The sequence below is a fragment of the Erinaceus europaeus genome, chromosome 10 (genome assembly GCF_950295315.1).
Source record: "Erinaceus europaeus chromosome 10, mEriEur2.1, whole genome shotgun sequence".
Taxonomy (NCBI): Eukaryota; Metazoa; Chordata; class Mammalia; order Eulipotyphla; family Erinaceidae; genus Erinaceus; species Erinaceus europaeus.
The window spans coordinates 116,242,696-116,497,776 of NC_080171.1; the positions used below are offsets into that span (position 1 = coordinate 116,242,696).

Here is a 255,081-nt window from a genome sequence, read left to right on the forward strand (position 1 = left end):
ATTCTCACTAGGTTGAGAGACTCAGAGTGGATGTGACTTCTTCCTTTACTGTGTTTACAAGTCTTTGCCACAAAACGTTGCTCTGCAGGTTATTTATGACCAGCTCAGGTCCCTGGCTCCCACCATAGAATTCATCATGGCGGGCGAGACCCTGGAGCTCAGTGGGAACCCACCGGCTGGGCTATGTTTTCCAGGGTAAGTTGTTTGAGGTGCAAAATCTTGGCTCCTAATTTACTCCCGATTAGTATAATTTCTTTCTTTCTTTTTTAAAAAGAATTAAAAAAATATTTATTTATTCCCTTTTGTTGCTTTTGTTGTTTTATTGTTGTAGTTTTTATTGTTGTTGCCGTTGTTGGATAGGACAGAGAGAAATGGAGAGAGGAGAGGAAGACAGAGGGGGAGAGAAAGACAGACACCACTTGTGAAGCAACATCTCTGCAGGTGGGTAGCTGGGGGCTTGAACCGGGATCCTTAGGCCTATGCTTGCACTTTGCGCCATGTGCACTTAACCCGCTGCGCTACCGCCCAACCCCCTCAACATCCTTATATAATATAATTTAAAATGTTTACTTACTAACAAAGAAAGAAAAAGGAGAGAGAGAGAGAACCAGAGTATCATTCTGGCATAAGCAATGTCTGGGACTGAACTCAAGACCTCATGCTTTCAAGTTCCAAGCTCTAGTCATTACACCACTTGCCAGGCTGCTTTTATATAACTTATATCAACAACATGTCCATACAAGCATCACAGTTGGGCAATGCTGGGGCTTGACAAGGCCATACACTAGGTACCTTATTTTTATTTCTCTGATGTTGATACTATTTTCCTATCCTATAAATGAAACAAGTGATAGTTAGGTAATGATTCAAGATGCCATCACATATGGTTCTGAAGGAGCCTCCTAGGTGACTTAGGTAATTCCTGTGACCTCTGGAAAGTCATTTATCTCTCTTGAGATGCAGTGTTCTGGTCTAATACTAAAAGTAATTTAACAGACTTGGCCAGATTTCAGGATAAGTGGAACTGTTAAGAATATAAACTTTGGAGAGTCAAGCAGTAGTGCAGCGGGTTAAGCGCAGGTGACGCAAAGCACAAGGACCGGCATAAGCATCCCTGTTGGAGCCCCCGGCTCCCCACCTGCAGGGGAGTCGCTTCACAAGCAGTGACACTGGTCTGCAGGTGTCTTTCTCTCCCTCTCTGTTTTCCCCATCTCTCTCTATTTCTCTCTGTCCTGTCTAACAACGATGACATCAATAACAACAACAATAATAACTACAACAACAATAAAAAAAAAAAAACAAGGGCAACAAAAGGGAAAATAAATTTAAGAAAAGAATATAAGCTCCGGGGGCCAGGCTGTAGCACAGTGGCGTAAGTGCACATGGCGCGAAGCACAAAGACCTGAGCAAGGATGCTGGTTCGAGGCCCCGGTTAGTATCATTTCTACGCATGCGTTCGTCCTTTTCTTATTCCCACACTGGAGTCTTGCTTCCTCATGATTCCGCTGTGCCTGGTTTATTTGAAAAGAGAACTTTGTTGTCTTTTCAGTTCAGTTTCAGGTAGGGAAAAAAAAAAGTATAGAAAGAGAGACAGGGAGAAGAGATACCACAGCACAGCTCCATTGTTCACGGCCCTTCTCCTTGGTGTGTGCACAGTGCTTCCAGGTGGTTCTCCATGGTCCTTCTGCCTGGGTAAATTGTTTTCCTCTTTATTTTTCTTTCTTTCTCATGATAAAAACAGAGAAAAGTGGAAAGGGAGGAAAGAGAGTGGAGGAGAGAGAAACAGAGACACCTGGGAGCAGGGATAGACAGCATATGGTTATGCAAAGAGACTCTGATGCCCAAGGCTCCGAAGTTCCAGGTTCAACCCCCTGTATTACTGTAAGCCAGAGATGACCAATGCTCTGTTAAAAAAAAATGGGGGGAGTCAGGCAGTAGTGCAGCGGGTTAAGCGCAGGTGGCACAAAGCAAAAGGACAGGTCTAAGGATCGCAGTACGAACCCCCGGCTCCCCACCTGCAGGGAAGTCGCTTCACAGGCGGTGAAGCAGGTCTGCAGGTGTCTGTCTTTCTCTCCTCTTCTCTGTCTTCCCCTCCTCTCTCCATTTCTCTCTGTCCTATCCAACAACGATGGCATCAATAACAACAACAATAATAACTACAACAATAAAACAACAAGGGCAACAAAAGGGAATAAATAAAATAAAAATTTTTAAAAAATGGGGGGAGTCGGGCTGTAGCACAGCAGGTTAAGCGCAGGTGGTGCAAAGCACAAGGACCGGCATAAGGATCCCGGTTAGAGCCCCGGCTCCCCACCTGCAGGGGAGTCACTTCACAGGTGGTGAAGCAGGTCTGCAGGTGTCTGTCTTTCTCTCCCCCTCTCTGTCTTCCCCTCCTCTCTCCATTTCTCTCTGTCCTATCCAACAACGACAACAATAATAACTACAACAAGAAAACAACAAGGGCAACAAAGGGAATAAATAAAATAAATATTAAAAAATAAATAAATAAAATTACAAAAAAAGAAAATACATAATAAAAAGTGGGGCCAGGTGGTGGTGCAGCTGGTAGAGTACACGTGTTACAGCGCTCAAGGGCCCGGGTTTGAGCCCCTGGTCCCCAACTGCAGGGGGAAAGTTTTACGAGTGGTGGAACAGTGTGACAGATGTCTGTCTGTCTCCCTCCCTATCTTCTCCTTTCCTCTCGATTCCTGGCTGTCTCTATCAGATAAATAAAGATAATAACATATTTTAAAAAGTAAAAGACAGGGTGGGTGAGATAGCATAATGGTTATGCAAACAGATTCTCATGTCTGAGGCTCCAAAGTCCCAGGTTCAATCCCCCGCACCACCATAAGCCAGAGTTGAGCAATGCTCTGTTGTTTCTCTCTATCTCTCTCTCCGTCTCTTTCAAAAGTAAAAGAAATAAAATATTTAAAAATATATATTGTCAAAAAAAAAGTAAAAAAAGGGAGAGAGAGAGAGAGACCTGCATTATTACTCCAGTTTCTACAGCTTCCCCCCTGCTGCTGAGGCCTTGGACTTGAACCCAGGTAATGCATGTGCTGTACCTGTACCGGGTACATCCCCCCACCTTTTACCTCCTTTACCTTCTGAATCTTATGAAAATTAATCTAGGCCCAGGAACTGTGATAACTCTAAATGCTAATCTAGACTTTTCCAAAGTATCGGGGTTGTTTGAGAAACCGTTAGAGATTTGACTGGGTTCAGTGCAGCTGTCACTGGTCTGGAAAAACAAAACGCTCTTAAGATTGTTAGTGGGGGTTGAAGTGTGCGGACACCTGCCCTGGAGGAGATGTGAAACTGTACCCCTGTGACCATAACAGTCTCACATGTCCTCAATTAAAAAAAAAAAAAGGTTTTACACAGTGTTAATGAAGCCACAGGGACAGCCGGGCACACAGAGCTAACAGATGTCACTTTTTCACCCCACCCTCTCAGCTCTCTCAGGCGTCAACCACAAAGCTTCCCATGTGCCTGTCCCCTCCCTCCTCAGCTGCCAGCATCAGATGGCTTCTTCCTCCATATGCGGAGCACTTGAACTGCTCTGGTTCCTCCTGCGATCACAAGTGTGGAGAAATACACAGATATTTGGACGATAAGCCCTCAGAAAGCCAAATAGACCCCACTCATTGTGACTCCTCACTGAGCTCTCCCAGACAGAAATCCCTGCATGTCTAATTGTTTCTTTTCTTTTAAAAAAATTATTTTTGTTATTTATTTTCCCTTTTATTGCCCTTGTTGTTTTATTGTTGTTATTGGATAGAACAGAGAGAAATGGAGAGAGGAGGGGAAGACAGAGAGGGGGAGAGAAAGATAGACACCTGCAGACCTGCTTCACCGCCTGGGAAGCGACTCCCCTGCAGGTGGGGAGCCGGGGGCTCGAACCGGGATCCTTATGCTGGTCCTTGTGCTTTGCGCCACGTGCACTCAACCCGCCGCGCTACCGCCCGACTCTCAAAATAGTTTCTTTACTGAACACATTTAAGAAACACAGTCTTGGTGTGAGATGCCAGGATGCAAAGAGTGGGGCCCTCCTCAACCAGCCCTCGGTGCTCCCTGCCCGGAGCCTCTCTGTGCTCGGCCTTTTCCAGGCAGGCCCCTCTCCTCCACTCTAGTTGTAGGACTCGCTTCCGGTCTGCTTTTCCTCAGGCCACCCATAGCCCTGTTCCTATATTGCAGTGTGCATATTTTTATCTGCCACAGAGGACTGAAAATAATTCCATTAGAGGGAGGGCGGGGGGAGAAAGCTCAGATTTAGAACATGCTATTTTGGTAGGACTCTGCAGTTCAAAAACTCGTTTTCTTCTGATGTAGCTCCTGAGAAGACATACAAATGAACATTGTCCTAAGCACAGAACAGTCATGTTATTGTTGCCTATTAGATGTGACCTGGACAGGCTCTGAAATTGCGTAGGGCCGGCCGGCTGCCTGCTCACACAGGCCGCCATGTGTATACCTTTCTTTTCTTTTTCTTTCTTTTATGTGGGATATATAGTTTCACATGAGAGGGAAAGAGATAGAAACCAGAGCATCTGGAGTCGGGCGGTAGTGCAGCGGGTTAAGTGCACGTGGCGCAAATCGCCAGGACCGGCATAAGGATCCCAGTTCGAGCCCCCGGCTCCCCACCTGCAGGGGAGTCGCTTCACAAGTGGTGAAGCAGGTCTGCAGGTGTCTGTCTTTCTCTCCTTCTCTCTGTCTTCCCCTCCTCTCTCCATTTCTCTCTGTCCTACCCAACAACAACGACATTAATAACCACAACAAGGGCAACAAAAAGAAAATAAATAAATAAATAAAACTTAATTAAAAAAAAAAAGAAACCAGTGCATCACTCTGATCTATGTGGCACTGGGGATCAAACGGGGAGCCTCAGGCACGCAAGTCCTGGGCTCTAGCACTGGGAACTGGATTCAAATCTGGGTTACTTGTATGGCAAAGCCAGCACCTTCCCAGATGAATTAACACATAGATTCTGACTTTTAAAAAATATATATTTTTTAATATTTATTTCCTTTTGTTGCCCTTTTTTGTTTGTTTTGTTTTGTTATTATTGTTGTCGTTGTTGGATAGGACAGAGAGAAATGGAGAGAGGAGGGGAAGACAGAGATGGGGAGAGAAAGATAGACACCTACAGACCTGCTTCACCACCCGCAGGGGAGTTGCTTCACAAGTGGTGAAGCAGGTCTGCAGGTGTCTGTCTTTCTTTCCCCCTCTGTCTTCCCCTCCTCTCTCCATTTCTCTCTGTCCTATCCAGCAACGACGACAGCAATAACAACAATAATAACTACAACAATAAAAAACAATAAGGGCAACAAAAGGAAATACATATTTCAAAAAAAAAAAGCTGTGTATTCTGGATCAGAGATATAGATCACTCAGTGGGGTGAGTGCCTTGCCATGGGCACAGCCAGGCTGGAGCCACAGCACCATAGGGAAATGCCACAGCAGGGGAGAGATTGGGTTCCATGGCCTCTTTCTTTTAAAAAATATTTATTTACTCCCTTTTGTTGCCCTTGTTGTTTTTTGTAGCTATTGTTGTCGTCGTTGTTGGATAGGACAGAGAGAAATGGGGAGTCGGGCAGTAGTACAGCTGGTTAAGCACACGTGGCGCAAAGCGCAAGGACCATCGTAAGGACCCAGGTTCGAACCCCTGGCTCCCCAACTGCAGGGGAGTCGCTTCACAGGCAGTGATTGTGAAGCAGGTCTGCAGGTGTCTGTCTTTCTCTTCTCTGTCTTCCCCTCCTCTCTCCATTTCTCTCTGTCCTATCCAACAACAACAGCAACAGCTATGACAACAATAACAGCTACAACAAGCACAACAACAAGGGCAACAAAATGGGAAAAATGGCCTCCATGAGCAGTGGATTCATAGTGCAGGCACCGAGCCCCAGCAATAACCCTGGAGGCAAAATAAATAAGATTAAAAAAAAAAAAGGACAGAGAGAAATGGGGAGAGGAGGGGAAGACAGAGAGGGGGAGAGAAAGACAGACACCTGCAGACCTGCTTCACCGCCTGTGAAGTGACTCCCCTGCAGGTGGGGAGTCAGTCTTTGCGCTTTGCTCCACCTGTGCTTAACCCGCCGCACTACTGCCTGACTCCATGGCCTGCCTCTCTCTCTATATATATACATATATATAAATCTATTTACTAATTATTGGGTAGAGACAGAGAGAAATTAAAAGGGGAGAGGGAGATAAAGGAGACACTATGTCCCAGTCGTAAGTCACATCTCTGTAGATATGTAAAGATTCCTTGTAGTTTGCAACCCTACCATGTAGATCAAACACATAAAATAGCTTGTTCTTGGGAGTCGGGCTGTAGCGCAGCGGGTTAAGCGCAGGTGGCGCAAAGCACAAGGACTGGCATAAGGATCCCGGTTTGAACCCCGGCTCCCCGCCTGCAGGGGAGTCACTTCACAGGTGGTGAAGCAGGTCTGCAGGTGTCTATCTTTCTCTCCTCCTCTCTGTCTTCCCCTCCTCTCTCCATTTCTCTCTGTCCTATCCAACAACGACAACAACAATAATAGCTACAACAATAGAACAAGGGCAACAAAAGGGAATAAAATAAATATAAAAAAAAGAGAGGAAAAAATAGCTTGTTCTTATATAAGTAATTTAAGTGTAGCAAAATCTGCCTCAGAAGATCTGAGTATAATTTAATGATAAAAATTGGATCAGTTTTATACATGTCATTATCTTTTTTTTTTTTTTTTTTGTCTCCAGGGTTATTGCTGGGGCTTGGTGCCTGCACCATGAATCCACTGCTCCCGGAGGCCATTTTTCACCCCTTTTGTTGCCCTTGTTGTTGTAGATTTGTTGTGGTTATTGTTGTTGTTGTCGTTCGTTCTTGGATAGGACAGAGAGAAATGGAGAGGAGGGAAGACAGAGATGGGGAGAGAAAGACAGACATCTGCAGACCTGCTTCACTGCCTGTGAAGTGACTCCCCTGCAGGTGGGGAGCCGGGGGCTGGAACCATGTCATTATTTCTTAAATGAACATACTGAAATGGAATAGTCTTTAATAGTCAAAAAGAGTTGAAGAATCTGTAGCTTTACTTCTTGAATGTGGGTTTCACCATTTCAGAAGCTAAATGATTTGAAACACTGGTAAATATTGGCATATCTTTTACTACATTGGTAGCAATCTATTCAACCATAGGGAACGATGCCACTAAACCAACATATTCTTTTATAGGTATTTAATGACTTCTTGTATGAGCTCCACAGTCATTCTGCTTGTTCCACCTTACTTTTGTTGTTGCTTTGTCACTCTGGAGCCTAGCAAATCTCACTTTTCTCATCTATGGAATGAAGTTTACTTGATCTGGTGGTTTTGCACGTTGGAAATCATGTTTAGTGGGCTGGAAATGCATTAGCACAGCACCTAAGTTTGTAAGCTGACATCCATGGGGCCTTACGTGAATGTCGAGTGGTAACACTGTGAGGGTCTGACTGAAAAAAAAGAAAAAAGAGGAGGGGCTGGGTAGTGGCACACCTGGCTGAATGCACATGGTACAATATGCAAGGACCTGGGTTCAATCCCCTGGTCCCCACCTGTTGGGGAAGTTTCACGAGTGGTGAAGCAGTGCCACAGGTGTCTTTCCCTCTCTCCTCCTCCCTCTAAATTTTTATCTATCTCTATCCAATAAGTAAATATATATAGACACCCTTGTTCTCTTTTGGTCACCATTAAAATTATGTTCTCATTATTTGATCTGTCAGAGAGGAACGGAGAGAGAAGGAAAGCTGGAGGGGAGAGCGAGGGGACTGGGCAGTAGTGCACTGGGTGAAGTGCACATAGTACCGGGCACAAAGACCCCGGTTTGAGTCCCTGGCTCCCCACCTGCAGGGGTGGGGATCACTTCACAAGTGAAGCAGATCTGCAGGTATCTTTCTCTCCCCCTTCTGTTTCTCTGTCCTATTCTATTTTTAAAAAGAGGAAAAAAATGGCCTCCAGGAATGGATTTGTAGTATCTGTAGTTAACCAAGCCCGCGTTAACCCTGGTGGCAATAAAAATAAGTTTGCGGGAGTTGGGCGGTGGCGCAGTGGGTTAAGCGCACGTGGCGCGAAGTGCAAGGACCCGCGGAAGGATCCCGGTTCGAGCCCCCGGCTCCCCACCTGCAGGGGAGTCGCCTCACAGGCGGTGAAGCAGGTCTGCAGGTGTCTGTCTTTCTCTCCCCCCCTCTGTCTTCCCCTCCTCTCTCCATTTCTCTGTCCTATTTAATAATGATGACATCAATAACAACAATAGCTACAACAATAAAAAAACAAAGGCAACAAAAGGGAAAATAAATATAATCCCCCAATAAAGAAAAAAAAGTTAATATACTTAAAAAAAAAATAATAAAATTGCTTTTTATATACTATATATGACAAAATAATTAGGGGGAGGGCTAGATAGCATAATGGTTATACAAAGAGATCCTCATGCCTGAGGCTCCTAAGTCCCAGGTTCAACTCCCTGCACCACCATAAACCAGAGCTGAGCAGTGCAGTGCTCTGGTAAAAAAAAAACAGTAACTTCTGGACTAGTATGAACAAAGTATGGATGACAAGAACACAAAAGGAGGATGCCCAACAGCATGTGTAAAGATGGCCGACATGCTGTAGGTACTCAAGAGGAAGACCCCTTTTTACTGCTTCGTTTATATGAAATTACTGTGCTGGGCGCCATGTAAGCAGAAGATGCATATACATGGGAGAGAGATTTCAAGATGCTGTTCTGCTGGCTTGAAGGTCTAGGAACAGGTTGTGTGTCAAAGACTGGCCATTTCTAGAAGCTGAAAAAGGACAAAGACCTGATCTCCTGCCCCCAAGAGACCCCAGAGGAAACACAGCCCTGTCAAACCTTTGGCTTTTCACCTGGTGCCGTCTATTTTTGGCTTTTGGTCTTCTAAAACTGTAGGATAGTAAGTATGTGGAAATATTTTATTATAGAGATTTTACATTTGCTACATGTTATGAAAAAGCATGGCAAAAGCCACTCATTTTCCACTAACAAAGCCCATTTTGCTAATCTGTTTTTCTTTTGAGATTTTCTAGGAAAAATGAAAGACTGACTTTCTTCCCTTCACCTGTCAACCAGGGCCATAAATTTGCTCAGGTCCAATTAACAGCTACAGGGCATTTTTTTTTCTTGTCTTTCTTTTAAAATGTTTATTTATCCATTTATTAATGAAAAAAAGAGAGGCAGAGAGCTAACCAGAGCGTTACTCTGGCCTTTGCAATATGGGGGGTGTGAACTCGGGCTCTTGGGCTTGAAGAGCCCGGCGCCCCGTCTGCCTGTGTCACCTATTGGCACGCTCCAGGACATGTGTTCATTCACACAGAGGCGGCAAGCATTGCAGTTTCCTTTGGTACTACATAAGCTCCCAGATGGTGCTGGGGTTCCAACCTAGACCCGAGATTTTTTCCTTAACACATTCTCAGATAATACAACATTTTAGACAGAAAGTTTTATAGTTGTGTTGTTGGTTGCAGACAAAATGGGTCAAAACAGTGCAGGTGGGAGACCGCTGCCGAAGAGTAATTTCCAAGAACTTGGCATTTTCCAGGGCAAGGCAGATGTGGTGGGGTCGGCGCTCTGTAAAGGAAAAACAAAATACTTTAACTTTTTAATTTCATAATTAAGTTATTTTATTAGTGGTTTGCAGTCAACAGTAAAAACTAGTGTCTTTTTTCTTTGCCTCCAGGGTTATTGCTCGGAGCCTGCACTACGAATCCACTGCTCCTGGAGGCCATTTTCCCCATTTTTGTTGCCCTTGTTGCTATTATTATTGTTATTATTGTTGGATAGGACAGAGAAATTGAGAGGAGGGGAAGACAGAGAGGAGGAGAGAAAGACAGACACCTGCAGACCTGCCTCACTGCCTGTGAAGTGACCCCCCTGCAGGTGGGGAGCTAGGGAGCTCGAACCGGGATTCTTACTTTGGTCCTTGTGCTTCAAGCCATGTGTGCATGAAGTCCTGAGTTTAATCCCTGACACCTCATATGCCAGAGTGATGCTCTGGTCGTCTTTCCCTTGTAAATGAATAAAATCTTAATTGCTTTCTTAGAAAATCCTGAATTCCAAAGAAAACTTGTTTACTTTTCTAAGAAACTGACAGATACAATTAATATTGGTTTGTTGGGAAAGTTATGACAGGGGTGGGCAGGCACACCGGGCTAAGTGTACATAGTATGAAGTGCCAGGATCCTGGTTCAAGCCCCCTGCTCCCCACCTGTAGGGGGGACACTTCACAAGTGGTGAAGAAGGTCTGTAGGTTTCTCTCCCTCTCCCCCACCCCTCTCAATTTCTTTCTGTCCTATCCAATAAAATAAGGGGGAAAATGGCTACCAGGAGCAGTGGATTCATAGTGCAGGCACTGAGCCCCAGTGATAACCCTGGAGGCAAGGAAGGAAGGAAGGAAGGAAGGTCATGACACATTTTTCTATGCAAAACAAACAAGCATCATGATTTTCCCGGCAACCCAATATAACAAAGACAAGGAGTCGAGAACTGGAGAGGCTCCTTCCCTTTTTTAAAGACCAGTCTTGGAGCCAGGTGCTGGCACACCTGATATAGTGTACATGCTGCAATGTGGAAGGCCCCAGGTCCAGCCCCCTGGTCCCCATCTGCAGGTGGAATGCTTCATGAGTGGTGAAGCAGTGCTGCAAATGTCTTCCTATCCACCCCTTTCCTCTCAGTCTCTAAAATAAGTAAATAAAATGAATGTGATCAAACAAATGTAGACAATAAGTTGGTCAATTGCTCTCTTTTCTTTTCAGGAGTTCAGCTGAGCCTTAAACAATGATCTGTGCAGTGGCTGGGGAGGTGGCTCAGTTGTTGAGCTGACATGTGTGAAGCCCGGGATATGATTCCTGGTAAAACAGGAAAAAACAAATAGAGCTTCATGTATGGTGGAACACCGTCATGGTCTGCTTCTCTTGATAACATCTTTTTTTTTTTTTTTTTTTTTTAATTAGGCTTAGTGCTGGCCAAGGCACTATCTATGACATTATATTAAAAATAAAGTTACATCTGTATTTAGCAGAGGCTTTAGTTATTTGGACTATCCGTACAGTATGTAAAAGGCAAGCTGATGACACCGGCAGAGACACTCGCAGCTTAAGCTGCAGTAAAACTTACACGTGGCTGGATGATGTGGAGCCATTCATTCAGATACTCAACGAGACCTAGTGCATCTGGGATATTGTCTCCTTCGGAAACAAATTTCAGCAGCACTGCCATTGGAATTTCTCTAGAACAGCTACAACAAGTAAGAAAATAATTTAGTATTTTCCTAACTCAGATAAAACGATAATGCCTTTTTTTTTTAAATTTTAAATCTTTATTTATTGGATAGAGACAGCCAGAAATCAAGAGGAAGGGGGGGTGACAGAGAGGGAGAGAGACAGAGAGACACCTGCAGCACTGCTTCACCATTTGCAAAGCTTTCCCCCTGCAGGTGGGGCCCGGCGGCTCAAACCCGGGTCCTTGCACATTGTAACATGTGCGCTCAACCAGGTGCGGCACCACCCGGCCCCTCCTTTTCTTATAGTTAAGGTCATCTGCCAGGTTTTAAGCAAGAAGATGCTACATCACAAGCAGACTTAATTTACCTTTATTTTGCCCAAGTATGTTCTATCTGTAGGGATAGGACTAGGGGCTGTTGTGCCAAGCTAGGAATGGAGTTTAATTTTTTTTAAGATTTTATGTATTGATAAAAAAGATAGGAGGAGAGAGAGAAAGAACCAGAACCAGACATCACTCTGGTACATGTGCTGCTGGGGCTTGAACTCAGGACCTCATGCTTGAGAGTCAAGTGCTTTATCCACTGCACCACCTCCTGGACCACAGATCAGTTTTTTTTGTTTTTGCCTTATACCAAAGCCGCATGAAACCAACCCTTTGTGGTTGGGGTGGTTACTTAGCAGGTAGAATACAGGGCCTGGGCGTGTAGTGTGTGTCCCCGCCCCCCCATGAGGTAAGTCAAACTGAAATAACTTCCCTTGGGGGGTGGGGAGAAGACAGCTTATCTAGCAGAGCACACACTTTAGCAAGCACAAGGTTTGAACCCCTGCCCGCCACAGCAGAGCACCATGCAGAACGGAAGCTTCCTAAGTGGTGGGTGGTGCTGTGGTATCTTTTCTTTCTCTCTCTCCCTCTCTCTCTATATATATATATAAAAGCTGGCTCTTCGAAAAAAAAAATTGACAACTATTCAGCAAGACAAAGAATAAAAGAAGATTTAAATGACTAAAATCAGAAGAGTGAGGACATTGCTACTGAGTTTACAGAAATAAAATGTGAGTTTTACTTGATAAGTAGATTTTCTATTTAGAATGATAACTTCTGGAAGTAGGAGATGGTGATAGGCCCACAATACTGTGACTGTATTTACAGCTACTTAATTGTACATTTTAAAAAGTCTACGCTGAACATAATACTACGCACCATTTTTAAAAAGACTCATTTAAAGGCCGCACATCATAGAGATAAGATCCCTAATGTGCTGTACATAGCAAGGCATAAAACCTGCCTTTACAGGAACCAGTCCCCTTCAGTCAAATCCTAGTCCTCCTCCTGAATGTAAGAACTCTAATTTAGCAGCTACTGTATAACTCTATTTTGTGAGGCCCGGCAAGTGATCTAACACATCGCCCTGTCTTCAGTTAGTTTTGCTATAAGGCGGGGTCGAGTAGGAAAGTCCGCTCACCTTTCTTCATACAGTGTTTTTGTGATGCCTCCCCCAGGGATACGGATGCAAGTGTCGGAATCGTTGATTTCAGGAATACGTGGGCTTTTCTCCATTTCTTCCCAGTTAAGATTCATTAGTTGATTTTGAACAGTGTTTTGCAAGGAAGGTGTGACTAGGTACCTGAAGGGAGTACTAAGAACAATCACATAAAATTAACTTTCTAAAACCACATAAATGACAGCATTAATTAAAATACTAGTTCTTTTAACAAAAAGATCTTTTAGGGAGTCAGGTGATAGCCCAGTGGGTTAAGCACAGGTGGCGCAAAGCAAGGACCAGCTCTAGGATCCCGGTTCAAGCCCCCGGCTCCCCACCTGCAGGGGAGTCGCTTCACAGGCGGTGAAGCAGGTCTGCAGGTGTCTGTCTTTCTCCCCCTCTCTGTCTTCCCTTCCTCTCTCCATTTCTCTCTGTCCTATCCAACAACAATGACATCAGCAATAATTACAACAATAAAACAAGGGCAACAAAAGGGAATAAATAAATAAATAAAAATTATCTTTTAAAATTTTATTTATTTTTGGTGAAGGAGAGATACAGGAGAGGAGGAAGGAGAGAGACACCAAGCTTAGCTCTGGCTTATGGTGGTGCTGGGGAATTGAACCTGGGACCTTAGTGACTTAGGCATGGAAGTCTTTTGCATAACCATTATGCTAACTCTCCATCCCCCTTGATAAAATTATCTTATTCGCCGTATTTCTCTTACAAAAGACAAAACACAAGTGTCTTTATTCTACTGGAAGAGTGACACACACACACACACACACACACACACACCGCTCTGGATCAGCAACTATGGAACTAGCAAAAGCAGCACTAAGAAGGACATTTGTAGCAATATAGACTCACATCAGGGAACAGGAAAGTGTTCAACTATTCTGACTTCACATTTGAATAGAAATAATCGTTTCTATTAAGTCAGTGCCACTGTGACACCAAAAGTTAGCAGAGACATTACAAAAAAAGAAAACTACAGGCTGATACCCCTAATGAACAGAGATACTAAGATCCTAAACAAAATCTTGGCAAATTGGAGTAAACATGACTTTAAAAAGACTGTCTATCAGGAAAACCAAGTGAGACTTACCCCAGTGATGCAAGAACACTTCAACGTATATAAGTCAACTTAATTAATGCAACTACACGTTAACAACAGGAGAATGGAAAAAAAATCAATGATTATTTCAATAGATGCAGAGAGAGCTTTTGACAGGATCCGGCATCCTGTGAAGTGTCCCCCCGCCCCCCGAATTGGGCTCACTTATACCCGGTTGTTGTGCATGGCAATGAATGTGTTTAATTAAATGTACCACTGCCCAGATCCATGATTTTATTTTATTTTTTACCAGAGCACTGCTCAGTTCTAGCTTAGGGTGATGCTGACGATTGAGAGTCTTTTTGCATCACTATTTTGCTATGGCCTCTGCCCTTCATTATGATTTCATAGGTGCATAAATGATAATGTAATCCAATTGTTTCTATTTATTCCCTTTTGTTGCCCTTTTTTAATTGTTGTAGTTATTATTGTTGTTGTTACTGATGTCGTGGTTGTTGGATAGGACAGAGAGAAATGAACAGGATAGAGGAGGGGAAGACAGAGGGGGAGAGAAAGATGGACACCTGCAGACCTGCTTCACCGCCTGTGAAGCGACTCCCCTGCAGGTGGGGAGCCGGGGCCTCGAACCGGTATTCTTACCTGGTCCTTGCGCTTTGTGCCACGTGTGCTTAACCTGCTGCACTACCGCCTGACTCCCCCAATTGTTTCTATTTCTAACTCTTGGATACTTTTTTTTTGCATATTAAATAACTCAGTATGGGCAGGAAGGTGTCTTACCCAGTAGAGCATATGCCTTGACAAGAGCAAATTCCCAGGTTTGGGCCCTTGCAGTGCCTGAGAACATGGCGGCACCAGGGATAAAGCTTCACAGATGGTGGGGCAGCGGATGCTACTTCCTCTCCTCTCTCTGTCTCTATCTACTTGAAATAAAAAAATAAAAAAGAAAAACAAAATAAAATAAAATAAAGAAATAATTCACTTTAACATCCTTCTGAACTACATGTAAACGCAACTGGTTGAACACAAGAAATCAGTCCAGTCTCTCAAAAACCAAAGACTTCCCGTGTTCCAACTTACATACCCCCAGGAACTAGAGGAACTGAACTAGCTTAAGTTACCCTTTCCTATCTCCTAACGTTCTTTCCAAATCCCAGTAATGAGGAGAAGGGACAAGACTGAATTAAGAAAAACAAAACAAAAAATCTAAACAGGAATGCTGTGCTCTTATAAGTCAATTTACCTACTTCAAATATATTTGTCACTTACAAGCATCTCGGAAATAGATTTGTCAGATTACTGAGCATTAGTAGTGCCTTTTCTATGGAATTCAGTTTTTTGTTTTTTAAATATTTTAAAAAATATTTATTTCCTTTTGTTGCCCTTGTTTTATTGTTGTAGTTATTATTGCTGTTTTTAAATAATATTTATTTTTATTGTTGTAGTTATTATTGTTGTTCTTGATGTCGTTCTTGTTGAATAGGACAGACAGAAATGGAGAGAGGAGGGGAGACAAAGAGGGGGAGAGAAAGACAGACACTTGCCGACCTGCTTCACCGCCTGTGAAGCGACTCCCCTGCAGGTGGGGAGCTGGGGGCTTGAACTGGGATCCTTAAGGCGGTCCTTGTGTATTGTTGCTATTGATATTGTTGTTGAATAGGACAGAGAAAAATGGAGAGGAGGGGAAGACAGAGGGGGGAGAGAAAGACAGACACCTGCTTCACCAACTGTGAAGCCAGGATCCTTAGTCCAGTCCTTGCGCTTTGCACCACCTGCGCTTAACCTGTTGCGCTACCGCCTGACTCCCTGAATTCAGTTTTATGGTGTAAATCTGTGTAACACACACACACACACACTTCTGTGGAAGGAAGTTTTAACTTTTTAAAGACTATCTTACATATTTAAGAAGACAATAAAATTACGTTTTCCAGTGGTTAGTAAAAAAAAAAAAATTAAAAAAAACCCACTTTTTAGTAGAGATAAAACTTTTTCCCTCTGGATGCACATACCTGCGAAGCTGCAGATCGTTGCGGTGATACGAATGACTGCTTGAAAGGACGATCACTTTGGCACAGTTACTACTTTTCACCCAGGAAAGCAACTTTTCACAGAATGACTTTGATTTATACTGTGCACAATGTTGAAAGAGAAAAACAAAAATCTAAAAGTTACTCTTTGTGTTTTCAAAGCATTTTATTTAGTGCTTTGCTAACTTTAGATGATATATGTAATGTACTTAGGTTAAAATTATTTATCTTTACCATTAAGAAAAAAAAAATTGGGGGAGTCAGGCGGTGGCGCAGTGGGTTAAGCGCACGTGGCGCAAAGCGCAGGGACCTGTGTAAGGATCCCGGTTCGAGCCCCCGGCTCCCCACCTGCAGGGGAGTCGCTTCACAGGCGGTGAAGCAGGTCTGCAGGTGTCTGTCTTTCTCTCCCCCTCTCTCTCCTCCCCTCCTCTCTCCATTTCTCTCTGTCCTATCCAACAACAACAACATCAATAACAACAGCAATAATAACTACAACAATAAAACAAGAGCAACAAAAGGAAAAAAAAAAAAGAAAAAATTGGGGCCAGCTGGTGGCGCACCTGGTTGAGCTCACACATTACAGTGCACAAGGACCCAGGTTCAAGCCCCCTGGTTTACCTGCAGAGCGGAAGCTTTACAAGTAGTGAAATAGGCCTGCAGGTGTCTCTCTGTGTCTTTCCCTCTCTACCTCCAACTCCCTGCTCGATTTCTGTCTCTATCCAAAGTAAATAAATAAATGTTATTTTAAAAAAATAAAAACATTGTGAGGAATCTAGATTAAAAAAAAAATCCTATTCTAACAAAGGAAAACTTCCCACCCCCCTCTTAACCAATCTATTGTTAACTTAAAAACCACCCCAAGGTCACTTATGAAATGTTCTTGCCAGAAATTTCTGACCTGAATCTGGTCATGAGGAAACAGGGGAATTCAGAATAGAAGCACTTGGCCTCAATTCCTCAGGAGAGTCAATAATGAGAAGAACACAAAGGGGAGGAAAGCCAGTTCCACACTAAAGGATACCAACTAAAACGATCTTCTAACCAAATACTTCTCAATTTTGACTGGATTCAGAATTGAAGGACATTGTGGGAACGAGGGAAATTCTTTTGTGTTGGATGCTATTATGGAATAATCTGTTAAAGGCTGATTTTTTGTTTTTTACTTTTTTGGTGGCAGTATGGCAAAGGTATTCTGGTTGTAAAGGGGAATGTCCTTGTCTTGAAAGATGTGTGCTAGAGTTTTTTTTTTTTATTAAAGATTTTTAAATTTATTTATTGATGAGAAAGATAGGAGAGAGAGAAAGAACCAGACATCACTCTGGTACATGTGCTGCTGGGGATTGAACTCAGGACCTCATGCTTGAGAGTCTAGTGCCTTAACCACTGCACCACCTCCCGGACCACAAAGTATTTTTTTAATTAAAAAAATTATATTTTTTATTGCCATCAGGATTACTGCTAGGGCCCAGTGCTGGTAGGTACTATGAACCCACACCTCCCAGAGGCCATCCCCACCTTTTTCTTTTTGCCTCCAGGGTTCTTGCTGGGGCTCAGTACCTGCACTAGGAATCCACTGCTCCTGGAGACCTTTTTTCCATTGTTGTTGCTGTTATCATCATTGCTGGCTCTACCTGCTTGTATCAGGCAAACTTCAAAGTTTTCTGTGTTTCAGCTTTATGATTTGTACCGTAAGAATGTTAGTGACTGACTCATAGGATTGCTATGAGAATTAAGTGGAACAAGGGGCCAGGTGGTGGTGCACCTGGCTGAGTGCACGTTATAGTGCACAAGGACCCGGGTTCAAGTCCCTGGTCCCCTCCCTCTGCAGGGAGAAAGCTTTGTGAGTGGTGAAGCAGTGCTGCAGGAGTCTGCCTGTCTCTCTTCCTGTATTTCTCCTCTCCTCCTCTCAATTTCTGGCTGTCTCTATCCAATAATAAAAACATTTAAAAAAAAAGAATTGAGTGGACGTTACTTAGGATGGTACTAGTGCAGAGTCAGTGTTCAATGAAAGCTTCTTATCTGTGGCCTAGAAGGTGGTATAACGCTAGAGCACTGGACGTGGGAGCATGATGACCTGGATTTGATCCCAGGTATCACATGTGCCAGAGTGATAATCTGCTTCTCTCTCCCTCTTGTGCTAATACACTAACACATCTAAAAAGCTTGCTATTTAAAACAGGGTTTTTGTTTTACTAGCAAGGCAGACAATGAGACATCGGAGTACTGCTGTGCTCAAGCATGTGCGGTACTGGGGGGATTATAAGACTGTATATATATTTTTTAACTTTGTATTTTTTTTTCCTCTAGTGGTTAATGCTCGGGCTTGGTGTTTGCATGAAAACTCACCTGTTCTAATATATATACCTGACTGAGAAAGAGAGAAATGAGAGAGGTAGAGAGACAGGAGAGAGAACCTGTTGAATCAAGGGTGTGAGAGATGATAGTGGTTTGGATTTGAGTGGTAGAAGAGAGGGGGAAAGCTGGACCCTGAGTATATTTTCACATACAGATAATTTGTCTTGTTTTGACCAGAGCACGGCTCTGCTTTGACATGTGATGGTGCTGGGGATTGAATCTGGGAACTTTGGTGCCTCAGATGTAAAAGGCTCTGTGCATAGCCTTAGGCTGTCTGCCCCATGCCAAGGTGCAGATATCAGTGGTTGAAATTCAACCAAATGGAGTGAAAACACTTGTAAGCTTATTTTTTTCACCAATTTCTCCTGCATTGGAAGTAAATAAAACCAAACTGTTATGTTCCAATTTCTTTCAGTTGAATAACTAAATAATGGCATTATATTTAAAACATTTTCCATATAGAATGGGCCCTGAGCTGTACACATAGTAGAAAAGGAACAGAAATGGCTTCTGAATTTTAATTCTTTTTTTAAAAAAGATTTTTATTTATTTCCCCTTTTGTTGCCCTTCAATGTTCATTCTTACTGATACTTAGCAGTCTACATTATACATTGTTAAATGTGAAAGAAAAAGAAAAACAAACATACTGACCTTAATGAAAATGGACCGTAATTGAAGAGCCACTAGCTTCTTTGAAGGCAGTGAATATACTACAAAGATTTAAAAAAATCAGTCAATCGTATGATAGTAAAATGAAGGAGGTATACAAGTGAGGTCATTAATGATAAAAATAGTTAAACTGAATTATAAGAAAATGTTTCTAAATGTCCTTAATAGTTAAGATATTTAATAGAAGATATAGAACATTATCACTTGGTTCAAAGTACATTTTAGTGTGATCTTACAATGCATTTATAAGCCTTGCTCTATGAAAAGTCTTAATTCATTTCTGTCTGAGAAGGTAAATGTAAGGAAACAGGAAAAACTGGGCCTGCTAGACAGCTCAGTTGGATAGGTTGCTGTTTTGCCATGTGCGTGACCCAAATGTGAGCCTGGTTCTCACCACACTGAATGAAGCTTTGGTGCTGTGTTCTCTCTCTGCTTCTCTCTCTCTTAAAAGGAAGGAAAAGAAAACATCAAAAATCACCTGGGCTTGACCTTAGCTGTAAAACCAGAGAAGTACTGCCCTGGGAATTTCTGCTACTATGACAAATAAGATCACTAAAAATTTTTTTAGGGAGTCGGGCGGTGGCGAAGTGGGTTAAGCGCACGTGGCGCAAAGCGCAGGGACCGGCTTAAGGATCCCGGTTCGAGCCCCGGCTCCCCACCTGCAGGGGAGTCGCTTCACGGGCGGTGAAGCAGGTCTGCAGGTGTCTATCTTTCTCTCCCCTCTCTCCCTGTCTTCCCCTCCTCTCTCCATTTCTCTCTGTCCTATCCAACAACAAAGCAATGTCAACAATGGCAATAATAACCGCAACGAGGCTGCAACAACTAGGGCAACAAAAAGGGGGGAAAAATGGCCTCCAGGAGCGGTGGATTCATGGTGCAGGTACCGAGCCCAGCAATAACCCTGGAGGAAAAAAAAATTTTTAAAAAAAATATTTATTTATTCCCTTTTGTTGCCCTTGTTGTTTTATTGTTGTAGCTATTGTTGTTGGATAGGACAGAGAAAAATGGAGAGAGGACGGGAAGACAGAGAGGGGGAGAGAAAGACAGACACCTGCAGACCTGCTTCAGCGCTTGTGATGTGACTCCCCTGCAGGTAGAGAGCTGGGGGCTCGAACTGGGATCCTTACACTGGTCCTTAGGCTTTGCGCCACGTGTGCTTAACCCACTGTGCTACTGCCTGACTCCCATTAAGATAATTTTTTTAAAGACCATTTTTTTTTTCCAGAGTTTAAAAAATATTTATTTATTCTCTTTTGTTGCCCTTGTTATTTTATTGTTGTAGTTATCATTGTTGTTATTGATGTTGTTGTTGTTGGATAGGACAGAGAGAAATGGGAGAGAGGAGGGGAAGACAAAGAAGGGGAGAGAAAGACAGGTGGGGAGCCGGGGGCTCAAACTGGGATCCTTTGCCAGTCCTTGTGCCACCTGCGCTTAACCCGCTGAGCTACTGCCTGACTCCCTATCTCTATCATCTTATCAGTATCATATAATTATAAGGTTTGTAATGTGAATGGGTGACTTACATTAAACACATGGAACTGAGTCCAGTGAAATTATTTTTTCCACTTTCCCTAGTCTTAGTGATGCATATCTATGCTGGTAGGAACAGAATATACAACTGGCTACAAAGGGAAAAAATATTCATGTTAAAAATGCAAATGTTAAATTCTATACAAAGATAAGTACAACAGACAAGTTAAGAAATCTTAACATGGGAGTCGGGCGGTAGCGCAGTAGGTTAAGTGCACGTGGCGTGAAGCACAAGGACCAGCGTAAGGATCCCGGTTTGAGCCCCTGGCTCCCACCTGCAGAGGAGTCCCTTCATAGGTGGTGAAGCAGGTCTGAAGGTGTCTTTCTCTCCCCCTCTGTCTTCCCCTCCTCTCTCCATTTCTCTCTGTCCTATTCTAACAAAAACAACAATTACAACAATAAAAAAACAAGGGCAACAAAAGGGAAAGTAAATTAAAAAAAAAAGTAATCCTAACATTGGGGGGTGGTGGTAGCGTGGTGGGTTAAGCACACATAGCTTGAAGCACAAGGACAGGTGCAAGGATCCCAGTTCCAGCCCCAGGAGGGGGGTGGCTTCACTTCTTGTGAAACAGGTCTGCAGATGTCTGTCTTTCTCTCCCCCTCCTCTCTCGATTTCTCTCTGTCCTATCCAACAACAGCACTAACAACAATAATAACAACAAGGGCAACAAAAATGGAAAATAGCCTCCAAGAGCAATGGATTATGGATTTGTAGTGCAGGCACCATGCCCTAGTGATAACCCTGGAGGCAAAAAAGAAAGAGAGAAAAAGGAAGGAAGGAAGGAAGGAAGGGAGGGAGGGAGGGAGGGAGGGAGGAGTCCTAACATCAAGATGCCAGAAACTTGGACAATGACTGCATCATAGCTGGGGCACAAAGCTGGTGCTAAGTCAGTCAGTCAGTGCCATGAACTAGTGCTATAGAGCCAAGTTTTGAACAATTCTGCCCTGTGCTGGGGAGGTAGCTTGGCCTATCATGGCACAGAACTTGCACACCTGAGGTCTCAGGTCAGAGGTTCAATCAGCAGTACTCTTGTCTCATGAGAACCAAACCAAAACAAAAACAAGCAACACAGGTTCAAGCCCCTGGTCCCCATCTGCAGAGAGGAAGCTTCACAAGTGGTAAAGCAGGGCTGCAGATGTCTCTTTCTCCCTCTCTATCCCCCCCTCAATTTCTCACTGTCTCTATCCAATAATAAATTAAAAAAAGAAAAAGGAAAACAAACAAACCCCATGTCTTTGCAACACAGGTTGCAAAGGGGTAGACAGCAGAATGGTTATGCAGAGACGCTCATGCCTGAGGCTCCTCCCCCGCACCACCATAAGCCAGAGCTGAGCAGTGCTCTGGGAAAATAAATGACTAAATAACACACGGGCTGAAGCCCTGCATACCTTCAGTATTGATACTGAGTTCCGTTGAGTTTTCTTCTGCAGTTGCATAAGGATTGTTTCCGACCACTGGCACAAGACAATCAGTATAGAAATAACCAATCTTGCTCATGTTCAGTGTAGAAATAATCAAGTCTATTGCAAGCTGGCCAACATTCCCAACAGATACTGCTGGCTGGAATCATAAGTAAATAAAGTCCAACATATCATTAAATTAGCAGCACTTTGGGGGCTGGAAGGAGACTGCTCACCGCTCACCTGGGCTCCAGCCCCAGCACCACACGGAAGTATCATTCACGTGGGGACCTCTGGTGTTGCAGTGTCGCTTCCTCTGTCTCGCAACTTACTTCCATTTATTTATTTTTTTAAGACTTTACTAATGGGGGAGCGGACACTCCACACTCTGCCAGGAACCTCATGCTTGAGAGTCCAACACTTTATCCACTGAGCCACCTCCCAGAACCTCACTGAAGAGGGCATGAGGTTCTGTGTTTGATACCCAGCATCATATATGCCAGAGCGCTGCTCTGGTTCTTCCTCGATCGTTAACAAATGCACTTTAAAAAAAAAAAAATTATTTATTTTCCCTTTTGTTGCCCTTGTTGTCTTTTTATGGTTGTTGTAGTTACTACTGTTGTTGTTATTGATGTCATCGTTAGGAAAGAGAGAAATGTAGAGAGGAGGGGAAGACAGAGGGGGAGAGAAAGACAGACACCTGCAGACCTGCTTCACCGCCTGTGAAGCGACTCCCCTGCAGGTGGGGAGCCAGGATCCTTATGCCGGTCCTTGGCGCTTTGCGCCACGTGTGCTTAACCCGCTGCGCTACCACCCGACTCCCAACATACACACTTTTAAAGAAGAATGAAACTTTAGCTGGGAGATAGCAATTACAGCAGCATCTTTCCTTAGATGCAACCAAGGTGTCAGAGGGGCCTCTTCATTTCTGAGCCTATTATTACCATTATTATTATTTGACTTTTTCAAACAGACAGAAACAGTGTGCAAGAGGGCAAGAAGGAAAGACAGCAGGAAAGCACAGCTCCCTCTGGCTTGTCTTTACGTTTTGTATTTCATTAAAAAAAAAAAAAAAAAAAACAGATACTCACCTAAACCAGAAAATATCTTTTCCCCTCACCAACCGCATCTAACGCGTGACTGACTTTTCATTTATTCTATCTCCAGTGTCTCTCTCCCTTTGCACTGCCGTGGCTGTTACTTTTTTGGCCTTCATCAGATTTCTGTCAGTATCATTCTACACTTCTTGCTTTCATCTCCTAAGCTCCTAGTTATCGTCTATACTTCTCTTTCTCTAGCTCACAGTTTCACTACTTTAGTTCAGTCTTCCCTCTCCCATATCATTCATTTCTCCCCCTTGCTATTCGATTCTTCCAAACAGCATCTACACGCGTGCTCCATGACTGCTCACCGGTCCCACCTGCTCTCTTAGCTAAGACCTCACTTTAGCTGGCTGCTGAAAACGCAATCACCTGAGTTACTGCGTGAATATGCACACATATACACACTCCTCCCATTGCTCAGTCTGCTGTGATGTGGCTTCCCTCTCATCCCACTCTAACTGTCAAGTTATAACTGATAATCCACATGCTGCTAAGTCATGTCTGGACTTTAAACGTTTATTCAATCTCCTTGGTCACAGGGGGTTACGTTAAGAAACAAATAAACAAACGAACACACCGGTGAGGGCTTTTACAATCTTTAATTTTAAAATACACACACTATTTATTGCAAGCAGTCATCATCATGATGTTTATTCCAGCCCCGCATTTACACTCACTAGGTCTATACTTTTTGACCACCTACGGCCATTTCGACCACTTTCCCCCTCATCTCCACCTTCTAGGTTTTTAGATTCCATCTATGAAATTTAGATCTTGGGTTCAAACATCTCCCCAAACATTTTAGGGTGTCTTCCTATCATTTTCAAATCTTTCTTGCCTTACTGACTAAAATGGTTCCCAAATAGACTTTAAACTCCTAAGGGCAAGGACTTAGGCCTTTTCTAGTATTTTCACATTCTAGAATGCTTATTGGAGCAATGAACATAGTTGACTTTATTGTAAGAGCATAAACCGCGTGTTATCCGCGGGTGAAAAGTGGCTTTTTAATATCCTATCAGGAACTTTCTGACTAGTGAACGGAATGGCTTTCCAGCTCATCACTGACTCTGTGCTTCTCAAGCGCCCCTCTCTCCAATACACACACTTTAGGCGGAAAACTGGAATCAGAAACATGTGCTCTCGCGGGGCCAGGTCGTGGAGACCCGAGAAAGCGGGGACTCGAACCTGGGTCCTCTGCACTGTAACGTGTGCTCAAGTAGGTGCGCCGCCACCCGGCCTCTCTCATCTGGTTATTAATCACACTGACATCAGTCCAGACAGGCAAAGGCTTCATGATAATCCTACCTTACTCACGTGTTGACTGAGGCTCAGGGGGCCAGGTGGTGGCGCACCCGGTTGAGCTCAGGTGTTACAATGTGCAAGGACTCGGGTTCAAGCCCCCAGTCCCCACCTGCGGGGGGGTGGGGGGAAGCTTTGTGAGCGGTGCAGCAGAGCTGCAGGTGTCTCTCTGTTCCTCTCCCTAGCTCCCCAATTCCCTCTCAATTTCGGACACTGTCTCAATCCAATAAATAAATAAAGATAATAAAAAGAAATTCAGGTTTGGGGAGGTTAATCTAGGAGCTTGAAGAATCAGGGAAGAAGAAGACAGAAAGTGGAACTACAAGGGTGGACAAGGGACTCTTACCCCTCGCCCTCTCCAAGGGAGGAAGAGAATGAGCAAGGAAGGTATGACAGTAGAGGGGCCGGGCGGCGGCGCTCACATCACAGTGCGCCAAGGACCCGAGTTCGCGCCCCGTCCCCACCTGCAGGGCAGAAGTTCTGTGAGTGGTGAAGCAGGACTGCAGGCGTCCGTCTCTCTCCCTCCACACTCTCAATTTCTCTCTGTCTCTGCATTAAAAAACAAAGGGAGGGGGCGGGTGGTGCCGCGCTTGGCTAAGCGCTCACATCACGGTGCGCAAGGACCTGGGTTCAAGCCCCCGGTCCCCACCTGCAGGGGGAAAGCTTCATGAGGGGTGAAGCAGGGCTGCAGGTGTCTCTCTCCCTAGCTCCCCCTTCTCTTTCAATTTCTAGCGGTCTCTATCCAATAAATAAAGATAAATTTTTAAAAGTTTTTTTTTTTTACAAAAAGGTATGGAAATAGCATCAGCACCCCAAGGGATGGGGTGATCTTTTTTTTTTTTTTTTACACCTGCACAGACCTGCTTCACCGCTTGTGAAGCGACTCCCCTGCAGGTGGGGAGCCGGGGGCTCGAACCGGGATCCTTATGCCGGTCCTTGTGCTTCCCGCCACGTGCGCTTAACCCGCTGCGCCACCGCCCGACTCCCCGGGGTGATAAATGTGAAGCTTTCAGCAGAACGGGGGTACCTAGCCCGGGGCAGCAGTGACAGAGACAATTGTAAGACTCACCATCAGGAGGGTGTAACCCGAGAGGTCTGGGCCCGACTCTCCGCAGGGAACAAACATGGTCTCCGAGGGCGAGCAGGAGCGCCAGGCTCAGCGTCGGACGAACGGGGGCGGCCGGCGGGCAGAAGCCACGCGCCGGGCGCCCAGGGGCTCAGCCCGAGTCCCTAGAGCCGCACGCGACGCAGGTGGAACAAGCCCAGGCGGGCGGGGTCCTTCGAGTCCCTCGGCGCGGGGTCCTGAGGCGTCTGTCCAGCCACCTGCCTGTGGGGCGGCGCGTGAAGAGACAGGGGCAGCGATGGAAGGCCAGGTTGCCAGGCTGGAGATTCTGGCCAGACAAAGACTGGGTGTGCCGAAGTAGCGGGGTGCGGACCCTGACAGGAGACCCGTAGGTGGCGCTGGGCATCAGGCAGGACGAAGGACAGCCCTGCGGTCTCGCGAGCCGCCGCCGTTTGAAAACAACAGTTGGGGCGCCGCCGCCACCGCCGCCGCCGCCACTCTGCCCGGGCGCCCGCCCTGCTCTCGTCCTGACGCGGCGTGGCGCCTCCGGGGAGCAGCGCGAGGCTGGCGGACGCGCCGGCTCAGAGCGACTAGCGATCCTCGGCCAGCTGGGGCGTCTGGAGTCGGGGCCAGCGCCAGCATGTCGCTGCCTCCGGAGAAAGCGTCCGAGCTGAAGCAGCTCATCCACCAGCAGCTGAGTAAGGTGAGAGGGGACGCGGGCCGGGCCGGGCCGGAGGCTGGGGCACCGGGAGGCTCCTGTCGGCGCTCTGCTGCACGTTGCGAGAGACCTCGAGGAAGGAGCCATAGGAAACAGCCCCGCTGCAGGAGTGGTTCTGCTGCGCGTTACCATGGGGAAGGACCCGGGTTCGAGCCCCCCCCGGTCTCCACTGGCAGGGGGCAGAGGGCAAGCTTCACCAGCGGCCAAGCAGGGCTGCAGGCGTCGTCGCTCTGTCTGTCCCCACCTCCCTCTCCCCGTTCCATTTCTGCCTTATCAAGTTAGTGTGTGTGTGTACCTGCACATGGGTGTGTGTACCCGGACATGGGTGTGTGTACCCGCACATGGGTGTGTGTACCCGCACATGGGTGTGTGGACCCGCACATGGGTGTGTGTACCTGCACATTGGTGTGTGTACCCGCACATGGGTGTGTGTACCCGGACATGGGTGTGTGTACCCGCACATGGGTGTGTGTACCCGGACATGGGTGTGTGTACCCGCACATGGGTGTGTGTACCCGCACATGGGTGTGTGTACCCGGACATGGGTGTGTGTACCCGCACATGGGTGTGTGTACCCGCACACACACACGCACACACACACGCACACACACGCGCACACACACACACACACGCGCACACACACACGCACACACACAGTTGAGGTTGAACCCAGACAGCCATTCCCAAGTCACTGAAGGGTTTGTCATGAGAATGTTTGGGAGACCAGAAGAAGACGGTCTTTAGGGCTCCTCCGAGGGGCTCAAGTGGACGCAAGAAGCGGAAGTGATGAGAAGCCGGGGTCGGTCGCTGTGCACTTGTCGCCGGGCCTTTATCTGCGGCTCTCGGAGGCCCCGAGAGGGGACTCCATAAACTTTAACTTAGTGCAAGTTTCCAGGTAAATCACCCCAAAGCTGAAATGCATCCTTTTTGCCAAAGGGTCGATGACAAGTGAAAAAATATTTCGACAGTTTGCACTTTTTATGAAAGATAATAGTCTTCTTCTTCTTTTTTATTTTAAAGATTCTTTTTATTAATGAGAAAGATAATAGGAGAGAGATAGAACCAGACATCACTCTGGCACATGTGCTTCCGGGGATTGAACTCGGGACCTCATGTTTGAGAGTCCAAAGCTTTATCACTGCGCCACCTCCAGGACCACAGATGACAGTCTTCTTAAAACTCATCTTTTTTCTAGTTGAGTTCTGGTAGTGATTTTATAATCAGCTTGAGAAAACTAAAACGTCCTGAAGTTTAGTCTATTAACTTACTTTTTTTTTTTTTAAATCTGTATCTGAGAAAGGAAGGAGCTAGTTGGCAATCTTTGCGGGTTCTGTGATGTTGTGACTTGTGACGCGAGTTTCCCTCCCTAGATGGATGTCCACGGCAGAATAAGAGAAATCCTGGCCGACACCATACGGGAAGAGTTGGCGCCTGACCAGCAGCAGTTATCAACAGAAGATTTGATCAAAGCCCTCAGACGTCGGGGGATCATCGATGACGTGATGAAGGAACTTAACTTCGTTACTGTGAGTAAATACTTTTTACTTTATTTTAACGCTGCCAATGAGATCCATAGTCGGTGCCTCTCCTTTTAGTAAAGCCACTTGAAGACTGTTGCATCTAGTGATCTCCTTTCAGGAACGCAGGAGCTCGACCTTTGAATGTAGCCACTAGGGGGATGTATCAGTGACAGAGTTTTCCTCTTGTTATTTTCTAGGCCTTTGACTTTGTCCATGTTTTAATTAGATTAATTAGTTTGTACTGCTTTATAGTTTTTTTTTTTAAACTAGACTGGTTTTGAAGATGATTTGGGACAATTTTTCCATGATTAACAAATGATCAGTTTCTTTAAGAAAATAGTTGTGTGTCAACTATTTTGAAACTTTGAACATCAACTTTTATCCAAGTGGGTCAGTAGTGGGATGGTAGCCTTGTAGCGCACAAATTAGGAAGTAGGCCTTTGAAAGTGAGGCAATAATAAGAAACTGTGACCTCAATACACGGGTAATGTCATGTGGAAATTGGATGGACTTCATAATACACCAGGGGATAAGTGCAACGTCCTTTTATGGTGTTTGAAGTTTAGAAGCCTATTTGTTCTGAAAACTGACCCACTAACAGCTTCTGCTGTGAATGTCATTTCCTTATTAAAATTGGTATATGAATGAACTATAAACTCAGGGCTCCATGAGATTTGGGGAAAGTTTAATCTCATTGAAGGTACTATGGACTTGATGTTAGCATTCAGTGTCATGTTTGAAGACTATAATTCCTCGGGATTTAGAAATGACTAGTAGCATCACCTTTTACGTAGACTTGTTTTCATTCTATTTCAGTGCTTTGTCTAATTTTTGGTATGATTCTGACTGACTCATTTTTGCTTTCTAATTGATTTTGCTTTTCTTTTCCCTTTTTAGGACAATGTTGATCAAGAACTCCCTCCCTCCCCGAAACAACCTGTCTGTTTTACTGACAAACAATCAACGTTGTTAAGAAAAAGTATGTGTACACTTTTTAAAACATTAGTTGTGGATACTGCATATTGATGTGCTGTAGTTTTCGGTATTTTATGTAGAAAACTTCTCTTTTTATGTAAGAATGAAATACTTAGATGTCTGTGGTTAATCAGCCTGGAAACTTAGAATCTGTCTTGTGTTATATGTATCAGAAGATTTAATGTAGAGTAGAAACAAAAATAGGACCATGTGTTTCCTACATTTTCATAATATATTTTACAACAGCTGTACATACATCCTGGCTTTTTAAATGATACTTAATTATCAAGTATACTGGTTGACATATTTGTGGGTTTGTGGAGGAGAAGTAATGTTGAATAAGCTACTAAAAAGCAAAGTATCCTAAAACTTGACTCTTGTCTCCTCCGACCTGGGAGAAAGTAGTCAGTTGCTAATTTTCTTTTTTAAGCCTTTATTTTATTCCTGTCAATATTTCCTGTTGTCTTGATCACATTCCTTCAGTTAATTGGCAGTCTCCTTATATATGTTGCTACACTTTGCAGCTAATATTGATCCAACACGGAGGTATCTTTACCTTCAGGTTTTGGGTGGAAAAGCTTTCTTGGAACATCTGCAAGAACCTGAGCCCTTGCCTGGACAAGTCTGTTCAACTTTTACTTTATGTTTACACTTTCGAAACCAACGTTTTCGTTCTAAACCCGTTCCATGTGCCTGTGAACCAGATTTTCATGATGGCTTTTTACTTGAAGTCCACAGAGAAAGTTTAGGTAAGAAATAACAATGCATTCTCACTTAATTGAGCAAATCTCTGCTAGTTTTTATCCTGTAACAGCACTTTGCTGTAAGAGGCTTGTAGCACACGCATTCTCCTTAGTCTTTCGTTTTATTTTTCCCCCACCGCTCCTTTCTCTGTAAACTACCCCTACCCGCCTTCTGGCTTTATTGGCTCCAAATTCCCCTGAGCATTGTGTTTAAACTTGTAATGATTGTTTTTTGGCAGTAAATATTTAAATACCTCTAGATAAGTGCTGGGGATATGGTCGGGAAAAGACATTCATGATACATGATGAAGATCTGTATAATGTTATATAACTTTTAAAGCAAAAATAATCCAGATACGTATTGTGTGATTCCACTTTTTTAAGCTGCTAGAATAGTCCAACTCATGGAAACAATAAAATGGTAGCTACCTAGGCTTTGGCTGGGGAAGGGTAGAGATGTATTGGCACGTGGTTACAAGATTTTACTTTGGAGTGAAGTTCTGCAGATGAATAGTGGTGATGACTTCACGACAGTGTGGATTTCTTTACTGCCACTGACGATGGCACTTGAAAGTGGCTAAACTATAACTTTTATAAGTAAAATATTTCAAGATTAAAAATGTAAAAGGTTTACTATTTAAATTTTTTTTTTTAATTATTGGGGAATTAATGTTTTACACTCAACAGTAAGTACAACAGTTTGTACATGCATAACATTCCCCAGTTTCCCATATAACAATACAATCCCCACTAGGTCCTTTGAATCCTTCTTGGACCTGTAATCTCCCCCCCCCCCCACCCCAGAGTCTTTTACTTGGGTGTGGTAGGTTTACTATTTATTTATTACTTGTTTGGATAACTGGGTCCTAAGATGCGTGATTTTGCCTCCAGGGTTATCGCTAGGGATCTACAAATCCACTGCTCCTAGAGGCCATTTTTGTCCTTTAAAACATTTTTTTTTAGATTCTTAATTTTTTATTAAAGAAGACAGAGAGAAATTGAGAGAGGAGGGGAATATAGAGAGAGGGAGAGACAGACACCTGTAACCTGCTTCACTGCTTATGAAGTGACACCCCCCCCCCCAGGTGAAGAACTGGGGGTTCGAACTGGGATCCTTGCATGAGTCTTTGTGCTTTATAGTACCTACGCTTAACCTGGTGCCTTATCACCTGGTTGATAGGCCATTTTTTTTCACAGTCTCTTTCTCTGTCTCTCTCTCCCTCCCTCTCTCCCTCTCTCTCTGAGAAAACACAACCACTGCTGTTGTACTTCCTGTGTGGTGCTTGGGCTCATACGTGGGCCTCCTGTAGGGCCATATAGACACCTTACTATCTCTCTGGCTCTAGAAATCTCTATATGACAGGGTTATAGGATTCTGTCTTTAGAACATTATTATGGGGGAGTCGGGCATTAGCAAAGCAGGTTAAGCGCATGTGGCGTGAAGCACAAGGACCAGTAAGGATCCTGGTTCGAGCCCCGGGCTCCACACCTGTAGGGGAGTCACTTCACAGGCAGTGAAGCAGGTCTGCAGGTGTCTCTCCTCCTATATTTCTCATTAGTAAGTAATAAAAAATAAAAGAAGTTCATTATTTAGTATAATTTTTAATAAAAGTATTCCTTTATGTTGGCCTAAAGATGTATGTAATTTTTTGGTTTGTTTTGTTATGTTGCTAGGTGATGGAACTAGGATGGCTGATTCAACAACAATGTTATCAATAAGTGACCCAATTCATATGGTATTAATCAAGACAGATATATTTGGCGAGACCACTTTAGTAGCATCATATTTCCTCGAATGGCGGTCAGTTTTGGGTTCAGAAAACGGAGTAACCAATCTTACAGTGGAACTTATGGGTGTAGGTATGATGACTCATATCACTTATCTTTTTATAACCACAGGCTGTTTACAAATGTGTTTTATACATTTTGAGTACCACTATATATCAAGAGAATTTTATTAACATATAAAGAATTGCAACTATCTGTTATGGCTATCACTGGTTTGTTTTGTAAGATAGGGACAGAGAAACAGAAGACAGAGAGTCAGAAAGAGGGAGAGAGAGGCCACAGCATCAGAGCTTTCTTCGGTTGGGTGTGGGTGTGCTGGAGGCGTAGGCTACATTGTGGGTTGTGCAGGTGGCAAAGTAGCACACCCTTCAGGGAGCCATTTCACTGACCCAGGCAGTATCTTCACAAATAGTAGGAGTTTCAGACTTTTTGGTCAGTCTCACTTTGTCTTCAGGGAAATCAACCCCTACCCCACTGCCCCCCTCCAGGAAATGAACAGATAAATTGTTAATGAATTTTATTTTTCCTTTTAGCAGCCTGTGAGAAGACACAGTAAATAAGGCATTGGACTCTGAGACATGAGGTCCACTATATATGTCAAAGTGATGCTATAGTCCCCCATCTCTCTCTCTTCCCCTCCCCCCTCTCTATATATTCACCTTTTTTTTTTTTTTTTTTTTTTAACCAGAGCACTGCTCATCTCTGTCTTATGATGGTGTGGGGGATTGAACATGGGACTTTGGAACCTCAGGCACAAGAGTCCCTTTGCATAACCATTAAGCTATTTACCCTCTCCCACACACAGCAACACAGATTTAATGTGTCCCCTTCTGCAGTGACTTCCAGAAATAGTAGTACTTGTACACTGGAATATGTGTACTTCTAGCTCTTTTTACATGTAGAAAATTGGGGCTCAGGTGCTGATCTGTTCATATTTGTACCAGTGAATAGTATTCCTTGAGGATAGAGATGGTGCCTACATTTATTTATTTATTTATGTATTTATTTTTTGTGGGAGAGAGAGAATGATCAGAGCAAAACCCTGGCATGTTCAGTGCTGGGGAACAAATCTTCAACTTGATATATAAATCCTGCACTGTTTTCACTGAGTCATTTCTCTGACCACTATGATACCTAACTTTTGTTTTTTTACTTAGTAATTTAATGGTGGTTTACAAAATTACAAGATTCCAGGGGTAAAGTTTTACATTCATACATGTAAGTCATCAGACCAACCCAAAATTGTGTGTGTGTGTGTGTGTGTGTATCTCTCCCCAGCACTCTAAACCACTATGGTTCTCCTATGGACAATCTGGTTACTTTTTTTTTTTCGTTGCAAGTTTGTTTGCTTTAGTTATTTACTCTCTGAATGAGCACAATTTAGCTGTGGTCTTTCACCTTTTATTTTATTTAGCATTGATCCCTTCTGGTCCCATCTCTTTGGCCCCAAACAATACTATCTTTTTAAATCACAGATATTCCGTTGAGCACATTTCCCATCATTTTTTCCCCCAAGAATTTATTTATTTATTCATGAGAAAGATAGGCTGAGAGAGAACCAGACATCACTGATACAGTGCTGCCAGGGATTGAACTCGGGACCTCATGGTTGAGAATCCAGCGCTTTATCCACTGTGCCACCTCCCAGAGCACTCCCATCACTTCTTTATCCACTGGTCTCTGGATGAATGGCACTTGTTTTATTTACTGTTGTCTCTTTGGAGTCTTATATATTAGCGAGTAGGCAAAATATATTCGCTGATACATTTAAGAATTCTGTCAGTGCTTTATGTGAAACATAGAATTGCCTTGGTATTAAAAATGAATTACAGTCATGTTTCCCCAGTAGACTCTATAGACTGGGTACTTTGGATTTTGGTAACTCAAGCCTTGAATGTCTTTTTTTCGCCACTAAACAGCAGAATAGCTGGGGAGGTGTCTCAACAGGCAGAGCATTCCCGAGGCCCCTGGTTTAATTCCTGGCACAGCATATGCCAGAGTCAGTGTACTGCTCCATGTACATCTTAAACAATAAGTGAACAACTTTGAAAAATGTTTTATGTAGGAGATTTATTATGAAAAAAGATGCCTGATATTTGCCTTAGATAATTCTAATGTGAAATATACTTACTGTCCAAGTTTTTTAATCCAGTCATGGGTTGGAAATTTGTATTTAAAAAAAAAAATTAAGAGCCCAGTGGTGACACACCTGATTGAGTGCACATGTGACAGTGCACTAGGACCTGGGTTCGAATCTCTGGGCCCCACCTGCAGGGGGAAAACTTCATGAGTGGTGAAGCAGGGCTGCAGGTGTCTCTCCGCCTCTATCACCCTCTTCCCTCTCAATTTCTGGCTCTATCTAATACATAAAGATAATACCAAAAGTTATTTTATTATTGTCTATGTATTGGATAGAGACAGAAACTGAGAGGGTAGGGGAGATAGAGAGGGAGAGAGAGAGAGACAGATACCTGCAGCACTGCCTCACCACTCACAAAGCTTTCCCCCTGCAGGTAGAGACCAGGGGCTCAAACCTGGATCCTTGTGCACTCAACCAGGTGCGCCACTGCACCAGCCCATGCAAATTTGTGTATTTGATGTGACAAATGAGACTAGATAGGAATTACTACACATGGTAAAAGGGTATCCATACTTTCTATGATAGACATGCTAACAGTTGCTTTTAGGTAAGCCTGGTTGGTATCACACATTTAATGAAAATCAAGATTAAGATATACTTTAAGTCCCTTAAAATGTGATTAGGAGGGTCTGCGTGCTGGTGCTCCTGGTTGAGTGCACATGTTACAGTGCACAAGGACCCAGGTTCAAGCCCCTGGTCCCCCCACCTGCAGGGGGAAAGCTTTGTGAGTGGTGAAGCAGGGCTGCAGGTGTCTGTCTGTCTCTCTCCCTCTCTATCTCCCCATCTCCTCTCAATTTCTGGCTCTCTTTATCCAATAAATAAATGAAGATAATAAACTAAGTGACTAGGAATCCAAGAAGGTAGATTATCTCCTTAAAGTTAAATAAAGGCCTTTATACAAATAAAAAACTTTTTTTAAAAAATGGTGATTACTGGGGTATTAAAAATGATATTGAATGTTGCCTTTATGTAGTGGGGGATACATAAAATTCTCCAATTATTTTGGTTAGACTTTGGTTAAACAAATCTATTAAAACATCTGAATCTCTAAACCTTTATACTTATAGGTACAGAATCCAAAGTTTCTGTGGGAATTTTAAATATAAAACTTGAGATGTATCCAACACTCACTCAAACATTATCTCAGGAAGTAGTGAACACACAGGTGAGAAATTCTGGAGTTTCTTTGCGTTGTATATTTTCTTCATAGTAGTTTATTTGATTGCTGATAACGTATACCTTTTTATAGAAAATGATCATTTACTAGCTAATTTTTATTAGTTTGGGTAGCTAATGCTTTAGTGTGATTATAAGTAATGTACAATAAGTTCTAGCCCCAGCAGCTCAATAAGCATTCTTACAAAAATTAGGAATGAGACACACTCACCATCCCCACTGTATCATTTCATGTATGGTAGCAGCCTCATTTATTAGTTTTAGGTAAGATAATTACAATGTAATTTATTTACTGAATTGTGCCAGGAAATTACAGAGAGAGGGAAGTTAAAACCTTACAGACAAAAGATGGTGATGACTTAGGTTGGGGTGGGAGAGATGGAAAGAGGTACATGGAGTTCAGTAGTTGGAATTACTAAGGAGAATGTATGGACATTGGAATTACTTTATTTTATTTTTTTATTTCAAGCTTGCTTTGGAGCGACAGAAAACTGCAGAGAAAGAGCGATTATTTCTTGTTTATGCCAAGCAGTGGTGGAGAGAATATTTGCAGATTCGACCATCACACAACTCACGTCTGGTTAAGATTTTTGCACAGGTTTGTTAATTGTAATAGAAAAGTGTCGTGTCTGTATTTGGAATTTGATGTTTTATATTATATGTGTGTTTCTTTTAAGCTAAACTTGTAAAGAGTACTTACTTTAGATAAAATAGAATGTTGATTTAGTAAAATCTTTTAGTAAAAGATTTAGTTTAGTTTTAGTTTAGTTGATTTAGTAATCCTCTTTCTGAAAAGGTAAGGAATAACACATGCAATCTTTGTTTTACTTTTCAATTTTTTTTAAAAAAAATTTTATTTATTTATTTTTGCCCTTGTTTTATTGTTGTAGTCATTATTGTTGTTGTTATTGATGCCTTCGTTGTTGGATAGGACAGAGAGAAATGGAGAGAGGAGGGGGAGACGGGGAGAGAGAAAGATAGACACCTGCAGACCTGCTTCACCGCTTGTGAAGTGACTCCCCTGCAGGTGGGAAGCCAGGGGCTTGAACCGAGACCCTTATGCCGGTCCTTGTGCTTTGCGCCACCTGTGCTTATTACTTTTCCATTTTAATAAATTCCTTCTAGACTATATTTGATTTCAAATAGATGAAAATCAGGACTGGGTGATGGTGCACCTGGTTGAGTGTACATCTTATAGTGCACAAGGACCCAGGTTTGAGCTCCCAGTCCCCACCTGCGGGGGGAAAGCTTTGCAAATGGTGAAGCAGGTCTGCAGATGTCTGTCTGTCTCTATCTCCCCCTTTCCTCTCAATTTCTGGCTGTCTCTATCCAATAAATAAAGACTTTTAAAAAATTAAAAAAAAATAGATGGAAATCCATCTTGATTAAGTTACGAGTGTATCCTTGGCTGGTATTTAGTACTGGTAATTAACTGGTAGGAACCTGTATTTTCTTTTTTTTCAGCTCTTCTACTGCTTTTTTTAAGCAAATGTTGACTTAACAGGATTTTTGGTATCACAAGGGTACATTTCCACATTCCCCCATGGATCCTGTAATTTATATATAAACTCAGTTATTGTATGCAGAACAGGAACAGTTTTTGTAGTTTAGGTTTCGTAGTGTAGGCACCAAGCCCCAGCAATAAAAAGCAAAAAAAAAAAAAGAAGTCCTACTTCTGCATATATCAGGGGAAACCTATATTCAAAGCAAAGGTGTTAAAATGGGGAAATACCAATGTGTCATTACAGATAATATTTTTATATTATCCCCCCCCCTCTTTCCTCTAGGATGAAAATGGAGTGAATCGACCAGTCTGTTCCTATGTTAAACCACTTCGGGCTGGGCGACTTCTGGATACTCCAAGGCAAGCGGCAAGATTTGTTAATGTCCTTGGTTATGAAAGAGCCCCTGTTATTGGAGGAGGAGGTAAACAGGAGCAGTGGTGCACTCTGCTGGCCTTTCTCTGTAGAAACAAGGTATCCTACACACATAGTAGAATTCAGTAGCAGTACAGCATAGTATCTATCTATGGTACATTGGTTAAAAAATAAGTTAATCAGAGAAAATGTACATGTTATCACTTTGAACAGTTAGAGTCTTGTTCTCACCATTTTCCCTAACATCTAAATGTCAGTGCTACAGTACTTTATTTTTTCAGGTGATAGACTATTTAGCTTAATGTAACTTTTGTAAGGTAGGAACCAATATGTACTGTGCTGTCAGAAACAAAGATATAGGGAGTCAGGCGGTAGAGCAGCGGGTTAAGCACAGGTGGCGCAAAACTCAAGGACCAGTGTAAGGACCAGCACAAGGATCCCAGTTTGAGCCCCCAGCTCCCCACCTGCAGGAGCATCACTTCACAGGCAGTGAAGCAGGTCTGCAGGTGTCTGTCTTTCTCTCCCCCTCTGTCTTCCCCTCCTCTTTCCATTTCTCTTTGTCCTATCCAACAACAAGAACAACAAGGGCAACAAAAGGGGAAATAAATAAATATATATAAAAAAATTATAAAAAAAAAGAAACCAAGATATAGTGGTAAGTTAATAAGCAAATTAGAGATAGGTTCAGGATCACAACCATGTCTTTCTAGTATTTTGTTTATTATGTGCACAGGTAATTTTTTTTTTTTTGAAAGAGCAAATAGTATAAAATATATTGGAAGTGCTGTATCTCTCTGTCTCTCTCCTTCTGCCTCACCAGGAATAGTGAGCCGTAGTGATAACTCGGGTAACCAAAAAATAAATTATGTAGTATTTTCAAATCCTTCAATTGTAAACTTGTGTAATAGATGTATGTATAGAAGACTACATTATAGTATGCTTGTGAATTTGTGTACATTTATTATTTAGACTTAAATGAATTGATTTTCATAAACTCATTTTACAGATTACAAGAAAATTTTCTAATCTTGCTTCCAAAATGTTGGTAGTGTCATAAAAAACATGTAAGATTATATTTAACATTTCAGCCCTGTTGAAACAACAATTGCAGTGCATTATTCTGAAATGATTTTATTGAGTCTAAGGTTGTAAAATTGTGTGGGTATTCACATGGCAAAACATAAAATTGAAAACCACATAGATTAATAAAGCCAGATTTGTGTTTTCTAGGGTGATTGTGAAGATCATGCTAACCTTCTGTGCAGTCTTCTGCTTGGATATGGATTAGAAGCCTTTGTCTGTGTTGGGACTAAGGCAAAAGGAGTACCTCATGCCTGGGTTATGACTTGTGGAACTGATGGAACCATTACTTTTTGGGAGAGCTTAACAGGACACAGGTTAGTCAATTAAGTTTTTTTTTTTTTCAACTAAGTTTTTAAGGCTATTCGAATGAAGCTGTAGGGGCCAGACAATGATGCACCTGGTTGACTGCTCTTGTTACTATGCACAAGGACCCCAGTTCAAATCCCTAGTCCCCACCTGCGGGAAAGAAGCTTCACAAATGGTGAAGCTGGGCTGCAAGTGCCTGTCTGTCTGTCTGTCTGCCTCTCACCTTAATTTCTGTCCTGTCAAATAAATTAAAAAAAAAAAAAAGGCCACTGGGAGAGGCAGAGTCATCACGCAGGCACCAAGTCCCAGCAAGTAACACCTGTGTCAAAGTATAAAAGAAAAAATGAGTGAAGTGAATATATTAAATTAGGTGGGGAGCTAAATTACTTTATTGGTTTTGAAGTTAATGGCATACATAGCATATATTCTTATGTTAAAGGAATGAAGTTGGTATCTTTTTTTTTTTTTTGAAGTTGGTTTCTTTATTGTAGGATATATCATAACCATAAAGAGAAATCGAATAGTGGAAACAGAACTAGCGAGACAGCTCACTTGAGTAGTGTGCTTATGTTGTCACCCACACGACCCAGCTTCAAGGATGTACCCCACTGCACTATAAATTAAATTACAGCTCCGGTGCTGTGCTGTCTTTCCCTCTGTTTCTCTGTCTCTGTGTTTATCTGAAAAGGTGGTGGGCCTGGGATCGCAAAGCCCAGTGATGATAAATAAACAAAAACGTGGAAGCAAAAGAGGGAAAACCAATCCACCAATCCTGGGAATTAGGTTGGCTCTGTTAGAGTAGTACTTTCCTCAGTAAGAGGCTGCCAGTTTCAGGTTTACATTCTTACAATGACAGTTTGTGATTTATTTTCTTGTAGGTATATCCACAAACCTGTCAATCCTGCTGAGTCTCCAGTTGCTGAGCAGCCCAAACCATTGTACCCATATCGAACGATTGGTTGTGTTTTCAATCATCAGATGTTCTTGGGGAATTGTCAGCCCTCTGACTCAGTAGAAATTTGTGTATTTGACCTGAATGATGAATCCAAATGGAAGCCCATGAGTGAAGAAGCAATCAAATCTGTGTGCGCTCCGGGAGCCACAACATCTCTCCCTCCCTTCCCGCCACTGTGTGCGTCCACGATTGACGCTTCTGTGACAAGTAATGAAATAGAAATGCAGCTAAGACTACTAGTATCAGAGCACAGGAAGGTAATTAGTGCCGACACGTGTAATGTCTTGTGCTTGTGTATATATTTAACTTTGTTTTTCCTTTTTGCTTGCACTCTATTCTAATCCTGAAAAAGAAGCACGTGTAGTTCCTTTATATAGGAACTTGCTGTTATAAAAATGAGGGGAGTTGGGGTTTGGTGGTAGCGTAGCGGGTTAAGCATATATGGTGCAAAGCACACTGACCGGCATAAGGATACTGGTTCAGGCCCCCGACGTCCCACCTGCAGGGGAGTCACTTCACAGGCAGTGAAGCAGATCTGCAGGTGTCTGTCTTTCTCTCCCCCTCTCTGTCTTCCTCTCCTCTCTCCATTTCTCTCTGTCCTATCCAACTACAACAGCAACACTGACAACAAGAATGATAATGACAACAAGGATAACAACAAGGGCAACAAAAAGGAAAAAAACAGCCTCTAGGAGCAGTGGATTTGTATTGCAGGCACGGAGCCTCAGAAATAACCCTGGAGACAAAATATATATATATATATATATATAACTATAAATATATAATATAATGTATAATATAATATATAATATAATATTAATAATATATTAATAATTAATAATATAATATATAAATATATTTATATATTTAACTAGAACAAAATTTAACTATATATAGTTAAATTTTGTTATAGTTAAATTTTATATATATATAGTTAAATATATATATATATAGTTAAATTTTGAGATTTAAAAGTCTCCAAATTTGTATACTTTAAAAATTTTTTACTTTTTACTAATAGTCGAGAATTGTGGCTTAGGTTAGACTTTGACTAAAAATACCACTATACGAATTCCCTCTTATTTAGATCTTTCCCAGTAGGGCTGAGAGATAGCTCACATGAGTGTGTCTTAACTGGCATGCGCCCTGGTCCCCACCTGCAGAAGCTTCTTGACTAACAAAACTGGGCTGCCAGGGTCCCTCTTTCTATCTCCTCCTCCCCTCTCAGGTTCTCTTTGTCCTATCAAATAAAAAGAAGGGGAAAAAAGCCAGAAATAAAGATACTTAAAGAAAAAAAAATTAGAGCATTATGAACATTAGTATAATGAATATATTTTACTATTTCTCTAATTCCATTCTAACTACTGTGCATACTTAAAGTAATAGGGAGTTTTTTAAAAATATATTTTTATGTCTATTTTCCCTTTGGTTGCCCTTTCTTTATTCTTGTTGTAGTTATTATTGCTGTTGTTATTGATGTTGTCGTTGGATAGGACAGAGAGAAATGGAGAGGGGAGGGGAAGACAGAGGAGGAGAGAAAGACAGACACCTGCAGACCTGCTGCACCGCCTGTGAAGCGACTCCCCTGCAGGTGGGGAGCCGGGGGCTTGAACCAGGATCCTTACGCCGGTCCTTGTGCTTTGCACCATGTGCACTTAACCTGCTGCACTACCACCCCACTCCTCCCCCCCCCCTTTTTTTTTTACGAATTTATTTATTTATTCATGAGAAAGATAGGGAGAGAGAGAAAGAACCTGACATCACTCTGGTACGTGTGCTGCCAGGGATTGAACTCAGGACCCCATGCTTGAGAGTCCAATGCTCTTATCTACTACGCCGCCTCCTGGACCACAATAGGGAGTTTTGCTGCTTTTTTTTTTTTTTTGCCTCCAGTGTTATTGCTGGGGCTTGGTGCCTGCACCACAAATCCACTGCTCCTGGAAGCCATTTCCCCCCCCTTTTTGTTTATCGTGGCTATTACTATTGTTGTTATTGATGTCATTGTTGTTGGATAGGACAGAGAGAAATGGATAGAGGAGGGGAAGACAGAGAGGAGGAGAGAAAGACACCTGCAGACCTGCTTCACCGCCTGTGAAGCGACTCCCCTTACAGGTGGGGAGCTCGAACCAGGATCCTTATGTGGGTCCTTGTGCTTTGCGCCATGTGTGCTTAACCCACTGTGCTACCGCCCGATCCCCTCCCCCCCATTTTAATGAGATGCTGGGGACTAAACTCAGATCCTTGAGCATATATGATACCGCTAAACCACCTCTCCAGCCCCCAAATTTTAATATATATGTGTATGTGTATATATGTACACATACACATATTTTTTTTGAATTTTGTTTGGTATTATCTTCTTTTATTTATTGCATAAACAGCCAGAAATTGAGAGGGGAGGAGGTGATAGAGAGGGAGAGAGACAGACACACCTGCAACACTGCTTCACCACTTGCAAAGCTTTTTACCTGCAGGTGGGAACCAGGGGCTCGAACCCAGGTCCTTGCACATTGTAAGTTGTGCTCAACCACGTGTGCCATCACTCGGCCTCTTATTTTATATTTTGAAAGAGAAAGTACTGCTGTGCTGTGTCATCAGTGAAGTACTACCTGTTTTTGTCTTTGGTGCTCTCATGTGGCACAAAGAATTGAACCTTAAGCTTGATGTTAAAAAACTGACAGGGGTTAGGGAGTCGGGCGGTAGTGCAGTGGGTTAAGCACACGTGGCGCAAAGCGCAAGGACCGGCAGAAGGATCCAGGTTCGAGCCCCCGGCTCCCCACCTGCAGGGGAGTCGCTTCACAGGCGGTGCAGCAGGTCTGCAGGTGTCTGTCTTTCTCTCCCCCTCTGTCTTCCCCTCCTCTCTCCATTTCTCTCTGTCCTATCCAACAACAACATAGTCAACAACAACAATAATAACTACAACAACAATAAAAGGCAACAAAGGCAACAAAAGGAAAAATAAATACTAAAAAATTTTAAAAAATTAAAAAAAAACTGACGGGTTAAGTGCACTTGGCGCAAAGTGCAAGGACCGGCTCAAAGATCCTGGTTCGAGCCTCCGGCTGGAGCCCCCAGCTCCCCACCTGCAGGGAGTCGCTTCACAAGCGGTGAAGCAGGTCTGCAGGTGTCTGTCTTTCTCTCCCCCTCTGTCTTCCCCTCCTTTCTCCATTTCTCTCTGTCCTGTCTAACAATGACATAAATAACAACAATAATAACCACAACAACAACAACAAACCAACAAAGGCAACAAAAGGGAAAATAAATTTTAAAAAAAGCTGACGGGGTGGTGGTGCACCGGATTAAGCGCACATAGTAAAAAGTGCAAGAACCTGAGCAAGGATCCCAGTTCAGACTCCCGGCTCCCCACCTGCAGGGGGTCGCTTCACAAGTGGTGAAGCAGGTCTGCAGGTATCTGTCTTTCTCTCCTCCTCTCTCCCCTCTCCTCTCAGTTTCTCCCTTTCCTGTCCTCTAACAACAACAACAACAACAAAACAAAAAAAAAGGAAAAAAATGGCTGCCAAGAGCAATGAATTTGTAGTGCAGGCACCCAGCCCCTGAGATACACACACACTACAGACATTTAAAATATTTCTTTGACACATTAAAATAATATTTTTTATTATTGCTTTATAAAATATTGTATAGTCAACCTTTGAACCACATGACTGAACTGCATGGGTCCATGTTATGTAGATTTTCTTATTAACAGACAGTAAACTTTTATGCATTTATAAGTATAATACTTTTTAAAGATTTAATATATTACATTTGAGTTGTAGAGTTTCTCTCTTTTTTTCAAGATTTTTTATTTATTAATGAGAAAGATAGGATGAGAGGAAGAACCAGACATCACTCTGGTACATGTGCTGCCAGGGATTGAACTCAGGACCTCACACTTGAGAGTCCAACACTTCCATCCACTGTGTCACCTCCCAAACCAGGAGAGGTAGAGTTTCACATGAGGGGCCAGGGAGGGGAGAACGGGTGAGAGAAAGAGAGAAGCCGGAGCACTACTGTGCTAGACGTGATGCTGGGGGATGAACCGGGAACCTCAGGTACAACCCAGTGCTCTGCTAAGCTGTCCTCTTCTGTTATAGTGCGGTTCTGTGACTGTATTTATCTCATGATTTTAGTCTGATGGAGATGCTGGGAGTTGAGTCTGGGACCTCCAATGCCTCGGGTACAAAAGTTTGTTGGACTACCAATGATTATCTCCTTGGCTCCTTTTATGATTTTTTAATTTTCTAATTATAAGCATATAATGTAACATAGAAAATGAATGTTTGTAGGCAGTTGTGTTACAAGGCGTCAGAAAACAGCAGACTTAATGGAGTCAAGAGTAATACTCAAGTATCTTACTTCCCAGATTAGCACCTCTCATTAAGGTACATGTACTTACTTCATTTTTTCTTTTCTTTACTTTTTTCTCCAGGATCTTGGCCTCACTACAGTTTGGGAAGACCAGCTTTCCTATCTTTTGTCACCGGCTTTGGCTTCTTATGAATTTGAGCGAACCACAAGTATATCTGCAGGCAATGAAGAATTCCAAGATGCCATAAGAAGAGCTGTACCTGACGGCCACACATTTAAAGGATTTCCAATCCACTTTGTGTATAGAAATGCAAGACGAGCATTTGCCACATGTCTTAGGTAAGGCTACATTTTGAATTCATAAATAATTTTGACTTACTGCATCTTAGGAATCAGTCAGGTAGTTACTTAGGATACATTTCACAATTGCAAAGGAAGCTTTTATAAATTTGCCTTCTGGGAGCGAGAGGTAGTGCAGAGGGTTAAGTGCACATGGCACAAAGCACATGGATCTGTGTAAGGATCCAGGTTTGAGCCCGCACCCCCTACCTGCAAGGGGCTCACCTCACAGGCGGTGAAGCAGTTCTGCAGGTGTCTTTCTCTCCCCCCTCTGTCTTTCCCTCCTCTCTCGATTTCTCTCTGTCCTATCAAACAATAATAACAACAATGATAATAGCAACAAAAGGGAAAAATAGCCTCCAGGAACAGTGGATTCGTAGTGTCCAGCGGTAACCCTGGAGGCAAAAAAAAAAAGCCCTCTGCCACCAGCTTTTTATTTCATTAGGTCTGAAATGTAGATTTGAGTATTTTTTTAAAAAATTATGCACTGCTCAACTGGTTTATGGAGGATTGAATCTGAGACCTTTCATGCCTCAGGCTAAAAAACTTTTTTTTTTTTTTTTGCAAAACCACTGTGCCATCTTCCAGCCCTGGGATAATATATATTTTTTAAAATTTATTTATTTATTCATGAGAAAGATAGGAGGAGAGAAAGAACCAGACATTACTCTGGTACATGTGCTGCCAGGGATCGAACTCGGGACCTCATGGTTGAGAATCCAATGCTTTATCCACTGTGCCACCTACCGGACCACTCTGGGATAATTTTTATAGGATTTTGATGCAATTGCAGTCAAGCATTTTCAGTCATGTCCAGTGTAACTTTATAGGCTGTGAAATAATTTGTAATTTGAAGAGCTTCAAATTACAGCCATTAGCAGACAAGATTTTAAAACATATTTTAAATACTGATTTACTTGGAAGTAAGTAAATTATAAGTAAATCAGTATTTGTTTGCATCTAAATTGAATAAAATTTCTCTTTGCTAGGTCTCCATTCTGTGAAGAAATAATCTGTTGCCGTGGAGACCAAGTGCGACTGGCAGTTCGCGTCCGAGTGTTTACTTACCCCGAATCTGCATGTGCTGTTTGGATCATGTTTGCTTGTAAATATCGCTCGGTATTGTAAGGCTAATATTTTTCTAAGAAAGTAGCCTGGGTTTTGTTGGAATTTTACACATTGTACATTACTGACTGTTTTGAGGTTCCTTATTTTAAAGTCACAATCTAGTTGTCATAGTTCAGTGTTGTATATATCTGTAGTATTTGGAAATAATCATGAAGTGTGCATTTAAAAATTAAGGATGAAAAATATGTATAGATTTAAGCGGCATTTAGTATAAATTAAGTATATATTCTATTTTAATAAATGCTAATTTGCTTACAGGTACTCAGTAGTTTGAATAAGTAGTTTTCTTTGCAATAACCAGTGAAATACTTATTTAGGGGTTTAAATCATATTATGATCATTATTTTTCATGGATTAATGGGGCTATTTTGTACAAATTAAGAGAAATAAACCTTTCTGCAAACTTAATCATCACACAGATAAGAATGTGCTTTTATTGTTTATCTGTGCCATAGGGATATTTTAGGCTTTCTAGAGACATATGGAAAAGTTTGACACAAGAGTAGGAAAAACTAATAGCAGAAAAGCATAAATATTAATCTTATAAAAAGTAATTTATAAATATTTGTTCTGTTTGTTGAAAATGACTTGCATATTTCGGAAGAAGTCATCATACCCTTCTGTTAGGAAGCTGATAAATTGTTCTCTGTGATCAATATTGATAACAAACTTTTTTCTTTTTGAGCTCAGCTCTGGTTTATGGTGCCCAGGATTGCACCTGGGCCCTAGAGCCCTCAGGCATGAAGGTCTTTTCTGTAGCCACTGTGCTCTCTCCTGACTGCTAATTCAGTTTGAAAGTCTGCTGCTGGCTTTCTGTTGTCAGGGGAATTCATACACTGATATCTCTTTGTTGATTCCTTGTTCTGAAGCCAAATGTTTTCTGTCTTTTGATCGCGGTAAAAACATCAGTGTATTGTGACTAATATGTGTTAAATCAAAATCATTGCCAGAGACCACTGAAAACAAACCTACGTGTTTCCATGCTGATCTTTGTTTTAAAACTGAGTTGGCTTTGAAAGTGGTCATTGAAAAGATCACAGCGGTTTGATTTTGTGGGTAACTTCTGAATATAAGTGATCGGCTGAGGAACACTGACTGTTGATCAGCTGCTTCATCCTTTGTCTTGCTGAGAAGGTGACTGTGTTCCAGATGGCTGTGCAGGTTCTGTTCATCACATAATTCCACTATTGCAGAGAAATGATTTAAATGGCTTTACAAAATTAAAATGTAAACTCACTCTATTATTTACTTTGTTTATTTTTATCTATGACAAATATTTATTATTTAACTTATTCAAAAGTTCTGAGATTACTTGACTGTTTTTTTTGAAAGCTGTAATCAGATGTTTCTTGTGAAACTTATATAACGTTAGAGGATTTGCAAAATAAGAAAATGATTTGATTCTGTTGCCGTTATTCCTAAAGAGAAAATGACTCATATAATTTTCAGCTTTTGGAACTATTTAAGTGCCACATATTAAGCAAATTCAGTAAGATCAAGACTGTATTTTTGAGGCTGGGCTTTCTGCCCTACTGTATCTGAATGACATAGGTACAGGCATTAGCATAAATTCTAAAATAAATCTGCTTTTTATGCACTTTGAGTCTGGCATGAATTGATGTTTTTATCTAAGGATAATTTACTTCCAAGTATGATTTTAGTGCACTTTTCAAAATAATTTTTGCAAGTCATTTCTTTTTAAAATTTAAATTTACTGTGTGTATTTAGCTGCCATAAGTGTTTTCTATTAAAAACAGTATTTTAATATAGTGCCTCTAATGTGTCCTTTTTGGCAATACATGCATTAATATAGTCTTCTGCATATACATGCATAACTATATTTTATAAATATATAGTAACTTCTATTCATGCATGCACTTACATAGTGGAGGACTATCAGAAACTACTACTCAAGAATGAGCTTGTGAGTAAAAGTTAGTAAGTTAAGTTCCAACTGGACACCCCAATGCCTTTATTATTATTTTAGGTTTCTTCTTTTTCTTTGCCTCCAAGGTTATCACTGGGGCTTGGTGCCTGCATATGAATCCACTGGTCCTGGAGGCCATTTTTCCCATTTTGTTGCCCTTGTGCTTGTTGTAGTTGTTAATTGCTGTCTTTGTTATTGTTGTCATAGTTATTGTTGTTGTTGGTTAGGACAGAAAGAAATCGAGAGAGGAGGGGAAGACAGAGAGGAGGAGAGAAAGACACCTGCAGACCTGCTTCACCGCTTGCGAAGTGACCCCCTGCAGGTGGGGAGCCGGGGGGGGGGTCTCAAACAGGGATCCTTTGGCCGGCCCCTGTGCTTTGCGCCATGTGTGCTTAACCTGCTGCACTACCGCCCAGCTCCCTTTGTTTAGTATTAAGATGTATGTTTTATAATATGATTTGCAGTAGCACCTTTACAGCATGGTGATTTTTGAAAAGTACCCATGTTTGAAAGCTATATTTAAGTAAAATGTAGGCTTTCAACTGGAGAATGTTTCCCATAAAATTGTAATATGATTTGCAGTAGCACCTTTACAGCATGGTGATTTTTGAAAAGTACCCATGTTTGAAAGCTATATTTAAGTAAAAATGTAGGCTTTCAACTGGAGAAGAATTCTGCCCATAAAATTGTATTCTGTGTCAGAGGAAGGCATTGCTTATGAGCCATCGATTACTTCTTTTTGCCTCCAGGGTTATATCTGGAGCTCGGTGTCTGCATTATCAATCCACCACTCCTGGCGGCCTTCCCCTCTCCCCCTCTGTTTCATTCGATAAGGCAGAGAAATGGAGAGACGAGGGGGAGATACAGAAGGGGAGAAAGATAGACACCTGCAGACCTGCATTACCACTCATGAAGTGTCCCTGCCGCAGGTGGGGAGCTGCAGCGCGAATCGGGGTCCTTAAGGAGGTGCTTCTGCTCAACGGGGTGCGCCACCACCCGGCCACCCCCGTGAGCCAGGGGCTACTTAACATAACTTACTCATGTTTTTTATTTCGTGTTCCACTAAACAAGATTATAGCTTAGATCAGATTGCAGCTTGCAATTTCATAATGTTTTTATGATTCTTAGCTAACAATTTCATATTTCTTCTTAGGTAAATAAGCACAGGAGTTCGGCTATCTGTTTTTAGCATGCATATAACCATTCTACCAGTGAAAGCCGCATTACATTTTAGCTGTTGATAATTGAGAAATAATTTAAGTGGGGCCAGGTGGTGGCACACCTGGTTAAGCATTCACATTACAGGTTAAAGCCCCTGATCCCCATCTGCAGGGGAAACATTTCAGGAGTGGTGAAGCAGGACTGCAGATGTCTCTGTCTCTCTCTCTCTCTCTCCCCTCTCAGTTTGTCTCTATCCAATAATGAATACATTTAAAAAAGATAAAGTAAGCTTAGTCAAAGCCTATGTTAAACCTCATAAAAATAGTTTTTAGGGAGTTGATTAAATGGGTAAAGTATATTCCTTACATGCATGGGGCCCCAGGTATGATCTCTGGCATTGCATATAACAAAGTCACGCTCTGATCTCTCTTTTTCTCTGTCTCTAAAATAACAGACGAGTCAGATACAGCTAGAAGCATACAATTTGAAAGATTTTTAACATTTTCTTATAGCACAATCTTTATGTGCAGTTTACTTAAGATCATTTACACATTAGAATGTGGATATTAAGTATTTTTCCTCCGTTAAGATTTGGTTGGTGTAGTCATTGTAATTAAATTTAACATAGTTTTAGTTTGTGAGTTAAATAAATACTTGACATCAGTATTGACTCAGCCATGGATACTCGATGGAAAGAAGTTATTAGCTGGGTGTGTCTATAAGAGAAAAAGTATTTTTCTCTACTGGATTTATAATTGCATTAATTAAAAATTAAAAAAATTATTTTCCCTTTTGTTGCCCTTGTCTTTTTATTTTTGTTGTTATTGATGTTGTCGTTGTTGGATAGATCGTTGTTGGATAGGACAGAGAGAAATGGAGAGAGGAGGGGAAGACAGAGGGGGAGAGAAAGACAGACACCTGCAGACCTGCTTCACCACCTGTGAATTGATGTCCCTGCAGGTGGGGAGCCAGGGGCTTGAACCAGGATCCTTACGCCAGTCCTTGTGCTTTGCTTCACCTGTGATTAATCCGCTGCGCTACTGCCCATCTAATTTAGACTGCCAGAAATTGAGAGGGAAGGGGGTGATAGAGAGGGAGAGAGACCTGCAGCCCTGCTTCACCACTTGGGAAGCTCTCCCCTTGTGGGTGTGGACTGGGGACTTGAATGTGCACTCAACCAGGTGCCCCACCACCTGGCCCCATAATTGCATTGATTATAACATGATATAGGCTTTATTTTCTATTTGTTTGCACCTGTCTCAGGTGCTTATAACCAGCAGTAAGAGCCCTCTGGGGTCTTAAACTGCCCCTCACCCACTTGCCTCATTTGGTTACTGAAGAAAAAAAATCTTAAAAGCTAATGTTAGTGGCATTTTTTTTTTTTTGTATACGCTTAACAATTTAAGACATTTTTTTTTTGTGTGTGTGTGTATGTTTACAATTTAAGGCATTTGAAGGTAGTTAGCTTTTCTGGGTTTATATATTTTACATCTAATCGAACTAGAGTTTTTGGATTTTGCTCTTTAATGTTATTTTATGAGAGAGACCTGTGTACTCATGAGCTTACCCTAATACCTCAGAGATGTCGGAAATGCACTCTACCCACGGTGCTGTCAACCTTGGCTGCTGAACTACCTTCAGTTTTTACTAATGATTTAATAGTGGTCTACAAATTATAAGACAATAGAGGTATAATTCTGTACCTTTCCTACCACGACTTTTTTTTTTTTTAATTCTTAACTTATTAAAAGGAAACACTGACACAGACCGTAGGATAAGAGGGGTACAACTCCACACAGTTCCCACCACCAGATCTCCGTATCCCACCCCCTCCCCTGACAGCTTTCCTATTCTTTATCCCTCTGGGAGCATGGACCCAGGGTCACTATGGGATGCAGAAGGTGGAAGGTCTGGCTTCTGTAATTGCTTCCCCACTGAACATGGGTGTTGACAGGTCGATCCATACTCCCAGCCTGTCTCTCTCTTTCCCTAGTGGGGTGGGGTGGGGATCTGGGCAAGTGAGCTCACCATGACTTCTCTGTCCCCATCCCCCCCCAACAGAAACTTCAATAGTTCTTCCAACTACTTTTGTATTTACGTTATTTTTACATGTGACATAATTCACGGCCTGGAATTTTTGGATTCTTAGATTTGACAGCAGTCTAGTTCTTCTGGTTCACTTACAAATAATAAAATGGAGGTCCAGAAATAATTGCTTATAATACATTAATTCTAGGACTCAAAAGTCTCACTTTGAGATAACTTTTTGTGTTTCTTGGCTTACAAGTCTGGTTTTTTTGTTGTTGTTGTTGGTTTTTTCCTTCAGTCTGTGGGAATAGCATTATGGGGGCATGACCAAAGTAACCATTCAACAAAGTACGGACATATTTTTTGATGCTGACATAGCTACCATCTGTTCTCTTAACAACAACAACAAAAAAATGGTGCTGGCCCAGGGAGATAGTAACAGTGGTAGCACGATAGACTTTCATCTCTGGTGCACAAGTGGCCCCCGGCACAATCACAAGTACCACCATAAACCAGAGCTAGGCGGTGCTCGGATTAAAAATCTAGTAAAGGCGCTGCTTGCCCACTTCTCAAGCCACCATGGCAATTTGTTACTTCCCATTTTAGTGGTGCTGCCAGTGATAGGGATTCAGACAGATGTCTGTCTCATCTGACTCTCCCTATAGCCTCTTAAAATCATAATACTAAGGAGCCGGCGGTAGCGCAGCGGGTTAAGCACACGTGACGCAAAGTACAAGAACCAGCATAAGGATCCCGGTTCGAGCTTCCAGCTCCCCACCTGCAGGGGAGTCTCTTCACAAGCGGTGAAGCAGGTCTGCAGGTGTCTATCTTTCTCTCCCCCTCTCTGTCTCCTCTCTCCATTTCTCTCTGTCCTGTCCAACAACGACGACATCAATAACATCAACAAGAAAACAACAAGGGCAACAAAAGGGAATAAATAAATATTTTTTTAAAAATCATAATACTAGGGACTGGGAGGTTGCTCACTTGGTAGGGTACACACATTACCATCTGTGAGGACCTAAGTTTGAGCCCACACCCGCTACATGGTGGTGCCTACAGGGGGAAGCTTCAGTAGCAGTCAGGTGGTACTGCAGCCTCTCTCTCTCTCTCTCTCTCTCTCTTTTTGCCTCCAGGATATCTCTGGGACTCAGTGCCTGCACTATGAATCCGCTCCTGTGCCCATTTTCTCACGTTTTTTTTTTTTTTTTAATAGAAGTTGAGAAGGGGGGGAAGATAGAGAAGGAGAGAGACAGAGATACATGCAGACCTGCTTCATCACTTGTGAGGTGTCCTCCCTGCATGTGGGGAGCTGGGGGCTCAAACCAGGATCCTTGTGCCTGGTCCTTGAGCTTCGTGCCATGTGCGCTTAACCCGGTGCGCCACCGCCCGTCCCTCCACCCCATGCAGTGTCTCTCTATCCCTCCCTCACTCTTTCTGTCTTATCCTCTAAAAAAGAAAAGAAAAAATTGACAACCAGAATTGGTGGGGTCATGTAGAGCCCAAGTCTCAGCAAAAACCCTGATGGAAAAATTTCTGTATTCAATAATAAATACAAACAACAGAAAAAAATTAACAACAACCAAAAATACTTTAAAACATTTATTATAAATTCTTCATTTTCAAGAAGATATCAAATACCAGTTATTTCAGCTTATATCATATTCTGTTTTTTTAAAAAATTATTGGGTGGTCCAAGAGGTGGCACAGTGGACAAAGAAAGCACTGGTCTGTTGAGCATGAGGTCCTGAGTTCAGTCCCCAGCAGCACAGGTACCAGAGTGATGCCTGGTTTTTTTCTCTCTTTCTCCTCTTATCTCATTAATAAATAAGTAAATAATGTATTTTTAAAAATTATCGGGAGTCAGGTGGTGGCACAGTGGGTTAAGCACAGGTGATACAAAGTGCAAGGTACTGTGTAAGGATCCAGGTTCAAGATCCGGCTCCCCACCTGCAGGGGAATCGCTTCACAAGCAGTGAAGCAGGTCTGCAGGTGTCTGTCTTCCTTTCCCCCTCTGTCTTCCCCTCCTCTCCATTTCTCTCTGTCCTATGCAACAACGACAAAAATCCATAACAACAATAATAACTACAACAAAAAAAAAACATGAATATTGTTTGACCTAGTACTTTTCCAGAGTACCTTGTGCATATAATGATCAGTTCATGTGTTTTACATTCTCTACTCATTTTATCAGTGGGTATACGACTTTATTCCATCAAACGAGGATAAGATATTTAGATCAGTACGGAATGAAAATATCATAGAAAATACTGGTTTAGGATATAACTTAGTAAAAAGATGTTAATGAATACTTTCTAAATGTTTTCCAGTAAATATGTATCTTTGCCATTGGAAGGAAGAGGTTAATTCCTTACAAGTTTATTGACCAGAGGAAACCATTTTTATTGTGTTCTTATCTTGCCTGTATAATTTTACTTCTGTGTATAAGATCATATGCAAATATTCATGATTTTAAAGATCTTTGGTTAATATTCAGTCTGACTAGTAAAATAACTAGAGACGTTTCAAATTATGACTGCCAATAGAACTAACCTCTTTAGGAAGTGATAATTTATAGTCCTTTGATGGAATATGTAGTCATATAGGTCACTTTGAAGATAATTACTATAGGGAGATGATCACTATGATGAAATTTAAATGCCAACAGATTCTCAAGGATCAATCAAGGGAAATGAATCATTAAATAATTCCTTTAAGGAAGTATAAATTAATGAAAATTTAATGGATATGTTTTATATTAGTATGTAGGAAGCACCTACTTTTAATGTGCTCATGCTTGTTGAACTAAAGGACAAAGTATGGAACTTCTGTCAGTTTAGAGAGCTACTGTATCGTGGCAGCAAGAGCTGACTTTGTGAGAAGACCTCAATTTCAGCCCCTCCTCTTTCACCTGACTAGTCTTGCATTTTGTCACCTGTATGAAAGGGCTAATATTGGACCCTTCAGTTTTGTGTAGCTGAAGAGAACATTTTGGAAGTCTAAAATATTGCTTTAGAATTATACTGTATTCTAATTGTGTGGGCAATGAAAATTTAGGTTATGACACAGAAAAAAAAATATGCTGTTCTATTTCTTTTTTTCCTTCTTGGTGCACTTTTCTAGGTGAATGTGCCTCTTAGGAGCAATTGTCTGGGAGTGTCTGGGATAAGCTTGGGTCGCACAGACAGATTGTGCTCCCTGAAGGCCATGCTCCTGAAAGATGCAGAGCGGCTCAGCCAGCACAGCAGAGTATGAAGCATGAAGTACAATTATTCTACAGAAATGATAAGTAAATATAAGGAAAAAAATGCCAGAATTTCATTTTTAATAAACACGACAAGAAAATCAATGAAAACTAAGATCAGAGTTACACATGCTATCATTCCCCCCACCCCCCACACAAGTTCTCACAGCATTTTGAAAAAGACATTTTAACTGTTGATCTCAACTGTTCAGACATTTATCTATATAGAAGAAAAATATTTAAGTGTTTGAAGGCACACTGATAAAATCAGTGACAGAAATTTGAAAAGAATACATTGCATGCTGAAGTATTTGATCTTTGAGTTTCAAATAAAAATGGGAAGGTGTGAAGTTACTCTACAATTTAGCTTGAGCTCCTGAAAATATATCGAACACTTTGAGTCTTTTATCACTTGTCACTCAGAGTCTTGTGTTGATCAAAACTAGTAGAAGATAATTAGGGTTTAAGAAATTTCTGGGAGTCGGGCTGTAGCGCAGCAGGTTAAGCGCAGGTGGCGCAAAGCACAAGGACCGGTATAAGGATCCCGGTTCAAGCCCCCAGCTCCCCACCTGCAGGGGAGTCGCTTCACAAGCGGTGAAGCAGGTCTGCAGGTGTCTGTCTTTCTCTCCCCGTCTCCATTGTCTTCCCCTCCTCTCTCCATTTCTCTCTGTCCTATCCAACAACAATGACATCAATGGTGACTACAATAATAAAACAGCAAGGGCAACAAAAGGGAATAAAAAAAAAAAAGGACTTTGTTAAAAAAAAAAAAGAAATTTCTTTTATATTTTCCTGCATAGAGGAGGAACATTCTTGCTTTAACTTAATTCTTACAAGTTTACAAAAGCAAAAGATTTGCTTTAAATACCGTATGTCAGGAATGTGTATTTGAGCAGCCAAAATAGCTCAGTTGGGAGAGCGTTAGACTGAAGAATGTGTATTTGGTAAAATAAAGCCTTCTATTGAATAGAAGCTTCTGGTGATTTGGTGCAATGTCTTTTCTCTCAAAATGAGTATTAAAGGATTAGAAAAGGAAAAAAATCCATTTGTTGTGAATTTTTTATAAAGAACACATTTTTTTAGAAAAGATTTTATTTATTGGGAGTCGGGCTGTAGCGCAGCGGGTTAAGCGCAGGTGGCGCTAAGCACAAGGACCCGCATAAGGATCCTGGTTCAAGCCCTGGCTCCCCACCTGCAGGTGTGTCGCTTCACAAGTGGTGAAACAGGTCTGCAGGTGTCTATCTTTCTCTCCCTCTCTCTGTCTTCCCCCTCCCCTCTCCATTTCTCTCTGTCCTATCCAACAACAATGACAACAATAATAACTACAACAATAAAACAACAAGGGCAACAAAAGGGAATAAATAAATAAAAATAAATATTAAAAAAAAAAAGATTTTATTTATTTATGAGAAATGAGAGAGAGAGAGAGAAAGAGAAAGAACCAGACATCACTCTGGTACATGTGCGGCTGGGGATCGAACTTGGGACCTCACGCTTAAGAGTCCAATGCCCTATCCAGTGCACCACCTCCCGGACCACAAGAACATATTTTTTAAAAGAGACCTTTTAAAGATAAACTTTGAGATAACATTTTAACTTCTTGGAAATTTATTTGCTACTGTATACCAACAGTAGTCAGTGAGGAGGGGTTCATAGACTTACCATGAGTAAGCAGTTTGGGGCTGGCTGTATTCAGTGTTGTCTAACTGCAGTATAGGAGCAATACCCTATAAGACCAGCAGATGGTGGTGCTGTCTATAAAAGTAGACCATCTTTGCTGGTTTCCTGCATTTTTTTAAACCCCCTTCATATTTTCAGAATCCACACAGCAGATTTTGGGAATGTTCTTTTTAATTAAAAGGTTTTATGAAATATGTTTATATATTTTCATATATATATTCTCCATCCTCTACCAAATAAGGAAATGAAGGGCTTGGTACACAGTGCTTTTTCCCCCTTTTCTTTCTTTTTTTTCCTAAATAAGTGGGACTATGAACTTCCTTAATTAAGTGATTTTACTTTAAGCTGCTGTTTTTGTGTTTCTCAGGAGTGATATAACAATGTGCTCAGAGAGAAGCTTTATTCTCTTTATTAGTTTCTTACTTTTTACATGTTTGTTTCTCACTTATAGTCGAAGCCAAAGCATTAATGAACTAGAGATTTTTACAGCAAGAAGCAATTGTTGAGAGTGCAACATCTAAACACAGCACATAAAACTTGCCGAAAAGGAAGATCCCAGTAAACCTGTGGTTGATGTTTTCCACTCTATTAAAATTCACTCACTCACAGTGGAAAAGCTTCAGAGGGGAATGTCACAAATGAAAGTCATCGAGGGGAATGTCACAAATGAAACTCATCAATCAGGGAATGTTTTTAATCTAAGAATCATTTTTCTTGCATGTTTAATGAATTCTTCCAGGACTTGCATTTGCTTTATTCTGTGGCTAGCAGCGCTCACTTTCAATTTTGCCAACATAATAGCAAGTCCACATGTGATGAGCCAGCAGGGTTCAGGTGGGTTCTAAGATTAGTGTGGTCTTTAAAGACATTATTGTAAGGAGGGGCTGGATGTTACAAAGAGTCTGAAACACCCTGATCCACGCACCTGGGAGTAGTCGGTGAGCAAAACCCACATAGATCCCAGTCCTCATGGAACTTACATTGCGCTTGACAATGGAAAGGAAGGTATTCAATAAACAAGACATGAGCTGTAAATAAATTGCATGGTATTTTGATGTTCGGGTAATAGCAACTCTCCATCAAAAGATGAACAGGCTGGAGTGGGGTTGGAGATGGAAGTGTTGAGGCTTGTGCGGCTGATGTCCGCGGGTTAGTATAAGAAACTGCTACTAGAATGGGCGGGTGGTGGGGGCACACGTGGTTAGGTGCACGCACTGCAGTGCACAAGGACCCAGGTTCGAGCTCCCGCTTCCCACTTGCAGGGGGAAAGCTTCACAAGTGGTGAAACAGTACTGCAGGTGCCTCTCCCTCTCAATTTCTCTGTTCTAGCCAATAAAATAAAAGAGGGAGTCGGGCGGAAGCACAGCAGGTTAAGTGCACGTGGCGCAAAGCACAAGGAAGATCCCGGTTCGAGCCCCCGGCTCCCCACCTGCAGGGACGTCGCTTCACAGGTGGTGAAGCAGGTCTGCAGGTGTCTTTCTCTCCTCTGTCTTCCCCTCCTCTTTCCATTTCTCTCTGTCCTATTCAACAACAATAACTACAATTATAAAATGACAAGGGCAACCAAAGGGAATAAATATAAAATAATTTTTAAAAAAAAAAAAAAGAAAAGAAAAACCGCTATTAGGCGCAGAGGAGGGGGCGGACGGCGACCCGAGGGAGGCCGACTGTCCCGAGACCGGAGCGGTTCTGCAACCTCGATTTATTATTATTATTATTATTTTTCCCCTTGGGATTTCACGCTAGGCCGGGCTGGAGATCCTCAGCAGGCTTCGGGGAAACGAGTTCGCGGCGGGCATCGCCCCCCACCCCCGCCCGCCCTCCGCCCTCCGCCCTCCGCCCTCCGCCCTCCGCAACCGAGTGTCCCGGGCGGCCGAGCGCCGCGCCGCGCCGCGCCGCAGCCCCTCGACCTCGCGGCCCCGCGTGGAGCGCGCGCCGGGCGCTGGGCGGGGCCGGCGGACGCCATCGCGCAGCTACGGGCCGGCGGCGGCCTGCCTGGCGGGGGCTCGTCGCGGGCCGCCGCGTCCTGCTCGCTCTCCGGCCGCCTCTCGCCCGCGGCGGCCCGGGTCGGCGCCTCCTCCCGGGTCTGATCCCCCCGCGGCGGCGCGCGCGGCCGGGCCGGGCCGGGCCGGGCCGGGCGGGGCGGGGCGGGGCGGTCCCGGGGATGAGGAGGCGGCGGCGGCGCGCCGGGATGCTGGGGAGCTGACGAGCCGCCGCCACACGGCGCCCACCCGCGGGATGGCTCAGCCGGCGGGCCCGGCGGGCGGCGCGGAGCCGGCCGAGGAGCGGGGCCCGCGGGACGCGCTGAGCCTGGAGCAGATCCTGCGGCTCTACAACCAGCCCATCAACGAGGAGCAGGCGTGGGCCGTGTGCTACCAGTGCTGCGGCTCCCTGCGCGCCGCCGCCGGCCGCCGCGTGCGCTCCGCCGCGCAGATCCGCGTCTGGAGGGACGGCGCCGTCACCCTGGTCCCCGCCGCCGGCGACGCGGGAGGGCCGCCCCCCAGCGCGGGTGAGACCGCCGCCCCTGCCCGTGCTGCGGGTGGGAGCCCGGCTGAGGGCTGGGGGCGGGCGGCGGGCGGCGGGCGGCGGCACAAAGACGCGGCAGCCCGCCCGGGGACGTGGGGGCGCCGCCGAGGCTGCGGGGACGACCGGGCGGCCGCTCCCGGCTGCTCCCGGCTGCTCCCGGCTGCTCCCGGCCGGCGCGCGCGGGGAGAGAGAAGCCGGGGCGGCGCGGGCGCTGCGGGTCTGCGGCGAGAGGACGGGAAGTGGGTGTCAGGAAAATGACACCTTTGGGAAGTGTGGGCAGCACACACATATATATATAATACATATGCACCTATATTATAGCAAGACTATATATGTAACTAAACGTATGTGGTTATACGTGTATATGGTTAATATGTGCGGTTACACATACGTGGTTATATATGGATATGTAGTTATATGTGCATTTATAATACATCTCAAGACAAAAACTTGACAACGATATTCCATCACTTTGGAAATACAAAAGAAAACACCCGTGGGGGAAAGACTTTTTAGCTCCTGTGAGTTATAAAGTACTACTTACCTACATATTATTATTTTTTAAAAGATTTTTTATTATTATTTATGAGAAAAATAGGAGGAGAGAGAAAGAACCAGACATCACTCTGGCACATGTGCTTCCAGGGATCGAACTTCGGACCTCATGCTTGAGAGTCCAAAGCTTTACCACTGCGCCACCTCCGGACCACATTATTATTTTTTATATTTATTTATTTATTTATTTCCTTTTTATCGCCCTTGTTTTTACTGTCGTAGTTATTGTTGTTCTTGATGTCGTTCGTTGTTGGATGGGACAGAGAGAAATGGAGAGAGATGGGGAAGTCAGATGGGGGAGAGAAAGACAGACACCTGCAGACCTGCTTCACCGCCTGTGAAGCGACGCCCCTGCAGGTGGGGAGCCGGGGCTGGAACCGGGATCCTTCCTCCTGTCCTTGCGCTTGGTGCCACGTGCGCTTAACCCACTGCGCTACCGCCCGACTCCCCCTACATATTATTTTTTAAACATATACTTTACCAATTTTAATGAGAAAGAGATACAAAGAAAGACATCAGCCCTGGCTGATGGTGGGGCTGGAGATTGAACCCGAGATCTCAGAGCGTCAGGTGTGAGAGTCTTTTGCAGAACCATCACTCTGTCTCCGGAGCTCCTGCGTTATGAGAGAGAGTGAGTGAGTGAGTGAGTGAGTGGAATGAGTGAGGGAGAGAGAGGGAGAGAGAGAATGTGTGTGTGTGTGATGGAAGAAACAGGCATATAGGTAATGAAACTCAGAAAGTCGACCGGCTGTCAGATAAAGAGACAGTGTATTGGTTGTCGTTGTCTAGTGTAAATTCATGATTATCACCTGTGTATCAGCATGTCACCGGGGTTTTCTCGCATAGTTCCCGATGACTGTGAGCTTGATAATAGACTCCTTTCAGCACTCTTTCTAATTCAGTCTTCTGAGAGGCAAGTTTACTAAAAACATAGAAAAGTAATCCTCAAAGAAAGCTGATGGAAGTGTCAAAACGGTTCAGGTGGAAGACCGTAATTTAGAATTAGTCAGGAAAATGACGTTTAATGAATATGATTAGATAAATGGATTAAAGAACATTCAGTGTTCTTTGATTCAGAGGTACACCAGGATGTTTGTTTGTGTGTGTGTCTGATACAAAATTCTAAATATTTAAGAATTTATTTAAAACAGTATGGTTCTTTTGAAATTATTGTTAGAATAGTATTTAGCGTGTGTGCCTGTGTTTGTAGATTTTAAACTCGGACTTACTATTAGTGGAAAATGCTTGCGATCATATTTTTATTTATTGTGTATTGTGATAGTAAAAGATATGTCTATAAAATATTACAATAAAGTCATGCCTTGGGTTCTAGCGTTTCAGTGAGAGAATGATTGTATGTGACCTGCTTCCAAGAAACAGCATTGATAGTGGTGATTGCTAGGAGGAATTTACAAATCCCTGCATATTTTGCCTCTTTTTTTTTATATATATATATATTTTGTCTCTTGAACTTAATCCCAGAAGAATGTAGTTTCAGTTATGTTCATGGACGTACTAGTAGTTTACTTCAAAGACTAGATGATTCTGGTGTTAGCTGTTTTTAAACTAGAGCCTTATGCCGAAAGGAATTGTTGAGTTTTTTTTTTTTTTCATCATTAGTTTGATAACATGTTGATGTCGATGTATCACGCTCTCTCGATGGAGCTTTCTTTCCTGCAGCTATGAAGGATTTGTAGTTTCTCCCTTGCCTCCTTAGTTCTCTTCGCGAACTTTACTACTAGTTGTGAAGAAAACCCTGTCAAAGTTGTTTGTAGTCTTGAACATTTCAGGGCTGCATTGATTAAAAATCTTTCACAGCTCATAAAGTTTTTGTTTATATTAGATAGTTTACTTTCTACTAAGATTAGAGACCAGTTGCATGGCAGTGGAAGGCACTGTGCCTTCTGATCATTTAATCTGGAAAATGCTGTATGATTTAGTACTCTGCACATGTGTGTAAATCCTTTTTAAAGAAAATGGTGATTGTGACACTGTCACTGCACCAGGCAATTTCTTTTTTAACCACTGATTGATTTTATGCCACTGGTGATCAGCATTTTTATTTTCACTCATTATCCATTGACTTATTTTCCACATGAAAAATATTTTATGAAATACACTACTCCTCTTAATAGTCCAATTAATAATTTAATCATTTTTACTCTTAAGACATCATCTACAGATTTTTTTTTCTTTGTCTTCTTTAGTCTTATACTGCTTTCATGGTCTCCTTATATGGCTCTGTCCTATCCGAATGCTCATAAAACTACTCTCTTCATTGTTTTCCTCTGATACTGATCTTGGTTCCAAGCCGCCCACACCTTTCATTCTTCCTCTTTTTCTCTTATTATTTCTACTTCTAAATATTGTCTCTAAAGTTATTTCTGTGATGACAGGAGGGAAAGTTGCTTAGGATATTAAGAAATTCTTCTTCAACTAATGCAGTTTCCAATGAAGGGAATGGGGACACAGAACTCTGGTGGTAGGAAAGGTGTGGGACTATCCCCCCTGTTAGCTTAGAATGCTGTAAATCAATATTAAATCACTGATAAAAATTTTAAAAATGATGTTCTTCTTAGATGGCTTACTTATGATTTAAGATCTCCCCCATGTTTGTCATCGGTGGTCACAATCAGATATTGTTGCTGGTAAAAATCTACTATATCTATTGAGGTTTTCACTTTTACACCATTAATAAGTTCAAACACTTGGGCTTTGTATGTACAGCCTGCTGTTTATCACTTGTGTGCCCACCTGGGGCACATGTTTTTTTTAGAACATGCTTTGCCATACATGTTCTTTAGGATTTTATGCAATTTGGGAAATACGCCAGATTTTCACTGATTGAATGGAACACTAGAGGGAAATGAACGCCACACAAAGTTGCTAATTGCCACACAAAGTTGCTAATTGTAATGCTAGACCAGACCTGAGATGCATGTATGCTTTCAGAAGTGTCTTAGACCTTAAATGTCCACCTGGAAAAACAAAAACAAAACTTATTTTGGACTTTTGTTGTGAAAATTTCAGTGTACCCCTAGTTTTTTATTTACTTATTTGGGTGAGAAAGAGTAGAACACCACTCAACTCTGGATTATTGTGCTGGGGATTGAACCTTTGACCTTCTGAGCCATAAGTATGCAAGTTCAGAGCTATCTTCCTAGCTCTCTCGCTATCTTTAGGTTTTACATTCCTTGATAGTGACTTGATTTGAGATACTCTTAAGCTTGGCAGTACCTTTTCCTGGGAGGAAAAATGTTTGCATTTATGAGTTTTGTAAAGGCATCTCTTAGTATGGACAACATTTGAACTTTGGGGATTGAAAAAAGGGAAAAAAGATCAATCGGGCTTCTTTATTTTTTTAAAAAAATTTAGATTTATTTATTGGATAGAGATAGACAGAAATATGCTTCACCACTGTCAAAGCTTTCCCCCTGCAAGTGGGGACTGGGGGCGCAAACCTAGGTCCTTATGAATTGCAACATGTGCGCTCAACCAGGTATGCCACCACCCAGCCCCTCAGTCAGGATTCTTGTCAAGGTTATGGTAATTTGATAGAGGAGGTGGTCTTGGAATAGCAATCCTGTTTGATTTTGAAGAGAGGCAAAATATTTGTGGAGAATACTGAAGTAGTGAAAACATGTTTAAAGTTAATTTTTGTCTAGTCTTGGTGCCTGCCTTTCCCTCCCTCTCTCCCTCCTCCATCTTCTCTCCCTCTCCCTCCCCCCGTTTTCTCTCTCTAGTCATCTCTTGGACTTTACCACTCTGGGCTGATTTTTTTTTTTCAGACAGAGAGGGAAAGAAACCGTAGCCCCAAAGCTTTCATCAGTGTGGTGAGGGCTGGCGCACTATTCAAGTGGAATATCTTCCTGACCTATTGGTATGTTTCTCTCTGCCACTCCCCCCCTTCTCCTTTTACACACAGAGGCAGAGGCAGAGTGAAAGAGACCACAGCACCGAAGCTTCCTTTAATGCTGTGAGGGCAGGGCTTGAACCTGGGTTATGCATGTGACAAAGCAAAGCATGCTAGTCCACTGTCTTTACCAGCCTGGGGTATTTCTGGAGAGTTCACTTAGTGATCATTAAGTGAAAAGAATGTGTGTGTGTGTGTGTGTGTGTGTGTGTGTGTGTGTGGTGTCCAAGATAGAAGTTGGAGGGGAAGGATAACACTAGGGGGAAGAAAAAAGGAAAATGCCTCAGCACTCACAGCACTATATAAGGTTCCCTGTGTGTGTGTGAGCTGGGGCGGTGGCTCACCTGGGAGGGGGCTGAACTTGGACGCTTGAAACTCCTAGGTCACTTCCCACTGCTGCTGCATCTGCTGCAGTGGTCCCTGGCTTTTCTTTTCCTTCCTCCTGCCCCTGACATGAATCAATTCTAAAAGGAATTACTGAATTTAAAACAATCTTATGTTCAAACATGGGGGTTAATTTCATTTTTAAAAAATGTAGAGTTTCTACTATATGCAAGCAGTGTTTCATAGTCTGTGGGGGATGCAAGTGTAGATAGTTCCAGTCATTCAAGAAGAGGAAACAAAACATAAACACAGGGAGTCAGGCGGTAGTGCAGTGGGTTAAGCGCAAAGCGCAAGGACCCGCGTAAGGATCCCAGTTCGAGCCCCGGCTCCCCACCTGCAGGGGAGTCGCTTCACAGGCAGTGAAGCAGGTCTGCAGGTGTCTGTCTTTCTCTCCCCCTCTCTGTTTCCCTCCTCTCTTCATTTCTCTCTGACCTATCCTGTTGGATAGTATGCCAGCTCCCGGCATACTACCCAACACTATCCAATGACAATGACATCAATAACAACAGCAATAATAACTACAACAATGAAAAACAAGGGCAACAAAAGGGAAAATAAATAAATATAAAAATAATTTTAAAAAAGGTAAAAAAATATAAATACAGTCTAAATTTATCATGAAACGAACAGACCTTCAACTTCAAGCCTCACTTACACAGGTTCGTGTTAGGTCTCCAAGAGGAGCTTCCATGATACCTATGGTCTTTGGTAAAATAAGACGTTTTGGTCATAATCACCTGAGATGCTATCACTTGATTCCAGTTTATCCTCTGCCTCGGACTTAGAGCTTTGTGATAGTGGCCATTGACATTTCAGGGAGATCTTTGGGTGACATAGATGATGCATTTGTGGGTCTGTCTCCTTATTCTTGCCATCTATAAAAGACAACAGTGGAAGGAATATGCTCATTATACATAATCACGTTCGTTGGACTCTGTTAGCTGCACTAAGAGTCTTGACCCAATGATGGAAGAAGAAAATCAGTGGTCTGCCAAATACTGTATGTTGATAACTGTTTGCTACATGCATTACCCTTACTATACAAAGAAAATTCCCAACATCTCCCGGACCACGTCTATTGTGTATTTCTGAGAGGTAAAGATATAGTTGATGGCTTGTGGCAGAATACCACAAATGGTTACCATGGCTGTCTTCCTGAATTTTAGTAAACATACCATGTCTGAGGATTTCCCTATTACCTCATGCCCTCAATATTTGAGTGCCTTCTTGTACACTGTGCGAGGTCTTGAAGGTACAAAGAGGAGTGCAGTACACGAGTTTATTCAAGGAGTACATAAATGAATATGGTATAGTCCAGTAACCCCAAAACACAAGTGCAGAATACTGGGGAATCACAAGAGAATGACTGGTGACTTTTTAAAAAATATATATTATTGTCATTGTAGTTGTTGTTATAGATGTCATCATTGTTGGATAGGACAGAAAGAAATGGAGAGAGGAGGGGAAGACACGGGGAGAGAAAGACAGACACCTACAGACCTGCTTCACCACCTGTGAAGCGACTCCCCTGCAGGTGGGGAGCCTTAAGCCGGTCCTTGTGCTTTGCCCAACTCCGGAGACCTATTTTCTGGAACTCTTGAAGCCTGAGCAGTGGGATAAAGAAAGAATACGTTAGGTAGAAGCAAGATTAAGTACAACAGTATAGAAGTATGGAAGAGCTACTCCGAGAACAGCGGTGCATAGACTGTAGGTGTGGTATTTGTGCTGACACCCTCTCCCCCTTCTTCTTCTAGCGTTTGCCCTTCTTCCGTAGCCAGTCAACAGGTGAGGTTGAAAGCTGTCAGGAGCTGCTTGTTGCTGGCTTTGAAAGTGACTGGGGTCCATGTGGATTCAGTCGGCTAGGAAGGATCGTCAGTTTCCCCAATGAATGGGTACTCACGGGATGCACCAATGCATCCCACCCTCTCCCCCATACCAAAAGCAGATACCGCTTAGGTGGCTATTTGGCTGTTGCACTTTTTGCTGCTCCATTTATAAGCATCTTCAGAGTTCGCAACATTGTGCTTTAGGCAATCACTAGCAATTATTTTGGGGGTTGGCACGTGAAGTTGAACCTGTTTGTCTTCTCAGCGCTGTGTGTCCACTGCCTGGAGCATAGGATATGTGTGGGAGTGGTGGAGGGTGAGACTGGCTAGCCAGGTATGTTGGCTGGGATCAGGTTATGAAGGGCTTTCTGCGTCCCACTATCAAGTCTGCCTTTCTAGTGTGTGTGTGCGTGTGTATAGGCATTGGGGAGCTGAAGAAAGATTTGAAGCAGGAAATGATGTAAGCATATCACTCTTTTGGGAAAGACAGCTATGGGGACTTTGTTGAAGATGGATTGACTTGGGTAAAACTGAGGGCAAGATATTAGTAGATATTTCACAGTATCATTAGATCTTAGTAGCCTTTAATGTTGTCAAACCAGTTGAGGCTATTATTTCTGTTCAGACAGGAGAGGTAGGCGGTAGGAATGGGGAGAAAGAGTCAGTGGTTTAGGAAATGGAACAGGACTTGGCACTTCAGTTTTCAGTGTGGGGGTGAGAAAGAGGAAGGAATCTTGGAAGGTTCTCAGACTTTCTGTCTGGGTTCTTGGATGGTCATGGAAGTTAGGAGGGGCAGGATAGGGTAGGAAGATGATGACTTAAACTTTTTGAAAATAAAACTGACCTGGAAAAAGATTTTCCCCTTGAAATCACGTTGATTTCTACCAAGTTTCTTTGCTTTTCCAGAAGGTTGTAAATCAACCGTTTAATGTCACATGGTAGCATGGAAAGAACATAATAAGAGTTGGCTGGAGAAATAGTTTGTTGGCTTTGCCACTTATTGTCGCTTAGCTATAACTTCAGGCAGACCTCTATGGCTTTACATGTAAAGTAATATATGTCTAGTCCTTTTTTATAAAATCATGAAAATCAAATGAGGAAATTTATGTGAGGAGGTCATCTTCTTAGCTTATATATGCCATACAAATGCATATATTTTAAAGATATAGTTACATATTAATGAGAGAGCAAGGAAGAAATAACAAAAACAGAGCAGGACTCTCACACATGCATCATTGGGGATTGAACTCAGGACCTTACTTTTGAGGGTTTGACACGTTATCCACTGTGCCACCTCCTGGACTGCTATATAAACATATTGTTACTGAACCATTTCTTTTAAAAAGGCATTTTAATATTATTAAGTTCACAATTGATATTCCTAAAATAATACTTGATGAATATATTTGAAAGTCCACACATATTATGGTTTTTGAGGTTGTAAGTACCTGAGGTATAGGCATTTATACTGTTACTAAAACTTGGTCAGCTTAAGTCCAAACTAGGCTTTTAAAATATAGAAAGAAATGGAGAGAGGAGGAGAAGACAGAGAGGGGGAGAGAAAGACAGACACCTGCAGACCTGCTTCACCACTTGTGAAGCGACTCCCCTGTAGGTGGGGAGCTGGGGGCTCGAACTGTGATGCTTATACCGGTCCTTGTGCTTTGTGCCACCTGCACTTAACACCTGCAGACCTGCTTCACCGCCTGTGAAGTGACTTCCCCTGCAGGTGGGGAGCTGGGGCTCAAGCCGGGATCCTTATGCGGGTCATTGTGCTTTGTGCCACCTGCGCTTAACCCGCTGCGCTACCGCCCGACTCCCGTACTACTTCTTCTTTTTTTAAAATACTGTGCTAGGGAATGAACCAAGGGCCTTGTACATGTGGCCTGACTGGATTTTGTCTTTCCTTCTTTTCTCTTCTTTCCTTTTCTTCTTTCTTTCTGAAGTAATGAGCTTGCATTTTTCTCCCAGCTGTTAAAAGAATTGAGTGTCGTTTGTTGTATCAAAGTTGGTCTGTGGGGTCTGGCCCCAAGTTGGGGCCTCTAGGATTTTGGTAGGGTGTAAGTTTCTGACTGGATTTTCTCTTCTCTTCTTCGTCTTCTTCTTCTTCTTCTTCTTCTTCTTCTTCTTCTTCTTCTCCTTCTCCTTCTCCTTCTCCTTCTCCTTCTCCTTCTCCTCCTCCTCCTCCTTCTTTTTCTTCTTCTCCTCCTCCTCCTTCTTTTTTAAGATTATATTTATTAATGAGGAAGATAGGAGGAGAGAGAAAGAACCAGACATCACTCTGGCACATGTGCTGCCGGAGATTGAACTCAGGACTTCATACTTGAGTGTACAACGCTTTATCCACTGCACCACCTCCCGGACCACCTCTTCCTTTATTCTTTGAGAGAAAGAGAGAGGAGGGACACCACATTACCACCCCACCATCCTTTGAGCCCCCCTGGTTTCATCTGTAGTAGCTCCGTGTGGTGCCAGCTGGAAACCTGGGGCCTGGTGGTAAGGTGTGCGCTCTGCTGGGTGAGATACCTCCTGGCCCCTCTGATGCCTTTTGGCATCACTCTACCAGTTCTTTGGGCTATCCTGTACTTTCTGGAGCCCTATCCTCTTATTACAAAATTTTTTTCCTTAAAAATAGCCTTTTTTTTTTAAATTTAAAAAGTATATTTCAGTCACTCAGAAATATATAATTGTACATGTTCCTTGACATGGGTGTTGGCAGATGGATCCCTACCCCCACCCTGTTTCTGTTCTATCTTTTCCTAGTGGTGCAGGGCTCTGGAGAGGTGGAGTTCCAGGAAACATTGGTGAGATTATCTGCCCAGACAAGTCAGGATGGGATAATGAAAACTGAAATCTCTATGTGGATCTTTTATAATATTTGGTGACTTTAGCATCTTTTATTTGCACATATTTACATAGATACAAAGTAAAGCCGTGGGCGGTACAACAGTAGGACTTGCATTCGAGAGGTCCTAGGCTCAATGTCCAGAGTCACCAGTCAGTAGTCAGACCTGAGCTGTACTTTGGTTAAAAAAAAAAAAAAAAAAAAAGCTGAAGTTCTTTGAAAGTAATTTTTTGCATTTTTATTACAGGTAAACTGGGATACTCACATTGTACAGAAACAGAGGTAAGAGAAATGCTCAGATATTTCTTTGTAAAGAAGCCTTGCAGTTCTATCTAGGCTAACTTGCATACTAAACTACCTTATTCTTGGCTCTTGGCCTTCTGCTAAGAATATATTGAAGCAGATCTTTTATTTAGGGAGAGTAAAATGTGACAAAAAAATCAGTTTTCATGTCTATGTTTTTAAAATGTCATGATGTGTTATAAAGATCAGCTTTATCGTAGCCTGCATTTCCCCCTATGTTATAACTTATGAAATTAAGGTAGCTAAAGTTAAGAGTTCATGAAAAGGAATAGTTAAATTCAGGTTTTCATAATTCAATCCAGTGTGTCAGAATAAGGAAATAATTTACCATGTAGGACTCACTTTGGTGTAGAAAAAAAAAAATGGTGCTTGGAAACCGAGTTACTAATGAATTAAGTGCTTTGTTACTTGGATAAGAAACCTTGCTTTGTAGTCATTTAAAATCCTGGTTGTAAAATGTAATGAATTTTTTACATAGTATCACGTGTTCCTCTTAAGAATTCCAAGGGTAACAATGTTCATGAATCGTGTGCTTGTGGTGGTTTTCAGAAGTTACTGCATCATTCTTATTAAGCACCTTACCTCTTGTTAAGTTAGTTACAATTGTATGTTACTCATAGGTGTCACTTGAGAAACAAAAGAAGGGAAGACATGGGAGCTGGGCGGTGCTGCACCCTAGCGCTAGAGTTCACATGTTACAAGGCACAGCACCTGGGTTCAAGCCCCCACTTCCCACCTGGATGGGAAAGCTTCACAAGCTGTGAAGCAATATTTCAGGGATATCCCTTTCTGCGTTTCCATCTCCCCTCTTTCCTCTCAATTTCTCTCTGACCTGTCAAATGAATAAATAAATAAAAACTCATAAAAAAAAAGAAAAAAGAAAAACCCAGGGTGAAATTTAGACTAGGTGTGGTCTGTTTCAGCAAAACCAAGTACTGGAAAGGGGGTGTGAGAGAAGGTTGGAAGGATGTTGGGGGATCCTGCAAATGGTGTGGGGGGGATGGTATGCAAGTATCTGTCACTTGGAGATAAGAAATTGTACTCCTGGGGGCCAGGCAGTGGCACACACATCACAGTGCACAAGGACCCAGGTTCAAGCCCCTGTTTCCCACCTGCAGAGGGAAAACTTCACAACTGGTGAAGCAGGGCTGCAGGTGTCTCTGTTCCTCTCTATCCCCCCCCTATTTCTCTCTGTGTCTATCCAATAATAAATTTAAAAAGAACTACAAAAAAAGAAATTGTACTCATGTGACAACAGATTTTATTTTGATTTATTAGTAATATTTTATTTGTCTTAATGAGAGACATATAGAGAAAAATACAGAGACTTAGAACACTGTTCAGCTCTGGCTTATGGTGTTATGGAGAACTGAACATGGGACCTTGGAGCCTCAAGCATGAGAGTCTTTTTATGTAAGCATTATGCTATCTCTTCAACAGCTCACCCAACAGCCGTCTTTTAGATTATTACTTCCCAAAATAAAGTAATTTGGAAAAGAAGAAAAAGATGGGGGCCAGGCGGTGGCTCACCTGGTTAAGCACACACATTGCAGTGCACAAGAACCCGGGTTCAAGCCGCTGGTCCCATCCTGCAGGGGTAAAGCTTCACAAGTGGTGAAGCAGGGCTGCAGATGTCTCTCTGTCTCTTTCCCTCTCTATCTTCCCTCCCCTCTCAATTTCTCTCTATCTCTACCCAATAATAAATAAGTATAAATAAAATAATTTTAAAAAGAAAAAGATTAGTGGATCTACATGTTGATGTAGATTTTAGTAAAGTTAAAGTATAATGCTTGTTTCTTAAAAAGCAAGATTTTATATAATAAAGAGCAAAAGCTGTGCTTTTGAAATTGTACAGTTCTTTTTTTTTTTGTATTTTCTATTCGAAGTTGGAATTAGAAGTGTTTTTTTTTTTCTCTAAAATATCGTTTAAAAAAAGGCAAGAACTTAACTATTTTTATAGTGAGAATGTTTGATGCACCATCCAATATGGTATAGAGAAGTGGGTGTTAAGAGTCTAAAGATGTGAGTTCTCCTAACTATACACTTTGGAGCAAGTGACAGAATTGAAATCACTCGGTGCTCATTGCCTGTTGACAGCAAGGCCACTACCATCATTGGTGTACAGTGACAGAGGGTTATTTACATATGTTGGACAGCATGGGAAAGGAGGCCTTTTCCTCAAGTCATCCAGCCCTCAGTGGGCTCAGAGCTAGTGTTAAAAGCTCCAAACTGAAAGACAGGAATGCCGATCAGATGCTTATCTTCAGGTCCCTTAACTCCTGACTCTGTTCTGATCTTCCTCAGAGGGATGTGGGCATTCCCAAGTGATAGGTACCTTAACTTTTGGCAGCTTTTCCCTAGGACTTTTTAATCTCTTTGTACTCAGTTTGAATATTTATCTCATAACTGTCTTTCTAGCTATAAAATGATGATTCCTATTAACCTCCTACATTGCGCAATTTTAGAGGCTAATATATGTGGAAATGTTTTTTATATGACACTTAAGTATATAAGGATGATACAAATGCAGCGTGTATTTATTTGTATTTAGGTAATGAGATGTGAGGATTCCATGTTCAAGGGATAAGTTGTTTCATTTTATGTCTTTTATGAAATTGTATTGTCCTGAGATCAACATGGTTGTAACATTGCTTAGTACACATTTTACTAATTGGTAACCTTTCTCCTTTTGATCCTTAGCTTACTTAGTTTAGAAAGTAGGTTTGGAGTATTTTTTCTGAGTAACAGTACTTGCTAGCTTTGAGAAGAGGTTGGGGTTGTGATTTGTCGGTATAGTTTGGAAGTTTTTCTTTTCTTTCTTTCTTTTTTTTTTTTTAATATTTATTTATTCTCTTTTGTTGCCCTTGTTTTCTTTCTTTTCTTTCTTTTTTTTTTTTGGTGAGAATATGTAGTGGTTAATTTGGTAATTAAGATTAAAAGTAAAAAAAAAAACAATTAAAAGTAGATTAGAGAAATTGGAGACTACTTTATCAAGAAATTTCTTGACTTGAAGGGAAGAGGATACAGCTTTTTACATTTTTATTTGAAAATGTTGACAAGACTATAGGATAAGAGGGGTACAATTCTTTTTTAAAAAATTTAGTTATGTATTTATTTTACCAGAGTACTGCTCAGCTACGGTTTGTGGTGGTGCAGGGGAACTTTGGAGCCTCAGGAATGAAAGTCTCTTTGCATAACCATTATGCTATCTACCCCATCCAGGTGTACAACTCCACACATAGCCCACCCTCAGAGCTCCATATCCCATCCCCTCTGCTGAAAGCTTCCCTAATCTTTATCCCTCCGGGATTATGGAGCCAGGGTCATTATGGGGTGTAGAAGGTGGGAGGTCTGGCTTCTGTAATTGCTTCCCCGCTGAACATGGGTGTTGGCAGGTCGATCCATACTCCCAGCCTGTCTCTCTCTTTCCCTAGTGGGGCGGGGCTCTGGGGAGGTGGAGCTCCAGGACAGATTGGTGGGGTTGTCTGCCTTGGGAAGTCTGTTGGCATTATGGTAGCACCTGGAACCTGGTGGCTGAAAAAAGAGTTAAGTTTATAAGGCTGAACAAATTGTTGACTAATCATGAACCTAAAGGCAAGAATATTGCAGATGAAGATTTGGGGTCTCTATTTTGGAAAAAGCTAGTAGGTCTATTTTAGGTATATTCCAAGGGGCCCATGACTTTACTAGTTTTTGCCTGAGTCTGAGAGCTAACATGCAGGTGGACCCAAGGTATTAACCAGAACACTGCTTAGCTCTGGTTTATGGTGGTGAGGGTGATTGAACCTGGGACTTTGGAGCCTCAGGCACAGAAGTCTCTTTACATAACCACTATGCTATCTAACCCAAGGATATAACTTAAGTAGGATGTTTGGTCAAGCTAGGCAAGATAGCACATTTGGTGGTGGTAAAGGAACCAAGGGAATTGAGACTGGAGTCCACATTTGGAGATAGCGTTGAAACCAGAGCTAGACTCTGTGGGAGAAGAGGGCTTGACTGGAAGAGTGTTTCTCCAAGGGTGGTGGGAGGGCTCTGGGGAGTTCCTGAGACCTTTTAAAGGTCAAACTACTTTCCTAGCATTATTTGCTCTTGACTTTAACTCTCTTAAAAGTATAGAGTTTTCAGAGGCTATACAGACTGTAGCACTGACTGGTTATACTAGTCTAGCTATGGAAGCAGACGATGTGATCTAAGTTTAAGCTTGACTTTCAAGAATTTTGCAAAAATGCAAAACATTATCATCTTAGAACTAAGTGATGCATAGTTTGCTCTATCATGAACAAATAATTTTTTAAATACATACATATATATATATATATATATATATATATATATATCATGCATTCAGTTGGACAGTCAGGTTCTAGCACTTCCAACTTTCCTCAGTACCCTTTGCCCCTAGGCCCTGACCATCCTTACGTATTTTGTTTTCTACATTTTAAAAGGATGTATAATTCAAAAGCGAGCTATCTGCACTGTGTAAGTGGCTCATAGCTGAAACTGGCCACTTAGGAGCTTTGAAAGACTGACCTGTATTTGTGGGTACTTGCCTTTCAGGGAATCAAACCTTTCCTACCTGTATGTAGAGGGAGCTCTTATCTTGTCACCAAGTTCTTTCTTACTGCCATTACTTCAGTATTTTGTGGGTTACACTCTTATATTTGAAGAAAATTGCTAAGCATTTAAAATGCTAAAAACCTAAAGGATTTGAATTTTCACTATTTTAATTGGGGCTTTTCCCTGTTCTTTTTAGCGTTCCAAATTTCATCACATTTCTATCTTCAATTAACCACTTCTAATTATGGAACACTCAAAAGCCTTTTCTCATTAGCAGGAAAGAAGGGTAAATGAATAACTAGACCAATTCTCTCGTTCCTCTTGGCAGGTTAGCTATATTTTAAGTGGAATAGGTTAAAGTATCATAAAGTGAAAGTAGCTCTCGCCAGTACCTTAATCTTGATAGAGCTCATATTCAAAATATACTGTAGCAGAAACATTTTCTGAGGAAAACTATTTAAATGGTTCATGTTCACATTTGAGAAGTAAAGCGCCATTATACTGTGTAAAAATATTTGTTTTCATTCCTACATGCATTTAAAAGTACTTCAGAGCTCATGACAATTTAAGTATAATTACTAATCTCCCTAACAAATTCATGAAGCGAATATGATTACTGTTGGTATTTCAGCAATGAGAGAAGTATGGAGAAGTTAAGTATATAGTCAGATGCTGCTGAACCACTTTGCCTCACCTTTCACATGTTTGTCTTTATCCAGCCTTTATTTGTCTGCAAAGTAAAGCATCTGTGTAATGCTGATAATTAATTGTCTTATTTGGGACAGTGAAATGCTTGACTATATCTTTATTCTGTATAAGCCTTTTTTTAAAAAAGTTTTTATTTATAAAATGGAAACACTGACAAGACCATAGGATAAGAGGGGTACAATCTCACACAGTTCCCACCTCTGGAACTCCATATCCCCTTTCCTATTCTTTATCCCTCTGGGAGTATGGACCCAGGGTCACTGGGTCCATGGGATGCAGAAGGTGGAAGGTCTGGCTTCTGTAATTGCTTCCCTGCTGAACATGAGCATTGACAGGTTGATCCATACTCTCAGCCTGTCTCTCTCCTTCCCTAGTGGGATCTGGGGAGGCAGAGTTCCAGGACACATTGGTGGGGTTGTCTGCCCTGTAAAGTCTGATTGGCATCATGGTAGCATCCGGAACCTGGTGGCTGAAAAAAAAAGTTAAGATAGAAAGCAGAGCAAATTGTTGACTAAGCCTTCTATCTGTAGCTTTTTCAGTTGTTAGCATTACGTAAGCTAGGGAATGTGTTTCTACTACATGGCTGAAGAAGTAAGTGTGGTCCATGAATCATGAACCTATTTGCTTTATAGGCTAGATTAACACAGGGTTCTGTAAAACTAAAATAAATAAATAAATAAATAAGTAAATAAAACCAAACCAAACAGGGTTCTATAAAAAACTATATAATTTATGAAGTGTCTGATTTTAAATGATTTCTTTTATATTTTATTAGTGATTTGCCAAAACTTTATAAAATCATACTATCTTAGAGGGTGTAATTCCACACCCACACAAGGTGTGTACAGGTGATCTTGCCTCTACCAGTGTTCTGTGCCTCCTCCCCTCCACCCCGTGCCAGTCTTTACCAAGTCTTAGAGACAGCCTGGTTACCACTGTTGAGCGAATGAGTTAGTTATCTATGTTCCCCATCTGATAGTTGTCTGCCATAACTTCTTTATCCAGTTAACTGTGTATGGGCTCTTAGGTTGATAAAATGTTTTGGCTATTGTAAAAAATGCTGCTGTGAGTGCAGGTGTGCAGGTATCCTTTTGAATTAGTATTTTTTTAATTTGAAAATATCTTTTTAAATTATTGATTGATTGGAGAGAGACAGAAATTGAGAGGGAAGGGACATAGAGCAAGAGAGAGAAAGAAACATTTGTAGCAGTGCTTCACCACAAGTGAAACTTTTCCCCTGCAGGTGAGACTAGGGGTTTGAACCTAGGTCCTTGCTCATGGTTACATGTGTGCTCAGTCAGGTACCCCACCCCCTGGCCCCTTGAATTAGTGCTTTTATAGCCTTTGATAAATGCCTAGGAGCAGTATTGCTGGATCATATGTTATTTTCACTTTTAGTTTTTTAAGGGACCTTCATGCTATTTTCCATAGAGGATGCATCAGTTTATATTCCCGCCAACAGTGTACAAAATGTACAGAAATTTTTCTTGCATTTTATTGATTGAATTAACCCCCCCCCCATTTTACTGGGTATAAATGGTTTATAGTATAGTTACTGACACATGAGAAAAGCTTTTATTTTGTTTTATTTTTTTTTTTTATAAAATGGAAACACTGACAAGACCATAGGGTAAGAGGGGTACAATTCCCACCACCAGAACTCCATATCCCACCCCCTCCCCTGATAGCTTCCCTATTCTTTAACCCTCATGGAGTGCAGAAGGTGGAAGGTCTGGCTTCTGTAATAGCTTCCCCGCTGAACATGGGTGTTGACTGGTCGATCCATAATCCCAGCCTGCCTCTCTCTTTCCCTAGTGGGGCAGGGCTCTGGGGAGGTGGGGCTCCAAGACATATTGGTGGGTTTATCTGCCCAGGGAAGTCTGGTTGGCATTATGGTAGCATCTGGAACCTGGTAGCTGAAAAGAGAGTTAAGATATAAACCAGAGCAGTAGCGCAGCGAGTTAAGCGCACATGATGCCAAGTGCAAGGACCTGCAGAAGGGTCCCGCAGAAGGGTCCCAGTTCGAGCCTCCGGCTCCCCACCTGCAGGAGGTCGCTTCACAAGCAGGTCTGCAGGTGTCTTATCTTTCTCTTCCCCTCCTCTCCATTTCTTTTTGTCCTATCCAACAACAACGACATTAATAATCACTACAACTATAAAACAACAAGGGCATCAAAAGGGAATAAATATTTAAAAAACAAAAACAAAGATATAAAGCAGAACAAATTGTCGACTAATCATGAACCTAAAGGCAAGAATATTGCAGATGAAGAAAACAGAGAACAGCTTCTTATCTGTAGGCATCTTGTAGGACATTCTCTGGCAAACGCTAGAAGAAGAAGGACATTCTCTCCACCCAGTTTAGGATCTTTCCCATCATCAGACATCAAGACCCCAAGGCCGCCCTCACCACCTCCCCAACCCTCCTGCCCAGAGGCTTTTGCTCTGATGCAGTGCACTCAATCTGACTTTCACTTTGTGTTTTCCCTTCCTGTCCCTGTTCTTTAAGTTCTACCTAATAAGTAAGTTCATCTGTTATTTGTCCTTGTAAGAGTTCCTTTTTTTCTACACCCTATCAACACTTATCTCCAGACTTCTAGGTGTAAACCATTCTCAGGTTTTAGTGTAGTGTAGTGTAGTGTAGTGTAGTGTAGTGTAGTGATGTTGAATAATTTGTTTTTAATTTTTTTCTTGATGTTGTCTCACTTGTTTATCTTGCTTTTCCCCCTTGCCATTGGAGTGGAACTTCCAAGTACATCTCTGACATCAGAGTCCAGATATGTATTAACTATGTTGGTTAGGGTGTTGTTTCCTTAATTTACTGTTCAGATTTTAGATTGCAAATATATTTTTTAAAATATTTATTTATTTATTTATTTATTCCCTTTGTTGCCCTTTTTTTTTTTTTATTGTTGTAGTTATTGTTGTTATTGATGTTGCTGTTGTTGGATAGGACAGAGAGAAATGGAGAGAGGAAGGGAATACAGAGAAGGGGAGAGAAAGATAGACACCTGCAGACCTGCTTCACCACCTATGAAGCGACTCCCCTACAGGTGGGGGGCTGGGGGCACGAACTGGAATCCTTATGCCGGTCCTTGCACTTTGCACCAGATTGCAAATATTTAGGAGTACAGTTGATTGTTGTATACTCATTTTTGTATCCCGCAGTCTTGCTGAACTCACTTGAGCTTTTTAAAATATATATATTTATTTATCTAATTTTTACCTTAGCACTGCTCCGCTCAGGCTTATGGTGATGTGGGGGATTGAACCTGAGACTTCAGAGCCTCAGGCATAAAAGTCTCTTTGCATAACCATTATGCTATCTACCCTCCAAAATACGTTTATTGATATATTTATTGCGTAGAGTCAGAGGAACTGAAAAGGAAGGGCAAGACAGAGATCCCTGCAGCTCTGCTGCACCACAAGTGAAGCTACACCCCCCCCCTCAGATGGAGAGGGGAGGCTTGACTCTGCACTTTCACATATTGTAACATATGCACTCTACCAAGCATGCCACCACCCTCATTCGAGTTTTAATAGTGCTGTTTTTTTTTTTTTTTTAGTAGATATTCTAGGATTTTCTGTCTAAAATATTATGCCTCTGTGATTAGAGATAGCTTCACTTTCACATTTTCAGTTTTGATGCCTTTTGTTTAAGTTTTTTGCTGCTTCTGTTTGCTTGGCCATAGCATAAGCACATTAAAAAAATTTTTTTTTAATTTAAATTTTTAAAAATTTACCCAAAGTCCTGCTCAGCTCTGGTTTATGGTGGTGCTTAATTCTCCCTCTTAGAATCTTTTTATACATAGACTACCATCTTTATTGTTAGATTTTTTTTTTTCTAGGACTATACTTTCCAGGGATCATTTCTACAGTTATTGTAAGAACACTTTCTAGAGTATAAAGTCAGAAGGTATAGGTGACTTTCAGACTAGGAGAGATTGTACTTTTCAAATTTCCATAGAGGATCACTCAGCTTTCATAGCGCTTTTATCTGATATAACAGCTGGTATTTTTAGCAGCATAATGTTCATGTGGCAGTTCTATAGATTAAGGTCTTTATATTTGTGCATAACTAATAAGTACCTTGCCTTGGCGATTTGAGTTTACTATCTGGGCAAAATTCTCATGAACAACTAGAAAGAGATCTTAGGAGAACTAAGAGTTATGCAAAGCAGAGAGAGTTCTGGGTAAAATGTAAATTTTGTCTTAATTCATTTGTAATTTTTTTTTTTTGTCACTTGTCACAGACTGCTAGGCATGGGAAATATTATTGCTATCAGAGAGTTTTCATTTTCTCTAAGTTATCATCTTTATTAAAATGAATAAGAGGAGTCGGGCGGTAGGTAGCGTAACAGGTTAAGCGCACATGGAGCAAAGCGCAAGGACCGGCGGAAGGATCCTGGTTCCAGCCCTGGCTCCCCACCTGCAGGGCAGTCGCTTCACAAACGGTGAAGCAGGTCTGCAGTGTCTCTCTTTCTCTCACCTCTCTGTATTCCCCTCCTCTCTCCATTTCTCTCTGTCCATCCAACAAGAATGACATCGATAACAAGAAGATTTGTTGGATTATTTTAGACAGAGAAAGAGAAATTGAGATGGAAGAGGGAGGTTGTTGGGGAGAGACCCCTGCAGCACTATTTCACCACTCATGAAGCAGGTGTGCACTGTACCAGGTGTGCCACCACCCTGCTCCTGTTGGACAGATTTTACTGTGTAGCCTTGAAGAAAAGACGGGAGAAAATTACCTTTCTTCATACGACATAAAACAGAACAAGAGACTGTGGTTATTGGCACTGCTGTGGTGTATGCTTTGAACACAAAAATTCCCTCTTTATTCAGTACAGTGCCTATTTCTTCTTCTTTTTACTATTATTTATTATTTTATAGATGGATAGACAGAGATAGATTATGCCTATTTCTTTAAACTGATTTGTGTAAGTTTTGTCTAATTAAACTTGAAATTATATGTTTCCTCCTACCTAATTAATAAAATCAGGTAGTTAATAATAAAGGAATAAAAAGGGGCCAAGGCAGTCATTATTTGTATTATTTGATAATTGTTATTTTCAAACACATTATTCTATCACCATTATACAATTTAGACAAAAAAGAAACTTAGTAACTAAATTGAAACTAATCCAGCAGACACCTATCAAGGCAAGATGGGCAGTCACACTTGAGTGCTAACAACTGTACTGTAAATCATCTGCACCAATTAAAAATAAAATAAATAAAAATAATTCAGCCACCTGGAATTGTCAGGATCTATCTCATGGTAGGGCCAGCAGATACGACCTTTAAGAATGATCATTACGGGTTTTGTTAATTAATCCTTTCTTTAATAAAAAAAAAAAAAAAGAATGATCATTACGTACATGAGACCACGGTTGTGTCACAGAGGTCATAGTTTCTAGAAAGAATTTTACCTTGAGTGGGTACAGGGAAAGAGTCAGTAGAAGCACTGATGGTGGTTGTGAAGCCTACTGAAAATAGCCATTCAAATAGCTTGTTAAGTTTTCTGTTTTAAATGTCTTTGTTCTGGAAGGGACACAGGCTCTTTTAAGAATGGAGATTGGGAAAATTCTGTAACTCATGACAAGCCGTAAAAGGTTGCTAAGGAGATTCCTGTGAGAAGGAGTAGTATTCAAAGGATCTGTTACTGAATGAACTCTGACTCCTAAAGGCAGGAAGTGAAAGGAGAAGGATACTTTTATTTCACTCTTTTATTGTTTTAGGACGCAAACAAAAAGCAAGAGTCCTTTCCCTTTAAACACAGACCATTTCATTTGGATAAAAAATAATTTATATGATGTTAACACTTGTATTTTAAAATATTTCATTGAAATAAAGGACATTGAGAATGCTTGATGAAGTTTAAAGGGAATGTTCTATTTTTATGTTCCATACATGTATGCATACATATATGTATTTGCACACAAATATGTGGAAAATACTACCTTAAAATAGTTTATTACATATGCAGATCACAGTGGTAATTCCAAAAGCATTGCATAGATTTTATTCAGTTTCTATTTTTAGATTTCATATTGCGTTCATACATTTTATCACATATAGTTATTAAAACAAAAACTAGGGAAGAATTAAAAAATTTTTTTTTCCCTCCAGGGTTATTGCAGGGGCTCAGTGCTGGCACTATGAATCCACTGCTCCTGGTGGCCATTTTTTCTATTTTATTGGATTGGACAGAGAAATTTAAAGGGGAGGGGAAGATAGAGAGGGAGAGACAGACAGACACTCGCAAACTTGCTTCAGCGCCTGTGAAGGACTCCCCTGCTGGTGGGGAGCCGGGGACTTGAACCTGGATCCTTACGCCAGTCCTTGCGCTTTGTGCCACTATGTGTGCCACTACCCAGTCCCCAAAGGATTTTTTCTATAAGGAGCTAGTTGAGATCAGCACTATTCAGTAGAACTATTTGAGGAACTAGAGAAGTAATTTAAAATGCCATAGTAAAAAATAATAATAATAATAATAAAAATTAAAAAATAAAATGCCATGGTAGTCACATTAAAAAGTAAAGCGAAACAAGAGAAATTGATTTTTATTATGTTTTCATCTATCCCAGTATAACTAAAGCATTATCATTTCAGTATGTTATCAGTATGAAAATTGAATTGTATATGTATATTGTTTTTAAGAATATATTTTTTATTTATTGTTTTTTTAAGGATATATTTATTCCCTTTTGTGGCCCTTGTTTTTTTTTAATTGTTGTAGTTACTGTTGTTATTGATGTCATTGTTGTTGGATAGGACAGAGAGAAATAGAGAGAGGAGGGGGAGGGAAAGGTAGGCACCTGCAGACCTGCTTCACCGTTTGTGAAGCGACTCCCCTGCAGGTGGGGAGCCAGGGGCTAGAACCAGGATCCTTATGCTGGTCCTTGCGCTTGGTGCCACACTACCACCAACCTGCTGCGCTACCACCAACTCCCATGTATATTGTTTTATATGAAGTGAAATCTGGTGTGTATTTTATATTTCAGTACTTCTCAGTTCAAGTTGACCACTCTAGTCACATGTGCTAAAAGGGGTAGGAAGAAGAAGGAATAGAGATACTTTAGAGATTTGAAGTCACTAGAAGAACTTTAGTTCTAAATTACCTTTAAAAAAATCACAAGACTCATTGAGGAGGCAGAGATAGCACGTTGAGGGGCTTGGTTAGAGGCTAGTAATGGGTATATGCAGGTTACGTGTCCCGAGTTTTTCTAGGTAGGTCAGAGGGAGGGAGGTTTCAGGCATGAATAACTCTGTTAATGAAGGAAATGATTTCAGTAGCACATGAGTCAGAGACTTGACTATGGAGTCCTTGAAGAAGCCGTTGAAGACACAAAGGTTGAGATGACTGTTGAGATGAGTGCTTGTGTTGCATATCTGAGGCCCCGGAGCCGTGGGTTCGATTTCTGTCACCATTAAAAAAAAAAAATTATTTATTTATTCCCTTTTGTTGCCCTTGTTTTATTGTTGTTATTGATGTCATTGTTGTTAGATAGGACAGAGATAAATGGAGAGAGGAGGGGAATACAAAGGGAGAGAGAAATAAGGGCAGAAGAATAAGCAGACCTGCTTCACCGCCTGTGAAGCGACTCCCCTGCAGGTGGGGAGCTGGGGGCTTGAACTGCGATCCTTATGCTGGTCCTTGCGCTTGGCGCCACGTGCGCTTAACCTAATGGGCTACCACCAGACTCCCTCTGTCGCCAGTCTATGCCAGGGCTGAGTAGTGCTCTGGCCTCTTTGTCTCATCTTCATAATAAATAAATCTTTTAAAAATAATAAAAAGAAAAGGAACAACAAGCATTTATTGAGGCTGCACTGTAATCCTGGCGTTCCCATAAGATTTGAAATATACCAGTGAAGAAATCAGACAACAGTCTTGGTGCTGAAATGTTTGTATTATAGCAGGAGTAGATGTCCTATTAAAAGGTGATAAGTGTTACGGACAAAGTAAAAGGTGAAACTGTGATGGTGCATGAGGTGATAGTGGTGTTGGGTTTGCCATTTTTAATAAAATGATCCAAGTAATAAATGTTACAGAATGGCAAATAAAGTCTTACAAAGGTAGCAGAGCAGGTATAGTAAGTCCTTATTTAAAAAAATAGATCTTTAGAAACTGTAACTTTAAGGAAAACAAAGTTTATACAAAGGCAATTTTCCCATAAGCTAACTGGTAGAAACAAGTGTTAAATTCCTACAGCATATTCTGGTCATAAAAGATAGCAGTAAAATTCTAAAGAAAGCCCCCAAACACTTGTAGTATTCGGCAGTAATTCATATTTATTCCCTTTCCAACTCACTTATTCAGAGTCAAGAATGCAGGTGACCTGAACTTATACTAGCATTGCAGGAAACAGGGCAGGAACCTAGCCTGGACAGGATTCCATTCCATTGCAGGGTGCATCGCACACCTGCACGGCTGCACTCATCCAGACTAGGGTAACTGGGATGTGCCAGTCGACCTCACATGCACACATTTGGGATCTAGGAGGAGACCCAGGCACACATGGGGATGATGGACGAATCCACACAAACAGCTCTGAATGGAACATCATAGTGAAATAACTTAGAATGAATTTTAAAAAATATTTATTTATTTATTCCCTTTTGTTGCCCTTATTGTTTATCGTTGTTGTTATTGCTGTCATCGTTGTTGGATAGGACAGAGAGAAATGGAGAGAGGAGAGGAAGACAGAGAAGGGGAGAGAAAGACAGACACCTGTAGACCTGCTTCACAGCCTGTGAAGCGATTCCCCTGCAGGTGGGGGCTTGAACCGGGATCCTTATGCCAGTCCTTGAGCTTTGCACTATGTGCGCTTAAGCTGCTGTACTACCGCCCGACTCCCTAGAATGAATTATTATTTGAGGACCTCTCATATGTGAATGTTGGGGGAATGTGTGTAGGACAGAGGGAATACTACTGAACTGTCCTTAGGAGAGGGTGAACCTGCCATTTTCTGTAATGACAACTGCGTTGTGATAAAGAGAGAAATGGGATGGTAGATCTCAAATGTAGTGTTTTTCAAACTTCCACATGTGTAAAACCATCTTGGGGCCGGGTGGTGGCACACCTGGCTAAGTGCTTATGTAAAAAGACTTATAGCAGCAATGGTTTGTAGGTCCTGGTGGGGACCAGAAGAATATTAAAGGGAATAAGCTAAAAATCTCAGAGGAGGTTGTGAGAGAGAGAGAGAGAAAGAGAGAGAGAGAGAGAGAGGCCATTTACACTGAGGTGATAGAACGCTGCAGTTACTGGTAACAGGAGGACACTGTAGTGAGCGTTGTGGGTAAGTGAAACAGAGGATCACTCCACTTCGCTAGAGACTTCATAGCAATGAGAGCCCCGGAGTGTTGAAAGGGCCTAATTAACATCGCCAAGAATGAAGGGAGCGTGACATAGACCAGCAGCTGAAGTCCTTGAGCTTTCAAAGAGGATAACTGGAGATCTCAAAGAATAACGCGGGGGTGGGGTGAGGGGGAGCATGTGTGGATGGTTAGAGAACTTTGTGGAAGAGGGAAGGAAGCTGGTGAGGAAGCATCAGCAAGACGGACATCCTCCCCGATTTCAGGCCCAGTGATTTAGAAATGATTATAGAAAGAGCAGGGGGGAAGCTCACAGATTTGGGTTAGAACAAGAAGGTGGAAGGGGAGCATTCAGTCAAATTGGAATTACAGGGAATCGTGGGCATGATGGAAGATTTTCCCATTTGGAGTGGGCAGCAGGCCTACAAGAGGGAACACCAGTTGAACACCAGTTGAGCTATTGGGGCTGGGGCTTCTTTCCCATTGATGTCAGTGGGAATATAAGGCAAAATGATGTTAGTGCTTGGCTTCCCCTCCCCTGCAAGCCCTAGGCTGTGGTGTGGGGTAAGGACGAGGGAAGGGGAGTTTCCTGAAATGCTTGTAGATGGTAGGAGTTGCAGTTAGAGCAGACCTTAGCTTCTCTTGCCCAGTGGGCTGTCAGCTGTTTGGGATCAGACTTAACTAAGTCCCTAAATCAGGTACTTAATGATGCAGTTATCATAACAATATGCAGAAGATGAATATGGCCAGCTACTAATAGTGATTACCATTTGAGATTTTTAAATTATACTTATAGGGAGAATTTAATGAAAGTAATATGTTCGTTTTGATTGCTCATGCCTCCTGAAATTTTTAATAAATGTATTTTGTTTTACAATTCTTCTTCTTCTAGCGTTTGCCCTTCTTCCGTAGCCAGTCAACAGCGTCAGAATGAGCCTGATGTAAAGTTTCGAGACCTCCTTTGAATCTGGAGAGGTGGCAGTCGTTGATTATGTGGGTCCTAGTCTGTCTGGAGCCGCAGGGGCAGTTCGGGTCGTCTCTGGCTCCCCAGCGATGGAACATAGCGGCGCACCGGCCATGGCCTGTTCGATAGCGATTGAGGAGGGCCCAATCATAACGTGCTAGGTCAAAGCCGGGTTGACGCTTGCAGGGGTGTGTGATGAGGTGTTTGTTCTTGACCTCAGCTGACTGCCAGCTCTGTTTCCAAGAGTCTGGAACAGAGAAGTTCAGTGTAGGCATAGGGGACCAGATTGGGTGATGAGACGTCAAGCGTTGGACAGGGTGGGCGAAGATATCCGCGTATATTGGCAGGTCCGGTCGAGCGTAGACGTGGGAAATGAACTTAGATGATGCCGCATCCCGACGAATATCTGGCGGGGCGATGTTGCTAAGAACTGGCAGCCATGGAACTGGGGTGGAACAGATGGTTCCAGAAATGATCCTCATGGAGGAATATAATTTGGAATCGACCAAGTGGACATGGGGGCTACGGAACCATACTGGGGCACAGTATTCTGCAGTGGAATAGCATAATGCCAGAGATGATGATCGTAGTGTGGAAGCGCTCGCGTCCCATGAGGAGCTGGCCAGTCTTGCAATGATGTGATTCCTCGCGCCCACCTTTGCTGCAGTTTTTATGAGATGTTTGTGAAATGACAGAGTGCGATCGAGAGTAACGCCAAGATAGACTGGCTGGGCTTCATGCCGGATTCTCGTATCGCCAAGCTGCACATTAAGCTCACTCGAGGCCGAGGCATGGTGTAGATGGAAAACAGATGATACCGTTTTTGCAATGCTAGGAATTAGTCGCCATTTTTTACAGTAATCAGATATCAGAGACATGTCTTTCGTGAGTGTTTCCTCGAGGATGTCGAGCTTGGATGCCTGAGTTGCACAGCAGATGTCATCGGCGTAGATGAACTTCCTTGAAGAAGTTTCTGGGAGGTCATTGATGTAAATATTAAATAGTGTAGGAGCCAGAACAGAGCCCTGGGGGAGGCCACTTGAGACAAGTCTCCATCTGCTAGACTTGTCACCCAAATGTACCCGGAATCTTCTGTTTTGGAGAAGAAACGATCTAGTGTTGGCCACCCATGGAGGCAGGCATCTTGAGATCTTGACCAGGAGACCACGGTGCCAGACCATGTCATAGGCTGCTGTGAGATCAACAAAGACAGCACCCGTCTTTAAATTCTTCTGGAATCCATTTTCAATGTAAGTTGAGAGGGCCAGGGCTTGTTCGCAGGTAGATCTTCCTGGGCGGAAACCAGCTTGGGCGGGTGATAGGAATTTCTCTGTAAGATGAGAAATACGTGACAGAAGCAGCCTCTCAAGGAGTTTGTAACACACGGAGAGGAGAGAAATTGGTCTATAGCTGGCGGCCAGTGTTGGGTCTTTCTTTGGTTTCAAAACCGCTATTATCTTCGCACGACGCCAAACTTTGGGCATAGACTCAGATTTCAAGATGTGGGACAGGAATGAAGCGAGCCACTTCTTTGCCGCGGGACCCAGGTTAAGAATGAGTTCTGGGGTGATGTTATCATAGCCAGCAGCTGCTCCCGGTTTAACCCTCTTCAGAGTGTCTTCCAGTTCAGACAGTGTAAAGGGAGAGATTTTTGGAGATGGACAAGATAACCGGAAGTGGGATGACCACTCATGGGAAATTTCTCTTTTCCAGACTGGGTCGATCTTAGCACGTCCAACTTGAGTTAGGTGACTGGCCACTGAGTTTGGAGATACGGGAGGATGGGAGACGGGAGGGGGTTGGCTACCGGCACCCAGTCTGTGAAGAAGCTTCCAGGCCTTCCTACTTGAGTGGGTGAAGTTCAGACTTTCCGTGAGTTGTTGCCAGCGGGCTTGGTGTGCTGCATCCAGGGAGGCAATGAGATGGTCAGCCACATCTGGGTTGCCCGACTCATACTGCTTTAGTAGTTGCTCGCATTCAGCATCAAGACAAGGCGTATAGTTAGCACGTCTCCCACGAGGAATGGCTTGGGAAGCTGCTTTGAAGATGGCTTGGCGGAAGCGCCTGTTTTACAATAAGAAACTGGTAAAAGTTACCTAATATGTGTGAGGTGGGAGGATGCTGTATTGTCAAAAAAACAAAAAGTGGGGCCGGTGACCATTGAGGGAGCTGAGGACGGAGCTCAAGATTGGCATGCAGGAAGCCGCAGGACTGACCTTTGGTCCTGCAGAGGCCAGAGTGGTGCTCTGGTCTCTCTGTCCCCATCAGTAAGTAAATAGGCAAACAGGGAAAATCTTAAAGTCAAGGTGGAAACATGCATTTCCCTTCCTTGTCAGTCGTGAAGCTCTAGTTGTCTACTCCATTCTGTGCCTAAGCCCAAGTCAAGCCCCATGACTAAGCTGGACGAGGAGTGCAGAAAAGTACCATGCTTGTTGCTCTAGCGGCCTGGTTGAAATGAAAGAGTTTAGTTTAGCTGCTTCCCATAAGATCCCGTCCCTCTGGAGACCTTGATGACAGAAAAATCTAAATATTTTAGTTGATGTGGGAAGCACCTATCAAAGGCAACTAAAAAAGAAGCCAGGTGTCAGGATACGGTTAGCAGCTAAAGGCCATTCTAAAAAGATGAACTCCTATTTCTTTTCAGTCCTTTCCTTAAATATTGTTGAATTAGCATAATCCTTTTTTTTTTTAAACCAGGGCCATGTGATTGTCACAAGTTCAGCTGAAGCCATTAGAAACCAGGAAATCTGCTCTTGTGTAAAACAGTCCATGAGTCACAGTTAAACAAGCAAAGGAACAAAGCTGTCAGATGCAGTGCTGCCCCTGGATTCTCAGCTAACCAGACTGTTCTCTGAGATTCGTTCACCTGGAGCTATGGAAAGAGCAAGTCGCATGTCCTACCAGAACCATCTTTTTTTCTATCTCAACAGCAGTTCTTGGGATTAATTCAGCTTTTAATTTATCTGTGTAGTAATATACATATAAGTGAATATTATCATTGCTATTTGGAAAAAAAACAGACAATTAAAATAATTATTTTAAAAAGTGATTAGGCATGACAGCAAGCCAGACCCACAGGGACACAGACACACATTCTCACTGTGTCTTTCTTTGCTCTTGTTTTTGGTTTTCCCTCTTTCTACAGAGGGTGTGCCTGTGGCAGGCTCTTCTGGATGTTGGGACTGTAACAGTGGTATTACAAACGGCTTGTATGGAGTTTACATTCTGCTGTTTACAGACAATATACAAATGAATGTGTATAAACATTGTATGGTGCTCAGTAACATGAGTAAAAATAAATGAGGTCAAGCAGTGGAACATAAGTGGGCAGAAGTTAAATTGGACAGAGAAGAATTATTTTAAACAGGAAGCTCTTTCTGTTACTTTAGCAGAGACCTGGAGGATGTGAGGGAATAAACTAGACTAGTGTAAAGGAGGTAAGGAGTATGGATGGAGGAAGAAACAGGAAATATTGACTCTTCATAAGTTGCCTGTGTGATCCACGGAGTGAGGGAGACTTTTGTTCAAAAATCAAATGTAGTTTTGGGAGATGAGGTCACATTGGCTCCTAAGCTAATTATGGGCCCCAGATCACATCAAATCGATGGGGTTTACAGTCAACAATATTTATACCCCTTTTCCAGATTTCTAGTCTTTTTTCTAGCCGTGACATCATCTCCCTAGACAATAACTTGGATCTACTGGCATATCAGATTTCAGGCTCAGGGGTAAAAAGAAAACAGAAAAAAAAAAAAAAAACCCAAAAACTAATGTAGCTATAGGCCTTTAGAATTTAACTAAAATATGCCTCTACAAAATAGAGGACCCTCCCAACTCTTCATCTGCACTATTACAGCCCTTAGGTCCATGATTGGTCAACAGTTTGTTTGGCTTTGTATGTTAACTGTCTTTTCAACCACCAGGCTCCAGATGCCAGCATGATGCCGACCAGACTTCCCTGGACAGACAACCCCACCAATGTGTCCTGGAGCTCCACCTCCCCAGATCCCTTCCCCACTAGGGAAAGAGAGAGACAGGCTGGGAGTATGGATAAACCTGTCAACACCCATGTTCAGCGGGGAAACAATTCCAGAAGCCAGACCTCCCACCTTCTGCATCCCACAATGACCTTGGGTCCATACTCCCAGAGGGATAAAGAATAGGGAAGCTATTGGGGAGGGGAGGGGATACGGAGTTCTCGTGGTGGGAATTGTGTGAAATTGTACCCCTTAAAATTGCTTCTCTGTTGGACATGGGCATTGGCAGGGGGATCCATACCCCTAGTCTTTTTCTGTCTTTCCCTAGTGGGGCAGGGCTCTAGGGAGGTGGGGTTCCAGGACACATTGGTGAGGTCGTCTGCCTAGGGACGTCAGGTTGGTATCATGGTAGCAACTGCAACTTGGTGGCAGAGTAATGAGGCTGGAGGATTGACATTCCACGCCTGGCATCTCTGGACACAGACCAAAGTGAAACATGTCAAGGTGGCACTGGTTGCACTGACTTGGTTGAGATCAGCAGATGCAGCATCGAATGGTCTGGATTAAGAGGAAAATGAGCCAGGCCCCACAGGTTCCAGGACTGGCAGAAAAATGGGTTTTATAGAGAATAAGGAAGGTTCCTTGCTTTCTTAGAGTTTAAGAAGGCAATAGATAATTATTATAACCAGGTTATTTGATAATTTGCTTTACTTTGGAAATCCCATGGTTAGGATTTACTGTACTACACAAGACCTCACCATGATTTATGCCATTAAATGCTATTTCCAAATAACTATCTTATATACTGACAAGACCAGTCACTTCCAATATCCATGGTTTAAGATTATAGGTGATTCAATATTTTAAAAAAAGGTTTTTATTAGAAATGCATTAACAGTTTAAGCCCAGTGTAAAATTCAATCAGGTTACTAATTTGAAAGCTTAAGTGCTTAGGTTGAAGGAATATATACTCAGAACTGAGGACTTCTATAGTAGGACATTCATTGACTATTCTTGACTTAAACTGGTGGCTAGGAATGCTCATCCTACAGTGATGTTGAAGAGATCATAGATTCATTTCCTTCGAGGGCAGTGTCCCTAAATGCAAGCTGGTAATTGCACTCTGCAGTTTCCATTCTCATCCACTTCCTTTTGTGGCAGGACACATGTCTCCAAGCCTTTCACAACAGACTTGATTCCAAGTCTCACACTGTGTCTTACTCCTGGCTGCTTCCGGACACAGAAATCAGAAAAACAGGCACACAGCAATAAAGTTGCTGTGTGCTTTGTTTTTTAATTTTCTATCTATGGAGATGATAATCGTTTTTGGAGCATGCTAGTATATAAAAACAAGAAACCTGTCATTTTCTTGGGATGCACTTGGTGTAGAACAACAATCTCAAAGGTGAACTCAGGTGCCATAGGACTGAAGTTCTTTACTGGTTATCACAAACCTAGTGTAGTAATTGTTTGAGGGGCGGTATCTTGCCTCAACTGGAACGTTTTTTTTAAAAAATCATTTTTTAAATTTAGTTTTTATTAATGTTTTACATTCGACAGTAAATACAATAGTTTGTACATGTATAACATTTTTCAGTTTCCATATAACAATACAACCTCCACTAGGTCCTCTGTCATCCTTCTTGGACCTGTATTCGTCCCCCGACCCCCACCCCAGAGTCTTTTACTTCGGTGCAATATGCCAATTCCAGTTCAGGTTCTACTTGTGTTTTCTCTTCTGATCTTGTTTTTCAACTTCTGCCCGAGAGTGAAATCATCCCATATTCATCCTCTGTTTCTGACTTATTTCACTTAACATGAATTTTTCAAGGTCCATCCAAGATCGGCTGGAAATGGTGAAATCACCATTTTTTATAGCTGAGTAGTATTCCATTGTGTATATATACCACAACTTGCTCAGCCACTCATCTGTTGTTGGACCTCTGGGTTACTTCCAGATTTTGGCTATTACACATTGTGCTGCTAAGAACATATGTGTACACAGATCTTTTGGGATGGGTGTGCTGGGTTCCTTAGGCTATATCCCCAGGAGAGGAATTGCAGGATCATAGGGTAGGTCCACTTCTAGCTTTCTGAGAGTTCTCTAGACTGTTCTCCACAGAGGTTGGACCAATTTCCATTCCTACCAGCAGTGCAGGAGGGTTTCAACTGGAACAGTTTTATGGGGAGCAGGGAAGTGGTGTAGTGTCGGAGCTTTGGACTTGCTAACATGAGACCCTGAGTTTGACCCTCAGCACCACATATGCCAGTGTGGTGTTCTGGCACCTGCCTTCCCCACTCCCCAGTAAAATGTACAAAATAAAATCATTGAAATATTTTTATTTACTTATTATTGGATAGAGATAGAGAATTGAGAGGGGGGAAGATAGAGGGAGAGAGAACGAGAGACACCTGCAGCCTTGCTTCACCACCTGTAAAGCTTTCCCCCAGCAGGTGGGGACCAGGTGCCTGAACCTAGTCCTTGTGCACTGTGATGTGTGCACTTAACCAGGTGCGCCAACACCTGGCCCCCAAAATAAAACTTTCAAAATAGTTTTCTATCAGGGCCAGGAGAATGGCTCTCCCGGTAATGTACACAGTTTGCTGTAATAGAGTACCAGTTTTTGAGCCCTATCTACTACTTGGGAGCACCATGCAAAGAACAAATTTCATGAGTGGTGGGGGCAGCCTTTGGTGTCTTTCTCTAGGGAGAAAAGATAATATGAATATGTATGTATATATAGAGAGGGAGAGGGAGAGGGAGAGGGAGAGGGACTGACGGGTGAAGTGGAAAGTCCCATGTGCATGAAGTACCAGTGGGAGGAAAACCTGACAAGAAGAAGCAGTTAAGTCAATAGCAAACATTTGCTTTCATTGTCATCTTTTACCAAAACCTCTGGGTACATATTTCAGTTATGAAGTGAGACTGAAAGTCTAATCTGATCACCATACCACACTGAATGCTCCTGATCTTGTCTGTTCTTTCTTGCTGTTTCCTTCCTAATTGGAGGAAAGAAGGGATTTTTTTTTTTAAATCTCATTCTGATGTCGCTATCTGTGTGAGTTAGAAATCTTGCAATCAAGCTAAATTTTCAGGCAGTGGCTACAGTTTTTATTAGCTCCTGTCCTCAATAAATGGCAAGATGGTGGTCCGGGAGGTGGCGCAGTGGCTAAGGCACTAGACTCTCAAGCATGAGGTCCTGAGTTCGATCCCCGGCAACACATGTACCAGAGTGATGGCTAGTTCTTTCTCTTCTCCTATCTCATGAATAAATAAAATTCTTTAAAAAAAAAAAAAAAGAAATCTTGCAATCGCTGAACCAAGTGATAGTGTAGTCACTGAGTGCACACACTACAGTGCACAGGGACCCAAGTTCAAACCCCCAGTCCTTGAATGTGGAAGCAGGGCTGCAGGTGTCTCTCTGTCTCTCCCTCACTACCTCCCCCCTTTCTCAATTTCTCCTTGCTCTATCACATAAGAAGAAGAAAAAACAAATAGGGAAAAATGGCCTCTGGGAGTGGTAGATTCACAGTGCAGGCACAGAGCCCTCACTCATAACCCTGCTGACAAAGACAAACAAATAAAAAAGATCTTTCAGCAACAAGCAACAAAAAGTAGCCCAACTCTTCATCTCTATCTTTCTCTTCCACCCTCCCCCCTTTCTGTGTGTGTGTGTGTGTGTGTGTGTGAGTTTATAGAAGCATTTTGACACATGCTTCTGTTGTGAAGAAATCTGGAAGCAGAAGCATGTGTCAAAGAAGCCTGTGACACCCGGACACCCAGACACCCACATCTTGGTTTCTAGATTAGCTCAGAATAACCAAGGGAGACTTTCCTAGGCCAAATCTGAGACTATTTTGGACACCAGATTGAATCTATTATTGGATTAAATAGTCCATCAATCTACTTTATATTCTTATTATTTGTTATAGAGGTTTCATCTGATTCATCTGCTGGGATTTTTAGCAGCATAATGCTCATGTGGCAGCTTTATAGATTATGGTCTTGATATCTGCGGCGGGATCTTCGGGATCAGCAGTGATCAGTCTGTAGGGTAGGAGCTGTGGTAGCACCAAGCTTTGGCTCCACATGGGGGTGCATAGCATGGTCTCTGTGTCTGTTTCTTTCTGTGAAATGAAAATGGAAGCCGGTCAGCCCTGGAGCTGTGAAACAACAACCATCAAAAACAAAGCACCGTAGATATTTGGGGAGTGTCTTTGAAAGATTTATTGCTGCCGACACCATTTGAATGGAATTTTAGGTCTGCGATATTTTATAATGATTGCACAGCCCTCACTTGTAGTGTACTTTCATAATCATCATAATCAGAGGAGTATGAGGGAAATGAGTCAACGATGTCATTATCACTCGGATTTCTTGTTTTGGGCCGTATATTTCAACCCTTTGAAATGTCAAAGATGATGTACCCTTGAGTGCTGGCGATTCAAACTAGTCTGTTGTGTAGCAGTGCAAAGTGTGTGGAATCTGCTGGCTCTGCACAGGCAGCACAGGCGAGTACAGCACCGGCCGGCTCCTCGTCCTGCCTCAGACCCAGACTGGGTGTGCATGAGTAGGGGGCAGGGAGGGGCCTGCACACACAGCTATGCAGCCACGTGCTCATCTGTGCCCTTTGAGTCTACTCTGCCTCCTCCGGTCTGCATATTTCATCTCACACTCCCAGCAAGTGGAACAAAGAAGTTACCCAGCCGCTTCAGGTAGGTGGGCAGCTCTTCTTCTTCTTCTAGCGTTTGCCGTGGGCAGCTCTGAGAAAATGTATCTCATATCTACTTTCGCTCTGCTTGTTGAATACTCTTAGTGTCCGAGGAGCCCTCCGTTGAGTTTGTGACTGCCTGACCCTCAGCTGAAGCATTACTGTGCATAGTTCCCTTCTCTTCATGCCAAACACTCCTCTCAACAGTTGACCTCTTTTGGAGGTCCTGAGGTGAAAGCAGTCATTTGGGAGATGTTCAGAAGGGGCCAGGCACAGGGAGACAACAGTAAGTCGTCTTTAGGTTTTGAGACCAGTTTGACATAGGAGAGCTACTCTGGTTTACACCTGTTTGGTGTGAATCTTCGAAGACCATCCATAGAGTTTTTAACACAGTAACTGATCAGCCCCTCAGCCATCACAGAGGTCTCTTATTTGTGGGATGTCAGACCTGTCAGGTATTTCATGGTCCTTCAGGCCTTCTCTACTGCACAGGCTCTGAGAGGAGGGAGTAACCACTGTAGGTAGGTTCCCTTTCAACTTAGAGAAGTACTTTGATTAGGTAAAGGAGCAAAGGTAGCAGCAAGACCAGAAGCTATTTGTTGAGAGCTGTGACTGACTAGAATGTAAAGAATGGGGTGGTGATGACTGAAGCATACTTCTGACTGACACTTGGTTTTACAGGTGGATGAAGAAGCAAAGTAAAAGGGTTCACAGAGCAACACACTGCTGCAATTGTGGGTCATGTCCTCATCTGACTTGATCTCCTTAAGGACATGTAATGGATTGTTACAAAGTCAGTGACAAAAGGCACTACTCAGCTGTATATTTTACATTGTAGGATTAATAATGTCTTTGCAAATTAGGCCACATGCCACAATCTTTATACTAAATGGATTTCATATGAGCTACTGATTTCTCCTGTGAATTTTCACAGTGGATATATGACATGGATAAAAGTCAAATTAAAATTACTTGTATTATACCACAGGGATATTTCGTATTTCTCTTTTAATTTTGTAGAAAAAAAATGTCTTTCCTGTCTTATTGTATAATACCATTTAAATATTCCATAATCAAATTGATACTTTATACTTGGTAACATACTTCTTGAAAAGAAAATAGGGAGTAGGATGGTAAAAGGGAAAAATGAGATGTCTGAGAAGCATAACTAAGGGAAAAAAGCATAGACAATTTAAGAAACTAAAGAGTTGGTGATGAGTTTTAAAGAAGAAAGCAGAGGGAACTACTGTTTTGGTTTATTTGGCAGTTGAAACAGGAGTAGACCTTAGTCTTATCTGGCCACCCCCCCCTTTTCTTTCCATAACGATGGATAATCTAGGGTGGGGGTAGATAGCATAATGGTTATGAAAAACGACTCATGCCTGAGGCTCTGAATTCCCAGGTTCAATCCTCAAAACCACCATAAGCCAGAGCTGCGCAGTGCTCTGATTAAAAAAAAAAAAAAAAAAAAGGTTGGTAGAAAAAAAAAAAAAGAGTAATATGGGGTCTCTTCTAGTTATTTGACTTTCCTTGAAAACTCCATGTTCATACATAGCCAAACTTAACTGCCTATCTGCCCTTGACAACCCAGAGTGCTGAAGAAAAGAACATCTGATACAGCTTTTCTTAGGTGGTCATTGTGGGGTTGTTACAATCAGTTCCTTGTAAAGCAGTTTTCATGTATCAACACTGCTCTGTGAGTCCAGTCTGTATAATTGGTGTAGTGTCTCTCCTAACCTCTCCCTCCCCTTTTGCGGCAAATAGGTCCAGGTGAATGGGAGAAATATGACTAACTGGAGGATAGGAGTCGGATACTGAAGGGCAGCTCCCCCGATGGCCCAAAGCAATAAAATGTTCTAGCCACACACTGGTAAAAATCTCACACAAGGCTCTGCTGTTAGTACTTCCAGTGCATTCTGAAATGTTTATCTGGAAGTTCTCTTTGCCATGGCCAACCTTCTCATTACATTGTTTGTTTACTCCACTGGACTCCGCCAGGTCCAGGACTGTGCTCAGTTTATCTTCATATCACTTTTCTCCTTGCTGGATACACAGCTGGTACCTCATAAAGATTAGTCACCTGATCATTTAAAGACATAGACACTACTAGAGATGTCTGTCTGTGCCACTCCCCGTTGTGACCGCATCACATGTACAGCCTTCTTTTAATAACACTCGGTCCTATGGAAAAGGTTTGCACAGACACTAGGTTGCTCATATTAACTTGAGTAATCGGAGAAGTTAGAAAATAAGCAAAAGAAAAAAATAAGTGGATCACCGATAACCACACTCCCCAGCAACAGTAGTTGTTAGAATTTTACCCCCCCCATGAACATATAGGAATGCTTTTCGTAAGATATGACAAGAAGATAATGGTTTGAAACATTTTTTTTTAAGTGACAACATTCATGTTTTTATTGTTGTGGGACATTTTTAAAAATATATTTTTTAGATATTTATTCCCTTTTGTTGTCCTTGTTTTATTGTTGTAGTTATTGTTGTTGTTGTTGTTGGATAGGACAGAGAGAACTAGAGAGAGGAGGGTAAGACAGAGGGGGAGAGAAAGACAGACACCTGCAGACCTGCTTCACCACCTGTGAAACGACTCCCCTGCAGGTGGGGAGCCAGGGGCTGGAACCGGGATCCTTATGCCAGTACTTGCGCTTTGTACCACCTGTGCTTAACCCACTGTGCTACCGTCTGACTCCCTAAAACTTAATTTTTTTTAAAGGCGATTACTTTATGAGTGAGATGAGAGTACAGCCCGGCTCAGGTATACACATGTGATGCTGGAGATTGAATCCAGGTCCCATACAAGCAAGGCTTGAGCTCTACCCATTGAACAACCTTTCTGGTTGGCCTCTGTCAACTTTTTTTTTTTTTTTTTTAAAAAGCCTAACAGCGTAGTGTGATAATAAATGTTCAGTATGTATCTATTTATTTTCCAGAGCACTGTTTGGCTTATAGGTGGGGTCAAGGAGGGGGTTGAACCTGGGGACCTCAGATCTCAGATATGAGTCATTTTGTATAACCACTATGCTATGTCTTCCTCCTCACTGTGTATTTAGTTTAATGAATATGTTTTTGTGCCTCCAGGCCTTCCCTGGGGCTTCTTGTCTGTACAATTCCACTTCTCCTGGTGGACTTTTTTTTTTTTTCTTCTTTCCCTTCCATACAGAGAGTGAGAAATAGAGAGGGAGAGAAAGGAAGAGACACCGCGGCACCTCCCTGCTGCGGAAGAAGCCTCCCTGTCCAGTGCTCCTGTGTGATGGTGGGGCCTCCAGCCCAGGTCCTCACACTTGGAGAAGTAGATGCTCTGCTGGTTGAACTCTCTCCCAGCCACCTAGTGAACATTTTTCATGTTATCAAGTGTGCTTTGTAATCGTTTTAATTTTTTTTGTTTGATTAGTGTCGCTGTAAAACACTATAGGTTGCAGTTATGCGCTCCTGAACATAAACATGAACATCTTTTTTGTCCTGGTCTATACACAGTAACACACACAAACCAGTCACCACTTCATCTTTTGCCTTCTCTACTGCTTACCTATAGGTTTTCTTACAGACCCAAAGTTTACTATTGTTTTATTTAGTTCACTTTTCTTCCCCCAGATGTATCACATTTGAAACAAATTGTGAACTTTTTGACAGATTTCACTCCCAGATTAAAGGATTTAAACTATGGGAAAATGGATTCGAGTATGTGTGTGTACACACGCACACACACACACACACACACACACAGAGAAAGGGTGTATTTTAAGACTAACAATTAAAAAGACTTGATGGTGGCGCAAAGCACAAGGACCGGCATAAGAATCCCGGTTTGAACCCCGGCTCCCCACCTGCAGGGGAGTCGCTTCACAGGCGGTGAAGCAGGTCTGCAGGTGTCTATCTTTCTCTCCTCCTCTCTGCCCTCCTCTCTCCATTTCTCTCTGTCCTATCCAACAAGGACAACAACAATAAAACAACAAGGGCAACAAAAGGGAATAAATAAATAAAATAAAAATTAAAAAAAAAAGACTTGATGGGGAGTTGGGCTCTGGTGTACCTTGTTATGTGCACAGGCTCCTGACCTTCAGGGGGTAAGCTTCAGGAGATGTGAGGCAGGCCTGCAGGCATTTGTCTTTCCCTTACCCTGTCTCCTCTCCCCTCTCAATTTTTCTATGTCTAATCAAGTATAAAAGAAAGAAAGGAGAAGAAGAAGAAGGAAAAAAAGGCACTGAGAGTTGTGGGTCTATAGTACCAGCACCAAACCCCAGTGATAACCATCTGAAAAAGTCCATAACAAAATCAAAAGTCAACTGAGAAAATAGGACATAAAGTAGGGTATAAAATTTGATCCCTTACCACATTAGGGATCTTGCATTAGTAAGAAAGCAAACTTGGGTGGAGGTAGATAGCATAATGGCTATGCAAAGAGACTGGCATGCCTGAGCCTCCAAAATCCCAGGTTCAATCCCCCACACCCACCATAAACCAGAGCTGAACAGTGCTCTGGTAAAATACATACATATATACATACATACTAAGGAAATAAGAAAGCAAATTTGAAAAAAAAATGGAAAAAATGCAAGAAAATATACATGTGTTTAAACCCTACTCCAAAACGAAGAGGGGACATGGACAGAGTCTTTCCTAAAGAAGAGATGCAGAGTGCCAACAGACATGAAAAAAAATGCTCAAAATCACTGATGATCAGATTACTGAAAAAAAAAATCTAAGATACCATTTCACACTTGTGAAAATCAGAAGAGACAAACAAGTGCTGTAAGGATAGGGGTTCACAGGTAGGAATAGTTTGACACTGCTAGTGGAAATGTAGTGTAAATGGGTTCAACCCCTGTAAAGACTGTCTAGAGTTAAATCAGAACATTATAAATGAACCTTCCATATAACCCAGCAATCCCTCTCCTAGGGATCTAGTCAAAGAAAACATAAACACCTATCTAGAGAGATCTGTGCACACCCATTTTCACAGCAGCACTCCATCCCTGTTCTATTTTTTCAAACTACTTTATGCATTTAATAAAGTTTTTTCTAGCTTAAAAAAAAAAGACCGAATTATGTGCAAGGTTCAAGACCCCCCCAAGCCCACCTGTGGCAGTGATGCAGGTGTCTCTCTTTCTCTCTCCCATTCACTCACCCCATCTGTCTCTATTTCTGTTTTTATCAGATAAAAATGTCAAACTGTGGGAGTTGTCGGTAGCTCAGCGGGTTAAGTGCATGTGGCGCAAAGCCAAGGACCGGCATAAGGATTCTAGTTTGAGCCCCCAGCTCCCCACCTGCAGGGGAGTCGCTTCACAGGCAGTGAAGCAGGTCTGCAGGTGTCTGTGTTTCTCTTCCCCTCTCTGTCTTCCCCTCCTCTCTCCATTTCTCTCTGTCCTATCCAACAACGATGACATCAACAACAATAACTGCAACAATAAAACAAGGGCAACAAAAGGGAATAAAAAAATGTAAAACTGCAATAGAAATTTAAAAAATCCGTGATTAAAATTACAAAAATAAAAAATAGAGAATTCTGAAAACAACCAGAGTCAAAGTCACATTTATAAGGAACTGCCCATGTTACTGTCAACAGATATTTCAACTGAAAGTCTTTAGAGTAGAAGGAACTGACAATATACAAGTACTGAGACTTTCAATTCAGAATACTTTGCCCAACAAAATTAACATGTGAATCTAAGGAGAAAGTTTCTCAGACAAATAACAGTTAAAGGAATTCATCGCCACCAAATTGGCCCTGCAAGAAATACAAAGAGGGGAGTCGGGCGGTAGTGCAGCAGGTTAAGCGCAGGTGGCACAAGGCACAAAGACTTCTGTAAGGATCCCGGTTGAGTCCCTGGCTCCCCACCTGCAGGTATCTCTCTGTATCCCTGCAGATCTGAGCTCACATTTCTGTGGTCACAAGTAGGAACATTCCAAGCTGCCTCAATTTCAGGACCCATCTTCCTCAGGTGGAACACAGAGTATGTTGTCCAGCCTCCCTTTGGAGGATGGAACATTCTCTACCATGGTTGATCCACATTTAGAGCAAGGTCTTAATGGGGGCCCACAAAGGGTTCTCTTGTGTTGTTCCTGATAGAGATGACCAGTAACAGTGGAGAGAGGGGTTTATTCACAGTCTAGGCCCATCATGTCTGTTTGGGAATCTCAGGACTCCTTGACTAGGGCCCCAACTGATGGGGTTAATTCAGTCTTATTTTATTTGAACTTCATTGAGCTTCCTGGGTTCAAATCTGGGTTTCTGGATCCTCCTTAATTTAAAAAAGTTCTCAGCTATATTTCTCCAATAAAGGCTCTGCCCTCTCCTCCCCCCCCCCTTCTGGAATCTATATAATGTGACTCTTGTTCTTCTTAATATTCTCTCACAAAACTCTTCGGCTTCTCTTCTATCTCAATTCTTTTTTTGTTGTTTGTGTTCTTTTTTTGTTGATTGTCTCTGTTTTATCCCCAAATGCACTGGTTTCACCTGTGACTTCTGCCTTTCATTGTATTTTATTTATTTATTTATTTTCAGTTCACCCACTTGTGTAGCTTTTGATATCTGTTTGGACATTTCTCACACTTTCTCTGGCCTTGACTTTGTTGATCTCATTTTAGTAAGCATCATTAGAATTGTTGCTTTGAGTAATTGCATGTTTTCTTAAAAGTAGATTATAGGGGGCCTGGCGGTAGCCCACCATGGTGCGAAGCACAAGGATCCACATAAGGATCCTGGTTCAAAACCCCTCCCCACCTGCGGGGGGGGGGGGGCTGCTTCACAAGCAGTGAAGCAGGTCTGTCTTCCTCTCCTCTCTAAACTTCTCTCTGTATTAGCCCCCCCCCCCAAAAAAAAAAAATCCAAAAAATGGCCACCAGGAGCAGTGGATTCGTAGTAGCACCAAGCCCCAGCTACAACCCTGGAGGCAAAAAAAAAAAAAAAATAGAGTATAAACTCCTTCAGGAAAGGAACTTTGTATTTAATTAAATGGTGATTTTAAATGATCTTATATTTCCATTTATTTTAAACATACTGAATAATAATCTTTGTAAATTTGTAAAGTGCCTTACAGTAAACAAAATATCTCTAAAGCTTATTTCACATAGTTCAACTTTAATGTTTATCATTATACTTTAAATGAATTGATCTATTGTTTAAAAATTAAGACAGTATTCTTTATGAATAGGTAAGTGATAATGTTCACGACTTTCAAATCCAAAGGTCTTAATGGGATAGGTAACTTATTTCCTAATCAAATCTTTGTCACTTGATTATAGTTCATAAAGTACATTTTACATCTAATGTAACAGGCACTACTAACACTGATGAGGTTTTTTGGGCCGTTTTTGAATATGTGATTAATAGTGGTTTACAAGACTGTACGGTCACGGGGTCTAGGTGTCTACCACGCCTATCACCAGAGTCCTGTGCCACCACCACACTACTCACAAAATCTTAGAGACAGTTTGTTTACTTCTGGGTTTGTCTGTCTCTGTGTGTCTATGTGTGTGCGCTTTTTCCACAAGTTCAGATGTTTTAGTTCTCTAGATTCCACATGTGTCAAACCCTCTAGTGGTTGCCTTGCGTCTCTTTATATGTATTTTATATGTATTTTAATTAATGCAGTCACCTATTAATTCCACCCATTATGTTCCAAATGATATAATATTATCTTTTTTGACTGCAGAGTAGTATTCCATGGAGCAAATATCCTGAAACTTCTTTACCTAGTCATCTGTCAAAGGGGCATTTAGGCTGATTCCGTGGTGACTGTTGTGAATAATGCAGTTATGAACACAGGGATGCACCTACACCTTGGAACTGACACTGATGAAAAGTTTATAATTATGGTTTTTATTGAGTTAAAAATATAGTATCTGCCTGAAACCTCTTCCTTTTTTTTTTTCTTCCCCTAACTAATGAATGACTCATAATAATTGGGGTTGATCAGACAGCAAATATTTGGACAGGGGTCAAAGGACCTAATAGTAACTTTAAAGCTAAAACTATTGTATTAGACTTGAAGGCAGTAGAAGAGAGTCCGCCACAGTTCTGTTGTTATTAAGTGCCAGTCCCATTTCTTTGCTTAACCCGTCATCATGACTCCTTGGGACAGGTGTGGAACACGCTGAGGAAGAGGGCGGCTATGTGGAATCCTCTGAGGGATATTCTGACTGCGTCTCAGTCTTTCTCATAGGGGCGTCATCAGCTGTTGAGAGTAGACAGAGGCTGAAAATCACAGCGTTGAAGACTAATTGGAATTTCCTCATCCAAAAAAAAAAAAATTGTGATCATGAAAAGGAAGGGATACTGGGTTTGGAGTCACAGACCAGCGTTGTTACCTGATACGGATGAGTTGTATAAATTTAGTCAGTTAACTATCACTTTGCCATCTTCTCCTTTCTGTAGTCAAGGGGATTGGATCAGGTTACTTGATTTGGAGATGATCTAATTTTTCTAATCATTAAACAAGCAGACAATCTTGCTCTGAAAAGAAGAAAGACATGAGTGAAAGTGGGATACAGGGCCAGGAAAAAAACTCACCTACTAGAGGACTTGCCTGCCCTACCATGGTCAAGGCCCTGGATTTGGGCCCTGGGTTTGAGCCCCGGCACCACAGGGGAGCACCCTGTATAACACTTGGGGAAGCTCCACAGCTGGTGCAGTAGTGCTGTGCTCTGTCTCCCACCCTGTCTCGCTCTATCTAAATAAGAAGCATGAAAAAAGAGGCCGTCCTCATGATGACATTGTTTAAAAATAAAGAGAATGTGACCAGGGAGGTAGCACAGTAGAGAAAAATAAATAAAACATTGATAATTATGTTGGACTAACATATCAGTAGTTTCTATATTAGTTTAGAAGTTCTTCAAATGAATCTTCAGTAAGCAAAATGCTGATAGTTCTTTATCTCAGAAAATGGAAAATTCTTGTCAGTCCTGTTCTTTGCACTCAACCTTCTGAATCTAGGGCAGGCTGTGATCTCATCTGGCCTCATTGTTTTAAATATCATCTCTCTGCTGATGACCATCAGCTTGATATCTGCCACCCACATTGCTTCTCTGAACTTGCCTGCCTGTTTACTAGCTCTCTGCAGAAGCAAGTGGGCGTCTCGAACATGAGCTGCTGAAAAATGAAATTTTTGTGTCTTCCCCCCCCAAAAAAAAAAATCTACTCTTAATCTTACTCTCTTTTTCTACTTATAAAAGTAAAGATGATCATAAGTGGTTGCAGATTATTTGTGGCAGTTATTTTGACTAAGGACTTTTTTTATATTAAGGCAGAAGAAGTCCTGTAAGTTATATAACCCACTTCACAAATGACAAGCAGGCAGTCACATACACACAGAGGAGCAGGTCCTGGGCTGGGAAAAGGCCCTGTGCTGACTGGTGTAAGCCAGGCGCTGAGGAGCCCTGCCTGCCCTCTCGTGTTTAGAGTGGCTCCCTCAGGGGCTGCTTGCTGTTGCTTTTTGCAGCTGACTCTTGAAGCCTCCACAGCATTGCTGCTGCCTTTTTCCCACTTAAAAAAATTCAGTTCTGAACCCAAATGTTTGTACTGTACTTTGAATTATATTGTACTTTGGAATATTCACTTTTGGCCCAATAGTAGAACAATTTATAACTTTTTTCCTATGGGAAAAATGAATTTCTAGCTTTTACCTGCCATTGGAATGCAACTGGCTCATAGCCTATTCAAAGTTAGGAGTTGCCTTTTAGAATGATATTTTAGTTGCAGCAGAGAAGAGCTCACTGAAATGAGACAAGATTCAAATATCTGAGCGAGTCCTGAGTGTTATATATGTAATAATATACATTGTTATTCATGTAAGTCTTTTAAAAATTACAAGTATTTTTTATCAATATAAATCCATGCTTTGAAGATGTTTATGTATATTCACAGCCAATGCAAAAGTAACTTATGATAACCTAAAATTGTACTACACCCTTGATAAGACAAAAGGTAATTTGATCCTTTAAATAAATGGTGCCCTAAAGTCCTGATTGCCTTTGACAACATAAAAGTGAGACTTGTGGAAGAGGCTGTGACTGGATTAGACCCAGAAGGAACTGGCCATTGCTTGCTAGTGCGGTCTTTGTCCGACCTCTCCTCAGGGCGAGTGCTCTTCCTTCCTCATGCACTTTTCTTGCCCTTGACTTTGTGTGGCTGGCTAGGTTCATGGACTTTAAGGTGGATTTGGCTTTGAATTCCGTCTCTATTTAGTAACTAATCATTTTACTTCATCTTACTTTCTCCATCTCTAGAATTGCGAGGGAGATAAAATTCACAATAACTATTTATTAGAAAATAATGCATGACACTGCTTAACACAGGTCCTTACAACATAAATAAACTTAATAGATGTTAGCTATTACTATAAAAATATTCCTTGATTTACCTGTTTGTTTATACTTACAATAAGACTGCGAATGTTATTTGAATAACTATCCATTCTCTCTGTTGAGGTACTTAAAATATAATAGTGACCAAAACAGATGTGGCCCTGACCACACTGAACCCAGTGGCAAAGTTTGTGCTCTGGCACTGTCAGTTACTAGGAGAAAACCTTCCACCTGATCTAACACAGGGAAAGATCTTTATATTGAATCAGGAATTAAGATTTAAGCTGAAAACATAAGTATTATAAAGTTAAAAAAAGAAAAGGACTTTAGAAAATCAGTTTCATTTTCCAGAGTTTTGAGTAGAAGTGGTTCCAGAAGCTGACAGATTGCTTGTAAGGACAATTAGTAGGTCAGCTCTAGACAAATAAGAAAGGGAGTAGAAAGGAATAAGGCCTCTGAAGTGTACTGGAGCAAGTCCGTGGAGGTTAAAAAAAAAAAAAAAAGTGAAACAGGAGAGTAGTTGTGCACTGGGAAGTGAAATCAGTAATTTTCCAGCTCAGAAGCCGTAACCTTTGGTGGCAGAGTCAGGATTATTAATACCTGATTTTGAAAGAATTCGGTTTAGAAATAGAAAGGTCCACTGTTGAATGTGTAGTATACTCATATTTCTGTAGCCTGTTTTAATACCAGTAAGTGATATTCAAAGGTATGTCATTATGTGTGAGTACATTCTCAAAATCGCAGTCAGGTTGGTGCACGAAACTTTTTAAGGAGTACAGTTTCTGCTTCATGCCCTGCCACACTCACTACCAAAGAGCCAGCATCCCTCCCACAGGTTTTTTTTTTTTTTTTTTCCCTCCAGGGTTATTGCTGGGGCTCAGTGCCTGCACTACAATCCACTGCTCCTGGAGGACATTTTCCCCACTTTGTTGCACTTGTTAACTTTGTTGTTTGTCATCATTATTATTGCTGGATAGGCCATTGCTGGATAGAACAGAGAGAAATCGGGAGAGGAAGGGAGGCAGAGAGGGGGAGAGAAAGACAAACACTTGCAGACCTGCTTCACTACCTGTGAAGTAACCTCCCCCCGTGGGTGGGGGTGGGGGTGGCCTCAAACCGGGATCCTTAAGCCAGTCCTTGCACTTTGCGCCACCTGTGCTTAACCCGCTATGCTACTGCCCGCCCCCCTTCCCTCCCACAGTCTTACAGGCCTGCTCCTCCCTTCTAGCTCCTAACCCTTTGATAAACCTTAGTTCTACAGTTAGGATTTAAGAGGTTTTTTTCTGTTTGGCTTTGTCATTGCCCTTGTACCAGATGATCTCATTCATATCTGGAATATAAAGAAACTTTTAAAAAAGATTCTACTAGGATTTGCTGTTGTAAACAGATTGTGTTGACAAAATTGCCCGGAAAAATCTTAATGCAAAATGTGTTTTTTTGTTTTTTTTTTAATTTTATTTTAAATTTTTTATTTAAGAAAGGATTAGTGAACAAAAGCATAAGGTAGGAGGGGTACAACTCCACACAATTCCCACCACCCAATCCCCATAACCCACCCCCTCCCATGGTAGCTTTCCCATTCTCTATCCCTCTGGGAGCATGGACCCAGGGTCGTTGAGGGTTGCAGAAGGTAGCAGGTCTGGCTTCTGTAATTGCTTCCCCGCTGAACATGGGCGTTGACTGGTCGGTCCATACCCCCAGTCTGCCTCTCTCTTTCCCTAGTAGGGTGTGTCTCTGGGGAAGCTGAGCTCCAGGACACATTGGTGGGGTCTTCAATCCAGGGAAGCCTAGCCAGCATCCTGGTGGCATCTGGAACCTGGTGATTGAAAAGAGAGTTAATATATGAAGCCAAACAATTTGTTGAGCAATCATGGATCCCAAGCTTGGAATAGTGGAGAGGAAGTGTTAGGGAGGTACTCACTGCAAACTCTAGTGTAATCCTGCTTTCAGGTATATATTTTTCAGTAGTTTATGGATACGTGTGCACATAAGCTCTCTCTCACAGAAACTGGTGTATATCTAGGTTATGGGACTTTGTTAGAAAGTGAACTACCTGAGATGAAATTAGAGTGTACTATTAAAGGAAAGGTCTCACCCGAGTAATGAAGCTGAAGGGTTGTCATTCCACACGTGAAGTCTCTGGATACAGTCTGAGGTGAAGCATGTTGAGGTGACAATCGTTGCTTTGGTTAGGTTGTGATCGGCGGATGCAATATTATTTGGTTTGGATTGGGAGATGCATACGGGAAAGTGGGCCCTATCCAAGGGTTCCAGGACTGGGGGAAGTAGGGGCTCTATAGTGGAGATGTGAGGTTCCTGCTGTCTTAGGGTTCAAAAAGACAATCGATAGTTAATGTTATCATCACATTATTTGTTAATTGGGTTAACTTTGAAAAGTCTTTTTGTTATGGTTTGCTGTACAGTATCCAGTATCTTGTATATAGCTGTGCTATTGGATGCTTCTAATCTACTTGGTCTAGGCTTTTGAGAGAGTCCGCATATCAAATACACAGCCTATATATTAAAAGGATTCAGTTTGTGTTTTGAGAAACTTTGAGACATACAATTGATTTTCCCCCTCTCATATTAATTAACTACTGATTTATATGACTACATTTTGCTAGGAGTGTACATAAACACCATTCCCACCACCAAAGGACCGTGACCCATCCCTCCCGCCCACTCCCACCCCCCACTGGTCCAGGAAGCTGCATGTCTACCCCTCACCACTGGGTTTTTACTTTGGTGCCCTACGCAAAATGTGTTTTTAAAGTGTGGTGCCAGGGCATGAACCCAAGGCCTTGCATTTGTAATGCTGCTGAGTAACCTCCCTGGCTCAATTTTTATTTTTTTTATAAAATTGGGGTGTGAGGGGAGGGGAGGGAAGGAGACAGAAAGAGAAGGAGAGCGAAAGGGGCCCCCAGACTGCTCCGCCACCCACAGTGTTGTCCACGTTGCTCTCATGTGGCGCTGGGGGTCAAGCCCAGGCCTCATGAATATTAAGGCATGCACGGGACCTGCTGAGTCAGTCCAGGTACCTGGCCTCTTAGTGCAGTGTGTTCTTTTTTCTTCTTCTTCTTCTTTTCTTCCAGGGTTATTGCTGGGGCTCGGTGCCTGCACCATGAATCCACTGCTCCTGGAGGCCATTTCCTCCCCTTTGTTGCCCTTGTTGTAGCTTTGTTATGGTTATTATTGTTGTTGTTGATATCGTTCATTGTTGGATAGGACAGAGAGAAATGGAGAGAGGAGGGGAAGACAGAGAGGGGGAGAGAAAGACAGACACCTGCAGACCTGCTTCACCGCCTGTGAAGCGACTCCCCTGCAGGTGGGGAGCCGGGGGCTCGAACCGGGATTCTTACTCCAGTCCGGTCCTTGTGCTTTACGCCACCTGTGCTTAACCCGCTGCGCTACCGCCCGACCCCCAGTGCAGTATGTTCTCACCTACTCTCCTTTTCCTGTTTTAAAGTTAGTTTCTGAAACAACTAAAAATACTCAGCTGATGGATGGATCAGTAAAATGAGATACCTCCATACAATGTAATGTAATTTGGCAATAAGGATAACACATACAACATTTATTTACCAGAGCACTGCTCAGCTCTGGTTTATGGTGGTGCAGGGAAGTGAACCTGGGACTTCAGAGCCTCAGGCATGAGAATCTCTTTGTATCATCACTATGCTATTTACCCCTGCCTATAATATTTCTTTTGAAAAAAAATTTCTCTTGTATGGAATGTCTAGGAGAGTTATAACAACGTAAAGAAGTTAGCTTTTTTGTATATGATGAAATCTGGTGGTCCAGCTTCATTCCTCTGCATGTTTCAACTCAATTTTTCCAATACCATTTGTTGAATAGGCTCTTCTTTCTCCCTTGGATGTTTTATATATATATCTATACACACACACACACACACACACACACACACATATTAGAACATCAAGAATATCAACCATGGACACATTCAGCTAAAGGAGGTTCATGCATGGAGTGAGTTGATTCTTTCTATTGACACTTACCATGGTTTGGTCTATGAGACTGACAGGGATGCATAGAGCTTGATTTTGGTTAAGGCTTACTATCCTATACTCAAGATGTTTTGTTTGAGTTGAGTCATCTGTGCAGTTAGGGTATTCATTTGCCTTCAGGGAGCAAACTTCATGGGAATGTAAACCTTTGGGGTTGCAGATAGTTGCTAGTGAGACCTGTGATTGAAGAAGTTGCTCATCAAGTTCCTTGTTTATATTGTGAAGTTCAGCTAAGCTAGAATGTTAGTCTCTTGAATTTTTACTCAGTAAATATAGTTAAGGGAAACTGTTAGTGGGGAATGGTTAATCAAAATAAATAAAGTACAGATTTAAAAACACTTTTCAGAAAGTTTTAATTTTATTTATATTTCATTCCCTTGGTGTTCCTGTTTTCAAGATGGAGATTATACTTTGTACAACTTGAGACCTTAATTAATGGCTACTAATCAAGTGCTCTAAGAACTTAGATGAAAGTTGCTTTGGTTCAAAATACTCTAGTAGTAGTATTTTAAGTAGTACTTTGAGAACTTTCTGTGGAAATGACTAACACAGGATCACTGACCTAAACATCGTACTACCCTTTTGGTCATAGGGGCCATGCTCCCCTTTTTCCAAGATTTCAGGTCTCACCTGTGAATTATTTTTGTCCTTTCTCTCATTTCTTGACTTGAAAGTTCAGTCAGACCTTTGCACTATGAATCCACTGTGAATTTTTTCTCCCAGTAGTGATTTGTTTTCTCGCTGAACAATGCTTTTCATTTTTTAAATTACAGTGAAGTCTAACATATTTTTTTCATGGACTGTCTTTAAGAGGTGTATTATAAGTAAAAGCACCAAACTCAGTATCACCTAGATTTTCTTCTTTATTTCTCACATTTACTTATATACTTAATAGGGCAGAAAGAAATTGAGAGGGGAAGGGGAAATAGGAAGAGAGAGACAGACATCTGTGGCACTGCTTCACCTCTTGTGAAGCTCCTGCCTGTAGATGGGAGGGAACCGGGGGCTTGAACTTGGGTCCTTGAGCATGGTAGTGTGTGTGTCCAGCCAGGCATTCCACTGCCCAGCTCCTATTTTCTTCTGTATACACCCTTTAAAAATTTTTAAAATTTGTGTTGGGAATCTAATGCATTATAATCAATGCAGTTGTTGGTACATGTGTAAAATTTCTCAGTTTTTTGCAAAATACTCTCACCCCCAGCCTAGGACCTCCTTCATCATTATGCACCAGGACCTGAACACACCAACCCCCCAAAGGTTCTTTACTTTGGTGCAGTACACCAAACCCAGGCCAGTTCTACTTTGTCTTTCCTCTTTCTGTGTTTATGTTATGTTATTTTATTTTATTTATAAAAAGGAAACACTGACAAAAACCATAGGATAAGAGGGGCACAACTCCACACAATTCCCACCACCAGAACTCTGTATCCCATCCCCTCCCCTGATAGCTTTCCTATTCTTTAGCCCTCTGGGAGTATGGACCCAACGTCACTGTGGGATGCAGAAGGTGGAAAGGTCTGACTTCTGGAATTGATTCCCAGCTGAACATGTGTGTTGACAGGTAGATCCACACTCCTAGCCTGCCTCTCTCTTTCCCTAGTAGGGAGGGGCTCTGGGGAAGTGGGGCTCCAGGACACATTGATGGGGTTATCTGTCCAGGGAAGTCTGGTTGGCATCATGCTAACATGGAACCTGGTGGCTGAAAAGAGAGTTAACATACAATATACCAAACAAATTGTTGACCAGTCATGAACCTAAAGGCTGGAATAGTGCAGATGAAGAGTTGGGGGGTGGGGTGGGTTTTATCTGTTTTGTAGATAGCTAATAGGCATGTTTTAGTTATATTCCAAAAGGGCCTGTGGCTATACTAGTTTTTTTTTTTTTTAATGTGTGCTCAACCAGCTGTGCCACCACCTGGCCCCTAAATTTTATTGTCTTAATGAGGGAGTCCCTGAACTCCAAGTGAGATTCGGACTCCCTGATGAGATGGTGGCTCCAGTTGCAGCCGCTATACCAGATGTGGCTTTGTAGATTGGACTAATTACCATATCCACTGGCTACCAGCTGTTGGACTGACAAATGCTTTTTTTTTTTTTCTTATACCTGCCAATAAGCTCAGTTTATTTTCATCTAATAAGCCAGCAGCGCACCTTCATCATGGTTGTAGTAACTCTGGTTGTGTTACAGCTTTTTTTACAGGGATCTTAATTGCTTTTCTCTCCTACAGAATGTCACATGGGATTGTTGCCCTGATGACGTGCTGACTAGTCTTAGGGTGAGACAGGTATCTGGTAAGATGCATACCATAAGGTAGGAAGTAATTCTGACAAAAAAAAATTTTTTTTGCCTCCAGGGTTATTGCTGGGGCTCGGTGCCTACACTACAAATCCACTGTTCCTGGAGGCCATTTGATTTGTTACCATTTTTGTTGCCCTTATTACCCTTGTTGTTGTTGTTATTGTTATTGTTGTCGGATAGGACAGAGAGAAATCGAGAGAAGGGAAGGCAGATGGGGAGAGAAAGAAGGCACCTGCGACCTGCTGACCTGCTTCTGAGGCGACCCCTCTGCAGGTGGGGAGCCGGGGGCTCAAACAGGGATCCCTACGCAGGTCCCTACACCGGTCCTTGTGCTTTGAGTCATGTGCGCTTATCCCCCTGCACTACCAACCACCTCCCCACCCCCGGCAAAATTTCATGGGCATTTCTACCTCGGTGAAATTTCTAGAGGTACATACCAAGATAACCCTTGTAGGTGCTGGGAGAAAACTCACCTGGTAGGGAGTGTGTGTTGGAATACTTGAAGCCCCATGTTTGAGTCCTGGCACTGCAGAGGAACTCCTTGGGAAAGTTAACAGATGGTAGAGAGGGGTCAAGTTGTGGTGCATCTGGTAGATTGTATATGTTACAATGCACAAGGATTGGGGTTCAAGCCCTGGACCTCTGTCTACAAAGGGAAAGCTTCATGAAAGGTGAAGCCGTGTTGCGGATCTCTCACTCTGTGTCTCTCCCCCTTCCCTCTCAGTTTCCGTCTGTATCCAAAGGGGGGAAAGATAGTAAGCAGCACTGCCATGGTGTCTCTGTGTGTGTCTGTCTCTACCATTTTCTCTGCCTTTCTGTCCCTTTGTCTTTCTCTGCTACCTAAAATAAAAAGAATGAAGAAATGTATGAGATTTCTTTTCTTTTTTCAATAAAATATTTTATTTATTTATTAATGAGAATGTTAGGAGAGTGAAAGAACCAGACATCACACTGGTACATGTGCTGCCGGGGGTTGAACTCTGAACCTCATGCTTGAAAGTTCAGTCCTTTATTCATTGTGCCACCTCCTGGATCACATCTATGAGATTTCTTTTTTTTTTTTTAATTTTTTTATATTTAAATATTTATTTTCCCTTTTGTTGCCCTTGTTGTTTTATTGTTGTTGTAGTTATTGATGTCGTCGTTGTTGGATAGGACAGAGAGAAATGGAGAGAAGAGGGAAGACAGAGAGGGGGAGAGAAAGACAGACACCTGCAGACCTCCTTCATCGCCTGTGAAGCGACTCCCCTGCAGGTGGGGAGCCGGGGGCTCAAACCGGGATCCTTTCGCCGGTCCTTGCGCTTCGCGCCACGTGCGCTTAACCTGCTGCGCTACTGCCCGACTTCCATCTATGAGATTTCTATGAGAAGTTAAATCACTCATGTACTAGGCACAGAACACACGCACATGCACACATGCACACACACACACACACATACACACGCACACACGCATGCACGCACACAGGATATCGCACACACACAGGATATCCCTTCTAAGGTGTAGCCAAAAAAAGAGGTGCAATGCCTAATGACTTCTTTGTACTTGGGAAGCAATATATTCCTCCAGATAGTTTGTATGATTTTAACCAGTTTATTGAGTATACCCCAAAAGTTTAAAAAAGTTGCTAGCCATGAGTGGAGCCCCCCAAAAGAGAAGGTTGTTATGTAACAAGTCCAGGTACAAGATGCTCTACTACCTGGGCCACAGTGGTACTTAAACGCTCAGTATCTGATAAAGATGTTGTTTGTAGCCTTTGGCAGGTCCTTATAGGTAGCAAGTGTCCATAGAATCTTAAAGTCCTGCCATCCATCCTTTGTGGATAACTGTTCTACTTGTGAGAAAGAGCTCTCATCTTGCTACTGGACTGCAGTAGAGTAAGAACTTCCCCCTTGGACCACCAAATTGCCATTTGACTTGAACTGCCTTGAAGACATAGTGCAGATGCCCACAGGCCATACGTATACTCAACTACTATATACTTTCAGAACTCTCTTCCACACTATGATACATAATGCTTTTTAAGGAAATGCTAGTCAGTTGACCAGAGAAAGTATGACTCAGGCCTAGATTACTGATGGTTCAGTACTATATGCAGGAGCTTCCTGAGAGTGGACACTGGTAGTATGACTAACCCTTTTCTGGACAGCCCTAGAGGACACTGCTGAAGGGAACTCTTCCCCATGGGCAGAACTTTGAGCACAGCACCTGGCTATACACTTTGCTCAGATGCACCAATATTACACATTTAGTGACAAGAGAATTTGAGTAAGAGGTGTGTTCTGGGTCTCTCTAAGTTGGAGGTGGGGTGGGGAGATGAAGATAGTTGTGTCACGTGAATGATCATCAGAGGATAATTAATGTCAGCAGAGGAGGATTTTAATATTCAAGTGCACAGGATGACCTGTTCTGTGGTCACCAGTTATGACCCTTTTCCAGTCATTCTGTCATGACCTCTGGAGCAGAGATGGAGATCATGTTTGCGCTCATCAATGTGGACTCCAGCTTAGCAAGGTTGACCTTGCTTCAGCTACCATAACTGCCCAGTTTGCCAGCATTTGAGACCAGCACTGAGTCTCAGTTTTTGTCACCATTCCTTGGGGTGTTCAGTCAGCTTACAGTGGACTACTTCCAATATGGAAAGAGCAATATTTTGTTCTTTCTATATTTGCCTTTCCTCATATTTGTCAAAACTACCATCCACAGACTTGAATGTTTTGCTTACTGTTCTGGTATTTCACACAGCATTGCTTTTGATCAAGGAACAAACTTCACCAAAAAGTAATAAATAAGTAAAATAAGTGTAGCAGTGGGTCATTGGTTTTACTGTGTCCATCACCATCCTGAACAGCTGTCTTGAAGATCCAGTTACAGTTACAAAGAGAGTTGGGGCAAGAATATGCTCTGAATTGGTGTCCAGTATATGGTCTGGTTTTTCCCATAAGAAAGAGTCACAGGGGAAGTCAGGCAGTAGCGCAGCGGGTTAAGCGCATGTGGTGTGAAGTGCAAGTTCCGGCTATGGATCCTGGTTCCAGCCCCCGGCTCCCCACCTGCAGGGGAGGTCGCTTCACAGGCGGTGAAGCAGGTCTGCAGGTGTCTGTCTTTCTCTCCCCCTCTCAGTCTTCCCCTCCTCTCTCCATTTCTCTCTGTCCTGTCCAACAATGACGACATCAATAACAACAGTAACTACAACAACAATAAAAAAAAACAAGGGCAACAAAAGGGAAAATAAATAAATAAATATAAAAAAAGAAGAGTCACAGGGGCTGGAGAGATAGCTCACTGGGTAGAGTATTTGCATTACTAGCGTCACATGGGAGATGCTCTAGCAATGGAGTAAGCTTAGGTACTGTGCTGTCTCTCTTGTCTCTGTCTCTTCTCATTTTCTCTAAATGAAAAAGTAGTCCAGGCCTACTTTCCAGAAATCAAGAAGTGAAAATGAGAGTGGCAGTATCCATTATTACCTCTACTGTCCCACAAGAGACAGTTTAATCATGTTTGCTGGTCTAGAGTTTCTTTCAAAGGATGGGATGCATCCATTCAAAGCCATTAAAATGCTTCCGTTGAGTTATATCTGACCACTTTGGGATCTTCATGCTTGTGAATCAGTAGGCAAAGAAGGGAATTTCGAGAAAATTAGACTGTTGTGCAGTGGAACTAAGACAGTCTAAGTCTGGAATACAGGAAATTCCTTAGGATGTCTCTCAGTATTACCATACTTTGTGGTAAATGTCAGAGAAAAACCACAATGCAGTATATCAGTAGAAAAGACTAATACGGTCTAGATTCTTTGGAAGTGGAGGTTTGGGTCATCCTACCAAATAGGGAACTGCAGCCAGCTGAGGTGCTCACAAAAGGAAAAGAGCATGTGGAAGGGTAAAGGTGGGCATATTGCGCCAAAGGAGAAGGCTGTGCGCTGGAGGCGGGGGAGTGCTCAGGTCCTGGCCTAGTGGAGGTTGAATTGTTCTGTGGAAAACCAGGAAATGTTACACATGTGCAATCTACTGCATTTTTTGTTTGTTTGTTTGTTTGTTTGTTTGTTTTTTACCAGAGCACTGATCAGCTCTGGTTTATGGTGGTGCAGGGGATTGAACCTGGGACTTCGAAGCCTCAGGCATGACAGTCTATTTGCATAACCATTATGCTAGCTACCCCTGCCCTACAGTGTACTGTAGTTTACTATAAACTATAAACCACTAATCCTCCAATAAAGAAATTAAAAAAATCAAAAAAGGGGCAAAGGATAGTAGAAGAAAATAGTTACTAAGTAGTAGAAATGACCACATGACCAGTTACAAAAACTAAAATGACTCATGAGTATTTCCTCATTTTTATTATTTGTATGTGTATCTTTTAAAAATATGATCTATTAATGAAAGAGGGGGAGAGAAAATAGAATACCGCTCAAGCATACATGATGCTGAGGACTGAACGTGGGACCTCATGCTAGAGAGTCCGATATCTTACCCATTGTGCCAATTCCCAGGTCAGCTGCATGTATATTTATCTTTTATTTCTTTTTTATTTATTTTGAATACAAACAAATTGAGAGGGACAGTGAGATAGAAAGGGAGAGGAAAAGAGAGATACCTGCCGCACTGCTTCACCACTTGTCCTCTCTACAGGTGAGGACTGGGGCTTGAACCTGGGTCTTTGTGTGTTGTAGTGTGTGCATTCTACCAAGTAAGCCACCACCTGGCCTTGCATATGTGTTTATCTTAAGTATCTGCTTTTCTCCCTCTACAACTTTATCATGGAACATAAGATGAGTTGACTTTATATCATAATATTTACCCAATAGTAGTTACTATTATTTGATGTTACATAGTAAGCAATGTTACCTTTCTGTATAAGTGAAGCATGTGTGTGAATATCAAGTTGACAAAGGGGTAGACCGTTTATCAACTTTATCAACTTGACAGAGACTGGAGCTGTCAGATACTTAATTAAGCATTACTTTGAATGTTTCTTGAGCATGTTTTTGAATGAGATTAACGTTTAATTTGGCAGGCTGAACAAAACAGATTGCCTTCCTTAATGTGCTTGGACTTGCGATCGGCGAGGGCCTGGACTGAACCAACATAAATGCTGTCATGTCAGGAAGAGCTCAGTTCTTCTTGATGTTTATAGTCAGATTCGTAGGTGCTGGGTAGCAGTATCTGGGAATATGAGGTGTTAGGACTGCCTGCCTGTGGTACCTTGAAGGCTCAGAGTCTCAAAAGTCGTTCATGTTTGCATCATTTGGGAGATAAATGTTTGCAATAATTGGAACTCAGTGAGCAATGTGTAGATGGATATAAGGAGACTTTCTGAAGTTGTCTTTTAAACTTAAACTTGCTGCTAGCAATATCTGTGTTTTCAGATCCTTAGCATGACTGAAATTCCCAACTACTTAATCATTTCTGAGAGTGGGCGGGGGGGGGGGGGGGGAGGTGACTCAGTGGATAGATAGTGCGCATCTTGCCCATCTGAGACCCCAGCTGGACAGAACAGTGCTGTGCTTGTTCTCGCTCTTTCATGTTAATTAATTAGTTAAAGATGGTCTTAGAAAGAATAGTTAATAGAGTTACAATTCTATCTGTTCACAGAAATGTAGTTAATAGAGTTACAATTCTGTCGGTTCACAGAAATGTATTTTGAAATTTGGAAAATCAACTTAGTTAATATTTTATGTGAATGAAGAATATAGATTTTACCATACAGTATAAGGGAATATAGAGTTTGTATAGACGCTTTGTACAGGTTTGAAGAAATCACACAAAAATTACAATAAGAGGCTCTCAATTAATTGACTAATTCTTATTAGTGGTTCAGTAATGACTTATAGGATTATAAGATCACAGGCTTTAGTTCGCCACTGTACCCACAAAGCTCTGTGTCTGCCCCTGGATAATCTCCATAGTTCTCACAGAGCCTTACGGTCTGACTACTTTTTCCCTACAAGTTCATGTATTCCATATGGGTTTTTCAATATTTATGTTTTATGTATTACATATGAGAGAGTTTTGCAGGAGTGTGGGGGGGAGACAGAGAGGGGAAAGAGAGAAGCTTCAGCACCACTGTGGTACATGTACTAGGGTCTGAAAGAGGATGTTACACATGAAAGTCTGATGCTCTACCCATTGAGATGTTTCTTCAGCTCATCTGAGTTTTTTTGTTTTTTAAACTGGAGCACTATTCAGCTCTGGCTTATGGTGGTGTGGGGGACTAAACCTGGGACTTGGGAGCCTCAGGCATGAGAGTCTGTTTGCATAACCATTATGCTATCTACCCTCTGCCCTCATCTGAGATGTTTTAAGTGAAGCTTAAATATCTCTTCATGGTCAGGGAATAGCACAGCTGGTAGAATGTGGGTTAGTGTGCCTGTCTCTCCCGGTTGGATCCTGGTTGCCACATGCATCTGTGTGGTACTCTGGCTTCTCTTGCTCGCTCTCTCTCTCTCTCTCTCTACTCTGTCTCATGTGGAATTAATAAAGTAAATCTTTTCAAAAATACCTCTTCAGGGGCCGGGTGATAGTGCAGCATGTTAAGTGCACGTGATGCAAAGTGCAAGGACGCATAAGTATCCCAGTTCGAGGCCTGGCTCTCCACCTGCAGGGAGGTCACTTCACAGGCGGTGAAGCAGGTCTGCAGGTGTCTGTCTTTCTCTTCCCCTCTCTTTCCCTCCTCTCTCGAATTCTCTCTGTCCTCTCCAACAACAATGATAGCAATAGCAACAACAATAAATAACAACAAAAATAAACAAGGGCAACAAATGGGAAAAAATAGCCTCTAGGAGCAGTGGATTCATAGTGTAGGCAAACAGACAAAAAAACCTTCTTCAAACCTGTGATGTTTCTGAAATTGAATGGAGTAGCCCTATCTTAAATATACTAAACGCTCTATACCGTAGCATTAGTTCTTTTAAACTGTTTAATCATCTTTATTAACAGCCTTCTCAAATCGTCCTAGGTGATCGAATCCTTGGGGATTATCATTTATAAAGCACTGGACTACGGGCTGAGGGAGAATGAAGAAAGGGAATTAAGCCCTCCCCTGGAGCGGCTCATCGATCTCATGGCCAACACAGTAGAGGCTGATGGCAGCACCGATGAGGGTTATGAAGCTGCAGGCGAAGGCCTGGAAGAGGAAGAGGAAAAGAGAAAAGTCTCAGCCATTCGGTCCTATCGAGATGTTATGAAGGTAAAAGAGCAGTTTGGAAAGTTTTGGAAAGCTTGTTTCTTCTGAGAGCGGGCTATTAAAATCTGAATGGTGACTCAGACACCATAAAGGAGACAATTCAGGTTTACATTTTACTTATGTTTTTTAAATATAGATTTCTGTTAGTGACTTAATAGTGATTTGCAGGATAAGAAAATAATCGAATAATTGCATACCACTCCCACTACCGAAGTCCCCCATCCCCCTCCAATAGTAACTACCATTGCTTTCCCAAGGTCACTGATATGGGTTGATTACATATATATATATATATTTAAGTTCATATGTTCCAATTCTCTATATTTCACAAATGAGTGAAACCATCCAGTAGTTGTCCTTCACTTCCTTCCTTACTTCACTAGTTATAATCATTGTCAGTCTAAACCAATTAGTCCCAAAAGACATTATAGTCTTTTTTTTTTTTTTTAAATATTTATTTTATTTATTTATTCCCTTTTGTTGCCCTTGTTGTTTTACTGTTGTAGTTATTATTGTTGTTGTCGTTGTTGGATAGGACAGAGAGAAATGGAGAGAGGAGGGGAAGACAGAGAGGAGGAGAGAAAGACAGACACCTGCAGACCTGCTTCACCGCTTGTGAAGCGACTCCCCTGCAGGTGGGGAGCCGGGGTTCGAACCGGGATCCTTATGCCGGTCCTTGTGCTTTGCGCCACCTGCGCTTAACCCGCTGCGCTACAGCCCGACTCCCGACATTATAGTCTTATATTTAACTGCTGAATAGTACTCCATTGAGTATTGCCCCATGAAGACTCAAATTAGTGATTTTGATTTCATTGTTAAAGGCTTTTCCCCCTTCCTAACTCTATCTGAATATTCCTCATAGCTTTCCTCCCCCCCCCCAGCCCCCAATATTTTAAGCTTTTAATCAGAAAAATGAAAAGGCACACACCAAAGCAACACATGGGGCATTTGGGCAAAGATGACTGACCCCACGCAGAAGCCGTTGCCCATTTTTTATTCACTTCTAAAGCCCTGTCTTCACTTCCCTTCTAAGTCATACCAATACCCCTCCTTTTTCCTCTTCCTTCTCAGATAAGGGAAACAGTGCCTACCTTCCTCAGGTGTTCTCCACATTCTCTTCCCTCTCAGTGATGAAAAAAATACGTTTCTGTTCACATAAGTTCTGAGTCCATGTAGAACTAAGGTTCATCTTCCTGGAACATTTCCCCTTCTGGGAGTATGGGCCAAAATTCTTTTGGGGTACAAAAGAAAGAAGTTCTGGTTTCTGTAATTGCTTCTCTGCTAGACATGGTCAATCCACATACCCAGCCTGTCTTTATCTTTCCCTAGTAAGGTAAGGCTCTGGACAGGTGAGGTTCTAGGACATGATGGTAAAGCTGTCTGCCCAGGGAGGTCAGGATGGGATTGTAGTAGCACCTGAATGAAAGGCGACTGAAAGGCAGTTAGATAAAATGCAGGACAGAATGCTTAATAAACAGGGACCAAAGACTATAAATAGAGCTATTGAGAATAGGCATCCTAGGGTAGAAAGAAGATGGGAAGTCTATTTTATTTATATTCCTAGGAGCCCAGGGCTTTTAAATCTTTGCTTGAGCTAGATTGTTAACATAAAGGTGGACCAGAAATGTTTTCTGGTAGGAACTGTCCATCAGAGTGGAGAATAGAACTTGATAGCTTGGATAAGGCAAAAAGTGGTTCGCAAACTTGAAAAAAAAATTAACTGCTACCATATCGATCTGACCTAGGGCCCATGTATATTCATCTTTAGTGAAGGAGCTTGTAGGAAAAAAAAAAAATTAACTGCTACCATATTGATCTGACCTAGGGCCCATGTATATTCATCTTTAGTGAAGGAGCTTGTAGAGCCTTTGGGCCTCTATCAATCTGAGCTCTCAGTCCATGATCACAACTGGGAACATTCCAGGCTGCACTCATTATAGGGCCAGTCCTGGAGCGGCAAAATAGGATCACCCAGCCTCCCTTCAGAGACTGGATTAGCCCTTCCCATTGCTAGCTAGTCTATAGAGAGGGTAAGGTCCTGAGAGGCCCACAGAGAGGACATTCTTGATGGAAGTGACCAGTGATGGCAAAGAGAGGGATCTGTTAGAGGTCTGGAACCAGAGTATCTACAGGGGAGTCCAAGGATTTTCAGGGTTCTATTTAAAAGTAAGTGATGGGGGCTGGGTGGTGGCATACCTGGTTGAGTGCATATGTTACATTGCACAAGGCCCGGGGTTCAAGTCCCCGGTCCCCACCTGCAGGGGGAAAGTTTCACAAGTGGTGAGGCAGTGTGCAGATGTCTCTCTGTCTCTCTCCGGAGTTCTCTATTCCCCCTTTTCTCTTTTCTGGCTGTCTCTTTCCAATAAATCAATAGAGATAATTTAAAAAGTAAGTGATGTTATGCTGTGTACATGGCATATTGTCAAATATAGTTTTTTAAATTTTTTATATTTATTTATTTTCCCTTTTGTTGCCTGTGTATTTTATTGTTGTAGTTATTGTTGTTATCACCGATGTCGTCATTGTTAGATAGGAAAGAGAGAAATGGATCTAGGAGGGGAAGACAGAGAGGGGGAGGGAAAGACAGACACCTGCAGACCTGCTTCACCGCCAGTGGAGGGACTCCCCTACAGGTGGGGAGCCGGGGGCTGGAACCGGAATCCTTATGCTGATCCTTGTGCTTCGTGCCACGTGCGCTTAACCCACTGCGCTACCGCCCGACTCCCAAATATAGTTCTTTGCATGATAAATGGTCAGTAATAGTAGCTGTTGAGACCCCAGAGTTATAATAAGTGCCCAACACATGATAGTTCTTTTTCTGCTCCTCCCCAGACATACACATATATCCTGACATCTTCAAGTAAGCCACCTCATTCTGCTAAGCCCATCTCTGCTGTTGGGTATTGTTAGTAGACCCTTTTCTACCATATGACTGAGTGTTTAGACTGTGCAGATGGCCTGTGATGCACGCAGCTTTGTATAATGGAAATTAACCTTTTTGTCTGATATGAAAATAACAGATATATTGGGTATATCTGCTTTGAAGGTGTCTTTAAAAGAAACATTCATAATGCTCGTGCAACGCTACCGTTGTTCTTTTTGTAGTTATGTGCTGCTCATCTCCCAGCTGAATCAGAGGCACCAAATCACTACCAGGCAGTATGCCGGGCACTGTTTGCTGAGACAATGGAGCTGCACACATTTCTGACTAAAATAAAGAGTGCAAAGGAGGTAAGCACTAATTTCCCACCCTCACACCCCAGCACTAATGTTTTTATAGCTATTGGAACTGTAAAAACTAAACCTGGATTTTCAGCATTGTTCATTGTATTATTGGGGATATTTGTTACCGTTCTCATGGTGAGTGATAAAACTGTTTAAGAAAGAAATAACCTAATCTATTTTATGATGTACCTATGTGAGCCTGTTTCATAAAACAAAAAATTTTCGTCCAGCTCAGTTATAAGTGGGAAGTACTATAAAAATTAGATGGCTTGTGGTCTGGGAGGTGGTACAGTGGCTAAGGCACTAGACTCTCAAGCATGAGGTCCTGAGTTCGATCCCCGGCAGCACATGTACCAGAGTGATGTCTGTTTCTTTCTTTCTCTCTCTCTCTCCTATATTTCTCATTAATAAATAAATTAAATTAAAAAAAAGATTAGATGGCGGCTTGCTTTTCACTCTTTCCTGCTATTCTTTTGTCCATTTAAAAATATTTCAGGGAGTCGGGCTGTAGCGCAGCGGGTTAAGCGCAGGTGGCGCAAAGCACAAGGACCAGCATAAGGATCCCGGTTCGAACCCCAGCTCCCCACCTGCAGGGGAGTCGCTTCACAGGTGGTGAAGCAGGTCTGCAGGTGTCTGTCTTTCTCTCCTCCTCTCTGTCTTCCCCTCCTCTCTCCATTTCTCTCTGTCCTATCCAACAATGACAACAACAATAATAACTACAACAATAAAACAACAAGGGCAACAAAAGGGAATAAATAAATAAAATAAAATAAAATAAAAATATTTCAGTATCTCTTTCAGTAAGAGATAATGACTAGGAAAGAAGGCGACAGGGTCAGGTGGTGGCACACCTGGTTGAATGCACAAGTTACCATGTACAAGGTTCTGGGTTCAAGCCCCCTGCTGCCCTATCTGTAGGGGAAGCTGCACAAGCAGTGAAGCAGCGCTATAGTTGTCTCTTTCCCTCTCTACCCCTCCCCCTGTCAATTTTTTTCTCTGTCCTGTCAAATAAAGTAAGTAAATATTTAAACTGTGTGTAAAACTTCTTTTTTTTTTTTAAAAAGGGGGCCAGACAGTGGCGTGGTTAAGCGCATAACTACAGTGCTCAAGGACCCAGGTTCGAGCCCCTGGTCCTCATCTGCAGGCAGAAAGCTTCACGAGTGGTGAAGCAGGGCTGCAGGTGTCTCTCTGTCTCTCTCCCTCTCTGTCTCCTCCACCCCTCTCAGTTTCTCTCTGTCTCTGTCCAATAATAAATAAATAAAAATATTTAACAAACAAATATTAAAAATAAAGATTTATAAAAAAAAATTTAAAGGAAAAGACACTACACATCTAATAGTTTAATAGTTGATTTTATTTAAGTGTTTAATGGAAGAAATTGCAGTTAGTATTCAGATAATTGGAAACATTATTTAAACTGTTCTTATCTTTTTTGTATCTGTGAGTTTAAATGTTATGTTTAGAGACCAAAGACAGTCATTCTAATTCCAAGATGAATTGCCGTCCTGTACATGACATAGGCAGCCGAGTGCGCTCCTGAGCTCTCTGTAGGTCCGCAGAACATCTGGGTGCGTTCCTGAGCTCTCTGTAGGTCCGCAGAACATCTGGGTGCGTTCCTGAGCTCTCTGTAGGTCCGCAGAACATCTGGGTGCGTTCCTGAGCTCTCTGTAGGTCCGCAGAACATCTGGGTGCGTTCCTGAGCTCTCTGTAGGTCCGCAGAACATCTGGGTGCGTTCCTGAGCTCTCTGTAGGTCCGCAGAACATCTGGGTGCGTTCCTGAGCTCTCTGTAGGTCCGCAGAACATCTGGGTGCGTTCCTGAGCTCTCTGTAGGTCCGCAGAACATCTGGGTGCGTTCCTGAGCTCTCTGTAGGTCCGCAGAACATCTGGGTGCGTTCCTGAGCTCTCTGTAGGTCTGCAGAACATCTGGGTGCGTTCCTGAGCTCTCTGTAGGTCAGCTAACATCTGGGTGTGTTCCTGAGCTCTCTGTAGGTCTGCAGAACATCTGGGTGCGTTCCTGAGCTCTCTGTAGGTCAGCTAACATCTGGGTGCGTTCCTGAGCTCTCTGTAGGTCAGCTAACATCTGGGTGCGTTCCTGAGCTCTCTGTAGGTCAGCAGAACATCTGGGTGCGTTCCTGAGCTCTCTGTAGGTCAGCAGAACATCTGGGTGCGTTCCTGAGCTCTCTGTAGGTCCGCAGAACATCTGGGTGCGTTCCTGAGCTCTCTGTAGGTCAGCTAACATCTGGGTGCGTTCCTGAGCTCTCTGTAGGTCCACATAACATCTGGGTGCGTTCCTGAGCTCTCTGTAGGTCAGCAGAACATCTGGGTGCGTTCCTGAGCTCTCTGTAGGTCCACATAACATCTGGGTGCGTTCCTGAGCTCTCTGTAGGTCCGCATAACATCTGGGTGCGTTCCTGAGCTCTCTGTAGGTCCACATAACATCTGGGTGCGTTCCTGAGCTCTCTGTAGGTCCGCATAACATCTGGGTGCGTTCCTGAGCTCTCTGTAGGTCCGCATAACATCTGGGTGCATTCCTGAGCTCTCTGAAGGTCCGCAGAACATCTGGGTGCGTTCCTGAGTTCTCTGTAGGTCAGCATAACATCTGGTACATATCTCAAGTAAGAGTTCTGTGCATACTAGGGAGTGGGCAGTATTTCTTTTATGATGAAAGTAATGAGTTCATCTGTAACATCAGTTGGGAGCTTACAATGACACATGATTCAGAGAGGGACACACAGAGGATATAGAAGAGAGAAAGGAAAATAACTCACCTATGTTAGTCAAGTGAGACTAACTAGCTCTGGCAAGAAGTCAGTGAGCAATGTCTCACCCAGAGCACCCATAATAAATCAGCCTTAAATAAATGTATGTTTTTCTGTGTATGCTTAGTGCTCTAAAATTCTTTTCTATTCTAGCCAGGATACTGCTTATTGTTTTTTTTTTTATGATGGGATATTGAAAAACTATGCTTTATTATTATTATTATCATTATTTGCATTTGGAAAGTTTTCACCCAGAAGGTTTTAAAATGGAAACCAGTGAAATATATGTTAAGGAATAATTTCAGAACATCATGAACTAGCTTCTCCTCTTGAACAAAACTACATGATGTGGGATTAATTTAAAAGCTTCTGAATAAACATTCAAAAACATTTCCTTCATTAAAGCTTAGTAAATAGTAATTATCTTCCCTAGCTTGTTAAGATTGAGGTTGCCTTCTCCAGAGAACTAAACCTTTTATTTAGGGTTTAGGTATGGTCCAGTGGAATGAATAAAATAAATTGAGTGAGCTCTTGAAGTCCTTCCAATACAGGAATTCTTAGGAACACTTTTGAGTTTCTAGAATACTACTACTACTAAGTGTTTTTCTACTCAGCTTCCCCTGCCCCCTTGATTAAAGTTATGCTTTGACAGATAGCAAACACATTCTCAGAAAGAGATTCAAACATTGTTGAGGTCATTTATATAGAAGTCTCACATGGAGGGGGTTGGGTGGTAGCGCAGTGGGTTAAGTACACAAGCTCAAGGACTGGCATAAGAAAAGACCAACCTGAGAATCCCGGTCACAGGCGGTGAAGCAGGTCTGCAGGTGTCTATCTTTCTCTTCCCCTCTCTGTCTTCCCCTCCTCTCTCCATTTCTCTCTGTCCTATCCAACAACAACAGTATCAGTGGCAACAGTAACAATACCGATAACAACAAGGGCAACAAAATGGGAAAAATGGCCTCCAGGAGTGATAGATTCGTAGTGTAGACACTGAGCCCCAGTAATAACCCAGGAGGCAAAAAAAAAAAAAAATTTAAATCTCACATGGAAAGTAAAAGAACAAGACTGGGACCATCTGTATTTGTGGTGATACCACAGAAACTATGGTAATGTCCTGACTGAGGTGGGGGGCTTTTCCCCACATACATGCATATCTGCATACATGCATTTATGACAGAGGACCAAAGAACTATTCTCAAATTTGGGATGGCTGCGGATCAAACTTGGGACCTCATACTTGAGAGTCTTAATGCTTTGTCTCACTGTGCCGCCTCTCAGACCCTGGGCTTGGGAACTTGAGGTCGAGCTTCTCACCACATCTCTGTCACCCTCTGCCACCACCTCGAATTTGGTTTCATCCTGCTTTCTTGTTTCCCCCTCTTTTTTATCCTTTGCTTTGTAGATCTTTTCTCAACATTTTTAGTTCTTCTCTCTAGAAATCTTTGTTCCATTTTTAAAATGAGGGTAAAAGGGCAGGGCTGAATATGCCTGAGACTCAAGGCCCCAGCATGGTCTCAAGCCAGAGCTGAGTCTAGGTGTAAAGTGTTATTACTAGCTTTTCTCTGATGATCTGTGCCTTTGCGCACTTCCTCGTATGTCTGTTGGTCCTCTGGATCTCTTCCTATACAGTAATTTTTCTTTTTTTCTCCCCTTTTGTTGCCCTTGTTTTATTGTTGTTGTACTTATTATTGTTGCTCTTATTGATGTCATCGTTGTTGGATAGGACAGAGAGAAACTGAGAGAGGAAGGGAAGACAGAGAGGGAGAGAAAGATAGACACCTGCAGACCTCCTTCACCACCTGTGAAGTGACTCCCCCCTCCCTGTAGGTGAGGAGCCGGGGTCTCGAACCGGGATCCTTACGCCAGTCCTTGCACTTTGCGGCACGTGTGCTTAACCCGCTACACCATCGCCCAACCCTCTATAAAGTAATTTTTTAAAGTTTATTTTGGGGGGCTAGGCAGTGATGTGTCTGGTTAAGCACACGCATTACAGTGCACAAGGATTCACAGGTTCAGGGCCCTGAACCCCACCTGCAGGGTGAAGCTTCAAGAGGGGTGAAGCAGGGCTGCAGGTGTCTCTCTCTCTCTCTCTCTCTCTCTCTTCCTTTCTGTCTCTCTCTCTTCCCTCTCAATTTCTCTCTGTATCTAAATAAATAAATATTTTTTTAAAAGTTTGTTTTATAAGAGCCTCCTACTACTCAGCTCTGGCATACGCAGTGCCCAAGATGAGAGGTGGTAGTCACGCAGGTTCCCCTGTAGTCTACCACTGAGCTATTCCTCTGATGTTTGAAGATTGTTTGGAAGTGAAAGGAAAGAGAGACTTTTGAGCCTACCTAGATGGCACCATTACCACTACATTAAAAAGGCGCATGTTCCGAACTGCCAAGCTGAGTTTCCTACTGTCCTCTACACATGCTTACTAGCCACTGGTATGGTTTTGGGTGGTGGAGGATCACTGGCAGTAAGGCACGGGCTGTCTCCTCTTTCATACAGCCCGATGCACTAAACACATTGCTTAGGTAACTCTTACATCTACACTGGCCAACAAGGATATCAAATTGCTTATGAGAGACAGTGACAGACACTCACTTTCAAGGATATCAAATGGCCTTTGAGACACAGTGACAGCAAGACTAACCAAATCTTCTGTCATTCAGAAAATAACCTTAAAGGATCTCATTCATTGTTTAATAAAGAAATCACTACATTATAAAAAGAAACTAGACTAAAAATAATAAGCTTCCAAAATAAAATAATGAACTAAGAGGCATTGTGTTTTTACAAAGCAGACTATTCTAGCAAAATGCAATTAAAACTCTGACAAACAACTATTATCCGTGGTAACAAATTATGGGTTTCATATTTTAGTCAATTATCAATTTATCATATTAGGAATTATATATAATAGGAGAAATTTTGGTTTATCAAATTAGGAACATCATCAGGTACTGAATTCAAATGTTTTCATACTAAAATTATACCCTTGTTTTACACAAATACATGAAATAGTGCCCCCAAATCAGATATGGTCCTGGAGCAAGGAAGAGTGACATGAAATGTTCATAAGAACAAAGGACTTGGGGCCGGGGCTGGTGCACCTGGTTAAGTGCATGTATTACCATGCACAAGGAGCCAGGTTCAAGCCCTCAGCCCCACCTGTAGAGGGAAAGCTTCATGAGTGGTGAAGCAGGACTGCAGGTGTCTGCCTCTCTGTCTCTCCCACCCTCTCAGTTTCTCTCTGCCTGCTTTTTGCTATAGGGTTAGAGAGATAGAGGGGGAGAGACAGCAGCACAGCTCCATTATCTCCACCCCTCATGAAGCTCCCTCTGTCCAGCTGGGCTTGACCTGGGCACTCACAGGTGATAAAGTGTGTACTCTACCTGAGAAGGTACCTTCTGGTCCCCTAAATGGGTTTTTAATGCATAAATTTAATTTAAAGACTGGTAAGAATAAGCAGAGATCCCACCGCTAATCCCATAAAGTTTTCACATTTACTAGAAATATTTTTGGCCTAAGTGTTTCTAAAAGTCAGAAACGCTTTCAAAACTAATTTATTTCAATCTGCAGATAATCTTTGGAGTGCTGAAAAAAAAAACAACCCATAAACCTAATATATAAATTATTTCACTTCAAAAGGCATTTCTAGAATATTTCTCATGCATACATTTACATTAAGAGTTATTAATAAAGTGATAAAATAATAGTCATTTATCCAATTTGTCCAGTGTGGAGACAGAAATTACAAAGATGTAGCAAATATCTACCACAGAGTGTGAGAAATGGAAGGCTGAAGGCTGGAGAAAATGTAGAGCAGTGACGAGAGATCAGGAATAACTCAGTAAGGAGCAAAAACACGAGCAGGGCTTTGATGGGAAAAATGGGAGCTCACCAAGGAAACAAAGAGAGAAAAGATCAAAGATACACAGTAGTATGATAAAATTTTTTAAAAAGTCCATTAGTTTATTGAATAGTGAAAGACACAAAGAAGGGAGAGCTGAAAATGAAAAAAAAAAAAAATCAAGTAAGTGCAATGCCAAGGACGACAATTGCCGGGAGCAATTGAGTTTAATTCTAGTCCAAGGGGGAAGCAACCTGATCGCTGAGCTGCCATGTGACTAGGCTCAGACCAGGGAGCATAAGGGAAGGTCCGATTACTACACACAGCGAACAAGAGGCCCAAGAGGAAAAGTGCTGTTCCCTTCCTCGGATCCATTCCCCTGTGAAGGGCATGAGACAGGGCTGAACGATAAGCAGTGAAGGTAGAGGAAAGCATCTCCCCGCTGAGGAGCGGAGCAGCCAGACAAAAAGGCTTCCCTCTTGGAGGAAGCAGCTCTCTCCTCATCTGTCTGGAGTGGGATGAGGCTAGTGTGTGTGGGTGGGTGCGTACACCAGCTTGCACTTTGTTAAGACCTTCCTTAAGCATGCTTAGTTTCACTGTTCCTGGGATGATTTTTTAAATTTTTTAACTTTCAGAGAGAGAGGGAGAGCATCTTCTGGTGCCATGAAGGCCCCATGTGGTTCTGGGCTCCAACCTGGAAGTAGGTTCACCCTACTGGGTGAACTATCTTCTAGCCCCATATTTTAAGTTTGTTTAGTTTAATTAAAATTTTTTTATTATATTTATTTATTTATTGGATAGAGACAGCCAGAAATCGAGAGGGAAGGTGGTGATAGAGAGGGAGTGAGACAGAGAGAGAGAGAGACCTGCAACACTGCTTCACCTCTCACAAAGCTTTCCCCCCACAGGTGGGGACCGAGGACTTGAACCCCGGTCCTTGCCCATTGTAACATGTGCACTCAACCAGGTGTGCCACCACCCAGCCCCCTTCATTTAATTTAAATTTTATTTATTTATTTATTTCCTTTACTGGGGGATTAATGTTTTACAGTTGACAGTAAATACAATAGTTTGTACATTCATAACATTTCTCAGTTTTCCACATAACAATATAACCCCCACTAGGTCCTCTGTCATCCTTTTTGGACCTGTACTCTGCCCCCCCCAACCCCAGAGATTGACTTTGGTGCAATCATTTAATTTTTAACCAGAGCACTGCTCAGCTCTGGTTTATGGTAATGCAGGGGATTGAGCCTGGGCCTTCAGAGCCTCAAGCATGAAAATCTCTTACATAACCATCATGCTATTTCCCCCCACCATGCTTCTCCCCCCCACCGGCAGTTTCTTTAATTTGAATCTCTGTTTCCTTCTTACTATATTCCTGCGACTAACAGGGGCCTCTGTTGCTTACTCTACTTAACCCTCATGAACAGTCCTGTTATTTTTACTTTGCACATTAGTAAATAAAGGCATAGAAAGATGTGAGGTTTGTACCAAAGTCCTCAGCACTTCTGTTAGGATCAGCTCCTCAGACTTCTCCCGAGCCCTAGCAGAGGTGCTGGGCCCTGTTGTTTTCTTATAAGAACCGCACACACCAAAGACTATATTGAAACAAAACCGGAAAGTATTCCTGAAGGAAAGCAGATATGTACTTCGGTCTAGGAGTCCTTGCAGTTTTTGATAAGAAGTAGGTATAATCCAGAGAGAATAAAGTCTGGAGTTGGGATAAGAAAGGATTCATGAGAGACTGTGTATACGTGTACATAACTCTATGTGCACCCCACCGCTTACGAATGGGATGGAAGGAAGGGGGAGGGTGTTCCACGTAGGGAAGCAGTGAAAGGGAGATGTGACATGGGAAAAGGCAAGAGCATCGTAGGATTGTCAGAGTGAGCTAAGATGTTACTCAGACTTGAAAGCCAGTTACTTATTTCTGTTATCTTTCTAGTGTATCAGTGCTCTCCATTGCCTCCATGTTGAGATCATGTGGTAGAGTTACAAACCCAGGCCCCCAAAATATTTTGTTTCACAGTAGAGGTATCATTTTATTGGCCATAACAGAAATAATGTGTTGTTTCAGAGAAGTACACTGTTTAAAACTAGTCTTTTGGAAAAAGGATCATTTTTATGCAGATAACTTACTTATCATTTATTGCATATTTTAAATATTTATATTAACACCAGTCATTTGTAAAGCCCCTTCTTGGTAGAACACTCTTCTTATTTTAAATATTTATTTATCCCCTTTTGTTGCCCTTGTTGTTTTATTGTTGTAGTTATTGTTGTTATTGATGTCGTCGTTGTTGAATAGGACAGAGAGAAATGGAGAGAGGAGGGGAAGACAGAGAGGGGGAGAGAAAGACAGATACCTGCAGACCTGCTTCACCGCCTGTGAAGTGTCCCCCCTGCAGATGGGGAGCTGGGGCTTGAACCACCCAGTCCTTGTGCCCTGCAATGTATGCACTTAACTGAGTTTGCCAACACTGGGCCCCTATTATATATTTCTTATATTATACATTAATTTGAGGTGGATTTTATAGGAAAACACCGCAGTGTTATAGCTATATTGGTCAAATTATAGGATGACATAATTTTTAATATATTTTTGAGCTTTTAAGTGATACAATAGCTGTATTACTCAATATTAACAGTACTGTATTTATGTCTATATGTAATAAAAGTAAAATCCTATGTTTTGAAATAATGATAGAAAAATCCCTGTGAAGAAACTATTAGTAATATGGATGTTAGTTATAAATAAACACCAAAAAATAATTATTGTTGAAATAGGAACTGGGCCACATAAATAGATATTTAAGTTGTAATTTCTGTCTCCTGTGATATTATGTACTCAAAACTATGGCTGTTTGATTTCTCCCTGCACTTTATTGCATCTTCCGTATAACCCTAGCACTAAGGTAGAAGATTTCCAACATACTGACTTAAAGGTAGACTATCTCATAGAGGTGAGCCTTCTTCGACTTCCTCTGTGGCAAGACTCCACAGGTGTGGGTTGGCATTTCTGATTATCTGATCATAAGGATCTTTGAAACTGTCTCAAGTGTGACTGTAGTTATGGTGTTAATGACTTTCTTGTGATACCTTAAACTCATAAAGCCTCCTAATATTATGTCTGTTTTCATGTAACTATGTCCTCCAGCCCTACCCCCATGTAGAGATTTTGTTTATTCCTTAATATTTGCCAGTGAGAAAGTTGGGCTTAGAATGACAGAGTGGGCCATGCACTATTGAGCCTCAATTTGACTTCTCTAGCTTCTCCATTCACTCTTCCCATTATAAATCTATTTTCTTCTTCCTTTCCTCAAGTTGTTCATGAGCCGGGGCCTCTGCACCTGCTTGAAATGTTCTTTCCACCTCTTCATTTAGAAAATGCCAACTTTTCTTTAATACCTAACGCAAATCTCCACTACTCTGAAGTGTTTTTTTTTCTAATTGAAGTTGATTTCTTTATTCTGGTTGTGTATTTATTTATTTTTTTAATCAAAGCACTGCTCAGTGCTTATGGCTTATGGTGGTGTGGGGAATTGAACCTGGGACTATGGAGCCATAGGCATGAGAATCTCTTTGCATAACCTTTATGCTATCTACCTCTGCCCTATATAATTACTGTTTATATTGCTAGCACTTCAATCTTCATGCTAGCCCTGTTAATTAGATAGCATTGTCCTGATAGAAAACAACTTTATCAAATTATGATAAATTAACTGTTTCTAGTGATAAAATAATTAGGATTAGTACTATTTTTTAATATTTATAAATATAAGGTCAGTATTTTTTTGTTTTTTTTAAATTTTTTATTTATAAAAAGAAACATAGACTAAACCATAGGATAAGAGGGGTACAACTCCACACAATTCCCACCACCAGAACTCCTTATCCCCTCCCCTCCCCTGAGAGCTTTCCTATTCTCTGACTCTCTGAGAGTATGGACCCAAGGTCATTGTGGGTTGCAGAAGGTGGAAGGTCTGACTTCTGTAGTTGCTTCCTGTTGAACATGGGCATTGACAGTTCAATCCATACACCCAACCTGTCTCTTTCTTTCCCTAGTGGGTAGGGCTCTGGGGAAGTGGAGCTCCAGGACACATTGGTGGGGTCATCTGTCCAGGGAAGTCTGGTCGGCATCATGCTAGCATCTGGAACATGGTAGTTGAAAAGAGAGTTAACATAAAAAGCCAAACAAATTGTTGACCAATCATGGACCTAAAGGCTGGAATAGTGCAGATGAAGAGTTGAGGGTCCTCCATTTTGTAGATAGCTAGTAGGCATATTTTAGTTAAATTCCAAAGGGCCTATGGCTATACTAGTTTTTGTTTGTTTGTTTTTCTGAGCCTGAAATCTGATATGCAGGTGAATCCTAATTATTGTGTGGGGAGGTGATGTCATGGCTGAAAAAAGGACCAGAAAGCTGGACCAGGGAAGAGAGTAGCTCCCAAATATGGGAAAGGTGTATAAATATTGTTGACTGTAAACTCCATAGAGTTGATGTGATCTGGGGCCCATATTCAGCTTAGGAGCCTACGTGATCTCTGCATCCCTGTAGATATGAGCTCACACTCTGTGGTCATAAGTAGGAATGTTCCAAGCTGCCTCAATATCAGGACCCATCTTCCTCAGGTGTAGCATAGAGTATATTGTCCAGCCTCCCTTTGGAGGATGGAACATTCTCTACCATTGTTGATCCAAGTTGAGGGCAAGGTCTTAATGGGGGCCCACAAAGGGGTCTCTTGTGTTGTTCCTGATAGAGATGACCAGTAACAATGGAGAGAGGGATTTATTTGAGGTTTAGGCCCATCATGTCTGTTTGGGAATCTCAGGACTCTACGATTAGGGCCCCAGCTGATGGGGTGGCCTGATAGTGACTAAAGAGTCATCGTTAAAGTATGCCAGTCTCTTGCCCTTATTCAGCTTTTGCAGTCCTTGCTTTGATGTGTTTAGCTTTGGAGTGAGTGAGAGAACTGTAATAGGAAGTAGGTGAGGAGGGTATCTAAGTCTAAGTAGATACAATTTCATTATGAACTTTATACTGACTCACTACAGACTATTGTGTATTTTTGCTTTCAGGTATATATTTTGCCCTAATTTATGGATACATGTGAACATATTCTCTATCTTACAGAACCTGGTCTATATCTAGATTTAGAGACTTTATTAGGAAGTGAACCACCTGGAATGGAATTAGAGAATCCTATGAAAGGAAAGGTCTCACCCGAGTAATGAGGCTGAAGGGTTGACAGTCCATGCCTGACATCTCTGGACACAGTCTGAAGTGAAGCACGCTGAGGTGGTATTCCTTGCGTTGATTAGGTTGGGATCGGCGGATGGAATATCGTTTGGTATGAATTGAGAGAAGCATGCAGGAAAGTGAGCCCCACCCTAAAGGTTCTGGGACTGGGGAAATTATAGGCTCTATAGAGGAAGCGGGAGGTTCCTGCTGTCTTAGGGTTTAAGAAGAGTCGCTTCACAGGCGGTGAAGCAGGTCTGCAGGTGTCTGTCTTTCTCTCCCCATCTCTGTCTTCCCCTCCTCTCTTCACTTCTCTGTCCTATCCAACAACAACGACATCAACAACAATTACATCAATAATAACAACAGTAATAAATACAACAAGGGCAACAAAAGGGAATAAATATTTTTTTTAAGTTTTTTTAGAAAAGAACATAGATAGTTATTGCTATAGTCACATTATTTGGCAATTGGGTTAACTTTGAAATATCCCTGTTAGGATTTGCTGTATCATCACCATAATTTATGTCCTTTGACACTATTTGTATGTAGCTGTTGCCACCAGTTGCTTCTTTTCTCCCTGTTCTAAGCTTTAAGAGAGTCAACATATCAAAGACTCAGCCTATGTATTAAAAAGACTCAGTCTGTGCTTTAAAAAGTTTGAGACAGGGAGTCCGGGCAGTAGCACAGCAGGTTAAGCGCACGTGGCACAAGGATCCCGGTTCGAGCCCCCCGGCTCCCCACCTCCAGGGGAGTCGCTTCACAGGCGGTGAAGCAGGTCTGCAGGTGTCTGTCTTTCTCTCCCCCTCTGTCTTCCTTTCCTCTCTCCATTTCTCTCTGTCCTATCCAACAACAACAATAAGAATAACCACAACAATAAAACAACAAAGGCAACAAAAGGGAATAAATAAATAAATATTTTAAAAGTTTGAGACATTCAATCAACTTTCCCCTCTCATGTTAATTAATAGTGATTTATATGACTACAAATTGATAGGAGTGTACATAAACACCATTCCCACCACCAAAAGACTGTGTCCCATACCATCCCCCCTCCCTTCCCCTCCCCACCCCGTGAAGCTGAACATCCATCCTCACCCTCACCCCACAGTTTTTATGTTGGTGCCCTACTCCAAATAAGGTCAGCATTTTCAGGAGGCACCTGCAAAAAACAATTTGGGGAAAGTAGTGAAGGAATTGGGGGATTTTGGTAGCTACTTAAGAGAATATAATCCCCATGTTTCACCTGTCATAAACACTAGTTATTGAGGGGCCAGGCGGTGGCGCACCTGGTTAAGCACTCATATTAAAGTGCGCAAGGACCCAGGTTCAAGACCCTGGTCCCCACATGCAGGGGGAAAGCTTCAGAAGTAGTGAAGCAGGGCTGCAGGTGTCTCTCTGTTTCTCTCCCTGTCTACCTCCCTCTCCCCTCTCAATTTCTTTCTGCCTCTATCCAATATTAAATAAATAAGAATATTTAAAAAAAACACGAGGGAACCGGGCGGTAGCGCAGCGGGTTAAGCGCAGATGGCGCTAAGTGCAAGGACCGGCATGAAGATCCCGGTTTGAGCCCCCGGCTCCCCACCTGCAGGGGAGTCACTTCACAGGAGGTGAAGCAGGTCTGCAGGTGTCTGTCTTTCTCTCCTCCTCTCTGTCTTCCCCTCCTCTCTCCATTTCTCTCTGTCCTATCCAACGACGACAACATCAACTACAACAACAATAAAAAGACAACAAGGGCAACAAAAAGGAAGATAAATAAATAAAATTACAAAAAAAAAGAATAAAAAAAAAAACACGAGTTATTGATGAATACTTGGCAAAAATTCATTCATTCTTACAGTAGCCGATGTTTCCCACTTGTCTGGTGCAAGTACAATTAAGAATACCATCTGGGGGTTGGGCGGTAGCACAGCGAGTTAAGCGCACGTGGCACAAAGCGCAAGGACTGGCCTAAGGATCCTTATTCGAGCCCCGGCTCCCCACCTTCAGGGGCGTTGCTTCACGGGCAGTGAGGCAGGTCTGCAGGTGCCTGTCTTTCTTTCCTCCCCCTCTCTGTCTTCCCCTCCTCTCTTGGTTTCTCTCTGTCCTATCCAACAACGACGACATCAATGATAATAACCACAACAACAGTAAAACAACAAGGGCAACAAAAGGGGGAAAAGTAGCCTCCAGGAGCAGTGGATTCGTAGTGCAGGCACCGAGCCCCAGCAATAACCCTGGAGGCAGAAAAAAAAGAATACCATCCCAAGACTTTATTGCATGAATTCATGTCATTTTCACAACTAGCCACATGTTATTATATATCCATTCTTGAGGAAACAATAGTGAGCAAGAAATGGAAATGAGGGAGTCCGGCGGTAGCGCAGCAGGTTAAGTGCATGTGGTGCAAAGCGCAAGGACCAGAGTAAGGATGCCGGTTGGAGCCCCCGTCTCCCCACCTGCAGGGGCGTCGCTTCACAGGTGGTGAAGCAGGTCTGCAGGTGTCTGTCTTTCTCTCCCCCTCTCTGTTTCCCCTCCTCTCTCCATTTCTCTCTGTCCTATCCAACAACAACGACATCAGTAACAACAATAACTACAACAATAAAACAAGGGCAACAAAAGGGAATAAATAAATTAATACAAAAAAAAATGGAAATGATAGGCTAGAGCTGCCTGGCGGTGTGGTGAGGGTTCTTGGGAGTGGAGGCAGAGTCTGGCAGAACGCTGAGAAGCACCCAGCCTAGGCAAGAAGCATTTGCTTCCTCTAGTACGAGCAGCTGAAATTGTTATGCCGGTCTTGATTTTCTGAAGGTTTATATTATTCTCACTTACATATGACAATTTTACTATTTTACTTTCTAATATGCCTTTTAAAAATTCTCATCAGTCAGTTTTTTCCTCTTGTCCTAATACAGTAAAAATGCTGTAATTGGAGAATGGTTTTGAGATACTCAGATAGGGGCAGGAGTAGATAGCATGATGGCTATGCAATCAGATCCTCATGCCTGAGGTACTAAAATCCCAGGTTCAATTCCCCACACCACCATAAACCAGAGGAGCCGAGCAGCGCTCTGGTAAAGAGAGAGAAAGAGAGAGATGTTCGGATTGGGGCTTTGGAACCTCAGGCATGACAGTGTTTTTGCATAACTGTTATACTGTCTATCTCCCCTGCCTGGTGAGCTCAGTTTATCTTAAATAAGACTATGACTTCAAATAGCACAAAGTCTGGGAGGTAGCTCAGTGTGTCAGGCCCTGGGTTAGATTTCTGGCTTGACGTGGGAGCAGCACGTGCTGCAACAGAGGAATTCCGTGGGCTGTGGAATGGTGCTTTATGTCTTGTCCTCCATTCCCCCCCCCCCCCGCCAGTGTGGAATAGAAACTTGGGCCCTGAGGCAGCGCAGTGGTACAGTGCTCGCATAAACCATAGGTTCAGTCCCCACTACCACATTAAAAAATATATATTATTGAGTTTCTGGAGGTGGGTCCATGGTGAAATAGTCAGAGCATTCCTTCCTCCGGTGAAACAAATATACCACAGAAGTCTACACCAGTGTACAACTGGGACTGCTTGGAGGAAATACTGTTCTCTGAATGTGGATGGATGCATGTATGCATGGTGGGGGAGGGGAGAGGGATCTGACGCTTCAGGACTGATTACACAGTAGTCACTCACCATCCTGCAAACTGCTTGGCATGGCTTGTGAAAAAGAGACCTCATTCGCCTAAGCCTTGCCCCAAGGAACTTTCTAAGGACTCAAAGTGCTGAACTGCCTACAAGGGCTGATTCACCTTTGAGTTATAAAAGAAAGCCATCTGACAACTGGCAGCTGAGCCCTGTAAAGACAGTTTGATCAGTTCCTTCTCCCCTAAGGGAGAGTTGCTTCAGTGAATACAGCCAACAGATCACAGGTTGAAAAACTGAGACATTGGACTATTGAGTGCTGAGAGAAGGGCTGTGCTGTACTGACTACCCTGGAGTTCTGGGAAGGCTTGGATTTTAATCCATCAGCACAAATTCACAGCAACATTTCGACTGAATTCAACAATTAAGAGAATAATCCATCAAGACCAAATGGGATTCTCGCCAGGGATACAGAGATAGTGCATCATATACCAACTCATCAGTGTAATACACCACATCAGTAGAAGGCAGTTGGGGAAGATATTTGTGCATCAGGCATCTCACAGGTGGATTTGATTGTTGGCTAACAAGATATCTTCAGTGGGAAATAATTACATTTTTTTCAACTAATCACACATTATAAATGTGACTATTTGACTAGAAATATGAAAATTTCAAAAGCTTTAATTCTAAAAATATTTTCCCAAGTAAAACAAAATGCATTCTATTGTATGATACTCTTTTAGCAACCCCCTGTACATATTTCATTATTTATCTAACACTGGTTTACAATGCTTGTACTATTTCAGGAGTGTAGTCTCATACGACGTGTGTGAACAACTCCCCATGCCCCCTATCCACCTGCCAAGACTTCCCTCTTCCTCACATATTGCAGTGCATTTTAATTGACTTCTTCATATTTGCTGCCTAGCCCTCTCCTCATGCCTGTTCTCAGCCTCTCCAATAATCTGCCGCATTCAAGTTAGCTGGAAACTTCTCCCTCTGGTTAAAATGAATTTATAGTCTTCCAGATGGTGAATTTTTTTTTCAAAGAATTTAGCACAAGACATCTATTTGTAAGGCTGCCATTTGCTCATTTTAATTAGGTCATACAGCATTTGTAATTTTGTAGTGTCTTTGCTAATATCTGCCTCTTTTCTGTCTGATTTGCCACTTTGCTCTTCTTCTTCTAGCGTTTGCCCTTCTTCCGTAGCCAGTCAACAGCATCAGGTTGAGCCTGATGTAAAATTTCGAGACCTCCTTTGAATCTGGAGAGGTGGCAGTCGTTGACTATGTGGGTCATAGTCTGTCTGGAGCCGCAGGGGCAGTTCGGGTCGTCTCTGGCACCCCAGCGATGGAACATAGCGGCGCATGGCCATGGCCTGTTCGATAGCGATTGAGGAGGGCCCGATCATAACGTGCTAGGTCAAAGCCAGGTTGACGCTTGCAGGGGTCTGTGATGAGGTGTTTGTTCTTGACCTCAGCTGACTGCCAACTCTGTTTCCAAGAGTCTGGAACAGAGAAGTTCAGTGTAGGCGTAGGGGACCAGATTGGGTGATGAGACGTCCAGCGTTGGACAGGGTGGGCGAAGATCTCCGTGTATATTGGCAGGTCCGGTGGAGCGTAGACGTGGGAAATGAACTTAGATGATGCCGCATCCCGACGAATATCTGGCGGGGCGATGTTGCTAAGAACTGGCAGCCATGGAACCGGGGTGGAATGGATGGTTCCAGAAATTATCCTCTTTGTGAAAGTTATTAATATACGGTGATCACTACATCAACAGTACCCTGTCTCCCTGGGTTACCATTGCTCTTATAACTAGCCTTCCTGTTAACATACTTCAGAAAAGCAGTTTACCTGAGAGATCCTAATCTTTGCAAGGTTTTTTTCTAAGTGATAAGTGAAAATTGTATCTTTTAGTTCACATTTAAAAAATATATTTATTCCCTTTTGTTGCCCTTGTTTTATTGTAGTTATTGTTGTTGTTGTTGATGTCGTCGTTGTTGGATAAGTGATAAGTGAAAATTGTATTTTTTAGTTCATATTTTAAAAATATATTTATTCCCTTTTGTTGCCCTTGTTTTATTGTAGTTGTTGTTGTTGTTGATGTCGTCGTTGTTGGATAGGACAGAGAGAAATGGAGAGAGGAGAGGAAGACAGAGGGGGAGAGAAAGACAGACACCTGCAGACCTGTTTCACCACCTGTGAAGTGACTCCCCTGCAGGTGGGGAGCCGGGGGCTCCAATCCGGGTCCTTATGCCGGTCCTTGCACTTCGCGGCCACATGCGCTTAACCTGTTGCGCTACCGCCCGACTCCCGTAACCAAACTTTTTAAGCTCCTTCAAAATATTGAAGACATAGGAATACTCTCTACCACCTTCTATGAAGGCAACATCTATTGATATTATGGATTTAAGGTATTTCAGGACCATTATTCTAACTTGTCTTGAGTGTTCTAATGTATGGCATGTTTTTGGTGGCATTGTTAATAAACGCCAGTGGTTTGAACTTGCTCAGTAAGTAAAAGACAGAGTAGGAAGATGGTTTATGAAACTGTAAACCATATTATTTACTACATTTCCATTAGTTTATAATACGCATGGCTGACTTCCTTTTATCAGAAGACTTGGTGTTAACTTCCTGGAGGTGTTAAGTGTCTCAGTCTCCATACCATTGATTTCAGGACTGGAAAATATACAATAAAATATATTTATTTTCCTGTGATGAGAAAATACCTGAATGAGGAAGAATATCATGGTTCACAGGTTTTACTTATTATAAATGTTACAAAACCAAGCGAAGATAAAGTATTATTGTGATTACTTGTCACTTGTGAAATGTATTTAAGCATGTCTTTGTAATTCCTTATTTTTTTCAGCTGCCACCAGGGTTTATCACTGGGCTCAGTGTCAACACTATGAATCTCCCCCCCCCCCCGGCTGCTTTTTTTTTTCTCTTTGATTTTATTTTGGTAGGACAGAGAGAAATTGAGAGGGGCAGGGAGGTCAGAGAGGGAGAGAGAGACTTCTGCAGACCCTCTTCTGCAGACTTGTGGAGCATCTCCACTGCAGGCAGGAGTGCAGGCGTAAACCCTGGTCCTTGAGCGTGGAACATGTGTTCCACATGCACATGGTCTAGCCCCTATAACCAATCCCTTTAAAGCCGTGACACTGTTTTAGCTGAATTAAAGGAGGCTGTCGGGAACCAGGAGATAGCTCATCTAGTGGGGCGCAGTTTGTCCCCAGACACCACTAGGGAACACCTGCCCAAGAGAAGGAAGCTTCACAGACAGTGGAGCAGTGCTGTCGTGTCTCTTGATTTTTATTTTTTTTCTCTCTCTGACTCTTTCCTTCTCTCTGGAAAAAAACAAAGATTTGTTCAAGGATTATTAAAACTTACTCCTTTTTACACATTTAAAAGTTTCTTTTCCCCCCTTTTGTTGCCATTGTTATTGTTGTTGTTGTTGTTGGATAGGACAGAGAGAAATGGAGAGAGGAGGGGAAGACAGAGAGGGGGAGAGAAAGATAGACACCTGCAGACCTGCTTCACTGCTTGTGAAGAGACTCCCCTCCTGCAGGTGGGGAGCTGGGGGCTCGAACTGGGATCCTTACTCTGGTCCTTGCGCTTCACACCATGTACACTCAATCCAATATGCTACCACCCAGCCCCCAGAAATTTCTAGATGAAAACATTTTCCCAGTTAAAAGTAACTAACAATATGAAACAAAAAACTGATAAAATGCTATTATTAAAATATTTAGAACATGTATTTGTGAGGGTAGCTAATCTTAAAAAAAAAGACATTTATATGTAAGTTAATGTTGAACCTACATGACTGAATTAAAATTATTCTTTGAGCATTTGACATACTTGTAATTTACAAAGTAGATTTTATTGGTTGTTGTTGGTTTTTTTTTTTTAAGACGCCATGGACTAAAGACATTGGCACTGAGCTAATTGCTGGTTGTGTCAAAAGCGGGGAGTGTGAATTGCCATGTGGGTGCTTTCAGTTAGAACTTTCTCACCATACTCCAAGCACAGGTTGGCATCTGTTAATACATTTGTGCAAGCAGGAGAGAAAAATTATCATTCAGAAGCTCGAGTACAATTGACAGGCACTTGTCTCAAAAATTCAAAGATCTGTCATTTATTTTCAAATAACTCAATTTTTTTTTCCTCACTGGAAAACCTAGGATTTCTAGCTATATGTTTTCTCAAGCATATTTAATCATAGGATTTAACAGACATTTTACTTTTTTTAAATTTATTGCTGAGTCTAGATTTTTTTACTTCATGAACAGGCTAGGATAGGTCTCATTTAGTAAAAATCACTCAGGGTGGAGACAGGCAGTGAGCACACACAGTATAAGGTGTAAGGATTCATGCGGTAGGGAGAGAGCACTTCCTGAATGGTGAAGCAGGTCTGCAGGTGCCTAGCTTTCTCTCCTTCTCTAGCTTCCTCTCCCCTCTCAATTTTTCTGTGTCCTATCTAATAAAAATAGAAGAAAAAAATTTAAAAAGGAAAAATGGCTGCTGGGAGCAGTGGAGTCATAGAACCCTGACAATAATCTGGGTGATAGTAAAGAAAATAAAACATGCTCACAACTAAATCCTTATACTCTTGCTTTCTAATACTAATACCTGCTGTGCGCTATATTCTTAGCTGTATTCTTATGTACTAACAGAATCTAAAAGGTAGTTGTTAGTATCTCCATTTGTGGGTGAGAAAATCGTACTGACAACTAGAGCAATCAAATAACTTGTTTAGTGTCAGATAGCGAGGAATTATCTAAGTTAAATTTGTACTACTTTTTAGAAGAATAAACAGGATTGCCAACTTAAATTATCTTCAGTATAGGAACTGAGTGTTGGCATACTTGGGAGAGTAGAGTACACATTGCTACCACACTCCAGGTTCAAGCCCCTGGCCCCCACCTGCAGGGGGAAAGCTTCACGAGCAGTAGAGCAGTGATACAGATGTCTCTCATTCTCTCTTCCTCTCTTTCTCACTCTCACTCCTTCCACTGACATCACTCTGTCTCACCCACTATTAAAAGAATAATGGAAAAAATTACCAGAGGAACCAAACAGGAACCGAGCCCCAGGGCTAACCCTGGTAGCAAAATATGTATGTGTATCTTCAGCATGTAATGAGTAGAGAATTTGTTTCTTCTGGTAGTGATGAGTTGATGAATTTATCAAAGCAAAGCGCAAATAAAGGTAGAGATGTGAGACCACGTGAGACTATATTGAGTCAGGTGTATGTCACAGATGAAGTTAATTTTCACAGTGAGAATTAAGGTTGGATGGAAAGGGGGTGGCCATTGCAACAGCATTTGAAACAGAAGAGTTTTCCCTGCATATGTTTTGTTACTGCTTCTCATACTATTCCGAGAGTGTCCCTAAAACAGAGAAGCATAAACCAAAGGCCCCAAATTATAATTTATTTTCACCACTGCCTCTTTGCAGGTTTGACTTTGATAAGAGCTATTGAAGTCTTTAAGTATGAAGCATCTATGGCTCAAAGGGTCTTACTTACCTTACTCAACAAATATGTATTAAGACCTACTGTGCAAGGTATCGATTTGAGAACTCATCCGTGAATAGAATACATAAAAATCACTTGCTTGTGAAGTTTATAGTCTCTAATATCTGTGAGCTTTTGAGTGAACCTTGGTCCCTGTAAGACAGGTTGTGTTTGAGTTTCATGTTGAGTCCTCCTGCAGTCCAAAGCAGCAGCCAGGATGATTGGATTGGAGCAGAGCAAGGTGCTGAGTGTGGATCAGGGGCTGGGCTGAGGCAGTACAGAGGGGTATCCATGAGTTAGGAGTTGCTTTTCACCAGAAGTGAATGCAAGGACTTGCCATATTTAAGTAATCGTACATTTCAGTGACTTCTTATGGGCTAGAGTGTGCTATCTTCCTTTTAAAGATGGGGAACAGAGAAGTCAGTCAGCAAGGTGGCTCACTTAGTGCACTTGCTTTGTCTTGTGCACAACCTGGGTTTGAGCCTAGCAGCTTCAGGGCTATGGTGTCTTGCTCTGGAGTGCTGAAGTCCCAGTGACAGAAGATGGGAAACAGGAAGTCCAAGTAATGGAATGCAGAGGATGGGATGACTCAAAAGAGCAAGTGACTCATTGCTGATTCTCAATGCTGGCTTTTCTTTTTCAAATATTATAACTACGGAAAAACATTCCGAGGTAATCAGAAACACCCCACACATACACACACTAACTTCTTTCTTAAAGTCAGAATAAATAATGCATTATTTATGCCATCTTTTCTTCAAGTATTCAAATTAATTTTATTATTTTATTTTTTTTAGATTTTATTTATTTACTAATGAGAAAGATAGGAGGAGAGAGAGAAGGAACCAGACATCACTCTGGTACATATGCTGCCGGGGATTGAACTCAGGACCTCAAGCTTGAGAGTACAGTGCTTTCTCCACTGCGACACCTCCCAGACCACAACTTTATTATTTCTATATCAATACTGTGATGGATTACATGCACATTTTATTAGGTGCTTCACCACCTGGTACCCACCCCCTTCTTTTGTAGAACTTTTTTAAAAATATTTATTTCCTTTTGTTGCCCTTGTTGTTTTATTGTTGTAGTTCTTATTGTTGTTGTTACATTCCTAGATATGATTCAGATGATCTGGGAATTTTTTTTTATTGTTGTTGTTATTGATGTCATTGTTGTTGGATAGGACAGAGAGAAATGGAGAGAGGAGGGGAAAACAGAGAGGGGGAGAGAAAGATAGACACCTGCAGACCTGCTTCACCGCCTGTGAAGTGATTTCCCTACAGGTGGGGAGCCGGGGGCTTGAACCGGGATCCTTATGCCGGTCCTTGTGCTTTGTGCCACGTGAGCTTAACCCGCTGCGCCACCGCCCGACTCCCGTAGGACTTTTTCTACCTGTGTTTGCCACTGAATGAACGTTATAGAGGAGCAGATAATGTACTGCTGCTTCAGTAGTATCTGCACACATTTCACTTGAAAGTGTCTTCAAGAAATTTTCATTTAAAAAGATAGCTTAATCAAAGTTTTATGCTTAAATGTTCTACTTTCGTTTTACTTGATAGAATCTTAAGAAGATTCAAGAAATGGAAAAGACTGACGAATCTAATACTGAGCTGGAAGAGCTGAAAAACGCTGACTGGGTAAGACAAATGAATATTCTGCTGAAAAAAAAGTCCGCGTTTTAACATCTACTGATTGATTAAAGGTAGTATAAATTGACATTATATGAGTTTGATTGTGAAGTATTAGTTTGTGGTTATGTATATTTCCCCATTTTAAATAATCTAATTTAAAAGATTGATCTTGCTAATTATAGTATTACCTTAGCATACTACTGTGTGTCAGTCAGATTCCAGCCTCTGTCTCAAGATAACGTGTGAGACTATAGTGTAGTAGTTTCATTTATTCAGTGAATAGTTACCAGATAAGGTTCTCAGAGGCCAAATGAATATACCTTCAGACAGCTGAAGAAAAGATAGCTCATTGTAGCGCATTCATGAGGCACACTTGTGTCTGTTGTTTTTCTAATAAGTCACTAGAACCTAGTGACAGTAGGATTCCTGTTACTCATATGACTTAGAGTCAGACTGAATGACAGCTTGTGGACAGGACAGTGAAGGTTGTGAAGTGTTCAACTGAGCTGTCTGTGGGAAGGTACATGTTAGGATTCTGATTTTCAGGTTAAGGGAACTATATAATGACATCATCAAGAAGAGCAGAACAGATGCAAACTTGTAGTACATAAACAAGTTGCTTTTGACCATATTAGATTTTTGTTGTCATTTTTGGTTGTTCCTATTTTTAGATGAAGGGAGAGATAGATACCAAGATGCCACTCTACCACAAGTGGAGTTTCCTTGGTGCAGCCTTTGTTCTCCCATGTTGTACCATGGACCAAACTCAGGGTCCAACACACAGTAAGCCATGTGCTTTACTGCGGGCCCATCTCTTAACACTTGTCCTTCCCATTCCTTACAGCTTTAGTAAGGCGTAGTTCATGTCTAATAGCCACCATCGTTCTCACAGAACCCGACCAATGCCTTGATTGCTTTTTTTCTCATTCTCTCTCTCATGCGAAACTCTTTCTCTCTGTCATATATGAAATAAAATGTCTTATAAAATCAGTAAATTATCCAGCACTACCATAATCCAGAGCTGGTTATCACTTCAGTCTCTCTCTCCCTTACTAAAATAAATAAAATTTAAATAATGAATCAACTAATTAAAAATGAGGTAGTATTTGAACTGGGCCTTAAGGCATAAGTAAGAGAGCACACAGGCTAAAACAAGTATATTTTCAAGAGAGAAATCTCAGTATTCCGTAAATATTAAAATACCATTAATAACAAATCATAAATATCTCATAAAATATGAATATTCTAAAAGGTGTTCTATTGACTAAGCCACAGTACTATCAAAAATATTTTTCGAACAGAAATGGTTTATATATACATAAGTCACCCATGTTTTTTGAGACTTCTTTGAGAAATGTCTTCAGTTATTTCATGTAGACAGTGCTTTAAAAATACCTCACTTGGGGACTGGGTGGTGCCATGCACAATAGAGGACACATATGACAGTGCATAAAGACCCAGGTTCAAGCCCCCAGCACCCACCTGCAGGAGGTAGCTTCACAAGCAGTGGGGCAGGGCTGCAAGCAGCTCTCCTCTTTGTCTTCCTCTCCACCTCTCTTTTCTTCTATCTCTCCTTTGTCTCTCACCTCTGTCAAAAAAAGAAGGAAGGAGGGAAGGAGGGGAGAAATGGTTACTGGGAGCAGTGTGGTCATTGTGCATGTACCGAGCTCCAGCAGTGACCCTGATGGCATAATTCAGTAATAAAATTTTAAAACACATCGCATGAGTTTATATTTTTTGCATGAACATCAATATGCTTTGTTGTCATTTAAAGGTATATGTAAGCAAGATGGGGTATTGCTCAAATTATCCTAAGATAGTACATATTTTAAGAAGCAGTTACAGAAGCCAGAACTCCTACCTTCTGTACCCCCAGAACATTTTGGTTTATACTGCTAGAGTGGGAGAAATGTTAGGGAAGATGACTAGAGGCCTCTGAAACCCAATTCCATCAGGACCCAGAGAGAGAAGAGAAAAAAAAAGGATATTCAGAAATAGTAATAGGGGTAGGTGTGACTTAGAATAGAAGAGAAGGCAGGACCATAGGAGAAAAATGGGCAGTTTCCATTGGAGGGAATGGGGACACAGAACTCTGGTTGTGGAAACGGTATAGAATTGTACCCCTGTTATTTTGTCATTAAAAAAATTTTATTATCTTTACTTACTGGATAGAGACAGCCAGAAATCAAGAGGGAGGGAGGTGTTAGAGAGGGAGAGAGACAGAGAGACACCTGCAGCCCTGCTTCACCACTGCTTTCCTCCTGCACATGGGGGTGGGGACTCGAACCCGGGTCCTTGCACATTGTGTAATACATGCGCTCAACCAGGTGTGCCACCACCCAACCCTATTTTGTCATTTTGTAAATCACTAGTAAAAAATAAAGAAAAATATCTTAAGTAGATGTTTGAGCCACCTAATAATTTTATTTTGAAGAATTATTTAAATTTTTATGAGAAAAAGAAAGAAGCTTCCCCCCCCCCCACGGTCCTGCCTTTTCTTCCTTTCTAAGTCACACCTACACCTCTTGATACTTCCTTTTTACCTCTTCTCTCTCTGGTCCTGATAGAATTGATCATCTTCCTTTAACATTTACCCCTCTGGGAGTATGGACAAAATTCTTTTCGGGATGCAGAAGGAGGTGGAAGGTCTGAACTCTGTAATTGCTTCTCCACTGGACATAGGCGTTGACAGATCGATCCACACCTCCAGCCTGTTTCTGTCTTTCCCTAGTGAGGTAGTGCTCTGGGGAGGTGGGGTTACAGGACACAGTGGTGAAGTCGTCTGCCCAGGGAGTTCAGGATGAAATTATAGTAGCATCTGCAAGTTGGTGGCTGAAATGCAGTAAGATATAGAGCAGGACAAAGTGTTTAAGGGACAGGAACCATAAAGTAGGAATTGACTCACCTTTTACTGAAGTAGAGGCTTTGTTACCTTAACTTACAGATAAGTAAACTGAAGTGTTGAATATATTTACAATCTCCATATATTTAATATATTTTATATTACTGTAAGTACTCCAGATATATATACATATCATTCTCAGAATTCTCGAAGGACAGATAAGCCATTTGCTTTTCTCTGTAGATGAAAAACTAACATAATTTATACAGAGAGTAATTACAGAAATTGTCGTTTCTGAGTTTTCTAAACAAGTAACATTATGGATCAGCTCTGATCTAAACAAGTCATGGAGTACCCATTTCTTTCACTGACGAGGAAGACAGGAAAGGAAAACAAGCCTTTAGTTGACTAACAGCTTGAAGGTAGTTGGATCAGTTACGTCTAATTCCAGTAACACCATACAGCTAATCACAACAAAGTCACGGCATCATAAAACTTGTTTTTGTTCGCAGCTCACGAGCATACACATCAACTGCAAAAGCCCCTGCAGTCTTGCTTGTACTGTCAGTCGTCATTGTGCTGGTCAGCCCAGGCGTAATGTCTTCATGGCTTTACGTGATAGTGCCAGTGATAACGCCACCAAACCATCTGCGCACATCATATCCACTGCTTTTCCAGTGACAAGCACATCACAGAGCCAAATCTGACCAAAGGGCGGGAGACACTTTCATTCTCTGTAGTGAGAAAAGCCACGTTCCAGGGTAAAGGCACAAGGAGGCGTTGAGGAACCGTGGTCCTGCATAAGCTGCCTTAGCAGTTAAAACTTCTGAATCCTCTCTTCTGGCTTTGTATCCACCTCTTTAGCATCATAAAATATGACTCTTTAAAAGTGTCTGTTTAGTTTTCTGAGTGTTTCATAATTCAATTTTTATCACTTCTTTTTTTCTGTACAACTGCAGCCGTTTAGAGAACATTAGACCATGTACTCATTGATGTGTTTCTCCTGTGTTCTTTCAGGCTCGGTTTTGGGTACAGGTGATGAGGGATTTGAGGAATGGAGTAAAACTTAAAAAGGTACAAGAGAGGCAATACAACCCTCTGCCCATTGAATACCAGCTCACTCCTTACGAGATGCTGATGGATGACATTCGGTCCAAAAGATACACTTTGCGAAAAGTGATGGTAAGTAACAAAATTATTAAATAAATATGTTATACGTTATGTTCCCTTAACTTTATTGAAAATCTTCTCGATAATTTAAAAAATTATTTTCATACAGGTATGTCCATAGTCATAAAAACTGAAAATCCTATAAGTTCATAGGAGCAAAGTGACAAATGATAACTCTACAGTTCGGAGAAATGACATTGCTGATATTCTGTGCTGGTGTATAGCTGTCAGCATTCCTTCTGTACACTTTCCTTGGGGAAAATGGATTACAAGCGAATGTTTTATTCTATGGCCAGTTATTTTCTCTTAGAATATTGTGAACATTTCTTTTCTATGCCATTGCATATTCAGCATCAAGATTGGTTTGTTTATTGACGAGAGAGAGAGAGAGAGGTGGGGGGAGGGAGAACATCACTCAGGCGTATGTAGTAGGCATCCACAATGCCAGGAATTGAACTCTGTACCTCGTGCTTGTATGTCTGTCGCTTTATGGACTGTGCCACCTCCCAGGCCATTGGAGTCTTTTTGTTTGTGGTTTTTGTCATCAGGAAGACTTTAGCACTCCAAGATGACCTTTCGAAATAGAGAAGGGCACACAGCAAGCACTGAAGGAAACTGTAATATTCTCATGTAATGAACTAGGGCCTCAAACCTGGGTCACATCCATGGCAAAGCAGGCAGCCTTCAAGTGAACTACCTCATTGGCCCTCAGTAGCACTTTCTAAATGGACCAGATCTTTTCTCTTTTATTTATTATCGCTATTGTTATTATTATTGAGTTAATAATTATTCACAAGATTGTAGGATAAGAGGGGTCCAATTCCACACAATTCCCACCAAGAGAGTTCCATATCCCATCCCCTCCATTGGAAGCTTCCCTATTCTTATTTATTTATTTTTATATTACAGAGTTCCATGTCGACAGGGGTTGGAATCCACACTATTCCCACCACCAGAGTTCTGAATCTTCAGCCTCCCCAGTGTAGTCCACCACAGTTACCCAAAAGATGGGCCAACCATCTTCTCTATAACTTATCTGTTCACATTTATACACAGTTGCCCCATCTTTTTCTGATTCAATCCTCTCTTCACCTCCAAGCCACTCATAAGATCATAGCTGCTTCTATATGTCCCTCTCCTTTTCCTTCTCTTTCTCTGGGTGCTGATGGAGCTGGAGTTCAGAGCTCTCTTATCTTCATCCTATCACTTCTCCCCTGCTGGGGGTATGGATTAAAGTCGTTTTGGGGGAGCAGAAGGTAGGAGTTCTGGCTTCTGTAGCTGCTGCTCTATTGAGCATAGGCATTGACGGGTGGATCCATACCTCCAGCTTGTTTCTATCTTTCCCTAGTGAGCCAGACCTCTGGAGATGCGAGGGTCCAGGACACACTGGTGGGATTGTCTGCCCAGAGAAGTCGGGATGGAGTCATGGTAGCATCTGTAACTTGGTGTCTGGAAGGTGGCATGACCTAAGTTGAGACAAAATGGTTAATGAACAGGAACCAAAAAGTAGGATCAGAGCAGATGAGATTAGGGATTTTAGGGTAGAAGAAAACTAGGAGAACCATTTTAGGCGTGTTCCTGGGGCCATACAACTCTAGTAGTTTTGCTTGAGTTTTGTAGCTAGGCTGAGGTTGGATAAGAATATTGTCTGAGAGAATGGTTTCAGATTAGAGAATAGGGCTAGACAGTTGGATTAGGGCAGGGAGTAGCTCCCATTCTTGTAAAAATAAAATTCTGTGGCTAAAATTAACTATTTACCTCCACCCACTTGCTCAAGGGTATATATATTTAGCACCAGAGCCTGTGTGACCTCTGAGTCCCTACTAGTCTGAGCTTACAGCTCATGGTCACATCTGAGGAACACTGCAGGCTGCACTCATTTCAGGACCAGTCTTTTCGAGTGGCAGGGCAGGATACCCCCAGACTCCCTTGGGAGACTGAGAAATCCCTACCGTCATTGCTTTATGGTAAAGCCAAGGTCCTGGGAGGGCCCAGAAAACGCTGTACCTTATAGCTTTCCTATTCTTTATCCCTCTGGGAGTATGGACCAAAGTACTTTATGGAAGACAAAAAGACAGGGCCTTAGGATCCTCAGTGTTGTAAGAGAGGACAACAGAGGAGGGTAGTGAAATAAAGACTGGACAAGTAGGGGCCAGGTGGTGGCACACCTGGTTAATCAACACATTACAGTGTCCAAGGACCCAGGTTCAAGCCCCTGGTCCCTACCTGCAGGGGGAAAGCTTCACGAGTGGTGAAGCAGGGCTGCAGGTGTCTCTCTGTCTCTCTCCTTCTATATCTCTCCCCTCCTCTCAATTTCTCTGTCGCTATCCAATAATAATCAATAAAATAAAAAGACTGGAGAAGCATATCTGGAGAGAAAACAAATCAGAGTGAGGTCACAGCTGCAAGGGGGAGTCAGCATTTCTAACAGGGAAGTGGAATGCTGCTGGAAGGTCAGTTGAGTTAAGCACCCTGAGAATGTTTAACAGATTTAACAACATTGTAGTGAGCTTTTTAAAAAAAAAATTTTTTTTTAGTAAGTAAAGAAATAGAAACCAGAGTGTTGGCTAGGGAGTGTGGAACTAAAAGCAACAGGAATATAGCAATATGCTGATTTTAAAGAGAAAAAAAAATGAAAGAAAATCAAAGAGTCGTGTCTTAAGATCCGGAAGGGCACCTGAGGTTAAAGAACGCTGGCATTTCTGTTTCTGTTAGTAGCATGACTTCGTTAGGAAAAGACCATCTGTCATGAAAGAGAAACAGAAACTAAGAGTGGAGTTTGGCGGGTGGCGAGCCCTGAAGGAAGGCGGGGAGCAAGGAGGGGACCTCTGGGCACCTGGCTTGCTTCCTCTGCTTGCAGAGGACAACCACTGCCCACCCCTGTCCGTCTTCTGTCATGCCCTGAACACAGCTGTTCCCTTAGCTTTGGCTCTTCTGGTGTTCTTTAACACACTACATTTTTCCCCTTACAAACTCATAAAGTGGGTTATTCCCTTCAAAATCAGTCTGACTTTACTTCTGCACTGTATATAGTGACTTAAATGCATCATATCAAGTTTTCTCCTGGGCATATCTGCCAGAGTTCTCATACCAAAACAAATACACCCTAGATCCTCTCACCTCTCCACTAATTGTGTGTTACACTGTTAGATGTGTGTCTTCCAGTAGTGCCCATACATGGAAGCATGATTTCTTTGAGTAAGGTCAAATATCTTTTTTTTTTTTTTGCATTGTCAGGACATTGTGCATGTATGATGCCACTATAATTTGGGGCCTATTACATTTTATACCTTATTTCTCATACTTGATATGGAAATAATGTTAATTATACCATAGAGATGCTGTGTGCATCAAATAAGACAGTAGCTTAAAATTCCAATTTTAAAAGTCCTTGGAACATTGTAAGAATAATGTAATTGTTCTTAGTTGTAGTAAATTTATGACTTTATGCACTTACTTGTTTTTAGTCGTACTGATTTATACCTGCTCTTTAGATACAGAAAATTTTGTATCAATATTGGCAATTTCTCTTTTAATAAGAATACAGGTTTTTGGGAGTCGGGCAGTAGCCCAGCGGGTTAAGCGCATGTGGCACGAAGAGCAAGGACCAGCGTAAGGACCCTGGTTCAAACCCCTGGCCCCCAACCTGCAGGGGAGTCACTTCACAGGCGGTGAAGCAGGTCTGCAGGTGTCTATCTTTCTCTCCCCCTCTCTGTCTTCCCCTCATCTCTCCATTTCTCTCTGTCCTATCTAACAATGACATCAGTAGCAACAATAATAACTATAACAACAATGAAAATAAGGGCAACAAAAGGGAAAATAAATATTAAAAATAATATAATTTTTTAAAAAAAATACAGATTTTTGAAATTTGATAAAACCAGATGTCCAATAAGAGTTTAACATGCAAAAATATTTAAGGGGCCCATACAACTCAATAGTAGAAAAATAAATAACCCAGTATAAAGATGAGCCAATAAATAGACATTTCCCTAAAGGAAACACTTGTCATCAGATAAATGAAAAAGTTCTCAGCATCACCATTCCCCCCTGGGAAATGCAAATCCAAGCCACAGTGATGTCACCTCATACCTACAATTATCACTGTTATCAAAAAGACAAGAGATAAGGGATTAGGCAAAATTGTGATTAAAAGGGAACCGTTACAATATTAGTAGACTTTAACTTAGTACATTAAGCATGAAAACAGTAAGGATAGTCCTTAAAAAATTAAAAATAGAACTATCATTTTATAGCAGTGTCATTCCAGATTTTTTTCAGTATTTTCTTTTATTGCTATCTTTATTTATTTGATAGTAACAGCCAGAAATCAAGAGGGAATAGGGTGATAAAGAAACAGACAGACACCTGTAGTTCTGTCCCACCACTTGTGAGGCTTTCCCCCTGCAGGTGGTGTCCGGGGGTTTAAAGCCAGGTCCTTGTGCATTGCAGCATGTGCACTCAACCAGGGACTAAAATCACTGTCTCAAAGATAGATACCTGCATTTCCGTGTTCTTCACTGTAATCCTATTCACAGTTGTCAGGATATGGACACAGCCTGATTATCTGTTAGCAGGAGAACGGATAAAGAAAGTGTAGTGTGCACATACAGTATAACAGAAGCCATTGGGAAGAATAAAACTCTGCCCTTTGTGACGTGTCTGAACATGGAAGACATCTTCAGAGAAGTCAGAGAGAGAAAAACATGAGCTCACTTATAGTCTCAAAAAAAAAAAAAAGTCAGACTCCAAATAGAGAGTTAGAATAGTGGGCATTTGGAAGCTGAGGGTTAGGAACAGTGACAAGGTGCTCATGCAAGCACGGCACGGGTATTTTCATTTAGGTTGTTAAGAGCAACTAGGCAGTACAGTGCTTATTTTGATCCTTTTTTATTGAGAGGGTTAATGCTTTACAGCTCAGTCATTGACACCTGAGTATAATTTCATTATGCACCAGGACCCCAAAGTTCTCTTCCACCCCTTCCTAGTCTTTCTTCCCCAGAATTCCTTGCTTTGGTGCACTACACATCATGGTGATTATTAATATTACTGCATTATACACTTGAAATCTACTGAAAGTATGTCTTAGGGGTTCTGTCACTAAGAACTATCAGTTACACTTCAGTACTGTTAGGGGAAGAACTTTGCTTTGGAGTGGACAGATAGTTGTAGAGAAGATGATTGGCCCGTGTCTAAAACTTTAGGAGAACTGTGGTGGATTACAGTGGGGAGAGTGAAGATTCAGAACTCTGGTGGTGGGAATGGTGTGCATCCAAACCCCTGTCAACAAGTAATTCTGTAATATAAAAATATTAAAATTTAAAAATAAATAAAAATTTGCTTTGGGCTCAACACTAATTGTTAAAACTAGAAGTGAGCTTTTTTTGGTGTGCTTTTTCAAAAATTTTTTTATGATCTTTATTTATTTATTGGATAAAGACAGCCAGAAACAGAGAGGGAAGGGGTAATAAAGACAGAGGGAGACACCCACAACACTGCTTCACCACTCGCAAAGCTTCTCCCTGCAGGTGGAGACAGGGGCTCAAACCCAGGTCCTTGTGCTTTATGATAGGTGTGCTCAACCAGGTGTGCCACCACTTGGTCCCTAGCTTTGTGCTTTTTTCCCCTCAAGGCTTCAGGACTCCAGGCCAAGTTTTTTTTTCAGATAGAAAGATGAGAGACAACACAACACCAAGGCTTCCCCCAGTGTATGGAACCCCATGTGGTGTGCCAGGGGCTCAAACCTGGTGGGCTGTATATGGGTGATCTGTCGTGCCAGCTGCTACATTTGTAGCGCCTGTCTGTGAAAGAGGCACTGAAGCTTCCTTCAGTGTGGTGGGAGTTGGGCTCAAACCTAGGACTCTCCAAGGGAACTGTTTTCACTGCCCTGCTTCTCCCTCTCACCCCCACCCCCCATTAATTTCACTTCTGTCTCCTTTTCAGGTGAATGGTGATGTTCCCCCTCGGTTGAAAAAAAGTGCCCATGAGATCATCTTGGACTTCATCAGATCAAGACCTCCTTTAAATCCAGTATGTGGTTTGAAATACTTATCTTTCTTTTTTTTTTCTTTTTTTCTGGTTACAAGTTTATTCAATACACATTAAAAAAAAAAAACCCTCCGACTTCATTGAGGTGGTTGACCACGTCCACGACCAAATCCGCCTCTAAATTGGAGTTCAGGTGCTGCCCCAGCCCCAGCCTCAGCTTTCTTGTCAGCACCAGGGGCCACAGCACTTCTTCTGTATGAAATACTTATCTTGACTGTACATGACATACTGGATTCTTCTTCTCAGAGTGATTTCTAGAACTCAGGCATAATTACACTTTACTCACTACACCTCAACAATAATACATTTAATACCATTCAGTTTTGTTAACTAGAATATATGAGGTTCATACACAGTCTAAATAAAGTATTTTAAAAATTCAGTATAGTGGGGGGCCAGGTGATAGTGCAGCGGGTTAAGCACACATGATGCAAAGCACAAGGACTGGACTAAAGATCCTGGTTCGAGCCCCCGGCTCCCCACCTGCAGGGGGGTTGCTTCACAAGGTCTGCAAGTGTCTATCTTTCTTTCCCTCTCTCTGTCTTCCCTTCCTCTCTCAATTTCTCAACAACAATGACAGCAATAACAACAACAATAAGCAACAAGGTCATTAAAGGGGCGGGGGGAGGCCTCCCGGAACAGTGGATTCATAATGCAGGCACCGAGCCCCAGAAATAACCTGGAGGCAAAAAGAAAAACAAAAAAACCCTGAATATAGTGATCAGGTAATAGTAACTCACTCACATGATAAAACACACACTCTACCTTAGGGAATGACCCAGGGAGGGTCAAGGCCCCTGCCATCACATGAGAGCATCGTGCATGGTACCAAGAGGATCTTCTTGAATGGTGGGGCAGTGCTATGGTTATCTCTCCTTCTGTCTTTGTGTGTGTGTGTGTGTTTATCTAATTAAAAAAAAGAAAAATCCAGTATAGCCATGGATTGTTTTGATGTTTTCACTGATGGACTGCATAAAAGTGGTCCTGATAGACTCCTCTGTGCAGCCAATTGGGTAGCAGGCTATGTAATCTAGGTCTGTGTAATGACCCCCTGTGATATGTGCACTCCAATAAAGCATAACAGCAATTCTCTCAGAGTATTTCTCCATCATTTAGTGATACATGACTCTATGAATTTCCGAATCTCAGATTACAAATACCCAAGAGGAATTCCTGCTTCTGTGATATGACTTAGCTGGATATTTTGCTCTCTCTCTCATTTTTTTTTCCTACTAGGCTGATTATTTAGTAAGCATGCACATAGGTTTACTATGCAATTTTGACACTTCAGAGAAAATCTGTCCCCTTCCCCCTGAAGTCTCCACATACTTACTTTCACCACATCAACTCTAGTGTTTATGACTTCTAAACCTGCTGTGAAGATAACATCAGTAATTTTAAATACTATCTAGTATAACTTTAATGAGAAATTTATGATGAGTTTCAGAACAAACTCCCCAAGATATGTTCTTTGAGCATATAAATCATTTCTTAACTGATGGCAATTAAGACCCCTGTACTGAACTACCTGTAAGAGTCTAGATGGGGCCTTGCTCACCATTAGAGTGGAAATCCAGAGATGAATTTTTATAACTTACCTGTGCATAGTGGCAAATGTCTAGTCACCAGACATGTGACTTTAACCAACCTGTGAATTACTGCCTTATTCCTTTTTGAAGCTCCAGACCCATCTCCCATTTCTTGATTAAAAATTTTTTTCTTACCTTTATTGATTTATTAGATAGATATCCAGAAATTAAGGGGAAGGGGGAGGGAGGGAAGGAAGAAGAGAGATAGACACCTGTAGCCCTGCTTCACCACTTGTGAAGCATCCCCCCTGCAGGTGGGGACCAGGGGCTTGAACCTGGGTCCTTGCGCACTATAACACATGCGCTCAACCAGGTGTGCCATTACCTGGCTCCAAAAAAAACACTTTATGCATGGTTGTTTTAGGACCCCTTATATTTGTCTGTGTAGAGCCTCTGAATATACAAAATTAAATTGTTTCTACCCATAGGTTGTCTTGTGGCACTTAAATTATTGAATTAGTCAAAGTTAAAAGGAGTGGAAGGAATCGTTTCCTCCTCTACACTGCTAAAAATAAATCATTTCTAAAATTTAAAAATAGGGCTCAGCTCTTAGGGCATTACTTTTTTTTATTTATTCCCTTTTGTTGCCCTTGGGTTTTTTTTTATTGTTGTTGTTATTATTGATGTCATCATTGTTAGATAGGACAGAGAGAAATGGAGAGAGGAGGGGAAGACAGAGAAGGGGAGAGAAAGACAGACACCTGCAGACCTGCTTCACCGCCTGTGAAGCAACCCCCTTGCAGGTGGGGACCTGGGGGTTCGAACTGGGATCCTTACGCTGATCCTTGTGTTTCACACCACGTGCGCTTAACCCGCTGCACTATGGCCTGACTCCCAGGCATTAATTTTTTTACACTGAGCTTTTGTTCTCAGAAAGATGTAGCACAACTGTAATTACGTTTAAGTAAAAAAAAAACACTAAAAATTACTCAGTCAGAGTCTGTGTTAGAATGCTTTAACTAAAAGCAGTATGGCTTCTTGTGTAAACTGTGGCCCTGTGCATCTTAGCAGACTAGTAACTGTGAGTCACCCTTCCAGTTTACTTCATGGGGCTAATAACCTCCTTACTAAATTGCCATTTTGATGCTCTCTTCCAGTGAATTTATCTTTTAGTTATTTCCCTCTCTTAACAGATCCTTTCTAGTGACCGTAGGATCACAATATTCTGATCTAATCTGAGTATTGGTTTTCCTTCTTCTCATTTCCTTATTTCTTTTTTCTTGGTTAAATAACCAATACTTACCAAGGCCTCTCAGTAGTCAGCCAGGAAAGCTGGTAGTACTGCCTTCCCAGTGTGTAGACCTCTGCGGTATCACTAACAATCTCTCTTGAGAATTTTTTGGAAGAAGGTAAAAATGCGCAGGAAAGAATTTTAAGAAATTAAGGGTAAAAGCAGAATAGAAGATGGAGCCGGATGAGCATGGGTTTGCAGTCAGATTTCTGGTCGATTTAGTCAGCCTCCTGTCAGCCTTCACTACTTCAGCCAGATAATGGAGATAGTAGTAACCTCAGAAGACTCGATGGCTTATTTAGTGATCTGTTGTTGGTCATTCTTTTTCTTTCTTTCTTCCTTCCTTCCTTCCTTCCTTCCTTCCTTCCTTCCTTCCTTCCTTCCTTCCTTCCTTCCTTCCTTCCTTAGATAGAGACAGCCAGAAATGTAGAGTGAGGGGGGCGGTAGAGAGGGAGAGAGACAGAGAGACACCTGCAGCCCTGCTTCACCACTCATGACGCTTTCCCCCTGCAGGTGGCGACCAGGGGTTTGAACCAGGGAGGGCCTTTACACACTGCAATGTGTACACTTAACCAGGTGCGCCACCACCTGGCCCCTATGTTGATCATTCTTTTTTTTTTTTTTTTTTTTTAACCAGAGCACTGTTCAGCTCTGGCTTATCGTGGTGTGGGGGATTAAATCTTGGACTGTGGAGCCTCAGGCATGAAAGTCTCTTAGCATAGCCATTAGCCTATCTACCCCCACCCTATTGTTGATCATTCAGACATAGAAACAAAAATATTTATAATTTTAGCAAAACAAAGATTAGTTGCGCATGTGACTAAGTCACTGAAAAAGGCAACAATCTCCCTATTACTTTAGGAATCTTAATGATTTGAAAATAGTCTTTCATCTAGCAGTGTCATAATTTATAAGATGTAGTTTCATAAGACTGTCTTGTGTAAATGAACCTTATTTAAAAATCTTTCAAAGGGGGGTGGTCAGACAGTAGCACAGCAGGTTAAGTGCACATGGTATGAAGCGCAAGAACCAGCGTAATAAGGATCCTGGTTCAAGCCCTCAGCTCCCCACCTGCAGGGGAGTCGCTTCACAAGTGGTGAAGCAGGTCTGCAGGTGTCTGTCTTTCTCTCTCCCTCTCTGTCTTCCCCTCCTCTCTCCATTTCTCTCTGTCCTATCCAGCAACAACATCAAGAACAATAATAATAATAACCACAACAATGATAAAAAACAACAAGGGCAACAAAAAGGGAAAAAATAGCCTTCAGGAGCAATGGATTAGTGGTGCAGGCTCTGAGCCCCAGTAATAACTTTGGAGGCAAAAAAAAAAAATTCTTTCAAGGGGGGCCAGGTGGTGGCGCATCAGGTTAATCGCACATGGCACAAAGCGCAAGGACCAGCTTAAGGATCCCAGTTTGAGCCCCTGGCTCCCCACCTGCAGAGGGGGTCGTTTCACAAGCAGTGAAGAAGTTCTGCATGTGTATTTCTGTCTCTTTCTCTGTATCTTCCTCCATCCTCTCTCAGTTTCTCTCTGTCCTATCCAATAACATGGAAAAAATGGCCTCTGGGAGTGATGGATTTGTAGTGCTGGCACCAAGCCCCAGCAATAAACCTGGAGGCAAAAAATAATAAAAATAAAAATCATTCAAGAAAAGTTTGTACTCATTACACTTTATTTCTAAGGCATCAGCCAGAAAACTGAAACCCACTCCACCACGACCACGAAGCCTCCATGAAAGAATATTAGAAGAAATCAAAGCAGAAAGGAAGCTGCGGCCTGTCTCACCAGAGGAGATTAGACACGGCAGATTAGGTAAGTCGACTGCTTACGTGGGCTGTAGTCAGTCACTTGAAAAAATAATTTTATACAATCAGCCCAGTAACAAGTAATAATGGTTCAAAGGAAAGATAGTCTATGGAGTTCTTATTCTCTGTTCTGTTCTCTCACGTGCATACTTATATGAAGATCATACTTAAAACTGAAAGAATAGGAAACTCTTCCCATTGTAATACTGAACTTTACAAGAGCATCCAAGGACAGTGGCATAAACTCTGCCAATGTCTAGACTATAATTTCAAGAGAATTTCTTTACATCTGTGTACATCAATTTCTGTTTTGGTGGAGGAGAGGTAAAAAAAAAATTCTCTGAGACTTCATTATGGCTTCCTTTAGATAGCAGTCAAAATACTGTCTAAATTATAAAACATACAAGAAAGAAGTCATAGTTTAGAAATATAGGTGGCATATGATTTATCAGGTGTCTCTTACAATCAGGAGTTTAGGTATGGTATCACATGGTAAAAAAAGCATCAGTTATTATTTGATGGCATTTTATATACTGGAAGGACTCCTTTATATTTATTATATTTAATGCCTATAATGTGTACTTTCAGTACACATTAATTTTTATCACAGCAAGGCCATAAAGTGCTTGCTAATATTTTTTGCCATACATCTCTCCTCCAATTTGCAAGATTATAAATACCCAAAGGAGGGACCAGATAATCATCTCACGTGCCTTGTCATGTGGGAGTACCATAGCACCTGAGGAAGCTATGACCCCTTTAGTGTCTCTGTCTATCTGAATGGAAGGAGGGAAAAAAAAAAGAAAAAAAGCCCTCCTGGGAGCAGTTCCAGACACTGGCTACACAAAAGAATAACATTATTTTTAAAAAAGACACCCAAAGGAATACTCCCTTTTAGAAAATTGATTGTATTAGCATCAGAATAGAAATGGGTAAAAAAAAAAAAAAAAAAACAACTCTGTGACTTCACACTCTTCCTGGTTTTCTGCTCTAACCTCTTTTTATGCCTCTTTCAGATTCTTCTTGGGCCTTGATGTTTCTATTCTGGGTAACCACACTTTTTCTCTTGGTTTTTTTGTTCCTGACAATCTTCCAGCTCCCTAGTTGACAGCAGAGAGTTTTCTAAAGTTCAGGTTCATATAATACTTCCAGCTGCCTGCTGAGTTAGGCCTTCTCCTATCTCCTAGTAGAGATAACCCCAACAAGTCCACTGTGAACTCATCTGCTTCCTGTTTTGGCATCTTGGTGTGCTCAAGACAGAAAGCTCAGTATTGTAACTGCCAAGCCACACTGCCAAGCCACACTGCCAAGCCACACTGACTTGACTTCTGTGTCTTTCTAGTCTTCTGCTTTTAACGTAACAGCCATGACCTTAACCCAGATGTCCTCCTCTCTTGCTTAATTGGTCACATCGGCTGTCCGCTATCCCTGTTCTTTTATGTTCAGTCCTTCTGTTATATCATGATCTTCATGGCAACAAAGCAGTAGAGAAGAGAACGAGATATATACAATGTGCTTCTATGAGGTGGATATTTGGCATGAGGCTCCTTAATTTTTTCAGTGGCTTTTAAATTTTTTATTTCGAGTGAAACATCTTGCTAGCCCCTAAGTGTTTAGAGGTGGAAGTCTGGAGTGTCATGCCATGTAAGCACCAAAGGGTCATGATTCATATCACATGTATATCCCTTTATTTTATTTAAAGCAATAACACAAGCTCTACTGTAGAATAATTCAATATCAATTTTGTGTTGAGTATATACCATTATTTTAACTTTTTTTTTTAAAATATTTTATTTATTGATTGGTGAGAAAGATAGGAGGAGAGAGAGAGAAACCAGACATCACGCTGGTACATGTGCTGCCGGGGGCTTGGACTCAGGACTTCATGCTTGAGAGTCAAGCGCTTTATCCACTGCGCCACCTCCAGGACCACTAACCTTTTTTCTTTTGTCATCAAGGTTATCTCCAGGGCTTGGGCCTGCACAATGAATTCACAACTCCTGACAACCTTTTCCCCCTCTTTCCTTCTTTCTTCCTTCCTTTCTTTCTCTTTTTTCTCTTTCTCTTCTTTAAGAAATTGAGAACCCTCAATTCTTAGGGGGAAATAGGAGGAGGGAGAAGAGAAGAGGAGAGAGAGAGAGAGAGAGAGAGAGCACTGCTTTACCACTCATGAAGCTGGAACTCAGTTCCTTGTTCATGGTAATGTGTCCCCTCTACTAAGTGTGCCACCACCTGTCCTCCATAATTTTTAACCTTAGGAATTGATGTTTGGCAACAACTAGAATTGAAGTTGTTCCAGAAAGTGATTGTTTTACAGGAGCCTTACTTCTAAGATTCTGCATTCAAATTGATCTTAAATTGGAAAGGAAGATTTGTTCTGTTTTTGTAGCTCTACATTTGTTGGTTAGGATAAAGTTGGCAGAACTTCCTTGCAGAAAAGTTTCCTTAAATGTTTTTATTGACTTTTCCCCTGGGTGTAACTGCAAGTGGAAACTCAGTATAGAAAGGGGGAAAATATGTGAGTGTTAAAGTGGAAAATGCTGCACAGAATTACTACAGCCAGAGCATCCACTGTAGATCTGGTTGTATGTGATGAAATGGAAACAAAGACTAGACAACAGGATCTTCCTCTCTTCGTCTAATGTTACATGTGGCATGAACGTTCTTCCATGTCAGAAACATGAAACATTATTGATAGTGATCTGACATCCTGATATATAGTAAAAAACCTTTTTTGCATGAAATTATTTAGTAATCATAGCAGTTCCATGAAGGAGATATCATTATTCTTGGTCTTCAGATAAAACCACTGAAGCAGAAAGAGATCAAGTGAACTTCCCGGAACTACACTGCTAGTGCCAGAGCTGAGGTTGAAACTCAGACATGACAGTTCTGGTAGCTCTGTCCCCAGCGATAGCTGCAGTGTCTGTAGTAGACACCTTCTTGACATTTTGTAGCACTGCTGATTCTTAAATGAAATGTTTTCGTTAAGTCTTTCATCTCTAAGTAGAGGTAACAAATTTTCATTCTGGGATCATTAAAGAACACATTTACTTTAAAACTTGAATGATTTTTACGTTTCCCAAGATCACATTTTAAAACATAGCTATTTTTCCTTTTGATCTATTTTATATTTAAGTTAGAAAGCCTACACTTTGGTTCCTTAAAATGTATTTGCCATGTTTTTATTTTTAACATGTTCTTTACAAGCTATGTTTTTCTTTCATTGTTACTCCATTTCAAGTTTTAGTAATATAATTTAAACTGAGACTTTTTAGTAGTTCATATTTTTATTTACTTCTACTTTAAAATATGAAATTTGCCATGACAGATCTTCTATAATCTTCCTCTTTCTGTCCTCCTTGTAGATTTCTAACAGCTTAATTATTATTATTTTTTTATTGTTTGTTTTCTTTTTCCAGCACCGAGGCCACTTAGCATGTCTCACAGTTTTGACTTGTCAGGTAAAAGAAAAAAAGTATTTTCACACCTGACGTGGTTTTTGTGGTTTCTGTGAAATACATTTCATTCATCTGCTTGTTCAAACACGTCAACAAAGAAAATTGAAAGAGTTCTTCCAAACCATGGTCAGTAAAACAAAACATGCTTGTTTGAAAAACTGCATACTTCAAAATGCAGTCACATTAAATCTGTTATCTACCAAGCGATTGTGGAAGGACAGTGATGCCTGATCTGTGGTCATGTGAAACAACTGCCCATCCTCTTGTCATGGTTCATGGTCATTCACTTATGACCTGCTAAAGCTGTGATGTCATAGCCTCAAACAAAACTGAAAAAAAAAAAATCAAGAAATAACCTTTTGACACTTTTTATTCTCTTAAATAACTGACCTTCAAACTCTCAGCTATTTCAAAGAACTCCCATGTCTCAGTTTCTATCTCTGTGTACCCTAAGTGATTTTGAGAGCTGACTGAGTACTTAAAAACTTAAGAGTAGATCTTTAAAGTTCTCATCACAAGAAAAAAAAAATGATTGTATATACAATAATTTGACTTAACTGTCGTGATCATCTCACATACAAATTTCATTATGGTCATATACCTAAAGTTAATACACCTCAGTTAAAGTAATATATAATTATGTGTCCCCAGTGTGTGTAGTGACATTTCAGGTAATTTCAGCTAAGTAGAGATTTATAGTTAAATGAATAACTATCAATGACTAAATCTGATCTGTAAAATCAGTCTTTAAATTGAAATTTTAAACTACATATGAACAAACTTTCAGAGTTAAATTAATCCAATAAAATATTTTGTAAGCTAGAATTTTTATTTTTGCAAATGCTGCTCTGAACACAAAATGAGACAAGGTAATGGCACTAATATTTTCTTCCAGAATTTTCTTTTATATTCTCTAAGATACCACTTAAAATAAAAAGAATTGTCAGTGTATTTTACATACATATTCAGCTTGAGAGAGCCTGGGAGCCCCAATATCCTGCCTATGAATATTTATGATCTTCCAGCTAGTTCCAGTTGCACCACAAATTTATTTTTGATGATCTCAGGCGACTGGTAATTACACTTTCAAAAAACTCTGGTAAAATATTTTGCCGTCTTCACTTACTACTTTGGACTGGCCGTTGAAGAGCTTTTTCTTTTTTCTTTATCCATTGAACAATTATTCATCAAGCATTTACAGAATAATAGTATACAGTTTTGTTTTTTTGGTCTGGAAAAAACTCAGACATTTTGAAACCACCTAAAAGCATATTTGTCACGACTAATCCTTAAAAGTTGACTGTGTGGGAGTCCGGCGGTAGCGCAGCGGGTTAAGCGCATGTGGCGCAAAGCGCAAGGATCAGTGGAAGGATCCTGGTTCGAGCCTCCGGCTCCCCACCTGCAGGGGAGTCACTTCACAGACGGTGAAGCAGGTCTGCAGGTGTCTGTCTTTCCCTCCCTTTCTCTGTCTTCCCCTCCCCTCTCCATTTCTCTCTGTCCTATCCAATAGCGACAACACTAATAAAACAACAAGGGCCACTATATATATATATATATATATATATATTAATGAATTATTTTTGTTCCCGCTGCTCATCATTTTCTAGAATCTATTTTGTGCTGTCATATACGCCATGATTTCCATGTTCTCCATTCTCTGTCCTTGTGGTACTTTGTCGTTTGTTGCACTTTGACTAGTCAATTAAAATCTTCCCCTTTTCAATTGAAAAAAGAGAGATCCACTCTTCTAAGCCAAAATACAAAAATTGTGTTACATTTCTTCAAGTTGGAAAATTGACAAACTAAGAAATAAAGATTTTTGATGTCCAGTATAGATAATAGTTGTGAACATAGATGTCAACTAAAACAGGTATGTTCTGCTTAGGTATGTGTTAGCAATATTAATTTTTCAGTGGAAAATCCTAGCAGTTCATTCAACATTAAGGTAAGTGTCACTTATCCTTTCACTGAAACTTCAGTATCTAATCTCTACTTACCATATTTCCTCCAGCTAGGGCAACAGCTGGGGATAACTACTGCACAGAGTTATTACATGAACGATTTCATATTACAGTTTGCACTTTATATTCTAAATATATACACATATCTCTCCACTGAAGATATATCTAGTACATTCAGCATTTGGTTTACGTAATAAGTATTGCCACTTTTCCCCTAAGAAATGCTGTCATAGAAAATACAACACTGTATGCAAGTGTTTGGTTTTCCTCACTAGATACACTAAAATAGAAATGAGGATTTACTCATTTGAACACGAAAACATAAATAACCAAATTGCTTCAAAATATATCTTAAAGGCTTGGAGGTGACTTAGCGATAGAGAGCATGTGTGAGGCTTTGATTTGTCTCCCAGCACTGCAAGAAATGGTGACTGAACAATGTTTGTTTCTCCTCCTCCTCCTGCTCCCTGTCCTCTTCCTCTTCTTTCTTCTCTTCCTCTTCCTCCTCTCCCTCCTCCTCCTCCTTGTCCTCTTTACCCTCCCCCACTCCTCCTCTTCATCTTTTTGTTGCTATTATTATTCTTTTTCTTCCTCTTTCTCTTCATATACACACCCATACACATCACGGTCTCATAAAGAAACGTAAAATAAAAAATTGAGCCAACAGGGTGGCATAGCAGCAGAATACACACCAAGTGTCCTCAGTTTTGCTCTTCAGCTAAATATGTCTCCTTTAAATGCATTTTTAACAGGGTCTTTTATGAATATGTAATGTAGAATTCATTCCATTCATCTCAAAGCTTTGAATTTTATTTTAAACCTTTTTTTAAAATTTTTAAATATTTATTCCTTTTTGTTGCCCTTGTTTTATGGTTGCAGTTATTACTGTTGTTGTTATTGATGTTGTCATTGTTGGATAGGACAGAGAGAAATGGAGAGAGGAGGGGAAGACAGAAAGAGAGAGAGAGACACCTGCAGACCTCCTTCACCATTTGTGAAGTGACTCCCCTGCAGGTGGGGAGCTGGGGGGCTCTAACCAGGTTCCTAATGCTGGTCCTTGCGCTTCACACCATGTGCGCTTAACCCCCTGTACCGCGCTTAAACCGCTACACTACCACCTGACTTCTGGATTTTATTTTGATGCAAAAATTTTTGGGAGGCTTTATTTTAAAGACTGCACAAAAATGAGTAAGGAATTTCAGTACAAGGTGTTTATTTTGGTACTAAGCTCTTGGTGCTGTTTCAGACACAGAGCTCCAATACAGTATTCAGCCTCACAGCAGAGTGTGTAAGAAGTTACAGAATTCCTCACCATTTTCTCAGCTCCTTTTACATTGAGAACAAGGTAAACTCTGCCACAGATTTTCTCTCTCTTTTTTTTTTTATAGAAATACTTTACTAAAATGTTATAAATGCAGAGAAAACACATTAAAACCCCACAGAATTCTGCTGTCATGTTTTCCATTAGAATCCTATGTAAAATGTTAAATGATTGATGGGCAGCTGTCTTTCTGCTTCTTTCTTTCTTCCTTTCTAATGTTTATTTGTTGATAGAGATGAATTGAGAGGAAAAGGAGAGATGGGGAGAGAGAGGGAGAGGGAGAGAGAGAGAGGCCTGCAGCTCTGCTTCACCACATGTGAAGCTTCCCCCCTGCAGGAGGGGACCAGGGGTTTGAACTCAGGTCCTTGCACACTGTGATGTGTGCACTCAACAAGGTGCTCCACTATCTGACCCCTTATTATTTTTAAGTTTTATTTTTACTTGTTTCTTTTTAAATTTTTATTTATAAAAAGGAAGCACTGACAAAACCATAGGATAAGAGGGGTACATAATTCCTACCACTGGATCTCCGTATCCCTTCCCTCCCCCTGATAGCTTTCGTATTCTTTTATTTATTTATTTTACCAGAGCACTGCTCAGCTCTGCCGTATGGTGGTGCAGGGGATTGAATTTGGGACTTTGGAGCCTCAGGCATGAGAGTCTGTTTGCATAATAACCATTATGCTATCTACCACCCCCCCACCCCCACCCCCACCCCCGATTTCCTATTCTTTATCCCTCTGGGAGCATGGACCCAGGATCATTGTGGGATGCAGAAGGTAGAAGGTCTGGCTTCTGTAATTGCTTCCCCGCTGAACATGGGCATTGGCAGGGCAATCCATACTCCCAGCCTGCCTCTCTCTTTCCCTAGTGAGGTGGGGCCCTGGGGAATTTTTACTTGTTTCTTAAGAGACAGTTTCACATGAGAAAAGAAGAAAGAAACCACAGCACCCGTCCAGTAATTCAGTGCTGGGGATCAAGCCTAGCTCCTCAGACATGCACATCCTACACTGTTCCAGATGAGCGTTTTTCCAGACACTTCTTTCTTTTTTTCTGCCCTTTATCTTTTCCTCCCTTTTTCCTTCCTTTTTTCCTAACTTTATCCAATCTTTCCTTTTTTCCTAGTTGGCTAAGTCATATTCTGTCTAAAAATCAATAGGAGCTATAAATATTTTATTAGACACAGCATTAATAACAGATAATTCACATGCTTCTTAAATCCTACTAAAGTAGGCTATAGTAGAGTAGACTCACACTGTCTTTAAGTCACACAGTTGGCACAGTACAGATTGAAACAGTTCCCTCTCACACGGTAGGCTGTCTTTATTCTCACGGTCCATGATTGTTGGTATGCATGAGACCCCTTCTGTTTCATTTGGTTTAAATCCCCCCTGCTTAACACTATTCTATTTACATAACCACTGCTAACAAGCACCTCCCTCCAGGGCATTGGTGGTTCAGTGATAGGATTCTCGCCTGCTCTGCCCCCTCTTTGTCACACTCTGATTTTCACCAGTCACTTTTCTCTCCACCCTCTCTATGTCACATCCTGTTTCCACCTTACTTGGCAAGTATATATAAAGACAGCATTGTGAGTTTTACAGTACTGTACCTTGAGTTTAGCTTAGCTCGTCTTAGATTGGGCTGCGTCCTGCATGAATAAAGAGATACTGCCTACAGCTCAACCATGAGTCCCTGGTCGTCTGTTACCCGCCCGTGAAGCCAGCTCGGCGAAAACAACATACCCCATCGAAAACAACACATGATTACATGGCCGGCACTCTTTGTGCTAGGTACTGTGCACTCAGGGCTGTACCCCTCAGCTCTTCACAGTGTCTTCTGTAGTCTGCACTCGGCTCTGTGCTGCTTGCTATATTTCTTTCACTTGTTTCACCTTCCCACCCAAATTTGAAGCTCTGAATATAATTTTATCATAGGGAGTATATCCCAGACTCTCTGTGTTCATATTAAGTATGTTTTATGATTTTTAAACGGCTAGCCAATTTGATTTTTAAATCTACCCGTTTGCATATCTTATTTTTTTTGCCTCCAGGGTTACTGCTGGGACTCGGTGCCTGCACCACAAATCCACTGCTCCTGGAGGCCACTTTCTTCCCTTGTGTTGCCCTTGTTGTTTTATCGTTGTTGTGGTTATTATTGTTGTTATTGATGTCGTTGTTAGATAGGACAGAGAGAAAGGGAGAGAGGAGGGGAAGACAGGGGAGGAAAGAAAGAGAGACACCTGCAGATCTGCTTCACCGCTTGTGATGCAACTCCCCTGCAGGTGGGAAGCCGGGGACTCAAACCCTTATAGATCCTTATTGCCGATCCTTGCGCTTTGTGCTTAACCCGCTGTGCTACCACCCAACTCTTCTCCCACCCCCCACCCCCGTTTTCAAATCTTAAAGCTACATGTCTGTAAGAGTTTGTGTATGGAATCATTTCCATCTGTTCATCACTGGCTCTCTAGAGGCAAGAAAGTAAAACTAGGCTGTCTGGACCTTCGTTTCTTCACTGGGAAAATAAAGTGACATTCATTCACATGTAGGATTGTGTTTCTTGGTCGTATCTGACAGTAGGCCACACAGAGGATTCGCATGTAGTCCTTAGTGTATCCAACCACGGCTTTGTATGGTTGCATTTATGAGACGTGAATATGCCTGCCATGGGGGGGGGTGCTTCTAGGTGCAGGTTCTCTGAAGTGAATTTGGTCTGCTGATTACCTTTCTTGACTTAAATAAGCCAACCTTTGGCTCTTCTTTTACCAGACGTAACTACCCCCGAATCACCAAAGAGTGTTGTAGAGTCGTCAGTGTTAAATGGAGGTTCAACACCGAAAACAAAAGAAAATGGGTTAAGTGCAGCACACCAAGCCCCTGTGCAGAGGAAGAAGCTCCTAAAAGCCCCAACCCTGGCTGAACTGGACAGCTCCGACTCTGAGGTGAGCCCCCCGCTTCCCAGACCTGGGCCACCATGGACAGGTGCTAATGCTATTCAGTCCAGCTTACTAATTATGGTGCTTCCTCTGTTACTGAAAAAGCCCAGTTGCAAAACCAGTGAACTTATTTTAGTTTCTTGACAGTTTTGTATATTTCAGTTATAGTTTAATAATTACATATTAAGTATTAACTGCTATCTGGAATTGGTGTCTTTGAAAGTTTCTAGTTGTTAAGCTGGCCATCCAGAAACCTTCCTCAGACTTTTGAAATAGGTTATTGATTTTGCCATTTTGCCAGACCTAGACCTAACCCAGGTGGTTAAACAAACTTTCATGAACCTTTGATCTGATTAGTAGCCTTTTTTCCAACATGTAGGTATAACAGACATTTTGTTTGAATTCTCTGTGTCACCCTCCCCCGCCCCCCCCCCATTTCTGCCACCAAGGTTTCACTGGGACTTCACACCTACGTGACTCTGCCGCCCTGATGGATTCTTTTGGTTTTACTCTTTCTACTTTCCAGGTACTAGGGGAAGAGGAAAGGGGAGAGGGACCCTGTATGCAGTAGAGACACCGCAGCATGTCGCACTACTCGTGAAGGCTCCTGTGTGTAGTGCTCCCATGGGTGACCTAGGGCTAAAACCCAGGTCCTCACACACGGTGAAGCGGGTGCTCTGTCCCTCAGCCCCTGTTTTTTTATATTGTGAGATAGACCAGAGTGATGCCCTATCACTTGCCGGGGATCAAACCGATGACCTCACACATGGCAAGCCATGCATTCGACAACCGAGTCACCTCGCTAGCCCTTAACTTGTCCCCTGGTCTTAAACGTTTAAATTGTTAGGTTTTTCTCCCATTTTAAACAGCAATACTATTGTGAATAGTCTTTCAGTTATTTCTGTGAATATTTCCAGAAGTATATTTGCAGAGTAAAATGCTGTGCATTTTAAAAAAAAAACAACTCTTACACATATTTTCAAGAGATATAATACCTACTTTATAATGCCTACTTTGATCTTTGTAAAGTTCCTAACAGTATCTTTCATCCATATATAAATAATAAACACAGAATGGTTTTATCTTTGAACTTACTCTGTTAGTTAGTAAATGATAGTAAGTGATAAGAGTAGGATTTGAGGGGATTGGATAGTAGCGCAGTGGGTTAAACACTTGTGGCGTAAGGATCCCAGTTCGATCCCAGTTCGAGCCCCCGGCTCCCCACCTGCAGGGGAGTCGCTTCACAAGCAATGAAACAGGTCTGCAGATGTCTGTCTTTCTCTCCCCCTCTCTGTCTTCCCCTCCTCTCTCCATTTCTTTCTGTCCTCTCCAACAACAGCAACATCAGTAACAACAGCAATAATAACCACAACAACAATAAAACAACAAGAGCAACAAAAGGGGGAAAAAATAGCCTCCAGGAGCAGTGGATTTGTGGTGCAGGCACCGAGCCCCAGCAATAATCCTGGAGGCAAGGGAAAAAAAAAAAAAAAAAAAGAATAGAATTTGAAACCCAAGTCTAAATCCAAAGTCTGCATATCTCAAAAAAACTTGCTAGTATTCCAACTAGTGTTGCATGAGAATGCCTAATTAAAAAAATATTAAACCATAAAAGGCCTTAGAAATGTTGTCACTGTGGGACCGGGTGGTGGCACACCTGGTTGAGCGCACATGTTACAGTGTGCAAAGACCTGGGTTCGAGCCCCTGGTCCTCACCTGCAGGGGAAAGCTTTGCAAGTGGTGAAGCAGGGCTGCAGGCGTCCGTCTTTCTCCCTCTCTGTCTTCCTTCTCTCTTGATTTCTGCTGTCTCTATATAATAAATGAATAAAGATAAATAAAAATTTAATTTAAGTGACCGGATGGTGGCACACCTGGTTGAGTGCATGTTACAGTGCTCAAGGACCCAGGTTCGAGCCCCTGGTCCCCACCTTGCAAGGGGAGGCTTTCTGAGTGGTGAAGCCCATGATATATACTAGGTTTTTTTGTTTGTTTGTTTGTTTTGTTTTTGAGCCTGACAACTGATATGTGGGTGGATCCAAGTTACTGTCTGAGGAGATGATGTCATGGCTAGAAAAAGGACCAGAATCTTCCCAGCATCTGGGAAGAGAGTAGCTCCCAAATATGGGAAAGGTGTATAAATATTGTTACTGTAACTTTTTTTTTTTTTTTTTTACGTCAGTCTCCGTAGAGACTGTCAAAAATTGCCAATGCCGACTATATTTCAAGTCGTCATGGCGGGGTATTGGGAAAAGTTTTCAATTAGCAATAATCGCGCCTCGGATAAACCTCATTGGCTACGATACTGCCACTGCGCAAAGCTGGCTGTAACTTTTAAAAAATTATTTAAGAAATTGGAGGCTCATCAAAATTCTTTAGGCAGACAAGAAAAAAAAAAGACAAAAAAAAACACACATTTATTTAGTTCATGTAATGGGGCAGCAGGAGTCCTCACACATACCTTCTCTCAGATCTGACTCTTAAAGAATCTGCTTCAATGTATTTTTGTGGTTCTTCTGGGCCAGGAGCTGCCCCAGAAAGACTAGTTTTCAAGCAGTCAGAAAATTGATTGCAGCTGCCTGAGACAAAGACCATCAACACCTGAGAGCAATTTCTAAAGGATCCTGTAAGATGGTGTCCCACAACTTTTCTATTCCATATAGACTCAGACTGACTTGCATTCACTCTACCAGCTCCAGGAGAGACTCTTCATTCCCAGAAGGAGCAGTTCTCATGAGTAAGGAAGAATGAGCAGATTTTAAAGAAAAAAATTATAAGGAGGGTGGGCTGAATTATGGGAAGCCATAGGTATGGTTTCTGCTGCTGAAGTCAGGCTAGTAGCCCTCAAAATGACTTGGCAAATGCTGTATATGACTCCTTTTTCAATGTCCCTAAAAGGTAGTCCTGATCTTATTTCCTTTTGATCTTCTGTAAGCAGAAGGAAATTATTCTAACTCCTTGCTGGCTCTCCTAGAGATTAGTGTGACCTACACAGTGCCTGCGGTAGAAGCTTGGTTTATATTGCTTGATTTGTCCTTTGTGCGAAGTACCATGAGTTTGGAGGTGACTGGTCAGACCTTTCTTGTTTGAACTGTGTGGTTTACATAGCCTTTTTGCTTCTCCTGTTCTCTGACCAGATCATTTGTGTTGTAACTTGCTTGAAGCAGTAGTAAGTTTTAGGTGGGGTCGGTTTTTAGTCAATGGCTAATTCTTAAGTCACCTTAACTAAGTAGATTAGAGAGAAATTTTCACTATTTCACAGTCACTGATTAGTATACTGGCTTGTCAAAAAAAAAGTCATAACACATTTTCACATAGAAAAAGATGTCATGACATCTCTGACAACCTAATGTTAGCCTAGTTTTTATTCTTTGGTATTCTTAGTTATGTAACAGTTGTTATAAATATAATGGAAATAAACTGTGTTCCAGTTAATGTTTGTCCTTTGTCACGTAGTTGATAAAAAAGCTCTCGTGAATGAATACGGCACCTTCCTTTGGTGTACTCTCCTTCCTCACTGGTAATAGGAGTTTACATTTTATTTAGAAAATTTTATTTTTTCTATTTTTATCTATCAGCAAATATGTGTTCATAATTTACTAAGTGATAGCTTTGATACTAGGTAACAGTAAGGAGCAAGACGTACAGATCTGCCTTGCAGGAGTTCCAGTCCGTTCCTTTCATGAAGTTGTTAAATCATCACCTAATACTATTAACTATCATTGATTATAGACCAGGAAACCTGTTAAGAATTTTGAGTACACTGTCTCATCTACTCCTTTCAGTAACCCTGTGTAAAAGATGGTTTTACTCATCTCTTTCATAAATGATGAAATTAAGGAATTTGTTCGCGGACGATGCCAAGGCACAAACTTGGCTGTACATAATTTTAGATGCCTTCTGGTTTGCCTTCTACTTGCTTTAGCCCTTTGATCAAATGTGTTAAATGAACTATTTCAGAGTCAGCTCTCATTGATGGGCATGAAAGCACTAATGCCTGCGCACATACCTTTTTCCAGGAAGAAGCCCTGCCCAGGCCAGCCAGCAGTAGCAGTACGTCTCCTTCCTTCAGCGAGGATCCCTTATTGGAGGCCGTGTCCACGAGGAAGAGTGAGTGTCTGTGCCAGAAAGAACTGTGGTCCTTTGCTCTTTACAGACATGCTTGTCCTAGGAAAGAAGCCCCCAAGTACATTGTGATTCTTTGAAGTAGGAAGAAGTAAACGTGGGACTTCACTAGTCAGGGGAGAAATACTCAGTTACTTTCCTGGAGTAACCACGTATGGCAGACCTGCTCTGCAACTGTGGTTTAGCAAAGAAAATCAGTTCAAAAAAAAAAAAAAAGGAAAAAAGAAAAAAAAAAGTGGCGACTGTAAAATCAGAATTACACATGTATATCTGTGTATGTATGTATATGTGTGTGCCCTTAAGATGCCACCAAAAAATGTTGATGTGAATTACTTCAGCAGATCCGCCTAATACAAAATCCAGCCTGAATAAGGACAGAGACAGTATGACACCAATCTAAACATAAATTTAAAAGCTAAAGAACACAGTAGCGAAACTAAAGAATAAAATTGAGGAGTTCCATAACAGGATGACAGAATCTGCAGGCAGCAGCATCAGTGAACTTGAGGTAAAAGAGGCAGGAAAAGAAGAGGAGGAGGGAGAGGGAGGAGGAGAAGAAGAAGAAAAGCAGAAAGAATATGAGAAGTTTACAGGGCACTGTTAAGAGAAACAGTATTCACATGATAGATTTCCTAGTAGACGTGAAAAGGGTGGAGGCCATCTATTTGAATAAATAATAGTCAAGAGCTTCCTCCCTCCAGTTGAACAGAGACAAGTCTCCAGATCCAGAAAGCCCCAAGAGTTCAAAACAAAGTAAGCCCAAGGAGGTGTACTCCAAGATGCATGGTGATTACAGTCACAAACTCAAGGAAGAATCCTGAATGCCACGATTCTAGGACAAGAGAAAAAAAATCAAAGTCACGTCTAAGGAAACCTTCATTCATTACTGAAACATTTCTCTCATCAAAAATACTCTGTCCACCGTGGGTGTGGCAGATTAGAGCGTCTCAGACAAGCAGTAGTTGAAAGAGTTCATCATCATTAATGAAGTTTTTAAAAAAAAATACTAAAGAGGGGAGTCGGGCGGTGGCACAGCGGGTTAAGCGCACGTGGTGTGAAGCACAAGGACTGGCGTAAGGATCCCGATTCGAGCCCCCGGATCCCCACCTGCAAGGGAGTCGCTTCACAAGTGGTGAAGCAGGTCTGCAGGTGTCTATCTTTCTCTACCCCCCTCTGTCTTCCCCTCCTCTCTCCATTTCTCTCTGTCCTATCCAACAATGACGACATCAATAACCACAACAAGGGCAGCAAAAGGGAAAAAATAAATAAATATTTTAAAAAATTACTAAAGAGGGGAGTTGGGTGGTAGCACAGCAGGTTAAACATGGGTGGCATAAAGCGCAAGGACCAGCGGAAGAATCCCAGTTTGAGCCCCCCAGCTCCCCACCTGCAGGGGAGTCACTTGACAGACGGTGAAGCAGGTCTGCAGGTGTCTGTCTTTCTCTCCCCCTCTCTGTCTTCCTCTCCTCTCTCCATTTCTCTCTGTCCTATCCAACAACGATGGCATCAATAATAATTACTACAACAACAATGAAAAACAACAAGGGAAAATAAATAAATATTAAAAAAATTTTTTTAAATACTAAAGAGGTCTGTATAGAAAGCCTAGAAACCCTAATGAGAAGTTATAACATATTCTAAAAACATTCAGTGAACAAAATGAGAATAGTGATGGGATTTATAAAAACAAACCTGAGATCTCTTTCCATCTCAATAAGACTATGAGTCCACAGGACCAGGAGGTGGGTCACCTGGTTAAACACACACATTACATTATGCAAGGACCCAGGTTCAAGCCTCTGGTCCCCACTTACAGGAGAAAGCTTCACAAGTGATGAAGGAAGGCTGCAGGTGTCTGTCAGCTCTTTCCCTCTCTATCGCCCCTCTTCATTTCTGTCTCTATCCCTTGTTGTCTTTTGTTGTTGTTGTTATTGATATCTTCGTTGTTAGATAGGACAGAGAGAAATGGAGAGAGAGGGAGAAGACAGAGGGGGAGAGAAAGACAGACACCTGCAGACCTGCTTCACCACCTGTGAAGTGATTCCCCTGCAGGTGGGGAGACGGGGGCTCGAACCGGGATCCTTACGCTGGTCTTTGCACTTAACCCGCTGCGCTACTGCCCGACTCTCTAAAGTAACAGTTCTTATAGTACTGTAAGAACACCCAAGATCCACATAGAAAATTGGCAGTGAGCTCTCTTAAATCCTTAATTTTACTAAATGCTGGTGGGATCAACTTTCCAGTCAAAGGACAGAGAGCAGCAGAGTGGGTCAGGAAACATAATCCAGCCATCTGCTGTCTACAAGAAGTCCCATCTGAGCAGTGATGACACACATGCGCTCAGACTGCAAGGTTAGGATACAGGCGGATGGGAAACTGAGGAAAGCAGAGACACTCATACTTATATCAGACGAAATAAATTTTAAAACAAGAAACTAATAACTAAAACAAAACAAAACAAAAAAAACCACAGCGATGGACTTACCTATATTGACCAAAGGTTCAGTTTAGCAAGAGGATTTAACATTCATTAGTATTCATAGACGACGATATCTGCTCAGATGTAAGTATGAGCAGAGTGAGAGACACTGGCAATGATACAAGAACAGTAGGAATTTTGACAGCCCACTGTCACCAACAGAGACGATGAACCAGACAGAAAGGAAACAACCTCAGATGAGGGGATAGGTGCCTACGACTTGATAGACACTGATAGAGCTTTTGCCCTGAAAGAGCTAGATACCCAGTCTTTTTTAGTTCACATGGAACAGTCTCAAGTTAGAGACTGTATGTTGGGATGCAAAGCAAGTACTAGTCAATTCAGGGAGATTAAAATCAAATCCAGTGGAACTAAAGAAATCAGCCAAAAAAAAAAAAAAAGCTAGAAAATCTCAAATGCAGCCACTTAGCAACATACAGCTGAATAACTGAGTAAGAATCCCTCCAGGGAGTCAGGCGGTGGCGCAGGGGTTTAAGCGCACGTGTTTAAGCGCACTTGGCGCAAAGCGCAAGGACCCAAGAACCGGCGTAAGGATCCAAGGATCCCGGTTCCAGTCCCCAGCTTCCCAACTGCAGGGGAGTCGCCTCACAGGCGGTGAAGCAGGTCTGCAGGTGTCTGTCTTTCTCTCCCCCTCTCTGTCTTCCCCTCCTCTCTCCATTACTCTCTGTCCTATCCAACAACGACGACAACAACAATAAAACAACAAAGGCAACAAAAAGGAATAAATACGTAAATATTTAAAAAAAATTTTTTTTAAAAAAAGAATCCCTCCATTAAAGCCAGTGTCATGGAGTGTTCCTCAGAGAGGATATTTTAAAAATTCTTGGAAACAAATGAAAAAAGTTTAAGACATTAGCCATCAAAAATCTGTGGAAAACAGCAAAAGCAGTACTATAAGTGAAGTTCATTTAAAAAAACTGAAAAGAAACTGTCTCTAGAGTTTTCAAGAACTACGGTGGTTGTCTTTTGAGGATGGCACACAGGACTTTGGTGGTGGGTACAGTGTGAAACCATACGCTGGAATATGACAATCTTGTCAACCACTATTAATTACAAATTAAAAATAACTTTAAAAAAGTAAAATTCATGACAACACAAGCCCGCATTAGGAACAAGAAAAGTCTCACAGTTTAATCTCACACCTAAAAGAGCTAGATGAAAAGGAACAAACGGTGGCCCAGGAGGTGGTGCGGTGGCTAAAGGTCTAGACTCTCAAGCACGAGGTCCTGAGTTCAGTCCCCAGTGGCACATGTACCAGAGTGATGTCTGGTTCTTTCTCTCTCCTATCATTTCTCATAAATAAATAAATAAAATCTTTAAAAATATATATATATTTTTAAAAAAGGAACAAAGGGAACATAAATTTAGTCAAAGGAGAGAAGTAATTTAAAAGGATAGAAATGCATGACATTGAAAACAAAAACTGAAGAACTGTATCTCACCCTGGACAAAAGATCCACTCAGTGAATTAAAGACTTAGATATAAAATGGGAAACCAAAAGTCACATACAAGAAAACATAGGCAGAGCATGCCATGATGTTGGCTTTAGTGATAACTTCAAAAACTTGGGTCCCATACAAGGGAACAAGAGGAAAAAGAAACAGATGGCACTTGTGTCAAACTGAAAAGCTGCACAGTGAACAATGTAGTCACCAAAACAAAAGGGCATGATATTGACAAGGATGTAGAAGAAAGGAACCCTTCCTCCCCCTCTGCTGGTGGGCATGCAAATTGATCCAACCCTTGTTGCAAACGGTCTGGATATTTCTCAGAACACCAGAAATGGGCCTACCTGATGACCCTGCAATTTCTTTCCTAGGAATTCATCTAAAGGAAATTAAATACCTATCCAAAGAGATCTGTGTATACCTGTTCTCATAGAGGAACCATTTATAACAGCAGCCCAGATGACAGCCACAGATGAGTTTATAAGAAAGGTGTGGCTGGGGCCAGGCAGTGGCACACTTGGTTAAGCGCGCACATTACAGCACACGAGGACCCAGGTTCAAGCCCCTGGTCCCCACCTGCAGGGGGAAAGCTTCACTAGTGGTGAAGCAGGACTGCAGGTGTCTGTCCCTGTCTCTCTCTCTCTGTCTTCTCCTCTCAATTTCTCTCTGTCTCTATACAATAATAAATAAATAAATAGTTAAAAAGAAAGAAAGAAAGAAAGAAAGAAAGAAAGAAAGAAAGAAAGAAAGAAAGAAAGAAAGAAAGGTGTGGTATATAGACACAATGGAATGTAATTCAGCTGTTACAAAATGACCAAGTTCTCTCCTTTGCCTCGTCTTAAGTAGAACTTGAAGGAATCATCTTCAATAAGCCAAAAAGGGAAGGACACATACTGGATTATCTCACTTAGTGGTGAGACTTCAGATATAAGGACAGAAAGGGAAAACAGGAAGTTGAGCTTGTACTGGGCATGATGTGTTGCACGAAAACAAAAGACTGGCGAAGGAAGGAACCAGGAAGGGACGGAGGGGAAGCTGGGTCCCGGGGCGAGATGGTGAAAATGGAGCTAACTGGGGGTGAGAGAGTTCTGCAGACAAGACATCTGTCGTGGGGAGATGAGAAAGTGTACCCATGTCTCAGCAACTGTACTTGAAACCATTAACAACTCAGTAAAATCATTTTTAAAAAAGCAATTGTAAAAAAATGGTTGACCTTTACGCACATGAAACAACCCACATGCCCACCAACAGATAAAGAAAATACCACATGTGTGTAAACACACAGAGAGACAATGGAATACTCAGCTGTAAGAAAAGAAGTTATCTTGGTTTTAGCTACAGCATGGGTGTATCTGGAGGGAATCAGAGTGAGTAGAGTAAGCAGGACGTTAAAGACAAATACTGAGTGATCTCCCTCATGTGGCAACGTAAAGAAAAACAAACAGGGTAAAGCATTAAAGTATTCAAGTTTCAGTAGACTTGAATACTGAGGATGATGGGTAAAAGGAGTTTGGGAAGCCAGTGTCCTGCAGCAGAGAGAGATGGCTCTTCGCTGGTGGCTGAGGTATCCTGAAACATATTTGGGAGAAACACAACGTTTCTCCCAAATTTTAAGGAGACGTGTAATTTGAGACAGCAGTCTTAAAAACACATTTATTCAATAAAAGTAAAAGATAGCAGTAGGGCAGTTCCTCAGAATTTTAAGATGTGTGACCACATCTTGCTGTGTGGTCCAGCAATTCCACGTAGAGGTATCTACCCCAGGGAATTGAAATGCCTTAATGCACCCAGGCTCGTGATGGCATCATTCATAATAAGTAAAACATGGGGACAAAAAAACCCAAGCACCCATTAGTGGATGAGTAGATAAGCATACCAGGAAATATTTACCAGCCGTAAAAATGAGAGAGATTGAGGACTAGGCAATAGCGCACCGGGTTGAGTGCACATGGTGCAAAGCACAAGGATATGCAAGGATCCCAGTTCGAACCCTGGCTCCCTACCCGCATGGGGATCACTTCACAAGCGGTGCAACAGGTCTGCAGGTGTCTGTCTTTATCTTCCCCTCTTCTCTCGATTTCTCTCTGTCATACCTAACAACAATAGCAATAAAACAACATTATAATAACGAAGGGGCTGGGTGATGGTGGCACACCTGCTTGAGCACACATGTTACACTGCACAAGGACCCAAGTTTGAGCCCCCAGTTCCCACCTGCAGGGAAAAGCTTTGCAAGTGGTGAAGCAATGTCGCGGGTGTCTCTCTACCTCTCTTCCTTTCTATCCCCCCTCCTCAGTTTCTAGCTGTAGCTGTCTCTATCCAATAAGTAAATAAAGATAATAAAAAATAAAAATTTAAAAATAGAAAAAGACAATACAATAACGACAGCAACAAAATGGAAAAGAAAAATGGCCGTCAGGAGTGGTGGTATTACAGTGCAGGCATCAAGCCCTAGCAGTAACCCTGGAGGGGAAAAAAGAGAGAGAGAGAGAGAGATCCTGCAGTAGGTTATAGCATAAACAAACCTTGACGGCATTATGCTGAGTTCAATAAGACAACCACCAAATAGTGAACAGAAGGTCAGGCAGTGGTGGCATCTGGTTACCCCGTGCAGGGACCCCAGTTCAACTCCTGGGTTCCGGCCTGCAAAGGGTAAGCTTCACGAGTAGTGAAGCAGAACTGTAGGTCTCTCTCTCCCCCTCTGTCGTCCTCTCCCCTCTCAATTTCTGTCTCTAGCCAAAATAAATAAATAAAAGAAATGTTTAAAATAAGAAAACACATAATGATTCCATGGAAACTATGTACTTAGAGTGTTCGAGGTTGTCGAGACAGGCGCTGGAGGGCAGCATGGGAAGCGTGCTGATGCATGGGAAGTTACTTACTGGGTTTAGAGGATGAGCAGCTTTATGGCAGTAGATAGTGGTCATTGTTGCACAGGAATGTAAATGTAATCTAAAACCATCAAACTGTACATTTCACAGTGGTTACAATGGCAAATACTGTTAGATGTATTTTACAATTAAAAGCCCATCAGGAGAAAGAGAACATTACGTATCAGAACACTGACTAGCTTCCTGCCTGAAAGTCTAAAAAATTCTGAGGGAGTTCATTATATATGTATAGCTCTGGCAGAGTAGTATATGTCAGGTCTTACGTAAGAATTCGAATGACTATTAAAGACGTACGGTATTTTCCCCTGCTATCTCTATAGTAAGTTTACCTTGCAAAGGTTCTTCTAGAATTCTCAGTCTAGAACAATACAGTCTTCCATAAGGACCTCCAGTCATCCATAAAATAAACATTTCATCTTTGAAAATAATGTTTGCCACTTAAGTCAAAGGGTTTTTCTGTTATAAATTCAAGGTCTAAGCTTTAAATTTCATAAGTAACTTTATTTCAACTTGGTAATTTTATTTCTTTAGAGCCTCCAAAGTTTTTGCCCATATCATCAACACCCCAACCAGAGAGGCGGCAGCCGCCCCAGAGACGACATTCCATTGAAAAGGAAACACCTACCAATGTGAGACAGTTTCTGCCACCCTCCAAGCAGAGCTCTCGATCTCTCGTAAGTAGCCAAAGACTAAACAGTGACTTAAGGATTTGTGAAAAACTTCACATAGTGTAAGAGTAAAAAGCTTTCAAAGGCTAGAATGAACTTTATTTAACATTACTGGTATTAACAGCTAAAGAAGCCCAGTAACCTAACTGAAATTTGACCACTCATTATTTATTTAGAGCCCTTGGAGGAGCAGAAGATAGACATAGTGCAGCAGTAATACACAAGAACTGACATGCCAGAGATCCCAGATTCAGTGCCCAGCACTGCCAGTAGCTAGAGCTAAGCACTACTCCTGTCAGAAACAAGAAAGATAAGGAAGTACTTTTTTTTTTTCAGAAAGCTTATCGGTTAAAAATGTAGATTATTATTAAAGAAATGCTTTCCACTGCTGTTAATTCATCTTTTAAAAAAATGGTTAAAGTTCATTTAAAAACCTAGTCAAGTCTGACTACAGTAAACTTTCACTGGTGGAAAAATACAAAGGGAGAACACTCAACCATTCAAAACTATTTTACATTATTTTCAACATATGCTTTGTGATATTGGTCCCAAAGATGCCATTTGGATTGGTTGACAGTTTTTGCTGTTTTCCAGAAATTTCCAGGTTCACATAGTGGCTACTCGTGTCTCAGGACAATAGGATACAGAACACAAAATCCTGCCAGGAAGAAGTAACAAGCCCACCAGCCAAGGAAGCCTGTAGGGGCACTTGGGTGGCCTCACTTGATTTCATAGTGTAAGCACCATTAGATCATTATGTCAGCAACCTAAGTTGTTTTTTTTTTTCCCAGATACTCTTTAAGTAAGAAATCCTAGATTTTTTTTCTTTTTTTAAAGTGTATTTATTACTGGATAGAGACAGAGAGGAATTGAGAGGGTTGGAAGAGACAGAGAAGGAGAGAGACAGACACCTGCAGCCCTGTTCCACCACTCATGAAGCTTTCCCCTGAAGGTAGGGACCAGGAACTTGAACCCGCAACCTTGCACACTGGAATGTGTGCGCTTAACCAGGTGCACCACCACGCTGACCTCTGAAATTTTTTTTGGTCTACACTTTCAGAAGATTTTTGTATTGTCAGTGGTTCAAATGGAACAGTAATAGATGTTTTCCCCAAAGTAGGGGGAGGTTGTGAGCTTGTTGTGAAGATACAAAGTTTGAATAGTTTATAGCACTCATGTGTGGTCAGACATTTCTATTTCTGAGCAGTGTAATTAAATAACTAATGGTTTCATGACAGTTACTGATAGGGCCGCTCTACTAAATAATCACTAAAATGCTGACATTTGATAAAATGTAGCCTCATCAGTGACTTACCAACAGAAAAACAAAACTAACCACAGTCTTTAAAATCTGAAGACCTTTGTTAATATGAATTAAGTGAAGGTTTAGTAAATATACAATTAGATAGCAAAATATATAGAATATTACAAAACATCCAAGTCTGAGCTCCTTTATTTTTTATGCTCAATGATTAAAGGTTTTGTGGCAGGGAGATATCATAATGGCCAAACAAAGAGACTTTCATGCCCGGGGCTCCACAAAGTCCCAGGTCCAGTCCCTCACACCACCATAAGCCACATCTGAGCAGAGCTCTGATTAAAAAAAAAAAAAGAAAGAAAAATTTGAAAGTAATTAAAAGGTTCTTCTCTTCAATATGACATGTTCTAAAAGCCTATTTCTTTTCTGGTCTTGTGGTCATATAAAGTTATTGTTAGGGCTAGACTTAAAATTAGACATTATTAATGGAAGTAAGTGAATTAACTACAGAAGAGCTTAAGTTAATCATGCAAGTTTTGCCATGAAAAACCAACGCCCATGTCAAGAGTCTCTGAAGTATATAATTCCTGATGAAGGGGAGCTCTTAGAGTGTGTGTGTGTGTGTGTGTGTGTGATCAAGCTTGTAAATTGCTTCCTTTTTTGTGTGAAGAGCAGTTCCAGAGAAGGGTTCTGGTGAAAAGGCAATAGCAGAACCCCTGTGATCAGCACTGAATGGCAGTCGCCTGCTAGAATAAAATCAAAACCAGGCCAAAATAATGACTTTCCTTGATAGTCACTTTTCTTGGAAAAAAAAAAATCTATAAATCAAACTTCTCTTACAGTATCCTCTCATTTGGTAAGTACTGTTTTTAATGAATGTAATGAAATTTTCTCTACATCGTGGATAAAAAAAAAGACATTATTTCCACTGGAAATTGTAATAATGTGTGGTGTTTGTTTTCATTTTTGTTGTGTCTCTCTTCCTTACCATAGGTTCCTTAAAGTGCTTTTTTTTTTTTTTTCATCACTTGGTCAAATGGTTGACAGTGATAGCCCATCTAAGTGAAAAACAACTTAAGTACCTTCCATGGCGAGCAGGTGGTCCTTTGGTCTATAGTCTCACAATTACCCCCATCCCATCAAGCCCCATAGAGGAAAGCAAGTCCTCACAGGATGACCAGATTAAAGCAATGTGAAGTTCGAGTTTTTGTTGCGTGAACTCTGACATTTTCTAGAACTGCCTTCATTGCTTGATTACTTACGTGCATTATGACCATGTGCATATCGAGTCTACTGTTAAAGCACTCCATGGTGGTTTGTTTTGTTTTTTTTGTTTTGTTCATACTCTGTAATCACTATTTGTAGGTCACATGTGTTCAGCATTATTTCCCTTTTCTTTTCCCCTGCCATTTTCTTTTTCCTTATCTATTGTTCAGGTCCGTAGGATAACCAGTGTATGGCCAAGGACGCCTTTCCGACCACTTTTTCCTACCATACAAACAGCTTCTCTGCTCAGCTCTCATCCTTTTGAAGCAGCCATGTTTGGGGTAGCAGGGGCTATGTATTATCTCTGTGAGAGAGCTTTGACCAGCAGGTGGAAGTCCTCAAAGGTTGGCCTCGTTCTGCTGGTTCTGGGGATTCTTTTACTCTGTCTCTGACAGTGACATCTCATCTACTGCACTCTGCAAGAATTAACAGCTTCAATGGGGCACTTTGCTTCTGATCATTGATTCCAGTCTTTTGTAGGTTGCATAGATTACACTTTGGTCTCAACTAAGAGGAAAATAACTTTGAAAGGACAACAAACTCAAAATGCAGCATTCCGTTTGAGGGCTTGTGAATGTTTGTCTGACTGCGTGGCCAGCAGCAGGAAGACTGTCTTCTTTCTCCATGTGCAGTCACTCCAAGGGAGCCCCTGGGGCTTCTCCTTGGACCTTCCTGTCACTAGAAGAGCATCTGCCCCCTCATTCAGCTGGCAGAAGCAGTCTCCTGCCAGGCCAGGGAGCCACAGGGCGCTCCACTGACCACAGAGCCGGACCGCTGCTGGCTTCCCGGCATGCCCCATCTCAGACTCCAGGGGGCTGTGTGGCAATAATGTGTGTCTCCCATGGGCTCAGAGAAACTTTCTCTTCCTGCCACCTTTCATCAAGCTGTATGTGACAGTTGTGGCAGTGTTTTGACAAGCCACTCCTCTACAGAGGAATTTCAGGTTTCCTTTTATTTGATGTGATTACTTAAACTATTTCTAAAGTTTACATTTTCTCATTGCTTTAAGATTTTCATGCACCATATATTTTATAAACGAAGCATAATAGTTGCCAAACCCCAGTGAAACAAAAAGCCTTTGGACCGTATTGAACCTCCCACACAGTCTTAGTATAACCCATACTACTGACCTATGTTTGTAATGGCCTTGTCTGTGCTTCATGCTGGTCCTGGCTCTCTGTCCCTTTATCTACTTATCCATGTCCTTGACAAAGAAGCCCGTGGTTGGTTTCTTTATGAATATGTATCTTGGTTTAGAAAAGAGACTCTGAATATAAGCAAAATACACAACAGATTTGTTTATTTGTCATGGAAATACAGGCTAAGTTTCTGCTTTTTCACATTTTAGATGTGGTCATTTGGGATTTATGTGGTCAGATGCAGGGACAGCATTTTAACTCTTTTTCACTCTCCCTGCTATTACTAAAGATTTCCTGACATCGTACTTTTTACTGTCAATATCCCCCAAACAAAGATGTTGAGTACTAACTCCACATATTGCTTTAGACAAAGAACTGACTGAATTTAAAAGTTGAATTTAAAAAAAGAGAGAAATGAGTAAGCTGAACAGTTGCTATTTTTATTTATATGTAGATCCCTTTAATTTATTAAAAGCTCAAAATACAACGTTACACATTATAAGCTTTCCTTCCCTGACTTTAGGAGTCATATTAGAACCCTAAGAAGCAACGGAGTAAGATCTGTGCTGACAGCTTATGTCTGTGAAGGAAAGTGAGCCTGGTGCTTTCTGTAATGGACGGCCTGGTTCAAGGTGACAACTGGGAAAGAGCTCTCGTTCACATAGTTAAGGCCCCAGATGTGTTTTACATCTTGCATCATTAGCATCTCAGCAAGATCCACAAAGGTTTTATTTGATTTGGGGAATGTTCAATTAATATTTTTTGGCAGTAGAAAAAAAAAAAAAAAAGCTAGCCTAGCAACTTCATTCGTTTATTTTCATGTTGCATTAAAGTTTTGTTGTCCTTGGGGGAAAGCTCCAAATCAAAACATTAGCATTTGATTGGAGGAGAATTATTTTAGTGAATGATAATATGATCAGATTTTTAAAAGCAAACAACACTAACAGAAAAGCCCCACAGTTTCTTACAGTCTACGAGATAATACTGAGTTTGCATTTACTTCAAAACAGTTCAGTGCAAAATCTCTCTGACTAGGTCTTTTTGTGATTTACAACTGAGGAGAGGGATGTACAAGTGGCAGGTTTATTGTCTGTACCTCTACATCCCTGCTAATAAAAAGGATTGCTGTCTACCTCAAATGCTGAACTAGCCAGGCATCTAGGTGTGAAGTTAATGAAGCTGGCACTATGTGCCCTCTCCCTGGTTTGTACAACAAATCTGTCAGCGATTATCCAGCTACTTGTTCAGACATTATTTAGTTGCAGTTCAGTCTTGTCGTGTAGTTGTCCGTCAGGAACTGTACCACAATCACACTCATTATATTGAATAAAAACACCAAGTAAAACACTGAGAAAAGCCATCACTCAGCAGTTTGTAACCAATAGTAATTACCTAGTGCAGTTTTAATGGTCTGACCTTCACAGAAACAGTGCATTGCTCTCATTGATGCTATACTTTTCTCAGAATGGAGCAAAACACTAGATTTTTTAAACTCACCAACTCAATCCCACTGTTTTTGAAGGAGAAAATTAAGTGACAGTGATTAGTTTAGATATCATAGAGCAAGTGATACAGTCTTTATGAGCAAGCTGTCCTCATGTCACCAGATACTAAGTTCTGCTCTTAGAAATTCAGTTGTAGGATTTTTTTTTCCCTCGAACACATTTTAAAGCAAATTTAATCTTACATAGTTTAAATAAAGATCATTTTGTATTGGTTGATAATAAGGAGAAGGAGTTCTTCAAACTACACTTTTTTTTTCAGTAAATGCTAATGTTTGATAACTTTGCAAACTAAATTTGTTTTTCTCTGATTGAAAGACAGAACTGAATGTTAAAATTCCATAAAATGACCAAATCCACAGTCATGTGCTTTCTCGTTTGGCTTGTTTGATTCCTGAATGCCCCTGAGCAGTGCTATTGTGTGTGTGTGGGAGTGAATTATAATGTGTTTGTACTGAGAACATTAAGTTTCAGTGTCACCACACCACAATAGCCCTTGTGAAGCCTGGCAGGGTACAAATGCACAAGCCTGTTCTGTCTTTCTATTAGATCCACCAATCAAGAGCAGGGCCAAATGGGGAGCAGATGGGTGTTATTCAGTGGGATCAGTTACATCAACATCTTCCTCAGCTGTTTTTAGGGAAACCATTACCATAAGACAGCCAACATAAATATTTATTGTGAAATTCTTCTGAGCTTCTCCGCGTCTTTCCAGTGCTGACTCTGCACTCAGCGGTTGTTGAAAGGTAATCATTGAAATCTGGAGAATTGAGGGGCAGCCTGTAGAGACTGCCTTCAACTGTTCACTGTTCCAGTCTCATAACATTCAGACTTTTTAAAAGGTATGCTGATGTAACTAACCACTAAATAATGCTTTTCAGTGTAAAATTACTAACCACCTTCTTGCGGCTATTCTGGGAACCACACACTAGTTTTAAAATAGAAACAGTGTCATCGACTTGCTATTCATCTATTAGTGTGTAATGTACAACACAACACGAAGTAAAGTACATTATCAAAGAAGAAAGACTGGCTTCTGTTTGGTTCAGAACAATGAAATTGTCTGCAAGACTGCAGCACATAGATCCAGAGGTCTGCTTAATAGCACAGAAATAGTTGAGGTGAAACGTCTGAACAAAAGTGAGTAACGTCCATGGATTGGAAACTTGCACTCGTCAGTGATTCAGTGATTCACGCGGTTCCCAGAAGTGCTCTGCCCTCTGTTGTCTTGGTGTGATTAGACATTGTGGTTCCCCGGAGTGAGCTAGCTCTGTGCCAGCGTGCACTGGGACGCCTCCTTTTCCTCTCTGAAGCTACTAACCAGGTGTCTGATCTGAAGGGAAATTATGCAGCGCCTAGGAAATGGGGTGGGAGTTTCTCATTCACGTGGCATTTTGAATTTCAGGAAGAATTCTGCTACCCAGTGGAATGTCTAGCTCTTACTGTGGAGGAAGTGATGCATATTCGTCAGGTCCTGGTGAAGGCAGAACTGGAAAAGTACCAACAATATAAAGATGTCTACACTGCCCTGAAAAAAGGAAAGGTAGAGCTGTTTAAAGTTGATCCATCAGCAGGGTTCGACGAATAGAATAGTCAGTCACAGGCATGCTCTCCCAAGGGAGCTATCTGCCTTGCCAGACGGTGCAGGACTTTTAGGAGGTGTGAGGCTTATTGTCTAGAAAACATTTTCTGCTTTACCGTGCTCACAAAAGGGAGTATTTTTCTTTCTGCCTTAGAAATCAAAACTGTGGAAGGTTTAAAAGCAACCATAATAATAACGGTATCTCTTCATAAAGCCATGTCTACATTTAGTCATACTTTGTTAAGTATAAAGAAAATGCCTCTGAGTGAGCCGGGCGGTGGTGCACTCGGTTAAGTGCACACATTACCATGTGTAAGGACCCAAGTTCAAGCCCCTGCCTCCCCCCACTTTCATGGGGGAAGCTTCACAAATGGTGAAGTAAGTACTGCAGGTATCTGTTTTATCTTTCTCCCATTCTGTCTTTCCCTTCCCTCTCAGTTTTTCTCTGTCCTATCAAATAAAGGAAAAAAAGAAAGGTGGGTACGAGGGGGGATGGCCACCAGGAGCAGGGGATTTATTGTACAAGCACCAAGACCCAGCCATAACCCTGGTGGCAAAAAAGAAAAAGAAAAGAAAAATTATTTTCTGAAAATCAGAGGAGACATGTGTACCTCATTCAAAGAGTTTTACACAATGGCGAGATTTTTGAGAGCTGTGTCTGTTTATTACCTTTTAAAAATAAAATTATAGGGAGTCGGGCGGTAGCGCAATGGGTTAAGTGCACATGGTGCAAAGCGCATGGACTGGCGTAAGGATCCCAGTTCAAGCCCCCAGCTCCCCACCTGCAGGGAATTACTTCCCAAGTGGTGAAGCAGGTCTGCGGGTGTCTTTCTCTCCCCCTTTCTGTGATCCCCTCCTCTCTCCATTTCTCTCTGTCCTATCCAACAATGAAGACAGACAGCAGTAATAACTACAACAGTAAAACAACAAGGGCAACAAAAAGGGAATAAATAAATACTTTAAGAAATAGAATTATAATTAATTACATGACCAGAGTACAATTATCAGAGAAGAACACAAAACCAGGTTTCGGAATTTTCTTCTTCAGTTGACTGAGTATCTCCAGTATTAGAATAGAAAGTGTACTTAAACATGTCAGTTAGGAAGTTAACTGTTGCTGATACCCTTTTGCTCCATTTGAATTTGTATTTTTTTAGCTCTGCTTTTGTTGCCGAACCAGGAGGTTTTCCTTCTTTACCTGGTCTTATACCTGTCAGTTTTGCAAGAGGTAAGTTTAATTGGTAAAAGATTTAACAGTAATCAAAGAAATGCCAGTACCTTTAATGTTTTATCTCTCTCTACATAAGAACAATTTTAGAAATGATCCGATCCGTTATCATACAATGTTGTACTTGGTTAGAAAGGTTGATTTTTTTTTTTCCAAAAGAATAAAGTGATTGTTGGGTATTACTTGGAAAATGTTTCCCTAGTTTGAATTCTTCTACATGGTCAAGATAATTCTAATCATAAGAAGTCTAGTTCAAACAGAAAAAAAAATAGATAGGATTTTCTTTTTATTTATTTATTTTTATTCCCTTTTGTTGCCTCGTTGTTTTATTGTTGTAGTTATTGATGTCGTTGTTGGATAGGACAGAGAGAAATTGAAAGAGGAGGACAAGACAGAGAGGGGGAGAGAAAGACACCTGCAGACTTGCTTCACTGCTTGTGAAGCGACTCCCCTATAGGTGGGGAGCCGGGGCTCGAACCAGGATCCTTATGCTGGTCCTTGAGCTTTGCACCACGTGCACTTAACCTGCTGCGCTATGGCCTGACTCCCTAGATGTGATTTTCATGTTACCCTTGGATAGGCAAGAAAGTTCAAATGTAAATCCGTTTGTAGGAAACACTGTACGAGTTAAGTCTGAAAGAGTGCTTGTCTTTAGCAATTCATAGTCAGTCAATTTGTTTCGTTCTGACTGGCAAGCCAGAGAGTTCTTACAATTTATCGTAGAAATTCACAGAAATTTGGTCTTTATATCCATGATACCATACCAAATAACACTTCTGGTTTTATATACAGGCCGGTGTGCTCACAGTGTTGCAAAAAGGTAAGCCAAGTTTGGTCAAATTCCTAACATGTTAATTGTAATGCTTCTGCCTTTTAGACGGTACTGCTCATTCTCAGTTTTATTTGGGATAATAGATGCGGTTGCCCTCCAAGCCATATTCAACTCTTCCTATATTTTCATTGGGACCTTCTGCCTTGCACAGAGGGGAAAGTTCTGCGAGACCTGAGAGGCCCTCCTCTGGACACCACCGGCCCCTCCGCGGCATTGCCAGGTTCGTGAGGCCTGGTCTTCAGATGCTCTGTGTAAAATGATGCTCCCTCTGAGGACTTTGGGGAAGTGGTAGGGTTTGAACTCAAGGAGGCTTGGTTCTTTCTGTCTGTCTTTCTGTTAGAAAGGACAGACAGAAATTGAGAGAGGAGGGAGCAGATGAGAGGGAGAGGCCAAGAGACACCTGCAGACCTGCTTCACCACTCATGAAGCTTCCCCCCTGCAGGTGGGGAGCTCGGACTCCAACCGGGACCTTTTTGTGCACAACTGCGTGCCGCCCCTCTTTGTTTTAGCATTAGTTAGTTTTAGCATTCACGTAAATCTTCCAAAAACATTCCTAAATGTGATTAGCCAGTGAGTAATGGTTAGCTGCACAAAGGATGCTTTAATCTCAGTTATTTCCCAGTTCAGAAATGATGATCTTGTTATCCTTTAAAATTCATCTTTAAAGTGACCATGTTTTCAACAGAGTTGGAAATTTGCACTAACAGTCTAACCCTGTTTACAGGGCAGGCAGCGTTACACCTGGTAGAGCACACATGTTATCTTGCCCAAGGACCTGGACTCAAGCCTCTTGCCCCCACCTGTGGGGGGAGGGGAGCAGCACAAGTCATGGGCAGTGATGCAGGTGTCTTTCTCTCTGTCTCTCTCTTTCTCTCTCTCTCTTTCTCTGTCTTTGGAAGAAGCCATGAGTTTTCTCTCTTTTTCTTTTTTTTTTTTTAATTTTTATTTATAAAAAGGAAACACTGGGGGTCGGGCGGTAGCGCAGCGGGTTAAGCGCACGTGGCACAAAGCGCAGGGACCGGCGTAAGGATCCCAGTTTGAGCCCCCGGCTCCCCACCTGCAGGGGAGTCGCTTCACAGACAGTGAAGCAGGTCTGCAGGTGTCTGTCTTTCTCTCCCCCTCTCGTCTTCCCCTCCTCTCTCCATTTCTCTCTGTCCTGTCCAACAATGACATCAACAACAATAATAATAGCTACAACAACAAATCAAGGGCAACAAAAGGAAATATCAAAAAAAAAATTTTTTTTAAAAGGCAACACTGACAAAAACCATAAGATAAGAGGGGTACAACTCCACACAATTCCCACCACCAGAACTCTGTATTCACCCCCTCCCCTGATAGCTTTCCTATTCTTTATTCCTCTGGGAGTATGGACCCAGGGTCATTATGGGATGCAGATGGTGGAAGGTCTGGCTTCTGTAATTGCTTCCCCACTGAACATGGGCATTGGCAGGTCGATCCATACTCCCAGCCTGTGTCTTTCTCTTTCTCTAGTGGGGTGGAGTTCTGGGGAAGCAGAGTTCCAGGACACATTGGTGGGGTTGTCTGCCCAGGGAAGTCCAGTTGGCATCATATTAGCATCTTGAAACTGTTGGTTTTCTTTTTTGAAAAAAAAAATATATTTTTTATTTATTATTGGATAGAGATAGAGAGAAATTGAAAGAGGAGAGGGTGATAGAGAAAGACAGAGACACACCTGCCACCCTGCTTCATCATTTGTGAAGCTTACCCCTGCAGGTGAGGACCCGAGGTTTGAATGTCAGTCCTTGCACACTATAGTGTGAATACTTAACCAGGCGATGGTGCGCCTGGCCCCTGGCATCTTTCTTTCTCTCCTCCTATATTTCCTTCTCTTTGTTTCTATCTCGATCAGAAAAGAAAGAAAAAGGAGACCACTAGAAGCAGTTGGAGTCATTGTACAGGCACTGAGCCCCAGCAATAAATCTGGTGGCAAAAAAAAAAAATTTTTTTTTTTTTGTTTAGTCCTGTGTTTATAGTGTCTGTGATAGCTTTGACTTCCTTTCCTATCGTAAAGGCGAAAATGCATTTCTACTAGGAGCTTACAATTTAGAAGCAAAAAAAATTCTCTTGAGTACCAGTCCTTTGCATTCAGTAGCTGGTTCTTAAGAGGGACAGATGGAGGTCAGGGCAGCTGGGGTCAGTCACAAAGTGACAGAGCCAAGAGGGTCGGGGTTTATGCATCAGATGCTGTCTGTTGGCAAGGCAACACTGGCATTGGTACTGAGTGCTGTTTGAAAACTGCTCTTGCATGTCATGTCTCTAGACACTCTGTCAAAGAAGCTGTAAGACCAGCAAGTGACTTGTGGCCAAGACAGCTGCCACTGTGTTCCTACTCCCTTCTTTGCGACACTAGCACTTCATGATGGCCTCTAATTATGGATCCTGACCCCGGTTCTAAAGGCTGTGTGTGTAATGTGACAGTGGTTATTTTCTGTCCTTTAAACCTATGCTCTTGTTTGGTTTAATTAAAACAATGAATATGGAGATGACCTCATTTTCTCAAGAAACTACTCAAAGCATCTGTTTATCTATTTTCGAACTGCTGGGGCCTTGTGAAATTCCACCACTCCCAGGCTGATTTTCTTTTACAGATAGATAGATAGATAGATAGATAGATAGATAGATAGATAGATAGATAGACAGACAGACAAACAGACTGGCAGGCAGGCAGCAGATGCAACAGCAAAATCCCATCATCCGTGGTCCTTTCCTGGTGCCGTGGTTCTCCCTTTTGGACTTAAACCCAAAGCCTCAAGCATAGTAAGGTGTGTGCTACACCTGGTGAGTTACTTCCTAGCCCCAACCAAAACATTCTTTATGATGTCAGTGTAGTTGACTCTAGCTCTCAGGAATATAAGTAACCAATCACTAAAAATAGATTGTTAGAGAGTAGGAGGCATATTTGATAAATATAAAATGACAAGCTTTCTGAGCCAAAGACAATTTTTCAGGACATATGATGGGATGTAGTCAAATCTACTTCTGTGAGCTCCCATCTACAGTGAACAGCTGTTCATTGATCGTGATGCTGGGCCACTGGAGAAAGAGCTAGTTTCCTTCTGAATCATCAACAGGACATTAGCGTCATGCACTTCATTTCACATTGATTGTTAAAGTTCACTGACATCTCTGTGTGTATAGTGATTCAATGAATACTCTGAATATCCTTTTTCTTTTTCTTTTCTTTTTGCCTCTAGGGTTATCTCCGGGGCTCAGTCCCTGCACCACAGTCCACTGCTCCTGGCGACCGACCATTTTTCCCATTTTGTTGCCCTTGTTGTCCTCCTTGTTGTTGTTGTTATTGGACAAAACAGAGAGAAAGCGAGAGAGGAGGGGAAGACGGGCAGAGAAAGACAGACACCTGCAGACCTGTTTCACCACTTGTGAAGCGACCCCCCCCCTGCAGGTGGGGAGCCGGGGCTCGAACCAGGATCCTTACACTGATCCTTGTGCTTGGCACCATGTGTGTTTAACCCACTGCGCTACCACTTGGCCCCCTAGATATCCTCTTTCTCCTCCTCCTCCTCCCCCTCCTCCCCCGCCTCCCCCTCCTTCTCCTCCTGTCCCTCCTCTCTTCTCTTTCCTTTTTACCGGAACACTGCTCAGATCTGGTTTATGGTCATGCAGGGGATTGGACCTGAGACTTTTAAGTCTCAGGCATGAGAGTCTCTCTGCATAGCCATTATGCTATCTCTTCCACCCTGAATATCCTATGTTCTATAAACCCTAGAAGGAATCCGTTTTCATTATTATTATTTATCAATAAAATAAATGTCCTGTTTATTTTTTCATATTCTGAACCTTACCTCTAATAAATTATTTCATAGAAGATGTGACATGTATAAATCACTAACCCCTCTCCCCCCCCCACATACATAGTCTATTAGCATTATTTATAAAACCAGAAGTAGCAGTGCTGAATGTTTTGTTTTGTTTTCCAGGTTCTCCTCAAAATCGAAGTCTGTTGACAAATCCGATGAAGAGCTACAGTTTCCCAAAGAGTTAATGGAGGACTGGAGCACTATGGAGGTGTGTGTAGACTGCAAAAAGTTTATTTCGGAAATCATCAGTTCAAGTCGCCGTAGCCTGGTATTGGCCAACAAAAGAGCCAGATTAAAAAGGAAAACACAGTCTTTCTATATGTCCTCAACAGGCCCCTCGGAATACTGCCCGTCAGAGAGGACTATCAATGAAATCTGAGCCTTGTGCCTTTTGGTTGCTTTTGTGTTGAGAGTCAGCATTAGCACAGGAGGACACTGAGCTGGACTGTCTATCCTGGCCACGGTTTTAGTTAATGGGCTTGAATTTGCATTAGGTCAGGCATTCTGCGGAATCACATTGTTCTACAGACTGAATGCTGTGTTCATATCGATTGAGGCTATGTGACTGGTTAGCCAGTTGCTCATTTGCACTGATTGAGAGAGGATGACAGTCTGAAACCTGCTTTTGTATGTATATGGATTTGGAAGCCAGAAGCTTTTTCCTTAGCTCAGCTCCTTACTGATCCTCAAATAATTTTTTCTGACGAAGGCATAAAGCTTCTCATGGAAGAAATCCAGCCTAACAGAGGTGTCGATGTTAGCACAGTTCCAAGCAGTAAGTCATATTGGCACTTTCACCTGACAGTGTTCCTAGTTGATGTACATAGTAATCAGAGCCTTGCCACAACCCAGACGCCTGCAGGCGGGGGCCCAGCTATCTGATCATCTCACAGCACAAAACCTGCAATGATTTGCTAATACTATCAAGCTGTTCTTAAACTATTGTTGCTCTGAGATAAAGACCCCAGGAGGGACTATATGCCCGCATTCTAGTGCACAGTATCTGAATAAGCTGTACACCCACGTGGGTGGCCATTGCCTCTGAGCTGCTGTGTTTGCCCCAGTGCAGGTGGTCAGTAATTCCCCAGAGGGGGCAGAGTTTTCATTCCTTATCTTGAATGTATTATGGCTCTATTAGTTTTATAAGTGGAGGTCTAAGAAGTAAAGCTTTGTGGGAGTTTTCAAGACAAAGGAAGGCTAAGTTTGTCAAGACATTGAGTGTGATTGGACTCACTCTGTAGAGGGTGGTGACAACATTGGATGGCAGCTGTTTGCCACAGGAAGGGAGGAACTGGAGCCCAGACATCTTCACCAACAGCTTCCCAACTTTATAGTCTGGCTGCCATAACTAAAGTGAGCCACAATTTGGTACCTGGTATCTCAAACTGGAATTTATTTTTATAGATGAATTTTAAAGGAAAAATGTCCAGTTCTTTGAAAATTATACAAAAACGTAACCTGCCTGATAGGTTTTTGCGGTGCTTTTTTTTTTTTTTTTTTTTTTGCACTGGTTTTCTCTGTAAAAGACTTGAGTGAGTAGGCTGGGTTTTTGATGTAGGTAGGTTGTATACTTGAAAATTTTTTTACTTGTTTGACTCATACCATGGACTTTACTTTAGTATTCTGTTATGCTTAGAAATGACCAGATCATGCACATGGACATCACTCCCTACAAGCTACAGGACACATCTGCAGCCAACTGTACTACGGCTGCACCATTTGTATTTGGTAGAAGGCACGGCAGTCACATTCCACACAGTCAGAAGCATTTCTACACTAAATTGACAATAATACCTCAGAACTACTCTGGTAGTAGTTTTTAATGGATCAAAATTCACAATTTAATAAACAGCTTAATATCACTTATGAAATAAACTTTACCAGTTGCCTAAAGTAATGCATGGTAACACCCCTTCCGTATCAGCATGCAAATGTGGACCAGCAGAGAACGCCTACTGACGATACACAGTGTTTAAGTGAGTTTAAAGACTTTTTAAAAAAGAGTTTGAAACATTCCACTGAGTGAATCACATTTTCTAAGGCACTGTGTGAACTCTGCACCCCAAATCATCTGGGATGAGCCACACCCTCTGCAAGCTCCAAGCTTGAGCACCTCAGTGACTTCACTTAGCAGGAAGGTACCAGGGCGAGGAGAGGAGACAGCCCTTGTGTGCCTATAAAGGCATGGCTTCTTTGCTGTTGTTACTGAAGCCGAAGAAACTAAGTCACATTTCAGTCAGAAAAGCAGATATCCAGCAGTTTATCTCTGACATCTCCTCAGCTTTATGCTGACAGACAGGCTAAGCTGGGTGTTGAGATTCCCTCCTGCCAGGCCAGTAGAATACAAATCCTTCGGCGGCATTAATGGAGTTTGTCAGCGACATTCGAAGGGGCACGTGGATGGTACGTCCATGTGAAACAAGGTGCATGCAGTAGCGTGGGTCAAAGGCACAGGATGAGGAGATAGCATAATGGATGTACAGACGTCCCTTCATACCTGAGGCTCCGAGGTTCCAGGTTTAGTCCCCTACACCACGATGACTCAGAGCTATGCAGTGCTCTGGCAATAAATAAATAAATAAATAAATAAATAAAGCACATGGTACAGTTAAAATCGTAGAGATCAAATTAACATCACCTTTTGGTGCCAAAACGAATTCTTGCATTTAACCCTCCCTCATTCATGACATGTAGCCTGTGCCTCATGGAAAATGTAAATTCCAGAGAGCAGCTCACCACCTGGAGGGCACAGTTTCACCGTCCTTAGCCTCATCTGACCTCCCTGTAACTGCTAATATGCCTTGGCCGTGTTCCTCTTTGTCCGGGTGTCCAACTACTTGGCCTTTGTTCTCCATCCAACAACAGTAGCAATGTTGTCTTGCTAGTCTTGGTTGGAGCCTACTGTGTCCTGGAGGTTGAGTGTATTGCTGGACGGTCGTCTCTGTGTATCCCTGAGTGTCCGCCCAGCTCCTTGCAGCAGGTACCCGGCACCAATCCTTTGTCCCCCACCTCCTAAAGCCACCCAGTTGGAAGACCTTTGTTTCCGCATATCTTACCTTTCCATCAGTGTCCGAATACACAAGAATACCTGTAAATACTGTAATGTATGTATTAATATTTGAAAGGCATTCAGGCGGTGGACAGTGGGGATTAACTCTCCCAAAGCAAGTAAAAAAAATAATTGCTGTGTACATTGACTTAACAGTCTTACTAGATTTCATGTCTTAAGCCTTTCAAATTAAACTGGAAGGTGGTAATGTAGGAGTTTTAAAAAATGATCTTACCTTTGAAAAGATTGTGATTAGCACCACGAACTCATACCATGAAGTTTTTAAGACTTTTATTTTTCTAACTGTATTAATAAATATAGCACTGGATTTTAAGTGTCACATAGGAGACATGAAATGTTTAAATTATGTTGCTATTTGCTATAGCAAAATAGCAGAAATTTTTGTACATGCAAAACTGTTGAAAGGCCATGGGGGAATAAATAAGTGTGTACTACTGATTAAACTCGACTCTCACTTGGCTTCCTGTGTGTATCCAAGTCAGGGTATTGTCGGTGTTCACGGTGACATGACAGTACTAAATACTTTCCATTAAAAGCCTCTCACCTTCAGATTTATCTAGGGAAAAATAAAACTGGCTTTCTATCAGACTTTCTGTGTTGAGTTCCTCTTATAAAATAGTGATGTCTTTTGGGATCCAGCTGATACCAACCACTGAGGTTGGGAAGGCAGGACATGTTCATAAGCAGCAGCTTAAGGTCAGTTTGAGAACTAACAAGAATTCAGTGGGAAAAGAAATAGAAATGAAGCAGCCAGGGACCAGGCATGGTAGCGCACTGGGTTAAGCTCACATGGCGTGCGCAAGAACCGGCACAAGAATCTGGCTTCAACTCCCCGGCTCCCCACCTGCAGGGGTCACTTCACAAGCGAAGGTGAAGCAGGTCTGCAAGTGGTGTCTGTCTTTCTCTCCCCTTCTCCATCTTCCCCTCCTCTCTTGATTTCTCTCTGTCCTATCCAACAACTATGACAGCAATGATCACAAGGGCAACAAAATGGAAAAAAATGGCTTCCAGGAGCAGTGGATTCGTAGTGCAGGCACTGAACCCCAGCAATAACCCTACAGGCAAAAAAGAAAGAAATGAAGCAATGACACCTTTCTGTATCTCAGCAGAGCAGGAAATTCTAATTCTATAAGTAGTACAGAACATTTTATTGTGTAAGGAGTTAGTTATAAGGGCCGGGTGGTGGCGCACCTGGTTGAGCACACAAGTTACAATGTGCAAGCACCTGGGTTCAAGCCCCCAGGCCCTACCTGAAGGGGGAAAGCTTCACAAGTGGTGAAGCAGGGCTGCAGGTATCTCTCTGTCTCTCTCCTTCTCTATCCCCGCCTTCATCTCAATTTCTGGCTCTGTCTATCCAATAAATTAATAGAAAGATAATTAAAAAAAATAAGAGTTCGTTGGGGGCTGGGCAGTAGTGTAGCAAGTAAAGTGCACTTGGCGCGAAGCACAAGGACCTGTGTAAGGATCCTGGTTTAAGCCCCCAGCTCCCACCTGCAGGGGAGTCACTTCACAAGCGGTGAAGCAGGTCTGCAGGTGTCTGTCTTTCTCTCCCCCTCTCTGTCTTCTCCTCCTCTCTCCATTCTCTCTGTCCTATCCAACAATGATGACATCAATAACAACAATAATAATAACTACAACACAGAGAGGTCTATATATTTTATTATTATTATTGCTGCCAGGGTTATCACTGGGGCTTGGTTCCAAATATATGGTTATTCATATATATATATGAATATATATATATATATATATGGTTATATATTCAAATATATGGTTCCTGGCAGCCATTTTTTCCCTTTATTTTATTTTTTTCATTTGACAAAACAGAGAAATTGCAAAGGAAGGGCAAGTAGGAAGAGAGACACCTGAAGACTTGCTGCGCTGCTCATAAAGTGTCTCCTCTACAGGTGAGGACTGGGGGCTTGAACCCATATCCTTATGCATGGTAACATGTGCACTTAACATGTGCCACCACCCAGTTCTCCACAAAGGATATATTCTTAAAATTAGTTATGATAGGGAGCTGGCAGTGTGCACCGAGTTAAGTGCACATAGTGCGAAGTGCAAGGACCGGCTCTAGGATCCCGGTTCCCAGCCCCCAGCTCCCCACCTGCAGGGGGGTTGCTTTACAAGCGGTGAAGCAGGTCTGCGGGTGTCTGTCTTTCTCTCGCACTCTGTCTTCCCCATCTCTCTCGATATCTTTCTGTCCTATCCAACAGCAATGGAAAACAGATGGCCACCAGGAGCAGTGGATTCATAGTGCAAAGCACCAAGCCCCAGCGATAATAGTATAAAATAATACCCCTGTTGACATGTAATTTTGTAAATCAATTTTAAATCACTAATGAAAAAGAAAAAGAAAAATGGGGCATTAAGAAATTCCTTCATATTCCTGGGGCTTAAGAACTGAAGAATCATCAGAATACTTGCACTTACGCCCTGTATGACATGACTCGGTGTTCAGATTCACCAGCTAGAGGGACAGTGTGGACCCTGTAGTGGACTACAGACTGCAGGCTGTTGTGGTAAACGTGATTATAAATTAAAGAGAAAATAGAAATTCCTTTCCCTATGACCACCAAGGACCAAGCTTGCTCACTTAAGTTTGCCCTTTTATACATTCTTCAGTATACATCGCTTTGGTGTTCTCTTGTGACTATATAAATAGTATTTCCTTCCTTGACTTATGTCCCACTACCCTGGCCCCATCCTTTTAGGATGCCACAAGGCCAGCCCATCACAGTCTCAAGGCTGTCTCAGTAGATTCACATATGGTAAATTTGGACTAAATAAATTCTGTGGTTGTAACTGAATAGGCACTCCCACCTCCACTTGACTCCCATGGAATCCTTTCTTTTTTTTCTTTTTATTTATTTATTTATTTATTTATTTATTTATTTATTTATTTATTTCCTTTTGTTGCCCTTGTTTTACCGTTGTAATTATTATTGTTGTTGTTATTAATGTCGTTGTTGTTGGATAGGACAGAAATGGAGAGAGGAGAAGAGAAAGATAGACACCTGCAGACCTGCTTCACCACCTGTGAAGTGATCCCCCGCTGCAGGTGGGGAGCCGGGGGGCTTGCACTTTGCGCCACCTACGCTTAGCCCACTGCACTACTGCCTGACTCCCTTCTTTCCTTCTTTTTAATGTGGCTCCAAGGAATAATGTTAGGGCCTCATGCAGGCACAAAACCTGAGCCACTTCCTCAGCCCCGTTTTTTTTTAAATTTATTTTGACAGAGACAGAGAAAGACCAAAGTACTCTCCACCATCCATGCCATTCCTTTTGTGCTGTCTACAGTGCAAGTGGTGCCCAGGCTCTAACCCAGGACCCTAAGTATAATAAGGCAAGTAGTGGGTGAGCCACCTCTAAGCCCCAGCACATGCCTTTCCTAGTCGTAGGCCTCTCTGTGTCCCACAATCCTATGTATTCACTACCAAACAGGAGTTTTCAGAATTCAAGAGTTTTCATCCTGATGGTGGGGGGGGGGGGGGCTGCAGTTAAGAGAAGCACATTCTCTTAGCTGTACCTAATCAAAAAATATCTGCAATGATTCTAACAGTACTCCAAGAACTTGGCAATTAAACGGCTACCTGACACTGGGAAAGTTCTCTAGTGTATCTGAATTAAAAATTTAAAGCAAGGGCATTGGGTAAAGTAAGCTCTGAAGTGACTTTTAAGAAGTGAGACGACGACTCAGCTGTTGAAAATGGTCATCTCCTTAGCCTCATCTTGGATGGGACTTGAAGACATCATGTTAAGTGAGATGAGCTAAAAAGAGAAGGACAAATATAGGGTGAGCTCACAGGTGGGACTTGCAAAACAGAAAGGGAAAACAAAACCAAACGAGGACTGGGTGGGGTGTATTGCACCAAAGCAAAGGGCTCCAGGGAAGGAGGGGGACGGAAGGCGCTGAAGGGGACCTTGGGGTCCTGTTGTGTGATTAGGCAGAAAGACCAAAGTTGCGGATGCGGGTATTCTGCAAAGAACTTCGACAGGAAGATGAGAAAATGGTACCCATGTGTCAACAACTGCACTGTAAACCATTAACTTCCCTCCCAGTAAGATATATAGATATATATTCTTTTCAAGCCAGTAATGGCTTTTATCTCATCTTGTAAGAGATCACAAGTAGGTCTGGTGTGCCACCCTGTTATCTTGCTGCTTGTGTGGCTGGACAGCTTAGAGGTTCTTCATCATCCTGCTGAACTGTTCCTTTTTCAGAAACAAGAGGTGCCATCCAAGAATTTCCAGATACCTTTGTTTTCAACAGTTGTAGCTTGCTGAATCAATGCAGCTGAATTTGATACAAGTTCGATGTCATTTCCTTCAAGAATTAATTCATCTTTCTGGGCTTGCGATACCAAGCATGCAACACCTGACCTCATTCGAACCCTGCGTATGTATTTCTCACCCAAGAAATTCTGATTTCAACAGGAGACCCATTCTCCTGAATAGTAACGCTGGTAGGGAAGTGAGCACACAGACCTCATTTTGTATCGGAAGCCCAGTGTAACACCCTTGATCACGCTCTATTACGTGACTGCAGATAGCGCAAACAGTAGCCAGTGCCTTTCAGTTTCCCCACCATTTGTCAACTCGGAGCTGCTTCTTTTTCTTTCCAAGGAGACTGAGCTGTACAATGATGTGGTTGAAGTCCTTCCTCAGGGTGCCTCTGGGGCCCTTCAGAGAGATGTTTGATTGCTGAGACTACTCACAGTAGATGCGACAAAGAAGCAGATATATATATATATATATATATATATATTTTTTTTTTTTAAGGAGTGAAAAATCTATTCACTGACCAGGAAATCATTGAGAACTTGAGCCAACTGGATGAAAACAGACAGTTCTTTGTGCATCAAAAAACCAGCCTACTTACTGAAGTGAAGTGTGAAATGACTGAGTCTTTCAAACAGTATTTCTCTGTGGATGAGAAACCTGGCAGTGTAGATGCATGAGCACATAAAGTGCAGAAAAGACTGCTTTGTTTTAACTTGTGGGCGCAAAGGCAAGGTCATTTTATTCATTGCTAGATAGGACTTCCAAAATTTAAAATAAAAATTAAAACCTCAGAAATATGAGTTGAGATGTTTAAAAAAAAACTTGGCACTGGACATCTTATGCTAATAACAGTCCCTTACTTATATTGAGTTGTCCTAAAAGTCATGGCACATTTTTGCATAGAAAAACAGAAAAATGCCGACTTCTCTTTTTCAAAACTTTTTATAAAGTTTATTATCTTTCGTTCTTGGATAGAGAGCCAGAAATCGAGAGGAAAAGCAGAAATAGGGAGAGAGACAGACACCTGCAATTCTGCTTCACTACTCGCAAATCATTCCCCCTGCAGGAGGGGACCGGGGGCTCGAACCTGGGTCTTTGTCCATCATAACATGCTCAACCAGGTGTGCCACCACCTGGCCTCCTGTTAATATTTGTCTGACAACCCAATAGTTTCTCTCCCAGTGCAACATAATGGATGGAAAGCCCTTATTCTTGTCTTTGGCAAGCCCCCCATACACACACCACCACCACCACCACCACCACCACCACCACTACCGGTGTGATGTGTATTCATTCCTGCTGGAGATGTAAAGCCAAGCAAGCAGCCATAGGAGTGAGTATATATAACAAACCATTTTTATGGCATTAATAGGAAACAAAAGTACAGACAACTTTTATCCAAAGTGGTCAGTTACCACAGCTGTGTGTGTGTGTGTGTGTGTGTGTGTGTGTGTGTGTGTGTGTGTGTGTGTGTGTGTGATGGTCCAGGCAGAGGCTTATATAGAACGGGTCTTAATATATATTGTGAAAGGTATGTTGGGCCCCAGAGTGCTCACTCAGGAGAGCACACACACCCTTTGTATGTGAGGTCCTAGGTTCAAGTCTTGGCACCGCATGGGAGCTCCATGGATGACAGAGCAGTGCTGTTGGGTCTCTTCTCTCTCTGTATCTCTCCCTCTCTCCTTTCTCTAAAATAAAGAATGAGTGGCCAGGAGATAGCTCATGTGGTAGAGTGCACACCCCACCAGGTGCGAGGACACAGCTGGCATCTCAGCACCACGTGGAGTACCATAGATAACACTAGGAGAAGTTCCGCAGATAATATAGTAATGTTGTAGTGTTTCTCCTTTCTATTTCTATGCTTTTCCCTCTCTCTGAAATACAAATGGAAAAATATGCACTCAACCCAAATTCAAGCCTAGCCCTCATTTCACTCGTTCACTCGAGGAGGCTCCAGTGCTGTTTGGTATGTTTCCCTCTCCCCATTTCTCTCTCTCTCTCAATATATATCAATATATATATATTGCTTCCAGTGTTATACCTGGGGCTTGGTGCTTGTACTATGAATCATCCACTGCTCCTGTGGCCTTTTTTCCCATTATGTTGTTGTTGGATAAGAGAGAGAAATTGAAAGAGAAGGGGAAGATAGAGAGGGGAAGAGAAAGACACCTGCAGACTTGCTCCACTTGTAAAGTGGACCCCCTGCAGTTGGGGAGCTGGGGGCTCGAACCAGGATCCTGGCTGCAGTCCTTGCACCTCGCACTATGTGTGCTTAACCCGGGGTGCACCACCACCCAGTCCCAATTTTTTTTTTTTTTTTAACCAGAGCACTGCTCAGCTCTGGTTTATGGTGATACAAGGGATTGAACCTTGGACTGTAGAGCCTGAGGCATGGGAATCACTTTGCATAACCATTATGCTATCTACCTCCACCCTTAGTCATTGGTTCTTATGTCAAATGAATGGGTGGAAAAGTGACCCGTGGATATTCAGTACATTTCACTTGTCCTGCAAAAAAAGGAAGCCTGTGACTTGAGAGTCCCTGCCCCTGCTTCAGCAGCGCCTGTGTGACAGTGGCCGCTGCCCTGAGTGTTGGACCACCACAACAGGAGTCCTGGTGGGCCCGTTTGGAACGACCAAGTTCCAAGAGAAACTTTTAGGTTTCTCTTGAACATCATCCAGGAAACTCTTGGTTTATCTAAAAAGTTGACACAATAACTTGTGTTTCCAACTTTTATTCCTGGCAAATTCAAGAAACATAACAACAGCAGTTGATACTGGGCACTCAGGGAAAGCAGAGAAACTTCATGCTTCTGGGCAATAAAATCTGATAAAACCTCAGGCAAGTTGTGTGACAATACGGAAAGAACTAGTAATGGTTTCTCCTGGGCCTCATTTCTCCTCTGAAAAACTCAGCAGGTTGGTTTGGTTAACACATACATAGGGAAAGTATATGCCATTGCATGTCTAGAAACTACTATGAAACTTGGATGCTTGTTACTTTGTATAGACCTATCACAAAAACCCCATCTCGGAAATGAAGTCTAAGGTCTATGGTGAGGGGAGAAAAGGAAATGCAGTGAGTAAGTGAAGCCTGTGTGTAGAGCAGCTGTGATACTGGTGGGCCAGGAGACTTCAGTGCTAGCAGGGCAGTGGGAACAAAGGGCAGAGAACCCACCCCCCAACCCAACTGCCATTAAAACCCAGGGTCAGTGTCCCTGGGTCCAAGTCTGACCTGCCAGATTCCTTAGCAGCTTCCAAGGTCATCCTCTGCCCCAGTTTTCTCAACCTGAATTCCTAATGCACGCAGCTGCAGATCCAGCTAGAAATTTCTGTTTAAAGGAACCTTCCTGGTGGGTGGGGGTGGGCAGTAGCGCAGCAGGTTAAGTGCACATGGCGCCAAGTGCAAGGACCAGCTCAAGGATCCTGGTTCAAACCCCCGGCTCCCCACCTAGAGGGGAGTCGCAACACAAGCGGTGAAGCAGGTCTGCCAGTGTCTGTCTTTCTCTCCCCTCTCTGTCTTCCCCTCCCCTCTCGATTTCTCTCTGTCATATCCAGCAACAGCAATAACAACAATAATAACAACCAGGGCAACAAAAATGAGGGAAAATGGCCTCCAGGAGCAGTGGATTCATAACCCTGGAGGCAAAAAAAAAAAACCTCCTGCACTGCTCGTGGGAATGTAAATTGTTCCAACCTCTGTGGAGAACTCTCAGAAGGCTAGAATCGGACCTACCCTATGACCCTGCAATTCCTCTCCTGGGGATATATCCTAAGGAACCCAACACACTCATCCAAAAAGATCTGTGTACACATATGTTCTTAGCAGCACAATTTGTAATAGCCAAAATCTGGAAGCAACCCAAGTGTCCAACAACAGATGAGTGGCTGAGCAAGTTGTGGTCTATACACACAATGGAATACTACTCAGCTATTAAAAGTGGTGATTTCACTGTTTTTAGCCCATCTTGACTAGAGCTTGAAGAAATCATGTTAAGTAAGGTAAGTCAGAAACAGAAAGATGAATATGGGATGATCTCACTCTCAGGCAGAAGTTGAAAACAAGATCAGAAGAGAGAACACAAAGCAGAACTTGGACTGGAGTTGGTGTGCTGCACCAAAGGAAAAGTCTATGGGGTGGGTGGGGGGCTCAGGTCCTGGAACATGAGGGCAGAGGGCCTAGTGGGGGTTGTATTATGTGGAAAACTGGGAAATGTTATGCAGTACAAACTATTGTATTTGTTGTATTTACTGAGTGTAAAACACTAATCCCTCAATAAAGAAATAATTAAAAAAGAAATTTCTGTATATATGTCCAGAGATTAAAGAGGGCTGAGAAAATCATTTCTTTTTTCATTCTGGCATTTTGGCTTCTAAGGAAGAGACGATTAAAATTTATTTTTTAATTAAAATTTAAAAAAAAACCAAACAAACAAGGGGCCAGATAGTGGCACACCAGGTTAAGCACACATAGTACTGAGTGCAAGGATCTGGAATCTGAGTTTGAGCCCCGGCTCCCCACCTGCAGGGGAGTCGCTTCACAAGCGGTGAAGCAGGTCTGCAGGTGTCTTTTTCCCTCTCTATCCCCCCTCCTCTCTCAATTTCTCTCTGTCCTACCCAATAAAATGGAAAAAATGGCCACCAGGAGCAGTGGATTCAGAATGCAGGCACCAAGCCCTAATGGTAACCCTAGAGGCAGAAAAAGAAAAAAAAAATTCCTATCCATCTCAAGAAAAGTAAAGTAAGCTATAGCAAAGTAGAGCAAACTCACTCCCTTTCAGGAGTCCACTTCCTACATGCCTGTAGGCATGCACTAACCACAAAGTCTAGCATGTTCCTTCTGACAAACCAAATGCAGAGTGTGTGTCGCCCCCCAAACAGGAGGGGAGGGTGACAGGAGTGACGAGTGCCGGTGGCTTCCTGCTTGGCCTCTGGGTCTCCCTGTCCCGGGGGTCGCTGGTTCATGCTCTGGTGCAGGTCGGGGCTGCCAGTCCCTCCAGTTCTGTGTTGAGGCGGCCAATCACCCACTCCAAGGCTTCTCGACCCTGTGAAGAGAAAATAGCTGAGGCTCCTCCCAGGGACACATGTCACACCTACACACAGGAAGAAGCTTTGGTGAAGACGCTTTTGTCAGCTGGCCTCTCGGCGGATGAGGCCGCCCACCCTGTGCTGCGATGCCCACCGACATCATGCACAGTAGCTTGGACACTACCTGAGTACAGCTGAACCACTGCATATTTTCTCAAGGTAAAAGCCAATCTTCTGGGCAGTAGTGCAGCAGATTAAGCGCACGTGGCGCAAAGCACAAGGACCAGCGTAAGGATCCTGGTTCAAGCCCCCCGGCTCCCCACCTGCAGGGAAGTCGCTTCACAGACGGTGAAGCAGGTCTGCAGGTGTCTATCTTTCTCTCCCCCTCTCTGTCTTCCCTTCCTCTCTCCATTTCTCTCTGTCCTGTCCAACAACAACGACAGCAATAACAACAATAACTACAACAAAAATAAAAAAACAAGGACAACAAAAGGGAAAATAAATAAATATGTATATAAAAAAACTCAAAACCAATCTTCCATCCTTTCTTCCTCCCTTTCTTCCTTTTGGCTAGAGACAGAGAGAAACTGCGAGGGAAGGAGGACATAAAGGTATTTGGGATCAGACTTAGGAGCTTATGTGTGGAAGTCCTGCACGTTACTGCCAGGCCACTTCCTAGACTGCACTTCAACCATTTAAAACATGGGTCTTAATGCACCAAAACAAAGGACTCTGGGGGAGGGAAGGGGGTGGGAAGGAGCAAACAGAGGTTTGGGGTCCTGGTACTGGAGGGTGAAAAAGGACCTAAGTTGGGGGTGAGAGTATTATGCAGACACCTGTCATAGGGAGATGAGATGTGTTACCCAAGTCAACAGCTGTACTGTAAACCATTAATTAGCCCTCCGCTCCAATGAAGTGACCTGGATAAGCAGACCTATTACACACAGATGACTTCGAGACTCTTCAGCCCCATTCTCTGGGTTGTCTTTGTCACTTTCTTGATTCTGTCCTTTGATGCACTAAAGTTTTTCAATTAGATAAAGTTCATTTTACCCACTTTTCTTTTGTTCCTCCTACTGTTGTTGTCATGTCTACGACCCAACTGCTAAATCCAAGACCATAAATATGTAGCTCAGTGCTTTCTTCTGAAAACTTTATAATTTTCACTCTTACATGTAGGTCTTTGGTCCATTACGAGTTTGCTTTTTGAACATAGTACTAGATAATTTCCCAATTTTCTTTTCCTAAATGGTAGTATCCAGTTGTCCCTGCCTCTTCTGTTGAAGAAAAGATACCTTCTCTACTGAATTGTGTTGTCACTGCTACTGAGTATCGACTGGCCAGATATACACGGCCTTATTTTTGGATTCCTAGCTCTCTCCCATTGACCTGTAGATTTATCCTCAGGCCAACCCTGTCTTATTTGGATTACTGCAAAAGAAAAAAAAAAATTTTTTTTTTTTTGAATTTGTGAAAGGTGAGTTTTCCAACTTTGTTCTTTTTCCGCACTGTTTTGGTTATACTATAGGTCATTTACAATTCCACAGGAATCTGAGAGTTGCCTTTTCATTTCTTTTAAATATTTATTTTATTTATTTATTCCCTTTTGTTGCCCTTGTTGTTTTATTGTTGTAGTTATTATTGTTGTTGTTGTTGGATAGGACAGAGAGAAATGGAGAGGAGGGGAAGACAGAGGGGGAGAGAATGACAGACACCTGCAGACCTGCTTCACCGCCTGTGAAGCGACTCCCCTGCAGGTGGGGAGCCGGGGTTCGAACCGGGATCCTTATGCCGGTCCTTGTGCTTTGCGCCACCTGCGCTTAACCCGCTGTGCTACAGCCCGACTCCCCGGTTTCCTACCTTTAAGTGGGACTGTGCTGCAGACAGCCACAGCAGCTACAAGGCACTGAGACTGGGGACAAATCCAGGAAAACACTTTATTTATTTATTTTTTAAAGGAATGAGGATTTTTTTTTCATATTTATTTTATTTATTCCCTTTTGTTGCCCTTGTTTTATTGTTGTGGTTATTATTGTTGTTGTCGTTGTTGGATAGGACAGAGAGAAATGGAGAGAGGAGGGGAAGACAGAGAGGGGGAGAGAAAGACAGACACCTGCAGACCTGCTTCACCGCCTGTGAAGCGGCTCCCCTGCAGGTGGGGAGCCGGGGGCTCGAACAGGGATCCTTATGCCACCTGCGCTTAACCCGCTGCGCTACAACCCGACTCCCGCCTTTTCATTTATTAAAAAGAAAACAACTGTAAAAATTATAATGATTCCGTGGTCCGGGAGGTGGTGCAGTGATAAAACTCTGGACTCTCAAGCATGAGGTCCTGAGTTCGATCCCCGGCAGCACATGTGCCAGAGTGATGTCTGGTTCTTTCTCTCTCCTCCTATCTTTCTCATACATAAAAATAAAATCTTAAAAAAAAATTATAATGATTCCTTAGATACTTGTGTTACTGTTGCTCTCTTAATATTAGGCTTCCCAGTCCCTGACCTCAAGACATCCTTCCATTCATTTAACTCCTTCTTTGATTGCTTTCAGCATTGTTTCATAATTTTTATATAAAAGTCCTCACTCTCTTGTTTTAATTTGTTATGCATTTTATTCTTTCTTTCTTTCTCTTTTTTTTTTTTTTTTTGCCTCCAGGGTTATTGCCTGCACCACGAATCCACTGCTCCTGGAGGCCATTTTTTCCCTTTTTGTTACCTTTTTTTTTTTTAACCATTGTTGTGGTTATTACTATCATTGTTATTGATGTCATCGTTGTTGGATAGGACAGAGAGAAATGGAGAGAGGAGGGGAAGACAGAGAGGGGGGAGAGAATGACAGACACCTGCAGACCTGCTTCACCGCCCGTGAAGCGACTCCCCTGTGTGTGTGTAGGGGGGGATTTCAAACCGGGATCCTTCGCTGGTCCGTGCGCTTTGCCCCGCCTGTGCTTAACCCACTGCACTACTGACCGACCTCCATGCGTTTTATTCTTATGTACAAAAATTGGATTTCCCCCCTAATTTCCTGTCCAGATCTTTCATGACTAGTATAAAGAAAACAACTGCTTTTTCATGTTGTTTTTTCTTTCTTCCTTCCTTTCTTTTTGCCTCCAGGGTTAGTGTTGGTGTCTGCACGATGAACCCACTGCTCCTGGCAGCCATTTTTTCCACTGTTGTTGGATAGGACAAAGAGAAATTGAGATGAAGGAAAGAAAGACAACTGCAGACCTGCTTCACCACTTGTGAAGTAACCCCCCTGCAGGTGGGGAGTGGGGGGTTCAAGCAGGGATCCTTACATGAGTCCTTTCGCTTCCTATTATGTGCGCCTAACCTGGTGTGCTACCACATGACACACAACCCCCCCTTTTTTTTTTTTTTTTTTTTACCAGAGCACTGCTCAGCTCTGGCTTATGGTGGTGCCTGGGATTGACCCTGGGACTTTGGAGCCTCAGTCATGACCGTCTCTTTGCATAACCATCTTGCTATCTCCCCAGCCTCTTTACAAATTGATCTTATGGGGAAAGGGTAGATAGCATAATGGTTATGCAAAGAGACTCTCATGCCTGAGGCTCCAAAGTCCCAGGTTCAATCCCTGCACCACCATAAGCCAGAGCTGAGCAGTGCTCTGGTAAAAAAAAAAAAAAAAAAATTGATCTTATGCTCTTTAATTTTTTTTAAAAAAAATTTAATTATCTTTATTTATTGGATAGAGACAGCAAGAAATTGAGAATGGAAGGGGATAATAGAGAGGGAGAGAGAAACAGAGACACCTACAGCCCTGCTTAACCACTTGCAAAGCTTTCCCTCTGCAGGTAGGGATGGGGGCTTGAACCTCGGTCCTTGTGTATTGTTAACTTGCGCTTAACCAGGTGCGCCACCACCCAGCCCCAATCTTTAATTTTTATATATTTCTTTTTTTTTTTTTATTGTTGTAGTTATTGTTGTTGTCGTATAGGACAAAGAGAAATGGAGAGAGGAAGGGAAGACAGAGAGGAGGAGAGAAAGATAGACACCTGCAGACCTGCTTCACCGCCTGTGAAGCGACTCCCCTGCAGGTGGGGAGCCGGGGTTCGAACCGGGATCCTTATGCCGGTCCTTGTGCTTTGCGCCACCTGCGCTTAACCCGCTGCGCTATAGCCCGACTCCCCCCTTTTTTCTTTTTTTTTTTAAGCTTTCTTTGGAATCTTCATACAGGATGATGGCATCTGTGAATACAGACATTCTTACTTCTATTTCAGTTTGCATGCCTCTCACTCATTTCTCATGTCTTTCCAGAACTGCCAGTCCAAGTTGTTTAGCAGGGAATACAATGGATGCCTTTGTCTTGTTCTTGCTCTTATGGGGAAGATTTCAGTCTCTCACTATTAAATAAGATGTTACTCCTGGTTAACCCACTAAGTGGGTTTTCATTAAGTGTTTTTTGTAAATACCTTCTTTGAAAGAAATTTCTCTTCCTTCATAATCTTAGAATGTTTCTTCCAACAATGATGACATCAACTATAACAATAAAACAGTACTGGTGAAGCCTCCTTAGTACTTCCATGCTGCAGTGGGGGTAGTAAAGATTTGAATCCAGGTCCTCAAACATAATAATGGGGGGCGCAGTAGTGCACCGGGTTAAGCACACGTGGCTCAAAGAGCAAGGACCTGCGGCACAAAGATCCTTGTTTGAGCCCCTGGCTCCTCACCTACATGGGGGTGGGGGTGTGTGTGTGTGGGTGTCACTTCACAAACGGTGAAGCAGGTCTGTAGGTGTCTATCTTGTCTTTCTCTCCCCCTCTTGTCTTCTCCTCCTCTGTGGATTTCTCTCTGTCCTATTTTTTAAAAAAAAAGGCCACAGGAGTAGGCATCGAGCTCCAGCAATAACCCTGGAGACAAAATAAGTAAAAAATATTTTTAAAAGAATTTATTTATTTATTCATGAAAAAGATAGGAGTAGAGAAAGAACCAGCTATCACTCTGGTACATGTGCTGCTGGGGATTGAACTCAGGACCTCATGCTTGAGAGTCTAGTGCCTCAGCCACTGCGCCACCTCCCAGACCACAATAAAAAATATTTTAAAAAATAAAAAATGCTAGAAAACAAAACAAATGGGGCTCTATGAACAGCGTATGTAGTTGAAATATTTTTTCAAAACCCTTCTGCTGCTCTCTTCTAAAGTTGGTGTTTAGTTAATTTACCCTTGATAGAATGACTAAAAAGAAGGCACTAACCTTTTGCACTTTTCCATAACTTTCAAAGTTTTTCGTTCTTGAATTTGCCTTTTTCTGCGTTCGACCTTTTTTTTCTCTCATCAACCACTTTGATCCCCCCCCTTTTAAAAAATATTTCTTTATTTATTCCCTTTTGTTGTCCTTGTTGTTTTATTGTTGTAGTTATTATTGCTGTTGTTATTGATGTCATCGTTGTTGAATAGGACAGAAAGAAATGGAGAGAGGAGGGGAAGACAGAGAAAGGGAGAGAAAGATAGACACCTGCAGACCTGCTTCACCGCCTGTGAAGCGACTCCCCTGCAGGTGGGGAGCCGGGGGCTCGAACCGGGATCCTTATACTGATCCTTGTGCTTTGCTCCACCTGCGCTTAACCCATTGCGCTATGGCCCAACTCCCTGTTTTCTTTTATGTATATTTTAAATCTGTTTTCTTACTGGTAACTCTGGTGACCACAATTGATATCTTCAACTCATCTAGTTAGGGGACAGTAAGAAATTTCTCTGTGAGGGTTCCAGCTCTGCCAAGTGTAGACCCAACGCTGAGTTCCTGGGTCACAACACAGGAGTACGGTGACACTGGGGGCACCTCAGTGCTGTGGTACCTCTCTCTCTTCCTCTTTTTAATTTTACTTAATTTATTTATTGTTGGGTAGAGACAGAGAGGGGAAGGTAGAGAGGGAGAGAGACAGGGAGACACCTGCCATCCTGCTTCACCATTTGTGAAGCTTTCCCCTGCAGGTGGGGACCAGGGGCTCGAACCTGGGTCCTTGCACAGTGTAATGTGAGTGCTTAACCAGGTGCGCCACCACCTGCTCCTTTACCTCTTATCTCTATGTCTCTTTCTTTACATCTCTCTCCTGGTATCTCTGGCGTCCTATCTGAAAAGTATATCTAGAGCAGTGAAAAACGCCTAGTTTCATTTCAAAAATATTATTAGAGTCCTCCAGAGAGACAGAGCAGTGGAACATGTGTGTGTGTGTGTGTGTGTGTGTGTGTGTACACAGACATTTATTTTAAGTAGCTGGCTCACATGATTATGGAGGCCGGACAGTCCAAAAATCTGCAGGTAAGTTAACTGAGACTCTAGAAACCTCTTTAGTCAGTATAAATATTTGATTAGAATCCAGGATTCTACAAAAATGGACAAAGTCACATTTATTTATTTGTTTTTTTAATTATCTTACTTATTATTACTATTATTATTTTTTTTTCCAGACTACTGTTCAGCTCTGGTTTATGGTGATGGAGAGGATTGAACCTGGGACCTGGAACCTCAAGTCTCTTTGCATAACCCTTATGCTATCTACCCTGCCTGGTACAGTCACATATATGGCAGTTTCCCTGTTGTTTCCATGGAGACATGGTTCTAGGAGTACCTTTCTCCACCATGTTCAGTGATGTCACTATTTCTTTATCTTTTAATTTTGACATTATAGATTCACAGGATGCTACAAGGATGGTACAGGAAAGTTCCATGTTATCATCCCTCTCCCCCAACGACATCTCTAAAAAATTGTACTGCAGTATCAAACCAGGAATTTAATATACACAGTGGATTTTAAAAAACCACTTCAGGGACTGGGTGGTGGTGCACATAGTACCAAGCACAAGGACCTACACAAGATTCCCGCTTTTAGCCCCCGGTTCCCCACCTACAGGGGGATACTTAGCAGGTGGTGAAGCAGGGCTGCAGGTGTCTCTCTTACTCTTTCCCTCTCTATCTCCCCCTCCCCTCTCAATTTCTCTCTGTCCTACCAATGAAATGGAAAAAGTGGCTGCCAGGGGCAGTGGATTCGTAGTGCTGGCATCGAGCCCCAACGATAACCATGGGGTCAAAAATAAAATAAAAATTAAATTAAATTAAAGAATACTTCAAACAAGTCATACTTATGGGAACTTTCACCTTGGGGATAAAAAAGGACCCTAAAAACTTTCAGAGAGAGAAAAAAGAAGTACAGAAGGTCAACAGAGTGGAAACAATGGGATAAAGACTTGACATTTCTAAGTGAGCGTATGCTTATCTAGATCATATCCCTGGGCAAGCATGAAAAGATAAGAGATAATTGCAGATATACCAAGTCTGTGAGGCCACTCAGTTTTGTAATAGGAAAGAAAAGGAGAGAAGCAGAGAGAAGGGGATTAGAGAAAGCTGCCAGTCAGAGGAGAGCAAGGACCAGCTTCTAGGAAGGACAGCACCCAGCAAACTGGAAAGGGGTTCAGGACTGACTTAACCCTGACAGCTTTTTTGGCAGACCTCAGAGATTGGCCTGTGGAAAGTTACGTCATGAGGTAAGAAAGAAAGTGAGTAACGAATGCAGGAGAAGTCAACCAGAGACATTTTCAAATAAAGTTAAATAGCTGGATAGCAATAAGATGACTGTTATCATAAAGTGGGATCATGGCTCACCCTTGGGCTTGGTAATAGACATTCATTTTCAAAACAGAAACTTGGAATGTGCTTTTAGCCAGAAATCACAATATAGTTGTACAAGTCTAAATCTCACTTAACATAGTCAATAGGCTCTTGGAAACTGCAACTTTTAAGAGAAACATTTACTGAAACAAATTTTACCACAGACAAGTAACTACAAACAAGAGTTAAGGTACTATGACTTGTCTCACACAACACACACACACTCACTCACCAAAGTTCTAAACTCCAAATACTTCTAGTGGGGCTGGGTGGTGGTGCACCTGGTAGGGCGCACATGTTACAATGCTCAAGGACCCAGGTTCGAGCTCCCTGGTCCTGCAGGGGAAAAGCTTTGCGAGTGGTGAAGCAGGGCTGCAGGTGTCTCTCTGCCTCTTTCCCTCTCTGTTTCCCCCTTCCTCTCGACTTCTGGCTATCTCTATCCAATAAATAAATTAAATTAAAAATTTAAAACAAAACAAAATAAAAAAAATACTTCTAGTATTAAACAGCCATTCATATCATAGCATCTATCATTTTCCAACAAAAATTATTCCAGGTTAGGGTTACGGGTGACTGGAATCCATCCTGGCATCTTAGGTACAAGAAGGGGCCTGAGCAAGGTAACTTCCCACCATAGGGTGCTCGTGTTTTCTCTCTCTCTCTCTCTCTCTCTCTCTCCCTCTCTTTCTCTCCATCCCCCCTTCTCTCTTTGACTCACTCGAGATATCTGAGAGCCACAGATGAATCTAACGTGTTCTTGAGTGAACATACATGACCTATTCAAGGACTTGACCTATTGGAAAAATGGAGGAGGGGTAAGAAGATGTAAGGGAACAAAGGGCAACCTGCCATCATAAGAAGCCAGCAGACAATGTCTAAAAAGCATTAAATCAAAAAAAAAAAAAAATCACAGAAATCTAATCTGGCAATAAATGCCAAAAGAGGTCATTGTTCTCTCAGAAAGGTGGAAACAGTGCACAGAAGGTAGTTCAGCAGTAGAGCGCCTGCCTTGCACTTGGGAGGCTATGGGTTCAATCCCCAGCGCCACATGGGAGCAGCAAGGAAAACGCCATGGGTGGGGGAGCAGTGCTTTGCACCTTGCTATGTCCCAACAAATATTGAAGAAAAGGATGCATGTGTTGCAAAAAGAGTAAGAGGAACTGCTTCTGCATTGCTCTTTGAATTCTACTGTACCTTAAGTTATATACCTAAAATACTCTGGATATAATACATTTCATTTCATTATGGATAGGAAGCACTATGACCAAACAGAAAGTAATGCCTATAAGCACAGTAGAATTCAGTTCTGCTTGTCCTTCATGGAAGGGCTCTAACTAAAAATTTTACCATCTGAAAGATACTAAAAGGGATTTTACAATTTCTTTTTTTAAATGGGGGGAAAGAAAGCTCACTGTTGGATATACTTTGAAACTAATGGGAGAGAAGAATGCTTAAAACCTGGAGCAAGTGGTCCGGGAGGTGGCGTAGTGATAAAGCTTTGGACTCTCAAGCATGAGGTCCTGAGTTCGATCCCCCGCAGCACATGTGCCAGAGTGATGTCTGGTTCTTTCTCTCTCCTCCTATCTTCCTTATTAATATATAAATAAAATCTTAAAAAAAAAAAGCCTGAAGCAAATCCACCGCCACCTGCTAACAGGGCCCCTGGGCACTGAAGCCTCGCTGGGGACAGGCTTGATGCTGGGATGGGAGCATGAGGCTTCAGGTTTGGGGTTACAGCCCCCTGGCTCCCCACCTGCAGGGGAGTCGCTTCACAGGCGGTGAAGCAGTTCTGCAGGTGTCTATCTTTCCCCCTCTCTGTCTTCCCCTCCTCTCTCCATCTCTCTTTGTCCTATCTAACAACGATGACATCAATAACAACAACAATAATACTACAACAATAAACAACAAGGGCAACAAAAGGAAATAAATAAATAATTTAAAAATTGCCCTAAGTAGTGAAATCACACGTATGCAAAGTCTTAGAAACTAATGGTGACGACTGTTGATTAAGGGGCATGGGTGGGAAACGGGAAAAGTACTTAGTAAGTTCTCTAGCATTGGGGACCCAGGCGGTGGTGCACCCGTTTAAGCGAACATAGTACTAAGCACAAGAACCCGCACAAGGATCTGGGTTCGAGCTCCCAGCTCCCCACCTGGAGGGGGGAAGCTTCACAAGCCACAAAGCAGGTCTGCAGGTGTCTCTCTTTTTCTCTCCCCCTCTCAATTTCTCTCTGTCCTATCCAATAAAATAGAAAAAAATGGCCACCAGGAGCTATAGATTCATAGTGCTGGCATGGAGCCCCAGTGATAACTCTGGAGGCAAAAAAAAAAAAAAAGAAAAGAAAAGAAAAGAAAAGAAAAGAAAAGAACCTCTCGTGTTAGCTCTAAGTAGAGACTGGAGCTGCAGGGGCTGGGCAGTGGCACATCCGGTCAAGAGCACACACTGCCATGAGCAGCCAGCGACCTGGGTTCAAGTGCCTGGTCCCCACCTGTAGAAGGGAAGGTTTTTTTAAGTAGTGAAGCAGGGCTGCAGATGTCTCTCTTTCTTGTCTTCTTTGTATTCCCCTTCACTGTCAGTTTATGTTTCTATCAAAAAAGAAAGAGGGAGAGGGAGGGAGGGAGAAAAGAAGGAAAGAAGGAAGGGAGGGAGGGAGGGAGGGAGGAAAATAAAGGAAAAGAAAGAAAGAGAGAGAAAGAAAGAGAAAAAGAAAGGAAGAAAGAAAGAAAGAAAGAAAGAAAGAAAGAAAGAAAGAGGGAGTCGGGCGGTGGCGCAGCGGGTTAAGCGCCAGGTGGCACAAAGCGCAAGGACCAGCGTAAGGATCCCGGTTCGAGCCCCCGGCTCCCCACCTGCAGGGGAGTCACTTCCCAGGCGGTGAAGCAGGTCTGCAGGTGTCTGTCTTTCTCTCCCCCTCTCTGTCTTCCCCTCCTCTCTCCATTTCTCTCTGTCCTATCCAAAGACGACATAAATAACAACAACAATAATAACTATAATAATAAAACAAGGGCAACAAAAAAGAATAAATAAATATTTTTTTTTTTTTTTTTTTTTTTTAAAAATATTTTATTATTTATTTATTTATTCCCTTTTGTTGCCCTTGTTTTATTGTTGTAGTTATTATTGTTGTTGTCGTCATTGTTGGATAGGACAGAGAGAAATGTAGAGAGGAGGGGAAGACAGAGAGGAGGAGAGAAAGATAGACACCTACAGACCTGCTTCACCGCCTGTGAAAAAATAAATATTTTTTAAAAAGAAACAAAAAGGGGGGATAAGTAAATAAATAAAGCATTTAAAAGAAAGAAAGAAAGAAAGAAAGAAAGAAAGAAAGAAAGAAAGAAAGAAAGAAAAGAAAAGAAAAGAGGCTGGGACCTTCTACTAAGGGGCAAAGAGGCAAAGTCAGAGGAAACGCTGCCTGTGACTGCAGTGTGGAGGGCCAACAGGGCCTCGGGCAGGACCATCGGGCAGGACCAGCAGCCCGGACCTCATCTCAGAATCCAGGAGCGGCAAAGCAGAGGAGTCGAGGCCCAGCGCACTCCTGGCAGAGGTCTTCCCTCCTTCCACTGGCTGTCACTATGCAGTGGACTAGAATGCCACCTGCCCCAGGCCACCTGTCCTGTGAGGTCACGATGGAGATGCCTGGGAGAAGCAGCGACCTATCAGACGGCTCATTCCAGCAGATTCCACGCCTTTCGCAGACTCAGCTGGTGAACCACATTCGGGACTCTCTTCTTTCTGGTTTTCTTTCCTCTTTCACTTTTTTTTTTTCGAAGGGTGAAGCATCTGATTAAGGATGGAGGTAGTTTAGCTTTCATGTATAAGGCAACAAAAAGGGACAGAGTGACACCATCACAACACACCACAGGCACACACACTGCCCACTACAGGCCACCACCTCGGAGGCACAGAGGCCCAGCAGCAGATCATGACCTGAGGTCTAAAGTGAAGTTGTTCTCAAGCAAATCTAAGCTTCAGTGGATTAAGCCAAACGAGCAAGAAGTTGATAAAGAAGCATGACCCCCGAGGCTATAGGCACATGCTGCAGACAAACAGACAGACAGGGCCTAGGAAGCAGGGCCCAGAGCAGCACCGCATACAAAGTCAACCAGGAGAGGCATTTCAAGGCAGGACTCTGAGAAGCCCCCCAAGTGAGGGGGAGGAAGGGACTCGAGGACTTTCCTGGGAAGTACCAACGAAGATAACTGCTCACCAGCTCAGTGTCAAATTCTTTTCTGACTGTCCCACCACTGGTGGCCTAGGAGGTCAAGGGGTGTTTGTGAAGCTCAAGGAGATGCTAGAATGGGCATCTGCCACTAAGAGAAGTCAGCCACGCAGCCCCCGGGGCACTGCCTTGCAGCAATGAGGCAGCGGATTGGCTCCTTGGCCCTGCAGCCTTCAGGCAAAAGGACACACAGTACACTATCATCTTTCCCAAGCTGCGAAAAATCTCCCTATCAGATCTGCCTCCGACAGAGAATCTGCTGGTGAAAACTGCTTCCTTAACAAGGCTCAAGTGGGGAGTCGGGCGGTAGCGCAGTGGGTTAAGCACAGGTGGCACAAAGCACAAGGACCAGAGTAAGGATCCCGGTTTGAGCCCCTGGCTCCCCACCTGCAGGGGAGTCGCTTCACAGGCGGTGAAGCAGGTCTGCAGGTGTCTGTCTTTCTCTCCCCCTCTCTGCCTTCCCCTCCTCTCTCCATTTCTCTCTGTCCTATCCAACAATGATGATAACAATAATAATAACTACAACAATAAAAAAAACAAGGGCAACAAAAGGGAATAAATAAATAAATATTTTTAAAAAAAATTTAAAAAAACAAGGCTCGAGTTATAGGAAATGTAACCAAGGCCGGAGGGCAGCTGGCAGAAGTTGACCTACCTTCATCAGAGACCAGCAAATCAATCCATGTGCAAGTTTTCCCCCCAAAATAAATCCTGCCATGAAACAAGGAGTTGAGGTGGGAAGAGGGGAAGCCTCGGGCTGGAGACACATGCAGCTGCATCTGGTTACACCCCACGCCGCACATCACGCACACACAGTCAGTAGGAAGCTGGATTCTCTACCCGAGCAAAGAATGTTGTAGTTACCACTGTTTGTCTCTAGGTGCAGATGGAGACCCTGTTAGCTCACGGCGCTTTCAGAATTTTCAATTATCCACTCAATAGCAGCCCACCCCTGGAACAACACAGAGATTGCAACAAGGCATAAGAAATTCTGTTTCTTGGAGCCGGGCAGTGGCACACCCAGTTAAGCACACTTAGTACTAAGCGCAAGGACCCGCACAAGGGTCTGGATTTCAGCCCCCAGCCCCGCATTCGCAGCAGGGACACTTCACAAATGGTGAAGCAGGGTTGCAGGCATATCTCTCTCTCTCTCCCTCCCTCTCTAGCTCTGCCTCCCCTTCTCAACTTCTCTCTGTCCTAATAAAATGGAAAAAAAAAAAAAGTGGCCTTGGGAGTCAGGCGGTAGTGCAGCGGGTTAAGCGCACGTGGCACAAAGAGCAAGGACCGGTGTAAGGATCCCGGTTCGAGCCCCCGGCTTCCCACCTGCAGGGGAGTCACTTCACAGGAGGTGAAGCAGGTCTGCAGGTGTCTGTCTTTCTCTCCCCCTCTCTATCTTCCCCTCCTCTCTCCATTTCTCTCTGTCCTATCCAACAACAATATCAACAACAATAATATCTACAACAACAATAAAAACAAGGGCAACAAAAAATAAATTTAAAAAAAAAGTGGTCTCCAGGAGCAGTGGGATTCCTAGTGCTGGCACTGAGCCCCCCAGTGATAACCCTGGAGTCAAAAAGAAAAGAAAAGAAAAAAGAAAGGAAAAGAAAAGAAATGAAAAAAAGAGAAAAAAGAAAAGGAGAGAAAAGAAAAGAAAAAGAGATTCTGCACTGGAGTTGGTGTAGTGCACCAAAGAAAAAAGACTCTGAGGTGGGTGAGGGGAGAGTTCAGGTCCTGGAACATGATGGCAGAGGAGGACCTAGTGGGGGTTGAATTGTTATGTAGAAAACTGGGAAATGTTACACACATATAAGCTATTGTGTTTTACTGTTGACTGTAAACCATTAATCCCCCAATAAAGAAATTTTTTAAAAAGGAAACAAATTCTGTTTCTCTCACTGCAGACCACGGCAGGACTGCAAAGCTTTGTGGTGAGAGAGGAGAGATACGGCAGTGCTCACTCACAAGCCATCTGCCACTCTCTAGGGCAGTTTCTCGTGCTCAAGAATAAGATGCTGTTTCCTGCCTAGGACTCTCACACCAGATTGCTACCCCTCTCTGTGTCATCACTTCCTGAGTGCAGGCTGGAGGAGGGGCGGGCAGCCCTCACAGCCTCCTTAGCCTCAGGCTCCAAGTCGCAGGATGACCTCCTCTCTGTCATCACCTCCTGTCCCTGCCTGCTGGCTGCCAGCTGAGCCCAGGCATCACCCCAGGTGACCAGCTATGCCGTCAAACGACAGCTACAGTGAGGGGGAGGCAGTGACTCTCCACAGCAACCCTTAAGGCAAAATTTATTTCCTTTTTTGCCTCCAAGGTTATCACTGGGGCTCGGTGCCTGCACTACAGATCCACTGCTCCTGGAGGCCATTATTCCCATTTTTGTTGCCCTTGTTGTTATTATTGTTATTGTTGATTGTTGTTGGCTAGGACAGAGAGAGATCCAGAGAAGACAGGAAGACAGAGGGGGGGAGAGAAAGACAGACACCTGCAGACCTGCTTCACCGCCTGTGAAGCGACTCCCCTGCAGGTGGGACTCGAACCGGGATCCTTGAGCCGGTCCTTGCGCTTTGCACCATGTGTGCTTAACCCACTGTGCTACTGCCGGGCCCCCAAGGTGAAATAAATTTAAAGATGAAATTGTACCACTGGCGATCAAATGAGTGGAACTCTAGATGATGATATGAAGTGAAATGAGTAAGGACATGAAAGACAGTCACGGGATGTTTAAATATAAATAACTCAAGCTGGGTCCCAGAGGTGGCTCACCCAATAGGGTGTAGTTGCACTTGGAAGCATGTGGTCTCAAGGTCAAGTTCTGGCGTCTCATGTGCCAGAGTGATGCTCTGGTTCTCTCTCTACCTGTGTTAATAAATAAAAAATCTTTTTTTTTTCCCTTTTTGCCTCCAGGGTTATCGCTGGGGCTCAGTGCCTGCACTACAAATCCACTGCTCCTGGAGGCCATTTTTTCCTTTGTTGTTGCTGGATAGAACAGGGAGTCGGGCGGTAGCGCAGCAGGTTAATCGCACATGGCACAAATCATAAGGACCGGCGTAAGGATCCCAGTTTGAGCCCCCGGCTCCCCACCTTCGGGGGGGGGTCGCTTCACAGGCGGTGAAGCAGGTCTGCAGGTGTCTATCTTTCTCTCCTTCTGTCTTCCCCTCCTCTCTCCATTTCTCTCTGTCCTATCCTACAACAATAACATCAATAACAACAACAACAATAACTACAACAATAAAACAACAAGGGCAACAAAAGGGAATAAATAAATAAATTTTTAAAAAAAGAACGGAGAGAAACTGAGAGAGGAGGGGAAGACAGAGGGGGAGAGAAAGACAGACACCTGCAGACCTGCTTCACCGCTTGTGATGCGACCCCCCTGTGGGTGGGGAGCCGGAGGCTTGAACTGTGATCTTTGCATGGGTCCTTGCACTTTGTACTATATGCACTTAACCTGGTGTGCTATCTACCACCCAGCCCTCAATAGACTCATTGAAAACTATGGTGGATATTAGAGGGAAAGTGGGAGGAACAGGTAGAGGGTCTTAAGAGGGGATGCCAGAAACTTCAGTGTTGAGTAGAGTGAGCCACACACACAGGTATGAAGCTACCTGCGCTTAACCCGCTGCGCTACCCGACTCCTGCTAGCTTGACTTTCTGAAAAGAGAACTCCCTTAGTTGGGTTTGTGTCTCATGTTCACCCCACGCTGTACCTTCAGAACTAGGTCTGTCTTTCCTGCAACTGGCTTTTGCTCATTTTGTTTGTTTGTTTTTTCATAGCGTTTCTTTTTAATATTATTATATCAGTGATTCATAATGGTTTATGAGATTATAAGATTACAGGTTCACTTAGGGGGTTGGGTGGTGGCGTAATGCACAAGGATCCGGGTTCTGGTCCCTGGTCCCCACCTGCAGGGGGGGAAGGTTTTGCAAATGGTGAAGTAGTGCTGCAGGTGTCTCTCTGTCCTCTTCCTATTTCCTCCTTCCCTCTTGATTTCTGACAGTCTCTAGCCAATAAATAAATAAATATTTTTAAAAAATTATATCTTCACTCTGAACTCACCACCAATCTATATGTCCCACCCCTACTCTGATCACCATCATAGTTCTCATAATGTCTTAGAGCCAGCTTGGTTATTTTTATTTTATCTTATTGCAAATTCTAGTAGTTTATTCATATTGCGCATATGATTAAAACCATCTAGTAGTTTTCTTTCACCTCATTACTTCTTCCATTTAGCATAATCACTTCCATTTAGCATAATCACTTCCATTTAGCATAATCACTTCCAATCCCATCCATTTTGTCTCAGACGGACACAGTATCATTTTTTTTTTTTTACTGTAGGATAATATTCCATTGAATATATATCCCAGAACTTTTTCTCTTTTTATTGCCACCGAGGTTATCCCTGAGGGTCAGTGCCAGCACTGCTCCTGGCAGCCATCCCTCCCTTTTACTTACTTGTTTTTCTACTGTTCCTTGCTAGGACACAGAGAAATTGAGAGGGGAAAGGGAGATAGAATGAGAGAGAAGGTGCAGGGCGTGGCACACCTGGTTGAGCACACACATTACAATGCTGAAGGACCCAGGTTCAAGCCTCTAGGCCCCACTTACAGGGGGGAAGCTTCATAAGTGGTAAAGCAGGGCTGCAGATGTCTCTCTCTCTCTCCCTCTTCATCTCCCTCTTCCCACTTAACTTCTCTCTGTTGCTATCTAAAATAAAATAAAATAAAGACAAAAGTATAGGAGAGAAGGAGAACAGAGAGAGAGAGAGAGATGGGACCTGTAGACCTGCTTCACCGCTCATGAAGCGTTGTTACGCCTGCAGGTGGGGATGGGGGCTTGAACGTGGTTCCTTGCACATGGTAAGAGGGCCACTGCCTGGCCATCTGTAACTCCTTTATTCAGTCACCTGTTTGTGGGCATCTGGGTTGCTTCCACTCCTTGGTATATATCCAATGAGCGTGAAAACAAGAATTCTTTTATTTTTATTAATTTGTTTTTTGAAAACATGAGTCCTAAGGGACATACATACTGCTATGTTCATAGCAGCATTATTCACAATAGAAAAGGAACGGAAGCAACCTGTCACGGTCTTTAAATGCAACCTTTGAGCACACTGGCATTATATGAGCTCAGCAAGAGAGTGGGCCCTGGCACCCAGAAGGCTTATGAGGCCACACATCACACCTGCCTAGCCTGGCCCTTAACAGAGCTCATGCACACTTGGCACTGAGATCAAGTCCCATACCTTCTTTGCATTGGACGATATTGTGTTGGCCATTAAACTTTCCAGATAGCTTCCAAGGCTGATTCCCTTCACGGTGATGATGGCTTCTTGCGTAAGCATGGTCCTGCAGAAGAGCGAGAAGAAGAGAAGCTAATTTATCCTTCCAGAAGGGAGGCTCTGCCCTGCCCCGACGTCAGCCTTCACTGTGTTGACCCCAGAGCACAATCACTTACATTTCAGGGTTCTCCGGATGGGGCATGTACACCAACCTCTCATTCACCGACACCAAGTTTGTGAGTGTGATCTTTAAGGAGAAAAAAAACAAAAAGGACTTTAGTCTCCACTGTTTTCTTTCCCAGCTGCCTAGCCATATTCTGTCATCCTCAAATCAGCAAATACGAGATCCAGAGCAGAAGAAATACTTAGGTGCAGGCCCATTTAGACTTTCTTTCTTATTTATTTATTGGCTAGAGATAGAAATTGAGAGAAAGGGGAGATAGATGAGGAGAGAAACCTGCATCCTTGCTTCACCGCTCCTGAAGCTGCCCTCCTGCATGTGGGGACCAGGGGCTTGAGCTTGGGTCCTTGTGCCTGAAAACATGAGTACTCAACCCAGTGTGCCACCACCTGGGCCCCATTTAGGCTTTCTCACATGTAGGTACCACTGCACCGCAAGGAAGCCAAACCATGTGTTCTCCTGTCATCAGCCCGTTAGCCACATCCCCCCCAGTGCCAGGCCAGGCCCGTCACTTAACGCACATTCCAACCACCAACCTGTTGAAAAGGACAGCAGCAGGAAGACAAGCAGGAAGCTCTCTGCCCATATCAGCGGGGTTTGTTCCTGTCTCTCTCTCTCTCTCTCTCTCTCTCTTTCTCTCTTTCTCTCTCAGGCTTTCATGGGCAGGACCCTGAAGAGACCCAGTCTGTGTGAGCAGCTAGTGTAGATCTTGGCTTCTCAAGTGCCTCTTCTGAAAACCAACTCTCCCTTCACTGGTTATTTGACAAATAGTTAAATTCAGATGAGCTGTTATCATTTCACATCTTTATACCAGCGCCCCCACTCCCTCTTTCTCTCTCTCTCTCTCTCTATATATATATATATGTATATATTTGCCTCCAAGGTTATCGCTGGGGCTCAATGCCTGTACTATGAATTATGAATCTACTGCTCCTGGAGGCTATTTTTTCCCTTTTGTTGCCCTTGTTGTTTACTGTTATTGTTTTTTTATATTTATTTTTAATATTTATTTATTTACCCTTTTGTTGCCCTTGTTGTTTTTTATTGTTGTAGTTCTTATTGCTGTTGTTGTTGTCATTGTTAGATAGGACAGAGAGAAATGGAGAGAGAAGGGGAAGACAGAGAGGGGGAGAGAAAGATAGACACCTGCAGACCTGCTTCACTGCTTGTGAAGCGACTCCCCTGCAGGTAGGGAGCCGGGGGCTCGAACCAGGATCCTTACACCGGTCTTTGCTCTTCGTGCCATGTGCGCTTCACCCATTGCGCTACTGCCCGACTCCCTATTGCTGTTGTTATTACTACTGTCATTGTTGTTGGATAGGACAGAGAGAACTTGAGAGAGGATGGGAAGACAGAGAGGGGAAAGAGAAAGACAGACACCTGCAGACCTGCTTCACCACTTGTAAAGTGACCCCCCTCCTGTCCCTACAGGTGGGGAGCCGGGGGCTCAAAACGGAAGCCTTGCTCCAGTCTTTGCGCTTAACCTACTACACTACTGCCAGGCCCCCAATAAGTAATTTTTTAATCCAGTAAACTCTCTTACTGACCTATGAATTTCCCTCAATTCGTTCTTCACATGCACACTGTGCCAATGTAGTTTTCAATGATATATTTACTTACTATGGGGAGAGAGGACCAGAGCCTCATTCTGGCACGAGAGATGCTGGGGATTCTGGGGCGAGGACTCAGGCCTCATGTTTTCAAGTCCTGCTTTCCATCCCTGGGGCCACTTCCTGGGTCATTACCAATGTGAATTTTTTGGGGGAGGGGTTCATAAATGTTTATTTTTAAAAATATTTTTATATTTATTTACTTATTTTTCCTTTTGTTGCCCTTGCTATTTTTATTGTTGTTGTAGTTATTGTTGTTGTTGTTATTAATGTCATTGTTGTTGGATAGGACAGAGAGAAATGAAGAGAGAAGCGGAAGACAGAGAGGGGGAGAGAGACAGACACCTGCAGACCTGCTTCACCACCTGTGAAGCGACTCCCCTGCAGGTGGGGAGCCAGGGGCTCAATCCGGGATCCTTACACCAGTTCTTGCACTTTGCTCCACGTGCCCTTAACCCACTGCGCTACCGCCCGACTCCCAGTTTATTTATTTATTAACATGAAAAGGAGAAGAGCAAGAAAACCAGAATATCACTCTGGCGTAAAGGATGCTGGGAATCAAATCCAACCTCATGTTGAGAGGTTAGCCCTTTTTTCCCCCTTTATTGGGGGGGATTAATGGTTTACAGTCACCAGTAAAATACAGTAGTTGTATTTTAGTACGTGTGTAACATTTCTCAGTTTTCCACATCACACTCTAATCCTCGCCCCCACACCTAGGTCCTCCTCCACCATCATGTTCCAGGACCTGAATATCCTCCCCCACACCCCCAAGAGTCCTTTACTTTGGTGCAATATACTGACTCCAGTTCAAGTTCTGCTGTGTGTTTTCCCTTCTGCTGCTATTTCTCGACTTCTATGTCATTTTTTTTAAGGGAGAGAAGTGAAGGCAGAAAGTTGTTTTTCAAATCTCTGCTGGTTAAAAAGTAAAAGAAAAGAATAAAAGTCTCGGGAGTCAGGCTGTAGGGCAGTGGGTTAAGCGCACATGGTGTGAAGCAAGGACCAGCGAAGGATCCCGGTTTGAGCCCCCGGCTCCCCACCTGCAGGGGAGTCGCTTCACAGGCGGTGAAGCAGGTCTGCAGGTGTCTGTCTTTTTCTCCCCCCCCCCCTGTCTCCCCTCCTCTCTCCATTTCTCTCTGTTCTATCCAACAACAATAACAGCAATGACAACAATGATAATGACAACAACAAGGGCAACAAAGCGGGAACAAATGACCTCCAGAAGCAGTGGATTCATAGTGCAGGCACCAAGCCCCAGCAACAACCCTGGAGGCAAAAAAGAGAGAGAGAGAGAGAGAGAGAGAGAGAGAGAGAGGGAGAGAAAAGGAGGAGGACGAGAGGATAGGAGGAGGAAGAAGCATAAAAACCCCTGCTAAACAGGCCAACAAGATAATTCACCTGGAAGGGCACTTTCGTTTGTCCTGCACATAACCCAGATTTGAACCACCACCACCAATCACCACCATATGGGACTAGGACTAGGATAGCACTGGGGGAAGCTTTGGTGCTACGTCTGTCTGTCTGTCTCTCTCCTTCTGCAAAAATGAACCCATACTAGTGAAACCCCAGCAACAATAGTAAATATATAAACACCCTGCTAAGGACCAGGGAGATAGCTCAGTGGTATAACAAGACATCTACATGGGGTGCCAGGTTTGATTCCCTGGCACTACACCTGCTCCTTTTTCTCATAAAAATTATTTTTTTTTGAATTTTTAAAATAAAAAATCCTGAGGGAGTTGGGTGGTAGCACAGCGGGTTAAGCGCAGGTGGCACAAAGTGCAAGGACCGGAGCAAGGATCCTGGTTCAAGCCCCTGGCTCCCTACCTGCAGGGGAGTCGCTTCACAGGCAGTGAAGCAGGTCTGCAGGTGTCTGTCTTTCTCTCCCCCTCTCTGTCTTCCCCTCCTCTCTCCATTTCTCTCTGTCCTATCTAACAACGACGACATCAAGAACAACAAGAATAATAACTACAACAATAAAACAAGGGCAACAAAAGGGAATAAATAAATATTTTTTTAAAAAAACCTCCTTGTTGAAATGCATTCTCCTTTTGAAAGTAAGGGTATTAGTTATCCTGGAAAGGATATGGGGCAGGGGGAGGCTTCTGGGGGCTGATCACATTCTGTCGCCTGCCGGTTATAAAGGTGTGTCCACTTTGTGACAACTCCTTACTTCTGTGCATTTTTTCCACACTTTTATTATACTGGAGTGAAAAAAAAGGAAGACCTTGCTGAATAAATTCCTCTTTTCTATTAAAAATGAACAGCAGAGCAAGGGTGGGCTGGAAATAAGATTAAATGAAGGCATTACGCACCATCACCATGAAATACCAAGCACCTTTCTCATCTTAGGCCATTGCTTACATTGGTGGAACAAAGTTCCATTTTCTTTTCCACAGGATCCACAATAGAATGTTCTTTGATGTATGTCAAAGTTCTACTGGTTCCCAAAACCTAGAGAGAAAAAAAACTATCACTACTTCTGAGCTGGAGAAGACCTCTCATGGACTAAGTGTGTCCTAAATCCTCATGTGGCGGCTTTAGTCCCTGCCCCCACCCCCCAGTCTGATGTGAGTGTATTTACAGGCTGGGTCTTTTCAGAGTGACTTAAGAGAAAATGGTATCATGAGGGTGGGCCCTACCACAATCTGACTAGTGTCCTTACAAAAACAAACTAGGGGGCTGGCTGGGCAGTGGCACACCTGATTGAGCGCACCTGTTACAATGTACAAGGACCCAGGTTCAAGCCCCCGGTCCCCACCTGCAGAGGGAAAGCTTCACAAGTGGTGAAGCAGTGCTGCAGGTGTCTCTGTCTCTCTATCTCCCCCTTCCCTCTCAATTCCTGACTGTCTCTATCAAATACATAAATAAAGATAATTAAAACATTTTTAAAAATCATAAAAAGCAAAGCACAAGGACTGGTATAAGGATCCTGGTTCGAGCCCCTGGCTCCCTACCTGCAGGGGAGTCGCTTCAGAAGCGGTGAAGCAGGTCTGCAGGTGTCCTTCTCTCCCCCTCTGTCTTCCCCTTCTCTCTCAGTTTCTCTCTGTCCTATCCAACAACAACATCAATAACAACAACAACAATAACTACAACAACAATAAAAAAACAACATAATAATAAAAATAAATAATAACAATTAAAAAAATTAGAAAAGAATCATAAGATAAACTAGAACTCAGGCGAAGAATCAGGACTGACAGGGCCTAGAGAAACACGACTATGGAGGAGGCTGGGCTGGGGTGATGGACCGTCTCCTCAGGGTGCTGAGAGAAAAGCACCCAGCCACCCATCTGAACGGGAATATTCAACACTTGCTGTTTAAACCTCGCCTGTGCTCTATTGTTAAATAGATGACATATAAGCCCATGTGTCAGGAAACGGGTTGGATTTTATGTTCAGTCACAAAGATGGAAGACAAACATGAAGTTTACAGAGAAACCAAGCATCTTTTCGGATGTTCTCAGTGTCCCTGGATGGGAGTTCTACGGGTAAGACATCACTTACTGCAGACTGAGAGGGACAGGTAGTGAGTGGCACAGGGGACCATACAGGTGTAGCAGGGATGACGTAGGTAATGGATGGGGCCGTGTGAGCATAAGCACGGTGACAAAGGTACCTGCAGGGTCCATGGGGGGACGGGGAGGAGGGGCAGGTGTAGTCAGGACAGGGATCGGGAAGTACTGGAGTAGCAGGGAAAATTGCGATAAAGGCCAAGCCAGTGGGTATAGACCAGGCAGTGTGGCTGTCACAGAGGTGACGCGGGTGATGCTGGCGTGGGCCAGGTGCAGTGCCACGGGGCTCGGGGCTCGGGTGGGGGCTCACCGCTCGCACTAGACCTGGCAGCCCCCACTCGGTGCTGAGGAGCCGGTGGCTGTGCAGCCGGCCGCGGACGTCCACGCTCCGCTCCAGCACATCCACTCCCACCACACAAGGGTTCATCGGGTTGGGGTACTTCCTCATGGCAGCCTTGATGACGGTGTCCCATGGGTGGCTGCAAGGAAAGCGCGATCACCACCACCTTCCGTAAGCGGGGATCCTTGCAGTCTCTCAAGTGCATCCTGACCCGCGGCTGCCCCACCCATGAACATCCATGCGAGGCGATGTTACAGTTGTTTTTAATTTAGCATTTTTAAAAATTATCTTTATTTATTTATTGAATAGAGACAGCCAGAAATCCAGAGGGAAGGGAGTGATAGAAGGGAGAGAGACAGGAGTCGGGTGGTAGCGCAGCAGGTTAAGCGCACGTGGCGTGAAGCGCAAGGACTCGCGGAAGGATCCCAGTTCGAGCCCCCAGCTCCCCACTTGCAGGGGAGTCGCTTCACAGGTGGTAAAGCAGGTCTGCAGGTGTCTATCTAATAACTGTAAACACACACACACACACACACACAAACACACACACACACACACACAAAAGCAACAAGGGCAACAGAAGGGAAAATAAATAAATATAAAATAATATAAAATTAAAAAAAAAGAAAGGAGACATTTGTAACACTGCTTCACCACTCGCAAAGCTTTCCCACTGCAGGTGGGGCTGGGTACTCCAACCCTGGTCATTGCACATTGTAACATGTGCTTTCAGTCATGTGTGCCACCACCTGGTCCCTTGAGTATTAACTAAAGATATATTCGCACAAATATATTGGAGGAGTTGAGCTCTAGACCAGAATTGTAGATCAGGGCTAACCAGAGGGAATCAGAAGGTTTTTGGCCTCACAGGGGAACTGTGGGGGAACATGGGGCAAAGTCAAGGACTCAGGCCAGTAGGGCTGGGACTCATCTGCATTCCCAGCCAGAACTCCCCTCCTTCTCCTCCCAAAAGCCTTTCTTCTGGCTCAGCACTGTTCCTCTCCTAACACTACTTCGCCTTCCCTGCTCTCCCCTCTGAATACAAAAAGGCAGAATCCTTTTGTCTGGGTGTCTTGGCTGTGAGACAAATCCCCCTCTCCACTGCCTGTCCCCTGACCCTCCCTGGGGGTGGGAACACTGGAGTCATGCCTGTTTTTGCCTCTTGTGGGTAATGTCACGATGAATGAAGGCTTGACTGCAACTTCCATTCGTGCTTCTTGTCCAAGCTGAATCTGTGGCAGCAGGACCATGGCCTGAGAGAGCAACAAAACCACCTACACTTCTTTAGAACAGGCTGCTGCTCCCAGCTACTGATGCACAATGAAAAACTACCACCTTGTTCCAAGGGCCACGTGACTTACAACTTGAATTTGCCACTTATCTTCTCTGACCATTAAAAAAAATGAGCCCCCCGGCTTCCCACCTGCAGGGGAGTCGCTTCACAGGCGGTGAAGCAGGTCTGCAGGTGTCTGTCTTTCTCTTCTCCTCCTCCTCTCTCCATTCCTCTCTGTGCTATCCAACAACAATGACAACAAGAAGAACAACAACGATAAATAACAAGAGCAGCAAAAGGGAAAATAAATAAATTGAAAAAAATTGAAAAAAAAAGAAAACAATGGGGGGGAGTGGGCGGTAGTGCAGGGGGTAGAGCGCACATGGCACAAAGCACAAGAACTGGAGTGAGGATCCCGGTTCGAGTCCCCGGCTCCCCACCTGCAGGGGTGTTGTTTCACAAGCAGTGAAGCAGGTCTGCAGGTGTCTTTCTCTCCCCCTATCGGTCTTCCCCTCCTCTCTCGATTTCTCTTTGTCCTATCCATCAGCAATAACAATAATAATAGCAGCAAGAACAACAAAAATGGGGAAAAGTGGCCTTCAGGAGCAGTGGATCCATAGTGCAGACACTGAGGCCCAGCAATAACCCTGGAGGCAAAAAAATTGCATTCATTTTAGCTCTCAGGCTCAGGCAAAAATTATTCAAGCCATGGGCCCCTTGGAATTTACCTATAATAGACTTCCTACCTTCTTCCCACATGGAAACCCCCTAATTTCACTTGCTCTATTGCTGGTTTTGGGTTCCAGTTTATTAAACAATTTTTCCTGCTTTCTATCTTTCTGCCTTTCAACCACCAAGTTGCAGATGCTACCAGGATGCCATCCTGACTCCCTGGGCAGACGACCTCACCCATATGTCCTGGAACCCCACCTCCCCAGAGCCCTGCCCCACTAGGGAAAGAAAGAAACAGGCCGGGAGTATGGATTAACCTGCCAATGCCCATGTCCAGCAGAGAAGCAATTACAGAAGCCAGACCTTCCACCTTCTGCACCCCATAAAGAATTTTGCCATACTCCCAGAGGGATAAAGAATAAGGAAGCTTCCTCCCCAGAGACCCATCCTACTAGGGAAAGAGAGAGGCAGACTGGGAGTATGGACCGACCAGTCAACGCCCATGTTCAGCGAGGAAGCAATTACAGAAGCCAGACCTTCTACCTTCTGCAACCCTCAATGACCCTGGGTCCATGCTCCCAGAGGGATAGAGAATGGGAAAGCTATCGGGGGAGGGGGTGGGATATGGAGATTGGGTGGTGGGAATTGTGTGGAGTTGTACCCCTCCTACCCTATGGTTTTGTTAATTAATCCTTAAAAAAAAAAAAAAAGAATAAGGAAGCTTCCAATGGAGGGGATGGGACACAGAACTCTGGGAACTATATAGAATTGTACCCCTGTTATCTTACAATCTTGTCAATCATTATTGCATCACTCATGGTTTTTTAAAATTGCATTCAATTAAAAAAAAAAAGTATGAAGAAAAAACCTACAACTTCACTATTCAAACATGAACACAGTCTATGTGAAAGTCCCGGGACGTGTCCCCAGACTCTTCCCAAAGCTGCTGCAGATTGCAACACCCTTCTCAGCCCTGAGCCCTTGAGAGGGACTGGTAGGGTTTCTGCCTCTGCTTTGTTTCTGGCTATCAGAGAGCCACACAGCTGCTCCCGTTTTCCTGAACTCAAATCATTTAGGCTTGAAATCATGTGTCTGTTCCACGGAGTCTGCTGGGAACTGGGTCAGAGACAGCATTGTGCTGTATTCAGAGTGGACCTTCGGGGGTCAGGTGGTAGTGCAGCGGGTTAAGCACAAAGTGCAAGAACCGACATAATGATCCCGGTTCGAGCCCCCGGCCCCCCACCTACAGGGGAGTCGCTTCACAGGCAGTGAAGCAGGTCTGCAGGTGTCTGTCTTTCTCTCCCCCTCTCTGTCTTCCCCTCCTCTCTCCATTTCTCTCTGTCCTGTCCAACAATGAATGACATCAACAATAACAATAATGACCACAATGAGGCTACAACAACAAGGGCAACAAAAGTGGGGGGGATGGCCTCCAGGAGCAGTGGATTCATGGTGCAGGCACTGAGCCCAGCAATAATCCAGGAGGGAAAACAAAAAACAAAAAAAAACAGAGTGAACCCTCAACCAAGTGCTTGCATCTGCATTCTTTCTCCCTTGGGCATGTGTGCTCTCAAGAAGCATCTAAGTATGACAAGTAAGTATGCAAAGATATGTATGTCTTTACAATACCATCATTCTCCCAGATGTGCCAGATGTAACCTGTGCAGAGACACAGCAGACTCAAGATGCACTCACACACACACACTTGGGATAACCTCAATGGGGTCATGTTCAATATACACATGCGTCATCTGTTTCTTGGATTGACCTGCTGATGAACATTCTGCTCTGTGAGAAAGCTGTTTTCAGAAATATGGTTATAAATAGCTGAACAATGTTATCCTGTGGACAGTTATAGTTTTAAAGATTTATCTACTGGAGCTGGGTGGTGGCATACCTGGTGGAGCTCACATTTTACAATGTATAAGGACCCGGGTTCAAGCCCCTGGTCCCCACCTGCAGGGGGAAAGCTTCCTGAGTGGTGAAGCAGGGCTGCAGGTGTCTCTGTCTCTCTCCCTCTCTATCTCCCCCTTGTCTTTAGATTTATGGCTGTTTCTGTCCAATAAAGAAATAGAGACAACTAAATTTTTTTTTAAATTTTACCTACTAATGACAAAAAGAGACGGAAAGAACAGAGTCAGGCAGTAGCGCAGCGGGTTAAGCGCACACGGCGCAAAGCACAAGGACCAGCGGAAGGATCCCGGTTCAAGCCCCCGGCTCCCCACCTGCAGGGGAGTCGCTTCACAGGCAGTGAAGCAGGTCTGCAGGTGTCTGTCTTTCTTTCCCCCTCTCTGTCTTCCCCTCCTCTCTCATTTCTCTCTGTCCTATCCAACAACGATAACAACAATAATTTTAAAAAAAAGGTCAACAAAGGGGAATAAATAAATAAATATTTAGAGAGAGAGAGAGAGAGAGAACCAGGGACCACTCTGGCACATGCAATGCCAGGGATTGAACCCAGAACCTCATACTTGAGAATCCTATACTTTATCCACTGTGTCACCTCACAGAGCAGATTTTATATTTAATCAGTTCCTTATGGTTTCTTATTAAGAATGCTTCCAATTTTGCCATATAAAATAAAGGCAATAATGAATATTTGCATACAGTGTTTTGACCAATCTATTTTTTTCTTAAGAAAAACTTTTAGGGGACCAGGCGGTGGCGCACCTGGTTAAGCGCACACATTATGGTGTGCAAGTACCCGGGTTCGAGCCCCTGGTCCCCACCTGCAGGGGCAAAGCCTCATGAGTACTGAAGAAGGGCTGCAGGTGTCTCTCTGTCTCTCTCCCTCTCTATATCCTCCTCCCCTCTCAATTTCTCTCTTACTGTATCTAATAATAAATAAATTTTTTTAAAAAGAAAAACTTTAGTAATGGAAATACTAAATCTAAGCTTATGAACAAGTTGGAAGTTTTCTGATTCATACTTAATGTTTTCTTAAAATGGATTTATCGATTATTCATTTACTTCATTTTCATAAAACTATTGCCCTGGATCAAAGAATTACCAGCAGCATCTGGAGCTACTAACTGCTACAACCCATGGCCATCGATGGTCCCAGGGCCTCATCTAGAATCCCCAAACAAGAGCTCTGTCAAGCTGTGAAGCAGTCACTAAACCAACATGTCTAACAGAGTCAGCATAAGAGATGAAAAAGGGGGGGTCGGGTGGTGGCGCAGTGGGTTAAGCGCATGTGGCGCAAAGCGCAGGGACCTGCGTAAGGATCCTAGTTCGAGCCCCGGCTCCCCACCTGCAGGGGAGTCACTTCACAGGCGGTGAAGCAGGTCTGCAGGTGTCTATCTTTCTCTCCCCTTCTCTGTCTTCCCCGCCTCTCTCCATTTCTCTCTGTCCTATCCAACAACGAATTGCGTCAACAAGGGCAATAATAATAGCCACAACGAAGCTACAACAAGGGCAACAAAAGGGGGGGAAAAAATGGCCTCCAGGAGCGGTGGATTCATGGTGCAGGCACCGAGCCCAGCAATAACCCTGGAGGAGGAAAAAAAAAAAAAAAAAGAGAGAGATGAAAAAGGGAGTCGAGCGGTAGTGCAGTGGGTTAAGCGCAAGTGGCACAAAGTGTGAGGGCCGGCTTAAGGAGCCCGGTTCAAGTCCCTGGCTCCCCACCTTGCAGGGGAGTTGCTTCGCAGGCGGTGAAGCAGGTCTGCAGGTGTCTGTCTCTCCCCCTCCTCTCTTCATTTCTCTCTGTCCTATCCAACAATGATGACATCAATAACTACAACAACAATGAAAAACAACAAGGGCAACAAAAGGGAAAATAAATAAATAAATATAAAAAAATAAAATAAAAGATGAAGAAGCAGAGTTTGAGTTGGTCTGGACTACTCCAGAGTCCTTATTCTCTGAAGAAAACCCAGTCAGGGACATGTCTGACCTAAGGTCTGGGGGGAAGAGGGAGGCGTTGGAGACACGTAAAAGCAGGAAAGGTCTCGGTTATACAGGGAGGCCTTCACAGTGAAATAATCTGTGAGCTCTGTAGGCAGAGCCCCTAAGAACTGTCCCTGGGGCCAGGTGGTAGCAGAGCACAGCAGGTTAAGTGCACATAGCATGAAGCCCAGGGACTGACTCAACGACTGTGGTTCGAGCCCCCAGCTCCCCACCTGCAGGGGTGTCGCTTCACAAGCGATGAAGCAGGTCTGCAGGCGTCTGTCTGCCTCCTCTCTCGATTTCTCTGTCTTATCCAACAACAAAGGCAACAAAATGGGAAAAAATGGTCTCCACTGCAGCAAAAAGAAAAAAAAAATTATCCTCATAAAAGTCTTGCCTCAAGCAGAAAAGGCTACCCTCTAAAATTACCCGTAACTATCTAGGAGCTGAGAAATATTTGTTTTTTTATTTTTTATTTTTTTTATTTTATTTATTTATTCCCTTTTGTTGCCCTTGTTGTTTTATTGTTGTAGTTATTATTGTTGTTGTCATTGTTGGATAGGACAGAGAGAAATGGAGAGAGGAGGGGAAGACAGAGAGGGGGAGAGAAAGATAGACACCTGCAGACCTGCTTCACCGCCTGTGAAGCGACTCCCCTGCAGGTGGGGAGCCGGGGTTCGAACCGGGATCCTTATGCCGGTCCTTGTGCTTTGCGCCACCTGCGCTTAACCCGCTGCGCTACAGCCCGACTCCCGCTGAGAAGTATTTGTATTAAACTCATCTTACACAATAGCGCATGCTCATTTATTTATTTATTTATTTATTTGCCTCCAGAATTATCCCTGGGGCTTGGTGCCTGCACCGTGAATCCACTGCTCCTGGTGGCCATTTTTCCTTTTTTTTTTTCCCCCTATAATTATGATAGAGACAGAGAAAAGTAGGGTGACAGATGGGGAGAGAGATACCTACAGCCTGCTCCACAGCTAGTGAAGCTAACCCCTGTGTGGGAAGTCCAAGCCATTATTTCCATGAGAGTCTGAGTGGGTTGGCCCTGATCCCCTCTCTCTGAGGGGCGGTAGGTTGGTCCTCCTGACCTCACGAACTTTTAATGGATGGGCTTTTCCAGACGGGGTACCTTCCTGTACATGCTCCCCCTTTCCCTTTGAACAAGAGCCATGAATTACTGTGTGTGACCAGCCTGAAACCCACCGCAAATATCTTGGCTTTGTTTTTTCTTTTTTAATATTGTCTTTATTTGTTTATTTATTGGATAGAGACAGCCAGAAATCGAGAGGGGAGGAAGATAGAGAGGGAGAGAGACAGAGAGACACCTGCAGCCCTGCTTCACCACTTGCAAAACTTTCCCCCTGCAGGTGGGGACCAGGGGGCTCAAACCTGTATCCTTGTGCACTGTAACCTGTGCGTTCAACCAGGTGCTCCACCACCTCGCCCCTCCTGGCTTTGTTTAACTGCCTTCCTCTCCGCCCCCTCTCCGCTTGTAATCCACCCTTAGAGAAAAAGATCTACTTAGGCATTGTGAGCTCATGACCGGATCCTGTATGGTAACTTCCCAGCTAAGATCAAACATCTGACAGGTCAAGATTTAACTCTGTGGGAGTTGGGCAGTAGCCTAGCGGGTTAAGCGGAGGTGGCGCAAAGTGCAAGGATCTGCTCAAGGATCCCGGTTCGAGCCCCCGGCTCCCCACCTGCAGGGGAGTCGCTTCACAGGCGGTGAAGGAGGTCTGCAGGTGTCTGTCTTTCTCTCCCCCTCTCTGTCTTCCCCTCCTCTCTCCATTTCTCTTTGTCCTGTCCAACAATGACAACAATAAAAAAAAAAAGATTTAACTCTGCATTGTGTGTATGGCTGAAGGATTACCTCAACCTTCTCTCTGAACCTTGGGTATATCTATCTATCTATCTGCTTGTGTCCCCCAATAAAGGAGTTGTCCACAAGGCTTCTCCCGGAGCTGGTTGTGTGCTTTCTTCCTCTCCACTCACGTCACCCTTGTCACCAGGGCCCCCCAGGACTCCCAGGGGCTGCCCCGGGTCTGGGCAGCCAGTGGCCAGGGAGGCGGAGGCCCCAGGAAGACCCACACCCCTGCAGGTGGGAACGTGGGGCTTGAACCCAGGTCCTCAAGCATGGTAATGGTAATTTGTGCACTTTACTGGTTGTGCCACTCCCCAGCCCCAATAGTATATGTTTTATAGAGAGACTTTACAGCTTTGTAGTTGATGATTTTAACTAAATGCAATTTACTTAAAATACTCAAGTAGGGACCAAGTGATGGTGATTCATGTCAGCATGCCCCAGGGCCCTGGGCCCCACCAGCAAATTTTACAAGAAGTTGGGCAATGTTGTAGATATCTCTATTTTCTGTCTATCAAGCTCTCGTCTAGTAAGCCACACAACAAGGAAATCAGCAGCAAAACGGCTGAGAACTCTTTTTTATTTTTCTTCAGTATTTTCTAACTTTATTTACTTGATAGGACAGAGACAACTTGAGAGGAGAAAGGGAGGTAGAGAGGAAGAGAGAGGCTTGTAGCATCTGGCCCCCTGGCGGTGTTATTCATTTTACTAATTTGGGGGCTTTGGAAAAATAAATGTGGGTGTTTTTTTTAACAAAAATGTAATTTGCAGGGAGTCAGGCAATAGCGCAGTGGGTTAAGCACAAGGACCAACGGAAGGATCCCGGTTCGAGACCCCGGCTTCCCACCTGCAAGTGAGTCACTTCACAGGCGGTGAGGCAGGTCTGCAGGTGTCTGTCTTTCTCTCCCCCTCTCTGTCTTCCCCTCTTCTCTCCATTTCTCTCTGTCCTATCCAACAACGATGACAACAACAACAGCAATAATAACTACAACAATAAAAAAGCAACAAGGGCAACAAAAGAGAAAATTAATAAATATATTTTTTTAATTTTAATGTAATTCACATTAATACAATGCATTTATTGCTGTTCGTTTTAATGGATTAAGAGATATTAATGGCTCAGGTTTTCTCTGATATGGTATTGACAAATACAAGTAACACACAGCCACATAAACAATAACTGGGGTCTGCAAGATTTTCAAGGAATATGAAGATTCTAAAGCTGAAGAGTCTGAAAAGATATCTAGCCTATGAAGGCCTCGATTAAGTGGACCTGAAATCCTTAAAGGAGCACATGCTACCATGTGATTCGTAGTCGGGGAGGAAACTTAATGCTTTTCGGTAAAATTAAGCATAGATAGTGACAAACTCATGGAAAAGATTCAGCTATTCTATAAGTATATAAGTATATGTATGTGTGTGTGCGTGCACTTACATATGTATTGAAAAGGTTTTCAATATTCAAAAATCAAAAGATTTGTATATAATGTTACTGAATTCTTGCTCTCTCTTTTTTTTTTTTTTTGCCTCCAGGGTTATTGCTGGGGCTCGGTGCCTGCACTACGAATCCACTGCTCCTGGAGGCTTTTTTCCCATTTTGTTGCCCTTGTTGTTGTGCTTGTTGTAGTTGTTATTGATGTCATAGCTGTTGTTGTTGTTGGATAGGACAGAGAGAAATGGAGAGAGGAGGGGAAGACAGAGATGGGGAGAGAAAGACAGACACCTGCAGACCTGCTTCACTGCCTGTGAAGCAACTTCCTGCAGGTGGGGAGCTGGGGGCTTGAACCAGGATCCTTACGCCGGTCCTTGCGCTTTGTGCCACATGTGCTTAACCCGCTGTGCTACTGCCCGACTCCCCAGTTCTTATTTTTTAAAATATACTTTTTATATTTTTATTTATTTATTATTGGATAGAGGCAAAGAGAAATTGAAAGGAAATGGGGGAGATAGAGAGGGAGAGAGACAGATAACTTACATCACTGAAGCTTTCCCCTTGTAGGTGGGGACCGGGGGCTTGAACCTGGGTCCTTGTGCACTGTAATGTGTGCATTTAACCAGGTGCACCACCACCTGGCCCCTCAGGACCATTTCTTTACACTCCCGCTCTTGGCACTGATTTTGTCCTTCTGCTGGTGGCAAGGTGGCTGCCCCAGTTCTAGGAGTTGACTGATGGATGAGGTGGCCTGATGACTTTTTTTTTAAAGCAAGGACCTTTCTGCCATCCTCGAAGCAGGCCACACTCCCAGGCTTGCTTGCCTACACTGAGGCCAACCTGGTCCCTAAACCAGGTCTCAGCCTCAGCTCCCAGCTCAGCCCTGAAGCCAGGGTGAGGGCTGCCTTCCCTTAACCACATACTGATGTCAGTGGGGGTGGTAACCAAATATCCGTCTTCAGAGATTTTCAGTAGAAACTACATTTAAAAAGCAGAACCAGGGGAGTCGGGCGGTAGTGCAGCGGGTTAAGCACATGTAGCGCAAAGGACCAGCTTAAGGATCCTGGTTGGAGCCCCCGGCTCCCCACCTGCAGGGGAGTGGCTTCACAGGTGGTGAAGCAGGTCTGCAGGTGTCTATCTTTCTCTCCCCCTCTCTGTCTTCCCCTCCTCTCTCCATTTCTCTCTGTCCTTTCTAACAATGACGACATCGATAACTACAACAACAATAAAAAAACAAGAGCAACAGAAGGGAAAATAAATAAAAAGAAAAAAGTAAAAAAAAAAAAAAAACAGAGCCAGAGAGTCAGGCTTCAGTTGTGCACTTTCCTGAATATTCCACGCCAGCACAGAGTCAATCGGGCCGGCCATGGGGGCCTACCAGAGACCATCCTAGTCAGCTGTAACCCACATTTGTCAGTATTCATTATGGCTCTGTGCTTTGAACTTCAGACATCAGTGGCAGGGTATCAGTGCCTGGACTATGGCAGATTGGGAGCTGACTGGAATTCCTTTGGGAGACAACCACATTCACGCTGGAACAGCATCTGGTCTCCGTGAGATTCTCCTGCTGGTCTAGGCCTTGACAAGGTGCCAGGAACAGAAGATGAATGAGGCAAAAGAAAAAAGAAAAAAAATCTGATGTAGGGAGTTGGGCGGTAGCACAGCGGGTTAAGCGCATGTGGCGCAAAGCGTTAATGGACAGGCTTAAGGATCCCGGTTCGAGCCCCCGGCTCCCCACCTGCAGGGGAGTCACTTCACAGGCGGTGAAGCAGGTCTGCAGGTGTCTATCTTTCTCTCCCCCTCTCTGTCTTCTCCTCCTCTCTCCATTTCTCTCTGTCCTATCTAACAATGACGACATCAAGAACAACAACAATAATAACTACAACGATAAAACAAGGGCAACAAAAGGGAATAAATAAATAAAATAAATATTTAAAAAAATGATGTAGACTACTATACAGATGAACCTCAAAATATATGCTAAATGAAGGCTGTTGGCTACAAAAGGCCACATATCAAGCTGAGAAGATAGCTTAGCACTAAAGTCCAGGACTCATTTGTCTCAGGCCCCAGATGCCCCAAGTTTAATTACCAGCCAAACCATATACCAGCTTAGCAGTGCTCTGGTCTTGTCTCTTTCACAAAAATAACCAATAAATATTTTTTTAAAGGCCACATACTTTGTAACTATATGAAATGTTCAAAAGAAGAGAAATCTATAGAAACAGAAAACAGATTAATAGTTGCCTGGGACCAGGAGTAGAGAGTGACTGAGTGTAAATGGGCCAAAAAAAAAATTACCTTTTAGGATGATGGTAAGGCTAGAAATTGGTTTATGCTGGGTACATAGTTCTGTAAACTTGTCAGAATTGGTTGGACTTAACACGACAATCACACTAATAGAGCTTAAGAAAATAAATGCCAATTGGTAGCTGCAAAATAAACATCAGAGGTGTCAACATTGTCTTTGCACAGCTGACAATATACTTGTCACCCAATATTTTGAGAATCTCTAGGGCAGAAATGTGTATAAATCCTTCCTAATACAAAAATCAAGCCCCCTGCCCGGTAGTAATGCCTTCACTTCTCTGCATCTGGAGGGTGCCAGAGACACCCTATCCTGGGGAGATTTGAGAAAAGAAACGTGGGGGTGATTCTCATGGCCGTTATTCACTGGCTTCTTAGGGAAACCCAGCTGAGAAAGGTTGCAGACAATATGAAAATCAAAACATTAAAACTGGATCTAACCCTAAAGACTTCATAACAGTTATTTCACAGATTTTAACCCACTTGATGATTTTTATTAGAATTTGAGGGATGCATTGGATCGACCTTCCCGTGATGCATCCCGTGAGTACCCATTCATTGGGGAAACTGACGATCCTTCCTAGCCGACTGAATCCACATGGATCCCAGTCACTTTCAAAGCCATTAACTGGCTAAGGAAGAAGGGCAAACGCTAGAAGAAGAAGAATTAGAATTTGACATTAAGAGGCGGAAAGATGATAACTCTGTTCAATGCAATATCTCCTCCACCCTACCCCCCCAAAATGATTCTCTAAGTGAAGGAATTTAAAAATCTTTGTACCTCTAAAAATTTATATATATATATATATATATATATATTTTTTTTTTTTTTTAAGTGAGGGCAGGGGTAGATAGCATAATGGTTATGCAAAAAGACTCTCATGCCTGAGGCTCCAAAGTCCCAGGTTCAATCTCCCTGTACACCATAAGCCAGAGCCGAGCAGTGCTCTGGTTTAAAAAAAAAAAAAAGTGATTTGATACTGTCACCTATGACACTCATATTTAAGGTATCACTTAGGTCACGTGGGCACTCTACAGCTGGTCACTGTTTTCCAAGTCCACAGCTGCATACACAGCCCAACCCACCCCCCATATTTGGCTTCCTCCTGAGCTCAAGTGCCCTGCAGACCCTTGGCTCATACAGAGTGTTCCAGGCTCGTGAAAAACAGCCTTGCAGAATTTCAGCAACACGCCGGGTGAGCTCTCCAGCCTTTGCACCCCGCGCCCCCTGCCATAAAGGAGAGCAAGGTGATGGTGGGTTCAAGCTCCCGGGTGGGCTGAGAAGTGTCACTGTCACCTTGCCGGATGCCCTCCGGGCTGGGTCCCCTCTGGCCCGCATGCACAGCCGGGGCTACACGCCACAGCAGAGACTCTAGCCTCCCGCCTGCACCCTCCACGGGTCCCCAAAGGAACAAAGGCAGATGATCCCTCTCCTCCCTGCCCCCCTTCCCCACGCCTCCACCCGGGCAATTTCCTCAGCGACACCGACACCCGGAGCAGGGAGAGAAAGCCCGCCGCCCCCTTTTGAAGGATGCCAAGGCCGCGCTGTAGGATCCCGTCTTTCCCGGCTGCCACCTAGCAGCTCCGGGGAGCAGCCGGTGCGGGTGTAGACCGCACCCGGGCCCGCAGTCGGGTCTCACCCGAACACATGCTCCGAGCTCCAGATCTTCATCGTTGCCCGCTGCCAGCCCCCGGGCGCCGGCTCCGGGTTCCAGGATCCGCGCTCCGGCTGCGCGGCAGGCTGCGAAGCTGGGCGGGGAGGGGACACTGGCAGGCCCGCCCAGCCGCCCCTGCATCTGGGGAGGGGACACTGGCAGGCCCGCCCAGCCCCCTCGAGAGAGGAGCTGCAGCTAAAAATAGGGATGCGGTTAGCTTGTGTGTCTGCAGTCCCGGGATCCGTGCTGCCGCAGGGAGATACGCAGACAGCATCTGCTGCAGATGGAGGTTGGTGGCGTTGGAGTTGTCCAAATTCTTTCAAAGCCCTTTCTAGCCCAGGAACATCTACAGAAAAAAAGAAAAATCTGAAGCTAGTCCAAAATAACTCCCCATAGGAGCCGAAAAGAGATTTAGTTTGGACCGAGCATTGAACCAGAATGTGATGTGCGTCGGAGGAAATTGGCAAAAGAGATTGATTGCAAAGAGAACAAGAAATCTCAACCTTTTCTTTAAAAAAAAAAAAAAAAAAAAAGTATTATTGTGGTCCAGGAGGTGGCGCAGTGGATAAAGCATTAGACTCTCAAGCATGAGGTCCTGAGTTCAATCCCCAGCAGCACATGTACCAGAGTGATGTTTGGTTCTTTCTCTCTCTCCTTCTATCTTTCTCATAAATAAATAAATTATTTTTAAAAATGTATTATTACTATTATTTTAACCAGAGCACTACTCAGCAGTGATTTATGGAGGTATAGGGGTTTGGATCTGGGACTCTGGAGCCTCAGGCGTGAAGACTTTTTTGCAGAGCCGTTATGCTATCAACCCCATTCTCACCCTTTTCTATACTCAGACAGTTGCTTCCTATTACATCCATTTTCCAAAGTGACAGGGCTGGACTGCACTATCAGAGGTGAAATAATTTTCCTTTTTTTTTTTTTTTTTGCCTCCAAGGTTATTGCTTGGAGCTCAGTGTCTGCACCACAAATCCACTGCTCCTGGGGGCTATTTTCCCCCCTTTTGTTGCCCTTGTTGTTTTATCATTGTTGTGGTTATTAATATTGTTGTTATTGTTGTTGGGTAGGACCAAGAGAAATGGAGAGAGGAAAGGAAAACGGGGAGAGAAAGACAGACACCTGCAAACCTGCTTCACCGCTGGTGAAGCGACCCACCCCACCCCCTACCCCACACCCACCCCCTACCCCCCCCACCCCTGCAGGCGGGGATTCGGGGGCTCGAACCAGGATCCTTATGCCAGTCCTTGAGCTTTACGTCATGTGCGCTTAACCCGCTGTGCTATGCCTGACCCCCAATTTTCTGTTTCTTTACCACAGGAGGTATTGCTACCAAATGTTAAGGTTGGAGTTTATCACTTGAAACTAATATTCAAGAGCCAAGTATTGGTGAGAGAGAATAGGCTTATTTTTAGATGCCAGCAACCTGGTGGTGGACTCACATGAGTCGTTTAAACGAAAAATCCAAGGAAACATTATTGTGTAAAGCTGCATCTGGAGGGTGTGTGTGTGTTGTGTTGTGTTGTGCTGTGATTTTTTATTTTGTTTTGTTTTGCCACCAGGGTTATTGCTGGGACTGGGTGAGTGCACGACAAATCCATCAGTTCCGGGAGTCTGTTTGTTTTTCTTTTTGATAGAGACAGAGAGAAATGAAGAAAGAAGAGGAGTAGAAGAGAGAGAGAGAGAGGCAGTGTATCACTGCTTCACCACTCAGGAAGTGTCCCTTCTCCAGAAGGGAGGCAACAGCTTGAACCCAGGCCCCGGTCCATGGTGATTGAATGTGTTCTATTATGTGCATCTGGAGCTCTTGTACTGACTATTCCCTCAAGAGCATGACTTGTCTGTCTTCTGCTTTTCTTTTTTTTTTTTTTTTTCATTTCCCCCCCTTTTGTTGCCCTTGTTATTGCTGCTATTACTATTGTTGTTGTTGCTGTCATTGTTGGATGGGACAAAGAGAAATCAAGAGAGGATGGGAAGACAGAGAGAAAGACAGACACCTGCAGACCTGCTTCACCCCTTGTAAAGCGACTCCCCTGCAGGTGGGGAGTCAGGGGTCGAACCAGGATCCTTACTTTATGCCAGTCCTTGTGCTTTGTGCCATGTGCGCTTAACTGCTGCACCACCACCCTGCCCCCTGTCCTCTGCTTTTTGTCTCTCTAGCTGGACTCTGGTGTAGCAAATAAATATCCACCATGCAAAATATTAATTTTATTGTAGCTATAGGTAAATAGAAATAGATGGGGGTCCCGAAGTGAAGGTCCTGGTGAGAGTGATTATGAAATGGAGAGACAGCTCAGAAGGCCCAGAATGAAGGTCGTGTCTTGAAGTCATGTGCTCTGTGAAAATTTGGCTCCTGCTCTTCCACAGCAACTGAGAGGTAGCAACAACCATCTTCCTTGGTGCTAACATTTCAAAGAAATGATTTTCAGGCCCTTGAGGGGGAAAAAAAATTCTGGATTGAAAAATTGGCAAAAATGTGGTCCGGAAGGTAGCTTAGTAGATAAAGCACTGAACTCTCAATTACGAATTCCCAAGTTCAATCCCTGGCAGCACATGTACCCGAGTGATGTCTGATTCCTTCTCCCTGTCTCTCCTCCTGTCTTTCTCATTAATAAACAAATAAAGTCTTAAAAAAGAAAAAAAGAAAAATTGGCAAGAGCCATTTAACTATTAAGAGCATTTACATACACCTCAAGAAACTGAGTTTTCTAGAGCAAATGGTCAAGAGAAAAAAAAGAAGAACATCTCCCTCAGGTTCTTTGGTTAGTGCAGTGCTCTCCTGCATGCGTGACCCAGACTCTAGCCTGGCCCTCACCACGTCAAAGGAAGCTTCAGTGCTGTGTTTCTTCCCTTCCCTCTCTCTGCCACTCTGTCTCTGTGTGAAAAAGTCAGTCCAGAGTGTTGATTTCTTCTAGACTTGTATTTTTCCTGCAGTACCACAAATGAAGCTCAAGTGAGAAGCTTGCTTTGAGAAAATGGTAGCTTTCTGCACACGGAAATGCAGTGTGAAGGCAGGCACCTTATCGAGCTCAGCACTAACTCCTGGCACCCAGCGCAGTCCCTGGCAACAAAAGGGGCTTCCTGGCCGACTCACACAAGTCAGTGGTGCGGAAAGAGCACACAGTCTCAGTGAGGTGGGATCCTGACTCCGCCATCTACTCACAGTGAATGTTAATGCCTGTGGCTATAACCTTCCCAAACTGGAGCTATTCTCTCTGTATTATAATGAACAAACTGGGCTGGGGAGATAGCATAGTGATTATCCAAACACCTTTCATTCTGAGGCTCTGAGGTTCCAGATTCAGTTCCCAGTACCCCACCATCATCCAGAACTGAGTTCTCTCCCTCTCTTTCTCTCTCTCATTAAAATAAATAAATAAATAAAATATTTAAAAATAACATTCAAGAGGGAGCTGGGTGGTAGCACAGCAGGTTAAGCGTACATGGTGCAAAGTGCAAGGACCAGTGTAAGGATCCTGGTTCGAGCCCCCAGCTCCCCACCTGCAGGGGGATCTCTTCATGGTGGTGAAGCAGGTCTGCAGGTTCTTCTTCTTCTAGCGTTTGCCCTTCTTCCGTAGCCAGTCAACAGCGTCAGGTTGAGCCTGATGTAAAGTTTCAAGACCTCCTCTGAATCTGGAGAGGTGGCAGTCGTTGACTATGTGGGTCATAGTCTGTCTGTAGCCGCAGGGGCAGTTCGGGTCGTCTCTGGCTCCCCAGCGACGGAACATAGCGGCGCACCGGCCATGGCCTGTTCGATAGCGATTGAGGAGGGCCCAATCATAACGTGCTAGGTCAAAGCCGGGTTGACGCTTGCAGGGGTCTATGATGAGGTGTTTGTTCTTTACCTCAGCTGACTGCCAAGTCTGTTTCCAAGAGTCTGGAACAGAGAAGTTCAGTGTAGGCATAGGGGACCAGATTGGGTGACGAGACATCAAGCGTTGGACAGGGTGGGCGAAGATATCCACGTATATTGGCAGGTCCGGTCGAGCGTGGACGTGGGAAATGAATTTAGATGATGCCGCATCCCGACGAATATCTGGCGGGGCGATGTTACTAAGAACTGGCAGCCATGGAACCGGGGTGGGACGGATGGTTCCAGAAATGATCCTCATGGAGGAATATAATTTGGAATCGACCAAGTGGACATGGGGGCTACGGAACCATACTGGGGCACCGTATTCTGCAGTGGAATAGCATAATGCCAGAGAGGATGATCATAGTGTGGAAGCGCTCGCGCCCCATGAGGAGCTGGCCAGTCTTGCAATGATGTGATTCCTCGCGCCCACCTTTGCTGCAGATTTTATGAGATGTTCATGAAATGACAGAGTGCGATCGAGAGTAACGCCAAGATAGACTGGCTGGGCTTCATGCTGGATTCTCGTATCGCCAAGCTGCACATTAAGCTCACTCGAGGCCGAGGCATGGTGTAGATGGAAAACAGATGATACCGTTTTTGCAGCGCTAGGGATTAGTCGCCATTTTTTACAGTAATCAGATATCAGAGACATGTCTTTTGTGAGTGTTTCCTCGAGGATGTTGAACCTGGATGCCTGAGTTGCACAGCAGATGTCATCGGCGTAGATGAACTTCCTTGAAGAAGTTTCTGGGAGGTCATTGATGTAAATATTAAATAGCGTAGGAGCCAGAACAGAGCCCTGGGGGAGGCCACTTGAGACAAGTCTCCATCTGCTAGACTTGTCACCCAGATGCACCCGGAATCTTCTATTTTGGAGAAGAAACGATATAGTGTTGGCCACCCATGGAGGCAGGCATCTTGAGATCTTGACTAGGAGACCACGGTGCCAGACCGTGTCATAGGCTGCTGTGAGATCAACAAAGACAGCACCCGTCTTTAAATTCTTCTGGAATCCATTTTCAATGTAAGTTGAGAGGGCCGGGGCTTGTTCGCAGGTAGATCTTCCTGGGCGGAAACCAGCCTGGGCGGGTGATAGGAATTTCTCTGTAAGAGGAGAAATACGTGACAGAAGCAGCCTCTCAAGGAGTTTGTAACACACGGAGAGGAGAGAAATTGGTCTATAGCTGGCGGCCAGTGTTGGGTCTTTCTTTGGTTTCAAAACCGCTATAATCTTTGCACGACGCCAAACTTTGGGCATAGACTCAGATTCCAAGATGTGGGACGGGAATGAAGCGAGCCACTTCTTTGCCGCAGGACCCAGGTTAAGAATGAGTTCTGGGGTGATGTTATCATAGCCAGCAGCTGCTCCCGGTTTAACCCTCTTCAAAGCGTCTTCCAGTTCAGACAGTGTAAAGGGAGAGAGTTTTGGAGATGGACAAGATAACCGGAAGTGGGATGACCACTCATGGGAAATTTCTCTTTTCCAGACTGGGTCGATCTTAGCACGTCCAACTTGAGTTAGGTGACTGGCCACTGAGTTTGGAGATACGGGAGGATGGGAGACGGGAGGGGGTTGGCTACCGGCACCCAGTCTGTGAAGAAGCTTCCAGGCCTTCCTACTTGAGTGGGTGAAGTTCAGACTTTCCGTGAGTTGTTGCCAGCGGGCTTGGCGTGCTGCATCCAGGGAGGCAATGAGATGGTCAGCCACATCTGCAGGTGTCTGTCTTTCTCTCCCCCTCCTCTCTCCATTTCTCTCTGTCCTATCCAACAACAACAGCTATGACAACAATAACAAGTACAACAAGATGGGAAAAATGGCCTCCAGGAGCAGTGGATTCATAGTGCAGGCACCGAGCCCCAGAAATAACCCTGGAGGCAATAAATCAATCAATTAATTAATAAAATAACATTCAAGATAGTTCCTGTGATCACCCACTGAGGGTCAGAAATGAGGTAAGAACACGGGTTTTTAAGAGTTCCCTTTTTACCATGTCACAACAACTCAGAGTTGCACCTGAGCCAGCTGGGGAACTTTTTTTTTTTTTTTGACTCCAGGTTCTTGCTGGGCTCGGTGCCTGCACCATGAATCCACTGCTCCTGGAGGCCATTTTTTTCCCCCTTTTGTTGCCCTTATTGTTGTAGCCTTGTTGAGGCTATTATTGTTGTTGTTGATGTCATTCATTGTTAGATAGGACAGAGAGAAATGGAAAGAGGAGGGGAAGACAGAGAGGGAGGGCTTGAACTGGGATCCTTAGCTGGTCCCTGCACTTTGTGCCACATGCGCTTAACCCGCTGCGCTACTGCCCGACCCCTTACATTTTCTAGCCACTAAGCACTGAGCTAGTACTGTAACTTTGGTTTATAATAAAAGACCCTCTGTAGGGCTGAGAGATGGTTTTATCTGTAAAGCATGAACTTCACCATGAGTGAGGACCTGGATTTTTGTCCCTGGCAACCACACGGTAGCATCACACAAAGGCGAAGCTTCACGAGCTTCACCAGAGGTGGAGACTGTCTTGGGGTGTCCTTGACCACAATGCCTCTAGGATGCTCTACAGAGCAGCTGAAACAGAGTGAGCCCAGGTGGGTGTATGTAAGGCCAGGTGACTATGTGTGTCTCAGTGCCACCAACAGTTTCTCTGTTGTAGTTTCAGTCTTATGGCTTCTGTAAAACTGGAGAGGTGCCAGTCCAAAGAGCTACCTGTTAGTTGGTTTAACCAAGCACAGGGTATAATAGTTTCTCTAATGGTTATCAGGCAAACATGAGCTAACAGAGAGGTCATTGACTGGGTCTCACCCCGCACAGTGATTTGAATGCATCCTTGTCCTGACAGGTGGTGGTAACCAGGTGAAGAGTCCCCAGGAATGAAGACTCTGGGAGCTAGCCATTCCTAGCCATTTTCTTAGTCTGAGACGCCTTCTCAACACTGCGTTGGCTTGAGAAGCGACAAGGGAACGATCCTTTCTGTAAGTTTATGTCAGTAAATGCCCGATATCTGTCTCTCTAATCTGAAGTATATCATCTACTTCTGGCTACTATACCCCTCTAGAATACTATGTCATTATTCTCATTTCCCATCTAGATCTTTCCAAGGAAGAGTCCGTGTTTGTTCCCCATACAACATGTTTTTTTTTTAATTGGGGGATTAGTGGTTTACAGTGGACAGTAAAATACATATGTAATATTTCATAGTTTCCACATAACAGTCTAACCTAGGACCTAAGCCCCACCCCCCACCCCCCCAGAGTCTTTTACTTTTACTTTGGTGCAAGACAACAAATTCAATCCAAGTTCTGTTTTGTGTTTCCCCTTCTGTTACTATTTCTCAACTTCTGTGAGTGGGATCATCCCATATTCATCCTTCTGTTTCTGGCTGATCTCGCTTAACATGATTCCTTCAAGCTCCATCCAAGATGAGGTGAAGAAGGTGAGTTCATCATTTTTAATAGCTGAATGGTATTCCATTGTGTATCTAGACCACAACTTCCTCAGCCACTCATCTCCACAACATGCTTTCTGATCACTACTTGCATTCAATCCTCTGCTGCCCTTGAACATCAGAACATTTTGTCCTTGAAACTCTGTTTCTAGGAGTCGGATGGGAGCGCAGTGGGTTAAGCACACATGGCGCAAAGCACAAGGACTGGCATAAGGATACTGGTTCGATCCCCCAGCTCTCCACCTGCAGGGAGTCACTTCACAGGTGGTGAAGCAAGTCTGCAGGTGTCTGCCTTTCTCTCCCCCTCTCTGTCTTCCCCTCTTCTCTCCATTTCCCTCTCCTATCCAACAACGATGACAACAATAATAACTACAACAACAATAAAAAAAAAGGATGACAAAAGGGAAAATAAATAAAATTAAAGAAAAGAAACTCTGCTTTCCTGCTTCCAGTGGTACTAACATTATGCTGTAATATTTATTTCTTTTTTTTTTTAGGATTTTAAGAAAATATTTATTTATTCCCTTTTGTTGCACTTGTTGTTTTATTGTTGGAGTTATTATTGATGTTGTTAGACTCCCTTTTTAATTTTTTTCAAATATTTAATTTATTTATTAATGAGAAAGCTAGGAGGAGAGAGAGAAAGAACCAGACATCGCTCTGTACATGCGCTGCTGGGGATCAAACTCAGGACCTCATGCTTGAGAGTCCAGTGCTTTATCCACTGCGCCACCGCCCGGACCACTCCTTCTCTCTCTTTCTCTCTCCTTCTCCCTCTTCTTCTCTTTTCTTCTCTCTCTTGTTAATATGTAGATAATATTATATATCATTAACATATTTAAGATTAATAAAAATAGAGAGAGAGAGGGGAGAGGAAGAAAGAAAGGCTTGTCTTCTAAGATCCTCTTTCCAGGTTCATGGCAGACCCCAGACATCCCAAACTAGAGTCACCCTCACCCCTACAGTCAAGCAGTCAACTCCTTTGCAAAGGACCTCTTAAAGATTGTTTTTTAAAATTCATTCATTCTGCTTTTCTCTCCCTTTCTAAGATTCATTCATTCATTCATTCATTCATTCATTCATTCACATGAAAGAGGAGAGAGAAAGAACCAGAGCATCACTCTGGCACATGTGATGCCAGGGATCAAACTCAGGATATCAGGGCTTTCTGCCCAGAGTTCTAACCACTCTGCCACCTCCTGGGCCATGCTTCTACTTCTTTCATGAGGCTAAACTACGGAATAACTGGAGTTGAAGGCCTAAGCTTGACGGTGGACACATCTGAGTTTCGGTAACTTCTCCAGACTCAGTCCCATCACCTATGAAATCGGTCTACTAGTTGTACCCTCCCTTTAAGCCTAGTGAGAAGAAATATCATGTTCTTAGTCTAGGGACCACTGAGCAGAAGAAGTAAACAACAGCCAACACTTTGTTAGTTTGGTCAACACTTGCTGCCCAGTTATATAGCAGTCCCTGTCTCCTTTCTTCCAGATTACTTTATTTACTTATTTGGAGGAGAGAGAGATCAAGAGAGAAGAGAAGAGAAGAGAAGAGAAGAGAAGAGAAGAGAAGAGAAGAGAGAGAGGGAGGGAGAAAGGAAGTGTGAGAGAGAAAGAAGAAAGAGAGAATGCACCACCAAAGTTTCCTTCCTTCAACACAGTGGACACTGGACTCGAACCAACGTCATGTCCATGGCAAAGCAGCACACTGTCCAAGAGAGATATTTCCCCAGTCCCAGATTACTTTAATAATGCTTTATAGTAACTTCCTAACTCTTAGCTAGCCTCCCTCTCTCCCAGCTAGTCTCTTAACCAGTCTCACTCTCTCAGAAAAGTGCTACACCCACAACCTGACAATCACCTCTTGTCCTTTTATCCGTCTGTGCAGCGCCCACTCCCCAGCTTTCTCTGCCCCTGTGGGTGTTGCCCCTTGCCCCTCCCCCTCAGCGTGGGCTTGCAGTGCCAGCCTCCGTCGCAACTCAGCACATTGTTCTGCAGTGACTGAACTTGTTTGTGTTTCTGTCTCTTCCACTAAATTAATGCCTATTAAAGACACAGTCCTCTCGGCTCTTCCTCTTACATTCTGACTCGGCATCCTTGGTGTGAGATCCACAAGTGAGCTTTTTTATTGTTATTGATTTCAGTGAGCAGCCCCGACTACTGGAATGCTCCCTAAACTTGGTGAAGGAGAATCAAGTGCACCTTCCTGTGAGACAGACAAGGAAGAGACTTGCTCATCTTCATGAACCCAGGATTTATTCGAGTACTTGGCAAACAGTAAATATTTGGAGATTGCTTGTTCAGTGAGTCAAGAATGACTCCGAGGAAGTAATGACTGAGGGAGTGACTGGATCGTGAGATGGGTGGGGACCCATATGCTGTAATCTCTGACAGAAAAGAGGTTTCTTCCGGGTTAGTCCACCTGCAAGGTAGCTATCGAACTTAAGCAAAAATTGTCAGAGTTGGGGGCCGGGTGGTGGCGCACCTGGTTGAGCGACATGTTACAGTGTGAAAGGACCCGGGTTCGAGTCCCTGGCCCCTACCTGCAGGGGGAAAGCTTTGCAAGTGGTGAAGCAGGGCTGCAGGTGTCTCTCTGTCTCCTCCTTCCCTCTCAATTGCTGGCTGTTTCTATCCAATAAATAAAGATAATTTTTTTTTAAATGCTTTAAAAAATTGTCAGAGTCATGGACTCCTAGGGAAATAACTAAAACAGCCTCCCTAGCTTCTATCCACCCTATTCCCATCTGCTCTATCCCTACATTATGGTTCCTTTTCATTAAGTATTTTGTCCTGCTTTGTATCTTACTACCTTTTAACCACTAAGTTTTGGATGCTATTAAAATTTCATCCTGGGCATATGACCTCACCATTGTGTCCTGGAACCTCACCTCTCCAGAGCCCTACCCCACTAGGGAAAGATAGAAACAGGCTGGAGGTATGGAGTATTCTGCCAATGTCCAATGGAGAACTCAATTACAGAAGCCAGAACTCCCACCTTCTGCACCACATTAAAAAAAAAAAAAGGTCCATACTCCCAGGGGGGGATAAATATTAGGGGAAGATGCCCAGAGGGCTCTGTACTCCAATTCCATCCTGAACCAGAGAGAGAGGGGGATGGGCAAGGGGGAGGAAGGACACTCAGAAGTAGTAGGTGTGACTTAGAAAGGAAGAGAAGGCAGGACCATAGAGAAAAACAGGCAAATATATAAAAACATAGACACATAGTTATAGAAATAATAGTCACCCTATCTGTGATCTTGGGAGAATAGTGCAGTTTCCGGTGGAGGGAATGGGGACACAGAAGTCTGCTGGTGGAAAGGTGTGGAATTATACCCGTTATCTTATAATTTTGTAAATTAACATGAAATCACTAATAAAAATGTTTAAAGAATTATTAGTGATAAACAATGAATAGGAGCATTATTTTAAAAGAAAGAGAAAAACAAACCCCAGATCTAATTTAAAAGGCTTTTCTTTCAATTTGCTTTTGGTTGTCTTACAGATATATAGAGCTCTCCTGCCACCTAGTGGATATATATGTATACCACAGCTCTGCATGGACTTCAAGCCCTCGTGTGTTTTTCTAATGTTTGCCAGTCTTATTAGGAAATCACTTTCCCCCATTTTGTTGCCCTTTGTTGTTACTGTTGCCATTGCTGTTGTTGTTGGATAGGACAGAGAGAAATGGAGAGAGGAGGGGAAGACAGAGAGAGAGGGGAGAGAAAGACAGACACCTGCAGACCTGCTTCACCACCTGCAGGTGGGGAGCCGGGGCTCCAACCGGGATCCTTACGCCGGTCCTTGTGCTTTGTGCCACCTGCGCTTAACCCGCTGCGCTACCGCCCGACTACCGGCTTTCCTATTCTTTATCCCTCTGGAGGGTCATTATGGGGAGCAGAAGGTGGAAGGTCTGATTTCTGTAATTGCTTCTCCACTGGACACGGGCGTTGGCAGGTGGATCCATACTCTCACCCTGAATAATAAACTATTTTTAAGTTAAAAAATAAGACCTCCTAGAATTGTGACAGGGACTATATTGAATCTGTAGATTGCTTTGAGCAGTACTGACATCATATATCTATGAGGGGGAGGGAAAGAGAGAGCTCGGCACCAAAGCTTCCTTCACCGTGGTGGTGGCCAGGCTTATCTATGGCAAAGCAGCAGACTATCCAAGCGAGCTATTTTGCCAGCCCAACATTTAACAGTATATAATCTTCCAAAAGGGGGCCAGGTGGTGGGGCAACTGGTTAAGTGCTCACATTACAGCGTGCAAGGACCCAGGTTCAAGCCCCTGGTCCTCACCTGCAGGGGAAAAGCTTCACAAGTGGTGAAGCAGGGCTGCAGATGTCTTTTTCCCTCTCTATCCCCCTCCAATTTCTCTTGGTCTCTATTCAATAATAAAAAAAAATTTTAAAGATGAAAATAAAAGATTTTAATAATAATAATAATCTTCCAATACGCCAATATGGAACATCCTTGTAATTTTTAGTCAATCTTTAGTTTCTTTTCAGAGATGTTTTTAATTACATTCATTTTGTTAAGATTTATTTACTTTTAAAAAAATATTTATTCCCTTTTGTTGCCCTTGTTGTTTTATTGTTGTAGTTATTATTGTTGTAGTTACTGATGTCGTCGTTGTTGGATAGGACAGACAGAAATGGACAGAGGAGGGGGAGACAGGGAGGGGGAGAGAAAGACAGACACCTGCAGACCTGCTTCACCGCTTGTGAAGTGACTCCCCTGCAGGTGGGGAGCCAGGGGCTCGAAACGGGATCCTAAAGCCGGTCCTTGTGCTTTGCGCCACGTGCGCTTAACCCGCTGATGATTATAAGTTTACAGGGCATAGTTCCACAGCACACACACACCACCAAAGCTCTGTATCCCCATGCTCCCACCTCCCAAAGAGAACCACCAGAGTTCTCACAAAGTCATAGGAACTGTTTCTTTTCTCCTCCTTGTCCTTGTCCCCTTCCTCGTCCTCCTTCTTCTTCCTGCAAGTCTGTGCATTTCAGTTTTCTAGATTCCACTTATGAGTGAGACCATCAGGTAACAGCCTTTCATCTCTTTACTTACTTCACCAGGCATCATTCATCACCTCCGGTTCCATCCATTTTGTCCCAAATGGCATATCATCTTTTTCTGATTGCAGAGTAGTGTTCCATGGAGTATAGACCGTAACTTCTTTATCTGTCGTTGACTGCTCCTTTGGCTGCTCCCTCCACTGTTTGCCATACACAGCTATAAACATAGGGGTGCATGTGTCCGTCCCTTCAAACTACTGATTGTGTGTCATTTCGGTAAATGCCCACGAGTGGTATTGCTGGGTCATAAGGTGACTCCATTTTTATTTGTTTAAGTACTCTCTATCCACACAGTCTTCCACAGGGGCCTCCCCAGTTTGCATTCGCACCAGCAGTGAAGCAGAGTTCCCTTTTCTCCACATCCTCTCCAACACCTGTTATTTCCATTTTGTAGACGGAGACCATTTTCTCAGGTGAGAGACAGAATCTTGGGGTGGCTTTAATTTGCATCTGTTTTGCACAAGTGGAGTATTTCTGCATATGTGTGTGGGGACCATGTGTATCTCTTCTTTAGAGAGCTACCTAGGTAGATTTTTGGCCCATTTTTTTTTTTTTAGAGCTAGCTGTACCAGATATTAGCAAAATAGGTTAAAAAAACAACAACATTGGAGTCAGGCAGTAGTGCAGCAGGTTAAGCGCATGTGGCACCAAGCTCAAGGACTGGTGTGAGGATCCTGGTTCGAGCCTCCAGCTCCCCACCTGCAGGGGAGTCGCTTCACAGGCGGTGAAGCAGGTCTGCAGGTGTCTTTCTTGTCTTTCTCTCCCCCTCTCTGTCTTCCCTTCCTCTCTCCAATTCTCTCTGTCCTATCCAACAACATCAATAACAACAACAATAAAAACAACAAGGTCAACAAAAGGGAAAATAAATAAATATAAAAAACATGGTTCAATTATATGCTGTCTACAAGAAACTCACTTTATTCATTCATTCATTCATTCATTCATTCATTCATTCATTCAAATACTCAGTCTTTCCAAGGCCATGATCTTTTTCTTATTTTTTCTTTTCCTTCTCTCTTTCTTTCTCCTTCTCCTTCTATTTTTGACTTTAGTTGCTGAAAAAGAGAGAAGATACCCCAGAGAATCACTCTGGCTCATGAGATGACAACTGAGCTGAGGACCTCAGGTGTTCTAGCCACTGCACTACCTCCCAGGCCATGAAAGCTAACTCCCTCTGCCCCCCACTAATGTTACTGCTGGGGCTTGATGCTTGTAAGATGAATCAATAGCTCCTGGTGGCCACCTGCAGGGGGGTTGCATCACAGGCGGTGAAGCAGGTCTGCAGGTGTTTCTTTCTCTCTCTCCCTCTATCTTCCCCTCCTCTCTCAATTTCTCTCTGTCCTATCCAATACAATGTTAAAAAAAGGGGGGGTAGTCGAGCGGTGGCGCAGTGGGTTAAGCGCAGGTGGCACAAAGCGCAGGGACCGGCTTAAGGATCCCGGTTCGAGCCCCCGGCTCCCCACCTGCAGGGGAGTCGCTTCACGGGCGGTGAAGCAGGTCTGCAGGTGTCTGTCTTTCTCTCCCCCTCTCTCTGTCTTCCCCTCCTCTCTCCATTTCTCTCTGTCCTATCCAACAACAAAGCAACGTCAACAATGGCAATAATAATAACCGCAACGAGGCTGCAACAACTAGGGCAACAAAAAGGGGGAAAAATGGCCTCCAGGAGCGGTGGATTCATGGTGCAGGCACCGAGCCCAGCAATAACCCTGGAGGAAAAAGAAAAAAAAAAAGGCCACCAGGAGCAGTGGATTCGTAGTAGTATACACACCAAGTCCCAGCAATAATCATGGAGGCCAAAAAAAAAAAAAAGTGGACTTACAGATATGCAATAACATTGGTTTTTGTACTTTTCTTCATGTTTACTTGTTCAGGGATTTTTATTTTCTTTTGATTCTGTATCTTAAAGTTATCTGCTCTGGAGAAGGAGCTCTCATTAGAAAAACAGAAACCTCGAAGATGTTCTGCAAGTTGGAACTAATTGTAGCACCGGTGTCCATTCTGGGCCCCTCCCTTCCTCCCTTCATTCCCTTTCTTTCTATTTGTTTATTTATTTACTATTGGATAGAGACAGAGAAGTTGAGAGGGGTGGAGAGGAGATAGAGAGGGAGAGAGAAGAGATTCCTGTAGCCCTGCATCACCACTCATGAAGCTTCTCCCCTGTAGGTGGGGACCCTGGGTCCTGGAGCTCTGTAATATGTGTGCTTAACCAGGTGCGCCACCACCTGGCCCCTGTATCGTTTTCAGTTACTTCTCCTTCTTCTCAGATTCCTGGAGGCGCCTCTCAGCTCAAGGCACCCCCGGGCTCTGCCTGGTTTCCTCCTCCTCCCATCACGGTCTGGACTCCTAACTATGCTGGAGCAAGGACGGGGGTCGCCTCTTGTCTCTTGTCTCCTGCTGGTAACCGCCCTTTGTTGCTCAGTGTTTCAAAGTCTTGAGACTGCATTGCATGCATATTCCCCCCCAGGTGAGTCAAGCCCTGTTATTCCATTTTGCTGGGAGCAAAAGATTCTCTAACTGTGGGGGGAAATACTGCATAGTGTTACATGGTGTTGGCTTAGATGTAGTGTCAGTTTCTTGTAGCCGGCCATTTGGACTCTCTCTAGTAATTGTTACTGTGAACTGTTCTGTGTCCTCATGGGGGGGTGTATGTGTGCAGGCTTGTCTTCTGGGTATATTTCTATAAGTGGGAGGCATCTAGGTTAGAATATTTCACTGCACCTGACATTCTGGCAGGCATTGTGAAATTTCCTTTCATAGACTTGCACCATTCTGTGTGCCCAATACTTACATCTGGGTGACTAGAGAAAATTCTGAATTTTTGCCACTGAAGCAGGTAAGAAATTTCACTAATGTCTGTCCTACTTTTTCCCCTCTGCATACATGTGAATGAATCTTTTTTTTTTTTTCCTTTAAGATCTTCTTTTGGGAGTCGGGTGGTAGCGCAGTGGGTTAAGCACATATGGCGTGAAGTGCAAGGACTGGTGTAGGGATCCCGGTTCAAGCCTCCAGCTCTCCATTTGCAGGGGAGTCGCTTCATAGGCGGTGAAGCAGGTCTGGTCTGTAGGTGTCTATCTTTCTCTCCCCCTCTTTGTCTTCCTCTCATCTCTCCATTTCTCTCTGTCCTATCTAACAAAGATGACATCAAGAACAACAACAATAATAACTACAACAATAAAAAGGGTAACAAAAGGGAAAATAAATAACTAATTTTTAAAAATCTTCTTTTTACAAAATTATCTTTATTTATTCATTGGGTAGAGATAGCCAGAAATCGAGAAGGAAGTGGATGATAGGGAGACAGACAGACAACTGCAACACTGCTTCACCACTCACAAAGCTTTTCCCCTGCTGAGGGAACTGGGAGCTCAAAGCTGGGCCCTTCCTTGCTCATTGTAACATGTCACTCAACCGGTGTGCCACCACCTGGCCCCTATGTGAATAAATTTATTTTTATGATTATCTTCATTTATTGGATTGAGACAGAAATTGAGAAGAGGGAGTTGAGCGGTAGTACAGCAGGTTAAGTGCAGGTGGCTCAAATTGCAAGGACCCGTGTAAGGATCCTGGTTCAAGCCCCCGGCTCCCCACCTGCAGGGAAGTCACTTCACAGGCAGTGAAGCAGGTCTGCAGGTGTCTCTCATTCTCTCCCCCTCTCTGTCTTCCCCTCCTCTCTCCATTTCTCTCTGTCCTATCTAACAATGATGACATCAATAACAATAACTACAATAAAAAAACAAGGGCAACAAAAGGGAATAAATAAATAAATAAATATTTAAAAAAGAAATTGAGAAGAAAGGGAGTGATAGACAGGGAGAGAGACAGAGAGGCACCTGCAGCACTGCTTCACCATTTACAAAGGTTTCGCCCTGCAGGTGGGGACCAGGAGCTCGAACCTGGATCCTTGTGCATTGTAACGTGTGCGCTCAACCATGTGTGACACTACCTGGCCCCTATGTGAATAAATTTCTAATACCATCTTGCACCAAATGTTCAGATCCTGATTTTCCTATTTCTCCTTATCGACAGCACTGGCTAGTACTTATATCATGCTTCCAATGGGCGGCGCTAGTAGACAGCGCAGACATGTAAGGCTTAGGCCTGAATTCCTTTATTCCACAGTCTTGGCAGATGTGCAGTCTCTGTTGCCTGGAGAACTCTTAAGAAAACTGGCTTTTTTGGAAAGACATCTGGAGCTAGGGAGATATCAAAATGGTTATGCAGAAAGACTTGCATGCTCTGAAGTCCCAGGTTTAATCCCTGACAGCATCATAAACCAGAACAGAGCAGTGGGAGGAGGAGGCGGAGGAGGAGGAGAAGGGGAAGGGGGAGGAGGGGAAGGGAAAGGGGAAGGAAGGGAAGAGGAGGAGGGGAAGGGGAGAAAGAAGAGGAGGGGGGAGGGGGAGGAGGAAGAGGGAGAGGAGAAGGAATGGCTGGGAGCAGGGAGCTGGGGCAGTCGCCAATGGGCCAAGCTGGAATCAGCACCAGCCCTTTAAGGATTCCACTTGGGTGGTCCGGGAGGTCGAGCAGTGGCTAAGGCCAGACTCTCAAGCATGAGGACTGAGTTGGATCCCTGGCAGCACATGTACCAGAGTGATGTCTGGTTCTTTCACTTCTGTCTTTCTTGCACTTGGCTCACTGGCACTGCTTTCCTAGGACTTAGGGGTGTATGCTTTGGCATCTTCGGAGTCTGGGAGATGTCCGATACTGAGTGGACGCTCCCTAAAATTATTGCCTGGTGACTCACGGGGGAAGTGACTGCCCAGAAGGGTCTCAGGTAAAGGTCACCGGCCTGGGGCATCTCTCCGGGTTCCTGCATGGCACCCCCCCCCCAGACTGGTGCTTCCCCCTATGGGGCCCAGCTTTACAGCCTCCGCTCCTCTCCTTCTGTCCCACCCAGCGCCTCTGCAAGGACTCACACGTTCCTCCTGTGAGAAACAGCCCAGTTGGTTGTAGCCTTTTCACTGACATCTATCAATCCAGTCTGACTCCAGACCCATGACTTTCCATGTCTCCGTGACGACAACCATGCCTTGTTTTCCTTCAAAGTTAGCTTAGAATTCCCAGCCCCTTCCTCAATCTGTCTTTCCCAGTAGAGCCACATTGTCCTGGCCAGAATCCCCTTCCTTGCACTTCCTGTCCCACTATAGTCCCCCATCCCCTTTTCCTGAATGTGGTTTGATTGTGAGCCAATTCCCTCTCACCGAAGGGGAAGAG

At 42.8% G+C, this 255,081-nt stretch overlaps 4 protein-coding genes and 1 non-coding gene across 15 annotated transcripts; 2 read left to right on the plus strand and 3 right to left on the minus strand.

Annotated features, from left to right (window-relative positions):
* Positions 1 to 8,933: 8,933 nt before the first annotated feature.
* Positions 8,934 to 25,532, minus strand: PSMG2 (proteasome assembly chaperone 2). The gene is made up of 7 exons (XM_007517178.3): positions 25,264 to 25,532; positions 21,781 to 21,952; positions 18,844 to 18,902; positions 15,820 to 15,938; positions 12,718 to 12,891; positions 11,148 to 11,268; positions 8,934 to 9,602 (listed from the first exon to the last, which is right to left on the minus strand). The coding sequence occupies exons 1-7, from the start codon at positions 25,318 to 25,320 to the stop codon at positions 9,510 to 9,512; spliced, it is 795 nt and encodes a 264-aa protein (XP_007517240.1). The 5' UTR covers positions 25,321 to 25,532; the 3' UTR covers positions 8,934 to 9,509.
* Positions 25,533 to 25,550: 18 nt separating this feature from the next.
* Positions 25,551 to 52,791, plus strand: CEP76 (centrosomal protein 76). 2 transcript variants are annotated; one of them, XM_060200632.1, is made up of 13 exons: positions 25,551 to 25,960; positions 27,346 to 27,501; positions 28,393 to 28,474; positions 28,995 to 29,219; positions 30,888 to 31,073; positions 34,209 to 34,306; positions 34,787 to 34,915; positions 36,105 to 36,293; positions 37,425 to 37,591; positions 38,462 to 38,795; positions 42,971 to 43,188; positions 44,178 to 44,293; positions 52,556 to 52,791. In XM_060200632.1, the coding sequence occupies exons 1-13, from the start codon at positions 25,898 to 25,900 to the stop codon at positions 52,570 to 52,572; spliced, it is 1,980 nt and encodes a 659-aa protein (XP_060056615.1). In that variant the 5' UTR covers positions 25,551 to 25,897; the 3' UTR covers positions 52,573 to 52,791. The 2 variants fall into 2 exon arrangements, with proteins under 2 accessions (XP_060056615.1, XP_007517238.1); XM_007517176.3 differs by lacking the exon at positions 52,556 to 52,791 and having other exon boundaries at positions 44,178 to 45,913.
* A 13,861-nt stretch (positions 52,792 to 66,652) lies between these two features.
* SPIRE1 (spire type actin nucleation factor 1) lies at positions 66,653 to 192,754 on the plus strand. Of its 4 annotated transcripts, XM_060200633.1 has the most exons (17): positions 66,653 to 66,687; positions 114,536 to 114,766; positions 117,869 to 117,994; positions 140,525 to 140,602; positions 144,456 to 144,620; positions 150,552 to 150,638; positions 155,157 to 155,286; positions 158,702 to 158,743; positions 164,791 to 164,963; positions 168,974 to 169,064; positions 176,451 to 176,593; positions 179,282 to 179,455; positions 183,158 to 183,295; positions 184,492 to 184,562; positions 185,355 to 185,382; positions 185,478 to 185,614; positions 189,357 to 192,754. In XM_060200633.1, the coding sequence occupies exons 2-17, from the start codon at positions 114,641 to 114,643 to the stop codon at positions 189,613 to 189,615; spliced, it is 1,968 nt and encodes a 655-aa protein (XP_060056616.1). In that variant the 5' UTR covers positions 66,653 to 66,687; positions 114,536 to 114,640; the 3' UTR covers positions 189,616 to 192,754. The 4 variants fall into 4 exon arrangements, with proteins under 4 accessions (XP_060056616.1, XP_007517236.1, XP_060056617.1 ...); XM_007517174.3 differs by lacking the exon at positions 179,282 to 179,455; XM_060200634.1 differs by lacking the exon at positions 158,702 to 158,743.
* Positions 115,221 to 237,781, minus strand: PRELID3A (PRELI domain containing 3A). 7 transcript variants are annotated; one of them, XR_009552150.1, is made up of 7 exons: positions 237,468 to 237,631; positions 224,362 to 224,530; positions 222,901 to 222,990; positions 218,922 to 218,992; positions 218,710 to 218,812; positions 199,326 to 201,638; positions 115,221 to 115,501 (listed from the first exon to the last, which is right to left on the minus strand). XR_009552150.1 is itself a non-coding variant. In XM_060200646.1 (7 exons), exons 1-6 carry the CDS (start codon positions 237,497 to 237,499, stop codon positions 214,359 to 214,361), a joined length of 519 nt encoding a protein of 172 aa, XP_060056629.1. In that variant the 5' UTR covers positions 237,500 to 237,645; the 3' UTR covers positions 212,493 to 213,021; positions 214,325 to 214,358. The 7 variants fall into 7 exon arrangements, 6 of the variants coding, with proteins under 6 accessions (XP_060056627.1, XP_060056629.1, XP_060056628.1 ...); XM_060200646.1 differs by lacking the exons at positions 115,221 to 115,501; positions 199,326 to 201,638 and adding exons at positions 212,493 to 213,021; positions 214,325 to 214,412 and having other exon boundaries at positions 237,468 to 237,645; XM_060200644.1 differs by lacking the exons at positions 115,221 to 115,501; positions 199,326 to 201,638 and adding an exon at positions 206,135 to 206,431 and having other exon boundaries at positions 237,468 to 237,651.
* On the minus strand, positions 167,137 to 167,277 carry LOC132541003 (U4 spliceosomal RNA). The gene has a single exon (XR_009552199.1). It is a non-coding gene; the product is annotated as a U4 spliceosomal RNA (small nuclear RNA).
* Positions 237,782 to 255,081: the final 17,300 nt, after the last annotated feature.

Excerpts from the sequence above, each read along its gene's own strand:
- CEP76 (XM_007517176.3), top strand. The coding sequence starts at position 25,898 with ATGTCGCTGCCTCCGGAGAAAGCGTCCGAGCTGAAGCAGCTCATCCAC. Across the intron at positions 29,220-30,887 it reads AGTCCACAGAGAAAGTTTAG|GTGATGGAACTAGGATGGCT; the intron begins GTAAGAAATAAC and ends TTATGTTGCTAG. Across the intron at positions 34,307-34,786 it reads AGGAAGTAGTGAACACACAG|CTTGCTTTGGAGCGACAGAA; the intron begins GTGAGAAATTCT and ends TTTTATTTCAAG.
- PSMG2 (XM_007517178.3), bottom strand. The coding sequence starts at position 25,320 with ATGTTTGTTCCCTGCGGAGAGTCGGGCCCAGACCTCTCGGGTTACACC. Across the intron at positions 15,939-18,843 it reads TACGGTCCATTTTCATTAAG|TATAAATCAAAGTCATTCTG; the intron begins GTCAGTATGTTT and ends CATTGTGCACAG. Across the intron at positions 9,603-11,147 it reads TCCACATCATCCAGCCACGT|AGCGCCGACCCCACCACATC; the intron begins GTAAGTTTTACT and ends TTTCCTTTACAG.
- PRELID3A (XM_060200641.1), bottom strand. The coding sequence starts at position 237,499 with ATGAAGATCTGGAGCTCGGAGCATGTGTTCGG. Across the intron at positions 218,813-218,921 it reads CATCCGGAGAACCCTGAAAT|GACCATGCTTACGCAAGAAG; the intron begins GTAAGTGATTGT and ends GCTCTTCTGCAG. Across the intron at positions 217,462-218,709 it reads TATCGTCCAATGCAAAGAAG|AGACTGTCAGAAATCAAGAG; the intron begins GTATGGGACTTG and ends TTTATTGGCTAG.
- SPIRE1 (XM_060200633.1), top strand. The coding sequence starts at position 114,641 with ATGGCCAACACAGTAGAGGCTGATGGCAGCACCGATGAGGGTTATGAA. Across the intron at positions 155,287-158,701 it reads GATTAGACACGGCAGATTAG|CACCGAGGCCACTTAGCATG; the intron begins GTAAGTCGACTG and ends TTCTTTTTCCAG. Across the intron at positions 183,296-184,491 it reads CTGCCCTGAAAAAAGGAAAG|CTCTGCTTTTGTTGCCGAAC; the intron begins GTAGAGCTGTTT and ends GTATTTTTTTAG.